This window comes from Centruroides vittatus, unplaced genomic scaffold (genome assembly GCF_030686945.1).
Source record: "Centruroides vittatus isolate TY-2023 unplaced genomic scaffold, ASM3068694v2 contig_19, whole genome shotgun sequence".
Lineage (NCBI taxonomy): Eukaryota > Metazoa > Arthropoda > Arachnida > Scorpiones > Buthidae > Centruroides > Centruroides vittatus.
Genome location: NW_027121169.1, coordinates 5,708,628 through 5,946,362, shown reverse-complemented (window position 1 = coordinate 5,946,362; position 237,735 = coordinate 5,708,628). Strand labels below are relative to the sequence as shown.

The 237,735-nt window shown below is 32.3% G+C and overlaps 8 protein-coding genes and 1 pseudogene across 11 annotated transcripts; 2 read left to right on the top strand and 7 right to left on the bottom strand.

Annotated features, from left to right (window-relative positions):
- Positions 1 to 7,716: 7,716 nt before the first annotated feature.
- LOC136970247 (very-long-chain 3-oxoacyl-CoA reductase-like) lies at positions 7,717 to 8,754 on the bottom strand. Its single transcript, XM_067264672.1, has one exon. It carries the CDS (start codon positions 8,752 to 8,754, stop codon positions 7,717 to 7,719), a length of 1,038 nt encoding a protein of 345 aa, XP_067120773.1.
- Positions 8,755 to 15,826: 7,072 nt separating this feature from the next.
- On the bottom strand, positions 15,827 to 16,944 carry LOC136970182 (venom protein 7.1-like). Its single transcript, XM_067264594.1, has 5 exons — positions 16,775 to 16,944; positions 16,629 to 16,699; positions 16,459 to 16,566; positions 16,064 to 16,093; positions 15,827 to 15,977 (listed from the first exon to the last, which is right to left on the bottom strand). Exons 1-5 carry the CDS (start codon positions 16,866 to 16,868, stop codon positions 15,903 to 15,905), a joined length of 378 nt encoding a protein of 125 aa, XP_067120695.1. The 5' UTR covers positions 16,869 to 16,944; the 3' UTR covers positions 15,827 to 15,902.
- Positions 16,945 to 19,837: 2,893 nt separating this feature from the next.
- Positions 19,838 to 20,566, top strand: LOC136970246 (inactive hydroxysteroid dehydrogenase-like protein 1 pseudogene; annotated as a pseudogene).
- Positions 20,567 to 33,010: 12,444 nt separating this feature from the next.
- Positions 33,011 to 47,257, top strand: Cad96Ca (tyrosine kinase receptor Cad96Ca). The gene is made up of 12 exons (XM_067264593.1): positions 33,011 to 33,319; positions 33,822 to 33,902; positions 38,140 to 38,291; positions 44,064 to 44,114; positions 44,467 to 44,916; positions 45,458 to 45,592; positions 45,669 to 45,825; positions 45,896 to 46,006; positions 46,071 to 46,252; positions 46,326 to 46,448; positions 46,524 to 46,635; positions 46,871 to 47,257. Exons 1-12 carry the CDS (start codon positions 33,268 to 33,270, stop codon positions 47,140 to 47,142), a joined length of 1,878 nt encoding a protein of 625 aa, XP_067120694.1. The 5' UTR covers positions 33,011 to 33,267; the 3' UTR covers positions 47,143 to 47,257.
- An 8,532-nt stretch (positions 47,258 to 55,789) lies between these two features.
- On the bottom strand, positions 55,790 to 66,988 carry CDase (neutral ceramidase). Its single transcript, XM_067264592.1, is given in 19 exon segments — positions 55,790 to 56,150; positions 57,606 to 57,694; positions 57,764 to 57,817; positions 58,207 to 58,446; positions 58,523 to 58,621; positions 58,709 to 58,748; positions 58,833 to 58,927; positions 60,295 to 60,407; positions 60,473 to 60,554; positions 60,627 to 60,731; positions 60,804 to 60,890; positions 61,489 to 61,611; positions 61,693 to 61,813; positions 62,017 to 62,094; positions 62,164 to 62,291; positions 62,360 to 62,388; positions 62,391 to 62,535; positions 65,867 to 66,010; positions 66,833 to 66,988. Coding segments are annotated over 19 exon segments (2,085 nt in total). The 5' UTR covers positions 66,959 to 66,988; the 3' UTR covers positions 55,790 to 55,963.
- A 6,359-nt stretch (positions 66,989 to 73,347) lies between these two features.
- On the bottom strand, positions 73,348 to 126,591 carry LOC136970187 (long-chain-fatty-acid--CoA ligase 5-like). 4 transcript variants are annotated; one of them, XM_067264604.1, is made up of 20 exons: positions 126,424 to 126,591; positions 101,416 to 101,589; positions 101,234 to 101,348; positions 97,881 to 97,948; positions 97,592 to 97,693; positions 95,837 to 95,936; positions 95,556 to 95,728; positions 94,664 to 94,696; positions 94,463 to 94,585; positions 94,321 to 94,398; positions 94,121 to 94,255; positions 90,533 to 90,615; positions 89,612 to 89,762; positions 87,719 to 87,791; positions 84,115 to 84,203; positions 80,762 to 80,878; positions 80,411 to 80,554; positions 80,231 to 80,332; positions 75,162 to 75,233; positions 73,348 to 75,084 (listed from the first exon to the last, which is right to left on the bottom strand). In XM_067264604.1, exons 2-20 carry the CDS (start codon positions 101,575 to 101,577, stop codon positions 74,947 to 74,949), a joined length of 2,058 nt encoding a protein of 685 aa, XP_067120705.1. In that variant the 5' UTR covers positions 101,578 to 101,589; positions 126,424 to 126,591; the 3' UTR covers positions 73,348 to 74,946. The 4 variants fall into 4 exon arrangements, with proteins under 4 accessions (XP_067120705.1, XP_067120706.1, XP_067120704.1 ...); XM_067264605.1 differs by lacking the exon at positions 126,424 to 126,591 and adding an exon at positions 125,644 to 125,756; XM_067264603.1 differs by lacking the exon at positions 126,424 to 126,591 and adding an exon at positions 123,096 to 123,213.
- Positions 126,592 to 131,772: 5,181 nt separating this feature from the next.
- Positions 131,773 to 206,286, bottom strand: LOC136970179 (protein pangolin, isoforms A/H/I/S-like). Its single transcript, XM_067264591.1, is given in 10 exon segments — positions 131,773 to 133,005; positions 142,433 to 142,502; positions 155,257 to 155,416; positions 158,077 to 158,314; positions 158,399 to 158,529; positions 158,531 to 158,603; positions 168,384 to 168,477; positions 169,782 to 169,917; positions 195,425 to 195,516; positions 206,213 to 206,286. Coding segments are annotated over 9 exon segments (1,299 nt in total). The 5' UTR covers positions 195,428 to 195,516; positions 206,213 to 206,286; the 3' UTR covers positions 131,773 to 132,611.
- Positions 206,287 to 209,175: 2,889 nt separating this feature from the next.
- Positions 209,176 to 212,108, bottom strand: LOC136970178 (probable ATP-dependent RNA helicase ddx20). The gene has a single exon (XM_067264590.1). It carries the CDS (start codon positions 212,034 to 212,036, stop codon positions 209,313 to 209,315), a length of 2,724 nt encoding a protein of 907 aa, XP_067120691.1. The 5' UTR covers positions 212,037 to 212,108; the 3' UTR covers positions 209,176 to 209,312.
- Positions 212,109 to 216,236: 4,128 nt separating this feature from the next.
- On the bottom strand, positions 216,237 to 228,370 carry LOC136970204 (large ribosomal subunit protein eL34-like). The gene is made up of 5 exons (XM_067264628.1): positions 228,270 to 228,370; positions 228,093 to 228,165; positions 222,310 to 222,403; positions 216,733 to 216,836; positions 216,237 to 216,662 (listed from the first exon to the last, which is right to left on the bottom strand). Exons 2-5 carry the CDS (start codon positions 228,155 to 228,157, stop codon positions 216,407 to 216,409), a joined length of 519 nt encoding a protein of 172 aa, XP_067120729.1. The 5' UTR covers positions 228,158 to 228,165; positions 228,270 to 228,370; the 3' UTR covers positions 216,237 to 216,406.
- Between the last annotated feature and the right edge of the window lie 9,365 nt (positions 228,371 to 237,735).

Here is a 237,735-nt window from a genome sequence, read left to right as displayed (position 1 = left end):
TATTAATTTAGATATATCTATTAATCGTAATTATCTTGTTATAATTTTCAATATTTATTTTATATTGTCTACCAATGTTAAATTCTATTCCGCTTTGATTTCCAAATTGCTTCAATTTTACGAAAGAATCGTCATTCGTCATAAATTTTATCGTCAAAATGTCGAAATTTTTTGTTGACGTATTTATATTTAATTTAGGCATTGGTCTTTCTCTTTTAATAATGTTTTCTTTTTCATTATATGGTCTTGAGCCAAAACTTTTTGAAATAAATTTTTGAATCACTAGCCACAATATAAGGGCTAAAATTAAAATTATCAGAAAAACTTACTTGGTAAAGCAAAATGTGTCATAAATATACATACCTAGTACAAAAATTTCTTCAATTGTATGAATATACTTTTAAAGAAACTTATAATTAAATATAACTTTGCGAAGAAACGTACATAAAAATAACAAAATATTCTTTACTTTTTAAATCTTAAAACAATCCACTTAGTGAAATAGTGCGAGTGGCTAATGAATGGAATCAGAGACGGTCCAGGTAGGTGTGTGCGTGCCAAATCCCGAGGGTGCCGATACCGGTCAATGTCAAATGCCTCTTTTGTCGCATCACTCGTATATATCAAAGGACGTGACAGGGTTGTTGTAGATTTTAAACGTTTCTCACCATAGCTGTAAAAATCTAAATATGTTAAACTTAACAGATTGTCCGTCGTTCGTTTTCTAACTAATTCGTTTCAGGACCAAGTGTTCACGGAAATTTCCAAAATTTATAACTTTTCGGTCACCCTCATTGAACTGGAAAAATTTCTGTTTTATTACATCTAATATTACGAAGTGAACAGACCCCGCTGTACTCGGCAAGAGATTGGTTCGGTTAAGCTTCTGTTTAAGTAAAATTTCGGCTCTTTCATCAGGGTTTTATTTATGTCCCTAATTCCCTAATCGCTTAATTATTTAACTACTTAAGTAGAAATAAGTTGAAACCCGTTACTTTGTGCTTGAATATTTGTAGTCTTGGGAAAGAAGTGGAAAGAAATTTTTATGACAACCGATACATAAATCGTAAATTTAAAGAAAATAAATTCTAGAGCTTTTTTTGTACCATTGTACGTCTCATTCATTAAATTTGGTTGTAAATGATGCTGCCAAAGTAACAGTTAATTTTTTAACACTACTAGAATTGTACACGTTTTTTTCTGCATCCCCTTACAGATGGGACATACTAAATCGTAATATCACCGGTTTAACATTGAAATCCGTAAGTAATATAAGATGGGAGAGCAGAATAAACGCAGAATAAATATATCAAATATTTTAATAGATTTTTTTAAAACTCCTGTCAACTATACAGAACTATCATAAAAACATGCCAGTAAATTCCTGTCGGTTGGGTTAAGTTATAAATTTAGTCTACGGTGGGCAACCTTTTTTATAACATGGGCCAGAATAAATTTTACGTTTTTTCCGCGGGCCGTAGTAGTTAATTGACGCCTTCTTGTGACTTGTAATTTTTTTACTCTGCAAATATGAAATAAATAAATAAAAAGTTAATTACTACATTTATTTCTCTTATCGTTTTCGAAAATTACAAAGATTTAGATTTTTCCAATTTAATAATCTATTAAAGATATCGCGGGCCAGATAGAAACTTTTCGCGAGCCGTAGCTGGCCTGCGGGCCGGGGGTTGCCCCCCGTTGATCTAGTCTACTCATGATTCACATAATCGGGCGAGGGCGGCCGAATATCTAGCAGGCAGGCGGCTAACAGCCCACGACAGGTCCGGGATATAAAATTAGAAGCTTTATATGTGAAGCATCCACCAGCTAAACCGGGTGACGTTGGTGCTCTGTAAAGCGCATGCTCCAATGCCTATAATCTGGCTGCTTGGAAGTTGACAGGCAGGCCGCTAACAGCTCAGAACCAGTCCGGGATATAAAATTAGACGCTTTACGCGTATGTCGCTTCTACCAGATAAACCGGGTGAGGTTGGTGCTCTGTAAACCGCATGTGCCAATGCCTATATAATCTGGCTGATTGGAAACTGACCGGGTTTCGACATTCCTTCCGCCACTGAATTATTCGAATATACAATAGCAATCTTATCGTTTTTTTCACATGTAGTATAGAAATTTGTAAAAGATACATAATTCAGTTATAATAAAATATTAATTTTAATTAATGCAAAGTACGTTAAAATATGAAAATTTATATTTTATAAAATACAAGGGAAGATCATTCGAAGGTGGAATCGGCGCTTCCATCGCTTCCAATGACCGGCACGCCACAGTATATGGATGTACTGTACACAGTGGCATAGCGTGGGTGTCAGCCGCCCGGGGCGGAGGAAAATTTCGCCGCCCCTTTATTTAGGTATCTCAATTTAAAAGACTAAAATATACAGTAATTTTAAAGAACTTTTCGGCAAGAACAATCATCATTTTTGTGTATTGTACAGGTTACAAATAAAAAAGTCATGTATATATGTTTTACAATATAATAATCACATTTATTACAAAAATTTTTACAAGATATTATTATTATTTATTGCGAAATTTTGCCGCCCCCTAAAAGTGCCGCCCGGAGCGGACCGCCCCTGTCGCCCCAGGGCCTAATTTAGCATAAGGCAGGCAAGGCACTTGCCTGGCCCATAATTAATTGGGGTCCGCAATAGGTTCTAAACGTGCCATTGTTTTATTAGTATTGCGAATTCCTATATTATTAGCGCCATATTCCAAGGGTTAACATATTGATTATTTTATTTTTGTAATTGTTTTTAAATAAAAATACTTTAATTTTAAATATTACAATTTTATTTATATTTGTAGTAATACAAAATTTGTAAAGGGGCCCTTAAATATTATTTTGTCTAGGGCCTGCGAAGGTCTAAATTAGGTCCTGGCCGTCCCTACTACGCTACGCCACTGACTGTATATCACATACAGTATGTGTTGTATTCCTATAGCACATATACAGTACATCCATGTAACCTTTTACAATTTATGTAGCTCTATATACTTTATGGATATACTGTACTGTATGTAAATTAACATCCATTCACTTTCTATACACGTGTATTGTACTGTAAACATCGATATGTTTTATGCCCTTTACAATCTGTACCTTATATCCCTATAATTTACATATAGCCGTATACTTTATATATCAGTTTATATTGTAAGATATTCTCAAATTTTATAAGAAATATTTTTAAATTAGATATTAAATTAAAGCCATTATTCCTTAATTTAGTATGTATATAAGATAATAATAGATTCACAATACTGTCAAATTATGTGGAGAACTTCTCAGAAAATAATACTAATTATAATGATTTGAATTGTTAATAAGTTATTTAGTTTATTTACTTATATTATGTAATATATAAAGGAAGACAATTTTTTACGTAATTGTTTAATTAATTTTGCGTCCATGGTATATCTGTACGCCAGGTAAGTGCTTTATTTGACCCATTCTAGATACGATAGTTGACAATATGCATAATATTTCGTAGATAATATCAGAAAATATTATTAACATTTTAAAGCATTTAAATAAATTATGCACATGATTGGCATTTTAAACCGAGTGACTAATTCTTTTTATTTCATTTTTTCTAATAAGAAGATATTCATAATAATATTTTCAGTTTTAAAATTTACAAATACGAACGACAGATGGCAGTACTGTACATGAAAAATAGTCCGTTCACTATAAGATTAGACTTTACTTACGTATAAAAAATAGTCCAGTCTTACGAATGAAAATTAGGGCAGTGTTCCGCAACTGGTGTGCCACGGCACACTAGTGTGCCGTCACAAGGTGAAAGGTGTGACGTGAACTTTCACATATTCTAATAATTTCAAGTTTTATTTATATATTTTTGTCACAGTTACTGTGTTTCTTATGCGTGTATTTCATTCTCTGCCGCAGCACTGATGAAATAAGATGATGTTAAAGCAATAAACTCAAACACATGTTGTCCCAGTACTCACTTATTGTTTTGGAATTATACATTAGACTCACACAGATCTTGAGCAACTCCAAATGAAAACAAGAACATTTACTAAGCATAAACAACATCATCCTAAATCCGCCATAGAAAGATTAACACTTCCACGTAAATATGGCAGACGTGGCCTGATCGACATACCGTAGTTAACCTCTACCACAAACAAATACTGTGAGAGTTTTTCTACAAAAAACAAGAAACATCACAGTTACGTAAAGCAGTAATTCTAGCAGACTTAAATAATGCACTATTAAATTTACATTCATAACGTATGGACACTACAAAACATATAAATAGCATAGTCACTGTTAAGCAATCGTGGGTACGAAAGGCACTCTATAGCAGACATCCCTATGACCTGACCCAGGATTTTGTTGACAAAACTGCGTCAAACAGCTGGTTAGATCGGGAATGCCTCTTTGGGGAGACGGAAAGATTCATGATTGCCATACAGGATCAGGTCATAAATACTAAAAACTACAGAAAACACATACTCAAAGATACAACACTCACAAATGACACATGCAGAAAATGTCACGTCATGCCAGAAACTATACAACACATCACTTCCGGTTGTAAGCTCTTAGCACAAAACAGATTATTTACATAGACATAATCAAATAGCAAATATATCAAGAGCTTGCAAAGAAACAGATTATTAGACATCTATGAACCATACTACAAAAACATTTAACAGACAGTATTGGAAAACAACACGCGAAAAACGTAATACAACAGATAAAAAAATTTACTACCACAGACAAGACATCACACTCATTGACAAACACAATAAAATCACATACATTATAGACATATCCATTCCAAACACTCACAATATACAAAACGCATGCACTGAAAAAATTAGCAAGTACACAGAACTCGCCCAGGAAATAAGGCATCTGTGGAGGATGGATAGGGTGCTTATTGTATCTGTTGTTCTCTCCTCTACAGGTGTCATACCACACACACTACACAAAAGCATGGGCACATTAAAATTGAATAGAAACGCATACATCGCACTACAGAAAGCCACTATATTTAATACATGTCATATTGTTAGGAAATTCCTGAATATAGACACACACACTGACACTTATTTAATTTTTGTCTTTGTTTTGAAGTTACTATGCCTTGACTCTAGTCCGGCATAGTACACAGCCATCGGTGTCAACCGTGTATAACTCACAAAACCCAACATAATAATATTAATAGGTTTATGGCATTACAAAATTCTATTAATAGTATCATATCATACGTTTTTGAGGGGAATAACATTTTGGTGTGCCTTGTTGAGTCATGTCGAGTCGTTGGTGTGCCGCGAGTAGAAAAAGGTTGCGGAACACTGAATTAGGGAATAAAGTGCATGCGAAATTAAATTAATTAATCAGGTTCTGTCAATACTTTAAAGACTGGTGTAAAAATCATAAAATACTGTATTACATTTAATTGAACTCGCTTTCGTGATAAGTTCAAATGGCGAGTTAAGTACAGAAATGCAGAGGGATGTTGTTAATCAAAATTAATTGTTGAAAAAAGAGCTTTACAATTAATAATGTAGATTATTCTTCGAACTTCCTCAAGAATTGATACATAAATGTATTCTACAGATTTATTTAATTTTAAGCTTCGAGCGGCCCTCTTGTGGGCCTTGCCGAAGCCCTGATGCTCATGAAAAAAGGCCTCTTGCTATTCATATAGCGGAAGGAGTCAAAAATGACTATTTAGCTTCTTCGTTCTTTCAATTGAATTATTGTGTCTCAATTTTAACATATCGTGTTGTAAAAAGTTCAGATATTGAACAAACCAGACTGGCAACAGATACAAAATCCCAGTCATTATAGAATGAGGCCAATAACCTGAAGTAAAATGTTTCGCTCCTAACGTACGCATGGCATTTCGAACATATTCTTCGCTGTCTGGAACTATAAAACTGGGTTTACTGAGATCTTCCGAAAATTGTGTCATTCTGGTACAAACATAAAATGGAGACACTCCTTGTATGATGATACCAGTTTCTTTATACTCAGTTTGAAGAGTCCTCGTAAATAAATTTCTTTTTTATTGCTCCTAAATGAGGAACTGAGAAATGTATGAATTTTCTTGAAATACTTTATTTTTAGATAGAGTCCTTCACAAAAAGTATTTATGTCAAAGAAGGATATACAAACTTATCAGCCTAAATAACAATTTTGAAAGGTTAATTAATACATCGGTTGATAGATTGACAATCTGAGATTTAATTTCGATGACCTATAAAATCAAAGTACGAATGCACAGCTTTATAATCATATTTTGGAGTTTATCCAGGAAAATTTCATTCAATAACAAGAGATTATTTCTTAAATTAATAAAAATAATTAACCTTCGTCATTAAGGAAACTGGTTTAAATATCCTAGTAAAGAAGTGAGAGGCAAACGTGTTTTTGAGATTTATTTATTCAGATAACAAGGAAATGATATCAGATTATGTGGAGTAAGAAATGAGAATAATTATTATAGAAAAACTCTCATAATCCTAGCATAAGTTGAACAGTTGAAATAGCTGAAGGTTATTAAACTTTATGTAAAATTTTTATTTTTCTCTGGATTATAAGGTAGTATTTTTGCTTAAATGTTTCTTTTTTAACTTTCTTCATCTTGAAGGTACTTTTGTCTTGTGAGCATTACGATGCCTTTTAAATCACACCCAGGCCCTTAATGATGGTGACAAGTGATGGGTGATGTGACTGACGTATCCGGGTCATTTCATCTATGAAAATTTTGGGATGATATCTCTATAACATGGATAAGCTAATATAACTGATCCATGTTCCGTATTTTCCTTCTATTCCCTATTCAGAAATATTCCGTATTTAAATAATTATTTTTTAGTTTTTAGCCATTTTTGTTCCCCTCCTTTCCTTTTGCGTACAATGAGAACTTTTGGCAAACCCTCTTACCTTTAATTACGTGTACAATGATTTACGAATCCCCTGATATTGAAGAAATGACTAAAACGTCCTACAGATAGCTTATTCACATGACTATCAAGTACTAAAGAGAAATTTGCATACCACTAGTATTATTAAAAGAATCCACGTAGACAATGCCTCGACCTTCCCCCTCCCCATCGTCTGTAGTAATGTAGGCCTACCTTTCGCGACTTTCCTTTTCCCTTAAGTTGTACACGTAATTAGTAGACAGTCCCGACGGAAAACAAATTATAAATTAAACATTTTTTACATTAAACTTTATTTTCGTGGAGCTCCTCTTCACATATTTTGTATGTTATTACTACAAAAGGTACGACAACACGGGAGCAAAATTGTTTTCTCTACATGGAACAGTACAATGTTTTCTCGTGTACATCACTCCTACATCAAACATAGGATATTGAAAAGATTCTTTTTTATTGCTTTAATTACACATTTAATAAAAGCAAATTATTCACAAAGGATTGAATAGAAATTAAGTTACATATATTGACACATTTCTTAACAATATGCTAAATAAAAAATGAATTTTACTACTGGTGTAACAAGATTTAAAACTAGTAATAGAGTAAAAAAACACTGTCGTCGATAACAATAAAATTACATTCTCATACTATTACGCTCATTTTCTCGTAATACCACTTTCATATTGTGATCTTAATTATATAAAAATTGCTCTAAACTATAAATCTAACCTATTTAAACGTAGCAATAGGAAAGAAAAGGAGATTTCATAGATTTTTACTGTCTAAATTCTCGATAGTTTCGTTATGGCTAAGAAAAGTTTTCAACCAATTAAAATATTCCTTACTATTTGGCTTCTTCGTTCTTTCAATTGAATTATTGTGTCTCAATTTTAACATATCGTGTTGTAAAAAGTTCAGATATTGAACAAACCAGACTGGCAACAGATACAAAATCCCAGTCATTATAGAATGAGGCCAATAACCTGAAGTAAAATGTTTCGCTCCTAACGTACGCATGGCATTTCGAACATATTCTTCGCTGTCTGGAACTATAAAACTGGGTTTACTGAGATCTTCCGAAAATTGTGTCATTCTGGTACAAACATAAAATGGAGACACTCCTTGTATGATGATACCAGTTTCTTTATACTCAGTTTGAAGAGTCCTCGTAAATAAATCCGTGAATGCTTTACTTGCCGAGTAAATCGATCCCATTGCCATCGGTAAGAGAGCTCCAACAGAACACAAATTGATTACAATTCCTTTATTTTTCCTCAACATCTGTGGAATAATTAAATGGGTCATCATCACTGCAGCCAGACAGTTTACATTTGCCATTGCATTCAAACAAGACGATGATTCATCTAAGAAATAACACGGCTGGTTGCCTCTAATACCAACATTATTAACGAGCACACCAACATCTTTATCGTCTATTTTTTCCTTAATGATTCTATATGCCTCATCCATTTTAGAAAAGTCCACACAGATTACTTGAGTTTCGACTCCATAGTGGGTTCGTACGACCTCAGAAGCTGCCTTTAGTTCATCCAGCTCGTTGCTTATTAGCAATATATCGTAGCCCAAATTAGCAAATTGTTGAGAATACGATCTTCCAATACCGCTGCTACCTCCGGTGATAACAGCCCATTTTCCAAATCCTCTAAGATTTTTCTTTGTTAATGTAGGAATTAGAAACGTCTGCACAGCATCTAGGATCTTTCCTACGACATAAACCACACCAGATAAACAGACAATTGCCCCAATATAGGTTAAAACAACCTCGTGTTCACCAAACTCCATATTCATGTGAGAATGTAACTATCTGGTTTCTCCTTTTCTTCTCGTTACGCCGATTATCTGTTAACCAATAGCGTAGATTACGTTGACACAAATACAGTTATTTTCTCTCTCTCTCTCTCTTTTTTTTTTTTTTTTTTTGTCTGTAGGTACTTAAGGAAAACTACTTCTTAACTATTATGAAGTTGAAGGATAAAGTAGAAGGGCTTAAACCGGATTTTTCTAAACGTCCCAAGGACCCGGGGTTAAATTATAACCCCTGAATATGGTTATTTCAAGGATATTTGTAGCGTTTAGAATATATGTCAGGATTATAGGCCATTGTTTCATCTTCATTTAGAAGGTAACAGTAAAGTAGACTTCTCTTGGTAGCATGATATCACATGGAATATCATAAATGTTTGGCCTTGTATCAATTTTTACTTCATACTCAATTGGTTCTTTCCACTTTATTTTGAAAAGTATATTTATATATTTATTTTTATAATATAAATATTTCTAAAGAAATAACTTGATTATAAGTATTTTTAAATTAGAAAAGTAAATATACTTTGTCACATGACAACTGTTAGAGTTTTCTTTGTTGTTTAACGCTTAATTATTTTCAATTCTTCTTGCTTATCAGTTTATAAATCATAAATTGTGATAATTGTGAACTGTTTACATTGAAATTTACCATTGTTAATGTAGAAAATTGGATAACAGTTGATAAGTTTAACTGACAAAAATCGAATTGTAAAGTCCAAAATTTAGCTAAAGGTTTGGATAAATATTAGAAATTTCAGCTGCAAAACTGGATAAATATCAGAAAATTTAGCTGAAAACTAAACAATGACAAAAAGTTCAGTTGATCTTGTTAAAAGTTTAGTGCCAAATTCAATTAAAATATTTAATACAACATTTAATTTATGTTGATTTAATGTTAGAAATTCATACAAACAATTGCAATTGTAAAACATTGATTATTATTATTTATTAAGTTTACATTAAGTAAGATAGCAAGAAATAATTCATAATCTCTCTGAATTATCGTTAGTTCCATATTACACCCCTTTTACATTCTCCACTATACATTATATATCGACCACGCCCACACATTTTCTAACTCTATGACAAATTAAAAATTTCGTAACATTAAGCTTAAGAAATTTATTGGAATTTCGATTATCAGATTTAGTTTTTAATGATATGTCTGTTTGCATGTCTGTAACCAATTCTTCTAAATTATATGAAAGAGGAAACGGAAGTGATCAACGATATTTGATAGCAACTTCATTGTAAACACTTACATAGTTTTACAAGAATTCGCTTACAGTTTTAATTTATTGTATAAAATTGGGGTAACAAGGTATTAATATGCCATAATAAAATGTATACTTCCTTATCTTTGATCATTTGTGATAAGAATTGTCTCAAGGTGTTTCAATAAGAAAGAAAGTTGAGGAAAAATGCTCTCAAGGCTATAAAATCGCATTTTTTAAATGTTAATTAATAGACTAATATTAATTATACATGAAAATATTAATCTATATTTTCATGTATAATTAATAAAATAAGTGTAATTTATTTCAAAATTAACTCAAAAATCCAATGAAATTAATGCGTAAATGCTTGCCCAAAAAGCCATCTTTCAATAATTTCGTATGAAATTTTTCGCTTATTTTGCGTGAAATACGTGAAAATAATTAAAGAAATTTATTTAAAACATATTTTAAAATGAAATTTTACCATTTTTCTTCGGTCGATTTAAATAAATAACAAAATTAGGACACGTTTCGCCATGCGTGAGTTAGATTTATTGTGAGATAAAATTTCCTCCTTTAGGGGTCATTATTTAAAATTCTTAAATTTAATCAAATTATTTTATTAAAATAATTCAATTATCTTTATTTACAGTTGATAATATCTTAATTATGTTTATATATTTCGTAATATTTATTGTAAAAAAGAGAAAATGTTTACATTTTCGTAAATTCCTTATCCTTTTCGTGTTATTTGCTTACTTATTTTGTTGATTTATACCTTAAATACTCTGTTTAAATAAAAAGGAATTAAATTACGAGCTAATTAATAATTAATTAAATATATTTTATTGTATAATTATACTATTTATTTTTATATATTTTGTGCACATGTATGTAGGCTTTTAAACAGATAAATAGCATCGATAATATGCACCAAAATGTAGAAAATATTAATTTATTATTAAATTTTAATACGTTTTTTGTACATTTTCCTAATAAAATGTGAAATTTGGAGTGTTGTTTTAGGCAAATTTTACGAGTTTCTGGCATAAAAAATTAAGCTTTGTATTTAAAAAACTATAAGAAATTTCATAAATTTAATTAAATTTTAATAAAAGTTAAGTTTTACTTTAATTTTATTCACGAATTTCATGTGATAAGTCATTTTTAAAATGAACTCTGAACTTGCGATCTTTCAGATGATACTTGGAGACTTTCAACATGTTATCTTGACATAGTTACATCGCATTTTAACTAAATAAGGACATTTATAAACAGAAATATTTGTTTATCGCTAAGAGATGATAAATTAAAGAAAATATATTTTAAAAAACCATTTAAATATCAAATCAAACAATGCATTTTTAATACTGTATTCCACATCATTAACTCTCCATGTTCACATCTTTACATAGAACAATTGTGCGCTTATAAATGACGAAATATGCGAATTTCGCCATTTATAAGTACCACAATTTCATTCAAATAATAAATTTATACATTATAATAACATTCGAATGAGAATATTTAACCTAGAAGTCCATAAAGTACCATTAAGAATCTACCAATTGCATTAACTCACTAACCTAGAATTTTGACTATTTTTCTATACAAATATCTAAATTAAAACGTAAAATTTTACTGTAATATCTTGTATACTTTGATTGAATTTACGTACAGAATTTTAAGAATGAGAATTTGGATCGTAACAATTCCAAATTCTCATTATTCAATGCTAAATTTCCTGAAATGCGTCTAAAGTTTAGGAAAATCAACTTAAATTCTTTAAAAATCTTTCGTTCTTCATCTTGAAAAATCTAAAATTTTAGAAAATAAGTTAATTTTTTGTTTTAAAAAATCTTGTAAATTTCATGAAAATATGATTAATTCACTCGACAATTCATGAATTTAAATAAAGTTAAATAAATGATGTTAAAGTCTCTTAAAATTCAATATTGGCTTACATCTTCACTCGTTTGCGTGAAAATTTCATTCAAAGTCAAAAGTTTGCTTAGAATTTCGTAAAATTCTACACAAATTATTATTTACATTTTCATTAGTTTACTTGAAATTTGGAGAAAGTTGAATTAAAATTTCAATATAAAATTTCTTAAAATGCCAAACAGACTGTTTACATTTCCACTTGATCGTTGAAAGTTGACTTGAAAGCTGGTTTATGTAGGACAGTAAGCGAATACCCATATATTTCGAGGTTAATGACTGGAAAAATATCATCTTATTTCTAATTTCGTAATGTTTTCTGTCCTAGAAAACCCTTTTATTTACCATTTAACTGAAATTAATGTAAAAATATATTGTTAACTCGAGGTCGATTTCGCTTCAAGCATTATCCTTTCTAAATTTTATAAATAAGTATAATTTCATTTTTTAAAATTAAAAAATATATATATTAAAGTAATGTAATGTGAATTATCTTGCAGTGCTCCTTTTACTTACACAAGCGCTCGCTTTACGACCTTCCTCTTTACCTCCCTCGCTTTTTCGTCTAGTTTATATTTTCTAATACGAATATAAAACAATGTATTTAAGTGATCTATATTTCTAATTTCCTTCGATGTGCTGTTAATATAATTAAAAGTAACTTCCAAGAACCTAGCCTCAATTTATAACATTGAGCTTACGAAGAATGGAAGGTTCGATTTACGACGAATGACTATATAATATATCTCTAGTAACTAAATAGATCTTAAAAGTAAAGAGTCTATTGTATAAATAAACCAGTTAATATAGTTATACGTATATATTTAAATGGGTATGGCTATACCATGGCTTGATATAAGCATGGTAGGCCTAAACCAATCTATAGCTGGAGGTCATGCCTTCTTAAAGGCCTCTTTCCACTGCTCACTTCTATGTCCCAATGCCTTTAAAGAATCTATTAAAAGGGCCTAGCCTCTTAAATTCGGTTAAAGTTTATATTAATTCTTTACAGCTTAAAATTGAAAACAATCATCTTGTTTCTTCATAACTTGTAATATAATCTAATGCTGATACTATCACTCAAATACAAGCCGTGATAATAACATAATCACAGGTTATTTTTATTCAGTAATATATCATTTATCATATAAAATTACTTCAATACTGAAGTAGAAAGTCATTAGTATTCATGTCCATTAGTGCATTCTTCCACAACGAGGATACAATGAGATTGTACTGTGTTGGATTTACACACAAACTACACGACTTACACTTTAGGGCTTTACGATACGAGGTTACAGTTTAGGGCATCACGATATCACGATACTAATTACAATTTAAAGACTGAGGCTACGAGAATATAGTTCAGTCCTTTATTATTTAGTGTCTGTTGATGCCTCAAGCGCCACCGTATTTTTGTAGTAAAAAAAAAAAAAAAACTTGATTTAAAAAATTTGGAAACGAGAGTAGCTTTGTAACGGCCATTTTGTACCAGTGTTTCATTCCGCATTAAACGTTTTTGCAAAACCGCAGTACTTTCATATTTTTACAGTCCATTAAAAATCGACAAACAGTGTCTTTTATAAGTTTAAACCCGACACTGGATGTGCCACAGACATATGAAAATACGTTACTCTTGTAAAATTTCATAAGATTTCATAAATATAGATTAAAATCAATTGTTTTATGAATTATCTCTAGAGAAAAACCAGCTTGCAATAGATATTATCCATTGCAAGCCAGTTTACATTTATAAACTTATCGAAAGTTACCAAATAAGTCAATTATAAAAAAAGACAAAAATTTATATGTATTTTTTAAAAACTTATGTTTTTAATGTCGAATTTATTTATTAGATTAACCTCGATTTTATTTCTTGTTTCCTTCAAAAACTGGTACTACCAAGAACTCTTGATCGAATGTTTTAATTTATTTAATTATAAAAATCATAGTTTATAACCTTCTATATTGTATGTTTTTATATAAACAATCGATAGAATTAGCCAACAATTCAAAAATTTTGTTTAATTTTGAAATATTGCTATTAACAATGCACTTATTCAAATGGTGATTTGTAAATCTGAAAGGATACACATTTTTTTTAAAGATTTATAGTTAAATTTTTAGATTTGTGCGAAAGAAAATAAACATATTTATGGTTGAAATGCTCATTTTCTTTCGTATATTTTCTGGCATGAGCCATTTTGATTTCATTATTCTTCTTCTATTGAGCCATAAATTGTTACGTGTTCTTTATATACCAGGATCATTATTCCTATTCTTGATAGAATTATAATTTTATCATCATTTTCATGCTTTTAAATGCCAAATTCTTCTGTTTAGCCATTGATTTTTACGCGTTCTTTACTTGTCACGCGTATTCTACACACTGTTGAATGTTCAACAATGGTAAAGGGTTCATAAGTAAAAAAAATTTTTTACCATTTTCTGCTTTTGTTCAATGTTTAATACATTATGGCATTAATAGAACTTGCGTAAATAGAGCAAATTTCAGTTGAAGATTTTTCTTTATTTAGTCATTTATTACTTTAACAATATGAAAATGGATTCTAGGTCATGTCATTGTCGAGAAAATTGCCAATACTAACTTCAAGACACATTGTTTACAATAAATAACATTAAAATAAAATTAAAAGTAATGTATGAAATTATACTAACTCTTGTGTTTTAATACTGTCAATAATAGAATGGTAATGTCCTTTGGGGTCTTATTTTTTATTTTTTTATCTTTCAGAAAATCCAAAAAAATATTGAGTACACTAAATACACTAAATTTTAGTGATTTTTTTTATTATTTTTATATACGTATTTTAAAACTGTAATTAAATAAAATTTTAAAAATTCCATTTGTCTTTAATTTCTGTAATAAAATCTAGATGGCACTACTTAACACCATAAGAAATTTAAGTAGCACCATCTGGTATTAATTTATTTTAATTTTATAGCAGAGTAAATTAAATTAATAAATTTATATAATAAAAGTTAACTAAAAAATTAATTTAATTAACTATCATCTTTATTTATACATCCAGGGGATCCGCTTATAATGTTATAGACGATTAACTCGAGAAATATGTGTTCTATGAAAAAATAACATACTTGAAGGGATCACAAGTATATTATTGTTTATTACTAATACAACAAATATATTATTGAAATTATTTGTTGTATTCCTTTACTCCAGCAGTTCCTCACTCGGATCAGTTTCAACAGTTCCAGTACCAGCAGCGGAACTGGATCTCCCACCTCTAATATAGAAATCAAAGCGCATTCTAGTGGGCGGAAAAGTAATTAAAATTCAATATGGATGACACGTATGCGATTAATTGCGTAGCATATTTTCATGAAAATTTTGCTGCAATAGCCAACCAGATAGCTTTTTTAACTACAACATATCTATAATTTGGATACAATTTATTATATAAGCAATAATACTTCCTTAATGCCTCCCAGGAGGACTTTCCATAGGAAACTGGTCTCTATTTAGGCGTTACTGAAGAGAACCCGGAAAACTCCACGTGGCCAGCCCGCGAACCCACGACCATCAGTGTTCGTGATTTTATTCACTCGACCACTGGTGGACTGCTAATCACTGGTAGAGTCGACGGTACAGTACCTGTACATATACACATATGTGTGTGTAATGTATATCGGCCTTTTAGTTATGGGGCCAATATGTACTTTTGGGCTTAAGTCACGGCCAGGAAAGAAAATTTGAATATACAACAATAAAATACTTTAAATTTTTAGTTAATGCGAGGCAGAGCACATTGTTGACAATATAACTAGTCATAATTAAACCCATTATGCGTGGACCTAACCCGCAATGGAGTCGACTAAAACGGGAATTAATAAATCAGAAAAAAGGCTGAAATTTTAAATCAGTTTATTTTATCATTTACGAAAAACTATTTCGTGATATAAATTGTTCAAAAGTTCGAATATTTAAGCGTACATCATGCAATATACTGCATTTTTAAGCATCTCCGTGACTTCCTCCTCTTTTGGATCTCCAATATACTAAAATATAAATAAATAAATAAATAGAAATTTATTTATAGGAAATAATAAATATATAAACATAAAGATATTTATAGAAAACTTACATTTTCTTTCCTCTGCAAGCAACTTTTTACCTGAGCAATTTTAATGAAATTATTTATTAAAATACTTTAATACGTAAATTAAGTTTAATTACGCTAGAAAATAAGTCATTTAAAACAATTAAAACACGTTTAACTTTTTTGGTTATTTCCTCCCTGTGGGCACTGAGAGGGCTTTTATTCCATACCAGTCGTGGCCAGTCTCACAATAGAGCCCGTCTCTCACTACCCGTGCCCCATTGTGGGCCTGGCCGAACCCATAATGAACTTGCTAAAAGAGGCCCTCAGGGCGGAAAGAGTTTTAAAAAGTCCCACAATAGGAATTCTTCGGGTCAGATCTAATCTGAAAGTTTTTCAGTGAATTCGATGAAAGTAAAAAGGAAAATTTATATACTTACGTCTTCATCATCTTGTACATATTGGTCACATAGAAACAATGTAAGGCCCTCTAGTTTTCCATCGTTTTCGAAATATTCATTAACACAGTTGTAAACGGTATCACTTGCCTTATTAAAAAAGGATTTTAATTATCAAAAATTTTGCAAATTATCAATTAGAAATTATTAACCTTTTGAAAGAATTCTGGACTTGTATTCAAAGTACAATCGATGTATCTCTTGAAAAGATCCGGTGGTGTAGCTGTAAAGTATTTAAATACGATTATTTATATATGTAACATGTTACAGAAGATGAAATAAATAAGTTAATATTTACAACAAAAAGCATCTAATATTTCCTCGATTTGAAATGCTCTTACGCTCCCAAAAATTGCCAAAAATAATATAAAAGTATTCACAATTGTGTTCATTTTCTCACTTTCTTCTTCGAGTTATGACTAGTATTCAATATGAAATATTCAATTAAATATATGGCACTTTATCCGGCTGATTATAATTTGTGTTAGTACTAATTGCACAGATTTTATCCAAGAAAGGATGTGAGTTTTTAATTAATTTCCTGTTTGTATAAAGAAGATAAACTTTAGCTTTTTTTAAAGATTCCTGTTAACAATTCAGAATTTTCTTTGGTCTCGTCTTTTCATAACCCGAAAAAGTCTAAGGCTCTCTAGGATCTTCGTCAACTATGGACTGCTATTCAAGATCTTAGACGTTATATAATATGATAGGGTTTTATATTATATAAAATGAGCTTCAATTTTTGCCAAACTAACAATGGAATTTGCTATTTTCGCCTCATACTACCTTTATATTTTCTGAGTTTCTGAACTACCTAAGAGCCTGACACATATGCTACTTTGCATATCAGGCTATTACTTTCTACTTTAATTTCTAAGTCTAGTTTTCTTAATCATACGAGCTGGCTATATAGTCAAATAACCTCTTATTGTGTGTTTTAGGCATGGGAATAGATCGACATAGAACAGAGGGAACATATCTCCCAATATTTTGGTACTGGTAAATTGTCCCCCTCCCAACGTATTTTTATTTTATACTATAATATAAGAATTAGTAGTAGAAATGAGTACTGTAAATAACAAATATTCCCTATTATATAAGAATTAGTCCCAACGTATTTTTATTTTATACTATAATATAAGAATTAGTAGTAGAAATGAGTACTGTAAATAACAAATATTCCCTATTATTTTTTCGGCTGTTATATACTCGTATGTCGATCCGTCAAAAAAATAAATCCCCTCCGAAAGTTTTACACTTTTGGACTGGGAAACCTTGAAAGGTCGAGAAATGCAAAAAACATTGGGGTATTTTTCCTGTATGTATGCATGTTAGACTAACATGCATACATACAGGAAAAATACCCCAATGTTTTTTGCGTGACACAAAATCTTACCCCCCACAGATACTAATAATGTTAGTATCTGTGGGGGGTAAGATTTTGTGTCACGCAATTTGAAGTTTAATAACTTCTGAGTCTTTTGTAGAAAATTTTTGAAATTTCGCGGAGAGATTTGGGTATTATGGACTTCAATGCTACTAAATTTTGGTAGTTAAAGGTAAAGGAGATGAAGAGATACAGGCAGTCACGTGTCATATCTCTAGTGGGGCCTTATTTAATAAAGATTTTATTCGTTATAAGCATTTACAACTTTTTTTTTTTTTTTTTTTTTTTTTTTTATAAAACTCGTCTCTATCGTCAAAATTAAGCTATTTGTCATTTTATAATAATTAGTGAAAATGATTTCTTTCTTATGAAAATCGAACTTTCAATAATTTAGTGTAAAATGTTTACATGTAATTTTCTGGCGCCCGTTAAATGAAGCACCCATGAAGGATACAATAGAAAGTGGGTACAACACATTAACATATTAGAGAAAAACATGTTTACCTTAAGTGGCCAGAATAATGTCACTTAAGGTTCGTTATTCTGGCAAATGATGAACCTTAGGTGGTGTTATATGCGCCCAATATTATATTCTAGTTATGCCTGCACCGTGTTGCATTTACAATTCTATCTTGATGCTTGAATCACAAATTCTTGGATTATTTGAAAAAGTATTTAATTCAGCTTTGTTTAAGTCTTTTCGTTATTAAAGATAATTCAGGTAGACATTTATATAAATGAAATAACTGGTACTTTAAAGAATTAAGGCATGTCTCTTATCCCTTGATAATGCTGGCAATCAATCAATAAGAACAATGCCTAATTTTGTCTATTAATGTAGTTCCGAATCATGTGTTAAATATCGATTAAATAGCAGTTTTTTCACAAATAACTAGGATTTTTCAAATTCTAAATATTTGAAAAATCTTAGTTTCTTAATTTTACACTTAACGTAATTTGTTTATAAATGATTTTAATTGTGTTCAACTGATTTCTCATTGACTTCACATTGTTAAAAGACATTGATTGATCTTTCTTTTCATCAATTCATAACTTTATTTTAATTAATTTTATTGTAAATATCAATTAGGAAATACATATACTACACTGTAGAGCTATGCTACATACACATACGATAATTACCGCTTTTCATTAATAGTCTAATAAGTAGATCTATACAGATGTAGTTGAACACCAGCAATTCTCGAAGACCAGTTCTTTTACAGTGGTAAGTTTGTTTCTTCCAAATCTACACTAAGTATTTTATTACTTGTTATTCCCTTTAGTTGTTTCTTTTCCACTTGATACATACAGGAATTCTACATTCATCAGTGTTGAAAAAAGTGGCATGTTATGATTTAATTTACGTTTTAGTTTTATAAGATTACAACTTTTTCAAAACTTAACATCATATTTATCTATATTTATATTTATCTTTTGACAATTCAAAAATAAAACTACAGTTTTTCTATAAAGTATAAACAAACCATAAAAATTCAACCCAGAGTGAAATATACGTATGAGCCTTTTTTCAATTTTACAGCAGGAAAATCGTTAAGAACACAATTTTATACAGGAAAACAGAATAATTTATCGTGTTAATTAATTTTGAATAAGTTTATGATTTTTATTTTTAAATAATAAGGAGAAATTAATGTTTCCTCAAACAGAATGCTTTTTATTTAAGTAGGAAAAAGTTGTAAGTGATAATTTTTAAATTTTCAGAGTAATATTAGCTTGAATTTATAGTAATTTACTCAGCATCACGCCTAACAAAGACAACGCAATTGCTTTGGATACAACAGAAACCACACATACATCCAGTCGACCATGTTTCAATGTCAATCGGTTGAAGTTTATTTCCTCTCAAGTATCGGACTTATTTTTATTTTTCTAGTTTTAGTTTACCTGTTAAGCATCTTCGTCGTTGGAGCCAAGTTATTTTTTCTCTCCCCATTCCTATCAACCGACTTTATGAAGTTCGGAAAGTGGGCAGTCGTCACCGGTTCTACTGACGGAATAGGAAAATCCTACGCCAAGGAATTAGCCGAAAGAGGAATGAACGTTATTTTGGTGAGTAGAAATCTGAAAAAGTTGACAAATACTGCCAATGAACTAGAAAATAAATACCATGTCAACGTGGAGATCATCCAAGCCGATTTTACGAATGGATGGGATGTATACGAACACATAAAAGACAGCTTGAAACATAAAGATATAGGAATTTTGGTTAATAACGTGGGAATTGCCGGTCCCATTCCTTGCCGTTTCTTATCATTTAGCGAACGAAATCTCCTGGACATTATCCAAGTAAATATCAATTCTATTTTAATAATGAACACTGTAATTTTACCAGAAATGTCGAAGAGAAAGCGCGGCGCTATCGTGACTTTATCGACTGCCATTTCATTATACAGAACCGGTCTATTTACTTGTTATGGTGCATCTAAAGCAACCGGCAGTGTTCTCAGCTTGAGTCTTTCTGAAGAAAGACATCCAGGTATTGTCTTCCAAACTCTCATTCCATTTACTGTAACTACTAACCTCGTTGATTTTAGCCATAATATATGGAAGTGGATTTCGTTCTTCGCACCAGAACCAGATTCTTATGCCAAGAGTGCCATCAATACTTTAGGAATATCGAATTATACAACTGGAAATTTAGGACATTCTTTTCAATTCTGTTTAGTTATTACCCGATAACCTATTCATTTGTTTTCTAAACGTGTTTTGTAGGTACGTATTTGAAAAAAATTACGTAAAGAAGTAATGATGTTTCCATCATCTCATTCATATTTTCGCTATGTAATATGATATATATACAGTAGAGAGTCGTTTATCCGAATCAATTTGGGACTGGGGTTGTTCGGATAACCGATTATGTGCGAAAAAATACATTAATCTGTCCGATGTTGAAATTTTTCTCCGTTGCGTGTCGCTCCGTGTAGAATTTTCGTCGATTTTAAGCCTAACGAAAATTTTTATAATAATAATCGAGGCTATTGTATCGTTAAAAATTATTTCTTTATTCTTTATTTTGTACAAACAAAATAAATATATTGAAAAATATAAAAACATAAAAATTATACTTTAGAAGTAAATTTAGTATCAAAACAGTTCGATTCAGCACGACACAGTCCGACATAAAAGCGTTCGGATAACCGGTGTTCGGATAAACGACTCTACTATATATATATATATCTTATTTTCTGTAAAAAAAAATACAAAATGATAATTTTAATGTAGTATATCCTAATATGTCAGATATACTGGTGTGAATAAAAAACAAGGGATATTTTAATATTCGTAACGTGAAAATTTGTATTCTAATATTTAAATACGGTATTTTATTAACGAGTTAAAAACGGAAATTAAACAGATACATGAATTTAGATAAGATAAATATTTGAATTTAATGAGGAAGGTCATTAAACAGTCATGTTATAATGTGGAGGGATCCAAGTTAATGTTGTATAGTTGTTGATCATTCCCTTAGCAAGATGACACTTCAAAACTGATTTAAACAGTGGCGGTTTGTGGCTGAGAATAGTCACTGTTTCACTTCAGCACGTGAATTGTGGAGGTTCTGGTAAACGATCCATTCTTCAACAAACCCTGTCCCTGATGCAGAGGTTATATTTGAATGTTTGTTTCTGAAGATTTACAATACAGGTACACGAATATACAGTTTAAAGTGCAGTATTAAAGAAATATCACTACAATGTCACGCTGGAAAAAGGGACGAACTTTGTTTCGGCATTTGCTTTCCTACTCAAAGTGACCGCCACAGCGCGTACCTCGTTTGTGGAATTTACGTGTTATGAACTTCTTGAAGTTCTCGTTACTTTGTACCACTTACTGACCAAAAAAATGTAGGGGGTTCAGTTCTGTAACGGTTTCCCCCGGTGTCTTTTTTCTATTAACGTTTACAGTTTAAACCATTGTGAAAATTGGACCTCGGAGGCCTTAGCAGGTATACAGTAAAACCTGTCTATGGCGACCACGCACGGTTCCTTCAAAAAGTAGTCTTTTAGACAGGTGGTCGTCCAATACAGGTGGTGCTGTAATACCGTATTTCCGTACGTATTTTGCGCCCTTTTTAGCCATTTCTGCTAAGCAAAACTCGAAGTGAACAAAAAGAAGCAAATTTTTTCAACGATAGAGCTATTTTGATATTGTATTTTATTCTTATCGGATAACTCGATTTACAGGAGTCGTGGTGATTTTATAAGACAGATTTAATACCAATATTTTAAAGATTACTAAAGGCCTGGCCAACCCGCGGCCCGTTACGTTAAATTGTGTGGCCCGCTAAGCGATATTATATATTTATTAAAACTTTTGTTTGCTGTTATGTATATGTTACAGTAAAAACCCGTTTTTAGTGAAAACGCGTTTTAACTAGTTGAAACTAGTTTTTACTGGATGTCATTGTTATAACCCGTTTTGTCTAGTTAAAACTAGAATTCACTGCTGTACATGTTTTGATTTTAGATAAAACTAAAATCAAACATTAAATTTTTAACTTTTAACATTAGTTAAAACTAATTTTAGCTACATAAATATGTCTGGTGGAAATAAATAAAGCGATGATTGGGATTAAAACATTTGTATTATTTAATACAATATTTATTGGAAATATTGGTCACACATCTGTGTTATTAACGTTAATTAACCCTTTGTCCCGAAGGCACCGATCGATCGGTACCCTGGCTTTTTAAGCAAAACTTCGAGGGTACAGATTCATCGTTAAGGGATACTATAGATTACCACCTATGGAATTTCGGGTCTTTGGGTATATATCTGAACTCAGGAGACCGAGACGAGTTCAACGATACCCTACTTTTGGACCGGAGACGAAAAATAAAAAAGTTATCATACTTTTTTCCAGCGATCCCGCGATGATACGGAGTCGCGTCGCTCTCTCCGCTAAGTCGGCCTCGCTATCGCGATCGGAAGTCGCGTCGCTTTGCCGTTAAAATTGCCTTTAGTAGACGTTTTCTCCCCTTTTTTACTTTGTTCAAGAACTACCGTGAATCAATAACTAGTGACGTTTAGCACATGGCGGCCTGCCGGCGGCTCCCCTCCGGGAGGTCAGTCGAGAGCACGAACAGTCGGTCAAGTTCGCTGCCATAAGTAACATTAACCGAAATGGCAATCACGCGATGATCAGAAGTTGCGTCGCTCTCTCCACTCTTGTATCGTGTGTTTAACCCTACTGGAGATGACCGTAGTCCGACGTCACGGTTTGCAGACTTTACCGCAAGATGGCAGTACTAGCAACTATGGTGCCGTCTTCATGAGAGCATTAAAAAAGTATGGTAAGTGAAAAAGTATGATAACTTTTTTTATTTTTCGTCTCCGGTCCAAAAATACGGTACCGTTGAACTCGTCTCGGTCATAGTACACCCCATCGTTACTTTGGTAAATATCGATTTTTGTAAAATTTATTAACAACAGATATAATCTCGTTCGATATGAAGTGAATAAAGTATAATAATTCATTATATTAGTTGATAGCAGTATAAAATTTTGATTTCAAACAAATGTTTGATATAATATGCGATAATTTCACAACGAATCCTGTTTAGGTTTTAGGTGTGTCTTGAGGTAGTTTATGTCTATTAAGATTTTTTGAATCTCACCTTTCATCCTTGTGATGTGTTCTGTGCCCATTACACTGGTTGAGGTACGCAAATGTTCTTTTCCTTTCTGTTCTTTCTGGTGGTATTCGCGACGCCAAAAACCTAAACAACGTTCAACAGGGGAAAGTTCAGACTAAAACTTATACCCAAAGTTGGTCTACAAATTTGTCTTTTAAGAAAAATTTTCTGGATTCTGTCTCAACATAAACGAGCCAAAAGTGCTCGAGCGACCTTTGAAAATGTACTGTGTATTAACCATCTACTAAGAAGTACAAGAGAACAACAAAATGTAAAAGAATTTTATAACTTTTATCCTCGAGTTTGTAATGTCCAAACTTACCGTGTACAAGTGCCATACTGGGGGAAGAACTGTTGACTGATGAGGGGCATAAGGCCCGAAACGTGTACCGTATCAACTAAATAAAGGTGGAAAAAAGCCAAGTGGTTGTTATTAACACGAATTTGTGTTTGATACTTCGAAGAATAATACAACACGGTTTCACAAAAATCATCAATGTTAATTTTCACAAAATGTTACAAATTATCAAGTTTGTGTGTCAGTTCTGATATATATTATTTTTTTTTCTTATAAATTTTTCTAATAAAATGCAATGAAAAATATCGTATTTAAAACTAAAGATATTAATAAATGTGAGCTTTTTCATATAGATATAATGATAATTTGATTTTTGGTGAACTTTTAAAATAATATCGCCTGACTGACCTATATTGCCTTAGGAGGGATCGCAAAATAAACGTAAACAAGATGTCGTTGGAATAAAGGCATTTAAAGCGATAGCGAAATTCGTCATACACTATAGGAACGTGTTAGCTGAATGACCTTGGTCGAAACAGTTTTTACTAAGCCATTTTGTTAAAACCGAAAATCAAACATCAAAAATGAACTAGTTTTAACTCAAATTCATTTTTGACTAGCAGTAAATTCTAGTTTTAACAATGACATCCAGTAAAAACTAGTTTCAACTAGTTAAAACGCGTTTTCACTGTAACATATATACCAAAACAATTAACTAAATGAAAATTTGCCTGTGTCATTGTTATAATGCGCAAGTGCGAGTACGAACTCTTGGTATAACAATAAAATCTTACTCATTTTGTATTTGTTTTACTTTTTTAAAAGCATGTTTGCCTAAATTGTGGCCCATCGTAATGTTACGCGATCAAAGTGGCCCGCGAAACAATTTGGGTTAGCCAGGCCTGGATTAATACAATACTTGCATTTTCTCGATTATAATGCACACTTTCTTTTTTCCGACTTAATTAATTCAACTCGGTTCTTTTCGTTCGCTCTTCAGTTACGTGTATCTTCGATATACAAGCGCGTTGTATCTCTCCATCACTACGGTTTTTGTTAGTTTAATCATATTTTAACTTTAAAAATACTGTATTTTTTTAATATTTAATATTTTTTAAGTACAATAAGAAAAATTATTAATTAATAATAAAACAATTTTATTATTTTTTCTCATAATACGATTTCATTACACTCGGAGATTGTCCAATGACAATGGCGGAATCAAAAAAGGAAGGTTTCCTGTAAAACTGATTTTTGCATTAATGCGTTTATCGTTTTTTGAATATTTTACGTGCGAAAATTACTTGAATATTATTTTTCTAAAAATAGCGTGAAAATAAGGTAGATTGATACAGAAACTATTTATCGCACATGTACTGTATATGAGCATCAAAAAATAACATCATCTAACGATCATCATCTTATTTTATCAAACGATGAGATCAGCCGATTAATTGTATCGTGCACAATATTTTATACCCCTAAGAAAATACTGTAGGTCTACAGTAAAATAAATTTCGTTTTCCCACAGTTAAACTTCGCCGCTAATTGCCGTTGTGATAAACCATTTTCACTTTCTCTGATAACTTTAACACGATCTCTAACGACAGCACTACGCATTTCTTTCGTTTTCGGACAATTTCGAACAAACTGAAATGAATTTCCTTTGTTGCTAGATTAATTCATTAACACCTGCACCTAATTTCAAGGGTGGGAGAAGTGCCCGAGGTGGGTTCGAACAAGAGTTTAGATATATTAGTGGAAGTGGTTGCTTATTACAGTTGTATGTTGTTTCGGACCAAAAATCGATGCCCGCGGTCGCGTTACACAGGTGGTCGTTTAATACGGGTAACTTATACGAAGACTATGTATAAAGCAGGGCTTTGGAGCGGAGTTGGAGCTGGAGCATGGAGCAGGGGGAGCAAAGGATTTTTATTTGGAGCAGGAGCGGAGCCGGAGCGGAGCCGGAGCGGAGCCAGAGCACAGAGATTTGTAGTGCTCCGATATGCATATTTTTTAATATTTGAGCCGGTGAAAATGGAAGTGGCATAAGTCATAAAATTTAAAAAATTGAGTTAAGTCCATGTTTGACATCCTCTGACATAGTTCTGTTTTGTTTAGAATGAAAGTGGCTTTAGTCATTAGTACAGGAATTCACCACTAGGAGCAGCACTAATATTCATTTCTTACATTTGATTTTTCAATAACAATTTTAACAAACCATTAAATATTAAATTAAAGTTATTTTGCATTGTTAAGTTTACAACACTGATATTATTTAACATGTGGTAAACTTGTCAAACAAGTACTAAGTATTTGTGTAGATAATGCAGCAAACATGACATGTGCTGTAAATGAACTTGGCGATCATGAAAACATTTACCAGGATAAAGATGATGCAAAAACTGAAGACATCGAAGAAATGAATGTATACATTTCACAGCAGTGGGTTAAAGATCCTTCCCTAATGGTGTTATGATAATATGAAAATTCATTCATGTAATGAGGTGTGGAATTCACACTCTTCATCTGACCGTTTGGAATGAATTAAAAAATGAACAAATAATAAAAATATTAGAGAAAATTTGACAGGATGTGGTAAAGTTACGAACGCCAACAATTCGTAATGTTTTGCTGAAAATGTATGGTGAAACTCAATCGCTAGATACAGTAACAAGATAAGATTCTACATATGCCATACTTGATCATTTTTTTTCCAAAGACTACTGCGACCAAGTAGCTGCTGCCGGGACTAAAGACCTGGAACTTAGCAAAGCAGAATGGGACGAAGTAAAAGTTATCAGAGCTGTTTTAGAAAAAGCAAATATTTCGACAATTGCCCTTCAAGCTGCCGATCTTACTCCGGGGATGTTTATGAAAGAATGGTGTAAACTAGAAAAATGTATGGAAGAATTTGGAGGATATGTTGCGTTAGGAATTCTGTCTTCCACGAAAAAGCGGAAAGAAAAGCTTATTCAAAATACACATTTTCTTGCTGGAGTGTATGTTGATTCTAGGTATAGAAACTTATTAAGTGAAGCAGAAAAACCAAAAGTGAGAGAAGGTCTTTCAGACATCCAACGGCGAATCAAAACGCTAATACTAATTGATTTGGCTGAAAAGCCAGCAATTGTTGAGCCGTTACAGCCAACCTGTAATATAATATAGATTCGGAAGACGATGATTTTGAAAAAGAATTGGATAGAAGAGAAAACAGTCATTGAATTTCCACTATACATAATAAAGATGACAACGAAATAGACAAACATATTGAGAAAGACTGTAATGCAATAGAGGATGTGGGAAGATTAAAGGTGAATGTATTCGAAACTATTGACCATTATCCAAAGCACATCAGAAAAGCATGCCAACTTCTTAAGCAAGTGTTAAGAGTCTATTTTCCGGATTAAGATTAATTTTAACTGATAATAGGCAGTCAATGAAGGACGATTTGCTGTCTGCCATTTTATTTATTAAGATCAACGAATAAATTTTAGGTTGTATGTTAATTTTTTTAATAATAAATAAATTAGTTGTAAATAAACTAGTTTTTTAAATATGTACTTATATATCAAACAAAAAATTAATGTAATTCCTGTAAGAATATTTTAACCGGAGTATGGAGCAGAGCACGGAGCGGACCTGGAGCAAATACTCTGATGCCGGAGTGGAGCTGGAGTGGAACTGGAGCAGAACAACTAAAAAAAATGGTTGCTTCAAAGCTCTGGTATAAAGTATTCCGTGCCAGAAATTTTTGCCCGTTTTGACAGGTGCCCGTCGAATGCAGGTGATCGCCTAAGTTTTCACTGTACTTCTATATATGGGGCATCGATGCTAGTACATTTTGGAAATTTTAAGTTAAGGTGGAGAGGGGATAGGGGTTAGGGGTTTAATATAGTTCGTTTCTTCTCAAATGGGGAGGTTTTTTTAAACTCTTTCCGCCCTGTGGGCACTAAGAGGGCCTCTTTTAGAAGGCCCATTATGGGTTAGGCCAGGCCCACAATGGGGCGACCGGGTGGTGAGGGACGGGGCCCGACATATCCGAACGGACCACCCCTCGAAAAATTCCTGGGGTTTATTCGACCCGTTCGGATTCGATCCCGGGTCCCCCAGAGCGGTAGACTGCCACCTTGACCGCTCGGCCATCCGGCCACCAAATGGGGAGGTTAAAACCCACTACGTCACGCAAAACTACCTCATTTTCTGCCGCTGCAGATTATTAACTCCGAAAATTATTTAAAATTTCAAATATATTTAATTATTAATTAGAATAAAACAAACTTATTTAAATATATTTATGAAATAAAAATTACAATCTAGAAATATTTAATTTTACTTTCTGCAATCGACAAAAGATGGCGGTGTCATCAATTCCGTTACGTTTACCACATTGTCATCTTGCCATCTGTAGTCAATTACAGAAATTTAGTGTTTTTGGAATTACTACGTTTAAATTTAAAACAAACAAACGAAGTACGTACATTACGTAATGCATATGTTTGTTTCGTTACATATACCGATAATGTACACTAACATATTACTTTTCAGACTGTTATATATATGGGGCTTTCTATAAATGACGTCCGCACTGGAAGGGAGGGAGCGGGCTAAATATATACTACGATGCTCGAGTATATAGGATATAATAGAAATTACTCATTCTGTAGGTCTATAAAATATAATAAAAATATAATCTGTATAGTACTAAGTAGATATATCAGGATTTTTTCTTCTCATACTTGACCTTGATCTTATACAAATTATTAATATACGTGCTTGTATCGAAGCACGTATATTAATCACGTGCACGTATCAGTCAAATCAGAGCGTTCTGTCTGGTATTAACTTTCAAAACAGTGAAAAAAATACACTAAGGATAACATAATGGCGAAGTGAACCAATGATATATGCACATACCTAGTGTATGTGCATACATCATTGGTTCATTACATCAGTGTACCCTACATGATGCACATACTAATGTACACACTACACATGGGGATCCTCAGAAGAGGACAAACGGGGCATTTGTCCTTCATGGAATCGTGTGGAAAATTTCACAAATTTTCAAATAAATACAATATATTCCTCAATTATTGTAATTAATTTTCACGACATATTTATATACGACAGCTTGTTTAAACCAGGTTAAAAAAAGAAAATTAATTTAATTTTAAACAATTTATTAGAATTAAAATTGAAAAAAACATTAATTTTAATCAATTTCTTTTAATTATAATTAAATAGTTGAAAATTAATCAATATCATTTTTAATGGTAATTTAATATTGATTTAAATTGTAATTTAAAAGGAAATTGATTAATTTTAATTATTTAATTACAATTAAGAGAGAAATTGATCGTTTTCGCGTCTGAAATCGATTGAAATTAATTACAACGTGTAAATTACATTAAAAACCCGTAAAATTTCACATTTTTTTAAGTATAAATTTTATAAATTACAATTAATAGGCTACACTTGTCATATATTAAAGATAACTTACAGGTTTAAATAATTGTTATACGAGTTCAATATCTTATACAAAATTATAGGCTTATACGAATAAAATTGCGATCTGATTTATATATTTAAATTCGTAATAATTTATATTTATAAAGAATTGTTGGGTCTCTTTAATATCAGTAATTATACTGTATTATGTAGACTGTATATATATATATATACGCTCGAGTAGAGCGCTATATGCAAAAATCATAAACACAATGCAAATTATTATATTTGGCTTACTGATTGTATTATAATTTAATGAATTAATTACGAAAATAATGAACCAAAATACTTTAAAATGTCTTGCTGTTGTTATCATTGACGAGGTGGTTATGTCTGATTTTTGACAATTTTAAAAGCCTACCCACGTGGAAAAAAGGGTAGATTTATGTAAAAATACATTTAAAAAATAAGTTAAAAAATACAACAGATGTCTTTCGTCCGAAGACAGATTAGTATTACCTAAGGGCATGAGTTTGAACAGAGTCTCAGATGGTTGATAAAGCGTAAAGGAAATGGAAGAAAGAACAAAGAAAGAAGCCATTTGGAATTATCATATGAGAATAAAAAAATTCCTATAGGTCAAGTTCATCGTCTACAAAGAAACATTATTTTACTCCTCGCTTAAACATCGACCCTCATATCAAACAAACCTATTCAAAAGTAATTGATATTTTTATTATACCTTTTTATTCAGAAAAGAAAGGGATTCTAACAATAGAAACGTAGGTTATATCAATTATTTATAAACTACCAATCTTATGTTTACACACAGAATAGAACGTATTGTACCGGTACATTATACAAGAATAAATACGCGTATTCTTATAGGATCATTTTTAATACCTTAATATACACCGAGGTTCTGCCCGAAAAAGGAGGTGTCCAATTAAGATCCAGAGTAAAATATAACCTTTTATTAAAAACGTAACTGAAAAATATAGCTTTGCCTGCAAAATGGTTCTGAAAGTGCTGGGTCTTCATGAAAAGCGTGGTTCCACTAAAACTCTGCTGGAAAAGTGAAGTCCTATTAAAATCCTTACTAAAAATGAGTCTGAAAGTCCTGCTTGAATGGTAAGAATTGGAAAGTTCTGGCTGAAAATAGAAGTTCTATCCTGACTTTTTAAGCATGACTCAAAATATGAGAAACATGGAATTAAATAAATATTCATTGTAGCATGTGTCAATTATGTTTGTAAACCATTCAAGAAAATTTCCAATGTAATAAATTAAGCTTTAATACATAAATTATAGGTAATTGTATATTTTTTTTAGTAGCATTACCTTTTTTTAGCAACAGAAGAGTGTGGTGAATCGTGAATGTTTCGGTTGGTTTCTCCTTCATAAAACCACTGCACTTGAAACTTCCGATGAATCATTCATTCGTAGAGTAAGGAAAATAGAATACTGCACCTTCAAAAAAAAAAAAAAAGCTTATGTAAAGTCTTCGACTGGAAATTTGGTCTTACTAATGAGGTTTCAAATGTTTATTTACAGCCTTAAAATTCGGGTTAAAACGTACATTAAATTCTTTACGTTTCTTAATCGGTAGGTCGCCAAATAGAGGTTATGAAGTATTTTACGTTAAAAGGGGTCCCTCTATAAGATGACCGCTTTTAACAGATAAAAAACTGTATAAATTTATTTTTTCCCCTCTTAATAGATGAATGAGTCTGTATGAGGTACAAAAAAACCCATGATTTGTAATCTTTAAATCTATAAATCCGGATCAAGAGTGAATTTATGGACTTTTTTATCCTTCGAGAATCAGCGGATTTTTACTAAATGACCAATAAATACCCAAAATATCGTCGTCTCACTTCTTAGGAACCACAGGAGGCCAATTATTTGCGAAAATGAAGCGGAGATTTTCTGAAGAACCAAAAAGAAAAACCCCTAACGAATGAGTTCAGTGGACTTTTAATATAAACCAAATATAATTTTATATCTTTAGAGGCATTAATTAAATATGTATCTAAAATTAAGTATTTCTGTCTTAAATTAATTAATACCACTGGTATAAGAGCAAAAAATTCTCCTCGGCGTCATTCTGGTTCTTTTAATTTTCGCCCGAAAATTGCTTTTAATAAAATTATAACAAAAAAAAATCTAGTTTAATTATATTATGTATTATTAAACAACAGATAAGATTACGCAAGACGCAATAACTAGTTCAACTAGACACACGACCAACAGCTACCGCACAGCATTACAAGAAGGGACATTGACCGAAACATGTCCTAGGGGCATCTTATCCGTCCTTGCATCCTACCGATTTGAAGGTCATTGGACTGGTTGAGATACTTTGCTTATTTTTTTTCTTTTCTTCTCCTTCTCCTTCTTCTTCTTCTTAATTTCGCTCCCGTTCTGATGGCACCTATCCCGCTGAAATACCTTCTCGTTGCGCCTCTTGATGGATTGGTTCGCGTGTTATCCTGACAACATATTTTGTTTCGGTCAACCGTTTTTACGTCACTGGTGCATAAAATATTCGGAATTTAGTCGGTTTAATCTATATTCTATGGATGTAATGTTAAATAGAATAAATCCTGAGGTTTTATAGATTGTTTTTCCCCCTTTGAATCGTGTTATGCCCTCCTTTCTTTTATTGTTATGAATCTTCTTTCAGTATTATTAAATGTAGATTTTTTAGCATATTTTTTGATTTAATTTTCTATTCTTTCGTAATTTTGGGTGTAAATTATGTTCCAACCTTCTTATACATCTTAGGCACAAAGTACGTAGAAAAGGATACGGAGAGCATTTTAATGCCCTTTTTTTACGTTAATTTTTTGCATTGTTCTTTATTTGCTCTGTTTTAGCAGAATTTTACACCTATAAATATTCCGCAAAATAATTTGAGTGCATTATTTTTAAGAGCTATTTAGCAGCAACTCTCTTATCTTTGCACGTGGTTTTAGCATCAGTTTTAATACTAATTTTGCCTTTTTATTTTATTTATTTATTTATTTTTTTTTTGTTTTTGATATTTTCGCATTAACAGGTACTTTTTCACCGCAACACCCAATTCAAGGACTGCACTACGAGGTGCCATTCACTATCTAGCACCTATAAACTCTGGGTGTATCAGATAAATAAGCAAACAATGCCTCTAGAGAATGGGCAAGTTTCCTTTAAAAAAATGTCTGTTACCTTTACTAAAAGTTTATATTTTGATACTTTAACAATGAATAATGTTTACCCTTTGAACAAAATTTCAATAGGAACAATTTTAAGGATATTAATTTTCTATTAAATCTAAACTTCTAGGTCAGCGACTTCCGGGATAAGACAGATCAAGGATAAAACACTTGACAACCTTGATTCTTAATCTTTGTTTGTTGCCTCCTTACTTAGGGTGCCATATATAATATTAAAAGATATTACACTAATTAAAACACGAAATTTAATCAAAATTTCAACCGTGTTTCAGCCCTTACACGTAAAATTTCCTGTACAAACCCGAACGACAACAGCACCCACAAGAACATTTTACCTATGCAAACGCATTAAAATCTGTGTTTTAAAAACTAAAATTTAATTTTTATATGCATAAAATATGGACGTAGTTGTTTATCAACACAAAACTGGATTTGTTACAAAAATTTTAGTTGTAAAAACGGTTATTTTTTCAGCAATTCGAACAGAACATGCCGTAAAAATTAATAACAAACAAGCTCCTATTCAATCAATATAAACAAATGGTGGCTTAGGATAAAAAAAATAAAATTAAAAAAAATTGGAGTGAGAACCGGTTTTTAAGACAAGCTCCCTCATTGGTTAGATGGATGAGGAGAATAGCCTCTCTACTGAAGGCTGCACACCTGACTCATTGTACAGGAAGACATGAGAGAAGACTTATATCTTCGTCTCAAACACCGTAATTGCTGCGGTGTCCGTTAGGATACATCATTACAATTTTGTCACCAATTGTCATGAAGTGTGCCACGTTGCTGTTATGCATTTTTGTCGTCAAGTTAAAGACAGGTCAGTTAACTTCCTTTTAACTAACTAACTCGGTTAATTAAATCAGTAATATTAATTAAAACTTAATTAATTGCGTCACATTCTTCATTTAATCTACAAAATTCTATTAAAAACTCTTCTTAAAAACCGGGCGCAACCATCTATATCAATATTATGATCTTTAAACAGGAAGTCGCGATTAAGGATCTTTGGTGGTGCCTTCATGAAATTGGTTCCATTCTTAAGCAAAGAATTGTATTCTGCTCTTTTACTCTTGCGTAAATCCTCAACAGTTCTTAAACTTGTTACTTCCTTTCTTTTTATAAACTTCATAAACATGCCAAAATGGTTTAATCTCGGTTAAGATCTGAGACCTTCTACAACTCATTTCCTATATTACGGACGTATATATTAAATAAGGGACCTTGAGATATTCGTGACGTGATATTGTTTAAGTAACCTTGTCGGCTCGACTCTTTTAAGATTTTACAAAACCCACTTTTTTCTTTTGTTTTACTTCCAGGTTGCTGTTATCCAACTCATAACACTCCACCGGTTTTTGATTTTAATAGGAAATGGTTAATACCAGAAAACGAACCAGTAGGTGAGTAAAAATTGCTTTAATTTCATATTATCCCTTGAAATAGGACCGTATTATGTCATCATTCCTCTTTATTTTGATTGATTCCTGAAGGACCAGTTGAAGTCCTTCAAGAAAATACCAGTTTAAACTTTAATTTTAAAAAAATTTATGTTTATTTGATAAATTTTATTTATTTTCTGCATAAATTAACTCCAATTTGCATAGATTTTTTGTATTTATTTAAGATATAAGCTGTTTTTCGAATATATATTATATATCACAGCACGCAAGTATAAGGTCAAATCACTGAGGCATAGCTGATAATCTACGATTCTTTATAAAGCATAACGAACTCTAAAATGTTAATTTATCTTGTTAAATTTGCATATTGGAGTCCCCGAAGGGAAATAATGCCTTATTAAGCTATGGACCCTAATATAGTACATGATAGAATGTATACTTCTACAGAGTGAACCAATAGTCTCCATACAGAACACACCAGCTGACGGGATCTACTTATAATGTGTATGTGTGTGCATGACATCAAACGTGTTAACATGCATTTATTCGTGCATTCAGTTGAATTTTACCCTCATTAGTAGCGACTGCATGATAAAACGCATATGTATGAAGGCTTGCATCTATCTATATATGATAATACGTTATTGTGCTACTTTATACACTTACATTGCACATGTATGCCTACATGACAAATAATGCATACATTACAAGGACAATACCTAAATATTAGTTTATGTGTTTTTTTACATACTGATGCAGTAGATAAAATAAAATGAAGATCATTTACAATGATGATGAGCTTCGAAGAATTTAAAAAAAAATCATCGTAGATGATCTTCAAAGATTATAACGTAATATATTAAAAAGAAATATGGTTTAAGGCCATCCTGATAATCCTTAATGTAAACACGTAAATGGGCAATGACCTTCTAAAGAATCAGCACTTTTTTATGAACGATTCTGTTAACTGGAAAGGAGCAGATGACGAAAAAAGGAGCTCAGACATTAGGCAGGGACATTAAAACTTCAAAAAAAACTTGGTGGAATGCTACCGGATCTTCGCTTCTCGTTCCTAACAGGTTTATTGACACTGAACACATCTTATAAAAAGGATAATCCTTTCTCCTAGTAATGTTTACTATTATCCGCCTCCATCTACTCACAATTTTATTTGGTAATTTCGACTCTATTTTTCTCTACCCACAGAAACTTTATCTGTGTGTGTGTCCCTATTGTTTAAAAATATGAGAAACAGGTCAACCTTGAATTGACATGGAAAAAACCGGGGGTTGAGGGTGGATAATGGTTAAGCCTGACATACTGCAAGTGGTAAATTGTTGACTCTAGTTCGGGAACGGTTATTTAGTGAATTACAAACAACACCCTTTCATGAAAATGAAGATAGATATACATGGGGCGATTGGGACAACTTTTTAACTCAAATAACACTGTTTAGACGCTCCAAAAAGTCTTCTTCGTGGCAAATATTTTCAAATAGTGTATAAGAAGTATCTCGTTTTTCGATGTTTGCTACTTGTGTTTACCATCGAGCACCCTCAAACTTAGCTGTGTTTCATTCTCAGAAATTCGGTAATTGGGTCAGAGTTAGGCGAGGTCCCGGATCTGTTTGTCCTCCTGTTTGTCTGTTTGCTCCATTTAACTTGATAAGTGTAGTGTAGGAGGTCCAATTTGAGGTTACGTACGAACTCGTGTGACTTGGATCAAAGATTTCACCAAATGGTCCGTCTTTAGAGATTGTTATTCCATCGTCCAACGCTAATAATTTGAAGTGGGACACTTCTTGAACACCGTTGGAGGCAGGATAAACATTTTTTTCCGACAGAAATCTAATTAGTTTATGCCCTAGGACCTTCAAAATACCCTCCTGTAGTAGCTAGTAGCCAAAATAGTCATCAAGGATGGGTGGTCGCTCGAGGAACTCGAACCTCCGCCTCTTCAAAAAATTGGAACTAAGATAATTAACATGAGCGAAATATGAAGCTAACTGTAATTTACTACCCTGAAAACAAATGTAATTAAGTTAATTGTACTTAATAAATGAAAGTTTTCAACTATTTTTAATTAACTTCATCGTAACTTCTTAAATTTAAATGAAATTAAATTGCTATTAATTGTAATTTAAGCTTATAAACATACTTTATAATTAGTAAATTAATTAATTAGCCATTAATTAATTTACTACTTATTAAATTGTCATTAATTAATTTTAGGAAGTTAATTAATGGCAATTAACTGTTAGAAAATTTATTACAATCAAATAATGATGTTAATTTCAATTAAGTAACGATGTTAATTTCAATTTGACTACAGTGAAGTAATTGAAATTAAAACAACGTAATGAAATAGAATGCGATTTATTTACTTTAATTGTAATTGATTTTTTAATTATAATTAAGAATCTCGAGCGAATTTTTATCATTTTCAATGGTTTAAATCGAATAACAAAGCAGAACGTGTGCAAACATTCTTTTTTATTAGTCTAAAAATACAATTTTGTATATTTAAAGGGATTAAAAAAAAGGGCATTATCTATTTAAAATTGATCATTATCGACTGTTCTGTATTATTTTTTAAGGACTTTTACGTGTACAGAATTAGTGGATTAGCAATTAAGTTCAAGGATGTGTGTCGTTGACCAGGTTCTTTGTATCTTATAAACGTTTTTAAGTTAATTGTTAAAAGTTAACCGCTTTAACTCGTGTACATTTCTCACGATCTGGACCTCGTCGACCTGTGTACAAACAAACTTCTTATATTCCACGTTTACGAGTAGACAAATAGGTCAAATCATGTAGCATTTCTATTGTTTGTATTCTGACCCCCGCGCCAGGATTGTCATATATCGATCATAAGAGAAATGGTAACAGAATTTTCGGGTATTGGGAAACGAGTTTAAATAGTAGGCTTACAAGGAACGGGGAGAGACAAGAAAGGGAGGATTTGGATTTCCATAAGAAAAGGTCATTGGCCTTCGTGAGGCCACACGTCACAAACTTGCTTTTATATATATATATATGTTCACTTCCTCGTTCTCCATTATTGTACAATGGGAAAGGAATTCTGGACGTCACTGCTCCCGTTGTTATATTAATTTTATGCTGTTCTTCTGTGATGAAAATCAATTCTTTTTTGATGATAGTTATTTAGCTACTTAACAAGCTTGTCTTTACGTTGATTCTGGTTGTTATAAATTTATTATTGTGGTTTTTTTGTATTGTCTTATATTATTTGTGACTAGATAATAAATTTAAATACTTTTAATTAAATTTTTTGAATTTTTCAGTCAAGAGAACAATTTAAAAATTCGAGAAAAGTCAGTTAACTTTTAAGAGTTAACTTTTTTTGTTTAAAGATGCAAATAAAGGTGCAAAAAAGCACAGTTATAAATAGACAAAAAATCAGGAAAAGACACGAAAACACAAAAACTTGAAAATTATTATGAAAAAAATTATACAAAAGTAGAGAAATAAAAAGGAAAAATTCAGAAATGCATGCGCAAATTAGGAAAGAAACATGAAAAACACAGAATCTAGAAAATAAACACTACAAAACACGCAAAAGTTGGGAAAAAGGAAATAAAAATCAGAAATAGACATAGAAATAAACAAAAAAAGCGTAAGAACTGGGATATAAAAAATGCAAAACATTGAAAAGACAAAATAAAAAGCAGCACAAAAATTCCAAAAAAGAAAAAAAACACAACGATATGAAAGTGACAAACAAAGGAAAATAAAGAAAAAAACAAAGATTAAACAATAAAAATATAAAAAGCTACAAAGAAAGTGAAATAAATATAGGCTATTCATAAACTGAAAAAGGAGAGTAATAAGGAGAATAACAATTTCGATAATAAAAGAAAGTATTATAAATCAATAAAAATTATTTTATTTAATATGATAAAAAGAAAATGAATTATTTGATAGGACAATAGGATGCAAAGTCATATCTTAAACATGAAAGTTTTATGAAACCTTTTTAATATTCCTCACACTACAAAATGACTTTCGACCCGATAATGCCCTTTAACACTTCCTCGACTCGCAAAACAATTTCTTTTCTAATTTAGCGCATTTATTTTGCATATTTTGTTTTTTTTCTGCGAATTCTAAGCGATCTCGCAACACCCCTTTCTCAGAACGAACTCATTATAACTTGTAATAAAGGGGGTGCCGTATGCAAATTACCTCAAAATAATTAATGAAATATTGTATTTTAGGTAGCAGAATCATAACAGTGAGGACCAACGACGACGACAACGATCCTATCGAATACAGTATAGAACCAGCATTGTTCCTGGATGGTTCCAATTATTTTAGGATCGATAAAAAGACGGGTGACGTTTACCTACAAGCTTCCCTAGCTGGTCAGGTGAGTAGTTTGTATATGTTTTAATGCGATATCACCTGTTTTCTTAAACACGGGAATATCAACGTTGCAATTACGACACCGCGCTCTTTGACATGTCTCTATGTGAACCACGCTTCGACCCCCGTTTTTTGAGATTACTTCCTGCTGCAGTTGTAAAAAAACCGGTTGTTCTTCCCACGTGTTTTGTATTCATACCGTTAGAACGTTCTATTCCCCACCCCCACATAAAAAGGGTTTTTTTTTTATTATTATTATTAAAAAGGTTAAACGGTCGTTTGAGAGTATAAAGAAGCTAATGAGAGCCGTTTTCTTGTGTTAATCCTTCCCATTCTTTACAAGTTATATGCATATTTATGGTTTATTTCGAACAAACGCCCTTGTGTAAATTTGTGTGTTGTACGCCAACATAATTTTACGTCAGTTTTAATTATAATAATTGAAATATTGAACTTATGGGTGTATAAAATGGTATTAAGAGCTACTCCTTCGGGATTTGTATCGAAACCCCTATTTAAAAAGTACTGTACATTAAAAAAATTTGAAATGCAATTGTAAAAAAGGCAAATTTTTATATTTTTAGACTGAATTTTTTGGAAGAAAATCAAATTTTTATATTGTTTTTTTTACTAAGAAGAATGGAATTCCCCTGTCCTGTTTTCGTTATCATAAACATAATTAAATATTCCTTGGCTTTTCTTTAGAAGGAAAAATTAAGTTTCTTGAATTAATATAATTACATTTCACGAATATTTTTAAATATAAATTGAATTTCTAATAATATTTTTAGTTTAATAATTAAGTAAAACAAATTTTGTTCTAAATTCAATAAATTCAGCTGCTTATGGAATGCAATTAATTTTTTTGCGTTTTTACAGGCAGAAAAATTAATTTATTGCGTAAACTATTTAATTAAATTTGAATTTAAAAAAATTCCAATAATTTAATTTGTTGCATTTTTATAACGTGTTTTCTACTACAAAATCTGTTTTTTAAAGCTAAGGTACTTGAGTGAATTTTACAATTTAAAAAAAAAATTCTGCTAGTTTGGAAAATATTTATTATTTGCAAAAAACTGCATTAAATATAGCTTCAGGGCATGTAATTTTCTTGGAAAAAGCAATTTTCTCGGCGGAGTGTAAGCCCCGAAAGAAAAAAAAAAGCTGCTTGATGATCGTACAAGGACGAAGTGTCGTTGAAGTGTTAAACTTCCAAAAAATCAAGTTCAGAAATTGAAAGCTGCTAAGATAATCATTCTTTAAAAGTGAAAGTGCTTAAAGGGATTTTCACAAAAACCAATCATAGCTGTTAGTTAACTTTTTCAGTAACATAATTACTTCTTTGTTTGAGGCAATAACACCTGTCTTACAACCGAGACAGGTGTTGTTTTTAGGCAAGAAAACATTAAAAATAAAGATTTTTCGCTCGAAATTTCGTATAAACGATTGTGTTTTCAGCTTTAAAAGTTGTCAAAATTGGAATTTTTTGGGTTTACTTCTTTAAAAAAATGCCAGGAGCAACACGTGGCGCGACACACTCCAACAGCACGAGAACCTTCTACAAATATCGGAAAAGATGGAGCAGGTGGTCCATTCGTCTCATGACTCATAACGCTATCACGGTCTTATGAGGCTACAACTAGGTGCCTCCTATATTTATCATTTTGAAGAGAGAGTCCGTCACCTCTGGCTACAGTCGGTAGCGGGGTCGTTTGGGGTCCACACGTGCAGTCAAGACAACCCCAAGGCCTCCAAGGTTGCTTTAATTACTTTTTTCTTAGCCTAAAGCATGAAGGGTGAAGTTTGAAATACAAGTGAAATTTGTGGGTTGATAGCTGTTCTCCTACTGGATGCCTCTTAATGATCTGTCAACCCGTCGTACGCCCTTGAGGATGACACTTTGCAACCCGGACGAGGCGTGGTTTGTCTCCAGACTTTTTGGAATTTTTTGAAGGTCGAACTTGTCGATCGTATTGATAACTTTGAAAGGTAATTTTTTTTAGTTTTTTCTTTGATGATACGTGTAATAGGGTCGAAATAACTCTCTTGTAATAACTCCTGAACGTCTTTCAAAGTGTTGTAACGTTATCTGATCAAAATCTGAGAATCAATGAAAGTAAAATTTTCTCTATTTTCATCCCTCCTCCTAATTTAATGTCCATATATAACAATTTATAATCTATAAATATTTAAATTTAAAATAAATTAAACGTTCAGACCGAAGAATCGTTAGATTTAAAAAGTGATCTTCTGCATGGTCAAAAGAATTTCAGGAGGAAAATTGTTAATTGTGTTTTATCAATTTAATTTTTTAAATTATAATTAAAATTCGCGTTATTTTATGCAAGTGAAGGCATAACTTGCGTTATAAAGCAGCGTATGTTATATATAATTACAGTTTAAGGACGTGGGTTCGGCTCTCAAGCATACAAACCGCATTATTTTCTATAAATTCTATTAGTTTCAAATGTTTTTTCCCTACTAATTAGTTATTTTGATTATGAAATAGTATTATAATTGCAGATAGAGTTAACGTTCAGACATACAGACAGGATCTTTTATTTTTGATAGGCATAGCTTACATAATTATTGCATAAGTTGTATAATAAAGAACTTAATTATATCCTTTAAACTACCTTAAAAAAGGCATTTATAATGCAAGGAGGTTCGTTATAATACAGATCAAGCATAGATATTGTACTTTCTAAGTGGATTTCTTGCAATGTTTGGAGTCTAAATTTGTTAAATTTTGCATAAGGACACGGGTTCGGACTACTAGAATTTAAATAAATTTTAACTCCTTAAATTTAAGCAATAGTTAACGAAAACATTAACGTTCAACACATACTTTTATACCTGTCTATTGCGTGACTGAATCAACCTGGGTGAGTCTGTTTATCTGTCGTTAGTTTAACGTATAGGCCTATATTTATATCTTTCTGCTCTTTTTTCAAAATAAAGAATTAAATATTTTAATTAATATTATTTCTTAAAGTAATAGTCCTATAATTTATGCTGTATATATATATATATAGAAACACGAATTACGTTAACTTATCTGCACGTGCAATCATATAAATTACGTTCAATGAATAAATGAATAATAAAAAAATTTAAAAAATAGAGATGGCAATCGAGTAAAATTGCTTTTAACTTTATCAAACGTCCATGTTTATTTTTGGTGGGGAATAACTTAAGTAAATAAAGAAATAAAATTAGATTTATTTCAGTTTTTGATACGTCTGGTGTCTGTAGACTTGGTTTTATATAAATATTCGTTTCATTCCTTGTTGATGTTAATGTAGATGATGTAAGCTTACTTTAAAGTACGTGAATACAGATACGTTCAGATTCATGCTTACAAAAGTGGATAGGAGTATATAGTAATTTACATAGATAATTTACGGGTTCATTCAAAGGATCCATAAGACAATGTGGACCCTTTGGATCCGCGTATATCAGCATGGATTAAGGGCTTATATATAAAGGATGAATGCATCTATGTTATGTTACATCTAAAACCCATATATAAAATCATGGTAACTTCAAAAAATTCAAATACACGTGCACGTACAAGCACGTGTATTTATTTGTATTTATTAGTTTATTCAATCCTCTCTTTAACGACTTAATTGATTGCTGGAAAACAGTAAGGCCAATACAAACTTCTGTTACATTTATTAAACTGTTTAGACGCCATTTTGAAAGGGATTAAAAACTAAATTAGTATATAAGCGACTAAAGATATAAAAGTTAAGTATGCATACTTAAATTAGTTTAAAACTATAAAAAGCAATGCATAACTATGCAGTGTGTAAAGTGGTGTCTATCAAATATGCGATATAAACGAAGCGCATACCAACCGTAACACGAAGATAGGACGATTCGAAATGGAGACTTTAATTCTTATTTTTTAAAATTTATGATTGATATAAGAAGTAAAGTGGGCACGCGATCTAATAATCTACTTGTAAGCCACGCACGGTGAGGGGTCATAAATCTGGTAATTTCAGTCTAGCGCTCGGATTTAATCATTTAGTGCTGTGACAGCAGGAACTGGTCTCTTTCATGGGCCAGGCAGAGCGTGGTTTTAGAAGAGATGGCCACCTTGGCTCGTGTCCAGATGCTAGTCACGTCACAACAACCCGGAACTATGGTAATTGTAACTCCGGCGTATCTGGTAGACGCTCTATTGTTTGTAAGAACGTGCTTCGAGTGATGCCCGGCGTGCGCCGAATGCCCCGAGGTGTTGCTACCTCCACCACGTAAATAATGCACTCCTAACATAACTTACGTCTCGGAAAAATTACAAAATGGCGGTTCTGCATCTAATACAAATACAGCGCATATTTAGATACGTAGATTGCGCATATTATTAATTTTTTTAGTCGCATTACGAACGAGGTTACGTTGCAAGGAATTGGATGCCATCAGGGCACGTAGTAAACTGTATGCAAGCTATAATAGATAGGAAGACAAAAATAACGAAGTAGCACGCGCTTGCAACGAGGACCAATATATCATTAGGTATTTTATAGCTTAAGAAGCATTATGTAGTGCATCTGTAGCTATAAAGACATCCCTCCAAAATTTTCGGAACCGGTTCAAGAAACGATAAATAAGTGAAGCCATAATTTTTAACTGGCACGAGTCCTTTAATAATGCAATTTTATATGATTTTTATGCTACAAATAATTATAAATTCTCCTCCTTTCGCTTATGTAATTACAAATTTTGAATCGTTTACTTTGAATAATATCGTCGTGATGATTTACAAATTGTATTTTTTTTAATCAGGGTATGCAATTTTGATGCCGTTGTGAAGAAAATTGCTGCAAAACTGCGGTAATTATGCACGCAATCCAATGCTGACTGTGCATGTTAATCGCGTTAATTATATATTCGAATATGTAAACTATGCAGCATCAAAAAATAAATATCAAGTACTATAAAAAGCAATCACAAATGATAATTATGCTCTAAAGGTGCATTGATTGTGTATTGAAATGATTATAATTATGCTTAAAAGATGGCAATAATTAAATTATAAATCCAAACAGAGGATAGCTATGCATCTATGAGGGCAATAATTGTGCATTTAATATAATAATTATGCTCTAATAAAAGGCAAAAAGTATGCATTTATACAATAAAAATCATGTAATTAAACAATAGGTTTTATGTATGAATCAAAAGCTGTCATAATATATATGCACTTTGTAGCATATTTAATGCACGGTTAGTTATGCACACAAAACATAATTTTCATCGCCAAAGTACTATTAATGCAAATTATTTGTGTGCGCATTCTCTATCAAGTTTGCGTGTTTAAAATAGTTTTGGTGTCGACAGACAACACACTTGACAAATACAATTTGCATAAGGCCATGAAAGTGTTAGGGTAAAATTTCCATCACATGCAGTACACATATATTGTGTATATATATATATATATATATATATATATATATATATATATGTATAGAAGAGCAACGTTTGCATGCGCCTTGCTTAATATCTTACAGGTGAGTAGATCCGGGGTGGGGCTGTCCATCTCGGACACGTGCTTAACATCCCCTCCCAAGTATCTCCGGGGTCGTCGGTAAGAAGCCGGATGTGCCTCGAAGCCCTTACGTTATCGTCATTTTTTTATACAGCTATAGATTTTCCAAAGAATTTGTCTCCACTTCTTAACAATTTTTTAATATATTCACAGAATTTTCGCTATCGAAAGGTCAAGGGTCAATAAAATATGTACATTTTTTTCTTATTTCAGGCTGGAAACGATTGCTATCTATTCGTATCTGCTAATGATGGGCATCAAACGGTAAGTTTTCATAATTTTATTAAAATTGCAATTATTCTATAGTAAAATTGGGTGGTTTAAAATGGCAGTTTAAAATGGAAAAAGAAAAATGTAAAATTGCATTATGGTGTCGCCCATATAGTAGAAGACAGTGTAGATTGTATTTGCAGTTGTTCAATAAAATGAGATTGCAAATTATGAAAATTTGTAATAATATGCACCAATAACAGTTATTGTGAAACAAAGAGGAGTGATTACAGTATAACTTTGAGAGAATCCTGTAATATCAAACACTATTTTAGTGTTTATATTAATAATTTTAGGATTCTTAAAATAATTTCGTGGTTTTAACGTGTGTTGTTATCGATTTTAGGCCAAGATAGAAGTGTACGTTCGAATTTTGGAAGCAAACAGTCGACCTCCTCTAGTGCCTACCATCGATGTGCCTTTCATCACTATTAATCGTGCCCCCACTGGGGGTGGGAAGGGGAAATCAAAAGGATCCCATTCCTTTCCGACGACAGAGAGTTCACTTCCTGCCGTCGTTTCCACCTCACTTAACACCACCACCTCCCCCCGCGCTACTACCAAGACCACCTCGAAGATATCTGCCACCACCACGCAGTCCACACGTCCCTCAACGCCAGATACCAACAACGCGAGCGATACTCCTGCCTCAACCACCGAAACCAACAACAAAAGAGGATTCGATATGACATCCACTGTATTGCCATTCTTGTCCATTTTGGGTTTTGCACCCATTTTGGGCTTTGTCATTTGGTTGTTCCAGAAGAAGTGCAAGAAGGATGAAAAGTTAAAGCCCGTAAGTAAAAAAAAAAAAAAAAAAAATTCAATTTTCGTATTGTTTACGTCTTCTTGGCACTTTGCAAAGTACCAATTAGAAAGAGTTTCGATATTTTGACAATGGGCCTTTTCTTGAAATTATCTAAGAAATGGTTCTTTTCATTTTTTGGAAGAATGTACGGCGTAATGAGAATTATGCGCAGGAAGGATGCGAGTCCTGTGTAGAAAGATGAGAATTCTATGCAGAAGTTATGGATTTTGAGCGAAATAAAAGCGTAGAACTCTTCTCTTTTGATAAATTCATGTTGAATGTCTATTGATATTAGTAATATATTAAGATTTAATGCAATTAATATCATAATTAGTTTATTTTTATACATTTAAGGCACTTAAAAACGAATCTTGCATGCTCTTGTCGTAGATATCAGCATCCAGAATCTGTACAGATTGAGGTTACTGATATCAATGACAGAATAGATTTCATAAATCAAAATGGCGGAGTTGACAAGCTTGTTTTTTGACATAATTTAACTGATTTATTGTATAATTTTTTTGCAAAGGATGAAAAAATACCCGAAAGAAGAGATAACGATGATTCAGACGAACTGAAAATAAATCGTCATCCCTGTTCGTTGTATTTACAAAGACCAAAAAGGGCTCAATCAAACAGATACGAATCTGGAGAATTTTATGGGGTAAAACAAGATTTTCAACTTTTATAATCCCTGATAATAATAAAACAAGGAAGATAATGTATACCTTTATATCCAGCCCTTAACAGAGAATAGAAAATGGGAATTCCCAAGGCATCATCTAAGGTTCATTGGCATTTTAGGTGAGGGATGCTTTGGACAGGTGTGGAAGTGTGAAGCTTTAAACATATACAACAAAGAGGGGACTAGTTTAGTAGCAGTGAAGACTTTAAAGGGTAAGTCTGGAGCAGCAATTTTTGAATTGCTACAATTAGAAATTGTCGGTTTCAACTTTCTTCCTTGCAGAAAATGCTACGGAAAAGGAGAGGAAGGATTTATTAAGCGAATTAGAAGTTATGAAGTTGTTAAATCCTCATCCCAATGTGGTAACCCTTCTTGGATGCTGTACAGAGAGAAGTTAGTAACGTATCTTGAAACTAATTAACTGATATCGAAGAAAGTTAATTAAAATCGTTTACAGATCCAATTTTTGTCATAATGGAGTATGTAAATCACGGTAAGCTCCAATCGTATTTAAGAGAAAGTAGAGCAGAAAGATTCTATGGTAACCTTCACGGGAGTAGCAAGCATTTGACGTCGCGTGATTTGACCCTGTTTGCCTATCAAGTGGCTAAAGGAATGGAATATTTAGCATCCAAGGGGGTAAATATATTTCATATTGCCACTTGTTTGATTATTTAATTGTTAAATAAATAATTATTCCATACTTTCGTAGATTATTCATCGCGATTTGGCTGCGAGGAATATACTTGTAGACGATAATAAAATTTGCAAAGTTGCAGATTTTGGTTTCGCTCGTGACGTGATAGTAACGCATGTTTACGAGAGAAAATCAGAGGTATATTTTACACAATTTTCCTTGCTTTAAACTTTATTTTGGATGATATTTTCCATATAATTTATTAATTTATAGGGAAGATTACCCATCAGATGGATGGCACCGGAATCTCTCTTCGATAATATATTCACTAGTAAAACAGATGTGTGGTCTTTCGGTATATTAATGTGGGAAATTGTGACTTTAGGTAAGTGTTTAAAGTATTTAACTTATTGTTATTCGCAAACGATATAATGCTTAGGAATAGGAATGCTTAGCTGCTTCCTATTCCTAAACGAGTTCTACAGCGTACCAACCTGACAAAGACCTCTTGAAATATCTATTGTCTTTTATAAGTGTTATATTGCATTCGTACATAGAAGTGAATGACGAGTCTTTGTTACTACACACGAAACTATTATTTAACATCATTAATTTTCCAGGTTCAACACCGTACCCGGGACTAGCAGCTGCAGAAGTAATGAGAAGAGTGAGAGAGGGTTACAGATTAGAAAAACCAGAACACTGCAAAAGGGAAATGTACAATATCATGTTCTACTGCTGGGACAAGGATCCAGCAGAGAGGCCCACCTTTAACGAATTAGTACTTTGGTTAGATAAGTTATTAATTAGTGAAAACGATTACATAGAACTCGACAGATTCCCTGATCATTCTTACTACAACATCAGCAATCTATCAGGAGAAAAACTGTGAAATTATTCATACCAAAGCATGGATTCTGCATTTAAAAAACTCTGTAAGATATGTTGTACATAACGCGAGCTTCCAAATGGTTTGTTTTATTATAGGTTTGAATAAAGTTTAAATTATTATACAAAGTATTGAATTTTATATATATATATATAAATATGTTTAAAAATATATGTACAACGTGATCTCAATTGTGTACAAATTACGCTTTGTATAATAAAATTTTATACATGGTTTTTGCATATTTACTTATTGGGCGTGTTATCCTCTCATCGCGCGCGACTTCTTGTAGAAATTGCAAGGAGAAACTTCTCTTCTGATAGCTCTTCCTAGAGGAATTCTAAAAAACAATTTTTAAAATGTTTGTAAACTTGCGCAAGGATTTCAAAAGGTGGAAATTATTTTGCAAGATTATTCGCGCGGTTTGATGATTTGCACCATTTAGATTTATTATTCATAGGCAGATTTCATTATAGATACCCAATTTTTGTATTGTGTTATGGTAAATACGTCGAAATTGATTTGTAGAGGAACCAGGGATAACATTTAAGAATTTTAAGCAAAGAACCATTCAAGTATTACGTCAGCAGTTTAAGAGGGAATAGGATTCGTTTGCATCTGATGACGGGGAGAAGAGGTCTTTGATAACACAGGATTGTAACCTGTCGTTATTTTCCTCCCTGCTCATCACAAAATTGTTTGAAAATAATTTTCGTGTATTTGCCAATGGTTTAAGCTTCGCGCCCAGTCGGCGTCCACAGACTATAAAAATGGGTAACTGATTTAAGAATAAAATGAAACCTTAAAGCTCCCTCGGAGATTAAGAAAAGGGCAACCCAACGGCAAAGGATGGCCAAGTGTCCCAATGTGAGGGCGTCTTTCTCTGGCCTGATGTATACTTTGATTTTCGATGACTGGCGATATTGGGAAAGTGAATCAAGACGGGACAAATTTCTGCTGATACAATGATTGAATGACCTCCAGCCTGTTTTGTCCAATTTTGTTTGCTACAGGGCTAACGGCGACTTTTCGAAAAATAATGAGGATCGCGTGCCAAACCGCAGTTGACTTTAGTCAAATATCCGTATTTACTTGTATGGGGAACGTGTAAAGAAGTGCTAAACTCCAATGTGTTTGGAGTGTTATCTCTTTTTCTGTTTTGTTTTTATCTCGTTTCGTAAATTAACATCCATTTTCTTCATGTCGCATCGCTAGAAGATAACGTACACAATGAGTGCGCCCATTTTTGAATATAAATAATGTCGCCATCGTCAGTCGTTAGATGGCGCAAGTATCCATATAATTGGAGTGAATCAGTCAAAATTGAATAAAAGCCTGCTATTGGCTAGTAAAATTACGTAAAAATGAGAAAATTTCAAGCTTTAAACAGAATTTCGAATGTTTGCAGTTCAAGCCAAACTTACACCTCAAAGCGATTGCAGCGCTCGAAGTGGCAGGAATATTTATTACGCCACTTCCGTACCATTAGACCTAAGGTAGGCTAAAATATGGTTGCATATGGCATATTTTAGCCAAAACATTCGAATCTGCTTCAGCGTAGACATTTTAGTTCGACAATTAGCTAATAGCAATGCAAGAAAAAGTTTTATAATATTTCTTCGAACAGTTAAGTTAGCTTTTTGATTTCTTGATATAAAAGTTTTGAAACATATTAAATTAACGTTATCATCAATTTCTTTTACGGCGTTTTTACGACAGGAAAACTTTATAAATGATTTGGGAAAAATAAATCGCCCGGCTTGTTTAAAAATCTCGTGACGATTTTATCTATTTCTCACGTCGCCATTTTTATTTTTATTTTTTCCGTTAGATGGCTCTAGCAAGCAGGCCAGAAAATAAAATTTCGCGTTTTTATTGTACCAAAAAAAATTAATCTTTATTAATCTTTTCATAAATATAAACTGTTAGTTTCAATTTATTATTATATTTACTAAATAAAACTTACCGAAAAATAACTCAACGTTGCGTTTTATAATCAAATGATAATGCCGGATCCATTATCGGGTGTAATTTGGACTAAAAGGTAAGGTCTGAACGCGATACCATGATGCATCGCGGCAGTCGCCATGTTGGGTCCTTTGAGGCCACGTGTATTGTATTTCCAGAGCGAATTTCTTGTTATTTATTATTTTTTTTAATGGTATTCAGCACCGAATTGTAAAAATTCGACAGCCAAAGGTGAAGATTGTTCCGTTCTCCCGCTGACAATTCCAGGAGAGTGATGATTTCAGAATTAATGTAAGTAATAGTTTATTAATGATTGTATACAGACGGCCGGATGGCCGAGCGGTCACGGTGGCAGCCTACCGCTCTGGGGACCCGGGATCGAATCCGAACCGGTCGAATAATCCCCTGGAATTTTTCGGGGGGTGGTTCGTTCGGATATGTCGGGCCCCATCCCTCACCACCCGGTCGCCCCATTGTGGGCCTGGCCGAACCCATAATGGGCCTACTAAAAGAGGCCCTCTTAGTGCCCACAGGGCGGAAAGAGCTAAAAAAAATGATTGTATACAGATGAACTAGATTTATTAGAATTGAATAATAATAAATTTTCATCGTAAATAATTGAAGAAATGCTGCCTTAAAGATTTCTGTCCCAAGGTGACATTTTATTGTTTGATAATGTACTCAACCTTCTTATTCCATATTAGTACATTAAGAAAAAACATGATCTGCTTACATTTTAAAAGCATTTTTAACAAATGTTGGTTAAATTTACCTATGGTGACCAAAATGGCGGCTCGTCTCTGATTCCAGCAAACAGAAGAAAAGAAACAGTGGGGACGCACGTTCTAACTTAATCTAACCTATTTTAATAAATTAGCATAATTATTGCCAACCAAATTATTAGAATAGGTTAGAACCTGCATCCCCACTGTTTCCTTTCTTCTGTTTGCTGGAATCAGAGACGAGCCGCCATTTTGGCCACCATAGGTAAATTTAACCCAAATATTTTTAGGACATTAAACATTACTTTTTCAGATTTAAAAACAATATTTATCACAGAACCACATAATATCATAAGAAATATTCACCAATCAATTACTTTCAAAAACATCTTATTTATATTAATTATTATTAATTATTTATTAACGTGCTGTATGAGATTAGTAATATAATAATAAATGTTTTTATAAATAATGATTACTTTCTTACAAGACTCCAGAAAATTATTTTCCTCTTGTAGTTAATGTGTTTTCTTTTATCAAGAACAACAGCAATACAAGATTGCTTGAGTATATTCAATAAGAAAACTTCAACTGAAGTTTAGTGCTTATTTTATAATTATTATTGCTTTTATAACTTTATATTTTGATACAAATACTGTAATGCTATTTGCTGCATATACTGTCTTTTAGTGTAAACATGTTTCATTTTTTGAAGTTTTAGTGAAATTGAAACATACAGTATCAGGTTCTTTTAAATATTTTATGTTGTTAGTTGAAAACAAAAAATCCATTATATAAACTGCTTATATAATGGATATAAACTGCTTATATATAATACTTAACACTTATTTTAAATTGTTTTCAGTATGCATCATTAATTAAAGTAGTTTTAATTAACCCTGTTTAAATTACATCAAAACATGGTTCTCAGATTAGTAATAGTCTATAGACAGTTCGTGGTAAAGTTTTAATTTTCTGACAGGTTGTATTATGTAAGTTATTAAACAGAATAGATGTTATAATATGTTTGTGGACTGAAAAAATACTTTAAACTTTAAAATAAAATACAATCATTTAAATTAATATTTTATAATAATTGAGTAATGTAGTACAAATTGCATATTCTAATGAATAATTATGTTGCTTAATAATCATTTTATTATAAAATAAACAATAAATTAAATTGATATTTGTTGTTATTGTCTACTGTTTAATACATTTTTACAAATATATTTGTTTAATTTTCTATAAAAAAAAATTAAATTTAATTTATATGCATAACTTCTTTCATTTAACTTTCTTATTATCTCTTGCAAACGCTTTCGAAGGCTTTTTACATTTGAGCTCCTGTTTGCAGTTTGTGTAATGCAAAAATGCATGTGAATATAGAAAATTAAATATATTTTTATTTTAACAAGTATCTTCAAATTTCTACTCTAAGTTTGCATTTCAAAACTAAATAAATTTATCCTCGTACTGTATCATACGAACCATTGTCAGCTTTTTATTTTGAAACCAATTTAGTCAAAGCCTTTAATTATATGTCAGAGTAACCACTAAATAAAAAGAGATTCTATTTAAAATTATAAAAGGAATTCCGCGGCCCGAACTCAAAGAAACGTGCAGTTTACTGCACAATTTGTAGTCTAGATTTCATGCTATGTATGTGCATTGCACATACATAGCATGAAATCTATACTTTGACCTTGGAACTGAAGACCCAATATGGCGGCTCAATAGGGAACATTGGTGTCCTGACCTAGTGTTTATAGACCTTGCTAAAAGATCTATAAACACAAGGATACAATAAGTCGCCATTTTGTATTAAATTTAATAATTAGATTTTAATTAATTAATTTAGAATATTTTGGAAGATCGAGTGGGATTCGAGCCCGTGACTTATACCTATCGTTCGATCTTCGCCTTCAGATCAATTAATTTATATGATATTCTTTCGGTTTATTCTAAATTAATTAATTTAAATTTATTTATAAAATTAAATACAAGATGGCATCTTAATCGCCGACCTTTAGTCCAAATGACTTAATATTTTATTAGCCAAGTTACAGCACGATAGTGAATCCGGCATTTATCATTTAATTGTTAATATACAGCCTAATTCGGGCTGGTTTACTAAATAACTCAATGATATAGTTAAAAATATGTGAAAACTTTTCAGTTTACATATTATATTGCATAACAATTATCTAATCAACATGTCATATTGTATTTTTATAATCAACAATTGCAGTTTTATCTCCCGTTTTATGCTTTCAAAATGGATTATTGAAAAACAAAACCCTGAGAAATTATTATATTTTTCACAGACTTTAATCAGCAGAATGTGTTTTCCCAGAAACACTTGCAGCTTACATCAACTGATAAGTGTTTAGGGAAAAACAAATAAATAAATATAAACTTTCCACTGATAACTGTAAACTTTCAGTTGAAAATTCTGTTTATACACAAAATATTTCATTTAAAAAATCTTATACAAATATAATAATGCTACAATGTCTGTATAAAAGAAGAAAGTCTGACCCTCAACCTTTACGAGTTTCTTCTTTAAAACTCACTCTGATAAACTAAAGCAATCGTAAATTAATTATTGAGTTCATTCAGAATAATTTTACATTATTTCTTAACTTCAAAATATAATTTTCTTTATAAAATTACACCCAAACCTCTGAACAACAACCACTTACGAGAATATTAAAAAATATGGCCGTTGTTTGAAGGATATTTTGTATTCATTATTGTTCAGAAAAGTGCCTAAGAAAATGGCCGCCGTTTAGTGGAAGCCGTTGTTAGAAAGTTGCTGTCAGTGGAGGTTATATGTAAAATTTATTTAAAAAGATCTTACGTAAATTTAAACATAACGATTTAGAAGGTTGTTCTCATGGTTTCTTCTTTGTACCACTTCATGGTTAAAATTTCATATTAATTATGTATATTTGCGATATTCGAATATTTAGAGGTTTTTTTAAACTCTTTTTGCTCTGTGGACAGTGGCGTAGCGTAGTGGGAGCGGCAGGGGCGGCCCGCCCCGGGCGGCAAAATTTCACAATAAATAATAATAATAATATCTTGTAAAAATTTGAACCATTTCATTTCATATTTTTGTCGCACCTACGATTCGGACCGATTGAAATGAGCACGGAATTTTTCATTACTTATACCTAAATAAGGGGCGGCGAAATTTTCCTCCGCCCCGGACAGCTGACACCCACCCTACTACGCCACTGCCTGTGGGCACTAATAAAGCCTTTTTTTTTTTTTTTTTTTTTTAGCAAACCCATTATGGGTTCTGCCAGGCATACAATGGGGCGATCGGATTGTGAGAGAGTGACCACCTATCCGGAAAATTTCTGAAAATTTTGACTTTTCCGGATTAGATTCCAAGTAAATGTATCAGGGTCAAGAATCAGTAGTTTTAGAATAAAAATGGCTGAAATATTCCGAAGATGGCATTTATGTTGTTTTTGTTCCTGTCCACGAATTAAATTACAACCCCTTGAATACTTCAGATGACAAAATTATAAAAATTCAAGGAAACGTTTCTGAAATTCTGCCCATCAATGGCCGAATAAATAACACCACCGAGCACTGGTAGTTGATCGCGGGTTCGCACCCGAACAGTGTGCTGGCCAAGTTTTCTGGGTTTTCTTCTTCTTATTCTTTTAATATGGAGATTATAGCCTTTGCGGCTCTTTCTCCGACCGACGTTGCTAGTTGCTAAGCGAAACGGCTAGTGAGGCTAATGTAGCGCTCCAGCGCCGCCACGTGTTGACTAGGAGTGATGGAGGCCGGCGGCCAGTAGATAGGTGTCAGCGTGCGCACCAGAGACATGTTAAGGGTCATCGTGTTGCCTAGGTCCTTGCGGGCTAAAGTGTATTTGGGGCAGTGTAGCCAGTAATGAAGTGTAGTTTCCACTGCGCCACAATAGGGGCACCCCGGAGAGTCGTGTAGATGCCGTGAGTAAAGAAAACCATGTAACGAGGCCGTCTCGGTCCGGAGCCGGGCCAAGAGCGTCTCCGCGTGGCGAGACGACGCGCAACTGTACCTCCAGGGGGCGAACGGGCGTAGATGGTCCCGGCCTTTGTTGCGGAGCGCCGCTGACCAGGAATCCGTCAGGGTGCCGATGATGGTGTCCCGCAAGGCCCGGGTGAGGTCGCGTGGCGTGAGGGGTTTCCAGATGGAGCCACAGAACGGGTCGCGGCGGGCCGCTTTGTCGGCCGCCTCGTTGATCGGAATGTTGGTATGGCCCGGTGTCAAACCGATGACGATGGGCGCCGTGTGGGCGCTGACAATAGCCGCGAGATCGATGGATAGGTGGTGATGAGAACGAGACGTTGGCCATAGCCTGGATGACCGAGCGGCTGTCAGAGAAGATTACGATGGGTTTGGCAAGCGGGGCGCTGATGTGGATTGCGCGCAGGATACCCTGGGCTTCTGCCCCGAAGACGCTGCAGTAATTGTGCAGAGACCAGGCCTCTGTTTTGTTTGTGTTTGAGAACACTACGCCAATGGATGAGTACTGGACTTGGATGCATCCGCGCCTAGACAGAGCCAGCCCGGCCATTTTTCAGCGACAGTCTCCCGGAAACGGACGCTCGTGACTACTGGTTGGTCGGTGGACGAAGTGGGGTAGTCGTCTAGACTGATGTGTGGATGGACGCTGGCGATAGATGAGTGACATCAGTTGGCCTTCCCGACGGTAACGGGATATAACCCGGTACACGTAAGGTTCCTGGTGACGGCGCCACCGATAAAAGTCCAAACTTGAGGCGTTTTGGTAGAGGTCGTGTAGTGGGCTAAAACTGCCCCTCGACATTTGAGCCGCCGCACGGGAGAGTGTTCTAAGACGTAGCCTCGGCCGTAACGGCACATAACTAGTCTCGGTGTATAGTGATAAGAGAGGGGTCGTCTTTGGCACGCCCAGCGCCGTTCGTAATGCGGCGTGGAGGGGCTTCTCAATGCGATTGATGATGGTGGACGGAGCGCCATCCAGGAGCGGTGCTCCAAACTCCGCCATTGGGCAGTCTGGGTTTTCTTCACGTATCTAATGCTTAAATAGAAACCACTTTCCCATAGAAAATCCTCCTGGAAACAGGGCCGGATTTACCTATAAGCTAAGCTACAGCTTAGGACCTCTGGTGTTTTCGGAGCTGACTCTCTCAAGATCAATTGTTCATTGAGTCCGACTGAACTCCCTACTTCACAGACATGTTGAGTATAAATGAAAGGCTTTCATAGGTCTTAATCCGAGTTCTCAAGCAGTTACATCAGCTATTTCAAATATGCACCCGTGACGACGTGTGATGGTGATGTTGAAAGATCATTCATCAAAGTTCTACTGGAAGACAATCGTCGATCTTTCGAGTTTGAAAATTTACGTGGGCGCATGGTAATACAGTGCAATCCCGAAGTAAAACAATGCCATGTATGAAAGTTGATAATTAACACTGTATGAGATTAAAGGAAATCTGAATTAACCTCAGTTAATTCTCATCTTCCCAAATTTTTAGGTCTTTTTTCAGGTGTTTTTGCGTTTCAATATCTGCTTATTTTGCCGTATTTTAAGTCTTAAAAATTGGGATAATGAAATTACGCGTGTCGCCACGTGATGCGTGGATGTAGATAAAATAAAAATGCAATCCTCATTCTATATGCTAGACATTAAATCTAGTTGGTGTGGTTGCAGTGTATTGCTGCTTGGGTGTTGTCAATATCGTACTACCTACAACACAAGTACTCATCCAGACTTACAGTGGTGGATAGGGCCTCATATATCCAGTGCATTCCACCTGGACTCGATCTGGACCCTCTCAGAGCAGGCCCTTTATTGCTTTCAACTACATAACTGGTGTTCATATTTAACTCTGTTTTTATTTATAAATTTCGAAGAAAGACTGCTTAAATGTATATTATTACAACTTATAAAAGAAAAAACAAATGAATGCATTAAATAAAACTTTAATGATTCCCGAATAATAAATATTAATTTGCTATATACAATTTTACCGTCCATTTATATACAATATTAAAACACATAAAATGATAAATCAATTAAAATATTTTTAACAAGACATTTCTAGTGCTACCCGGTTCTCCTCTTTCCCCACTATCATTTTTTAATCATTAATAAGCAAAAATGGACTGGAAGTTCCCTCAAAGGAATTTATCCTTTGTAACACATTTCTACTAGTTCCAAAATGGCGTATCCTGTATTTTCCTGGTTCGGTATTTTCCGGTATGTCCCATAATATTTCCGCTTTGCCTAAACTTCCAAGCCATATATTCGAGTTTTTCCAATAGAACCTTCAAAATAAAAATAAATAAAATGACAATGAATATGTTAATGATCTTCGGAGATCCCCGCTTTTACGACTGCCCATTCGAACACATTTCCTGATAAAGCATTGAATCTATGAGAAATCCGAATTACGAAGGTCTCTCGAGGACCAATTAGATCGTAAAAGCGGGGACTAATTCTGTGAAATATCTTTCTAAGATAATATAAATCAATGGTATCCAGTTACGATGTAGATCATTAATTAATGACGTTTGATATCGTTATACACGTTTAAATTTTAATTTATTACATCCTGTACACAACGCACTAGCGGAAATTGAAAGTGGAACAGCTAAAAAAATGCTTCATTTAGGCTGAAATTTTGAATTCTGAAACAGATTTATGCTAATAATTATCCAGGGGGGTGGATATCGCGCAACGTACACGTGTTATAATCGAGCGTGCCACTCCTCATTTGTGATGTAGACTGATTCTCTCGAGGGATGTTATTCCAAGTATCTCATCCTAAGCTTGCAATTTAAAGTATTCAGTTGAGAGCTGATGGCACGTGTCTTCAAGTTATGCACCATTTATGTATCTACTGATCTGGAATGAGGATGACTAATGAGTGCAGGCACTCTCTTGCTAAAATAATGCATTTAATAAGACAATTTGGAGAGTCGCAGGAGATGACTCTCCTAATCCAAGAGTTTAGAATGCATCTACCACACACACACACACACACACACACACACACACATATATATATATATATATATATATATATATATATATATATAAGAAAAATAATCTGCACTTTCCCATTCTCCTGTGTAAATCCAAACTTGACTTGCCCAACATTACTGTCAAGATAGATGCAGCTTATATTAGTAAATCTTACTGATTGACACTACTTAAATTTTGACATTGTGACATTCAAAGAGGATCCATCCTCTTTCAAACTTAAAGGGATGGTTATACAGAAAAACTCCTCTGTTGTGTGGCATAGTTTGGCAAAACAAACTTCATTAAATTAAAATAATAACAAATCTTAAAAAAGACTAAATTTAATCTGCTAAGTTATACCTGCTGAAAATTTAACCATTTGCTTTTTTCTCATCTCTCAACATACGTTACATTAGGTAACACACTTCAGGATGTTCCATATTATATGTAGTATATTTGCATAGTACGCAATAAATTATTATTAATTAATTCATAAACATTGGTACGGGATCAGATGATGAATTTGATAATGGGAATGAGAGCAAAATTCAATTTTTTTCTTCATTTAAGGAAAAATAAAATATGTTATTAGTGTAAACTTCATTGTCCCCCAGAATAAGATCCACTGATTAAATGTATAATTTCTCAGAATTTTGTGTTACAAAACGATCCTTATCTTCAAAGTGTAATTATTGATAATATAAAATCAATATCGTGTTTTGAATTAGACAAGTAAATATTAATTAAAGACATACTTCGTTTCCCAATTAGCATCAGTTGCCACTACTTCCCATTCTGAAGTATCATTATTCCATTTTTCCACAGTCAAAAATGTGTCGTCCAACTAAAAGAATGATTCGCAATTATTATTGGATCCTAAATTAAACAATTAAAATATAAAATCTTACATTACCTTCATGTTATTAATAGGGTGACCACTAACGAAGGTGACTTTCACCGTCGAACCCTGTAAAAATTTAGCATTAATTAATTAAATGTCTTTATGAGTGTCTACAAAGTCTCTCCGGATGACCTTGTGTCTCCTTTTAAATTTTTCTGGTAGTATAATGGGCACTGGTATTGCTTTAGGCACTGTGAAAGACAAGTTCTACTGTTTTAAGATAGAACTAAGAAAACTCAAACAATTTAAATCACCTCCTTTCTGGAAACAGAGGATAAAATTTTCATCCATCACCACTTGATGGGTATACAAAAAGAGCTCATCTTAGTAATCCACCTCTCAAGATAAAGACATAAGTGAAAATTAAATTTATGCAGAGAATGGAGGGGAACGTACTTAACTTGTGAGTATATGAGACTTGTTGCCATTCTTTTGCCAAATTTTGCACCACTTACCACAGTATAATTTTCTTTAACGTCTTCTAGAACATCTCCAAATTTCTTGCCAAACGGTGCAATGTTGAACAACATTCTACGATTGAAACTGAACTGTTTGCTAAGAAGATTAGGTGTTTCTGGACCTTCGGATAAATCATTTCTTAGCATCATATTGTTAGCTAACATTTTATACTGCTGAATATAAGCATCTAAAGTGTAAGGTCCATACAGAGTCGATGCTCCCTCGTATCTCTGAACCTGTTTAAAAATGTTGAAGCGTATATTTTATAATATTTTCACTCCATGAACACTATTTTTATGCCACTAAACAAACCTGATATTCCTCATATGTAGTTACATAAGACGAATAAGCATTACTGAGACCTGCAATAACAGCTATTGTTTTATTGTCTTCTTCCGTCTCATTGATAACCTAAATAATTGTTTAAACATTAATATTTAAATTAAACTTTTAAAAATTAAAAATATATTTGTTAACATTCAAACTAATTTCTCTTACTTCTTTCACTGCTTCTCTAAGTCTTCTCCCAGCCATTGTACTGTTTTTACCAAATTACATTTCTGTTTTAGGTAATTAATTATTTTAAAATTGAAAAATTGTTTTTATTAAAGAATTTACTTACGTAAATTCGGCAGGTACTGCAATAATTGCCAATTGCCCCACTTTTAAAATTTGTGTCGGGAGTACAGTCGGATGCCATTTGTAGGGGAAGACCATCTGAAAATTTTATCATCAGAACTACAAAAATTAATTAATTAAAGTATGAATGAGAAGAGGAAAAAATTAGCAACCAGTTGCGTAACTTTCCCAGTTGTTATGAGTCTTTATTTTAAAAAACTTTTATATTATTAAGCAAAAAAAACTAAAATTACGTTTGGCGCCATCTATTATCAGATTTTGTTATAAAAAAGTTCTTCGTCTATAAAAAACATCTTAGCGGCAATAAAGCTCCTACATAATCCTCTACATTAACTAGGACCTTTATTATCACCATTCTAATCCTCTTCATTTACAGAAGCTAATTAGCTGTAGGATAGGCTGTTTGTGTATCCTACAGCCATCTACTCCCAATAGAACAAACTCTACATCACTCTATGTCAAATTTAAGTGTTGTTGAGGACTAATTATGTGTATGATACTCACCCAGTTCTAATATTTAATTAACTATAAAAATTATGGGATTAAAATACATAAAATTTAACAGAAACTTTTCAGATTTGTTCACCACAACAAGATTATTCACTAGAATAAAACACACTTTAAATATATACACTCAATATTTCGAATTTATGAATAATGAGGTTATATGAACTGTATCACTGCATCTAGGAAGTCTAGTAGCTTTTCAAACTCATGTTCTGCAACAAAGATATCATTGTTAAAAGGAGAAAAGAGAGGATTTTTTGATGCAGAACATTGTTACTTGAATAATGACCTAATTTTTTTCCCAAAAATTCAACAATAATTTCAAATTCTAGTCTTTAAAAAAACCAAATTTAATTAAATATTCCTTTTCTAACACTCATATATCTCTCCTCTAATCTCTTTTATATCTGTGCATATAAAAAGCTAGTGTAACTCATGTGAAGCAATTGGTGTAACTCATTACTTAAGCTACATATAAGTGTAATAAATTTTTAAAAATATTGACAAGCAAGTACTTTTTTGTGTGTGTGTGTGTAACTAAAAGGGATAACCTATACTTAACTTTTTCCTTGTTTGACAGGAATCACTTAATCATTGATCTCAATTAAAAAGTTGGAAAGGAAGGAAGTTCAAGTTTGAAATTGTAACTCATTTTTGGAAAGATATCTCGATAAAAATACAATACTCGACCTAATTTCTTGCCAAACTTTCCTCTTATTTCTTTTTTCATAAATAGATATCTATTAAATAACTATAAATGGGATCAGTCATTAAAAAAAAACAAGATAAAAATTAATAGTTTAGCTTAAGGGAATTGAATGTGTGGGATCTCTCTCCCCTCTCTGATTTAACTTATACAAAAATAAACTTAATATTTTTTTATCAATTAAAAGCAGGAAGACAGAAAATAGTGAGAGAATTGCTACAAAAAAGCATACTTCACCGGTGGCAAGCAGTATGGGTTTAGGTATATGACAGTTTTTTAAAGTTTCACTTGGTTTCTTGATGAGATCCCTGATTACATTCCCATATATGTTAGATGATCTTGCTCCTGAAATGGTTTTATTATGTTATAAAAGAAATCAATGGACTAAAATAATAATTTATGGCACTAACCTTGGCGGAAATTTGAGTCGCCTATAGAATCTGTGGTTCCTGCTGCAAAACTGTATCCCAAAGCTGGTTTACAAGTTTTAACCTAAATTTACGTGACACATTCTCTTATAAATTACAAACGTTAAATTAAAAATCACGCATAAAATTCACCTACATTGTAAGTATCATTGACAGTTACTTCAACATTACTCATATCAATATTTTGATGAACATATTGAATTGGGCCTGTAAGTTTATTCATAGCAGTTAGGAAGAGTTCCTAAAAACAATTAACGGGCTTATTAATTAAGATATTATAATTTTAAAATTCATTACTTAAATGCTAAATTACCAATGCTTTCTCATACTGTCTTTCCCCAATAATTTTTGTACTTTCAAACATATCTTTACCAGGGCCTGTAGAGATGCAGATACCTTCCTGAAAAATAAATTTTTAGTAATGATTTTAATTTAAACAGTAATATTTAATGTATAGAGAGTATTTACTTAACTCAGTTAAGTAATTTGTAAGTAATGCAAAATTCAGAAATATATTAAACAACATGAAAAGAGGTTACAAATGCCTAAAATTTCTATTTTATAATCAGAATTTTATTGTTTGACATGTAATAACCATCCTCCTATTTACTAAATGAGGAGGTCCAATTCTGAGTCAAACCATTCAAGGCAAGCAGACTGTAATGAACATATAAGATCACATTTTCTACCCTTCACTCCTGTCAATAATTGATGCATTATTAAACCATAAGAACCTAGAGTATTAAAAGTTTCAGCTTGCTCCTCCCTAACTTTCAATTACCTATATTTTTATTGTTAGTTCTCAATCCCCATACATCATCACCCAGCTTCCCTATTGTGAATTCAAGAGGGCTCTGAAGGAGATTATTTAGACCTAGGCAATCCCAAAAAGATTTGCAAGTTGGAGAAAGTTAATACCAATAAGGTCCAGACTACATACCTCAAAAAGTTATAATATAATATATATTATTGATATTCTTTATTCATAAACTAATTACCTTTTTGCTACAGGAACTAGTTTCAAAATCGCAAACTTTCCCACTCAAGCTACATCTGGGTCCAATAATATTTGGTGACGAATCTCCTTCATTAGCTTGAGCAAAAGCAGCGACGAAAGGGCCCTAAACAATTTAAAAAAACACAGGAATTTAAATTTAAAATTGCAATTTAACAGGTGAGAAACTTTAATAAAAAACAATTACCTTTCCAGGTAAAACTTTACCGTTCATAACTTGTTCAAATCTTAACGAAGCATAACCTTTATTATCTCCGCTAATTAGACGATTGGTATTATTCATACTGGTAGCATGTACAGCAAACCAACTGTAAATGTTTAATTTTGAAAGATTTTAGAATGTTTATATTTATAAAAATAGTTCATTCTTAGTAAATCACTTGCTCATTAAGTTGTAAACTAAATGATTACATTTTAAAATGGATTTTAATTAAATAATAATAATATTTGAAGAATTTGGTTTTTAAAGATGGCCTACTTATGTAATTTTTAATTAAAATTTTTCACTTGCTTAATCATTCCAATTGGTTTATCTTGAAGATCTACAAATTTAATCAGAGTCATAGTTTTGTCCACATCATATGGATACCTGAAATAAAAGGCCAATTTGCATAAATTTTTATTAATATATGGAATTAAAATATATTATTTTAATTACCTTTCCCTTTCTTCTGGTGGATTTCTTAGATATGCACTGGGACTTCTGTTAACACTGATGTTATACAGTTCTCCTTGGTTCCAGAAGATTCGTCCAGGTTGCATATTCTCGTGAGCTTTAACTATGCTCTACATGGAAATATATTTTAAATGAGATGATTATTAATTAATTTAAGAGGTTTCTGAACTTTTATTACCTTGAATATCCCCGAAACTTGGGCATCAATGTTTCTCTTATGAAACCACCGGAAGGGATTACATAGAGAAAGTATTGCAGGTATCCTCCAGGTGCAGAATGTGTGTGGCTACTACTTATGCATACATTACTCTCTGTGTATATGTCACCATAAACTTCTTGTAATTTTTTAATTACCTAGAAAATTGTGTAAAAGTAGAAAATATGGTCTACATAATTAATTTAACATGCCAATAACAGTTCTGCGTATAGCTTATTATATTGTATTTGTACAATCTGGTCCACAAATGCTTGACAGGTGACAGATCTGGACATCAGGCAGGCCAAGGAGGTTTAGCGATGTGATGGACCTGAGAAATCCTAGCTGTCTTGCTTGAAAATGGCTGTCTGCAGCCCTGCCATAAAAGGCAACAGTGGATTTCCTAAATGTACTGCTATGCTGTAATTGTCCCTTGCACCATTACTAGAAGTAACAGATTGTCATACGAGATGGCTCACTAGACCAGGACAGCTATGGGGGCAGTATACCACTCAACAATAAAGGTGGAATTGGGGGATTGAAACACTCTAGCACAGTGGTTTCCTGTTTCTAAACAAAACCAAGATTCATTGCTAAATGTAATATGCTGCCAGCCCATAGCAGTCTGTTCTTCTCTGTCATGCACTACAAATGTCGGCCTACTACAAATGAAGCTGACAGTGTTGGAATGCTAATAATAGAACACGTAGCAGTCGCCTTGCATGCAAATTTGTCTCTGATAGTCGCCTCCCAAAGGTATAGATTCTGTAGTAAGGCTTTTCACCTGTCTTTGGATGCGGACAAAGATGCTGCTGCAACTGTTTGTATATGTACACGATTAGACAATCATTTCTGCTAGTGACCTCTTTGGGACATTCAATTTCTGGCTACTGTGTGCACCCTGACATATCCACTGCCCCAACAACTCAGGTGAGAATGTCCCACATAGTGTGCAAATAGGCAAAACGGCCATCCTGCCCAATAACGAAGCATTCTCAAACTTTGTCTGCTGTGTTTATTGTTTCTGCATCATGCAGACCTGCTTGGCATTTGAAGACATTCAAACAAGAACACTGAAAATATATGGTCCAAAGTAACACATGGCTATTTGCCTTAGGAGGGGTGCCTCTCGGAATAACTTTTATGGGAGACTGGCTCCTATTTAGGTGATAGACACGTGAAGACCTAGAAAATCCCAGTCAGGCGCTAACCCGCAACCAGATCCAGGTTAGGTTAGGACCCCATCAAAAGGGTCTGAACACGAGTTCAGACCCTTCTGATGGGGTCCTAACCTAACCTGGAGATACCTACCTTTCTGTAGAGATAGATAGTTTTTAATTTAAGGTGTCTGTCTTTTTATTATATGATGGGATTAACTAAACTATATAAAAATGTTTATATAGCACAAGTATATTTACCTTATGCGCCCACATGCGTATAAGGCAACAGATTAAACACTGCACAACTAAAGACAGAAACGATGAATACGTTATTGCAACAGCACAGACTAAATATTAATACAAAAACAATCGTTTCTGAAGTTTAACGAACTTTATTTCCCTACAGCTCCACTGCCATTTTTATAGTTTGTCATATTCGCTACGCCCAATCTTCCTAGACGAAAGCATTAAAAATAGTCGTGAAAATTGAAGAATGCGGAAATCCGACAGATAATCATCCTACGTTAAAGAGAAGAACTGATAATTCTTTAAATAGAGATAAATAATAAATTCGTGTAAACTTTTCTGTCTATCTAAAAATATAAAGAAGAAGCCGGAGGACATCCTGCAGAACATCAAATCTGACCTACTTTGATCTTCCGGCTGTTATTATTCTTTAAAACCCAGTTGCAACGCTACACCATATAGTAGTAAGGGCATTTTCCTTCAGATTTAAGTGGTTTTTATCAATTTTTTAAACGTTTAACCATGGAAAAAAATTAACGTTTCCACTGGAAGATCTCCATGCTTCCCTTCATATTTTAGATTATAGAAACAGATAAATAGTGTAGTGCTACCAGGAAATACTAATATAGGTCGTGAGGTCTTCATGTATATCTCTAGAATAAGTTTTCTATTAAGAGTATTTATCAAAGCTTCCGTTTAATTAAAATTGTTCTTGGAACAGCAGCAAACAGCAAAGGTGCATAAATTTTCGATGATTTTTCCGTAATTATAATCAATTTTCCTCATTGCTGATTATTAATATAGTAACGTACAGCTGTTAACGTGTGAAATTATCAATATTACGCTATTAACTTTAACAAAAGTCAGGAAAGTGAGGATAATTCGCTACATGGCCAAAGCAGTTTGGAGGAAAATTGTCCGAGTTTGGCTGAAAACAAAAGTATTGTGTTGTTATTCTTTTGTTCTTAGGGTAGAAAGTACAGAAGATCAGGTCATCGAACCAAAAAAGTCACATGATAATTGATTATATGTCATTACACATATTTTCGATATCGTTCCTTGCAATCTGATACTATAGATAGCTTCGTATAAGTTCTAAACGTATAAAAACCGGATTGAAACTTAATAAAATGATGAATTTTATATATATTTTCCAAAACGCTGACATATTTTTTATAGAGAAATGTGATTACATAATGTTAAATTAATTTATTATCGCACAAATAGCGAAAGATTATCATTTACACAATTTTAAACCTGTTCAAAACACGTCTTGAAAAATAAGTAAATAAGTTTTATACTATGAACTACACAGTCGATTGTTGCAAACCATAAACACGCTTTGCAATGCGCTCTAACTAACTAATTTGCATAGCTGTGTGTGCACTACGTAATTACCAGATTTGCCTTATGAAGTACTTAACACACGGGCCTGTTGTCTGCTTTGTGTAAGATGACAGTAACTGGCAATTCACTAGAAATGATTACGGCGGATAACACCAGCCTAGAAAACCACTGATGGTTGCGGGTTTACTCCTCATCGATATCTATGCGGAATCTTCCCTTCACGTGTCTAAAATGTAAATAAGCGCCAGTTTCCCCGTAAAAAGTCCTACCGGGAGGCATACCCCTTGGCAGATGGCCCACGTGCTGCGTTGCCGTATTCTAACAAAACCATAGAAGTAACCTAGATAACACTTATTACTGTGCTAATCAGTTAATCGTAACTAAGAAGCAAAGTAAAAAAAATCACACGCATCCCGAATTTGCAACCTCTTTTGCGACAATAAATCAACTCTTAAAAAGGTTTAGAGGGCAAGATCATCAACCGGCGTGTCTTGTGACGTAACATAAATTAGATTTATCGACACGAATCGATAACATTGTAGACCGTAATAAAGCCGAAATCTAGTGGAATCAATGGCGCGTTATATCCGGTATAGTCTTTTCTAAAATCGAACAATGATTCATCTCGTGTTTTCAAATGCGTTACATCATCCGAGCATTTCATTCTTTATTACTATTATAATAATAAAATCTTATCGTCTACGGCAATAAAAGAAGAACCATAAGTTTGTCTCACCTCAGTTTTCACCGATTGAGATACCATGCAAGAATCAATGGACACGAAAACAATGCGTGTAGAGTTATCATCGATAATGAAGGCACGACTGTAGAGTCTGAAGTGAATACCCGAAGTTACTTGACTTATTTTAACGTAACCCATCTTGAAAAAAATAAAATCAAATCAAAAATTAAATTTCAAATCAATTTGTAACAAGCTTAATTTTAGTATTTGCTTCCTTGTGAAAGAATTAGTCGCATTTTTTGAATATTCATAACGCCTAGGAGCGTGAATCTACAAGTTTAATGGCCGAAAAAAATTTACTAAATAGCCATAAATTTTTATTGGCCTTCACAAAATATTTAAAGAGATTTTTAGTGATTCCAGAAACGGAAGTTTAGGAATTTATGCCCTTTTTTGCTTGCAAACCACTTAAATTGAAAGCAAGCGATTTAAAAATGCGTTTTACCATGGTGTAAAACAATTAAAACTTTATTGAAATTAATTTTAATCCATATTGCTGAAGTACCTTCCATTGTTACCGCAATAAACTCACTTCATTTATAGTAATTTTTAAATTTTTTTTTTGACTTTTCTACGATGCAAGCTGTTTTTTTAATGCTAAAATTATAATACTATTTCTTTTCCGTTAAAGAAGGAAAGAATTAGTGTTTAGTGCATGATAAATTAGTGTTTATTTTTGTATTGCATTTCGCTTTTTTATACGTTTCAACGTGGAAAAAAACTTAATTTTTAACTTATATTTAACGTTTCTTCCCTATCTGTAGGATATGTTCCTGTATTTGTCCTATAATCAACAAAAACACAAACTTCAAGTGTTTTAATCTTGTGTTTCTTGTGTTCAATTAATAGAAGAATATACAAGATCCTCAAGAAACACAACACAAGATGTTAAATGAGGAACAATTGTTTAAAAATTTTATTATTAAAGTAAACATTAAATAATTTAAAAGAATACATTACCATGGCTACACCAGAAGCAGGGCCAGTAATATCGCTGATACCAACACCAATATTATAAACGTCATCTTCTATACATGATATAGAAGACACAAAGAACAGAAGAAACGTAAAACACCAGCCATACATGACTTGGCTTTCCAACACTAAACTTCACACTCCAAATCGCAGAGTATAACACAAAAATATAACACACTATTACTCATATGACCAAGTGTGATTGGTGGATCTTCTAACGTACGAACAAGCAACCAACCAATCGCATCGACACTTAATCTTTCAAAATTTCATCATTCAAAATTAATATTTATCAGCGTTTTCTAATTTTAACAATTTAGCGAACTTTTCCTTATTGTTATATAAAACAAAGGAATGATTTTCTTGTATTAAAACACGTGAATTTTGAATAACTTCGTTAAAATGTCTTATTTAACCCCCAAAACGCGGAAGTTCACGGTCAACCTCATGACCCAAAAAACGTTTCGTGACGTCATACTACAATAAACACTACAATAGTTGTAGTTGAACTAAGACCTCCAGGCGAAATCCGGCCAGCCAACATATTTCACACGTCACTTATAACAGAAATTGGCCACCCAATTGAAAAGTTTGGACACCATTTATCTCGACAAATTGCTAAAAATTAATATTTCTTTAGGAACCAATATATATATGTGTGTGTGTGTGTGTGTATGTGTGTGTGTATTATAATTTGTGGCTCCATCTGTTGATAAGTATCGAAAGCATTTAAGATTGAATTTACAATCTTATTTAACGAATTTTTCGTGTAAATAGAATCAAATTTTGCATTTTACTGTAATGAATACAATTCTGTAAAGTTTTAGTATTTAAAAAAATGATAATAATTTATTACGATTATTTGCAAACAAATTTTTAACTCATTGACTCATTGTGTATGTGGATTTTGTACAAATTTCAAAATAGTGTAAATTCCTTCATTGGTACTGTATACATACAGGCATAACCTGTCCTAAAATGAGATGATTACTAAACATTACAGACGTGCAGATTATTTTGCAATGTAGTGGTAAAACATGGAAACACAGACAGCTACATAACACATTTGGAGGCTAAGCTCAAGTGCATACGATATAATTACGTTACAGGCTCAAGCCTATTTCAGGACAATAACGTTTAATGCTCCAGCAGTATTCTGCCATCTTATGTTTGTCCTATCTCCCTTGGTAGCACTTTTCCATGATCTTCAAGTCTTGGTGGAACGGTTCGTCTTGCTCTTCACTAAAGTTCTCAGGGAATTTATCAAGATGACTGTGTAGGAAATGCAATTTGACACCCATGTTACATCCCAGATCATGAAAGGCTGACAACGTATTAGCAACGAGAGTTTCAAAGTTAGCAGCCTTTTTATTGCCGAGAAAGTTTTCCATTACCACCACCAACGACACCCATGCAACTCTTTGTTGTTCATTTTTGAGACAAATTAGATATAGTTTTGACCTCTGACCTGTGAAGAAAGTATACATACTCATTATCATCAGCTCCCTATTTAATCTTAATTGTATTATAAAATATTTTTTATATTAAAAGGCAAATTCAAAAAGAAATAACCATTAATTTGTAGGTAATCCAAAATAATTTTATACCATTCTGGATCTTTTTCCTTATTAATGTGCCAAGGATATCTCGAAAACATTGTGGATCAATTGGGAACTAAGTAAATCTCTCATCTCAATGGTCCTACAGAAAAGCCTATTTAAGATATTAGATACTTGACTAATTAAGACAAATAAAGCCAACTGAGTGCCCTCATTTTTAACAAATTATTCTGTTCAACCTAATCGTTAAACTTGAAATAAGTGCTTTAGATCTATAATTCTGTGGAAGTTTCCTCCCCCCTTTTTTAAACATGTAAAGAACAATTGTTCCAGTCTTTTGGAATCTTATTCGTATTATATAAATCATTAAGTTGTCTACCCAAGAATTCTACAATATTCCTCGGTAAATTTATTATTATAAAATTGAAATAGAGTCATAACCTGGAACTGTATTATCTTTTAAATAAATGTTCATATGTTTTATCTACCAGGTGATAATTATATTTAAAAGTAGAAATAAATACTTTATCTTTTTTTTTAATACGTTCAATGAGTTTACATTAAAAATAGTATATATGATATTTAATTAGATAAAGGAAAAATTATATTACAAAACTTTCACTTACTTTTTCCTTGTTTAATGTAATTTTCCTTTAATTTTTATATTAAAAAATTAAAGATCATTATGTAATTTTTCTTTATGTAAGATTATTTATACTATTTTATATAATAATTATATAATTATTTACGTAATTTCCCTCTTGTTTTACGCCATTACCTTTATTTTTTATATAAAAACTTAAAAGGAAATGACGTAATATAAGAGCGTAAAAAATAATAATCTTTTTAGACACGGCGTTTAGAAAAATTCTTATAAAAATTTTAATTAGCATAAATTTCGGCTTTTGTTATTCTAAGTGACATTTTGAATGAAATTCGTTTGTTTCCATTCAATTTTATCCTTATAATAAAATGAAGTCGTAAGATTGAAATAGATCTATGGGGAAACTCTTCGTAAACTTTGACCTATCGATCCGGAAATTTGGCGAGAACCTCGCTGATAACGAAAAAGGTTTAAGTTTAAAATTTGAGCTTTCTCGACCCAGTAGTTTTTTCCTGTATGAGCTCTTCTGTGCCGGATGAAGAAGAAAATACAGCTTTTTCGATAATTTTTGCAGTTTTCGATTGCTTATATTTCGGCAACCGCTTTATAGGAAATATTGAAATTTTGCACTTTACCTAAGAAAACAATTCTCTTTCCAACGAGACATTCGGAATTACTTCAGGTGTTTGGGGGCGGAGAAATCCAACTCCGAAAATCAGCAACTCTGTTTACTGTATAAACTGTATAGTCAGTGTCTTTTTTACTTTGCGGGGAGACACTGCCGTGACTCCTAATTTAAAGAAGGTAAATAGTTTTTTGTTCTTCTAAATAATTGTTTAAAAAGTATTTCCTCTTCTAAGATTTAAAATTACATGAGAAGTGGCTACGTGAAATGAGATATGCTTCCTACTAAGAGGACTAGATTCTAATTACTTGAGGAAAAGACTCAATCTTTACTGTTGTTTTTGTTAATTTGGTATTACTGGGGCCCCAATGTATATATGATAGTTACTGGATTTTTTCTGAACCCGCTACAGGCTAGTCCAGTGTTTTTCAACCGGGGTGCCACGGCACCACGATTGGGGTGTCGCAAAGTTTAGGGCCGATAATAAAAGTAGATTTAAAAAACAATAGCGAGACTATTATTTTACATGTAGGTAATTCGACAAAATTCAATGGACTTAAATTTTGATTTTGAACACGTAGAAACGCTTTTATTTGCATTAAAATGCTACTTCAAACTGTCAGTTTTTCTTCTCGCGCAACGCTGGGGTGAGGTCCGGGAGGAGTACTCTCCCCGGACCCCACCCCAACGTTGCGCGTAATATTCGTTTTCGCAAAAGGTTCATCTGGCCCATTAGCCTCTCTCTATTTAGATTCTAGATCCGCCGCTAGTCAAGGGTGTCACGGTTTTTTATTTTTTAATCAGGGGTGACACTCAACGAAAAAGATTGAAAAACACTGGGCTAGTCTATGGGTGACCTGCAGCCTTTTGGAATCACATATCTGACTTCGAATAGTTGCATGTAATACGATTTTATGTATTAGTTTCCTCTAGGCTAAAATTTAATGCAATAGAAAGTTTAGCGGCTAATATTAACCATTTTATTTTTTATATCATGATACTGTCTACATAAAATATATTCACACTGTCTAAACAATTTTCTGTGTGATGATTATATTTTGTTTTTCATATAAAATTGACTCCATGTTAAGACTTCAGATTTGAGAATGTTTTTGTTCTTAACTGTTTGTCTTTCCTTCCTTCATCCTGAGGTCATTCTGGTCACCGTCTCTGGTCTCTCACAAGACTATGACCAGAATACGGCCCCGGCTTTTTTTGACAATACAAAGAAAGCCATATTTGCTGTAATAATTTTATTGATTCATCTATGTTGGCAACCTATTCATTAGCTCAAGGTCCCAAGAATTGTTTTTGACAGTTGATCGATTTTCTCTCTTCGTATTGGTGAATGCATCTGGCATTATTAATTTTTTTAAAATTCACATCATGTCCGAAAAAATCAATTACTTTAAAGGTTGAAAATAGAGGATTTAATGACAACTGGGAATTGCAATAAATTGTTTCTGTGAGAGAAAATGTTGGCTGTGATACTGTAATTGTAACAGTGAAAAAATACAATTGAAGCTTACAAAGTAGCATATATACATGAAAAAAGAAACAAGCCATTTAGTGATATGCTACAACTTCAACAATTTCCGTTTAGATCCAGAAAAAGTAAAGTACAAACAACTGTCTTTATCAAGGAGCATAACTGATTGGAAAACTCGTGCTGCCAGCTGTCATGGTAATATCATGTAAGAAACATGATTGGTTGATTTGAACTGGTAATGAACGCCACTGAGGAACATGTTGGTTAGATTTTGAATTTGTAGCGCATGCGTCTCAGTAGAGACGATTGGAAGGACGAAGGATCATGCCATGTGGTGGACCTGGAATAGGGCTATCACTAGCTTAGTCGCTGATTGGTTGGCCGACGGCTGTCAATGACTATATAAGATCAACATGGAAGCGGGAAATTCAAGTTTCGATCCCTCTCGCTGTGTTCAACAGTAGCCGAAGAAAGTGTTACTACTAGCCAACAGCTTGTCGGTTGTTGTAAGGTGTCTTAAGTTCGGGAGATAACACTATGCAAAGTTCAAATAGTTCTTATTAGTGTACGGAACGGTCGCCAATTGTGAAACTTTTAATTTTTGTAACTTCACTCCAGCAATGCGATAGTTTTGTTATTGAATGACATTATTCTAAAAAAGGTTAAAGTATACCTAGGTACCCCAATGACGGCGCTTCTGTTAGGTTAGGTTAGATTAACATTTTTAGTAGACGTTTCCTTTTTTTAATTTTTCAATAACTACCGTGAATCAATAACTAGTGACGTTTAGCACACGGCAGCCTGCCGGCAGCTCCACTCCGGGAGGTCAGTCGAGAGCACGAACAGTCGGAAGCGCGGCCATAGTATCGCCATTGAGGTTACTTGGGTATACTTTGACCCTAAAAAATATGGAATATCTTTAGACGAATTCACTGACTTGGTTCATAAATTTTCTGTGCTTTAACCAAGAATTTTCATTGTTACGAGGAACTATTTGCTTATGGTAGTTATGAGTAGGACACATTAGGCATCAACGTCTATGAAAACTTTAAAGATAAACGTGAAGCAGTATTGAAACTTGATAAGTGTGTGATCAAATGAACAAGGGTATTAGATAAAACAAAGAGCTGCTGTTTTACACTCATTAACTGAAGAGTACTATGATGGGTTTGCTATTTTTGAGAAACATGACCTTACCCCAAAATTAGTATTTCAACCTTGTCTTGATTTCTTTAAAGTACCCACCAAACTACAGATGGAATTGAGCTCTCTGAAGACACTATTCTAGTCTCTTTTTAATGCCAAGAAAGATGCTCTTGAAACATGTGAGTATTTAATTGTATTTTTTTATTTACATGAACAGGAAAGCATTCAATGAGCAACTACTTTTTGTGAGTCTGTATTTTCTTGTCTTGTACAAATTAAATTTCCTGAGGGTTCAGATGGCAGATATTTACATGGAAGACAAAAGCCATATACTGTACTGTACAATTGTATTTGAACCAAATATACCCTTCTTGTCATGTGGTATGCAGTCATTATTAAAACTTACTATGTTTTGAATTTATAATTATTATTAAAAATAGTACAAGTGTGTGCATTAAATGTTAAATTTGGTACTTATTTAGTAAACAATGATTCTGTATTCAGAAAACACGATAAATTGCTGCTGCATAAATGTATTTTGTTTTTTATATAAAAGGCTAGTAATTCCTGTAGTAATAATAAAAGTTCCACCAGAAATGTATTCTGAAAGTTGCATTCTTATATAATAAGCATCACCAGGTAACTCACATCATGTAGTAAACTGAATTACCTGGGATCACATTAACTCAACTGGGATGCCAAAAATGAACATGGGTGTTAAGTTACCACAAATTGATTGACTTCTTTTTTCTGACCAATAGACTAGAAAGCAGAGGACAGGAATGATACAGATGAGATAGATTTGTGTGTTGTTTGCCTCATGCTTACTTGTTCTGTATACTAGGTACAAGATTAACTGGTGCAAATAATACTTTCCCTTTCATCATGAATAACTGAGAGTCTACTATATATTACAAATTGTAGTTCATTTAAAAAAATGTGTCTTGATGGGCTACGAAACTGATTAGGTATGCCACATGCAAGCAGCGGTTCAGCACAAGAATCGTTTTAAATCAAAAGTTGTCTGATTTGCAAACACGGATCGTTAATGCAAGAAAACACAAAACAGAGCAAAAATTGGTGAAAGATATACTTTACTAACTTTGTATACATACATACCCACCTGCACACATTAAATGTACAAATCTCACAAACCAGAATGTACAAATTTATGTACAGACATTATTCTGTTCCAAGATGTTTCGTTAATTGAACACGTACGATCGGGTTAATGTAGTTATTTTTTTATAAATGCAATACACATCAGAAATATAAATTACAATGGGAAAAATGAGGTTCCAGTTTAGGACTCTCTTACAATCTCTAAATAAATTAATTCACACTTAATTCTAAATTTTTAAGGAAATAAAATTTAAAGTACAAAATACAAATGGAATGTCATTAGACAGCAAATTCCGCTTTGGTTTCGGAAAGGAGGTCAGTCTTTCTGCAGGCAAAACGTAATTTGGATCAGGTTTTGTTCGAATGTCTGCCGACAGCTCAAAGTAAAATGAAGAACGAGAAATTGAGGCATGTGCAAAACAAAACTTGAAACCTTGAATATCACATTGTCAACAATGAATACGGTTCATTTAAAAATGTATAGTGTTAAGCGAATAGTATAAAAAACAGACGAGACATCATATCACACACGAGCGACAACTTTCTGGGGTCTTTTTTTTTTTTTGGTGAATTTTTAACTAGGAACTAACAATATTCTTAACAACTTAATTAAATAGTAATTCATAAATAAGTTTCTACCAAAAAGACGCATTTTTCAAAAACTATGTACACATCTTTGGTTATTTTTGTGTGCTATAACAACAGAAAATGTGTTTGCTTACATTATATACATACATTATAATTTCTTAAAACACAGAAGAAAAAGATATTAAAATGCGATGATTACCCTTTGAGTCGGCTTTCCCCCATATCTTAATATTTTAGATACCTTAGAATGGCATTTGATTTTTCCAGAAAGAATAGAGTTTTAAATTTTGATATGATAAGGTTCTCTATATGTATATAAATGCAATGGATGCTTAACATTATTAAAGATAATCAGAAAATTGATATGATTTTAATTAATTTTGAAAGAGCTTTCCTAAAAAACAGAACATTTTTTTATTTTATTAAAATGGCAAACAGAATGAGTATGCTAATTAAGTGCTTTAAATTCTTTGTCGTGGAAGACAATCCATTTTGACACTTACTACTTTGAGAATTACTTAAACAATTAAACTTTTTCCTCATAGAAGGATGTGGAATGTTTTCTAGAAGCAGTGATGCTTCTATAACTTTATTTTCCCCTTGATAATTTAATCTTGTGACAGTTTAGTACTTAAATTACCATATAAATTCCTTTCATTTGAGAACCAGAGTCATCGAACGCATATTTAAATAACTTATGCAAATCCACAAGACAACTTTTAAGTATGTGAAAGACGAAAGAATTTCTGACAAAGTAATTCGTTATCATTATTATTTTTTAAGTGTGACACAATATAATATCTAAATGAAATTGCACGTTAGTTCAGTCGTCACAACTTGTTTCTCCTTTTCCTAAATTTTCTGACCTATTTTTCCATTTTTGCTTTTCAAATATCACAACTTTTTCTTATTCAAAAAACATATACGTATATACGTATGTTTATTTCTTCCCCCCTCACAAAATATTTAAACTAAGACTCTATACATGGCTTCAATTTCAGACATAAAAAATTTTCTACATTCGGGACGTTTTGTTTTTAGGGTGGGAGTGAGCAAACCGTTTTCTACTGTGAATAATTCTGGATGTATATAAATATCCTTTGCCTGTAATCACAAGAGATAGGAATTATAATGTTTCTTGCACTATTACATCATTAAAAACTTAAGAGCAAATTTTTTACCTGTTCGAAAGAATTGAGGCCGGCTTCTTTCCCTAGTTTGGCGAGATCTTCCAAAATTGTTTTCTTAACAATCTGTAAAATGTAGAAATAAAGCAATAAGATATTGAATTTCTAATCTTTATATTAACAAATTGGATATAGCCAAACTAAATACATTTAGATATATTAAAATGTGTACAACTTTCAAGACTTGTAATAAAAAGACACAAAATGTTAATCATAAGTGTTGTAGAAAAACATTTACAAGCATCTTACTTTAGTTAAGGAAGGAGAAGAGTACGACTATCACTTTTCATATATTTATTGTAACACAGACTGTTACAATAAATTTCTTTAAGAACCGATTGTACAATTTTTCTTCATCCTTGTTCTGGCTTCCTATTGTAGCTTTTCTATAAACCAGATGTCCCTGTCACTGCTGATAGTGCTCTAAATAAACCTGAAAGACTGTCGCTGTGTTTCATTTTTATACATTTAGTTAAAAAGTTAGTACTTACAAAGATTAAATATTTAAAGATATCTTAGGCAAAGGCGAGCAACTGAAAGTTTTGATTTTTTCTCTGATTTTTCAATTTTTTCATGAAATTAAGATGTTGCTGACACTTCAGATTAAAGTCAACAGGAAAGCTCAGATGATATTTTGCCAGAAAGAAAATGTTTTCATTTAATAGTGTTTAGTAGTGAAGAAAAAAATTAATATTTACATGCAATACTTTTTGATTGTCATTGATTTCTTTAATAATCTTATTTCTCTTAATTATGAAAAAGAATACTATACTTTTGTTAACTTTGGAACCTAAACTTATGTTTTGTACTCGTTCTTTGTTTTGGATAGCATGGACTTACATAACATGAAAATTTTTGAAACCTAACTAATGTGTTGTACAGGGGATATCGGTACTTATAAATTTAGTCAATTTACACAATTTAGAAGGATGACATATTTTATTATTCATTTCGTTAAATAATATTCTCAAATGTGTTTTTGTTATAATTTCTAGAAATTTTGCAATAATGCATTATTATTTATTACTCTTAATAAAAATGATCCAGTTTGACAGTCTGTTTATGAATGATCACCACAACATAGATCAAGGTCTATTACAAATAGATTGCAGTGGAGTCATAATTGGATGAAAGTTTTCTATACATATAATACAAAAATAAATTGTTTCACATTACATATTGCAAAATTAATTAATTAAATGACAAACATATTTTGAAAGAAGAAAAAAATTAATTACAGAAAAGTTGTGTTTGTGATGTAATACACTTAATTAAATAATCATTTGGATTTGATCTATTTAATTTACAATGTTAATGTTATTAATGCTAGATAAACTTTCATAATTTTTTCTTTTATGAAATTTGAAAACATGGGTGGTCTTTGGTTAGTGCAATGAACACAGACAAAAAACAGCATGTTAAGAAAAACTCTTCGTACAGTGCTTATTGATGACTGTTATACTAAAATAATGGCACATTACATAGTTTTAGTAGAGTCACATTAACTAAGGATTCTAATTATAAATATACAACAACCCTTTCTTATAATCAAATGTACACATTAGTGAGATTTATTAACTTAATTTTCTTAACAAAAAACCCTACAAATAAAAAAATTTATAAATATCAAATTCTTAGTATGATTTCATGAATATGAAATACAAAAGTCCAACAAAGGTGAGATGAGGCCCATATTGGTCACATTTGCAAGGCACAATATTAAAATCTCCTTTAGATATCCAATATTTTGATTTTACATATTTAATTTTTAAAAGGTTTGATTGTAAAGGTATATAAAAGTAAAAATAGAAAGTATTCCCCAAGCAAACTTTCTAAGACTTTTATAATTCTCTTCTGGAAGTGAAATGTCAAAATTTAGAACTTCCTTCTCTAGATACATTTTTATAAAAATCATTTAGATCAAGAATATTAATTCTAGCTGACTTTTCCAAAGTTTATATGCTTTCAAATTAGTTTGACTATTTCATCTCCAAGTACAGTACATAGAAAGAACAAATTCTCAGAACTTATACTGGGAGTATGAATACTTGAACTCTATTTTGCTATTAGGACACTTGCAATTTACTATACATAGTCTTTGTTTTATACATTTCACTGGTCTATACACACGTGCTTTACAATATGGATTTGAGACAAAAATATTAGTTCAACACCAAACAACAAAAAGTAATTATTATAATTAAGTAAATTTAATAGCAAGAAAATTTCACATTTTTATCAATTTCTTTGCCTATCTGAACAACTTTTTCTAAATAAATCATGAGCCTTTAATGTCTATTAAGCTTACTAAACTGAAGTTTGGGGTGTACTATAGATTACCCCCTATGGAATTTCAAAACTTTGATTATATGTTTGAACTCAGGGGAACGAGATGAGTTCAACGGTACCCTATTTTTGGACCGGGGACAAAAAATAAAAAAATTATCATGCTTTTTAAGTTACCATACTTTTTTAATGCTCTCATGAAGACGGCACCATAGTTGCTAGTACTGCCATCTTGCGGTAAAGTCTGCAAAACGTGACGTCGGACTACGGTCATCTCCAGTAGGGTTAAACACACGATACAAGAGTGGAGAGAGCGACGCAACTTCCGATCATCGCGCGATCGCCATTTCGGTTAATGTTACTTATGGCAGCAAACTTGGCGAACCATTCCGACTGTTCGTGCTCTCAACTGACCTCCTGGAGGGGAGCTGCCGGCAGGCTGCCATGTGCTAAACATCACTAGTTATTGATTCACGGTAGTTATTGAACAAAGTAAAAAAAAAAGGGGGAAACGTCTACTAAAGGCAATTTTAACGGCAAGCGACGCGACTCCCGATCGTGATAGCAAAGCTGACTTAGCGGAGAGAGCGACGCAACTCCCTATCATCATGCAATCGCTGGAAAAAAGTATAACAACTTTTTTATCTTTAGTCTCCGGTCCAAAAGTAAGGTATCGTTGAACTCGTCTCGGTCTCCTGAGTTCAGATATATATCCAAAGACCCGAAATTCCATAGATAGTAATCTATAGTATCCCCAAAGTTTGTACTGAATGGTTGCACTATGACAATGACTAAATATTGAATCTTGAGCAATACACAACTAAAATAGAAAGATAACAGTTAGTGTGATTGCTTTACAAAGACAAATGCCAAAAATACACATTTTTGTAGTTGTTGTTGGTACTGTATATTGTTATACGAACTAAGGCAGAATTGAATACAGCCTTAGTTCATATAACCATATGGATTAATTACTGACAATTTATGGTTTATATTTATATAAAATTTAAAAGCAATTAATCACTTCACTTTCCAAATTTATTTTATGTTTGAAACTAAGTTGAAATTTTGAAACTCTGCATCTAAAGTTTGAAGACTTCATTTGCATTTATTTACACAAGATATTCTATCCAATTTTTATGTACTGCACCGAGATAAACAAAGTAAATGATAAATCTGCTTTTGATTATTAACAGTTGACTATTTTGCTAAGTAGAAAGAAAGATATAAATTTAAATGTGAAGTAAAGAACCAATTGCGATTATTTAAATGAATAGTTTTATTTTACAAAAAAACTATTCATTTAAATAATTACATTGGTACAGAGTAAATAATGAATCAAATTGTTGTCAAAGGTAAAACCAGCTCATAAATAAGCAAGTGTATTTTAATGTTAACCATCAGTTCATTTTTAAAAAAGAACAATTCAAGTTTCTTATTTTGTGAATAAAAATGTAAATATTTAAATAAACTCAAATCATTTTGGAAATAGAACATTTTAAATCTGAGTTAAACATGTTTTCCAACTGCATATCAATAGAATACAGTCAATTCCACTTCATTGGGACACATTGGGACTAATCCATTTTGGCTCAATTAAGCGACTACCCCAATTAAACGAACTAATAATAAATTCTAAAATAAGTAATATGTAGGTAAATAAATAAGTAGGTAAAAAATAATAATTAGGTACCTATTTTAATGCTTTATTAAATCAAAATACAGAAAATATTTGTACTATAAATTTTCCAGACTCAACGATAGATAACTGATTCACATCATGCTAATGTTGCCAAATACAGTATTAGTAGTGATGTACTGTACATAAGAGTTGACCATTCAATTCGTTCCTCATCAAATGATTTTTCCTTTCTCCCTTTTTAGTTAGAACATGTTCTAACTAAAAAGGAAGAAAGAAAAAGGTTTGTCCAAAGGTCACCTTACGGTCTTCCTTTAAGCACAGTTTCCTTTACTTGGAGATGGGCTATTTCAGCAAGAGCATCCATAGAATCTGCCAACTCCAGATGCTGGTCTCAATGATTGGATGGCTGCTGTTCGAATCTAGACATAATTATGCACATAATACTTTCCAAGGAAACTCCTAGCTGTCTTTCAACTCAGTCGAGAGACCTTGAAAAATTGTTCAGGGATCTTTGTCCCTTTGCTTTTAAAGGGATCGTCTAGTCCAATCCAGAGCAGGTCAGTAGCTCGCATTCAGGTTCATCTCAGACAGAATCCCTGTGCAATACATTCCACTGTGGTGACCCCCTCTAGAAAAACTGAACTGCCCGAGCAAAAGACAAAATCGCTTTGTCTCTGCCAATTGTTAGGTCTACATGACATTAGTGTACATAAAGTCAACATATTTTTGGAAGATCCCTAAAATATATCAAAACTTGCAAAATTCCTTTTCTGTTACTGTCCCAATTAAGCAATTAAATTATATATTAATTTATTAGTATGGCCCAATAAAGTGGCTGCCCCGATTAACCGGTGGTCCAATTAAACAGAATCGACTGTATATATTACATTGTTTCAATTGCAAACCAGAAAAAAGAATGTATGACTGATGGGTGTAATATTTTAATATTAAACTGTAAAATTAGGGCAACAAAACAGCTGTAAAGGAAAGTAATTGTTACAATTTGCTGTTATTCTCATTATTGTTGTATTTGTGTTTTGTAAAAAACAAAATAGAACACTGACTTTCAAAATATCAAAATTACATTTTGCATAATTGATTTAACAATTCTAAATCATAAAATCAAAAAACTAACCTTGTTTTTGCACATTTCATCCCAAGTGTCATTGATGGAATGTTCTAAGCACCACTGTTCTAAAACTTCTCTGTCAGGTACAACGATCCCAACGAGACAAGACTGCGTAAAAATGGTTCAATGTAAAATTAATACAGACCTTTTTAAATAAGATACTCAAATTTGAATGATTTGATTTACCTTTAGAGATTCTCCGTGAATAAAAATTTGTGCAACAAAAGTACTACGCGAATAAATATTTTCTATTTTTTCTGGCGCTACAAATTCTCCTTGGGCTAATTTGAAAATATGATTTTTTCTATCTATAATTTTCAAAGTACCATTCTGAAAAAGAAAATTTTTGATTTTAAAAATAATTAGTTGTATATAGAAAATGCTTAAGTAATTCTGATTTAAGAAACGAACATATAAACACTACTCCATTAAATGTTTTATAAAGATTAAGATAGAATTTTCTGTATTATTGATTTTTACTCTAGCTTGTTAGTAAACTTAATTGTAATTTATCTATTATTCAACAGGAAGACATACAGGTAACCACATTCCGATGTCTCCGGTATGCAGCCAGCCTTCTTTGTCGAGAGTTTCTGCAGTTTTCACTGGATCTTTTAAGTAACCTTGAAAGACTGTTGTTCCTTTAACACAAATCTAAAGAAAAAAAATATATGATAATTAATTTGATTTGTTAATGTAAGACACAGTGCCTTCTTATATGGCTTACAATGGGAAGCTTAAACATATTTCCTAGGTTTGGATCAGTATTCACATGTTTATTCTATGCCATAAAAAAGCATCCTGTAAAGCTGTAGGTTCCATCTTTTCTATTTAATTCGAAAAAATTGCAATTTTTAGGTCAGACAGAAGATCACTTTTGGACCCAGGGAATCAGATATTAAAAAAACAATTTTCATGTATGTGGATTGTCTGAAAACTGAGTTCCAATTTTTTTAAAAAAATGCCAATTTTCTCAACAAACTTTAAATACCTTGAATGTTTGATAGTTGGCAAACAGTAGGAGTTGTTGTAAGAGATAGAGATTTCACCTGCAGATTCTGTAGTTGCATGTTAATGCTTGCTGGAAGTTTAATTTTTTTTTTTTACATTTCTCACTATAAACTGTGATGATTTCGAGTTATTATTATTTTCAGACAAGTAATGTACAGTAATTAAATACAAGGAATATAATTAGGAAGGAAGTGAATTATTAAGATGAAAATCTAGCAAAGTGTTGCGTAACTTTTCCAGCAACACTTAACAGATGGTGCCACATGCAGTTTTATGATATTTTATTAAAAAACTTTAAGCTTTTTGTCTCTGACCACTTGGCAACCGTCAAACATTTGAGGTATCTCAAGTGACAGTTCAGAAAATTGGCATTTTTTTTAAATTTTAAACTGTCAGTTTTCAGACATAATTCACATGTATAAAAATTATTCCAATATCTGTCAATTCCCCAGGTCTGAAAGCAATTCCGCATAACCTAAAATTGCAATTTTCTTGAATAAAACATAAAAGTGAAACTTACAACTTACTGGAGAAACTTTTTAGTCCCCTACATTGACCATGCAAAAGTTTATCCTAATTTGTACAATATATATTTTTAAGTCCTCTTGTCAATTACTGGCATCCACAATTGGATCAAACAAATATTTTTAATGGATAGTATATAATTGTCTCTGAACTCAAAATTCTTTGTACAGATAGTTGATGATCGTGCAGTAAATGAATATACAATGTACAGAGTACAAAATATCAAATACTAATGATTAATGAACTTAATCTTCATGCAACAATTGTGTAAAATCATCATTAGCATAAATATATAAATAAACTAATTATTTGTTAGTATATTCATAATTGTAAATATTAGCATATTAGACACTTGTTGAAAGATAAATTGCTGAACAAACATCGAATATTTCATCAGGAACATAAGTAAGATTTAAGAAAATTTAGAAGTGTCTTTTGAAATTTTCAAGAATTCTAAATTATGAATTTTTAGTGCTAATAATCAACCAACCATCAGCCAAATTAATTAGGCAGAAATTATGCTACAAATATTAATTAGAAATTACATGACAAGAACTAGTGCATTTATATTTAACAAATCAATAGTTTATTACAATCCACTTGTATTAAAAATGTAAGATATATTGTTATTTTCATAATTCTCTTTAAAGGAAAAGATTTTTAAATGAGACATCACAATGATGACAAAGAAAGTTCTCCAAGAATCCATTTGAATCAAGAATATAAATGATAGTTGGACAATTGAGGGAGCAAAGATTCAGTCTGTTGCAACAGTGGGAAATTCAAGTTAAGACTGCATGTTAAAATTTTTAATAGTTGTGTAAGATGTTCAAAAAATTACAGTCTAGTGAAAAATTTGTAATGAGATTAACATTATACATATGATATTGCATATGAGACCTAAGTTGTATGCAATACTGTATGGTCAACTGGTACTGAATGAACCACTTATATATACAGTGGTACTTTGACTTACAAGTGTCCCAACAAGTGAGTTTCTCGAGATACAAGCTGTCTCTTGGCCAATTTTTTGCTTCAAGTTGAGAGCTAAAATTCGGGTTAAGAGCCAGCTTCAGATACCCCACTGCTACTTAGCACAACAAACCATAGATTAAGAAAAAGAAGATGGAAAACTGCCATAATTTTGTCATTTTCATTACTCTTCCAATGTCTGACAGGCTAGCTTATAGTAAAACACATGATTGAGTGACAGGCATTAGTTCACTTTCTTGTTGTGTGCAACACAAGTCTCTCTCATTTTCCATCTTTTCTTTCTTTATCTGTGCAGCAAACACTGCAACATCCACAAAACCAGTTTATTGCAGTACATTCTATTGTATTTTTTTATACAATATTCATTATTTATAAGTACATTTTTCTTATTTAAAAGCATGTAACAAAAAATTATAGTGTTTTAAGAAATCCATAATGTATTAATGGCATTTCAACTCATTTCAATAGGGAAAATTGATTTGACATACAAGTAATTTGAGTTACAAATTCTCTCATGGAACAAGTTAAACTCTTAAGTCAAAACACCATTCTACAGATCACGTATCCAATACCACCTATAAGGTGGTATTGCATACAAGATCTGTAACTTTAACGTCATTAGAAATTTCTCGGTGTCTGAAGAGTTACTGTGCAACATGTATTAGTCATTTCAACATTAATGATTCCCTTATCATCAAATACAGAAAATTTAAGTTTCTTTCTTGAAAACAACAAATATATATAACTCATTTCCCTCAGAAGTTTATTTCATAAATGCTAAATCATCCCAAAAATAATACAACAGCAATTAAGTTAGTCTGATACTCTTTTTGAAATATTAAATTATTTATAACTTATGTCACTCACATATGTTATGTGGCTACAAACATACTGTATTTATGAAAGTAGTATAACTAATAAATTTGTACAAAACAAACAGAAATCCCAGTTTAAGATTTTATACAATTAATTTGATTTTAGTGGCAAATTTTACAGAATTTACTATTGTGACTCAATAACTAACTTATATTAACTGTTTTTAACATGGTTCATTTTGATGTTTGGTGAATTCTTTACACTACTTAATTACTAATTAATTTTAATTGTATATTACATAAACTAAGTACTTTATTAAATAATTCCTATTAGTAAAATATCCAACTTTTTCTCGTTCTGTTGATTTGATAGTATGCTTTAAGAAAGCCTATTTAAGTGAACTGATTTAAACTATAACTGTTCTGTAACTCTGAAAATTGCATATAATGACCCTTTCAAAGAATAGTTATTACTAAAATCTAAAAATCTAAGTTAAATGCATATGTATTACTCAACAAATTGCATAATAGTTTATATACACTTACCTCTCCTTTTTTCTCACTTGCAAAGTACTCCATTTCAGGGACATCTACTAACTTCACACTACAGCAAGGCAAAGGTGGGCCCACGTGATCTGAAAATAATTTGCAAATAATTGATGATGCTAAATTCTCTTGTCATATATCACAAGTTATCATACAGCAAAAATTGCCACATTTCCTTAATTCTAAGATGTGCCATAAATGTGAAATGAAATTTTTAAATATTTTTATGAGAGGATAAAATTAATAATTTAAGCATATTTTCAAGTTTTGTTAAGTAACAACAAGTTAAAAAACAATACAAAATACCATAAAACATAACATGTTTGACATAACTATTTTCACATTCCTCTGATGAAGCATTAAAACAAATAGTTTTTCATTTTAATGCTGCATCATAGTAGTCTCAAAAGCCATTTCAAATGTTAAGAAGGGGGTTTAAATAAAATTCATTACCAACAAAGCTTATTTAAACTGACATAAGCATTAATCAACATATCCAAAAATATTGATCACACTGGGGTAAAAAATGAAAATGTCTGATCCTAATAGAATTTTTTATGCTGTTTTCAAATATATATAAACAGTTTTTCTCCAGCATGTCTGGTTTTTCTTTTTTGTGACAGTTTAAATGTAAAACATGCTTATTTAGACCAGTGGTCTCCAAAGTGGGGCATGCCAAGTTTTTCTTTCAAAATATTGTGTGTGTCCTGTCTGCAGTCTGTCTAATGTTACAGTCATCCTCCAGAAGAAGTAGGCTCACAATCATTTGCAATCATACACAGAAAAAAATTCAAATTGTGTATTTATAGTGAAAGCTTAGCAAATTTTTCTGACAAAAAATATGAGTAATTTATTCCGTAAACATAGAAAAATGTACATATAAAATCTAATTTATTTGAAAAGTTTTATTGAAGAAAAGTAAGATTCATTTAGACTCAACATTCCTTCCAATTCCTTGTCTGAATATGTATTCAAGAACCCAAAAATAATAGATTTTTGAACATGTAATAACAGGTATGCAGCACTGGTCAAGACAACATTTATATATACTGTATATATATTGTAGGGGGTACAACTTATAATTACTTTTGTCTTAGGGGTATGCAATCAAAAAAGTTTGGAGATCACTGATTTAGACATCATTCATAAACTCTTATTTATTTATCTTATCTAAAATTGTCAGGGGAGAAATCCAGGTGGGAATCCGAGAAATGCATTTTGAGGGACCTATTATATCCCATATCTTTGTAAGATTGTAAGAGCCCATTCACAATTATGCAGTAATTTGGAGCTTTGTGATTACCCAAGAAATTTTGTGCAACACCTCTGAATGACTTCCATGCTGGCTTTTCAACTGTGCTTAAAATACTCCTAAATTTACTTTGGGTCACATAATCAAGACTGTAAAGACATCAGCTTGCTCTCAAGAACACTTTGGTTCAAGTCCGTCAGAAACCTTGGAAATTTTTTTGTAATATCCTGGCTTTGTCAGACACTGTCCACAGCCAATCCACCCATAATCAGATTGACTAAACTCACAAAGGCATGATTAGAAAGAACCTCTAAGACTAAGAATGTATATGTGATTTTCTGTTGCATAACAAAAAATTGCTTATGCATTCCTAGGTTCAGAACAAGCCTGGTTGCATCTTTTTAATCATTCCAATTATTTGGCACCATATGTGCATATTCATATTAAAAACTGTGTTTCATTTCTGCAACTATAAAACTGTGTGCTTAGTGCCCATAGAGTAGAGTTACTGTGAAACAAAACAAAGAATGAAATAGAACATTAAACATTCTTGTTCTAAAATTTTACAATGATTCTTTTTTTAAAATACAGTGGGTGATCGGTTAATGAACACTTTCGCAACAGATTTTTATGTTCAGACAACGAACATCTCACAGAACAAACACAAGAAGCAGCAACATAAAATAATGAATACCCATTGGTTTTCCCTTGTCTTCGGGCAACAATTCGAAACTTTTCGAAATGTGAGAGACGTCGACATCGACACTCAACCCAGTACATACTGATCATAGTATTCCTCTGAACTTTGAAACTCTCCCTTGTAATTCTAGCCTTTTATTTTTCTGACTGAAACAATTCTTTTATAGGATTCACAAGACTGTCGGGTGGGCACTTGTTAAGTTTTGTGTCGGTTTTTATTTTCTAAAAGGTGAGAGTATAATAGCAAAGGTAGAGTGGGCAGTATGGCTCAAACAGGTCTGCAGTAGGCCACAGTTCAATCTTATCTAAGAAAAATACTGTATTATTAAGAAAACTCAAGCGGCTTAAGGAGTAACAAAAATCACATCTGAGAAATAAAGAACATTGAAGAGCTGATAATGGAACCTGAAACTGATCTGACATCAGAAGAATGCCAAGAACTCTTAAATGAAGAACACCAAGAAACTCAGCAAGATATGTTTTCTTCTGAAAAAGAGGATTAATGCCAATATCTGCTATTAAAGTCTTTTGAAGAAATGGGAGAATGTCAGAACAACGGTCTTAGAATGGCATCCGAACTATATTGAGGTCAATAGGCTTGGGGATCTCTACAATTACAATGCTATCAATTAATTCTGAAAAATCCTGAAGAAGAGAGAAAAGCAATTGACATTAGACAGATCCTTTAACCCCCACAAATGGAAAAAACATGACTAATAAAAATGCAAGACTGTGTATATATGTATTTTTATTATTACAAAAATAAACATAGTAAAAAGTATATATTTTTATTTTTTGGGGTCTCCAGAACGAATTAATCAAATTTCCATAAAAATCTAGGGTAAATTGATAATCGGTTAACAAGCAAAGTCTTGGAATGGATTATGTTTGTTAACCGATCACCCACTGTATAAAATTCAAAATATAATTATGGACATTTCTGAATATAAAATTATAATAATAAAACACATCATTTCTGGAAATAATCATTGTATATCATTTTTATTCCCTATTCAAATTACATTTACACTAAAAATGTCCTAAAAAAGTAATAAAATAAAAAGTTTCAAAATAAATATTTGTAATGTAGTGTTTTCACTCTACATAATTTTGTCAGTGGTGAGTCAGGAGTTGTATGTGGGGGAAGCAATTACATCCAAGAAGCACTCACAGAGTAATATATTGCTTCTTTCAAGAAATGGATATTGGGAACAGGAAACATTGTTTATTGGAGTTTGGTTGTCTATTACATAAGAGACAGGAGTAGCCAGTCAGTCTCAAGCTTTGAGACTTTCATCATTGTTGAGTGTTTTGCTGTCTTTTGGAGTTGCAGTCTAATATAGTATTTGCACACACTATATTTTTTAACTTCCTAAAACAAAAAGCTTTCTTTTTAGTGTATTAATTCTACAGTGCAAAATTTTATATATTTTTGCTCTTCAAAAGTCTGTATGTAATGAAAAATTTATAGTACCTCTTGTTTATTTTTTTATTTTCTATTATTTATGTTTTGTTTTTAACTATGTTATTAATATTTCTACTCTAATTTCTCTAAAAATTAGAAAAACATATGTAGTTTAATTAATCATTCAATTTTTTAAAGACTTTTTAACCACTTATTCTTTTAGGATAGAATAAAATAAGTCAACATACCAACATCTGGATCCCCTGGGATTGTTAAAGTACAGGGTGCTACACATTCTGTTTGTCCATAGCCTTCTATTACCTAAAATAAAAGTCTATTATTGATTTCTAAAACTATTTTTTGAAGACAGTTTCCAGTATAAATCTAAATTATAAATTATTTGAAATTAAAAGCATACTAATGACAGAACACTGATTATCTGGACCAATTGCTACCACATAAAATGAATGGCCATGGCCATTTTGGATTAAAAATTATGAATATAAAAGATATCACTTTTAAGCCAATTTTTATATCTTATTGAATTTAATCTATTACACAGTTAAAACTGTTGAACATATTATGATAACTTCAATAATATACATTGTAATTCTTAATATATCAAATTTGATCTGTTTACAGCATTTACTTGAATGTAAAAGGCCATCAAATCTAAGATGCACCTTAAATTTTACATGCTCACTCAAGGATTTATTTTGAAAAAATAGAAAAAAAAATAATTTATGTCACAACAGAATCAGCTTCATTGACAAAAATTTGTTCAGTATTTATTGCACAGTAAAGTAAGTTATATATAGTATCAAAGTTGAAAATCTCTTCACTTTCCTTTCAGACTATTCTAAATCAACTCTGTATTTGATGTTCATGTCTTCCCACGTGCAATCATCCTAGATGCCATTTACAGCATTGAAAATGTTACATTTCTTTAAAGAGATCTGAATAACTTTTTCTGTGATTTTCATCCAACTATAGTCTGTCTATGGAAAGAATCAGCCATTGTCACCTAGTTGTGGCAAGTGACTTCCAGTTTCTTCTACATTTGTTAGACATGTCACCACCATTAAAAACAGTGTTATAAAAGTTTCATATTGGGTACTGGAATATGAAGATTGCTATGGTTGTTAAAAGCATTCTTTTACAGTTACTGCATGCTATAAAAAAATTAACATAGTTAATAGAAAAGTAATTTTGCCCATCTAGTGAGAGAATAAAATCCAGCAATGAGTTGCTTAACTTTCCTAGTGACATTTAAAATTTTGGTGCCATCTGTTATATTTTATTAAAAAACTTTTTACCATTTTATAATAATTAAAAATATAAAAAAGCTTAATTTTGAGTATAGCAATGGGTTTTATAAAAAATTGTAAATGCTAACAAAAAATTGTCATTAAGCTTGACCCTACTGGATATAGGACAGCACCCCCTCTATTTCCCCACCCTGTTAACTTTTAACCACCAAATTTTAACAGCACCAATCCACTAATACACACAACCTTACTGCAAAATTTCAGAAATTTTTGGCAAAAAGCACAGAAGTTATTAAGCTTCAAAGAGGATGAACAAAATCATCTCTCCGACACACACTAATATTCATACACACAGGAAAAAAAAGCCAAAATTTTTTGCATTTCTCAGCATTAAGGTCCTGAGTCCAAAAATGTAAAAATCTCAGGGTGTCATTTTTTTAACCAATTACCATACTTTCCCTATTTTATATAACAGAAAGTAATAAAATTCACATACTATCTGACATATTAAGTGTTGACACATTAGGGAATGTGCAGATTGATTTAACTGAAGTGACATCAAGAGTGACATTGCTCTCAGGTTAATTTTTTCCACAGACAGACTGTACTTATGATGTTGCTGTAGTAAGTTAGACTAATGAGATCAAGCTAAGTTGACATCTTAAATAATTATTATTATAAATAATAATCTTATAAAATCATTAAAAATGATGAAATAGTATTATTGACAGAAATAATATGCATAGCATTAGAGGTAGAGCTAATGATAACATATTACATCAAATCTGAGATGCACACTATTTTCAGAGTTACTAAAACCTGAATAAGTTCATGTTAAATTCGAGTAAATATGGTAAATAACATAGATCTTACCACACATCCTAAAGCACAACGGATGAATGTCAAGACGCTGCCCGAAAGAGAAGCTGACCCAACAACCATCAGACGTAGTCGGCCACCCATGCCTGCTCGAACCTGCTTGAAAACGAACCAGTCCCAAAATGTACTGTGACGAATTACAAACCTGAAATATTAAATAATCAATAATTTAACTGTAAAAATGATATAATATTAAGAGTAAATATATTGTTCTCTTTAATAATACATGCAATATTTGTAATCTATATTTGATAAAAATTTATTTAAAATCATTGCTGTATAAGCATTTTCAGATGTTTACAATAAAATTACAAAAGGAAGACAAATTTACCAAAATGAGAGCCATACAACAAACAAATGTGACATATGAAATTATAGAATTAATTATATATTAGTATGTCTGTCATATTCCAAACAAAATTTTAAGAAGTTGATTCCAAAAGAAAAACTTTTAGTGTTTTATTTTATTATGTATACATACATTTGGGAATCAAAAAGAGAGGTCTGCTCAAATATTTCATGAATAGAATGTCAAATGCCAGGGAAGTGTGTAACTTCAGTTCTTTAAAAACTTTTGTGTTAAACTAATTTTTCTTTGTATTGTAAAGAACTCAATACACTTTATCCTCATTACACTTCCTCATGAGTTACTTCTGGAGCAAGCATTACAATGTGTTTCATCTATTTCAGAGTGAGTGAATTCTCCTGCTCACACTCCCTAAATTTGGATGCTATCATATATAATCCTTCAAATCTAGATCCTTTAAATAAGCAACTCTGTCCTAAAACCTTCTGAACTTTTTCACAACTTCCAGGTTATGTACTTCTGATTCATTCCAACACATTTACAGAAAGTTGTTTGCAAACAAGGGCTAAATTATACAAAATTCCTGAACATAATATTTATGTAATTACCTGTCTAAATCAGCTTTTTTACTATTAAATGCTTTTTCTAATAGCCATTGTTTCCATTTGCTTCCACTAACATTTGACTGCACCTAAAAATGAAAAAAATAAAAAAATTATTGTATTAATTAATAATAATTAATAAGCAAAATTAATTTTCACTAATATTTAAATTTTGTATTTATAAATATGTTATTTAATTCATAATTCTAAAAATTTTAATTGAATTATTACAAAATAATAATTTATATCCTCCACTCCTCAAAAGTAAAAGCACAACACTATGAAGGAATGCATGCACATTGCAGGACCAGTAGTAGAGATGAGAAAGTTAAACAAAGGATTAAAAGGACAAAGATATGCACACACTCCTGTTTATTCAATAAGAAATATGGCAGTTATACAGGTCATTATAAGGTCAGGCATATTATCAACGAGGCAATTAATGGTTGCATGAGATATTATCCCTTGCCAAGCTGCATCTATTGTGGCATGCATGTTGTCTATGGTATGTAAAGGTGGTCTCAGTGCACCTTATGTAGGATGAGGTCCCACAGGTGTTTGATAGGAGAAAGAATTGGTGGGGCTGCCAGCTAAAAAAGGGATGTCAATTCTATTCAGGCTGGTAAGATTTTACCATGCAACATGCAGTTGGGAAATGTTTTGCTGGAACACAATTTCAGATGCAACCTGCACCGGTGACCAAACCACACATAATTCACTTGAATTACTGGTCCTCTGTCATTGCATCAGAAATGTGCACCAGGACTGTCTAATGACTGAACATGATGCCTCCCCAAACTATGATGCCTATTGGGAAAACAGTGCAAAGCTTGGAAAAAAGGGCTGGCACATAACATTCCCTGGGATACAGCCACACTTGTCATTCCTCATAAGACAGAAGCGGCAATCATCCATAAACAATACCTGATGCCATTCAGTGGTTCAGTTGCAATGCTGACAACACTATGCCAGGCATGCAGTCTTCTGTCAAGTGGTTAATGGCACCTCTGTTGTGAATGGTTTAAATGGACATAGATGGACAACAAGTGGCTTTGGATGTCATATGCCATGGTGAATGCCAATGTGCCATTCGGTAAATCTGCCAGTTCATGCACACCATTGTGTGCTGATGCAATTCACTTCCTCTTTGGTGTGTTTGCAGATATTCCTTTGTCCATCATGTCACACATTGCTGGATGGTTGTGGCCAACATGCATGGCAACTGCATGCATCAACAAACTGAGGTCGTACTGCTTCAAGATACGGTCTTGTTCCCCAGCCATTAATTGATGGTATTCAGTCATCTCCGCATTTGGTAGGCATTTTCTACACTTCTTCGAAAGTTCAGCTGCCGCAAATGGTCCCTGATAGCATTTATTGCCCCCAAACCAACTACTGGTATTTCTAGCCTAAAACTGGTCCTGATGCAAATGCAAACTTAATCATTTACATATTTCTGTCACCTCTACCAGTACTGAAATTCTCATATGGCTACATGTATTCCTTCATAATGCTGCAATTTCACTTTTCAGGAGTATATGAAGAGCGTCCCATACATATAAAGGCACAATTTATTATGCAAATAAAAGCTAAACTAATTGTCATATAACAAAACTAATTTAATTTTGAGGTAGTTACAACTTACAAATAAACATATTGTTTAACAACTTAACAATAAATTAATTTAAATCAAAATCACATTTCTCGTTGTCCGAAATTACAATTTCATAAAGTAAATATTGCAGTACAAATACTAGTCGTATCCTGCTTGCTCACCATGTCCAATCACCTGGAACAACCATTCTTCACTGCAGAGATGACCTTTCTTTGTAGGCTACAACTCTGCACAAATATGTAAAATAGTCTAAAATGTCCACAAGTGACAATCCCAACACAATTAAAAATATAACATTTTTTTGTAAAAAGGGCTGGTGGAAATTACAATTTCCACCAGCCCTTGGTAGGAAATTACAATTTCCACCAAATTGTAATTTCCACCAGCCCTTTTTACAAAAAAAATGTTATATTTTTAATTGTGTTGGGATTGTCACTTGTGGACATTTTAGACTATTTTACATATTTGTGCAGAGTTGTAGCCTACAAAGAAAGGTCATCTCTGCAGTGAAGAATGGTTGTTCCAGGTGATTGGACATGGTGAGCAAGCAGGATACGACTAGTATTTGTACTGCAATATTTACTTTATGAAAACTTAACAATAAATTAATTTAAATCAAAATCACATTTCTCGTTGTCCCAAAAATATAAAGGCAGGTTCAGTTTTCTAACAATAGAGGTCATATGGTACTACAGTATAACTATCACATATTTCAAATGTTTATTTCTGTTACGTATTGATATAAATTAATTGTTTTTCATCATGGGACGTACAAAACCCTTAACAGATGTTGAAAAAGGCAAGATTTCAGCTTTAAGAGATAAAAATTACTCAGAAAAAACAATTGCAAAGTAAATTAATCATTCTCCAACTATAATTGACAATTTCATAAAGCTTGGAGACAAATACAGGCAAAAGAAATCAACAGGTCAACCTTCAAAGCTTACTAATAAAGGAAAACATTGTATTTTGAGGGAAATCAAAAGCAACCAAACATCTTTACGAAAATGAGCATCTAAATCAAAGCTTAATGTATCAAAATCTACAATTGGAAGAATTGTTAATACATGTCAGCATCTCATCTATAAGAAGAAAAAGCCTGCACCATCACTAACCCTTTCTAAAAGCAAAAGCATGTGCAGTGGACATAGAAGCACATCATCTGGAGTGATGAGAAGTTTAAATTTCGACGGAACAGATGGTTGGACTTGTTATTGGCATGATTTGAGAGGCGAAGAAGAAATATTTTCAAAATGGCAGCAAGAGGAAGGCTCAGAGATGATGGGGTGGGTTTAGTTGGTTTGGCAAGAGAAATATTGCATTGCATGAATGCAAATCATTATCAAGACATCTTTTGTCTTTGGCTGATGTAATTGCTGGAAATCATTGGTTTTTCCAACAAGATTCACACAGCTAAATCAACTTTTGGTGGTTTTTAAGTAATGGAGTCCCAGTAATTGATTGGCCAGCTCATTCCCCAGATTTGAATCCAATGGAAAACCTCTAGGGAATCTTAACTAGATCTGTTTATGCTAATGGGCACTAATATAACAATGTAGATGAGTTAAAACATGCAATTAATATCCATTGGAAAAAAATAACTACAGTAGTCCTTCAAAAACTTATACAATCAATGTCAGACTGTATCTACAAAGTTATAATAAAAAGGGGAAGGGTATTGGTTATTGGTTAATTATTATTAAAGATTTGTAACAATACTTTCTACTGTTCTAGTGAGGGACAGTGAGAAATGTAATTTTGATTTAAATTAATTTACTGTTAAGTTGTTAAACAATATAATTACATGTTTATTTGTAAGTTGTAACTACCTCAAAATTAAATTGGTTTTGTTATATAATAATTAGTTTAGCTTTTATTTGCATAACAAGTTATGCCTTCTATGGGGTGCACCTTATTATATTATTATTTTTACAATATAATACTAATTCAGTATAAAAACTAAGTTTTTTTCTAAATACCTTATCATATATTCTGTTTAATAGCCGAGGTACACAAGGAGATAAAGTAGGCCTCAAACTTCTCATGTCATCCACTAATATCTTAATGTCTCCTTGATAAAATCCTACTGATCCACCAGTCATGTAAAGAGCAACCTTTAATGGAACATTTTTTTTAAAGGTAATTTCATTCAAACATTAAATGTGACAAACATATTTACCTGACAGCAACGTTCTAACATGTGAGCCAACGGTAGAAATGAAATCATGACATCATTTTTAGTTGGTGCTATATTTCCCTGTATAAAAAATAAGTAAATTATGTGCTCTTTAAACAAAACACAAAAATTGTAAATGACTTACTAGTTGGCTCATTACAGATGAAACATTTGCAATTATATTCCCATGAGTGAGCATGACACCTTTGGGAGTACCAGTTGTGCCACTTGTATAACATACGACAGCCAAATCTTTGGGAGACGGTTTCTGTTTTAAAATATTTACACAATAACTATAAAGCTTTATAGATATACATGTATAACAAATTCTTTAAAAATTCTTTACCATTGGACTCTTTGGATTAGTACGCCCAGATTCCTAAAATAAATTATTATTATTATAAAATATTCTAATGCAAATCATTCTAACATAGTTTTATTCTAAATTTCTTGATGTTAAAATGTTGGACTTAAATTTTATCTAATCCCAAACCCTTTAAAACGGAGGAAACCCATTAAACATTAAGTTCTCTCTCTCATACATGCAATTGCTTTTTATCATTATTGACAATTCAAAAATTTAACTAATACTCAAAATAAATCTTACATTTCTTTTTACAGTTTCTCTTACATATTTACATTAAGAATAATAAACATATAATCTGTGATTATGTGTTACATTTGTGAAAAGTACAGTGTCACCTTGAGCTGGTCATGATGATCACTATTAAACCTAATAAACACTAACATTTTTTACTACAGACTTGGGGATAATACCGGACTCTAAATAAACCAGTGGCATATGATGAGTGAGTAAGAGTTGCCAGGTCTACTACTTGCTAACTTTTCATTTGATCACTTCATATTTTACAAGTATCAAAACACTAAATTCAGTAGTAAAAATCCTGCTAATTATTATCTATAGTTTGCAATTCATGCAAAATTCTCTCTTAAAAATCAATTCATGATTTACGTGACAATAAGTTTATTTTTTCATAAACTTATTGAAAAAGTGTTTCATTTACATAATTTTTATAGACAGACTAAAAATTCTGTATATCAAAATAGTAAATATGTGAAGTTAAATTAGTTTAAATTATTCCATTAATAAGAATATTAAGCATTAATGTGTTTTCTAATTGTATTTATTGCCCAAGTGATTAGAAACTTGGTGTTCCATCAGCATTGTTTTTGCAAGACTATCAGTCTTAATAAAGAATTGGTTAATTTATACTTACTTCTACATCTTGAAATAATAAAATTTGTATTCCATGTTTTTCAGCTAACTGTTTTATTTCATCAGAGATATCTTTCATAACAATGATTGTTTTCAATGAGGGAATTTCAGAAATCTCATCCAGAAGTGTTTTAGCCTTCTCTTCTTTATCACAAATTACAATAGTTATTTCAGCTAAAAAATAATTTAAAAAAGTAATCTGTAAATAGTTTATTTATACAAAAATTAAAGAATTTAAACTTAAGTAATTACATACTTAAACATGATTTTTTGTATCCTTACCTTGATTAATAATAAACGTACAAGAATTTGGACCCAAAGTGTCATACAAAGGAACAGCCACCATAGAATGATAGTAGCAAGCTTGCTCTGATATCACACACTAAAAAGTAAAATAAATTTTTACCATTTCAAACTTTGGTGATGGTAAATATACTTGTTAAGAAACATTTCTTTCGCATATCTGTTCTACCTTGTGTTATTTTTGTGTGGTCTTTACAAAGAATGCAAACAATGTATAGATATCTTCAAGCAGATGAAATACCAGAAGTGCTAAAACAAGTATTAGCTGACGAATAAAGTGATAAAATAGATACTTTTAGTGAAAAAGATTTATCCGCAAATTCATGCAATCAAACAAATTTTGTGCAATTTGTGTTTGTGAAGTAGATGCTGATGATGATGATCTTTGTAGGTGTTTGCATTTTGCAACCTGATCATCCTTCATGTTGAAGTCATAGGAATAGAAAGAAAACTAGAGTATGATCATCAAACAGAACAGTATTTTACATACTATTTAATATACTTGTTCTAACATTAAACTCACATGTACATATTCCTAATTATAGGTTTACATAAACTGCAAGTATAAATATTCCATGTGCTAGGTATTATATCCATTACATGTGTGCAATTACCATATCTCTGAAATTATTTCCTTAATCTATTCCCTCATGTTGACTATAATTATGCAACAATTAAGGAAGAGTTTAGAAAAATAAACACAAATTAAATTTGTATAAAAAATATCAAATTACCAAATAGAATAAAGATTCAGAGTGTTGTAAAAAGAATAATGCTTGCTTACAGGAAAAATTGTTACTCGCTTTTCAGAAAGATTAATCATTTAAAAATAGTCCAATACTTTTTACAAGTTGAAGTTATCGAAGGCATTGGAGAGGTAAGAAAGGTAATTTCAATATCCATATAAATTTTGCCAAGTAGGGAAGAACAGCATCTAAGTCAAACCACCCATAAAAACTGAGAATCTATTAAATATTCAATCCTAGCTCTCTTGAAACAGCATGTCATCTATCCAGTCATCTATTATTTATATTATAAAACTATTTTTTATTATACACATTCTTATAATATATCATCTAAGTCAAGGTTTTTCAAACTTTTTTGGCAACTACCACTGTCTAACTGCTGATATAACTGTATTGAGAAATAATAAAATTTGAATGATTAATCTGATGACCAGAGCAGTGAAGGCATTACTCTGAAACTAGTCCAGAGTAATGTCTCAAAAATTTTTCATAGGCAGAGTCAATTATACTTTATTCCTCACTACCTGATTACCCCATTGTTGGTCTGGCCAAACCTGTGATGTGCCCCTCTTACAGCTCACAGGGAACGTAGAATTAAAAATGCTTAATTTGTAAATTAATCCTTAAAATTTGGAATGATACATTTGTCTAATACAATTAGCTTTTTTTAATTTGGCAGTCTACTGTACTGTACACAATTTTATACTTTGTTTGCTACTATGAGCATATATTCCTCATGCAATCTGATATATCTACATGTACCACCAGAGGTAGGCATACTGCACTTCAGAAGTCTATGATATCTTAATATTGCAAATACAAAAACTTAGATACTTATCTTCAGGAGTTAATTCAAGAATCCAAGAGAATTCAAAAGTTATATGATAAATTTTTCCAATTTGTCACATGTGAAGTAATTTAATCAACTTATCAAATTATTTAGAATATATAAGCTTGAAGATAATTGTTATAACTTTCTACAGCTTACCTCTGCACAGTTCTGTGAATAAATACCAACATACGTAGAAGTTCCAGGCTTCACCCCAATGTGAATTAAACCTGAACTGAAATTCTTTATCCTGTTCATTACCTAAATAAATCAATAAAAATAAAACTAATAAATCAACTTCATAATTTTAATGCACCTTATATTAAATATTACAGAACTATAATATATACTACATTTTTCCTAATTAAATAAATATTACTATGCAATATCTGAAATGATTATATTTAATAAACATAAATTGTTTTTATTAGAAAAATTACTACTTTACTTCATTATAGGTTAGCCAATGGTATCCGTGATCTTTGGATGGTCTCCAACCCAAACACCTTCCATCACCTAGAACAAACATTTCATTAAGAGAAACATTCTGTACATAATGAATTCCTAATTTAAAGTGGCAAATTGAGCTCCTACGCAGAAAACTTATTTAACTATCTACTCCACAAGCCAGTGGCTTTCAACCAGGTTGTTGCAACAATTCTTCAGAGATGCATTGAAATATAGTGCCAAGAAGTGCTATAACACTTACAAATATTACTAAATGTATAAAAAGTGCAATAACTATTGATAAAGAAGTAAAAGTGCCACAAGAAAAGTTATTAAGTTGGGGTATCACTATTAGAAAAAGGCTAAAAACACTGCTATAAGGACTAAGCTTTTCCCAAAATACTCATCCTCAGTTTAACCAGACAAAGGAACACAGGACATATTTCTAGGTCAAACAACTCACAAATATTTTCAAAGATACAGCATTAAGATTTGAAAATGGACTTAGAGGCAGTTTGAAATTTAGGCAATTTCACATTATGATTGACTGAATCAATTCAGAGTCATGTTGCCATGACAATAGCAGTAGGTCAACCAACCAGTAGTTCCAATCAAACAGATTTAAAAAATGAAATATTTGTAATTGAGTCACAGCAGTCACAGAGCTTTGAAGCTACAACTAATCAGATTTTGGATTTATGAAGATTTTTTGGAATAATTAATAAATGAAGTAATATAATATATGCAAATCTACAGTATTAGTCTGGTAGATTACAAGGCATTTTTAAAAAATTACAAAAACTTCAATAATTGGCCAGTGTTTTAATTTGTAATACTCATTCTGATTGGTAATAAGAAATCAGTCATCAATATAAGCACACTCAATGCAAATGCTTTTGCTAGTAGTTTGTCATAGTATGAAATTGCCCTTACTCTCTCAGCCAACTGACAATGATAAAATTCTTTTACACAGAAATGAATTTTAACAATTGCTATTTTTGTACAAATATTTGTTAAAACCAAATTAAGTGCAACTTTTTCAGATTATTTCATAGCTTTACACAAAAATACTCATTGACATATTTAAACTTTAAGTAAACCAATAATACAAGAGCATTCACCAATACAAAAGTTATTTGTAAAGTATTAAAAAGCACAAAATATGAAAAATGTTTCTTGCACTCAAGAATAGAACAAGATTAACAGGAACACACACACACAAAAAAAAAAAAAATAATAATAATAAATTGAAGAATTATGGGTCTCCTGGCAAATTTTGATCCAGCTGTGAACTATTGATTCTTGTCATAGGCATCAAGATCACAAACTGCCAATGACTTCCCATACATTCATCAGTTCAACTAGAGTTTTGTAATAATGATAATTCTAATTTCTTCAATAACCAATTTATTATATTATGAAAATTTATCACCCCTTCAGGATATCCAAAAAGTTACTGTGCAGTCAAAAAGATTAAAAAAAATTGAACTCTTATGTACTGTACAATATTGCAGTTTCTCCTACAGCAAATACCAGAAATATCCCCAGAGGCATGAAGACATATCTGCACACAATGTGCATTTTATTGAATGTATTCTACAGGGTGATGGCAGTAATCTTTTCAATGTATTGGGTAATTGCAGCCTTCAGCTCCTCCAGCATATGCAAATTTTCTCATACACCCCAGTGCACCCCAGAAATACTGCAAGTGTAGGACATAAACATTGTACTTATAACTTTAATGTCATTACAAATTTCTCATCACACAGTAACTTTTCAGACATCCTGCATATTTGTTAGTAGCATTGAATGCTTATTGAAATACTGAAACTCTTGCAAATTACTCTTAAAAATTATAATAATGCTTATACTGTATAACACCACCACAATTCAATACACCAATTGGACAATCAGAAATTAATGCCCACTTTTATGCAATAAAACTGTATTAAATAATTTGTTACTAAAGATACAAACAATGCTACCATCTTGTAATTAATATGACTAGAATTAAATTAATAAATAAATTAGAATATATATATGATAAGATTGATGTAGAGCAGGAATTTCATTCAATTATGTAAATTCTATTTGATTTTCCAGACAATTTAGAAAAATAAATGTTATTTAGACTGATTTGATAGACTGTTAGTAAATAATTTTTAAAACATTTCCAGCCAGACGAATGGTAGAATAATCTCGAACAACTTTTTTTTAAGGAAAACTTGAATATTTTATCATAAAAATAAACTTGCAAGACTGCAAAAGCACAAATTGTAAAAAGGTACAACAGTATGTTCTTATTCCCACTATTAATTCTGTGTACAACAGGGTGGCATTCACAAAGCATGCCCCTCTCATTTTTAACACCATTTGGCACTGCATAAAGACAAACATATTGCAACATATCATACATTTTTTATTTAAAACAGACAATATGCTACAGTTTATAAAGAAAAAAAATCAAATTACGATCTGATGTTCTCAGTTATCTTTCAGTTACTCTCTGAAATAAACTTAGACCAAATGATAGGGTTCATATTCAGTTTCAAAACATTCAACAGTTATTATTTTGGAAAAAAACCTACAAAGCACATTTTGAATGATTTGCACTATTATGAGCATTTGGTAAAATAATGTCATTATTAATTATTGTGTACAGCACAAATTCAAAAGGATATATGCTTGACTCCAATAAATATAAAGTTGCCTGTATGAATATTCATTATTTTCTTTCAGTGGATTTATTATGATTACAACATGTGTTGATAACACTCAGTATCTTAACTAAATACTTAATATTGTTTTATTAACCTATAATTGCTAGTGACGGTCTCAGTGACTGAAGATGATGAAACAAACAGTTATGTAGTAGTGGAGAGCTATGTTTTGTTATGCTGTGATAAATCAGTCACTTTCTGAGATGTGTAGCAAGTGGTTGTCTTGTTGTCACTGATAGAGATAATTACATATACAGGTTACACTGATTCTTGAATTATTTACCTTACCAGTGGAAAACTTGAAGATAATAGACAGTGAAGAATTTTTGAAAGAACTTGAAAAGAGTCTTTTTTATTAAGATAAATATCATTATGCACTAATAAATACTGTATATTGGTAAATAAAAAATTTTTTAAATATTTCTGTTTATATCAACATTTTATATAGGGTCTCAGTTACCTAATAGCAGCTGCGTGAAAATTATTTGTTGGTAGTACTTATGAGATTAATCTTGTTAAAAATTTTACAAATGCACCAACCGAGTCTTGTAGTGAGATTCAAGTAAAACAGATTTGTAATAAGTGTAAATTTGCCATATTTATAATATAGTTATTTGGGAGAGAAAAAACTTACCCGAGATTCTTACACCACGGCACATGGCTTCAAATAATGTTTTTGCATCTTCATATAAATATTCTAAGTGTTTTTTATTCTTGCGTAAAAAAGACTCTCTAATACCTTCATCATTCTATAAACAAACAAGTATCCATAAAAATCATCATTACCGCCAGCAACATAAAAATAAAGAAACTTACACTTACCGGTGTGACTTCTGACTGAGTGTCTAATTTAACAGATGGTCTGACCGTTGTTAAACAAGATGATAAATAAATAGTTACGGTAACTGCTGCCGCACCCGCCACAACGATAACAAGTGCCCCAAGAGGCCCACCAACATATTGAAGAATACTATACATATCTCTAAGTATCTGAAAAGGATAAAATGTCAATATAAAAATTGTATTTGAATAACATGTAAAACCTTTTTTACAAATATGTCATTCTTTCAAATAATTATGAAAACCTTTAAAGTCATACCATTTAATCTGAATTTAAAATTAACACCCTCATACAATATTAATATGTAAAAAGCAGGGAAAAGAAAATTAAAAGAAACTTCTTTACTACTGTACTATACTAGAACTGAAATTATTTTTAGTTTAAGATATTTTATGTTTATTTTACTCTTCTTATGATAGTTTTTTACCCAATTTTAATAAACAATAAATTATTACATAAGTCTTTAGTATTATTCAATTAAATTTCACAAACAACCGACAGTTTCCTATTATGTTCTGTTCACAAACAAGGCCAAAACTAGACCAGAATCCTGCCTCTCACCGGAAGCCGTAAAAACAATTTTTCCACCCCTTTCAACACTTAAAGAAAATTCTTTAATTGTATCAAACTTTCTGATCTGTGTATACAAGGAACATCAAATGACTCTGCTAACTCTATATCTAGATTTGTTAGTAAATATTAGAGTAGGGGTGGGCAAGCAAGAGTTCAGTGGGAGCTGAAATGTAGGTTTTGCAAAATGCATGGGAGCCGCAGTTCTGTACTGTCATGGTGGATAGTATGATAAGGTGTGATTTTATTATATAATATAAAACAAATATTGAATTTTTTTAATAAACATATTTTCACAAAATTATAAAAATAATAATAATAAACAGAAATTAACACTTTCAACAAGAGCCGCATGTAACTCAAAAAGAGCCGCATTTGCCAATGTCTGTATTAGAGCATATTTGCTCTGGAAATGTTAAATTAGTGTTAACTGTTTCAGTTGACTGCACTCATTTACAAAATGAAAATTCTTCAATGTTGGACTCATTATTATTGTATAGAGTATTGCTACATGTTCTGAATTACCTAAACAAAAATGCTTTTTTTGCCACAGAAATAAAGGAAGAAATCGAATCTCATCATCATCATCATGAAGAATGTCCTTTTTTATTGAAACATTATCTATCTGATAGAACTGTGACAGATATTACCAGATACAGATTGAATAGTAGAGAATAATGTCAATAAATCAAATTTTGAATGTTAATGAAGTTTAATTCAAACTGCTACACTTTAAACTTTGCTATCATCTAAAATCAATGTTAAGCAGTCTTAACTCCTGATAATGCACATATAGACAAAATGTTTGAGTTTTCTACACAGTTAAATGCATTCCAAACTTCTTTTCTCAGAAAAAAAAAAAAAATGTTTGAGCTTCATTAACAATTCTAAAGTGATAAAAGTTAAAATCAAATAAATAAAAGCATTACCTACCAATTAGCAAATTTAAATTGTCGGTAAACTCTCCAACTATGTTCCTTCTACAGACAGCAAGGCTAATTTTAAAAGTTTTGGCCAGCTGTATTTGTTTATGCAGTATGTTTACACACACAAAAAGCATTATTATAGAAAGACAGACAAGTTTATATTTTCAGATTTTAAAAATTCAATAGTTTAATCCCATTTCTTAAATTATAAAATTACAAATCAACAAAATGATTTGTAACTTTACAAGTCATTGTTTTTTTTTTATCATGGACTGATCATAAGTTTGTCTGCCTGTAATTACTTGTAAAATCAATCTTCACATTTGTAGCTAAACAAATGACAATAACTTCTGTAACATCTTCATTTGAAATAATAAAAAAATACTCAGATCTGAATATGGAAGCTGCATTGATTATTACAATGTTTGTCTAATTGTTACATAAACCAGACTTAACAAGCTCATCACTGCACCAAAACCTAAAGAAATTTTTCAGTCAGACTGCAACTTCCAAAAAGACAGCAAGACACTGGACAATATCTCAAAGCTCACAACAGACTACACTATTCTCTCTTAGTAATACAAAACCAAACTAAAATAAACAATGTAACCAGTCCCCAAAATCCAGTTCTAGAAAAACATATGTTGCATTTGTCAGGTGCTTCCCAGACAACTGATTCCAACATGCTACAGACTCACCACAAACAATATTATGTAAGGATAAAAACACTAAATTATAATTATCCAAGTATAAGTTTTTAATATTTTTAAAGCAGTAATGTATTTGTTTGACTTCTAAAAATATAAGAAAATTTTGTTCCTTCCTAATTTATTTAATATTTCTTTGAAAATATTCAATTGTGATAGTTGAGATAATCATTAGTACACTTCACTTTAATTTAGCCTCTTGTGCATCAGATCATATTTTTCATCACAGCCACAAATAAGGTTATTTTTAGTAGAAGTTATTTAAATTAAATGGATAATTATATAAAAGACAACTTCACTAACAATCTTGCTCCCTATCAGCAATGACTCAACTGACTGGACTGAGGTTAATGCAACCAAAATAAAACAAATAATTTTGCTGGAATTACAAAGGTTGCTTTTACTTTATTTGGTTTTTATAAATAATCTCCATTTGAAAATTATACAAGTTAAAGCAAACTAATCACATATCTTATACACAGGGATACTGGGTTTAAGGGGTACTTATTAACTTTAAATTTTCTCCACAAGTGAGTATAATTTAAAGATACTAAAGTATTGAAGTTAATATAACCATTGAGTGCAATATCAGTATACTAACAAGCACCCAAACTTTAGACTAATTCTATTAATAGTTGCTTGTGACCCATTTCATGGATTAGACAGTTATTAATGTTGTTCTATGAAGTACCTCCTCTTCTGATCTCAAGTATGATATTGAAGATCAGGTATCAAATATATAAGAATAAGGAAGAGGCAACCAATTTCTCTCATACAGATCCAGGACTACATTGGAAACACATACACTGTTATTCAATCAAGATGACCAGACAATAAATATTGGGTTGTTTCCAGTTATACCAAATATGCTCTTCTACAGTAAGAATCTGTAAGATGACAGCTCCATCACGTAACAGATTAGCAAAGCTATGCTTCAGTACCTAATAGAAGCACCCAAATTAATACCAACCAAAGTTTGTAATTAACAAATGAATGCAAGAGTTTACCTCGACTCCAAACCTGGAAATAGTTGATGCTCCTGTAGACAGACAAAACATTTAAGTTTATAAACTGCTTGTTTCACTTATGCAAAGAATGTTCCTAAATCAATAAAAGTATTTTGTAAAGTTATCAATTGCCAGAAACTAATTAACAAGTAATAAGAATTTTTTCTGTCTATTTTGTATTCACCATTCACAAGGACGTTCCTCTTATGAATGATGAAGATAGTAAACAGAAAATCAACAGTCATTTAATGAACACACACATTTTAATTTGTGGGAATGTTCACTGAATGACTACATAATGAATGTAAAATTTCACTTAAAATAACGACAAGTTAAATTTATTTAAAACAAAACAACTGGCGATATAATGGCTCACTATCATCTATGCACAGCAAAAAATTTCTGATGAATAATATTTTTAACCACAAAAAATGTTTAGTTTTACTTGAATTCAATTTCTTTATTATTAAATGACCAAGCATTGAATATATATTAACATATGAATATTCATTCTGTTTTACCTTAAATGTAATAAAATATTTTTCTATTTATTCAGGCCAACTTGATGCAGAGAATCCAGAGTTTTATCCACTCTGCCACTAGTTGTCTCCAAAGAAACAAGTTAGCCTATATAACAGCATGCTCTTATGAGAATGGAAACACAGAATGTGTATGTTGATGCCTTTCCCTTATCATATACCTTTTGCCTTATAGAAATTAAACAAAACAAAATATACAGAAGATATTTTATTCTAATAAACAGTAAAAGTAAGGGAGCTGGACTATTTGCAAGTCATTTCTTCACAATATATAATTAAATATGTTTTCAAATTAAAATTTATTATGCAAAACTTTTTTATTAATTTATTACATGTAAATACATTTTTACAACATACAAAAAAAAAATTATTGCAATGGATAGAAATATACAAGTTCATTGACATGTCCTACATTATTAAAACGTATTACAGCTTAATGTTTATCAATGAAAATATCAGCATCATCAATTTAGAAAATTAACTAATTTCCTAAAGATTTAAAGAAACTTTCAATTTAATTTATATACATTATTGTTTTTCTTAACTAAGAAAGTACAAAATTGCATCACTAATTACACATTTATTTACAACACAAATTGTTACAAAAAAAATTTGTAATTTGCTTTTAATTATTTCTATCTCGTTTTGTAACAGACTTCAATTTCTGTTTTATAGAAAACTTGTTCTACTTCGCTAAGTAAAAGTATCAAAACTATGATGAGAAATACATTTTATGTTACTTTAAGTTTATTATATAAATAAATAATATTCACATTAATTATTTTGTAATTCAAATGAATAAAAGTTGATCTTAAGTCTGTCCTGTAACTCTCATGTCAATATACCTACTGATAAAATGTATCAATAACCTTTCACTCAAGCATTGAATTACAAACTCTTAAATGTCTTTCTAATATCTTGCATCTATACATTTTAAATATATTTAAAATAAGAGAGAAGCTAACAAATTGTCAATCATCTAATATGAATCTAAGACTACTACTTTTCATCATATAAATCCTACATCAAATTTTATTTAAGTTTGTTCAGCTAGTTCAATATTGTTTGTGATGAACAAACAAACTGGCCAATGCTAATCAATACAATAGCACATGCAAAATAAAATATTTTAATTTAGAAATGAATTCATCATCATTTTAGAATTTATGCTTATTTTAAATTATAATCTGTGAAAAAATCAAATACAGTCTATATTTTGAACATGTGTAAGACTTCTAGTTACTAAACATTAATAGTAAAATAAAGCAGTTTTCTAACAATGTTAACTGTGTGGACAGCAACATTTTCATACCATATGATGTCCTTAATATAGGTATACCTCGGGTTACATCACTTTGAGTTAAGTTGTTCTTGATTATACGTCATTTTTCAAAAAATAATAATAATAATAATAATAATAAATAAAAATCAAGTTTAAATAATTTTATTCGACTTTAGGTCTGTCTGCCACAAATACTGAAGTCATAATATCACTAGAAAAGTGTTAGAAGCACATAAAATCAAATTACTATACAATAAATATGATTTTATATTCTTTTATTCTTATTAAAATATGAACATTTACAGGAAATGTTAATACTGTACATCATAAATCCTAGAGAACAAAATATAAAAATATCTGACTCTGTGTTGTCGTCTTATTTAGCAATCTTTATTGGTAAATTTAACGTAAATTACCTTATTTTCTACTATTGCAAAATAATTTTAATAACTGTATTTGTTATTTAACCTTACAAAATCATTTTATTTTATAATGTCTTAGAGCAAACCACATTCACAAATAAAGAGTCCATGATGTACTGTAAACAATCGCCAAATTGTAAACATGTACATTTACAAGTATGTACGTACTGTACATGTATTCGTAAATTTAGATAAATTTTAGTTTTTAATATAGTACAGAAAAAAAGTAATTTGTTTGTAAGCTTAAAATAGATTCTTATTAACCATATATTATTAAAAATGCATTAATAAATAAAATACAGAACTGGAAATGGTTATTTGTGGTTAGCGTAGTGACAAGTAAATTCGAAGACAAGTAAACTAAGTCGCCTCTCCTGGAACCAATTATCGATGTAAGATGAGGTATACCTGTATATGTTCAGTGACACTAATTGCTGAACATGTTAAGTTTATACCATGACATACACAATTCATTCATGTAGCTACATGTCTAACTTGAGACTGAGACACCCAAATTTGAATATGAATTCACTTTAACTGTGAAAGTACTTGTTAGATTTTAATGGATAGTTTTATTTGGAAACTAACTATCGTTGCTAAGATTTGTGAGACAATCTGATCAAATTAAATAAACAAAACAAAAATGATGCTATTTATCATCACAGATTTGTTTGAAATTTCACGAGTCCTGTTATTCTGACAAAAATAAATTTCGGCAGTAGTTTTAGAAACAGGAAAGTAGGATCTCAGAATTTTAGAGTCTGATACACAGAAACACACACTCTCTAATACTCAGTCTTGATCTAGCACCAGCTTTGATCCATTACAATTTCAAGTATTGTATCATTTGTATGATATAAAATTTACCTAAGTCACATTTAGGATGGTACACTAATGTGAGCTAGAGTACTCCACTTGCTCTAAATTGCACTGAATTGAAAAGTGGTACTGTGTTCATCAAAGTAAGATTGATCTCTCATGATCATATTAACCTGAAGGCAGATCAATTTTAGAGTTACCAACAAGAATGGCTTAGTGCATTATGGTGCCACTAGTGCTCTAATGTAAACATGACGATATAAAAGGTTTCTCACAAGTCTACACTTGTTTAGAGCATCTTGTAACTTAAAACTGCTACTAGTAAATTTTGATACATTTTAATATTTACAAAAATTTACGGCATTACTTTAATTACTTTAAATATGCAACTAGAAAATTTAAATATTATTCGGTTGAATTATATATGCAAATGAACAGCCACTATGATTCACAAATTTTCGTTTTTGTTAGTCATTAGTATAGTACAACACAGTTCAAACTGCACAGTACAAGTTTCTGGGAATAAAATTTTAATTTATATAATCAAACTTATGAAAAATCAGATACTTGCCTAATGACAATTTCTAGAACAGTAACTCAATTACACTGTAAAATTAGAGGTCAACATTACTGTTACAATGTTTTAAATTTAAATGACTAAACATATATTTGTTTCCAAAAGAATATAACTTGTTAAAAGTCTGGTGATCATTAATTCAGTAATATTTAAATGATACATTATCTTAAAATTCAAAGCTATTTTGATGTGGTAGCTGTTTTTTGGTCTCCTCTTCAGAATCAAAATCTGATTTCTCATTAACTACAACAGGATGACCAAACACATTCTTTTTAAGAGTATTATATTTTGTAGGAATCCATATACTCTACATTATTTCCATAACTTCAAATAATAATTTCAATTTTTAAGCAAAAAGAGTATCATCTTTTAAAATTATTTTTTGAAATCATTCAACCACCATACATAGTGATAATTCATGAGCAATGGCAACACTGATTTGGTGCATGACTTGGTTTTTGATTTCGAAAAAATATCATGTTTGAAAGTAGCTCCATTGTTGCTATAAAATAGATAAATATTTGAAGTGGTTCTCATTGTTGATATCTGAAATTGAACATTACTTGCATATTTGGGAATGTTATCCCTCATTCAGAGCTTTAATTTTATCCATATCTTATTTTAATCTCTATCCCTGCTTTAAATGCTTCCAAAATAGTTTTCAAGATTTCCTAATGTAATCTTATATTAACTTTTTCAGCAGCACCACTTTACTGTATGTAGTATTAAAAAAAATAAAGTTTAGTTGTTCTAGTACTGAGTTGCGTATCTCAGACCAAGCCAACATCTATCAATACTGTTTTGTATCCCCCTGTATATTCTTTTGAATCAAAAAATTTTTATTCGCATTACCTATAATAATCACATAGGTACACAACATTCCATTGCATTATTCAGGCAGTAGGCCTACAAAATTAAACTTAGTATTCATAGAAATTTAAATTTTGTAAAACTGAAAAGTGAAGAATACAAGTCAATTATAAAAAGATCTAATTGCAAACATTTACATCAGATGAATCTTGCCTTAAGAAACCAACTACTGATAATTTTTGTTAAATGCTGTTAGGCATATTAAAGCAGATCTAAATGATGGCATAAGACCATGTAATTTGCTAAATGTTTCAATGCAGCTGTCCTCTCAATTTTTAACAGGTGGTCTATTCTAATATTCATAAAGTGCATTTTAGATTTCAATTTTAATTCACATAAAACATTTGAGTTTAAAATAGAATTTGTCACAAATATAAACTATAAATCCATAAACACAAGTGAGGAATTGGATGGAGATCCAGATAGTATAACTAGATATGCATCTGCATAAGCAGGAGTTGCAGGTCTGGGCAGATTTTGTTTCTTCCAGCAATTTTAAATTAAAAATTAATTTATTAAAATTATCATGAGATGGCAGCCTAACAATTTATCTCTAATCAAATAACTTAACATCTAATTATTAAATTAATATTATTATAGCTTGATAATGTGACCAATTGTTTGGCATAGTTACAAATATTTGTTTAATCTCCACAAAAGTAATTTTAACTGATATAGCCCATTTAAAAAACAACTTAACCTATGTGGCCTAATGCAGCAATTTCAGTGTTGTGCATGTTCCATTTACAACTCTAACTGTTCCACTAAGAGTATTGAAAGTATTTATATATACAAAATACACATTGATCACATCTATATCAACTAACTGTCCATTAACTATTATTGATAATGAAAAATGATCTATAACTGGAGGCAAATTATAGTTCCTACAGATAGTTCCTAAACTGTGGCTTAGAATTAGATTTTGTTTTTACAAGTGGCAAGCCCAATCATCTCTGTCAATTATCAAGATCAAAACAGAACTGATGGAAAACATTTCAATCTTTGTCTTAATTTTGCCACATATGTATATCAAACTTATAACTAACTATATAATAATTGTCAATTATAGATACATGTATTTTGTGTGCATGCACGGATCAATTGCTTCTATGTTATTAAATGTGTAAAAAATTTGCTATAAATTTTCCTTCCATATTTTTATTACATTGCTAATCTATAAATTTCACTTACAAAGTTGCAGGAAAAATCCTGATGTAATTATTGCATCAGTTCATACATTCAAAAAAAAATCATTGAGAATAATCTTTGTTCAAGGTCTCTAAATGTAGGTTTTAAACAATACCATTGTGTAAATTTAAAAAACAAAAAGCTATTAATTAATTAAACAGTAGAAAGTATCTTTTCCTTTTATATCTTAAAATTAATTTTTCGTGTAATTGAATTCAATATTAGGAGAAAATTCAGAAAAACTTTATAAAATCTATAAAGGCTGTCTATAAATTAAGTGTTCATTTTTATTAAAATTTTTACTGTCTTCCCTTGTCCAAGTTTCGTTAACCCCCTCCCCTTTTCAGACATCCAACAAAATGCAACACTCCTTAAAATCTTTATCACTTTATGAATGATAGATACTATAAGTAAAAATGAAACATACAAAAAATTTTGAAACATTCATTTTATTTCATGCATTGTATTAAGTCCACTGAAGCTCAACCTCCTTTGGCTGGTTCTTTAACTCTTTGTAAGTTTTAATTTCATGATTCTAGAGTCAGACAAGATATCTGGCTCTGTACAGCTCTTTTTCAAATGAGTATCCATTGATGTTCCAAAAGATTTAGAAGAGGCTACAGCACAATGTTTTCTACATCATCCTCTTCTTTCCTGCAGATATATAACTGAAACAGATTTGATGGTGAATGTCTATATCAGATCCATCATCATCCAGACAACTGGCACAAACAGAACAAAAGATCCACAGACTTTTTTCATTTATCCATATCTACTTTACATAAGACTGCCCCATTGATTGCATGTATATTTTAAGGGATAGGTAAGTCATGTCTTCAATGACTTATTAGTGACATACAAGTTTGTTCTTATAACCCACTCTGTTCTTATCACTCACTAGTCATGTAAATAAACTATCAATTACTAAAAATAGTTCTGTAAATATTTTCTTATTTCTTCAAATGTCAGGAAGTCAATGAACTATTGTACATGTACAAGTAATTAAAAGGGAGGAGATTTGCCAATAGTATATCACTGCACAACAGAGGAAGGAGCAAGTTAAAAACTGAACACTTAATTAATGGAAAGCTCCCATAACTATTTTATTGGGAATACAATGATTTTGATCACATGCTCACTGCTTGAAAGCATTTTAATGAATTCACTAATGGAGTTGCTTTATACTTTTCCTAAGTATTTGACAAAGATAAATCTGTTTAAAGGAAACAAACTCGAAACATAAGTTGTTTCTTATTTCTACATATCACATGTTTGTGTATATATACAAACATCTTGAAGCCTAATGTTTTAACCAAACCAAATGATTGCCACATTAAATTCGTAAATTAGCTCGCTTTTAATTATGGCAATTGTTTGGTTTATCAAGTGTGTACATGTATTTGTAACTTGTAAGGCTAAGCAATATACAGTAAAAATGATAGATGTAGCTTCCATATAGCAAATAATGGCTAAATTACATAAATTAGTTATAATTTATTTTGATAGATTTCTAAAATTCTATTGATAGAATTTTCCAAACAAATTTTTAAAATTTTCATTGTAATTTAAGCTATTTTGCATTCAAAACACCAATCAACTCTACAGAATAAAATTTTGAAAATCATATTATGTAGCAACATCATAACAGAATGCAATTTTCCCAAGAGAAAATAAGTTCTTGTTAAATAAGTGACAATTAAATTAACCATTTACTAGAACTTTAAGAAATTCAAAATTATAATCTTTCATGAAATAAAATTAATAATCTTGAAAATAGTTTAAACTGAGTGCCAATGATGTTACTTGAAATTAAAAATTATTTAAGAAATAAATTTAAATATTTTATTCTTTCAATCTTATAAATATCAAGATAATGTGTTATTTATCAGTTTATTATTGTTAGGAAATTAAATCACCAATCATCAATAGGCCTAATACAGGGGTGGCCAACTTTTGTGCACATAAGATCTACTTTTTATCGTAAAAATGTGTCATGATCGACTTGTTGTCATAGGCATAGTCTAAGCGGGGAGGGGGGAGTATGAAATACATACTATGTTTATACACTGTGTTTCAGTACAAAGTGCACTCACTGCTTATGAGTAGAGTCATAACTGCATGCATACAGTTGTGTTCGGTTACAAATATAATACATTAAGTCAAGACATCGCTAGCGATCGATCAAAATTGGCTTGGCGATCGACTTGTTGGCCACCCCTGGCCTATAACATAAAAACATTTCATACAATTCCATGCATTTAATATTCTTTCCGGAACTTTTATTTTACACCTGTATGTAAAATCCATTTTAAAAATTTGAGAGATTCTTCTATTTTTTAAAGTCTTTGATAAAGTTAATAAGTAATTACATCATACCTCTACAGGAGTATAAAATTTGATAATTACAATGTTAAAGCAAAGTTCTGATACTGTTCTGAACATAAGAATAAATGCATTAAATAATGCAACTTCAAAAGTGGGCAAAGTTTAAAGAATGCTATTTTCAATCCTGTTAATTTAAATGGCCATCTTCAGGTATGGTCAATCGAAAGTGAAATACAATGTTGGTAAGGAAGTACGATAGTTTCATCCTATTTTAAAATGTGTTTGAATACAGTAGGATGTACAAAGTAGAAGTAGCTGGACTATTCATCTAGTTTGATGTAAAACTGAATGAAAGGGTGCTACTTGTCATGTAAACAGAAAGAAAACTTTCAAACTTCCTGTTTTGAACTGGTATATAGCTGAATGCAACATAAGTAATATTTGTTTGAAAGCAAAAAACAATGGCTTATTTTTAAACATTTCACTGTATAAAGGATTGGCAGTATATATGTGGAAGTAGGATGCAGTTTGTGCAGTGATATCACAGAAATGTGTAATATATTAATAGCAGCAAATGAAAAGTTTGTAGCAATATCACTCTTGCAAAGTGAAACCACACATGAGCAAGAAATAGAATCTCTCACTTGTGGGACAGAAAATCATGAGATATCGTGTCCTTGCAGATATCTGACATTTATTTTTATCAAGGTTTCACATTCTCACTTTATACTGCATGTGCATTAGCTCCTTAGCTCATTTTTGATGTGTGTACAATTCAAATATACCTTCTTCAGTGTATATGGGTGAAAAGACAACGATTGAAGTTTCCTTACAGAGAAATTAATTTAGTCAATGGTTAAAAGAAAAAAATTCACCAAAATAGAAATAGTAAACATCATCATCAATCCATTTCCTTTCTACACACTCAAACAAAAGGGAAAGTTTAATGCCACTGAATGACAATGTAAGTGACAAGCAAGATATGTCACATTCTGAAGTCAATTGAATTGAAGTCAATTGATCTCTTGTTAATATCTCTTACCAAAAACTTCACTCATTTGCATGTACTGTACATGCTGATGAAATGTTTTTAAATCCTCTCCAGACTGTACTTTTCCTTTTAGTATGCAAGCTACATGTTTTACTATATAACACCATATTTTTTTGCACTTTTCCACTTACTAAATAACTATAATAGTCCAACAATTTTTGCAATTTTTAAATGATTGCTTTGTATAATAAATTTCATCTGCAAAGTAGCCATGCTAGTTGAGTCAAGAAATTTCAGGCCATTTTTGTGGTATCACTGCTAAAGAGATTGTGTAGTTCAAGGTCTAACAGATCAGGCCACTCCAGGTCAAACTGCTTAAGCTTTTGATGTTTCCAAATTCAATTCCATTTTGTCTGACATCTTCACTTCCTCAGCATGTTCTGTGTGGAACTTGCTTAACTTTTTCTTCACACCAAGCTTTAGCCTCATCATCCAAAGTATCACAAGGTCAATAAATGGCAACAGTTGTTCAAAAGAGTAAGGAAATTTTGTCAGGCAAGAAGAAGAATTTTGAAAACAGTGTTCTTTAAACTTCACCCACTGTTAAAGTTGCATTGATTAATACAGCTAACTACTGTAGTGGCTAGCTCAACCTTAAAAATTAAGTTTTAATACATTTATTTTGAATGACTATTTCAAATTTTAATAAAAGAAATTTTTAAAAAATTCTCCAGAAGATTTTTTTTTTATTCTTTGATAAACTTAACAAGCAACTGTTATTCATCATACTTGTATAGATTATACACTATATTGATGATGACTAGCCTAATAGTCACGTAAGGAAACAACATTTTTCTATATATAAAAAGAACAGAACATTAAATTTTACCTTTTAATATACTCTTTTCTCCATAATCAATATAAAGTTTACTTCTACAGTGTTTATACACATAATCAATAAAAATATCAAGCCAGATTGATCTTCTCACAACTTGAATACAGGACAACACAATATAAATGAATGTGACTATACAATAATAAACTTCTATTTATTCTATTTAACCGTTCCATAAATCAATAGACAAAGCAAAAAAACAAAACTTTAAAAATCAATTTTTTCTTTCTATATTAAATTAATTTTGAAAATTTTCACAATAATTATGTATAAAGAAACATTTTTCTACACAAATCACAAGGAAAAAAAAGTCCGCTACTTCCAAAAAACATGAGATTAAATGTAAAAATTCTAATCCATGAAAAACTTAAGATAAATTTATTTTTGAAAATGTGTGTATGTAATCAACTTAGTTTTTTGTATTTTTCTGATAATTTACTAATAAAATTTTACCTCCTAGATACTAAATATAGAGGTAAGGAAATTTAGAGAAAAGATCTTTAAACAGCTTTACATACTTCAATTAAGCATCATAAAAAAACTAATGGAATACATTACATACAAACTCATACATGACATTACTGTGCTATTTTAGACATTTAAACTTGTTTACAGAAGAAACCAATTGAATTGAATAAATACAATTCAAAACAAAAAAACCTTTAATTAAATTTAGCTATATTTTTATGCACAAACATTTTCAACCATTTTAAGGGACCATCTTCAGGTTCTAGAATGCAAGTAAAAAAAACTCATTTGTATTTTGATCATTTATATAAATTATAAAAACTTGATACTTCAATATTTGCCAAACAGTCTGCCAGATTTTATTGGACTATATCAGTCTACTTAACCTTTGCCGGATAAGGTATTTTTATAACAAATGGATAAGGTGAGTCCAATGGACTTAGCCTTAATTCTTTGGCGTTTTATACCATACATGTTTCTTTTGTACTACATTATTCTGAGTTATATTATTAGTACAAAACATGTTTTTTATTAATCCTTTGAATTACATTATGCCAATAAATTTTATTTGAACTTATTTTTATATGTATGGCATATAACTCTTTACTGAACGTTGAATGCATAAAGTATTATTGCATACATCAAAATGTTGTTTTTGTATTCGAGACTTGTTCGTAGGGCACTTGAACATATTCAACATATTAATCTCAAACAAAATACATTTCAAGTTACTTGCTGGAAATACATAACTTTGCAGCAAGTAACTTAACACTTTAGTAGTTCACTAAAAGCAAGACACAGCACCTTAAAACAACAGCAATTTGAGTCTGCACAATACTTTTCATCTGTCTCAACAAGAGAAATATACATGTCACACAGTGAGTCTATTAGAATTACATTATTCGTATGAAGACATATTTATTTTAAATTATATTTTAGGTCAATGTACACAAAATGCATTATTATTCTAGAATAAAGTTTTGTAAATATAAATTGAAAAATACATAAAGCAGCAAGTAGTAATCTTAAATCGAAAAAGAAATATGAAAATTAATATGCTGAAATGAGTCCAACAGACTCACCTTATCCAAACGAGGGTTAATGTAGAGCGATAAACCTAGCAGATCATTTGGCAATGTTTGTGTATTAAAAAGTAATTGGCTGTATTTAATGATCCTTGTTTTTTGGCTTTTGTTTATAGTAACATATTTAGAAATCTTGTATCATCTTTCTATCTATTTCTCTGGATGACTTCTGTTTGAGCTACACAACCAATTTTGAACCAACAACAGCAACCCACTAATTATCATGTAGTATTAATTCAAAATGTCAGAACACATGCAATAAATCAGCATTGCTAGTGGCTGTCAGATGTGCAAAAAGTAGGTGCCAATCAAACTTGATTGGCACCTACTTTTGCTGAAGTGACAACAGGTAATGCAACAAATGATAATAGGCATCACAAACTTGCTTTTTCTTGATGCACTGTATATGCATCTGCCTTAAGTCTGGGTTACTTAAGCTTAATTTTGAGGGTAGGGATGGGGTTATAAAAAATTATAAATGCTAATAACAAGTAAAACAGTCATTAAGTCTGATCCTAATGGAGATACACACAACCCCTTTATCTCTCCATCCCCTCAACCTTTAATCACCAAAATTTAATGGCATCAATCCCCTAACAAACTAACCTCCCTGTAAAATTTCAAAAATTTTTGACAAAAAAAACAGGGTGAACAAAATCGTGCCCCACATACACACACTAACATCCATACATACAGAAATTAACCGCAATTTTTTTTTTGCATTTCTAGACATTTCGAGGGGTCCTAAGTCCAAAAACGTAAAAATCTTGGGGGATATTTTTCCTCTGTTATATATAACAGCTGGAAAGTAACTAGTTATTCTTTCTACCCTGTTATTATAAATATTATTAAAAAGATATGTTGAAGCTACCTACAATATTTTCTAAACAAAAGTTTATTGAAAATACCATTATTTAATTAATTATGCATTTATAATTATAGATTATTAAATCTGTTTACAAAATTGAAAAACATTAATTTTTCTTTAAGTGAAAACAAATATTGATAGAATAAATTAAAGTGCAACAACACTGAGATTTCATTTAATTATTATTTATAATTTACAAACTGCTTAAGTAGAAAAAAAATTTAGAAAATTAATGAATTAAAAGTAAAATTATAATTTAGTGTATTAATCAAAGATAAAATACCAGATTCCAGTAAATGTAACTTGATAATTTTATGATTATCAATGCATATAAACATTCTAATTATAATTTTTAATTTATAAATATTAATTATCAGAAATTTAAAAAAAATGTATGTTTAAAAATTACTTTTCTGACTGAAAGAAATTTAAAACAAATTTTTGTTAGGAGGAATTATGAAAAACATAGAAAAACTCAAAAAACTCTTGCTTTGGAGTTTAGAAGCAAAAAAGTCTAGAGCTTTCAGACTTTTATCACTGACATTTAAAAGATCATAAAATAATGTTACTATGGTAACGTTGTTCTATCATCATTTGAAGTTTACCATGATAGAAGATTATTACCATAGTAACAATGTTCACTAAGATTTTCTAATGGCAGACATATTTCAAAAAGCACTAAAACTTTTGAAAATATAGTTTTTACACTCATAAAAGTACTTTAAAAATAATAATAATCACAGTTACATCAATTAACAATGAATACATAAAATTAAAATATTCATAAAAAAACATGTTTAACTTTTTGTAACATAGGTGATTAAAAATAGTTATTTCATTTACTTAAAACTGTTTACTCATCATCTGATAAGCAAAATTAATTATCTGCAAGTCAACAATTTTAAATCTGGAATATTTAAGCAGAGAAATTATTTTTAAACATTTTTGAACTTTAATCAATTCATATTAAATGTAAATTTAATTATGTTAAGATTTTGAATTCTTGTATTTTTGATTCAAGACCATGTTAATTTTGTTTACTTTTACTCATGATATATCATTCTATTTAATCCTTACCTTATTATGCCATAAAATTGTTACAATCTTGATTTATAATCGTATATTTATAAATGTAAGGAAAATTGACTGCCCAGGAATCACTATTTTCCTCATTGATTGTCTAAACATAGTCATGAGTCAAAGCAACAATATCAACCTCTTGCAAGAACTTTTGTAACTACTATAGTCTATACCAGACACGGGCAAATGCGGCTCTCGGAGCCACATGCAGCTCTTGCTGAAGGTGTTAATTTCTGTTTTTTATCATTATTTTTACAATTTTATTTTTATAATTTTGTGAAAATATGTTTATTAAAAAAATTCAATATTTGTTTTATATTATATTTATATTATATAATAAAATTGCACGCCTTACCATACCATCCGCCACAACAGTACAGAACTGCGGCTCTCATGCATTTTGCAAAACCTACATTTTGGCTCCCACTGAACTCTTGCTTGCCCACCCCTGGTCTATACTATAAGCTTGCAAATTAGAAAAAATTGTTGTAAATAATTGTTGTGCCAATCAATGGTTAGGAGTTTTGTATAAATTTGAATAGTATGTGACTGACTTTTGATCTTCATGTCTGTTGACAATGCCAAAATTCTTGTATTATTTTGTCCATTAATACTGCATATGACAATATGATCTGCATTTAAAACTGCTTCTCTTTCAATTAATGAATTTGATCCTCTCTCAATACTTGTCAAAATGTCAGATAAAGAAACATCAGCAATACACAACTTAAATCAATTCTTGATTTAAATTGTGTATTGCTCAGGCTAATGGACTAGGACAGGGGATTCCCACATTGTTTTGATTGTCCAACCCTTGAAGGTTTCCTCAATCTTTTATCAATTACACTTTCTTGTTATGATATGACACAGTTAATAATAAAACTTGATAAGACATTATTAATCCTTCACTGTTTTTACAGAAAAGATCTACTTAGTTTGCAAACTTACAACATCCTGAACTGTCTCATACATAACCCATTGAACAAATTTTTAATGAACAATTTTCAATCAATATCTGAAATAATGTATTGAGTCCTGGACTAGATTGCCCTGTCTATGATGACCATATTGTTTTTAATTGCAGTGCCACCCAAAGTCCATTTGATACACATATAGAAAAGGTTCCTCTGGGCTCTTAAGCCTAGAGCATAATGAATATTAAAATGTTAAACTTAGGTTAATAAATTTTAAATGTTTCTGAAAGTGAGGACTCCTGCCTAGAGTTCAACAAGCTCTATAGCTGGATTTCAGTACATGAAATACATTCTTCATACAATTTCATATGCCTAATATTTTAAAATTTATGGAATCATCTGTTGTTCTAGATGACTAACTTCATAATAATACATAGAATCAAATCTTAATCAAACTTAAATATATAAAATATCGAATTATATTTAATTTTTCATTCTTAACAAACACAAAGATTTGGATTTCTTTAGATTCATATTTATGTTAAAAAATAACTGTTATTTCTAGTGATGTAACGAATAGTATATTCGGCCTCAACCAAATACCGAATATTCGGCTAGGAGCGTGGCCGAATACCAAATATTCGGCTTGATTAACGCACGAAGGAAAATTGACGCGCAAACCGCATTATGGCTAAGATCGCGCACCGTGCTCTCTATTGGCTCGCTGTCATTACGATTTTTTCTTCCATTAGGTCTAAATTATTTAAATTAATTAATTAAATTATAATTATTAATGTTAATATGAGATGGAGCCTAACATCTACCTCTAGTGCCAAATTGGTTTATAATTTATGTAATAGCCGTAAATAGCCCACTATGATTCAGCAGTTGTTGGTATTTAGATGTAAGTTATAACTTATAAGTTATTTTATTTGCAATCGATCATTTTAACTCTTTAATTAAACACTAAAATTTTGTTTTTACTATGTATTTGTAGACTAAATAGTACCCTAAGGATATAGTTTAGTGGTGACATAATATGGTCTAGTTTCTCCCCAGTTGTGGAACAGTTCAAATATATTATTGGGGAGTTTCTATTTGTGAAGTTTTGTGATATTTTGCTGCTGTTGTTTCTGTCAATATTTTTAAAATTAACATGATTTCAAATGTTATCTTTTGTATATAATGAAAAATGCTCATTCTTTGCTTTATATATAAAATAAATTATATATTAGTTACTCGTCTTCTAGAAATAGATAAATAATTCTTTCATTAAATACGATAAGTTTCAATAAAACGTTTCGTAACTCATTTTAAATATCGTATATCGTATAAATATTAAAATATACAGGAATACGAATATGACATAATTAACTAAACAACAACATTAATGCCCGATACATTCTAACCTACACGCCATCAATGCCATAAGATATCGGGCTAAATAAAGGCTATATTATTATTTAACTACGAAATAATTTAATACTAGAGTTAGATGCTATTTCTTATTAACTTTAATAATTATAATTTAATGTTCAGCATTAATAAAAGTTACAAAAATGATTAATTTATTGTGTTTTTGTTATTTCTTACTCCTGTTTTTAGGTATTCGGTATTCGGCCGAATAGTAATTAAATATTCGGTATTCGGCCGAATAGTAATTTAAATATTCGGTATTCGGCCGAATAGTGAAAAATAGGCCGAATACCGGGTAGTAACCGAATATTCGTTACATCACTAGTTATTTCACTTTAAAATGTTTCTTCACTTTTTTTATTGATGTTTCAGATCGATCTCATAACAAACTTTCTTAATTTAATATTTAGAAACACGAGAAAAGAACTTATGCAAATGACTTCATTTATACTGTATAACCTATAGCAGCATACAACATGCATAAAATTGTTATAATAAAAATAAAACCTTTGCATTATCCATCCACCTTATATCTTACATCTATGGGAGTAGCCATTACAACTGAAAGTTGGTATCTAAGCCATCCCATCATACATATAACCAACCCCTTTCAAACACACAACCTGCAGGTTATATGCACTTTCTTATATTTCAGGAATTGATCTTAAGGAATTTTGGAATTTATGCAATTCCATCCAAATTCCTGATAAAAATTAAAGCTATTCAAAGCATTAATAAAGCAAAATCTGGCTCACTATTACATAAATATTTTCAGATTTAAAGAATCACAGGATGAAGAATGTGAAGGTGTTCTCTTAATGTATTTTTTACAAGACCAAAAACAGCAAATAAAAGAAACCAAACCAGACTTGAAAAGAAAGAGGCAGAAGACAGATCCAAACAAAGAAAATGAAGAAAGATTAACATCTTTCCTGCTAAAATAATTTTTTTAGCAGGATTATAATCATCAATAGAATGGATAATTTTCAGATCAAAGTACAGTATAACAATAAAGCTGTTTCAAGAACATTATTCTAGTCTTTAAATAAATTTCAAAAAAATGATGAGTTCATTTGATATGAACATCATTTTTTTGAAATTTATTTAAAGACTAGAATCAAGGACATTAAACCACACCATTATTAAATAAACTTTATGCAAGCTTTTATAAAATTTCATCTGTTTAATTAATCTAAACTATAAATAATTAAGATAACTTTTTCCAATCACATAGTAGGAAGAGAAACAGAAATCAAAAATTATGTTTATTTTGATTATTAATACAGAAATAAAGAAAAAAAAATACTTAAAAAAATGAAACAGCAAAATTTAAAGTCAAAAAATTTGAAGCCAAAAGATTATTTTTTGGATAAAATAGGAATTTTAAATGAAACAACAAAGACTTCTTGAAAATTAAAACTGTTTTATTATAGGGCCTAGTATAAGTTATATAAAGATTATCTAAATTTGTAAATGTTACATTTAAATATTATTAAAAGAATATACTTTGAAGAAGTTATTATATAATCCATCAAGAGAAATTTACAGCAGAGTTACATCAAACCACCAAAGAGGTTAACAACCCCACCCATAATAGTATTAATATAGACAATAGAACTTTTCGAAATCGAACAAAATTATTTTTAAACATTATACCATTTAAAAGACAAAACAACATAACTACATCTGAAAGAAGCAAGCCATTTTACCTTATGTAATCCTACAGAGAAGATATTCTTTCTTTAGTAAACTTCATAAATATCATAGACATATGGAGTTATTAATGATTCATAAGAACTTCAGCACAAATAGATTAAATTAACTCAGCAAATTAAACTTCCACAAGGATTTGTCCTATAGAGTATCAAAAAATTATTTTATCTACATTAAATTTCATTAATTTTGTAGAAAGATGTGGAAAGATTATCTTCGGCAGTTACAAATAATTATTCTGTACTTTCTTTAAAAAAAGAAGGCAAATTAATGTGGCAATCTGATAAACTTCCATTAGATTTTACCTATCAAAAAGGTATTCTTTCCTTGTTAAACTCCTTAAATACGTAAAAAGTGTCTGCATTTACCAACTCATCTCATAAGAATATAAATACGAATTAAAATATTCAGTTAATACCAAGAAAGTGCTTCAACATCATTTACCTTTCATACACATCTACAGTAAGCAATACATGTTTAAACAAGGAAAAAGTAAAAAATGACAAATTAATAATTTAAACTGATAAAAATACTGAATATACCCTTAATTAAGTAAAAATTAGCTTAAATATACAATTAGCTAGCTTATTTAAGCATTTTTAAGAGATGAAATAAGTAGAGTTTATTCATAATTCTTACATATAAGAGTGGATGAGGTGATCTTTTTACCCAACATTCACTGCTTGGAATCAATCAATAAAACCTGTCTGGATGTAAATCCTCTCATTCTGTTCTAAATATAAAACACAGACAGCTTCCATTAATACATTTTATGTAATTAAGTGTTTAAGAAGCTCGTAATGGTTTCCAGACAGCTGTTTTTAAAGCTGTTTTTCCAGTCGAAATCACGCGCATGAAGGTGAAGCTACCTTCTTTAAGGCGATAAACGGGATCGTGGATTAAGACAACGTTAACCCAACATTTACTTAAAATATTAAGTATTTAATAGGCTTCGAGTAAAACGTTGAACATTTAAAAATGACATCTTACCTGTTCTTCAAACGTCCGTTAAAAGAACGATATCCAGTCCACTGCAGTAACGCCAACACGTGACTCGCCAGTTGTGACGTCACAGACCGGTGGTGTGATGCCAGGGAAAATGGCTAGGGTGCGCTTTTTATATTTGTTTATTTTTGATTTTATTTATTTTCGTAAATAGGTTAAATATTTTAATGTTTTCTTTTCCCCTTAACTACGCGGAAAAATGGGATGGTTTTTAAGTTTAAAAATATAATTAAAAAGTTATAAATTAAGCGAATAATATAAATATTAGTTTATAATTCGTATCTTTTTAAAATATGTTTATGATCTTTGAACGCCGTTCGGGAATAATCGTCATCAAATGCCGTGTCTTGCAGATTTTTATCGGACTTTTTAAGTGAAAATATTAATATTGTTTAAATATGCTTAATGGATGGATTTAAGTCGAACTTTTTCGTGTGGGAAGTTTATATAAAGCATATATGTCGGCCATTAAGGGTTTTATGCGCTTAAATTTATCAATTTTTACGTTAAACATGGTAAAAATAAACATCTACTTTTGAAAAACTCGATAATAATCCATAAAATAGCTAAAATTCCTGTAAAAATTAGAAACCCGAGCTCATCGAAACGATATCAAAAATGGCGGAAGGCGCACAAAATTTTTCAATTCAAATAAGAAAACTGGATTCAGTCCTTTAACAACAGGTTCGGCTTTAATAACGTTCCATCAACAACTAAAATAACCACAATAAATGTTAATAAACCACCACAAACCGAACTTAAAATGGAGTTCAACAAGGCCAAAAATATGTTATAAGCAAACATTATTAACTAAATTAAACAAATAGGCCAAATTATAATCTAATAAATCGGCTACAAAGTTCAAAAACTCGTCTTTAGGGAGCCATGCATTGTTTTCTTTACTGATTTTAAGATTAGTGATATCGTGCGTGACGTACGGAATTCTACTGTAAATCCTATTCTAATTACGTAAGTAAACACTCAAAATATGGAGAATCTAGTAATTTGAATGAATATAATAAAATTCACGAGCCAGTTACACGTTCAATAAATTTGCTTAAAAACTGAATCTATTGAACACGTGTATTAAGCTCGACAGCGGAATTTATATAACGTTTATCAATCGATTTTCTAATCGATATCGATCAAATAAATCAATCAATTAAACAGAACCGGTTTCACGTGATTAAACACTTCCCCCTCTTAAAAGAACTTTTACAGAAAATATTACATCAACGTATACGTTAAAAAAAAAGTCCTCGAAAAGGAATATTTATTTATTTTTATCTTATTCGAATGAAACACGAGTAGACAGTTTTCAGGTTCTGTTTGCATAATATAAAATACACAGGAAAGGATCACATGACGTAGAATTCTCAACTAAACACACCTTATAGAATTACGTATAATAGGTTTTAAATACAGTAGAAAAGATATCCTTTATTTCAGTTAGACAAAGGGAAGGTAGCGAAGTTCATATTTCCTTCTGTACTAATCAGAAAAATGGTAGCATCACTTCCGTTTCGTCTAACATATTATTTATTTAATCTAATTTTTTTTCCTGTAATAATTTGCATTTTATTTGCAAATTTCTCTTTAATTTGCACGTTTCCCCCATTTTTTTTAAAGTCGTTCATTTTATATACAAATTTAGTAACAATAATAGTGAAATTTATATGTTTCATTGTCATTAAATTTGTCGATTTCACATCCATTGTTATTAAAATTGTATATTTCAGCTTTAAACAATGAAATACGCAAATTTTTATTGTTATTAAATCTGTATATTTCAATTATAAAAGCGAAATATACACAAATTTAATAATAATAATAACAACAACAACAACAGATGAAATGTGCAGAGTTTAATAGCAATAAAAATGAAATAATATTCAAGTTTAATGGCAATAAAAGGCTAATGTAGTAGAAGTTTCATAACAATAAAAATTGCTACCTTACAGTCGATGAAATAAATACACAAAATTCATTCGAACCTCCAATAGCGGCCACCTGTAAATAGCGGACATTTTTACAGAAATCTTTTTGTGTGTGTATGTATATGATAATGAGCAATCTTTTTGACCTCATTGTTATCGAAGTTTTTTATTACACGTTTAACAATAAACAAGTTTAAAGGCCCGAAAATTGTACGTTTCACTTCTATTGTTATAAAGGATGAAGTATATAAATTTAACAACAATAAACGTGCGAAATATACAACTTTCATAAACAATAAAATTGAAAGGTACTAATTTAATTTAATTTTAAAAAATAATAATTGTAATTAATTTCATTCACAATTGAATGCATTTAATTGAGAACGATTTAAACGTATAACTTTCATTTTTAAGCTATAAAATTACGCGAAAAGGATGCACTCCAACACAGAAAATTCAATATAATTAACCTTCTAAAACACAGAAATTGAACGCCGTACGACTTAATAAATATATCCCTTTCATGTGTCGAAAATAAATGCACCAATGTGATAGACTCACGCAACTTTTCTAGATATATTCGAACGTTAACAAACCTTTTGTTCTCCAAACAGTCGTTATTAGCTTTATAACCCTTCTTTAGAAGTGTCGAAATGCACAATTATAGAAAAAAAAAAGCTGCATGGAAAGACCTTGAAAAAGTCATTTTACGGCTTCATTTTTATAACTTACTCCTCTTAAAGAGTTCATTTTCCTGTTAAATTTCCAAGAAAAGCACGTTCCAGTTCGAATTTTTACAAATCTTCGACGTCACATATATAATTAGTGTGACGCAATATATTGCCCCTTTCATTGTTTTGCGCGTATATGAGGTAATATGTACAGTACGTATACCTCATCTACCTTTCAGTAACAAGAGGTGAAGCTTTCACGCGTAACACGTGTGATGTGCCATTTAAAATAATACCTTAATTATTGAAGCTTCAGAAACTGGGTGTTCATAGCATTAAATTAATGCGTGTTAATTGTTTCTTCAGCTTAATATACGTACACTTTTATGTAATATCTGTTTCATCAGACAAAGAGGGTAAAGGTAAGAGACACATACACGAACCACGTCTTTGTTGAGTCATAAGCAGCCATGCGATAAGAGAAAATAAAGAAAAAAAAGTATTGGGAATTTTATAAAAATTAAATTATTCGTGAAAGAATTTCACGAATAATTTTATCGCTTTTAAATCCTCTCTTTCGCCATTTTCTGCGGTTCCTCTATGACATTGCGATTCGGAGAAAAATCGTGATCACGTGGACGACTTTTTGAATTTTTAAATATTCAAACTATAATCGCCGATTGATGAAAATTAATTAAATCTTACCTTAACTAGATCGGTCCATTGATTATATTTTACTGTAAAGATTGGCTTTTTATTTCGCCGATTTTTATAAATGAATCGGGAAAATTACTTCGTCACCGATTGAATGAAAGAATCGGCTTTTTGTTTGACTAACCAAAACACGTTCTAGGCATCTATTGGGCCTGACGTCACGGGAAGGTGTGATCGAAACGTCACTCGTGACGTCGTTTAAGAAGAAAGATTTTATAACTATTTCGTCATTCTTCGTTCTTAATCTTTTAGTTAATTTTATTTTCGCTTCTCGCTTACGATTTAATAATATAAATTACTAAAAATTGTATTTAAATTTTAAATTATTACGATGCCAACTTTAAACTACAGGTGGCGTTGATATCTGTAAACAAAAATTTTTGTTAAATTTTAACTCAAAAACTTTAAATTAATAAAAATTCGCTTCTTATTCGATATTTTTAAATATTTAAAAAGCTATCTTTGTGATTATTGGTTATTTTAAACGATGAAGACATTTGATTGACTTATTCGAAATTCAAATTTCAAATTCGAACTTTTGAAGATTTTGAAAAGAGAAGTCAAAATTTTTAAATGTCTCAGAAAGTCTCTCGCGATCTACAATTTAAATAGCTTACAAATACATTTTACATTAATGCAATCTCCAAGTTTTCTTTGTTAAAGTTAAGTGAAGGAAATTAAGTTTAAATTCCCGGTTTAAAACCGGAAGTATTATGATTAATAATAATAGAAACACGCATCATTATTTTATTAAATTTTTATTTAGTTAGTGTAAAAAAAGTTTTCGAAAATCACAATAGCTTCGTCACTTTTTATTAAAATTTCCAATGACATTTCCGTCAGTGGAATTGCTTCGGAAAACGAAACTTCACTCACTTTCGTTTTCTGTTATCTTATCAATTTTTTAATTCGTTTTAATTCCTAAGAAAATTATCGCTTAAAGTACTGTACATAGAAGGATAATTTATATCTTATAAGATTTCACATAAACCAAATAAACTTTTGCTTATCTTCCGCTTTGCTTAACGCTACTATGGCGCCATCTGTTGACTAAATTTGAAAGTAATCGTTTTTATTTTTTAAAAAAATTTTTACTGTGTTTATTATATAAATTGAATTGCTGATTATTGGCAGAAAATAATGTTCCATTCTTTAGTAGTAATTATAAAGCACTTTAATTGCTTTAATGTAGCATTGTTAGGGCTTTGTTTGCGTATAATTTTAAAACCCACTCGCTTGTTTCCCTTAATAGTGCGTCTGGATGTCAATAGATGGCAGAGGGTGTAATAGTAGCATTACATAAACGTTTGCTTAAAATATTTCATTAATAATTTTCTAAACTTAACTGTATATTATTTTTAAAATATTTTTTAAAACTTTATATGGATGCTTTTTATTTTAAACATTTTGATCGAGTTAGATAAAATTATGATTAGCATAATCATCCGAAATTATTAGACTAGACTCACTGGTGTTATATAATTTTAGTTTAACGTCGTATAAAACTGTTCATATAAGTTTGTTAAAAATCTGCCCTAATCAAAAAGCCCCAAAATGGCGGCTCTTTTTGACTTTGACTGATAGAGGAGTTTATTGCTATTCGCTTATACTCCGAAAGAACAGGATGATCATCGCTCAGCGACCGAAGAGTCGGCCTTATCGAAGACGGCCAGTCCGGGAAGGCAGAAGAGCGGTCACCGACGAGCCCAAAGCCGGCCTTATAGGAGACGGCCACCGCGAGAAGGGGAGATAGAAATGCCTTCCGGGAGGACTTGGGGGGAAGCTGGCCCCTATTCAGGCGTCATTGGCAAGGAGGAAAACCCGGAAAAACTCCCCCTGCCAGCTCGTCCGAGTGAGGCACGAACCCCGATCGAACTCCGGTGTTTACGGTCTGGTCACCGCCATTATGAGCGGAGACGGAGTCCACTCGGCCTCAAATGGCGGCTCCATAAGTCCAGACCTATTTATATGACCTTGATTTATATAGATTACACCCACTGCCATCTATCGATATCTAGACGAACTGTTACACCTCCGCCCATAGGGAAACAAGCGAGGGGGTTTTAGAATTATGCCTTGTTTGCAGCTCCACGAATTTATTGTTTCCTGAGATACATACTAAATATTCAATATGTCTGTGATTGATGGAGAACAATACAACAGTGTTCTCCAGCTGTTCTGGATTCGAATCCAGATCTGCAGAACAGCAGACCAACTATGCTGGATCCTTCTAATAGATCAGATAAAGAACTGGTGAGAGGCTGTAGCAAACGTCTCTACCTAGGCACCGTCTTTGTAGTCAACTTTCCAGCAGCATTTTTCAGTTTAATTCGGATGGCAATTTTTCTAATTTCCGTGTTGTAAATCTGGATCAACATACAACTATTGATCTGTAAACAGACTGGCTAAACGACCATTCGTTAAGATAAATTGCTTGCTGGGAGAATCCGGGCCGTATCTAATCGATAGTATTGCCACGAGGCAGCATAGATACTATGCTTCAAAGAAAAATTTAGCAGTTTGCTTTTCGAGTGGCAATTCCATCTAAGCAGCAAATGTTGCAAATGATTTGGCACAAATATTTCACAAGTCCATTGACCATATGTTAAGATCTGAGGATCCGGGTTTGAATTTGATAAACCACTTCGCACCTCACCAGATGTATTTACGCAAAAACACTAACCGAAACTATTCAGAAAGGACATTTCAGCAGTTTGCTTCACGAATCAATTCTAATTCTCGACCTGGGTGCATATTCTCAAGACGAGTTACGAGTAGCAACACGTGTGTCATGTGTCACGAACTCTTTCAGTGAATGGTCTCACTGATCGGGTTTCTACTACGTAATATTCTGAATACCTTTCCGTTGTTACATAAATCCAGGCTGTAGTATCTGCTTGCAGGCACTACACGTGTTGTGCTTCCTCTCTATTTACTACATTACGCTGTCCGTGATGTTGCAGTTATGGCTTACCAATAGATCAAATATTAAATGAATGCAACGGGTGGGTAAACTTAATACATAATAAAAGACATAAAATACGGTGTTATATAATAAATTCTGTACACATTTTATTAATGGTTGATCATTTACAATGTTTGGTTTGCTACACATTGCTCAAACGTCAAACAAAACAGATATACACAAGTTTTTTTTCTTTGTGTTTATAATACATATACTCAACAAACAATCGATTCTTCTTCCGGTTTATCCATTCCGATTATCACTCAGTAATCAGAACCTTTTCCATCATTCATTGGTGATTGTACTGTGTATTTCCTTTATGTATTCGTCTGCAATCGTATTAATTGTGCGTATGAATAGAGTAGCGAACGAGAGATGGAACCATAGAATATTTGGTATGGATACGGATCACGTGCCCAATTGTCGCATCAATAACTTACGCATACGTTCTCGCTAAATAAATATCTCGACGACCTTTTGGTTTGATATCATACCCGGTATATCTCGTCACTGCGGTGTGGTAATTTTTTTGTTTTGTGTAGATTGCACATTTCGCTGATATTGATTGATTTGGCACGGGATATACAGCAAGAATACTTCTGCCATATCTTGGTTAAACTGATAACGTATCTTTCTTACACGTTTGTTTTTGGGAACATAAATGGCGAATTCTAAGATACTTAACGAAGAGAAACCACTCGGGCACCAGTACAAAGGAGTATTTATAACAAAATAACGTTTGTGGGTTTGAAACGAGCATCTCATGGCTAACTTACATTAAGTTTAGGTATATTATACGAGACAAGTTCTTTCAAGGATACAAGGAAGTTTCTCTTGATGTCACTAGTGAACCAAATGTTTGGCATCTTTGGGTTGGAAGATTGAAGAGGGTTCAATTTGGTGTATGTATATTGAATTTCTTGAAGTTCCACTAATTTGTCTGGTTTGAAACAAAGAAAAACGGAACTAGAAATATCATTCGGCCAATTTTTATTGAAACTTTGCGAGATCAAATATTAGTAAATTGAAAACGTTTTATACATTCAAACGTTTTAAATGCAAGAGCCAATTGCAACGTGTTTCATCATTATTTAGCGAAAATTATTCCAGATTTAACGAATAGATCCTAAAGAAATAAGAACCAGATCCATCTTCTGTAAAATAATAAGTTTATCTCAAAATTCAATTGATTCAAAAGCCAAGTTAAGTAAATAGCGTTATCGTTTGCTCGAAGTTTAACTTAAATCTTTGCTATTCTTTTTGTAAGACTTGAAACTACGTTCAAATAAATGATAAAAAGTATGCTTTCTCAGCATCGACTGATTCAAAAACTGCATTTGAACATATCAAAACTTAATAATCGATAAATTTAAATACGTTGCCAGTTAAATACCTGCTCGAAATTACTTAATTTATGGTGAAATTTTGTGGAGTCACAAAATGGTGTGGTGTAAGAACTTTAGCTGGGAAGACATTAATTTCACATCAATTCCGGGTATCGTTGGCATAAAATTCTAATCAATTTTTAGAAAAATTATTTGTTTAAAAATTTAAAATATGTAAAAAATTTCGCATCCCACTTATTAAAATCCCTCACATGAGCTTTCTGAACGGCCAAGATAATGAAATTAAACGAAAGTAAGTGAGAAATAAGTAAACCACGAGATTTATTCTAATGGAGAGGTATTTTCGAAATCCAAATGTATTATTTTAAAGAACAATAAATAGACACAAAAAGAATAGCTAGAACCTATTCAAAATGGCAATATTTGCTTGGCTCTTGGCAAAATTTCAACGTAAATATTTTATCAAATTTGTTTCTTTTGACTTGCTTTCCAGTTTCTTCTCAAGAAAATTCCATTTCGGACGGTAAGAATGATGCAACAGAACCAAAAAATTTGAAAGTATTATTAGAAATTTGAAAAATCACAGAAGAATCTGAAGAATCACCTTGATACAGAACCGCAAAACGCGATTCTGTATCAAGGAACTCGTGTGTGTAAACGCTTAACTTCGGCCTTTACATCGATTTTTAAATTTTTCTATACTTTAACAAAAAGAAAATGTAAAATTATTTTATCTATTACGTTATTAGATGGCTTTACATTAATAAAATTAATATTTTTTCCTATTAAAATCACGAACAGAGAGGTATTTATAAGTAAACAGTTATATTTTCTGGAGCACTTCTGTAAGATTTCCTGACAATATCAGTGCATAAAACTTCATTATTTTATTAATTTTTCATTAAAATTTTACTGTAAAGACCGTTTTCGTTAATTAAAATAGATAATCCTAACAGAAATTCAATGCGAATTTTAGAAATTAGCAACGAATTTCGCCCAATAAAAACAGAGGGAGTTCATGACGCAAAGAGGGAGAAAGTAAGGAGAAACTAGTGACAATCACGCATAATCTCTCTCATTAATTCCTGCTTCGATTTAAAAACACATCCGACGATCGCAAGTTCTCAAGAGGATCTGAATTTTGGCAATTTTCAAAAATTTCTTTTTCCTTCAGTTTCGAATTAACTTCACGGATTTATTATTATTATAAATGGCAGTTTATCACATGTGAGGGGGGAGGGTTTGATCGATAATTTACACACACGAAACTGTTGACTAGTGACAATATAAATTGTAAAAACGAAAGTAAATTTTCGGCGAAAACGGAAATTAATAAATTCCTCCCCCTCGTGCGCTCTTCCTTTGCACGCATATATGTATATATATAGAAAAATTATCGTTTTTCTCCGGGCATTTTTCCTGTCGATCCTTCGAACCTTATCAACAAAATACTCTCTTTACATCACAGATACCACAGAGGCTTATTTTGTGTACTCTTTATACATATAAGGTCTTTAAATGGCAGAAAATAAGCTGTGGCCGCCGACTTTACAACTAGAACATTGATAAAAAGACACTTACTAAAGAATATGGCTTACGAAAACTAAATTCAGAGAGTAAAAAACGAGGATTAAAAGCTTATTTCTTAAAAAAATATGACGAATAGAAAAAAAAGGAGAGGAAAAAAGGCATGAACCTGCATGCGGAAACATCGAACGAATGCAGCACCCATGAATGAGTAAAACTTATTTTACAAATATGAACACCAACCACAACACAAATGAAGGATGATGTCGATTTTTTAATCTACACATTAACTGGAGGTGTGGCCCCGTAACTTGTGTTTTGAGATCACGTGCCTCTTCCGGCTACGTCACAGTCAGTAGGGGTGGTGCCGCCGCGGTGGAGGAATCCGTGGACGGCGGCGTCGGCAGTTGAGGAATGGATACCGAGTCGGGATCGCAGTTTTCAGTCGCGTGGGGTTGCGTCAGAAGATGCACACTTAACGGGTGATTCTGAGACACGTGCGAAGGATTGACTCCTTCCGCATCCGGTAGCATGAGTTCCAGATTGCTGGATTCGGAGTTGGTAGGAACTGGAGGACTCGACAGCGATAGCTCCGAGGAGACGTTCAGTGTGTCCTGATCGCTGTCTATAGACGTTCTGGATTCGGGTGTAGGAGCTTCCAAATTTTGAAGATTATCTTCGCACTCGCCGGAATTTTCATTCCCACTCACATAACGTATACACTTCTTCTTCCTCCTACAGAAATATTCAAGTTTTAATCTTTTATAATTATAATCTCACAATGTAAAGACGTATAAATTCGAAAATATGGTGTGAAAAACTAAGAAAAAATATTGTTTATCTGACGTGAGAGTTCAAATATCTGCTATATCTGCTTCTGTTAATCTTCAAAATTTTAAACTTTCCGCTCATAATAAAGTTTACTTTCTTAATTTCATCCAGTTTGAGTTCATTTAGAGCAGCTTATTTGCAGTTATGCTAATATGAAAAATCCGGAAAAGTGTTGCTAGGTTTTTATGTTTAAGACAGTGGCACAAAGTTAAAATTGTGCAAGAGATGTTACTTAAAATATAACTTTTATATTAATTATTTTAAAAAGGCAAAACACTAAATTATAAAGTTAGAGATGAGTTTTATAAAACAATATAAATGCCAATAAGCAGTACAATTTTCATTATGTCTGACTTCACTCAAGATACAACACATGACCCTGCCTTCTGGATCCCAAAAGATGCTTCCCAAGTCGACCTTTTTTATGGGAAATTGTCCCCTATTTAGGTGTTAGACATTCAAAGAAAACTCCACATCACCCCATATGGAGTTTTCAGTGTGTGTCTAACACCTAAATAGGGGACAATTTCCTATAAAACATCCACCCAGGAGGCATTCCCTTGCAGATCACTCACGTTGCATTGGTGTATCTTACCAAACCACACTTAAACAATTGTTTGAATGATTGTGTACTTCTATTATTTAAGTAATTCTAATTTTGATTTTATTTATTAAACTAGTAAATCTATGTGATCTTTCATCAGTTCATCAGCTCATAATATATTCTGGGTCAAGAACCATTGACCTGAACCATATCTTTATCCAAAATAATCAAACCCAACATATAGCAGAATCATGAACTGTAAAGTAGCACAAGACTAAAGTAGAAATCATGTTTTAGAATTTTGTTTTGGGTATCAGAAACAGATTAATCCATTTTATATTGTTTCTTATGGGAACATTTGTTTTGGTTTTAGACTGAATCAATGTATGTAACATTGTCATTAAGACAATCTCCAAGTGAGGGATCCAGAATAAATGTCATGCACAGGAGCTTAAGATATGTGTGTAGAATGGAGAAATGTATATAGATAACTTATAGCTAGCATGCATAAGGACTTTACAATCACTCTGTATATACTGCTAATTACATGACACCATAAAACCTCATATTTGAATAGTGATTAAAGCAAACTGAATAATTTAAATGTAAATAAGGGGTGCTAAAATTCTATCTTTCTTTTCTCTGTAAACTTTCAGGGGAGTTTGAGAATTTTGAAACAGCACATTTAACACCCAAAAGTTTCACTTGACGATGCTTTTATTTATTTAATTTACTTTTACATATGCATTTCAAAATGATTGTAAGATTATTAGAATATTCACATAATAGCAAAAAAAATTAAAATAATTTTTATATTTAAACTCTTCGTTGACTGTGTTATATAATTAAATAAACTACTCACAAAACCTTTCGTTGCTTCTTGAAAAAGGTCATTAAAAATGACCGAAAACGTTTGAAGAATAATAAAAACGGCTGTGGTTAAAAAGGTTTTGTGAATAGTTTATTTAATAATTTTCATATTTTTAAAATATCTATGGTGTATAAATTCTGCTTGCTGCATTGGGATGATTTTGATGCATAAATTTGTTATAACACCAACGTTAAACAATGCAATTTCATGCATATTAATGAGATATTAGCATATAAATATGCAATTGAACTGATGCTCGGTATGTGTCATCACAAAGAAGCTTTCCAGTTAGAAGAAACTCCGTATTGTGGACATGCTGAAGAAAATTTTTCTGTTGAGAAAACAGCATTAGAAGTTGGTGTTGGATGTTGGAATGTATCCAGAACAAAAAATAGTGAGCTACCATATCAAAAAAATTTAAGAGCTGGCAAGAAGAAAACATTGAGCACCAACACAAACATTTGATAATGAGTGCACATTGCAATACATCACAAGTGAAGAGATAGTTGAAATGTGGCTTAGGAATAGAAGTGAGTACTTTCCATAGAGGCCTAAAACATAACAATTTAAAAGCCCAAGAAGCATAAAATTACCAAATTACATAAACAAAAATGTCTTAATTTTGTCAAACTCTATAAAGACTGGACCTTATAAGATTAGAAGAAAATTGTATGGTCAGATAAATCCAAAATTAATAGAGTTGGTTCAATGGGCAAAAATTGGTATGGATTACATCAATGAAATCTACGTATAAAGCCAGGAACACACATGCGTAAAATTGTGTGGCAGAAAACTGAATCAGAAATCAGCTTTCAGTTCAGTTTCTGTTTTACGCTTTTATGCCAGAACACACATACGTAAAAATTCTGGCCGAATAGGAAATACCACTGCCACCAACAGTGCCAATTTTATTAATTTTTTCCTCTCATACAGGCTATCTATCTCTTTGTACCTTCCATTTTTTCTCCACTTCCTGTGCTATAATATAGAAAATTTAAATTAATAGACTTATATTCTGAATTCAAATAAAGAACCTGTGGTCTAAATACTAGGCCTATATATCAATTCTACTAGACCTACCTGTTATTTGAAATTTTGCACCTATAGCCATCCATAAACGTTGTTTAAATATAGTGTCTTTATACATGACACTGATGTGGTTGAACAGATTCAATAAACTATTCAACATTCTATTTCATTTATTTTTCGTTTTTTTGAGACTGTCACAATTGTAGGGTTAACCCTCATTGCCACCATTGTTAGAATAAAGAGCACGTGTGTACTTTGATGTCACAGAAAAGACATCTCTTTATTGGAGGAATTTTGGCGTAAAAAGTAGAGACATGCTCTACTCTATTTTCAGTTCTGTTTCAGCCAAAATTTCAGAAAAATTTTTACGTTTTCTGTTTTATGCTAGATTTTACGCTGAATTTTACGCATGTGTGTTCCTGGCCTAACTGAGCAAGAAACACAAACATTGAAATTTGATAGTGGTGGTCTTATGCTCTGGGGCTGTATTACCTATTTTGGGTCTGGAATGCTATGTTCTATACCTAATAGAATGGACAGCATTATTTACACTGAGATGCTTGACAATTATTTGTTATAACCTATTGATTATTACCATATTGACAAGAACTCTTTCATTTATCAGCAATGTAATGATCCGAAACATATATCCAGGAGGGCTTAGGAATCAAAATATTTTCTTGCTTGAGTGGCTGCCTCAATCATCTGATCTCAACCTGATTGTACACATATGATCCCTTCCTAAACATTGCTTGTCTGACTATGCAGCACTGCCCAAAAGCATCCAGCAATTATGGGAATGTATGGAGAATGAGTGGAACAAAATAATATTGCACGATTGCAGGATTATTATTAATTCTAAGCCTGATTGCATTAGGAAGATTTTGAAGGCCAAAGGAGGCTATACTGATTCTTGAAGTATACTTTTTCCACAAATATGATATAGATTTTTGCCTTCATCAAAATCCTCCCAATGCATATGTTCTTTGTATGTTACTATTATTAATAAAATAATTACATTTTCAGATAATTATATTAGTAAACATATAAGTATGCAAATAAATATAAAGTTTTTCGTACTAAATGTGCTTTGCAACGTTTTCCAGTTCTTTAAAATGGTCTCGTGTGTTCTTTAGGAGGATTTTGATGCTTACTGTATTTAATTTTGTTGGACAACACTATAATAAACATAATTACAGTAGAGCATCGGTAAGTGGAATGGCCGGAAAGTGGAACGATTTTCAGTCGGACTGTGTCGTGCTGAATCGAATGTTTTTGATACTAAATTTACTTCTAAAGTATAATTTTCATGTTTTTTATATTCTTTAATATATTTATTTTGTTTGTACAAAATGCAGAAATAATTTTTAACGATACGATAGCCTCGATGATTATTATAAAAATTTTCGTTAGGCTTAAAATCGACGAAAATTCAACACGAAGCGACACGCAACGGAGAAAAATTTGAACATCGGACAGGTTAATGTATTTTTTCGTACAAAGTCGGAAACTGGAACAAATCATTAACTGGAAGGACCCCAGTCCCCAATTGGTTCCACTTATCGACGCTCTACTGTACTTACAATTAATAGTTATAAATACAATGCACAAAAACTTAATATGCTTTGCAGTTATTTTGCAACGTAATACAAATATTTTTGGTCTACCTTAGGACAATCTTCAGGCATATTGGAAGAAGCATAATAAGAATGGTGCATTGTATTTATAATTAATGCTTTGTTTAGTGGATGGTTTTTATTCATTTATAGTCATTATTTCATATTATAGATTGTTTTACAGACATTTCACACAAATATAATTGTAATTAATGTAAAATATTTTTCAGAGTTTTTTAAAGTATGCAATCTGGAAGTGTATTTTAAAAACTGTTCGTAACTATTACTTTTTAATCTGTAAGTACTGATTCCACTGTTTTAAAATATGGCTGATACCTTACATAGAAACAACACTGAGGAGGGAATAAAAGTATATATCATTCCAAAATGCATATGTAAAAGTTAATTAAGCAAATAAATTCATCAAGTAAAACTTTTGGGTGTTAGACGTGCTGTTTCGAAATTCTCAAACTCACCTGAAAGTTTACAGAGAAAAGAAAGAGAAATGAATAATTTAAGAAACAATTTTAATGACATTTTCTTAAATACAGAATATATCTATCAGAAGTCATAATCAAGACAGTTGAAAAGTAATGAATTACTAATAATAAGTAACAGTAGAATGAAGTGCAGAGCTTTAGGAATAAATTTTCATTTTTTACTGTTTATATTTTAATTAAATAAAAAACCTTGAATTCTCTTTTAGAAAAAATTATTAGACATTTATTCTAGAAGAGAATTCAAGAAACGCAGCATTACAAAAAAAAGTACACAGCGGTTTAAAATGCATGAAACTTGAATGGATACTTTTATAAAATTAATCTTTTTGATTTTAGGAGTTTTGAATCTTTTTTGTGTCAGGGTGTTATTTCAATTATGCTCAAAACTACAATACCCATGTAAACAAAGACTTTTACTGATTGCGTGGAGTTGTTTTTTTTCTGTTATGTTTTATATGATGTAGTCGTCTCTTTCTTAACATGGCATTACCAGGTAGAAATAAACTTTAATAAATTAAAAAAGAAGCTGCATCTCATAATCTATATTTAAACAGTCACTGCTTTAGTGTTTATTATTTTTGATGCTTGCTTTACTCTTAAAAAGAGTTCTTGGGTTTTTATTTGTTATTTTTATTTTTGCATTGTTTTACAGTGTGAACACTATTGCACACTTAAGAAATGTTAAAGCAAATATACGTTTAGACTTTTATATGCACTGTAAAGTGAAAGAAAAGTCTCTAATACACTTTAAGTGTGATATTCACTTTATGACAGTAGTCCAAAACTTTACCCACTCCATTAGTGTCATGCCTGTAACAAAAATCAAGACAAAGCCAGCATTTGCCTTTCTTCTCTATATGAATTTTGTCCATTCTGAACTTGTCTTGGGGCATCAAAGTTACATTTTGATAGATAAACTACCCTAATCAATAATGCTTATTAATGAATTCATGGTACAACTGAAACACTCAAAAATACAATCACAAATAATGATTTTATTACACAGTAATTATATAAATTATTATATACACTTAAAATTAATTTTTATCAAAACCAGTGCTGATCTAAACAATATAAAAAATAAAAATAATTCTATTATGATTGTAACAAACATTGTGAAGCTCGATATGTATATAGAAACACCACCAAACAATTGCCTAAATAATCGAGCTAAGTAATGGTGCCTAACATCTACCTCTAGTAGCAAATTACTCCATATTAATTATTAAAATTAGAGGAGTTATAGCCTGATTATTTAGGCGATCTTTTCGTGATAATTCTATTATAGTAACTGTGTGGTGCATGCCCTCCTGAAGTGGTCTGAAACAGTAAAGTGCAGTCTTCCACTAAAAATGGTCCTATTCATTTAACCACTGCCTCTCATGATACAATGCTTGAGATACTCGAAGCAGCACTGTACTGTTTAGCAGTGATGTTGCAGGAGGGTGAGCAGCAAGCAACCACTCTAATAGAAGAATTTTTGTTTCATAAATTCTTTGAATCAGTGCTGGTTTTGATTTTAAAAAATTAATTTAACCATGTGTAATAGTTTATATAAAGTTTGTCATATAAAGTAGTATTTGTTACTCAGAACCCTAAATTATCCATCACTGATAGTATAACAAATCATATACATAAAGTAATACAAAGTTATCAGACTGATCACTCAGTATAAACTTGAAAACCAGAAGGTATTTTTTATTTAAAATAACGCTTTTAGTTCTCCAAAGATGGACCTTATTCTCCAGAATTCCTTAGGAGCACGTTAATGGCTAATGAAATGCATTACTTGTAAATATATCTTAAAAGTAATAACATTTAAATCTAGTTATTTGAATGTTTGTTGTGTTCAGATTCATGGAGTGAATCACCGATGCTAACAACAAAATTTTTGAAAGTTTTTGTCCATGTACTTTAAGATAGATGGGGTGTCCAAAAGTCTTGCTACACATGTCTCTACAGATGACGGCAGGCCAAATTAAACAATAAGAGTATAATGTATTTAACACAGAGAATGAGAGTATATGTTATGATGTGTGACAAACCGATGGTGACCATAAAGTTGATGTCAAAGGGGATTTTCAAGGTTATTTAAAAAATATCTTTAAAATCATGCATCCAACATCAAAAATATCAATTAGAAAATTGTAGGCCACACAAAAATAAGTAATAATCTGCTTATGTTAGGTACAGTACATAAATGTAAGATAAAACAAAAAAAAAAATTGAAAATGTAAGCAAAATTTTGTTGATATGCAGTGAAGCATCTGGAATGTTCTGATTCAGACAACCAACCAAAAGATGCTTCACTGCATGATATCAACAAAATTTTGCTCATATTTCATGGATTTGTTTTTCATTTCAATTGGGTTTTGAATAACTGTAATGTAAAACATTCATTCACCCATGTCTTCAATTTTATAATAAATTTCATAGGTTGGACCATATAATGTCCATGAAACTTCTGAATCTGCCTTTAGATTAGTTAATTTATTTAAAAAACATAACTGCATTTTTGGTATGAAAATTAAAGCTTTTTGATAAAAATTATCTGTATCAAAATACTTTGATTTTTATGAGCAAAACATTGTGTTATTGGTTACAGCATTCCATTTGATATGTTATAAATATGACCTTAGAGAACACAAGACACTTCAAATAATTAAAATAACTGAATATTTTACAGCAAAAACTATACTAGAGTGGAATTTATTTAAGTTTTATTCTCATTGATTCTGCTAGTGTCAAATTCTTCCCACAATTGAAATGGACACATTGAAGCCATCAAAATGGCATCATTTTTTGTAATTTTAAATTTTTATTCTGAATATATTTAAAATTAAAAATTAAAAAGTAAAAATAAACTTTGAACATACATAGAATAAAATTGTTTGAAAAAAAACAATGTATACAAGTTTCAATAAACATCAAAAGATCTATAAAATTTATTCTATGCTGAATTGTCACTTTTATTCAATACAGATTTACAATTTTACATTGTTTACTGTATTTAAAAAATTCAGTCTTTGTTTTGTAGTCTTTTAATTTTGTTAGAAGGCAACAAAGACAATGTATAAGTGAGAAACTAAAGTACTCATTAGTGAGGTTGAGACTGAAGTTTTAAATGCAAAAACATGTACATTGGACGATAAGGGCCAATTTCCTGTAAGCCTAGAAGTTGGACAATTGTGTTTGGGAAGTCAGTGGAATCATGCTCAACATTCCAAATGCCATTGTCAAACTTCTAGGCTTACAAGAAAGCAGCGCTGGACGTCGAACGTACACGTTTTTGCGTTTAAAACTTCAGTCTCAACCTCACTACTAAAAAAAATATTTTTAATGAGTACTTTCAATTTAATTTGCTATAACATCTTCAAATTGAAAACATATTAAAATCAAATTCACTGTTCCATTATTGTATTATTTTGTAACAATCTGTTATGAAATATTCTTAGTAATTCCTGAAAATCACATTTATTCTGACTTACTTAGACTATGTTCCCCCAATTATCTTGAATTTCTGACTTGCCTCTTGACCAAATTCCTGGTGTAGTATTATAAAATATTGTGTCTATACAGTGTATATTCAGGCAAAACGCACTGAATATACACTTTCTATGTGACTACATAGAAAGTGTATATTCAGTGCATTTATCTTTATACATTTTGCTATGTGGCTCAGATCAAGAGACAAGTCAGGACTGTTAAGGTTAATCATGTTAAAATATGTAATTATTTATGTAAATTTATTACTCTTTACATCAATCTAATATATATAGCTGTCTCAGTTGAGAATAATAAACTTGAATCTGTGTTTATCAGACTACCATTTTGATGATCACAGATATGAATTTAAGTTGTATCCATTTGTGTAAATAAGAGAAGCCATCAGTCATCCCAAATCATGTGGTTCCATTATGGCCCATTCATAACCCTCTTAGTATGTCCAAGACAGAAATAAATTTTAACAAGTATCAAAATTTATCGTTTATCAAAATTCGATTTTGCAACGTTCACATTTCCAACTTCCCAACAAGTAACACAAATGCGCAAATCTCTACCTGTTTGTAGAGATTGTAGCCACTTTGAATTTTATTTTGACTTGGTTATTGGTCCCCTGAGTACCTACAAGTCTGGCTTTTTTTATGCATGCAAGATTTGGGCACCTAATACTCTGTGCCAAATTGCAACTTCTGACATGTACTCCTTCAAACCTCTAAGCTGGTAACACAGCAGGCAATACGATTTTATAAATAAGACATAATCTTGTCAAAAATCAGCATATGTTAAATAAACTAATTAAAAAACAAAATCTATGTACAGTACATGTATTGTGCCACTTAATAATGTTGATGAATGACTGAGAGTCCGTAGGATTATAATGGAGCTGAAAAATTTGTAATTGTCCATTTACCATTGTGTTACATATAGCCTAAACCAATAGTAGACATAATACCAAATAGGTTTGTCTACAGACACTTTATGATGTTTACTTAACTTTGTATTCCTCTTAACATATCTGCATCTAGAATAGTACAGTAGACACAGAGTTCTTCAGGGTAATCCTTAACCCTTTCTCTCTTCCCCACAAGGGAGAATTTCCAAAAATCCTTTCTTAGTGTACATTCTCAAGACATACCCTAACTGTGTACCAAATTTCAACTTTCAACTCCTAACCATTTGGGTTCTGCACTCATTATTATTAACCCATGTCAATTATATTATAAAATATTATTTTTAATAAGTAACGTTAAAAATTCAATAATCATACCTGCATGGTTTGCACCAGTTGTTCTGATGCTCCAAGCCAAACCTCGCTCGGCACTTTTTTGGAGTATTCCCTGCAAGTGAAACAAAAAAACAACATTCGTTAAAGCAATCTGTTGAGACGGCACTAACAAAAATACATTCAAAGAAAGAGAAAAAAAGGGATTTTAATTATATAAAAAACTGCATTACCCAGAAAAAGGTAACCACAATACTTAACACAAGCAAAATAAAGAATTTTTGTCTGCATTGTCGCATGCATTTAAAATTTTTAATTATTTGTATAAAATGTACGCTTTTGAGGAAAAAAAAATCATTTAAATATAAGAATACAATACAGATAAAAAGATTAATAATAATAATAATAATAGGATAATAATAGAAAATTAGTAAAATTTAATAATATAAACATACAGAGACATCAAATGCAGATAAGTCCCAGATAGTTGATCGTATCAACTCAATAAATTAATTTAAAATTAATTAAAATAATAACAAAAATACAGAAAAAAAAGGGAAACAAATTGATCTTTGTGCGTATTGAAACAGCATTATTTTCTTATAGATGCCGAAATCAAAGATTTACTTACACGTTATTTCTACTACCCCTTGCTGCATGTTTGTGTAAATATTGCAATATTCAGTATAAAATAAAGATATAAAGATAATTATGATTATATCATAAATGGTGAATATTTTCAAATCATAATTTGGTACCCCAAAATAACACGAAAAGCAATTTCTACTCGATTTGTTTAATTTTCAATCATATCATACACAATTTGATATAGAGTCAAGTTTCTGTATACAGTTGTTCCTTAAGAGCTGTTCTATCATTAAGATCATGAAACAACAAAATGACTTGAGACTTCCAAATAGAAATTTGCATTCAACCAAATTATTTCATTGAATAATAAATTTCCTGTTGTTACATGCTCAAAGCAAGACAGTTATTTGCATATGGTCTTTTGAAACAAATTGGTATTTCTTGAGAGTTATCTAGAAGAAGCAAACAACAAATGTAAATTGGTATTCTCATAATATTTTCATTGAAAACAAATAAAGAAGTACACACATACTAAATGTTACTATGCAATTGACATGAGTAAAACTGCATCTGTGTATGTGGTCAATGGTTCTCACGTATTGCAACTTATAGTGATTGCATTATAAAGTAAACCCTTTGCTTATGTTTGGAGGCTTCTAATTCATCCATAATTCTAAATTTTAGCTGCAGAGTATGAAAAACTTTCCTGTATACAATATATTCACAAGTTGAAAATATATTAGAGTTTATTTTCATAGTTATACTCTTTAGTAAAACATTTTACTTTAAATCACTAGCAAAATTTACAATAATCAATATTTCATCTTGATGTAAAACATGGCTTATGTGAATATGAATATTAATCTCAGAAATTAAAGACAAACATATCTTCATATGTTACAGTTACATAAATAGAAAGAAATTGTATGTATATTTATCATCAGTGGCAGTTTTGGGTTTGTATAGTCTTAAGCATTCATAATATTGCAAGTTTATACAGGCTAACTTCCATCACATGATACTTGATATCGCACATGTCTAAGTTCCTTTCCAAGTACACGTCCAATGCCCTTGGCAAAAGCCTACTTTGACTATACCTAAAATTGCCACTATCTGTTAACTTTAATAAAACAAAAATTTAGAGCCAAAACCATATGCAAATGAAAATAAAAATCAATCAAAAGATCATTTATTTCATTCGTAGTCACACAAAATGAACAAATTAGTCTTAGATAAATTAAAAATTTGTAATATATTTACTACAAAATTAAATAAGGAATTAAAAAGGCATGTTTTATTTTAAAGCATATCAAAATATTTTGTGTCCTTGATCTTAGCCACAAGAGAAATATTCTAAAATGTAGTTGTCCTTGACCCAATGATAAATTATAGATTCAATCTCTCCCTCAGATCAGGTATCATAAGGCCTCAAATTTAAGATTAGTGTCTTTTATCTAGATTTACAATCATTTTTATCTCATTAAAATGCATAATTGAACATACATGTAGGTTATATAGTACTATATTTTTTTAATATAAAAACTTATAATAAGAATATATGAGTCATGGAACAACTATAATTATGGTGTCATTAATCATATCTTGAAAATAATAACAACATTTTGAATTCAACTTATTAAGAGGAATAAAATTTAAATCTTTTCTTGTAATGAGAATATTTATGAACTGATTTTTATATTTTAACTGTCAGAAAGATACTAGCTGCAGAATTCAAACTTTCCTGCCCCGCATACAAATGAAAATGTTTACAACTCTTACAGCTGGTTACAATGTAAATACAACATCTCTGTTCTGCAACTTAAAATATTAACTGATTACAGGAAATAACATCAAATTGGCCTTGGTGAAGGCCAAAACGTTTGGAAGTTACGTTAAAGTTCAATTACTGGTTAAAAAAGGTTTTGTTTGTGATTATTTATTTACAGTTTTATTAGAACTCGTCTGAAAAACTCATTTTTTTAAATTATAATTTTTGAGACTTTCAAGTCCTAATCTCTCCCCACTTTGAACCTATCTGAGAATTTTGTCAGTACCAAAACTTGTAAAATATGTGATTGAAATGCAAAAATACCTTTAATATCATAATGATAATCTGAGAATATGTTAATGACAGTGCTATTTAGACACCCATTAACCTCATTAACTTTTATATCTTCGGTATTTAGGGCAGAATATGTATGTATGTAAAATAATTCTCTCCATTATTTAAATTAGCAATTTTATTTTATACTTCATAATGTAAAAGGCCATTAACTTGATATGTAATATCTAACTTAATTCAGCAATATTTTCTTTACGTTTACAATGTCTCACAATATTTTAATTATATTATTGTTTGGTAAATTACAAATAAATTTGAAGTTACAAGTTTGAATTTAATGTTTATGGGTCAAATTTCTCAAAATTTGAACAGATATATTTTTCTCTTTTTCATATAGAAATCTGCAAGGACAAATACCAACTCTAAAATCATGCAATGCAGTAAAAATTTCTTTATTTAAATGTTTTCACACATCTTCAATGAACTTTGGGAAAATCACATTCTAAAAGAACAAATACCTAACAGTTTTTCTAGAATATGTTTGATTTACAGAATGCATTTCATGGAACAAATTCTGATTTTGAAATCTCATATTGATAATAAATCAATAAATAAATACACACATAAAATAAAATACATAGGTAAATATATATATACAAATAATAATAATTAAAACATCATTCAGTATTTTTATACAGTAACCCTTTCTATGCTCTCAGTATTATGTTAACGTCATTGAAATTAATTGCGTTCTTTCAACATAGCCTTGTAAATATGCTAGGCTTCTGCATATTTTATTTGTTAACTTTTCAGCATCTTCTGTATTTTAGCATGGTTTCCTTAATCATAAAAAAAAAAAAAACAAAAATCCCATTTTACACAATCTTACAGAAAAGAATATTAAAATGTTGATAATTGATTAGCTGACCATAAAAGTTCACAAGCTTGTGTAAACACTTGTACATAACGTAACAGAAGAGAGAGAAATCATAACATAATGAAAGAAATGCCTGTCTAAATACTGCTTTAACTGGTGACTGTCAGAGTTATATTAATAAAGGAAACCAAGATTCAAAATGTTTAATGTGGCCCTCAAATCTTAATTCTTTAATCTGCAAATTGGAAAAGAGATTGCCAGTTAAAATTGAAATTCAGAGATCATAGAGATACAAATTTAAATATTGTGAGAAAAAAAGCACTACTTTATAAAAATTAAAAAAATGAGCTACAAAAATAGAAATAAAATTTAAATTTAGGAAGACATATTCTGAAGTAAGATGATAGATATTTGGAAAATGTTATTTTGGAACCACAGACATACCGTATACATAAAAATGAGTAGCAATAACAAGTCTTATAAGAGCTTAAGACTGTACATAAATGGATACTACTGCATACAGAAACTTAATTATTAGGAAAAAAATATAATATATCCGAAACACATTCAAAATTTATTACCTGGGACTTACAAACAAAATTTTAAAGTATCTTGGGGTATACCTTTTCTGGAATTTTAAAGTATATTCTTTACTCTTTATAAAAATAAAACTTGAAATCAAAATTATTATTAAAATCAAATATATATACAGTTTATATTCTCAATTTTACACTTAAAAATTATATTAATTCATAAATTAAACTATACTATAATTAATCATGTTAAGAATCACATTATTCTTAGTGTAAATTTCATGTTAGTGTTGAATATCTAACTCAAGTTTAAAACATAAAAACTGATTTGAATTTATAGAAATATTAATGATATTGACCAAGTTTGTCTAGTAAATGAGAGTTTGAGCCTGAAAAAGTGTAAGTAATGTCATTCAGAGATGTAATTTCATAACAGTGAAAGGAAGGGAGTGAGGAGAAAAAAGGGATAAGTCAATTTAACATGTGAGCAATCTGCCAAGTGGGATGACTCCCAGGATGTCTTCCAATGGAAAACTAGCCGGTATTTAGGTGTTTAATGATGTGGAGAAAATGCGAAAAACTCAGCCTATAGTCAAATGTGAACCAGGTAGGAATGAAACAGTGGGGATAATGAACTTTGCAGCCACTCCCAACTATAATGCCATTCAGAAAGTGTCCAGCATTCCAAAGTGAAATGCCAAGATTCCATGTTTTTACTAGAAAGAGTGAGATTGCTTTGAATCATTTAACAAAACACTTTATTCAGAAGTGAATAATGTATTTGCATAGAAAAGAGATATTTTTGTGTTGTATTCTTCTAAAGATCCAGATAATAGCTTTCTAGTGTATGCTAAATTTTTTATCATCTCACTTATAGTATCTCACTGTTAAATTTTTTTAACAAAGTAATATTGAATATTTAATTTCAGAATAAAACAATAATAACTCTTCTGTTTTGGTCCTTAATTCTCCTAACATGCAATAAATATCCACTTACTTCTAAGAAGTTTGACGAAATTTGCTTCTTTTTCAGAATATTCTCACTCCCAGCAACAAAGTGGATATTTATTAAAGAAACAATAAATTCTTCTCGAAAAATTATAAACTGTAGATTTAAATGCACATTTATTATAATATTTGTGGAGAATAATTACATATATATCAATTATTTAAAATATTATTTATTAATTAAGTTGTCATCTTGGCAACTTAATTACCATGATGATTATATATGCTTAAAAGTCAGCTGAGTGCCATGAATGTGTAGCCTTTTCCAGTTGGTGCAGCAAGTGGTCAGTATCTTCTAAGTAATGGTCTGAAAACAAGGATCAAACAGAGATTCAAGCCCAACTCCTGACCAATGTTTTCTTTTCTAATTATTAAATTCTAATCATTAATATAAGATGGCAAATTAATTATCTATCTTTAATTTAAATTACAGAGTATTTTTATATTTAATTAGCCAAAATATAACCCTGTAACAAATCTGGTTTGACTCAGTAATATGATTTGGAACCAACTTCTCTCACAATCCATGGGAAGGCTAAATCAACACACTAAAAACTTTTTTATATCCCAGTATAAATAACTTTAGATAAAAACTAATGTTTTCGACCAAAACTTGGTCTTCATCACGCTATCGACCAGTATAAAATTCGAAATTGAAATTCTTGATTGGATAATTCATGATAAATTCTTTAAAATTATTTTAAATTCCAAATTATTTAAAAATTGGAAACTAATTTACACCATACATGCTACTGAAGTGATAAAAATATTGTTACATCTCCACAAATAAATAATACATTTCGCATTAATACAGTTGCTGGCCAGGCCGGCAACTACTGTATATTAATGTGAAAGATGCTGCCAATATTTCATATGCATGGAGGTGGTGCTATGAGAAAAAACATAAACAACACTAGCATGTTGCCAATGTTTCTAACCAGCAAATACATCGTATTATTTACTTGTGGGGATGTAACAATATTTTTATCACGTCAGTAGCATGTACAGTGAAAATTAGTTTCCAATTTTTAAATAATTTGGAATTTAAAATATTTTTAAACACGTTGTTCGAATTCCAGTTTCAAAATTTATACTGATCAATAGCCTGATAAAGGCCAAGTCTTGGTCAAAAACATTAGTTTTTATCTAAAACTACTCGTACTGGGATATAAAAAAGGTTTTCAGTGTGTTAATATGATTTGGGCTTAGTTTTTGATATAATTCATGATAAATTCTCTAAATCAACTGAAAAATTGATTTTTCAGTTGATATAATGTGGAAATCTAAAAGAAAATTGTTAAAATGTGGAATCTTCCATAACATTATTGCACAAATGCAAGAATACACTTTAAAACCACAGTAATACTGGCATTTATTCAAAAGCTATATAGCCAATTCCAAAATACACAGTATGTGTATACAAACATAGAGAAGTAGCATCAATAGTCATTTTTTCACATTGGAAAGACAGCCAAAAACTTCTGGATAAAGATCAATAATGTTACTGATCATTTTAAACAGTTTTCCTGCATTTATATACAAAGATATTATTAAAGAATCTAGTCTGCATTTAATTATTTGACAAACTAAAACAATTGAAAATAATTAAATTGTTTGTGTTATAAGATCATTTAGAATTTTCATTTATCACAATATCTTTCAGAAAAACAAGTTTATTACAAAAGCAACTTCAACATTACAAAACTTCACACCAACCAAACATTTTCAGACCTCTTTGTCATCCGAAATTTCTGACATTTTAATAAACTTAACATATCACATGGCAACAACTACTTCACCAAGGCAATTGAAGATGATTGACTATTAAAGGCGAGAAGTGTGTAACTTGAAGTGGACATCGTCGTAACTTTGGGAGTGAATATCTGATGAAGCACATTTCAGACTATGGGTCCTTTTGATTTTTTGATCAACTAAGGGGATGTCAATCCTGGGGGCCCCCTGGTCACTGGAATCTAGAATTTTACCATTTTGGTAAAGTCAAATTTTAATTGAATACTTGTATCAATATTTAATAATATATTCTAAGTTAAAACATAATAAATGTCAGTGATAAATAAATGATTTTTATATTTAAGATATTGTCAAGTCCTTCATGTTATTGAATAATTCAATGTACACGAGTAACATACAAAAAAAAATTTAATTTTTTGAACTTATTTAAGATTTAATTAAAATGAATTACAGTAAAACTTCTCTAACTTGAAGCTCCAAGGGGCAGGAAAAAAACTTTTGAGTTACAGATGATTCAAGTTAGAGAACAATAGATTAAAACATGCTGATTCTGAATAGATTTGCACCTCCCTTGCATTATGTAAAGAATCATTGATAGTTTTTTGTTTTAAACATTGAACATGTAATGCCTTTCAGCAAAATGTTCAATGTAACTAATGGAATCAAATAGTTTTGTAGATGCATCTTGTTGAGATAAAGCAAGAGGACCTCCTGCTTTGGAGTGGAACATTGTCTGAAAGTTGTGTTGGAGAGTAGATACAACTAATTATCTGAAAACTTTAGGGATATTCGATAATTAGGATCACTTTGAATAGAATATATATTAAAATTCAAGTCAAGGAAATTGAAAGTAACATAAAACAGTGTCAGGAGAATGTGAAAAATTTCGACTTGTAGATGTTAAATCCCTATGCTATTCCATTGAGTCCTACAAAGTCCTTCATTTAATTTAAACGTCTGTAACTCAGAAGTTTTACTGTAATTTCTGTTCTTGACTTAAAGATCAATTTACATTTGAATAAAGTCCTATCATCATCATACATTTGAATATTTTCCTATCATCTGATACAAGCAACAACCATTAAAAAGTAAAAGAAATTCTCAAAAAAAAGTAATTTGTCATCTTTGAAGGGATATTTATTGGCATGTTACATGTAAAAAAATTCATGGCGGTGCACTTTGACGGTGCAGAGTTTGTGTTCATAACCAAGAAAGTGAATAGAAATTTTATGTATATGAACTATACACAAATAATTTTCTAATATAATAAATTATAAATAAATATGGTATTAAATATACTAATTTAAAAAAGTATTTTGTAAGTAGTTCCTAATCAGTATCTCATCAGATGACTGATGATAGTTTTAAGTGGTTACTCATGAATATTGTTTATGTCAGATTTTATGAATTCATTCATTGGAAACATCAAGATAACAAGATAAATATATGCACATTCAAAGAAGTTTTCAATGTCAAAATATAATAGAACTATTGTGAATTTTAATTTTGAAAAGTTGAAACAGAAATTAATTGTTAATTTTTTAGAAGTGGCCAGTTTGGCAGGAAAATCTTGTACAGTGTTGTTTATTGTTTGCCAGATTGTAAGTTTGAATTCCATAGATGTTGCTAGTTGTGTCTGTCAGGTTTTACACAAGGTTATTGTTGAGCTGAAAGATGTGACTACCTACTAAATTAAAATTAACAAATTGGCAATACATTTGACATAAAAGCTAGATTTTTGGAAGAATATTCTTGTATTGCACAGGAAAATAGTCTTGTTTTAATGCAGTGAAAAGTATTGTTTAATATCATTAATATTTTTTATTTTTCAAACAAAACATTGCAATACATGAACATTCATTTCATACACTTAATATTTTGTCATTCATGCACTATAAATCTATAATGTTTCCAAGTAAGAATAAAGCCAATGTTCTTTAGTCTACATAAGTGAAGGAAATAGTTCCATGTTTATAACAAACATATATATTGTATTTACTTTCTATGCAACACAGCATCACATAATTTCTTTAGTCTACATAAGTGAAGGAAATAGTTCCATGTTTATAACAAACATATATATTGTATTTACTTTCTATGCAACACAGCATCACATAATATCTCATGAAAGGATGTTTGAATTTTTTGAAGTTTTCATTCTGCTCTATTTCATTCAACTTCATTCTATTTGATATTTTTCAGGCTGGCAGATGCTGAATTCAAACAAATTGATCCATTGTTGTTTCAAAAGTAATAACAACAGGGACAAATTAAAAACACACTTCTTGATATATATGATCAGCTGCAAGAACAAAATCCATTTTTGTCAGTTAATCTAAAGAAGCAGCACAGCAGACTCTGGTTGTGACTTATATGTCAGTTTCAAGCATTTTTGCTACAAAGAATGGCAATTGTCTTGTGGAAAAATAGAGTTGCCAGTTAAAAAACAATTTTACATGAAGAATGAAAAGACAATAAATGTGACCATTATAGACACAATTCATCAATTTTTTTAAAATGAACTTTCCAGGATTAAATCCATTGTTTGAAAAACAAATGATGATCCCAACTTACCAAATATTGTGGCAGTGTTGCACATCTATAGAGGTTTCAAAAAGGCAAAGTAGAAAATGAGGAGAACAAGTCACAAAGAAAGACTTTGAACTGTAACAGTTCAAAGATGAAAAGTTGAAACAGGCATGGAAACAGGCTAGAGCATAAAAGGCATGCATGAGACAAGAAATCGGATACTCTACTATTTAGACTGAGAATGACTAAACAGCAGCTTGCAAACCACATATGCAACTTTTATAGATTGTTAGTACAGCTCCTTGTACAATTTCTTTTTATAAAGTTGGTATATAATATACATTATATTTTTGTAAGTATGATGACTATTATGTAGTTTTTGAAATGTTGTTGTTGGACTTTCTCAGCATTCTTTGTTTTCATCCCTGATAATTGCTACCATTACCTGCAGGTCTTCAGATTTACATAAAATTACTAATACAAATGATAATTCCTATAATGGGGGTCATTTAACTATTTTTAAAATAGTATACTCCCCAACTCTGACATATAAAGATCTTATGGTCTAACTTTGATAAAAATTATGATTGATTAATAACACAAAAAAAATTATCATCAAAGAATTTCATAAAAATATCCTGGAACTAAAGTCAAAGATTGTGAAAATAATTTCTTAAAACTTCTTTAATTTCATAAATTAAAAATTTGTACAAGTAAAAAAAATTTCATAACTTGGAAGCTTTTTGAGATATTAAGAGGGAGGGGCCATATCTCTTGAAGAAATGGTCCAATTTTTCTAAAAATTTCTACAAACATTTCCCCCTGCAAATTTTCAGGCATTTTAGACAAAAGAAACAGGCATTATTAAACTTCAAAGTAGATGAAAAACTGCCCTCCACACAGTCATCAATACATACAGAAAAACACCAAATACTTTTTACATTTCTCAACATTCCAAGGTCCCCAAGTCCAAAAATAAAACATCTTGGGGATCATTTTTTGCTCTCAATCATTTTTTGTAATCGCCATGCTATCCCTCATTATATAAAAGGAAAGTAATAAAAAGTAAAAAAAATTATTTCAAAACACAATCCACAATTCACTAGAATATTACTTATGGTCATTTCTAACTATGTCACCTAACTTTTTAAATAAAAATTCGAATTTCTGCTATTTAAACTAAAGAATTTCATAAAATTCAAATGGCATTTTCTTGAAAAAAGGTAGCCAGTGCCATATGATCATCTTCCAATATGATCTATTTGGGTGAATTTCTGCCATAATTTTATGACAGAAATTCAGCCAAATCTGTCTCCCATCAGGTGAGACCTCTTCTATCACTATATATTAAAAAAAGCAAAATAAAATGACTGCAAACTCCTATATATTCTACTGTATATAATTTCATTAAAAAATTCTAGAATTTGTTTGCTGTATCTTTTGAACAACAGACTTTGCATAATTGCATAGTTCAACCAAAAAATTGATAAATATTTATATAGTGTCTTTCTTGAGAGAAGTATTTTTTATTATAAGATGAATTTCATATAAATTATTCTGCCATCTGGTTTCTGATTGGTCAGTAGGGAACATTTTTTGTAAAGACATATTTTCCATAATTGATTTTGAGTTTGTAATAGGAAATTAAGTACTTTTAAGGAATTGTCAGGATTTCCAAGAACTGGAACCTTGGAGACACCAGCTTCTGATTCCCTAAATACAGATATATTCTGTTTCTTTGATTCTGAAGATCATACAGATATAATTGCACAAAGTGCATATCCATTTTATTGAATCTCAATAGCACACAATGATCCAAATCGATCAAATCGTCAGTGGAAATCCAACTGAAAATTGTACCAGCTTAAAGAAAGACCAACTAGCATAGTGATGTTATTTCCTCAAATCAAATCAAACCCTGTCTTACATAATGATGCTTTGTTGCACTCTATCAGAATGTATCTTGCACAATTGTTCCAGGAAGACAAAGAGAAACTCAAATCTTTTGCTAGCTGAAAATTGAAAGGGTTTTTAAAAAAGGTTTTTTGTGTGTTGATTTATCCTTCCCAGAGATTGCGCAAGAAGTTGTGATTGATTTATCCTTGCAGAGATTGTGCAAGAAATTGAAAGGGCCTGAAAGATATGACCCATCACTGAGAAAGAGATTTTTACTATAGTTTGGAGCTTAATGTCTCTCATTGAATATACAGGAATAGAGTGAACATATACACAGCTCACAATTTGCTGAAGTACCAAACTTCCTGTTTTTGATTTTCATGCAAGAAACTTGTTGCAAGAACAAAACCTATTTCATACATTAAGATCATACATTAAAAGAAATGGATCATATTAATATAAATGCACTATCATATATGTCCACCATAAATTGTAAAGAGGATCTGACAGTTAATATAGGAAAATGATCAAAATTTTAATTATATTATTTGCTTATGTCATGTCAAATGTAAGCAAAGATAGAAACATCATATGACTATTTTCATTACTTAATTTGTACTCCATTATACATAAGGAACCAGTCACAGTGGTGAAACTAAGTTCAATGGAAATTTGTTTTGAGTAAATATTAGTATACTGTAGTAAAATCCATACCAAGCTGATAGTGGAAGGTATAGTCATTCTACTATAGTCCAAAGAGTAAACTCAGTCATTGTCTGGCCCAAAGGAAAGAGAAGTGTAAAAGTAGCTATTTTATAAACTTAAAATAAAGGAATTAACACACCTTTTCAAGTAAACACATTTTTTCCAGAAATTGAAAACCAGCAAGACTTCCCAATGCTGCTGCCATACATTTTCCGCCATGTTTATGCATGAGGTTGATTGAGCAACAATTGGCTGGATACCCTGTACAAATCAGGTAAGCTTGAAATGAAAGTTGGTAAATCAACTTTCATCTCAAGCTTGGTAAACCAGATAAAATGTAAGGGAATTCACTTCTGGTTGCACTACAGGTAGTGGAGGTGGTCAAATGATGCTGCAACTCCTAACAGCTAGGAGAGGTTCTGAATAGAGTGAGGAATTTTTTCACATTTTTCCAAAAGCAAACAATTCCCAGAGAAAGAACAGTAAGTACACATGAAGAACCCAACAAGACCATGCATTTGAACAATCCCCACTTGCATAATCACACACAGACTAAGCATCAACTATATCCATATTCTGACTTTTCATATTATTGTAATTCCTTGTAAGCTTTGTTGCTTAGCAACATTCATGGAGTGATATACATTTAATATCCAGCATATTGGCTCTATTCTTATTCCGGGAAATACTATAGTATAGTCATAATTTTAAATTTGACACTAATAAATATCAGATTTGTTTGGTATAAATTTCATAAATACTATTTAAATCTATCTAACTGTTATATTAATATTTGCATAATGTGTTTTCTGCATAAATTTGTAGAATTTGTTAAGGTAACTTAATATTGATTACCAAATAGAAAAAATTGGAAATAATTAATATTTTATAAGCTAAGAGAACAAAGAATTTTTCTTACCACCATCTTGCGTTTTGTCTTTTTTTCGTTTCTTCTTCTTGTTATTTAGTGCGTAATTATCTCTTGCACTCCAACCAGGATATAACTGCATGTGTATCTGCCTCTCTTTACGAGCCATCTCATAATACTTTGCCTGTTCCTCCCGTGATAGTCCGTGCCACTGTCAAAACAAACTGTGCATTTAAAAGTCTAATCTAAAACTTTCAATAAATTAAATTTTAAATTACGCTTTTATTAAGCTAAATATCAGTAAATTTTTCCTATAATTCAGTAATTTTTTAAAAATTTGACTATTAATATTAATGCTAAAATCTCTAGTATTAATATTAATGGTCAAATTTAAAAACAAATCACCAAAACACTGTTGTATCTTATTAAATTTGATAATAAAGAATAAATTAATTTAAAATGTTTTTTAAAAAATCATCATTGAGGGCAGAAATCAAACTAAGCAACACCTGCATCTCAAGCAGGTATATTACTAATTACACACTAACAGTACTATATGGATAGTGCTTCTAGTATTTGGAAAAACTAAGAAGAAAAGGCAACCAAATGGCTATTATTTATAGGTTTAATTTCATTAATATATCCCATATCTGATTTCCTTTTACAAGTCAAGCCTAAACAATTTTAACAATTGCAACATCTCAACTTCCAGATAAATAGAATGTTTTCAATTCACTTTAATTTGTGGTTCAGGTTTATTTACATTATTGAAAATGTTGCAAAAAATATAATAAAACTATACTGTTAAATAGAATGAGAGGAAAATTGAAATAGAAAATCAATAGAAAAAAAAAAATGAGTAAATTAGTAAATATATGCAAAAATAAACAATTTGATAATGGATAAATAAAAATTAAAACAAATCCTTAAACAATTGAAATACAAAGTCAGAACAGCCGTAAGATATAAACTTGCAAGCCAAAACATAATCACTATGCTGCTCACATTTATAAAAGCATTTTGCCAGAGCATATAAATCCAATAGCTTAAAATTGGTTTCTTTTTTCCTAAATATGCTTAAGATTGAGGATTTTTGAATATTAAATATAGGTCTAATTTTTACTGTATAAACTTTAATTTTAAATAGTTTCTCATACACAATGTAGTGCAACTTAACAATCACTTGGCTTCCTTTCATCTTTATTTTAAATATTTTAAACTTCAAATATTTAAAAGTTAGTCAGTCATTTGACTGCAGTTTTAGATGTCACGTGCTATGCTGAACAGGTCCCGACAGACCATTCAGCGAATCTGCCAGTCTGTGTGTTCTATCCTGCTCCAGTGCAGTCCCATCCCTGTTTGACATGTTCACAGATGTTCCTGCATCTATCATACTCACATTATGCCCAACATGCATGGCATCTGCACATTGACAAACCAAGGTCATGTAGCTCCCAGAATATGGTCTCATTACATTGAGCTGAATATCACCAGCTGTTAACTGGTGGTATTCAGCTCAATGTCATCTCAGAGGCATTTTCTATGATTATTCAAAAGTTTGGCTGCCATGAACCATCGCTGATAGCATTTATGACCCAAGCTGGCTGCTGGTCTTTAGAACTTGAAACTGGGTAACATATGACCCAATGTAAACAAATTTTAACATTTGGATATCTTTGTCATCTCTACTGATTCTTGAATTTGTATGTGGCTACGTACATTCCTTCGTGGTGTTGCAATTTCTCTTTTAAGGAGTGTAAATGAGTGCCTGAAATTCTTTATCAACAAATAACTCCCAAAATATAAATTCTAAAGCCTACTCTCGCATACAGAAAAAGCCAGCAATGAGTTGTGTAACTTTCCTGGCAAAAACATTTAAAATTTCATGTGGCACCATATGTTATGATTTTATTAAAAAACTTCTATACTATTAATTATTATATAACAGAAAAGGCTTAATTTTAAGGGTAGATATGAGTTTTATAAAAATTTACAAATGCTAATAATCAGTAAAATCTTCACTAAGTCTGACCCCACTCAAGACATGACACACAACCTCTATCTCCCCCACCATCTTAACCTTAACCACCAAAATTTAATTGCATCATTTTCCCTAACATGCAAACCACCCTGCAAATTTTCAAAAATGTTCTACAGAAAACTAAACAGTTATCAGTTTCTATGCAATTTGTCATTGATTTAACTGATATCTAATGGATTAATTACTGTACTATTATTTTTATAAGACCTAAGTCATTAAATCTACCTACCTGTACAAGTATGTTACCAGCACTCTTTCTGTGAATGGGCACATAGAGTTTATAATAAGAACAATAAAATCAAAAGAATGAACAACATTGTATATATTGTGAAACAAATCACAATTATAAGACCAAAATTTCTCATAAAAAAGTCTGAGTATAAGACAATAATGGAACCATAGATTATCAGATAAACAAGAATTGAATATTGAAATACTCAATATGCCTGTTTATAAAGCAAAATACAATATTTGATCATGGTAACAACTTTATGTTTATATGTGGCAACACAACATATGGACAATTAGCTGAAAGGATGTCTCCAAAGAAGACATTCTATGGGAAACTAGCCCCTATTTAGGTGTTACAAATGTAAAGAAAACTCAGAAAACTATATTGCCAATCCATTGGGGGAGGGAAAAATCCACAACCAACTACCGATGTTCAGAGTTTAATCCACTCAGATACTGTTGGGCCAAACAACTTTAAATGTAATATTATATTTAATCACGAATGTATTTGGCATCCATTTAATGCTAATAAAATCAAATTATCATTTTGTGGTAACTTCCCAAGTATCTAAATTTATAGGCTGTCTAATTTTACTTACTCTTCGACCAAGAATTTGATTAATAGCTGCGCTCTCTTTCAGAGTGCATTCTGCAACAACTTTGGCACGCATTTCCTTCATGTACAACATGAAAGCATTTAAAGGTTTTTTGATATGCGTTTTCTTATCATTAAGTGGCTTGTTTTGCGTCGATCCACTCCCGTTAGTTCTTGGACTAGTTTCATTCATTTTTCCCGGTTGGACTTTCTGCTCTTCTCTGAAGGAAGCTAGGGATTGACTGCATATATATACATACAAATGATAAATTATTAAATTATATATATACACATTTTTCAATATAACTTTAAAAACAATGTGATACCTGTTATTTTCTTGTATTGGCAACTCCAGTTTGGGTGTAGTAGCCAATAACACAGGATGATGAAAGCCCGGATGAGACGTCAACCCATGATGAGGAAGGAGAGCAGGTGCACTGAACCTGGGAATTCCAGCTTGTTGTGACTGGTATTCCCGGAGGATATGGTCCTCTGAATCCCGCAGGAGTCATAGAATACATAGGAGTGTGCCTAAAAGAAATTTATTTCTAGAATTATTGGCTCAATCAATATTTATATTTAATAGAAGAAAATATAAAATTTCTTAATTGCTCAAAATACAAAATAATGTTATTGTGTTTTCAAAATTCAATAATCAACATAATTCATTTCTGAAGGAAAACAGAAGAAAATTGGGATGGATTAGTTCTAAATTCTCTGAAGATCATAGAATATTACCAAATATTATGTTTTACATCATCTATTAAAACACATGCTCAGCACTATCTACTAAACTCTTTCTAAGATTAACTTGTGTGTATGTATTTACAAGTTAAGACATGCGTGAATGAAGGTGTTATGTTAAAAATTCAGTTTTGAGTGAATTGACATTCAAGTTTTAGCTTTCTCAGCTGCCACACATAACAGAGAGAAATTACAATTGATCAAAGAATGACCCCCAAAATTTTTTACATTTTTGGACTTGAGGAGCTTGAAATATTGCAAAATGGAAAAGAATTTGATAGTATTTTCTGTATGTATTAATATGTGTGCATTTGGGAAAGACACAATTTTGTTCACCCTCTTTGAAGCTTAATATCTCCTGTGCTTTTTTGTCAAAAATTTCTGATATTTTGCAGGGAGGTTTGTGTATTAGGGAGATTGATGCTGTTAAATTTTGATGATTAAAAGTCAACAACATGGGGAGATAAAGGAGAGTCATGTGCCATATCTCATGTAGGGTTGAACTTAATGACAATCTTACATGTTATTAACATTTACAATTTTTTATAAAACCCATCCTTACCCTCAAAATGAACTTTTTACCCTTTTAAAATAATTAATTATACAAAAAGTTTTTAAATGAAATATAACATAAGGTGCCACACACAATTTTAATTGTTGTTGTCGGGAAAGTTAAGCATCTGGTTGCTGGATTTTTATTACATAATTATTTCAGTGTAAATATATTCAGAAAATAAGTGTGTTGCAGAGTCTTACAGTGTCATTTAATTTTTTAGGTCTTTGATAGTGGTATGTGAGAGACAAATACATTTCACCTCCATTCATACAGGACAATCAGGTTTTGAGTGACTAACACGACACTTTTATTCACTCACATTTACATGTCAACAATATTCTCACAATATTACTTTAATTTTTTCTGTCCACTAAATAAATGGCAATGTTTGAAGTTGAAATATTAGATTGTTCAAAAAACCAAAAAAACTAGTATGCCAAGCAACAAACAATGACACAAAGTGTTTCTTTACAAACAGAATAACTTATAATTATCTGTACAACAAGTTGAGTACATATTATAATCAAACAGTAAAACCAGATTCTTATCAAGTTATAACATAGATAATTAATTAGTCATATTATAGCCTGATAAAGAGTTGTATCATTTGATTATTAAGTAAAATCAGGTTTGATTATTAAGTAAAATCAGGTTTTAATTACAGATTGTTAAGTTTATTTTGATAAAGCAAATTTTATTTATGAAACAGAATCCAATGCACCTAAGTTAATCATTTGAGGATCTAGAAACAGATTAAGGATCATCACTTTAATAAGGCAATCCAATACATTTGGACAACTCACTCTTTTATACATAGAACTTTGATACTTCCTATTCATTTTTCATATGCTGCATTTGCACTTTCATACATCTTCAGCCAATAAACTGAATTTCAAACTATTGTGCAGTGGTATTTATTGATGATTTTGATTTCAGTAACAGCAAATCATTTGTAAAAGTAATTTTTATTATCTGCTTTCAATTTATAATTCTAACATTTTAAATAATGTTTTTGACATTGTAATTTAATCAAAACAAAAAGGTAAAACTTTCCTACCTAACAATAAGTCATTATTTTTATGTTAGCTCTCTAAGAACAAAACTTCCTTCATAATGTGTATGAAAATATATTCCTTTCTTAACATATTGGCTGAAAATGTATGAAAGCACAAATGCAGCATACAAAAAGTGTGATATAAAAGTAATGTATGAAAGAGTCAGTTGTCCAAAAGTCTAGGACTGCCTATATCAGGGGTGGCCAACAAGTCGATCACGATGCCAATTTTGGTCGATCGCTCGCGATGTCTTGACTTAATGTGTTACACTTGTAACTGAACGCAACGCATGAATGTAACATGCAAAAGCAACAATATGCATGCAGTTATGACTGGACTCGTAGAAAACAGCCATTTAGCTTGAATATTTGATACTGTCATGCGGTAGCTTCTTTTCTTTAGTATTAACATTATTATTATTATTAATCAATATTATTTATCCACGATGACAACGTTAAGTTTAAATTTTTCATTTGTTTAAAATGTAAGTACCTGTTCTCTATGTTTTAAATTAAATTATGACTTTTCTTACCTATCTATTTACTTGATAAGTGAGCATTTTCGGCAACAGACCTCTATATTTTTGGATTTTTGGAAATACGTCAATTGAGAAAAATATACCAGTATCACCAAATGTAGCAAATATATTTATTCCTGTTTCGGAACTACATACCTGTGTGAATTGGCATTTTCATACTTAAAGTTAACAAAGACTAAACATTCTGTCCTGACTGATTCCCATACTGAAGAATCATTATTATTATCTTTGTCAGGATGTACACCTAATTATGTTTCCTTGGTAAGAGACGTGCAAACTCAGTCCTCCCATTAATGTAACATAATAAAATAAATTCTAAATCTGTCTTCATCAGTAGCTAATTTGAATTAATAAATATTGTTAATAATTACTCATGTTGTTTTAATTCCCCTAGACATGAGTTTTTTGGCCTGTTAAATAATTACGTTGTTTTTTACGTAGGTAGATACGAGATATACAGGGTGTTTCAGTACAAAGAGCACTCCCGCGAGCTATTGATAGATTAGCAAAAAATAAGTCTAAAAATCTTATATCATTCTTCCATGATAAATTTTCCTCGCCCAAAAAAAATTGCGAAAGTAAAATCTTATAATCAAATTATCAGCCATACTGTGCAGTTTTATAACAACTTTTTCAAGTTTACGAACAAATAGTACCACAATTTATACATTGTAATTGATAAAAAAAATTAAATTATATTTTAAGTTAATAAAAATCTATCTTAAAAGTGTCGAAAAATCGATTTTTTTAGGTGCCGCCTGTACGGAATGAACTCGTAACTGCAAATATCAAAAGTTGGGTCTGGAAATTTATTTTCTTTATGAGCCTATATCTTGAAAACTTAATAAGTAATTTAAAAAATAAAAAAAAGTTTTGAACATATATTTTCCTTATCTACCCATAGCTCGCAAGAGTGCACCTCGTACTGAAGCACAGTGTATAAACATAGTATGTATTTCACCCCCCCTCACCACTTAGACTATGCCTACGACAACAAGTCAATTGCGACACATTTTTAAGATAAAAAGTAGATCTTATGTACACAAAAGTTGGCCACCCCTGGCCTATATTAAATTGAAGATCCTGAATCTGTTTCTAGATTTGCAAGTAATTAACATAGAAGCATGTAATTCTGTTTGCTTAATGTAAATAAACTTGCATTTTCAAAGAGTATAACATGCAATTACATATACAATTATTAGACTTACAGACATGAACTTTGTTCACATTATTTTGAAACATGCTATGTTCAAAAATTGAGACCTATCATACTCAGATAGCTATGAACTGAACAAAAATGACTTCATTCTTAACTAATGAAGAATACAACTTACACAATTATTTTCTTTATACACCATTTCCTTTTTATCTTGAACACTATCATAGTAAGGCCAATTCAAAATATACAGTATTAAAAAACTACTCTATAAAGATTTGTACAAAATTGATTAATAGATATTAAATTTCTATAGTCTGTTTAAAACATGTAAATATATAGTTATATTTTGAAAGTATCATAGTAAAGTTCTTTGCCATTAAACCAATTTAACCATTTGTTTAGAGGAAAACTACTGCAAATTACAAGAGTTCTAAAGATGGAACATTAAGATGATCGTTCGGCTTCATTATTCTTACAGGCTGCAGTTTGAAAACTCTATAATGTTGGGTGTTCCTAAATGATGGGAAGTAAATATAGGGTGTTTCTAAATGACATAGAAAAATGATGAAAGATCACATCAGGTCAAAATGACTATGAAAATTCTTTGTAAATGCAGTCTTGGAAAGAAATTCAAATTTACTAATGTAATGTAACTCATAACTCTAGCCACATTTCTACAGAAGCAGACTTCTTAAAAATCTATGTTTCACATATTGAATTTAAGTGTAAAATGTAAAGCACGGTGTTTGATTGTAACTTCTTTGGGCATACAATCTCTCTCTAGCAGATTGCATGCACAAAGAAGTTACAATTATAGGAAAATGGGTACCAGTTCTTAGACATAGTCCTAAGTGTGCAAACTTTTGTCACCTTGGTCCCAGTTTCTTACACAAAAAAACAATATCTATCTTGTGTTTTCAGCAAGAATCTCATTGGCATTCTCTGTTAGTCTTGATTTTCTCTCTTTGCCAGACCTGAACTCTGAATCATGAGAGTTTCTAGTCTCCAGTCGTTGCCAATACACAACTTGGAGAGCTACCCGTTCATGTTCAATTGCTCAGATGTCCAGCCAAAAAGTGACTTGTTCTCACCAGCTTAGTCCTTGGGGCTTCTTATTTTCTTTTGTTCTATATATGAGTCACCAGCACCCAAGGAAAAAGAGTTAAGAAGGAACATTCTAGAAAAGAGACAATAGAACAAAAAAGAAAGACAGGAAACTATACTATATTAAAAATAAAAATATACAAAATATAGCATACTGCCACACTAGTCTCGTTTTCAAAAATTTTTGGAAGGGTTTCCTGTAGAAAAGGCATAAAATTTTTAACACTATAGGCTGGAGATTGCATGCAGAAGAATTAGTCCTAATAATCAGAATAATTTTTTACTTTATTGTCTTAAGAATCTTTAATTTGAACTTAAGAATTTTGTGCCTCATTAAATAAAATGAATCGTAGAAATTTTAAAATTATCATTCATAATTTAAGAGAAAATAAGATAGTAAATTATTGTAAAATTTAAAAGAACATAGACTTTAATACCTTAAATTATATTTAAAACAACATTATTTATTAATATAATACATAAAATAATTAATATTATAATTATATATAAAACAATAGTACACTTATTAAATCTTAAACTGGATATTTCACTAGATACATATAAATTAACAACTTCATTACACATTGAATATTCTTGTTTATATTCTTCAAAATTAAGACAGTAACCAGTAGCCCATTGGGAATAAGATTTTGTAACTTTTCACTCACTATCATCAGAATAGTTAACATTCTGGATAGGTTTTTGACATAAATTCATCTTGGATAATAAAATCTTAACCATGACACTAATAGTAGATGATATTGCAAAAAATATTACCACCTTTTCAACTGGTGTATCCATGGAAAAATACTTTCTGAGAACCCTGCTCTAGGCTGATTTGAACATCCTACTAGAAGACCTGCTGGCAAAGAGACTTAATAAAATTACAGCTTACTTATGTTGACCAATACAAGTCACTGTCTACTTGGCGGTGCAAGAATGCTAGCTGCTAGTTACACATATACATTATTCTGACTGGAGATGGCAGAAAAACAACCATAATACTGCTGTAAATATCACCCAACACCAGATTGCTCTAGACAACCCCAAGTCCAGATATTGGAAAAAGTTGATTGGAGGAAGAGCACCTGGTTATAGAAAGTTATGTTTGCAAAAAAATAATCTATCCTGTTTATATGGTATAGATTTAGCAATCCATAACATGAAATAAGCAATGGATGAAAAAATTCATAGATTTACAATATCTAGAGACTATATATAAAATTCTGCCTGTTTTAATAAAATGCTTCGATAGTGTACAAAACAGCAGACTTTTAATAACTTTGAGTATTAATATTAGTATACCATTTAAATTTTCATTGACAATTCTGTTTTAATTAATTACTATCTACTAGAAAAGTTCATAGCATTTAACACACAGGAGTTTATTCCCCTCCATCCCTTGATAAATCTGTTTAATTACATTGACATATACATAGCCACATATTAAAACAAAGATCTGCAGTGTGGGAGAATATTAGAAAATTTTAAAATTTATATAAGATCATTACTATCAGTATCCTCATCCTTATATAAAACATTTACTAATTGGACATACCATAAAATATTTATGATTCATTTAAAATATTTAACATAAAAATTGTGTTCTTACAGATTGAAGTTACCATATGAGAAAACTTTGTTAACTTAATTAATGTCATTAATTAAATAGAACCTCTCCTTGAAAACACAATAATAATGTCATTTAAAAATATGATTTTAATAAATTTAAACATAATTTTATAAATATTTAATTCAATATAATATAAAGATAGCTTATGTACTAGAGGTAAAAGTATAAAACTATATTATGATGATCTTTTTAACACTATTTGTGCATTAAATAAATGTTAATTTATTTAACTGTTAATTATATTTAAAGTAATCTGCCCCAATATTAAGTTAGCATTTATCAAGTGCAAAAAGCTTTTAGACACATTATTTGGGCGTCTTCCGCAAGGAAGCGTGCCAAACCTACATTGCACTTATGAATACATATGACGTGCATACTGATTATCAAAGTATTATGCATAGTAAACTGAAACTTTCATTGAATACTTAGATAAAGTAACAATGTATATTCTAACTGACACGATGCCAGAGTGAATTAAACCTATAAAAAATAATCAACTTTACCACATAAATAAACAAAATTAAACAGTGAAAATTTAGTTTCTAAGCTTAACTAACAATAAATTAATACGGCAGTGCAGCGACTCCGAATTATCCTCGTAAAGAAACAAAGTGTGAAAGCTTAGTTATACATTAACCCGACATGATGTTTATTAAATCCAGAGTAGAAAAAAAGATAAATATATAATGCAAATCGAGACACTACACATCGCAGCTTTTTATGGTTTAAAGATTGAAACTTGATTAAATAGGAACCATTTAAATGTTTATGGATGGTAATCGGCAGCCCTCCCATGGAGCCAACTTAATTATTTTCTTTTCTACTCTATCCAAGTGCATATTGATTATAAGAAAATTTCAACAGAACACTTAATGCGATTACTACAGATTATCATTTATCTGCTTGACTTTTAAATGAAGATAAGAAGATAACTGTGCAACAATTTGCTATATCTCTGTTTGTGTTATCAGTTCTTTGATATGAATGAATTTTTCCTATGGTAAATTTATCAAAAATTACTAAGATTATGGCAAATGTACACAGTTTAAACCTTTACTTACACTTTTAAATGAAAACAATTACCGGCAACATTGAACTGAATCATGTTTTCAGTCTACTTATAAGTCAAAAAAGTTCATTATTTGATCAATTTCCCACGTTGATGGGATCAAATCTTCAAAATAAACAGTGAAATCGACATCTGTACAACATAGTTGTGACGACACATTACTAGTCCCGTTACGTCACGGATTTTGAATTAAATCGGAAAAGAATAATTCCTTTAATTTTTATATTAATTTATAATTAATTGTTTTTAATTTATGCTTATTTGTAATTGCTATTTAACGATTAGAATACTAATAAATAACTATTTTTATTCGAAATATTTTCGATTTTTTCTATCCACCGCTAGATGGAGGTAAAGCCATTTTTAAAACCGATTTAAAAACCTTAGCATAAAAACGCCGAAATGGCATACAATAAATTCCAATTAATTCAATTATTGTTGTCGTATTAATGATTTATACGCAATTAATGTCATTAATTTAGTTGCAGGCGAATGTTCAGTTTTTATTTTCACGAGGAAGAGGGTAACCGTTTTTTATAAGGAAACGCACAATTGTTTCGTGTTAGACTCCAGATGTGTCTTTAACAGTTTTTCAGGATACGCCCTTTCATTTAGTCACGTTCAACGCGAGTGATATGCGCGACGTACGCGGTTCCCGAGGGGGCAATAGTAACTTCTTAACAATCTCCTCGAGAGTCGCGCCCGTTGATTTACAAACAACACCAATCTCCTCCTACAAGCGTGAAAAGAACTTGGAAGCAGGAAGGAAGTTCTTAAGATAAGTTTGCTGGGGGGCTAGCGACCGATTTATCTTAAGTTTCGAATGCGTTTTCAAGATTTATCAATGCCTCTGACTAAAATCGCTGCTCTTTCGACACAGGTTAGGAAGTCGCTTGTTTTAAAATTCATCGCGAAACAAACGGTGAAAGAAGAAATATGAGACCTATCACAGTAGTGATGAACTGTTATGTACAATCGGGACTTAACGAAGACCATCCTTTTGCTGAGGGCTAGATTCTATCACTGTACAAAGAAGCTTTTCAAACTTATAACTTCCTATTCTACATCGAATTTATATTCCACTGAAGGTCAATTTCTTTAGGCAAGAATCCTGTAAAATAAAACTACGAAAAGAGCGTGGCTTGAACATTATAGCAATCAGAAAACCATGTTCTGTTTGTATATATCAGTTGTACAACATAATCATAATCTTTATCAATATAGAATTAAAAACTGGCATCGGAAAAGTGAATCTAATACGAATACATTAAGAAAGAGCCTTAAATTCCTAAATTAAAAAATGAAAATAAAGACTCAATACAGATATAAGTTTAAAAATAATTGTTTATATGACTATGTTGAAAAATATCCGAAATACTAAAACGCACAATTAATTAAAACTTTTATTTGGTGAAGAGTAACGAAAGCAAGATTTGTGGTTTTACAGCGTTAAATTTCGAACTTTTAAGGAGTTTAATCCTTTATTTTTGCGTAAGAGATTGAGAATTGAGTTAACGTTTACAGAAAATACCGAAATTCCGATTGATCGTTTGAGAAAACGTTAACGCAATCGCAAACGTTGACACCATGGCGGAAAGGCATAAAAACAACGGCCGAACCATTTAGAAACGACCACCATTTTGTTTTTATGAAATGAAAACACATAATTTAACGGGCATATTTTCCGATTCAATACGCAAACAATTCATTTTTTGTGTAAATCCATCGACGTCAAATATGACGGCGAATATACGAACGAATATAAATTTTAATTGACTTTAATTTTTTAATACTTAGAAAATACATTTTTTTTTAAAAATTTTCTTCGACCTAACAGAAATAATACTGGAGAGAAAGACAAAAAAAAACTAAAAATAAATAATTGATTAAAGCATTTAAGCTATTTTTAAATTTTCCAATAATGCGCCGTCTAGTAATGATTCGTATATAAATTTGAGGGAAAAACTAAACGGTATTTTTCTCTCTTAAAAGAAATCTGAATTTTGAAATAAATAATTTACTATTAAAATATTTCACATACAAAAACTTTAAATAGTTAAACATTTTAATTTAAGTCGAGTTTAAAAAATGGAGTTAGATCGAGATTACGACGACACATCCGAACATTTCTTTTTAAATTACGCCCTCTACCCAGATAAAAACTTTTTTAAAAACTTCGAAAGTACAAATTAGGCAATACGTTGTTATAAATTTATAATTAAAAAAACATTTACTAGTTAAATTAATAATGCTAATTAATTATATACAAATAAATCATGATTTTTAAATATTTAAAATCTGATTTAGTAATCAAAAACTTAAATTTATTATTATTATTATTATTATTGATAGTGCTGCCATCTTCCGACAAGTCATGATTAAATTTGCGTAAATAATAGTAATTGCGAAATAACGCAAAAGAAATATATATATATACATATACATTCACTTACCATTGAAACTGTTGCGCTAAATCGGAACCAAACATCGGGTGATGATGATATTGGGTAGTTGGCGTGAATGAATACATTGGCGGCCTTGGAATACCTGTTGAGAAAATTAATACGTTCAATTGAAATAACTCGAAATAACGGTGGAGTTAATTCTAAATAACGCCAACGTGGAAGCAAAGAGGCCGATCTTCGGCATATTTGCTGAAGATTGGTCGCTCCTGTTTAGCATTTCTCCTACGTAACTGTAAGATACCTGCGCAATATCGAGGCATACACTATATACAGGACTTTTTAAACGGATTACGTACTCAAATCGAAAATATCTTTGTAAAAAGGCTTTTTTTAAAATTAATACAGAGACTTTCTTTTACATTAAGGTATTCATTAGCAGCACGTACCTAATATCGAGGGATTTCTTTACATAAGTCTTTTTGAACGCTCCACATACTCAATATCGAGTATAATAGTACTGTATTATTGATTTAACTTTCAAAATAACGATTTCCCACTTTTAACAAACTCATCTGAAACTTTACACAGGGGCAATCCCGACATTGAGTATGTGACGTGTTAAAAAAGGACCCTTATATAAGTAAACCCTAAATAATGAGTATGCGAGACTTTAGAAACGACGTTTGTGTAGAAGTAACCCCGACAGTGAGAATAAGTAATGCTACAAAAGACCCGTAAATAAGGAGTAACCTCGATACTGAGAACTGCAAAGTTCAAGTTAGGAAATAAAGTTTCCGATGAACTGAACAAGTGAATAACGCTAAGAAAATCGATTTAATTAAAATTAATTCGTAGAAATTAATTTATTTCGGGGATAGAACAATCGTTTTTGTTATAAAAGGGAACATTTTATAAAATTAGAGCAATTGTGAAGGAGGATTCAGAAGGGGAACAACTTGAAAATTTCCCAAACTCGTCGATAGTTTCTGCCTTTACAACAGTCTCCACCTTTAATTTTCTTCGTTTTTTAGGATTTTATTTAATTCATTTCTCTAGTTTATCCTTATCTTAACACTTTCTAAAGTCTCGAATTAAGAAAAAATTAGCGAAAACCCCGTTATAAAAGCGCGAATCCGATCATCCTTTACAGCGAACTGTGTCGCTCAAAATGCTGATTGAAACTACTTTTATTTAAAATGCCAATCACCCCAAACTTCTCGAAAAATAAGAACAAACCCTCCGAAGATTCGGGTAAGCGAAAACAAAAAAAAACAAAAAAAATTAGGGAATGAAACAAGAAAAGCCTGCTTCCAGGAGCAATTTGTACAGCGAACTCTCAGAATCTCCTGGCAAAATGGAATCTTAAGAGATAAACAAAGTAACGGTTCGTGCGTATGTCTGACGTTACCTAGACTTTGACAATTCTTTTATTAAGCTGATACTCACCAGTTTTTGAACTTAGATGAACGGGTGGAATTCCCATATGAGCGGGTGGAGGTTGTGTAAATCCTTCCGAATTATACATCATGAAAGGAAGAGGAGAACCGGGATGAGTCTGTGGTACCATAGCAACTTTGTTGGCCTAAAATAAAATAAAATAAAATAAATAAATAAATAAATAAAATATAAAAATATAAGTCCTGGAATTTCCCTAAGCAAAAGTAACGGTATTAATATGAATAATTCATCATTATCTCTTTCGATTTAACGTTTTCTCCTCCCCCCTGCAGTTTCTTCTTCTTCTTCCTCCTCCTGATTCTTTCCTATATTAAAAGCACAAACGTATATATGCATTATTGAAAATTAGATTGGGAGATTCGTTGCATGCTATTGCTTAGAGGAATAGAATATTTGCATAAATAATACGGATCTGTTGCAAATAATCGTCATGAAATCGTAAACAAGATGGAAAATGCATGCAAAAATCGTGTCGCCATCTGTCAATAGATTGATATACTATTTTCTTCTTTCTCCAGCCCTCCTCTTCTTCGGTCGTCTACGAGGGCCCGATCTCTGTTATAAGCCTCTAAAATCCACCAGATAAGGCTCGGAATCGGAGCGTATTGCACAGAAAATAAAATGCTGAAACTCTCATTTATACACATCAAGAGCCTTTTTACTTCCTTCCATCTCTCTTCCTCGCCTTTGGTCGTGATAACGTTTTTCTAATGCCTGTAGAGAACCTTAGTTCTACGTTGTGGTTCTGAATCCGCATAAATATAAATGTGTGTATAGACAATTTTCTCGATGGTATGAAGAAATAAGGCTCTGAATTTCAGTCTAGTATAACGTAAGGCTCTGAATCAGTTTAAACAAAGAAGGCTCTTACTCTGTATGAATAATAATAAACTAAGGCTTTTACACTCTTACATATTAAGAGCTTATTATTTCTACTACCAGACACTGAAACAATGTAAATGGTAAAAATAAGGCTCTTTAATACAAATGATAAAATAAGGCTTAAATTGTTGTTTACATGAATAAAAGGCCCTATTTTCTACTTCAAGGCTCTTAGTATATTAATTAACTGATGAGAATAAGAGCTTATTGGTGTAAGCATTAATAAGACTCTCAAACTATAACTTATACAGAAATAAGACTCTCAAACTATAACTTATACAGAAATAAGCCTCTTATAATGTTTAAATGACAGCTTTATATCTCAACTTTTTTAGATTAAAAACCTTAAAATACTGAATTTTTTTTTATCTGAAGCCTAAATTAAAGATTCAATTGAGACTACAAATTTCGGTATTTAAAAGCAATTGAATCCTCTTTAGTTAATACGAGATTTATCTACATAATACACATTTTAACACTAATAAATCGAATCCGGTTCCTCCTACAGAATTTGAATTCTTATTTCGACATTATTCGTCCATTTCAAAATCTATTTTAACGGTATAATTTCGATTTCAAAGTCTCATTTTTACGGATTTAATATTCGTTTTTACGCTAGAACCGTGTTTCGAGTTCTCGATTTAAGGATAAATAACGATTTTCAAGCAAAATCGAGGGCTCGAACTAAATTAAATCTTTTGATCTGAGTGTTAAAACGAGGATTTGAGGTTGATTTTGCTTTAAAGTCGAGGAGGATTCGAATATTCGCTTTAACGTAGAATCAAAGACTTAACTCAATCCGAACCCTCAATTTAACGAGAAAATGAATTTCAAAATCTGATTCGAATTCACATTTTAACCACAAAATCCGAGACTTAACGTCTTACTTTTAACAAAGAATACAATTTTACATACTAAAATCGCTATTTAACCCTTATATCCGGGGGTTCACCTCCTCTCAAGCTACCTTTTTTATTAATTTACAAAAACTTCGCTTTAGCAGTAGATAAAGACAGGAAATTATCATCTGGTTTTAAGAGCTTCTTCTAAGAAATGCCAAATGAGACAAACTTCAGCTCATCGCAAGAAAGACTCCGTCAGATTGACCCCTCGTTTTAACGATCTCGTTGTATAAAGAGGAGGTTTTAATCTTTAAACTTGAACTTTGATCCACCTGCTAAGGTGGGGCTGCAAGCCAAAGAGTAGCTTTACTACTCAATAACTTAGCTACACCACTTCTGAGAGTCACCAACCAGTTTCTTTTTTTTCTTTTTTAAAGTGTGCTAACTCGTATATTTTCCACACAAGCTGAAAACTCAACCCCCCTACTAGATTAAGAGGTTAATTTATATTCTCCAGGCGAAGGGAGGGACATAAAATTACATTCATACTTATTTTATATCCACAATGGAAGGTTAGAAAACCCCCAGAGGGTCGAATAAAGTGCACTTTATCAAGCCAGTTCGCTCTAAACAACACAAACAAGCTGTTAACACGATAAGGTATATAACAGGTAAGAAGTGATGCTGAGGAGCAACTTGGAAGATCGCACGTGGACTACAGAAGAGAGAGTGGAGAAAATATTAAAAAATAAAAATAAAAAGAGAAAAAAATCCCAACAGACTCCAGGTGCTCGGCGGTTAACAAGTTTTCTCCCAATACAACATCCCGACAACCGGGACGGTTACAGAAAACGATATTTGCTGACAGCATCAGAGCATCCGACTCGACTCCCTTTGATGTGACCGACAACGCTAGATGACGCTGGAAATTAGATGGACTGACACGTGTTAAGTGACGTCAGCTCACGTGCATCCAGCTGGCACGTGAGGAACAGACGGATGGGTTCCTTTCTACGCCACGTCTTAAGAAGCTCTGGGAATTTTTCCCCACCCCTACAGAATGGAAAAGTTCTGGATGGATAAAACGTGAATTTTTGAGTGGTCTCGTGTTTCTCTCCCCCAATCCCCCTTCACCTCTTCCTCCTCCTCCTCTTCTTCTGTTTGTAGTGGGATAAAAATAGGCATCCCTTCCGATATTACGTACTGTACATAACAACTCGTGTTTTGCGAGAAAAGTGAGTGACGTTCGCGTTACGAGATACAAAACGTACCCATTGAAGACACGAAATTGCGTAACCTTCTTCCCCTTAACACAATAATTCAAAAGTAACACCGTAACAAACACTGTAAAAATCCTTCAGTAACGCCTTCTTACTGTAACGAAATGCCACAGAAGCGTAAAGAACTTGTTACGATACGCGCTACGACGCGTCGAGTCGTGTATATAAGCGTAACTTATTACGATAGAAAGGAAGATTTTGCTGTAGCACGGGATATTCTAGGCCCTTTCTGAATAACAATTTGGTACCAAAACCCCCAATTTTAAATTAGTTTTTCGAAAACATTTTTAAAAACAAAAAATGGAGACGTGAGGCGGCGTGGCGCGCGGGATCGCCGCGACTCGAGGAAAAGCGAATAAGACACTAAAAAAGCGTATAACTTCAGTTTCCACGAGTGGATCTTCGTAAAAATTTGCATACACAATCGCACAAGTATAAAGAATATACGAGGGAAAAATTGTTTACATTCACCTCACTGTTCAAGTTACGAGGAAGAAATTACTCCCGCCGCGCGACACCCCCATCGATCGACATTTAGGAACGATAACTTTCCCACGCGCGGAAACACACTACAGTGGCGTGTTTTTCACTTACTGATACGTAAATTTAGCAATTTAAAGTCGAACTAAACACGCGTGTTTACTCGAAACGGCACCACCAACCCCACCGATCGAATACATTGTAGCAGTGGCTAATTTGTCGCTTGTCACTCGCAAAACACCAAGAAATCAAACAAGTGTTCATTAGTAAGCTAATCAAAGCACTCAAAAATCGTAGCGATCAAAAGAATAATGAACACAACAAAGTTTAATTCATGTTCAAAAGTGGACAGCACACAGTAGCCCCCGGTTACTGCGTAGAAGGGGGGCTGCAGTTGTGAGAAGTAGAAGAGAGCAGAAGAGTAGAGTACAGGGAGAAGCAGCATATCCACTTAACCATTATTAAAAGGAGTATCTCCTGAATTCCACAATGGAGATCGTTACAGGGAGTCAACCATCCATATCCAGACGATGGTGAATACTCGAGCATCTTATTATGTCCGTCGTCTCATTAAAATGGTAGTTCAGTCAGTGGTCTGTGGTTAATTGTTAGGAGCTAGGGATTTTGGCTTCGGGGTATGTCGTCGTTTGACGTTATATGGGGAGAATGTCGGTAGAAACGCACGCGGGAACCCCCTAAACTCCGTAAGCCACGTGCGCTGGTAAGTGTCGAAACGTGTAAAGTTCTTCCTACCCCCCTTTTGGAATTTTTGGATTTTGACAAAATTGAAAAATGTTTATTAAAATTCCTTTCGTAATTTTTGAGTTTCCTCCTTTCCTCTTCCACTTATTTTTTGCTGCTCTGTTGATAACTCGCTTCGATAAAGATGCTCGAGATGGAGACGACGTTTGCGGATTTTTTGGAGATATTTTTCGATTTCTCTGTGTTTAAATAGGGATAAATCTTGGAAAATCCTGAAATCCAAACTAAAATTATTCCCTATTCTAGATCGATTTTGTGCAGTGTCATACAGGTAGCTCCTGATCAGAATAATGTAGTTTCTAATGCTGTTTGAAGCATGAATATGGTATTTTTTGAGTGCTACACTCTAACTACTGTGTTTTAAGTGTTTTATAAAACAATGAGGAGTAATATATACATCACTCAGCAGCAGATGCCTAAGATACTCCTGTAGCGCATCTGTTGCTCTCCAGCTAGATATGTTTGCAGGAGAGTAAATATACCACTCAGCAGAAGAGGAGTAGAATATGTACCACAATGCGTACTTATTATACAGAACTGTATAAGAGCACAAGATATATATTATTTTACGTGAAGAGCACTACGTGTGAAAGCACTAACCTTGCATCTATGACCCCTATTTAAAGCGTAAAGAGGATGAACCACCTCAATTTAAGCATCACCTGTATTCTTATCAATACAAGCAAGGATTAAGAGAAAAGAAAAGAGGGATAAACTTTAACTACGTCACAACAGTATCATTTTCAAAAATAATAAAAAATAACAATGCCCAACAAACTTGGAAAACAGGAAAATAAACTTGTTACAACTCTTAAAAAACGGCAAATAGTAAAGAAGCTTCCAATAAGTCGATGTTTAGCTTTACGTAGTGGAAACTGTATCGAACCTCGATAGAAAAACAAAAATACTCCCCCCACTCGTAGTTAAGGTAAGGGAGAGGGGTAGGGCAAGATTTTTGAAGAGCCAAACCAATTTAAGTTGGCAGGTAAGAACGGCAGAGTCGCCCCGGTTTTATCGAAATTTTAATTACGAGTGGGGCATAATACCCGAGAGTGTACCTTTAAAAGCATTTTAAGTGTTCTTAGAAGAGTGCCCCCAATCAATATTGACCGATAGTTCCTTAAAAAAGTCAATTTTTAACTAAACTTTAATGCACTATGTGGGAGTGATGTGTATCTTTTTTTTTTAGTTCCTCTTCCTCTCTCGTCCTCTACCGCAACACAATTTGATTAAAGGATTTTATGTCAATAGAGGAAACTAAACATCCTGAGGGGTATCATGTTAACAATGTGGAAGTCACGAGAGTGACCAAGATCCGATCGAATGATGGTTTATATCAAAACCGATACTGCCCTCCAGCTAATAATGATGGAAGTACGGGGGACCTTGCAGTAAAAAATCACACAACATTCACTTTTGTTTCCTTAGATTCGGATTTACTAAGAAAACAACCGCGGGAAACAATATCATCATCCTCTTCTACTACCAACTGCAACCCAACTGTAACTATTGGCAAAAATGATGATTTTAATATATAAAAACCACATCATCATCATCATCTCTCTGCCTCGTTCGTCATCCTTTTTTCGTTAGAAATCTTGCATATATGCTCCTCAGCATCCCTATATAAAGCTGTGTAACTAAATCAGATATAATCGTTTTCCTGTAATATGCTTTAAATCTTTATTCAGATATTACAGGATGATTATGTATTGGAGTTTAATGTCGTTTTCTTAAACCTATTAGCTAGGGAAGTAGAGTATAGAGAGACAGAGAAGCAAACTTGCTGTACAAAAACAGGTGGATGATGACGTGAATAATCTGTACAAGGGCACGAATCTATGCCTCAAGTACCAACATTTGCTTTATGTATTTATACAAATGAGCCTTAGGAACATTATAAACGAACCTGTACCCTAAACATCCATTCAACCTTATTAGAGGCCTTCAATTGATTGCTCGAATTGATACCCGAATTGCGTGTGTACGAACCTACAAGCGAGAGAATAGAATCTAAGCCCATTTTTTAACTAAAGGTGACCTCGATGCCGGTCTTAACCTGAAAAGAAACCATCTCAGAAACATTGCGCAAATCATAAGGAAGGTAATTTTTTATAAAGAACCGTGAATTAATCGATACGAGCTGAAAAATCGATCGATTAATCGAGTTAGGAGGAATGAAAAGTTGAGAATTAACCCCCATTTTAACGCAAGGGAGTTCGAATTACCGCTCGGTAATTCGCCAAACCCCTCCCCCGATGAGTAAATCGAATCGTAAAAATTTCCCGAAGCCGTAAAGTCATCCTAAAAGCCTTATTCTGACTTTTAAATGGGATGGAGTTTGGCTTAGTTCGATCGTCCCGGATTTTTAATACGTCACGTTTCCGCTCCGCTACGTCATTTGACCCTCGCCAATGTGAATTTTACGTAATCCACCCCGACTTAAAAAGTGTAAAATTGAGAAATATTCTTTACACCCGGGCTATTCTAAAAAATAAAGTAAGTCGAACCTCACGGATGATTGGTTAAAAGCGGGATCAGAACCCGCGATCTTTCGACCGGAAATGAGGGTCCTACTGGCGTGACGTCACTGGCGTAATCCCCTACAATTTTTCGAACGGTGCGAATTAAATGTAGCGGACTTTCTTCCCAATTTTATGAGGCAATCATTAGCGGAATGAAGAGGGGGGAAAGTTTACTTCTACCTTCCTTTCTGCCCCCTCCCCCCGATTTCACAGACTTTCGCATTGGAAAAATATCGAAAGTTGTAACTTTCAAACCGTCGCCGGTCACGTGACCGAAATCCGTTAACCCGAAAACTAACGAATTGCACTTTTAACACGCGACGTTAATGGATGGGGAGAGGGCCCCTTGAGACTAGATATGGATTAATTCGGGCCAAGGGCTCCCTATGGACCGCATCAATGGGAGATGAGTCACGTGATGCATTAACGTCTTGGAAAGGACCGATTCACAGGATGCGCACCCCTTTATTACGGATGTTTTGCAGCATTCTTCTAATTTTCTCCCGTAATTAATGAAATGCTGACCATTTCCGAGTTAAGTAATTAGAGAAAGGGTACTCGTGACACGCACAATTTTCTGAATAAATCACAAACATAAAGAACTGACTCTAAATTCTCTTTGATTACATCGTCCTCGAAAGAAAAAAATGTAATAAAGAGATATTGGCCACCCCGATATAACGTCGTCGTCTTAAAGAAAACGAACATTTATTTAGACATATTTTTAATTTCTGCCCCGAAAGGCCAGGAGGCCTCCCGCTAAGCTCAGTGCCTTATACGAGTTGGCATTAGTTGACGAGAGTTAACTTTCACCCCTCTTATAACCTCTAACTACCAAAGAGATTACGCTATGGCGCCCATCGCCCATCAAATCTATCAATTTAATCCCTTCCACGTGATCGGCCTTCGTTATTTACAATTTCAAACTTCCTTCCCCCTCCCAGACGCCGTCTCACTCTTGGCAAGTACGATTTTTAAAAATGTTAAATATCGCAGCGCTGGACGCGACGGGTGCAACGCCCCATGCCAAGGTCACCGGAAATCGGCTGGGTGTGACGTCACCGCCAGTAACCCGGATGTCAGACTTGACAATAGCGAATCCCCTGGCAAGTTGAATAATTTTGTTCCTGCATACTTTTGGGGAAATATTTAATAGCACGCAATCAACCCGAAATGCGAAAGGTGCAAGGAGGATAATAACTCAAAATCACCCGCCAGGCGAGTCTTTATTCAACAGTTAGTAGGTGCTCTGCACCCGCCAGAATGTGTCTCGATTCAATGTTAAGTTTAACACGTACAAAGCGTTTGGGTTCTTGAGGCCTCGCTGTACGCGCTTTGATGAGAGGCACGAAACTCCCCATAAGGATAAACCAACGTTCTGACAGTTTGTTTCCAGAATAGCGGCCTCCTAATACCATCGAAATTACCATTTAATGTGAAGGGCCCTGTTATAACACTGACAGAATCACTAAGTGCCCACAACTGTATCCCATTTGTATCTACATAAAATATCGTTATCCAGGGATCACCACCTTTCTAATGATACAACCCTTAGAACTGAGTATTTGTACCGCTGGTTTGATGATACGACATATTGCATCCCTCGAAACAAACAAAAAAAAAAACCTCATGCGTTGCAAGAATCTACAGAGCCCAGTTACGATACCACAAACTGGATGCCCCGAAGTATAATGGTCTAGTTACAATAGAAGCAAACAACTTAGGGAGGTGCGGACTCATCCTGAGAGCAATCCCGTCCTTGTACCAGCCCAGTGACGTCGAAACACATGGCTATCAGGTCGGAAATCGAAGGAACGTGTCTACTCGGTGGCGCCATTGGGGGCGGAGACAACAGGCACCGGGCCTAGCCTAACATTCCACACGACTTAAAATGCCTAACTACTCAAACATTTACCAGACAACTCTATCGAGCCCTCTCTATCACGGGCCAAGCAATGTACTCCTGGACCAAGACCAAAGGGCACAAAAAGAAACGGACTGGACTCCAATAATATGTAAACCGTGTATATATCTGCATGTTATTCGACGCTCCGACGCCACAGGGTGTGTTAGAACGCTGTCACCAAGGTCGGTGTCATCCATCACGTGGTCGGGGAGTTGACAGTTTGTCGTGACGGTCAGGTATCGGTTCTGTTCCAGGTCGTCACCCCACATTTGTATTCACGTCCCAGACGCGCCGAAATATAAAATAGCCCACTTGTCCGGTTGCTAATGTGTTCTTAAAGCTAGAAATTAAGTGACAGTTTCGACTTCTCCCCGAGGTCTGCGCCGGAATGATGATCAACAGCTCTAACCCGCCCCAGCTGTTTGCAGCGACAGGTCAGAATGAATGATGGCCGCCCGATCACGTGACTGCAAAAACTCGAGCCTCTTTTTTTCTTAATAAGTGGCTCCGAGAGCGCGAGAATGATTAGGAGGGGTGGGCCGAGAGCGCCACATGCGCAATTTTCCTCGCGTCCTTTCGCAGTTCAGTTATGAAAAGAATGCTCATGACCTACTTCGCCATTATTTAGATGAGAACTACACGTATGAGTGTTGAAACGAGGGGTGGGGGAAAGAAAAAAAGAAAATATTCTCCAATCTCGAAACGAGCGAGTTCATTGGGCGAAATTTAAATCTTCGTTATCGCCGTCCAATAGGAGAGCGCCTAACATTTTTTAAAGGAAAAGGGCCGAGACAGAGAGATCCATTAACTTATCTGTTGGATCATCAATCGAGTGGATAACCGGCGCTGGTCCATTCCACTCGAGGTAGGAGGGATAATTGGGGTGCGGGAGTGACGTCACATCCGGATAGATCGACAAGACCCCTTATTTGTTTTACTAAACACTAGTTGGGAGAGTTCCTGACAAGAGTTGATCGGAAGCGCAACCCAACCAGCTGGAGCAATAATTATGACTCTTCAACTACTGCTTACGAAATATTTCCTGTTTTCGATTCAGTGTTTGGTACTTTAGCTTGGCCCACGTCTTTCGAAAATTCATTAAGCGGGTCGAGTGACTCCGCAAAAGAGCAAAAGCAAAAAAACGCTCAAAATCTACAGGTTCCATCTCGCACATTCCGTCCCATTAAAAACGAAACGCGCAGCTCACAGCCATCAAAATTAACAGGTAGCTGCATCAGCACGTGCTCTACCAACATACTAATTTCCATCAGAAGAGAGGCAGCCACTTTTGAACACAAAGGATAAATGCGAGAGGAGGGAAGCTCACAAACGATGGCAGCAAAAGAAAAAAAGAGCAGCAGAAAGTTTCTGTGTTTTGCCTCCTCCGCCCCCCCTCGTCGGGGGCGAGAAAATCACATCCGAGAAGCAATTTTGAAGCATTTTCGTTTAATTAGAACAATTCGAGATTGGCAAAGTGGTAACCTCGGCGACCCGATAAAAATCTCACTTTTCTAATAAAGGTTGTCGTTCGGGGAGCCAACTTGGCAAACTTTTGTTCGTTGACGCCCTCTTTTTCGAAATTTTCGGTTCCTGAGTCTTGTGGGTGAGATGGTTCCAATTTGCTACCATAGCAACAATGCTGTTTTATCCGCCCTTCACGCCTAATAAAGAAGTGGAAAAAATATAAAAGATAGTGAGTGAGAGAAAATTCCTCTCTCTCTCTCCTTTTTATATATATCGCCTTCCTTTTTTCAATTTTCTCCTTCTTACATTCCCTGTCAAAGCTGAACTGTGTTGATATCCCCTGTAATAACGTTAAAAGAAGAAGATAATAAATAAATTACTTTTAACCATGTAAAAGTTGAAGGACAAAGCGCTAGTTGCAATACGCGGGGACATCACAGAATCGAACCCCTTAATAGTCGATATTTAGGGGTTCGAATCCCTCTGCGTTCTACCTCCGGATACATCTAATGTGTCTACATACGTAACTAAACATCCTAAGTAATAATATATGAAATATTTATTACCGTTCGATTATCCGTAAACTGAGATTCTCTTGTTGAATGATCAGGTATACAGTACTCGATTACGAAATAAATGCCTAAAAACGCGCAAATCCAAAGTTACAGAACTTTTCTCCATACAAAAACAGTAAATATTACAATAAATATCTCAATGTAAGACACGAGAACCCCCGTTATAAAGCAGGAAATGATACAAAATTCCCTCTTCCGTAGCTCGTTCTACCATTAGAAGTTTCTAGTATCCCCGATAATCTTACTTTTAAGGGATTCTACTGTTTTACTTTAGGGTTCCCAGAATACTAGAAAATTGGTGGATCTACAGATCAACACAAGGTCTAGAATCTTCTAAATCCTTTCTGTGCCTAGACAAGGAAGCTAATGATTGTACAGGTTTAACTTGAGGAAGAAGAACAAGAACAATGGAAAACTATCATAGATTAGGGGAGTTGTTAACAATAGCAATTTCCACTTCATTTTTGACATTCCACCAAATTTTGGTTGGATCTATCACTCGGATCGTGTGTAAGAGGAAAAAGAGCTGTAACAACTAATCTGGATCACAAGTCGGAAGGGTGGAAAACGTTTCGTCGTGCAAGCATTAATTGCCAGTTTTCTTGGATGAACGCCAATTGGGATGTCTGTCCTCCTCCCCGACTTATGAATTCAAAACGCTGAGCTGGCTCAACGGTTAATGACACCGGAGGGAGCACTCGTTGAGCACGCTCCAGGCAATCCTGGCCAATTCAGCGAATTATCGACACGGTGACGCTTAAAAATTAAAAAAAAAGACTAGAATATAAATAATCCAACTTGTCCGTCTGGAGTAACATTAGCCGATTTATTTCGTCACTCATCCCGAAAATCGCGTGATTAAAGTTAAACCGACCTCGGGAGCGATTTCTGGACGATCAACAAATCATCCCTCCATTCAATAGTCACGTAGCGTTCTACAAACTCCGTCCCGTAACCGCGAAAAGTTGGGGTTGTTATTACGTAAAGATAGGGGTGAATAACTAAAACACGTGCCTAGCAGGATCTGCTGTAATAACTTTCAGAAGGGGAGTTGAAACACTTCAATCCTATGTAGGGCACGCGTAGTTGCCGACTCCTTTATCTATTTTGGATGGCTTCTTGCGAGTTCGTCATAGAAGAGAGTGCGGAATAGAACAATGGAAGGCTGTAAGGGATTGCGGGGGTGCGTTTTTTGTACCCGACTAGTCACGTGACAGCCGAAAAGTGTCCCGTAACGCGGGCGACCGGTTTTCTGAAGCTATTAGTTTAGTTATTTTGGCTACGATCCCGTAAAACTCATCCAACGTAAACATTATCCAAGTTTTAATGGGCGTGAAGCAGCGTCTAACCCAACGGGTTATTTGCACCCTCGAGCAAAATATGGGCAGGCGGTAAATCACCCTTAATTAACCATATTTTTTTTACTCTTTTTCGGTCGTCGAGTTGTATAAAAGTTGCACTTTACCATCCAAGCATTACCTAAAATGGAAGAGTAAACATCTGTTCGTCCGTTAACAGAAAAAAAATGTTCCCTTTTCATACTGGTGGGCGTCGTGTCACCGGTACTACCTAACAAACGACAATGAGTGACACTTTATACCCCCAAAAAACAGGGGAGGGCGAAAAAAAATTCGATCAAACAGCAAGGTCGTCTTTCTCCTGTTTCAAGACTATAAAATAGGACAAGATGGGCCATCCCGAGGCCTAGGCCTTTGATGGGGAAAGGAGATGGTAGAAGGTTATTCTCGGGGTCCCTCCCGGGCTGTTACCCAGTATCTGTAGGCGATACCACTCCGCAACGGGGGGAGGGAACTGGCGAGTACAGTTATTTTTCTTACGAAACAAGAGCGCGTGCAGATTTCTAACACCCGCAGCACGTATTTCCAGATGTTTACGAGTTTCTTCCACGAAAGGAACTGCAGCTAATTTTACACATAATGCGCTATCTTCACATCGACAGGATACGCTCAAATGCCTCTCAATGCATTCGATCATGCGTAACGCAGCACTTCGAATCTCGTAATGCTTAGTTCGCACGTTTTCCATGGTGTACCCCACAACCGCGCATAAACTAAAAGGGGGGGAAAAGCAGGTAAAGTATGAAGTGTAAGGAGTAATTGTATGCTACCGAATGGATGTGTCAGTATTTTATACGCGTCGCAATCACTCACTGACTGTACGTGTTACGAATGTAAACTGAATGTCAAGTGCAGCTTGACATTAAGTGAGGTTCATCCAGGTGGTGCTAATTGAGGTACCACCGATCCCTGCGTCAAGAAATGGCTGATAAGGACGTAAACCCTGTCAAGATGGACTCTATCAACATCATTCCTGATACTTTTTTTTAGCCTCCTATTTTATTTTATGGGAAGAAATTAAGATATGTGGCAAGTTAGAGAGATAAATATGAACTCATTACACTTCATTAAAAGAAAACAAATGTGGAATCTGCTTTAATTTTCTTAAGGAGTGTGCTGTGCATATTATGAATTTTCCTTGCTGTTTTGTCAATGACACAGAAACACTGACTGTTAATACATGTTTTTGGTACTTCTTTTGCTGTTAGGAGCAGGAGAAATACAACCATACCTGCCTGCTCTGTACCTTAAACTAGGTATTTGTATCTGGTGCACCTTAAGCTAGTATGGTGTATACCTGCTCTGCATGCACGTTCTTTCTGTAAGTGTAATTTTTTACAAATAGGTCAGAGTGGGATTATTCTTATGGGATTAGGGTAACCCAACAGACATCTAGTGAATGGCTGAAGAGGTGCAGGTGCAAGTTTCACCTACTTAGTCACTCTACCATTTTAAATCTATTTACTTTGCCACTTTTATAATTTCCTTTTTTAGGCTAAGTGTTGTGCCCTGTAACATGTTTTGAAAATGAATATTATGGTCACAACAACTACAAAATTGCTCTAGATAGTACCAAAATATATTCAATTTAAAATTCTGATGAGATTAAAGTGGTTCAAAGGCTTTCCTTAGTTACACGGAATGTCCATCATCAGGTGAACATTTAAGAATGTGTACATGAAATTTTTGATATGTTTAATTAGCATATACCTCTCTTAGATAATATGGAAGGAACATGTCGATTTGGACCCTTCGGAATCTCTATTTTCTCCACTTCCCACAACACAAGTACATTATTTACTGTGATAAAGCTCTCAATCGCAGCTTCACAAGAGTGAAAACTTGCAGAAATAAGTTTATTCTCATGTCATTTTTCAAAAGTTTCAAGCTTGGGGTCTTTACATGTAAACAAGATTAAATTTATTAATTAAAATAAGAGATTTGCATACTTAAGAGTGTGAAGTTGCTCACCAAATCACCATTAAATCTGTCTAAAATGCTAAATTTAAATGTATAATTACTTAAAATTAATAATCCTGAAAGTAATGTTTGAATGTGATGTATGAAAATTTGGAGCTGGTTATGACAAAAAAAAATATCCAAATTTTAAAAAAATGTCTTCAAATAATCATCTTAGAATCTGTAAAACAAGTAAAAATTGTCAAAAGGAAACTAAAAAAATTGTATTTTTAAGAATTAGACTAATTTTATAATTACAATCCAGCTACGTAAAGGAGCATTAAGAGAAAAATACAAAGACAACAGTACTTAAACATTGCGGATTTCTTTGAAGTGCACTCTGTAGGTAAGAGGTAGGGAATAATCGATTTAATCCATTCTCATGCATCTATACTTAAAACTGATCGATAATTTCTTTATAATTTTGCCCTCGTGAAGCCTGTGAATAAATTACTTAAATTTATTTGCAGGATAAATTTGGCTTTAATATTAACAAATGAAATATCTAATGTTAAAATTAGTTTTTAACTTAATAATTTGCATAATATTTTATTTAAAAAATGGATTTTTTAAAGCTTCGTTTTCATTTTGTTTCTTAAGATAATGCTCAATACCTCGACACATAACTGCAAAGTAAACTTCATAAATATTAGAGGAATGAGAGATATCAAATTGAGTGCTGCAATATAAAATATGTAGCCCGTAAGATATTAATACAAGAAAATTTCATTAATATTTAAGAAAAATAAACATTAAATAGAAAAAACATACTGTAAATATTGTGATTTTAAAGGTTATACAGGATATTTTGTAATCTGTACACATATCAGAAGGAACTAAAGATCAAAATATTGGTAAATAAACATTATAAATGTAAAAAAAAATTAGTGAGGAATCCTAATATTTACATATTTTATCAAATTTAAACTGCATAAAACTAGGTGTACCTTGGTTATAAGTACATTAAACCAGATACTATATGTTAAACATAATGTACCTTAAATTATACAGGCTTTAGGTACATCCAAACTGCGAAATCAAGAGAAAAGGGCTGCAAAATTTACGCATTATCAAGCCTGAGGTGCATCAAAATCTGCAGAGTTCAGATAAGACTAGAGCCAATACTGTTTGTAAGGATATTAAAACAAGTGACAGCTAAGGCTCATTATAAATGCAATCTTCTGTGGTAATTAAAGCTCAATAATTCAGTAATTTTTAATTTGTTCTAAGAATTGAAACAGATTTTATGATGTGTATACCATTATATGAGTGCTTAAACTATCAGAAGATCAATTTCTGTACTATATTATCTTTTCATCAATGTGTCTAGTTAAATTTAATTTTAAAAAGTATTGTAAGAATTAAAGTATAAAAATATTGATTATATTACTATAGAATTTACTTTAAAGTGCTAAAATGAAGCAAATTTTATGCAGAAAGGCGAGTTTTTCATATGTGCCAGGGGACAAGCCTCATCACACACACAGTACAGTTACATTTTAATGTATTAAACACAATGTATCAGCACCTAACATATTAAAATGAATGAAAATAGACAAATTTGGAACATAAAAATTTCAAATAATACCAGGAAAATGCATAAATACACGCAACTATAAGAAAACATTCAATCATGAAAACAGAATTGAAAAAAATTATATGGTTTAGAATAGAACTAAAAATATAAACTTAGCAGAACAAACAAGTAAATAATGAGATAAACAAGTTAAAAATGGATAAAAGCATAGAAAGGAAGAGAGAAAAATGCATACAACAGCCTATATTCATTATATAACAGTTTAATACAGCATAAATCATGTGCAACTGAATCATAAATCTGTTTCTACCTTGAAGTGTACAGTACATAGATCAATGCTATACTTAAAAAAATTAACTTTCCTTGGCCAAAAATCAGTGTTTTAATGATTATTTATTTGTCATGACAAAGATCTATATGCTTACGGTTTGTTGACATTCACGACCTGGAAGAGAAAAAAAAGCTATTTTGGATGGCAGCCGATTCTAATATAGTTGATCTTGTTTTGTCAATAAACATGCATGTAGCATACTTAATGGTGTGACTTTTGTTTAAGACACTTTAAAGAAGATATGTTTATTTGATGCTGTAATATATGTAGCATTAATTTGGGTTGTTTAACACCTATGCTACAACTAGAACTCTTCAAAAACGTATTGCAGAAACATAAATCTTCTTTCTTTTAATCCTACATTTATAAATGATGATAATTTTAAGGGATTTAGAATTATTTGTGCATCATTGCCAAGTGATAGTAAGTGAATGCACTCTTATACATTAATAATACAGAAGAGCATGAAATATTTACAAGTTCTAAAGAAAATCTCACTTAAACTAGCTTAAATGTTGATGGGTTTTTTTTTAGTTTCTCTCTATAAATTTCTAATTAACTGTTATTTATTTACAGCTTACATCTGTAATAAAGAGTCTTGTATAGTTTATAATCTAATTTATCTCAGTTATTTGTATTTAAAACATAAACACATTCACAGGAAGCAAATCAATTATTCTAGCCCAAAGACAGAAGATATTCTTCCCTAAATTCCTGCCATAATGGTGCTACTTCATAAGAATATGCTGAATTATATCGGAAATAAAACTGAACTGTAGTTACTTAAAATGGCCCAAAAATCAGGCAAAAACTGTGGCAGAATTTAACACCGGAAACATTTCTCCAAAAACATGGCAAAGTGAAAAAGTAAAAGCAAAGAAAGAAGGGGAAAAAAAACAAGCACATTGAAAGAAAATTCAGTAGTTGTACAATTAATTTCACAGTTTCCCAAATTGGCAAAATAAAATCCAAAACTTGAATACTCTTAAAAGAAGAGAAAGTTTTAAAGCGGTGGAATAATGAATCTTGGAATGCTAACAAGGTATGTATAGGTTGTGTTTTAATACTCCACAACCACTTGAGTCAGGAGGTATATAATGACAAGAGATACTCTAAGTGGAAGCGGCCTCCTCTATCCTCATGCAGATGTCCTGTATTCGTGGCACGATCTCATAATTACGTAACCAATTACCTTTAAAGTTACATGTCACAGACTAGTATAAATGAGATCACTTTAACTCTATACCAAAATTTGGCATTCATTACAAATGTAGTCGATCTCATTGTTTGATCGTGTAATTAACTTTTACCTGCCACAATCTGTAAACATTTTCATGTATTTTTCTTATCTCCCTCCTAAAAATTAAAACAATCCTTCGTTTTTGGTGTCTTTAAAAATTGATTCTAAGCTTCTAAAGGCTTTATAATTCAAATTTTAGCAAATTTCTTAGCTTTCTAAAAGCCTTAAAATTCGTATTTTCTTGTACAGTACTTCAGCTCCTAGAAGCCTTAAAAATTCACACACATTTACATTTAAAAAGTAATTAATTAATTTTTAAGCTTTAAGAGTGCCACTTACTATTAGAAAAATAATTTATAGACCACGTGCTTTTGTTTAAATGTTCAATTTACTCTCGGGAAATAAAATTAAAACAAAATATTTAGTTAATTTAGACACGATGTTACTGAAATATTGTGAAATTTTAATACAATATTAGCCCATTTCCTGCGCATTTCGATAAAAAAACCGACGTGTGAGCTTGTGGATCTCTGTGCCCAGAAATTTTATGTGAGTTTTGGCCATTTTCTAATGGAAAAATTAGCCAATTTCACGTCTAGCTTATGAATTTCACTCTATCTTTCGATTTTGTGCAGTTTTTTAATGGAAAATTTAGCAAAATTTACGCTGTTTTAAGAGAAATAATTGCAAAATATTTTGCTCTTCCACTTCGTTCGGGTTTTTACGAATCGTTCCATCAATTTCGCGAATATTTCCAGCAAAATCTTAGATTATTAATCTCATTCTTCAAGTTCTGTTTGGAGAAGAATTCATTTTTTTATAAATTGCTAGACACATTCAATGGTTAGAAATCTGTATCACGTGTTGATGAGCCGCTACTCGAGCTCGTCATACGTCTTTAATTCCACTCAATTTCTCGTCGTTAACAAGCACTTAACTGTCAGTTCTTCAGGCGCGTGCTATCCAAACAATGCAAATTCCATTCAATTTTATCAATCGACGCTACACGAACACTTCTCCCCCTTTTTCCCACAGGCTGGCTAATCTAAATTCGGAGCACTTTAAATAGCACTTTGTTAGGCGAACATTTTGTCACCCTACCGGTTAATACAGGGTGGGTTAACGTGCTAATCTTCTAATTCGGGGCGGTGCCCAATTTTGACGGTAACACAAGCAGAGAGAGCAGTCGACGCCCTTCGGCAGCCCGGTGACGTACGAAACAAAGGCCGTCAACTGGTGGCAACTTGCCAAGGCAGAACACGTGCGCCGAGTCACGTGACGTCCGCGAATAGTTCAGGTGTATGGCGGTGACCCCCGACTGGAATTTGCGACACCTCGTAAAAATCCAATTTGGACACCGGTGTGGAGAATCCGAACAGTGGGAAAACTGAAGTGGAAAGCCAAACCCCTCGACGTGACCACGTTAAATGGGTGATAGAGGGGGGTAGTATTTTTCCAAAAAGCCGTGAAAGATCGTCGTGTGTGTGGTGCAAAGACCCGTTTTTGGCGGTGTATATTCGTTCGGGTCCAGCAGAGAGCGGAAGCTGTAAAGCACGAGTGTGAAGAGGTACCAACCGGAAGCCCGCTAAACAATAGAAAACTACAACCCCCCCAAAAAAACTCAATATTTTCGTATCGAACTAGACGAGTAAGTTAAAACCCAGCGAAAACTGACACCAGAGAGGGAAAAAATCGAGAGTAAAGTTCGTGATAGACAGGACAAAGTATAGGATTTCTATATTTAGTAAACAAGCAGCTGACCTCGCAAGGTTGGGTTGGATCTTATTGTTCTAATAGCTGCCATTGCCATGATGTCACTTAGCATGGAGTGCAATTAATACATAAATCTTAGCAGGCTTTTGCTAACAACTTAACTGGAGCCTGCATTGCCTGAAGGGAATTAAATAAAAAGGAAAAAAAGCCTGGGGAAACAAATTATCAGACACAATCGCGTCTCGTCCGTGCACATTCCACTGCTCTAATAATGATATAATTTATGGTCGAAGGGGATATTGTTCACGACTATAAAAAAAAAATAATAAGTTTAAACATAACAAGAGAGAAAAATATTTTTCTACAATAAATCAAAGGCGATTAGGTTAAACCACCCACCAGAGCAACAAAACTACCGACGAAAACACAACAAAACTACCAAAAACTTCGAACGTAACACAATCAAAACAAGCTAAACACGTGACAAATTTGACATCACGGTCATTATCGATGTTTACACGTGGCATGGGAAGAGGCTACAGAAGATGGCACCAAACACAGGGAGGAGGAAAATGCGCTCGCATCTAAACCGTTCGGAATCATTTCTGAAATTTAAAAATTAAAAAAATAATAATAATACAAAATTCAGTAATTAATTACTGCGCCACTTTGTAAAACCCAGCATAAAAATATTCCCAGGAGCGATAAAGATACGTTTTTACATGCGGAACAGACAAGTGGACCGACTATACTCGAGTCGAACGCAGAAGTGGCACTCCACTCTGTGTAATATTTATTATAATCAGCATGAACTCCTTATCAAATCTACATTTGGCTTCTAGCCATTGATTAAACTTCCTTAATAAATCCCCCCCAACTCTTAAGAGAGCATCAACGCCAATCACCCCTAACAATAATTATAATTAAGAAAACTTTATATTTTCTAAAACATTTTTTCCTTTCATTTCTCCGTTTATTTATTTATTTTGTAATGTTACAAGTTAAAAAATGGCCTATTGTTCTTCGCCTTTTTAAGATCTAAACAAGTATCTTGTTACGTGTAATTTTTCATGCATAAATACTAAACAATCAATCGTGTCAACACTCAATAACTTCAATAAAAAGTACTATTTCTTCTCGCCCTTTACTGCACTTTCTTGACACTAAAATTCTTCCATAATCAATACTTTCGCTCGATTCCTTTTTACGAATCCACCTGTTGTGCAGTAAAATTACGTATACTTGCACCTTTTTACTGCTTTATAACTGTTTAATTTATGCACATATTGGTACAGATTTTTGCAGAAATAATATATACGACGTCTACTATTGATTCCTTCATAAGAACACTGTATAAAATAGCGAAAACCCTGTATTTAATATCATAAAATCGCATCAATGCAACATCAAAAAGCTACGAACCCGCGACTTTCTGAATCTTCTAAACAATATTGTAGATAAGTGTGATGAGATGATTATAAACTACTTCAAAAATTCCATACGGTGTCTTAAATCAGCATATAGTAATATCTTATCCGTAAATATAGTGAATAATACCTTACAAACATCATTTTATAGCATTTCAACAGATGCCATCTAGAAAAACCGAGAGGTAACATCACGCGCTCGTGTTATAAACATGATTTCTTGCACAACCAGCTTAGTGGTGTATAAACCATTGTATTCAGCACAAAATTTATTAAATACAAAGTATATAGCGCCATATGATCCACCATAACCTGTAGATTTATGTGGGATCCGCAGGTTTTTGTATAAATCCTCGGCAAAGGGGAGTCTTATAAAGCTTTATAGCGGGTTAAAAACTAGAGATCGAGCAAATGGGCTTTTATAACAGGTAAGTACCCAATAAAACCGCAAAAACTAGAGCATCCGACGAAACCTCTCACAAAATAAGTCAGCATGTCTGTCCGTAGCATGTAAACCATAATGTTCTATCGACCCAGAAATAAGAAAAGAATGCAATAAATCAGAAAGGAAACACCACAAACCACGAAATTTCCTGAATTTTAAAGTTTTAAAGCATCACTTTCTAACCAGGGAGGGAGACGGCCGGATGGCCGAGCGGTCAAGGTGGCAGTCTACCGCTCTGGGGGACCCGGGATCGAATCCGAACGGGTCGAATAATCCCCAGCAATTTTTCGGGGGGTGGTCCGTTCGGATATGTCGGGCCCCGTCCCTCACCACCCGGTCGCCCCATTGTGGGCCTGGCCGAACCCATAATGGGCCTACTAAAAGAGGCCCTCTTAGTGCCCACAGGGCGGAAAGAGTTAAAAAAAAAAAAAAAAAAAAAAAAAAAACCAGGGAGGGAGGAAGAACCATCAAAGTCTTGGAGAAAGGGGAGAAAAAGCGAAAAATCCATCTACTTAGCTAAAATTTATTAAGTATAAAATTATATAAAGTCGAAAATTTCTTTAATTCCATTTTATTGTTACCGTCGTTCCGAGGGGTGGAACGAGTAGAATAGGATTTGTATCGCAACCCGATCTCAATTACGTCAGCGTAATACACTTTTCTACATGTCTCTCTTCAATCTTGGTGCAGCGACTTGGTGGGTAAGCAGAGAGAGGGGGGATCCGAACGAGAAGGGGCTGAGCAGGGGGCAATCAAACGAAGAAGTCTTTGAAGTGTCTTCCATTATATCTCCATCAGTGATCAAAGCTGCAATAGCAAATGGAAATTGGCTTTAAGTAGTAGAGGATGCGAATAGCTACACAAGTCTTGGGACACCCTAATTAACAGAGCGTACGGTATCTACTGATTATAAACACGAAGTAAATCCAATTTGGGATTAAGAACTGCTTCTAGCTTTTCATAAATAAATTTCATATTAAAAGAGCGTTTTTAAAACAAGAAATTTTGTTCTTTCTCTCTCTCTATCCATATCTCTAGAGGGGAACTTTTTGTAGTTTCCTAAAGGCCAAATAGGTTTATTAACCTAGTTACTAGAGTGATGTTTTAATTTTATTATTACAGTTTTATCTCTTTGTAAGGGACTCGAAGCGTCTACTAGTTTAATTATCTTTTATATCTGAAGATATCATCCATATCTTTTAACCTTAACTGCGATAGATTGGTCTTTACTAAACTTTTAATAAGATTTTTCCGGTTTTCTCTTTAATTTAAGAGGATAAATCTATGTATAGAACAATAGAAAAACTCCTTAAGAACTATATTTTTATAAAGAGTGGCTTACAAAGTACCTGTAAAAGTTCTAAGCTGTCTAAATAGAGGGCCAACCTGCTAAAAAACACAAGTATGTATTTCATTAATATGAAGAATAATAAGAAACAATAGTTCTAGAAAAGTGCAGTTGTTCTACCTACAAGTGAGACTTACTTCTAGAGAGAACCACTGTAGATCTCTTGCTAGAACGCTTTTTCTATCTCTACCATTATCTTTGGTCTACCAATAAGCACTGTAAAGCATCTGTCGCTAAAAAGAACAACTTAAATATTGAGCCTACTACTTGAGAACACTACTGTAATGTTTTTGTCAAGAGAGAACTGATTAAATAAAAAGCCTATTTGTATAGAGAATCCCTACAACTCTCTGTAGAACGTACCTCTAGAAAGTCTCAAGAAGACACATAAACAATTACTTATATGTGCAGTTTATCTATACCAGGGGTGGCCAACTTTCGTTCACATAAGATCTACTTTTTATCGTAAAAATGTGTCGCGATCGACTTGTTGTCATAGGCATAGTCTAAGTGGGGAAGGGGAAGTGTGAAATACATACTATGTTTATACACTGTTTCAGTACGAAGAGCACTCACTGCTTATGAGTCGAGTCATAACTGCATGCATACAGTTGCGTTCGGTTACAAATATAATACATTAAGTCAAGACATCGCTAGCGATCGACTAAAATTGGCTTGGCGATCGACCGGTCGATCGCGATCGACTTGTTGGCCACCCCTGATCTATACTATCCAAAGAGAAACAAGTCTTAGAACGTCGATTTCAGTACAAGGCTCTATATTTTCATAGGAACTCTAGAAGGTTTTCTTCTAAAAAGAACCACCGTAGATCTCTTCCATGAGTCTGTATGAGACAGAAGCATCTAAATCTGGCGTTAGAATCTGTAAGGAGGCCCTATAATGGAAAATCTGGGCAGAGGGTCTACCTGTGTAGTGAAGCAACGGAGTTTGACCCTTTATATTCGAATAAAACATAACTATAACAAGTTATTATATCAAAAAGTACTTTATAACTAGAATATATCACAGTTACTTCGATGGGAACGAGATAAAAGAAACAAGTTTCCTGACGAGGAGCACCATACCTGCCTTTTTTCTCGTAAAGAATGAAGCACGAGCCACAGAACAATGTATATAGAATACATCTATCTCCGCTTCCACCCTTTATTAACAATACAGGAATAAGTTTAGAAACGTTCGCCTAATCCTACCAACTCTAAATTCGTGTCAGACTCCAAATATTGATCCCTGACCTTTCACCTTCGCGTAGAGGAGCAACAGGCGTGAAGTGGAGCCAGAAAGATCTGCCCCCTCAAAACAGCCGTCTCGTAAACCGCACGACAATTAAATCGTCCTGGGAGATATTCGGAACGTGCCGACACCAGACGATCTCCATTTTATTTTATTTTTTTTTTATTTCGTCATCATTTGATTCGGTCGTAACGTCATCGCCTCCCCTCTGGGATCGTCCCATTGATGGGATTACTCCCATAAACAACCCGTAAGCAGCTTTTGTCGTCTTTAAGCCCATCAAGAACAACCCGACAACGAAGATTATATCCTTACGTCGGTCTGATGAAAAGCGATCTGTCGCCCCCGTTCAACCCCCTCGTACGGATTTTTACATTGGCAAAACTGTATCAGAGCTCTGGCTGGATATTTCAAGAGAAGAACGTAGCGGAAAAGCTGGTGTCAACGCAAACGAAAACATCCTACTGAAAACCATGAATTCCTGCGTATTGCAATCTGGTGTAATTAGTTAAGTAGCCAAACAATACAGAGTTGTGTATAAGAAAATTACAAAAAAGCCCTTAAAATTCACGTTTGGCTCATTAAACTGGTGTTTTCGCGTGAGAGAACGCTTTTTGCTGGACGAATTCGTCGGGTTTTCGGGGAAGACGGGTACGTGGAAAGGTTTTCTAGTGTTTTACTGGCAGCAGACGCAAAAGGGCTCGAGGCTACTCGGTTTCTACTCGTAAAACTAGCGTGACCGAGAGAAGTCGTTTTGGGCGGATCCGACCGGAGGGAAAATTAATGGACGCAGGCTCCAGCGTAACGAAACGGGACGTCGACGCCGTTCGGCTTAGTTAGCTGTTGCTACTTGGCGCGACTGAAGTGGCGAAGGGATGGAGAATGGCAGACGTCCCACTCTATCAATGTCTAACCAGCCGGAATGCTCCGGGGGTCTACCTTTAATCCGGTCACGTGACAAGGGAGATGGGTCCCGAAAAAATTCTGCAGTTCTGCACGTTCGGCGTCCGACCGGAACCGTCTCTCCAAGTGGAACAACGCGTTTTAACACGCGACGATAAGGGTCATTTTCGTGCATCCCGCGATGAGAATGACGTCGAAAATGGCATAAACGAGCGCCCACACCCACGGAACTGCTGTTGTGATACACGTGCGACGCGTGTGTGCTATTTAAAAAAAAAAAAAAAGAATAAAGACAGTAAACCCCATTGGGTTAATTGGAAACAGAGGTGATGTCCGCTTTCGGATCCAGTTTCTCCCCCTTCTACAATGCCACGTGACGCACTCAACCCGTCCCTTTCGATCACGTGGTCTGATTTTATAGCGTCGGTTATGAATCCGGTTCATCTTAAGTGTGTTTGGTTCTGTTCACCGGGTCCTGTTCACGCTTAGCCAAAACGGATCCAGTTAACACATATGACCAATTAAAACTGGCGGACGAACCAAATTGATCACGTGGTCGGTTAAGGATTCGGCTTTTATCCCTCAATAACAAGCGAGTGATCAAGTTCTGGGGCCAACATATTTGAAAGCCGGATACCAAACCTCAAAGGATACTGGGCCTTTAGACCTTTCTGAGGCCTCTCGACTATCTGTTAAGCCTTTTTATGCCTTCGTTATTTTTAAAATTGAATTAAATAGACGTCAAAGTGGCACTCTTCTATACTCAAATCGGCACGTGTAAATGGCGCCAAAACGTGACCATTTCCGTTCACCCGGTTAATCGAATATTTAATTTCTTATTAACGGGGAAAATTTTTGGCAACGCGACGAATGGCCGCATGACGCTTAGGGAAACACGAAACCGGATTACGCCGCCCGAAACCCATTTTGCGGTCATTAATCCGGATTATCCACCGCGGTCACGTGACCGAAGCGGATTATCACGTGTCGGGGTCCAAATTCCGAGAAGCGTTTTTCCCCCTCCTCCTTGCATACGAGGTTGACACGATCCGGAATGGCAGGCACCTGTCGGTCAAGGTCGAAGGGGGATATTCGTTAATGACCCATTACGGCCAGCATAATGGGCCAAGATAAGAGGTCTACTCGTTAACAGCCCGCTCTCTGTCATTACGGACACATTAGCCCCTTCTTTGTTTAGTTTTCGTGGCCTAGCTTTTGCACGTCTCGTTGTCAAATATCGAAACACCTCGGCCTTCAGCGTAGCCGCGAGGGTGGTCCAACTCCCCCCGCGCTCCAAAAAGGCCAACGACACCTACATCACGCGTCGCGTGTCTCCGCTTTTCTACGTATCCGCCGGGCGCAACGCGAAACGGGGCGCTATAACTAAACATACGGCTTCTTACCATGGATACGGGTCCAATCGTCCCGTTGGGATGTGCGTAGGGCGATACCACATATCCGAACGGAGGATGAGGGAGATGCTCGAAGGGTTTACCTAAAAGAAAAAAAAATTAAAACATAAAATAGATGTAGAAGGGAGTGGTATTTAATCGCCGTCATGTGGCCTGGCGAGCGGGTCACCGAGGCCTACAAGTCCCGTTTCCCTTGCCCTGGGACTCGTCTAGCCGGTGGCTGCACCTTCTTCCACCCCCATTCGGGGAGAGAAGTCGTTGGAGCGAGCGTAACGCCGATGGCGCGCGGCGATATTCGCGTCGCGTCGTCACGCCGTTCTCGTTACTCGTGCGATAACCATATAATTGCGACATCGCCGGCAGCGAGCGTCCCATTCGTCAGTCACGTGACGGACCCGGGGCAGTGCTCCGGATATCCCCGACGTCATATTTTTGATATCCTCCGTCTGCCGTTGTATAAAAATATGTCGAAGGGGAGTTACTCTTTATCGCGACGCTTTTTTTTCAAGTTTCCTGTAACGGAAAAGCAGATAACGTTCCGATAATAACACCGATTGGACGGCGACAAACAACCCGGTTTCGCGCTCTCGCATGCATTTTGTACGCATCACGTGACGGGGACGGATCCTCCACGCTTCGCTTCCAAAGGGATGCGTGACAGTCACGTGATTGTGCCACAACCGGAAAAAAACCCGTACACGTGACTCGCTCAACCCCTTAACCTGTCCCTATCCACCACAAGAGAGAAAGTAAGGCAACAGCTGGTGTATAGACAGCCCTGACATGTCATAAATCTCTGTCCAAACTGTTTGCCTTTGTCATCCATCTTTACCGGCTCCTTCCAGGCTTCAAAAATTGAAACTGCTTTCGTTTGCATCCTGACTTTCCGAAGAGAAAACGAAGATGAGAAAGATGATGCACCGGATCCTCCGACATGGAATGTTCTGAAACAATTGCCATTATCCAAACAATTTTTTACATATTCTAAATTTAGAGCACAACAGATGCACAGTTTGTCTGTTGCATCATTCTTTACTCTATACACATCAAAGGTCATTTAATGCAAGAGGCACACCACTGAAGTGAGTACAAGATGCAGAAGCATGCAAGAAATCTGATCAGACGTCAACACATTCCACGTCATTTTACATAACTGCTTTCAGTAACAAATTAAAATTTCAAAAACATAAGTAGAAAATTCTGAAAGCATTAAAATCCCTATAATAAATGGAAAATTTAAAGAATTCGGACTTAACCCTTTGAACACACAAAAATACACTACTGATTTTGATTGTGAATTTTAGTTTTTAAGGCAGACTTATCAAATAGACATCCTGCTTCAAGTACAAAATCAAATATTAATAAATTTTGATGGTTTAAATCTTCAAAATATACTCCACCTTATGTCAAAAAATCATCGCCTTCATATGACGAAAAATCAGTAGTGTATTTTTGTGTGTTCAAAGGGTAACATCAAATAGCATTTAAATTAAAAATTTATTTATTTCTAATTATTAAATTTGTCATGAGATGGCAGCTTAACTGCCTACCTCTGGCAAAACTGTTTTGTATCTGAATTATTAATTAGCTTTAATACAGTTTGATAAATAATCGAGCAGTGAAATTTACTAATTTTTATCAATATTTTTTAAACTTTTGTGTTTACAATAAAGCATAATCTACTCTAGAACAAATAAATGGACAAATAAGTGACAAAGTACATCTTCCATTGATAAAAATAACTTACACATAATATGTCACAACTAAATGAATATCAAGTTTACTGTGCCTTTTGAATGGGATACTGCAGCAACTGAGCTGGAGAACCACAGAAAAATCTCGGATTCATATCCACTTTTGGATCAAATACTACAGAGTGAAGCACAGAAAGTCTGCAGATGGTTATCAGTTATTGCAAGCAGACTAATAAAAGGATTTATGAGTCTCTCCAGTGAGAGTATGTCTATCAGATACAGGATCAACAATAAAAATTCACAAGATGGAATACAAGAATTCCCATCCAATGTGAGAGCAAGATCTTCACATTGGATGGGAATTCTTGTATTCCTTCCATCATATTTTCTTAAGAGCATTTCCTAAATTTTAGCTTGTTATACCTTAACTACAATGCTTTCAGGATTTCATTTCATTTTCAAAATTTAACAGATTAACAATTAATTACCCACTAAAAAATGGATTGGATAAAATTCAAAAAATGCATTTCTAGAGCTCAAATTCCATAATTAAACTTTATCTAAAGGCTATTCTGAGTGAATTTTTGTTAACTTCTTACTAAAAGTTGCATTTACCAATAACACTATTTACTAGAAGTCAAAAGTATAGAAGATTATGAATGTAATAAGCATTTTATGAGAAAGTTTTATAGAAACCTCTCCATAAGTAATGATTAAACAGTACAGAACCATCCAAACTTCTTCATTGGTGGGCCAAATTGTGTGTAAATCATAGTTAAGTGGGCCATAAAAATTTTGTAAATTCTACATATACTAAAAGTAGGCCTATTTACATCATTTATAAGTGATGTGTCAAATATGTTTGCAGGCTGGATTAATGTGCCAAAGACCAGATTTGGCCTGGGGGTTATAGTTTGGGCACCACTGAAACAGTGTACAAAGGAGTTCAAATTCAAAATATTCAATTTACCAATGCTCCTAGCTCATGAGGAATGAGAAAGCAATTTAGAATAGTAGTTTCCTCAATTATGATAGTTTGAATTGAAGCTTATAAGACATAAAACTTATCAACTTTTTATCTGATATATCATGCAACAAGCTTGAGTCTTGCATATCTACAATGATGTCTAAATCACTCAAAGAGTCTTATAACAGATAAATCTTGTATTTAGAACAGTGTCATTGAGATTCTTGAACTTTTTTCAAGATCTATTAAGTTTCACAATTTTCAATATTTCATATCCTTAAACAAACAACATTATTTGTTTTTCATAATTACAGTATTCCAAACAGGTATGAAGAATGAAAGATACAATGCATTTACAATAATAAAACACTTTCAATAAACTGGCACAGAAAAAAAATTAATAGAATATATATAACAATAAGTTCAATAAAATTATATTTAAATGTGAGAATTAGCAAAATAAAACAAATTCAAGGTTTGCAAATTATTAAACTGGTCATAAACACTATAATTATAATGTCCAGATTATGGGGAAAGAAACATAACACTAAGTGCTTATCAATTTAATAAAAAAAGTGATTTCTCTCTAACAATGCAATTTTATTATGTCGTTCAGCAACTTTTTAAAGTAATCAAGTAAGTTTTATTCAGCTTCACGGACATTAAATTCTTCTCATTTTACTGGCTGAGGAATCAATATACTCCTCAGAGCTCATTCAAAAGCATAGATTAGATCAACATTTATTTACATGCTTAAATTTAAAACATAAACACAATTATTAACTACCAATTATTATAGAAATTTGAATCCAGATGAAGCCAAACAACCTTGCAAAATTTTGTTTGACAAAGAACTAGCAAAAGAAACAAATACCAGAATTACAATGCAATTAATTTGATAGCTAACAAATAAAAGTATTGTAATAAAATGTACGAAAATGTAAAGCATCCCTCTTAAAAATCATTTTGACTTCAATGTATCATTACACGAAGAAAATATATTTTATAAACAGTTGAGTAAAACATCATTAGAATCTAAAAACTCAACTTCATTGTAATTTCTGATGGTTATAAGAAAACTGTATTCAGTCAACAAATTGGATATTTCGTTTAAAAAATTTTGGGTTACAATGCTCTGTTCACAAAACTGTGGACACTGAATATATTTTCAAACACTTGATAAAGGAATCTTTCTATAACACAAAACGATGCAAAATGTGAAAATCAACTCATGAAATTGTATATATAAAGTCAGAATCGTAGTTTTATTCCATCTAAACAACATAAAAATAATCTATTGAAATTAATAATACAGTATTAATACTCCAGTGTAAGATGAACATGTCAAACGTAAAGTAATAAAAACTCCATTTGCTAGGTGTCTACTTTTCAAATCAGAACTTTCTGATGAAATGAGCTAAGCACATTAAAAATTTTTATTAAATGTTATCAAAATTGACAGTTTATGTTACATATTACAACAATCAGATCTTTTATCATTCTAACTGAGAGTCTTAACTGAGTTTGAGGATAAATAGATGATTGCTTGTTGAAATTTTTAATGCTAACTTCATTTATAAAGTACTGTATATGACTTCAAAAATCTTTTTAACCATAATTAACTCAAAATACAGCCAAATTCAATATCAAAAAATGTTTTTTTGCTACTGGATTTAAGTGTATTTTAAGTTAATTATAGGTACATGCAATAATTAATGTATTTTTTAAACCAATATTAAAATATAATAAGCAAGTATTCTGTATGCTTCAGTGTAAATAATCCACAACATGAAAAAGAAAGAAACTCAATAAATGTAGAAACACTCATAAATATTCAAATTTAAAGGTTTTCAAAATCTATAGATTTAAAAAAAAACCTTCAGAATCTATCTGCTATTTCCATCTCCATCCAAAGACAAACCAGCAAGACTCCATCTTCAATAAGAAAAACCAGCAAGGATCAAACATTGGAGATGAAGTGCATAGTATGTATTGTTCTTCACTGACAATACTTCATAATACGTAGTATCAATTCAATAAATTCAAAATTTCCTTTTTTCCAATGTGCCACTGCAAAAAGCCACAATGTGAATGACACTAACTTGAAAGTAGTCACTGAAAAGCTAATATTTTTTAAAATTAAAATATAACTACAAATAGAAAAATAATCACTATTGGTATGTAGTTAATATGTATATGAATTTGCACATATAATACCTTTACAAAAATTCCACTATTTAAAATAGCATCATCAATATGCCATAAAATTGTCATTTTTGGTAACTCACTTTCTCAATCTACATTAAGTACAGTTTGCAGGACTCTACTTATATTAGCATCTTGTTCAGAATAAATAACACTTTTTTTTCTTAACTCTTTCTCACCTATGGGCACTAAGAACACTTTTTTAGCAAACCCATTATGGGTTCAGCCAGGCCCACAATGGGTGGTAGAAAGTGAGAGATGGGCCCAACATTGTTTGGGTGGTCCATCAGATAGAGAAAAAAATTCCTGGAATTTTTCAACCCAATTGGATTCAATCCAGGTCCCTAGAGAAATAAGTCGCTACCTTTGTTACTCAGACATCTGGCCACCTAATGAGTCTTACTGATTCTTTCCTTTTAACATTCATCAAATCTCTTAAGTCATATATTAGACATTTTATTTAGAAACACTTATCGTGAAATTAAATACAACTGTTCTATCAATTGAAGAGAAATTATACAATATGTTAACAAATATAGAGGGTGCCCCATGTAAAATGGGATGCACTAATTGGAAACAATACAAATTATTTTAGGCAAAGGATACTTATTAGACACTTCATTCTATCATTATTTAAATATACAGAAATTTACTGAAGATGCTGAAAAGGGGTGTTCTTGTCCATCTGTGTACCATTTGTACATGCAGGGGTCTTCCTGGCTTTTTTATAGCAATTGCCAAGCCATTCATCAAACACATTTTTTATTCACCAATAGAAAGTTATTCATCAGATTACTTTTACACTTACTATATAACTTTTATATACCAATCTGAAATGAAAGAACAACCAACAATATAAAAATATGCAAAATTTTTATGGCTGAGTTTCTCACGTGACTATTTTTGTTTATTAACAGTGAAATTGTATCAGACTAAGACCAATTCATGTTCTGTGATATTCTTTTCCACTGAGTGACTTCCCTGGACTGCTCTCTGGCTATTCCACCACTCAAATTGCTAGATGAATATAATTTTTGCAAATTGCAAATTTTGCGACAGGTAGCATGACCCTTGACATGCAATCAGGTTCAGACCGACCTTACATAAAATAATGATGTCGACAGTTCAATGCTGCTGCAAATACTTTTCTTCAGTTTACATATAGTTCTAGGATTAATCTCATACATTTTTCTTTTAAATACCCCTATAAAATTGACAGCACTAATGTTTCATCAAAATTTCCTATAAAATTTACTTGATTAATGATTCATTGTATCAGTTAGGCTGATTTTAAATGAGATACCCTAAAGTTCAAATATCTACATTGAGATTATACATTTCTATTTTACTCTCTATTTAATTTATTGACATAAACAAAGATATTCTTTCTTCAAGCAAATTGTTTACTAATTAATGTTTATTACTCCATCAATTATAATTTTCAGTTTTAAACAAGAATGTCCCTTTTGCAAATATCTGGTAACATTCAATTGTTGTCAAGAAAAGGATAATTTTCCCATTTAAGTGCTTCACTGTACTATGTTCAGCTTCTTATTGCAACAATAGTGCTCTTTACTGATACCTTTGATGCAAATTAAAGAGAGCAATAATTCAACAAAATAAATTGTTAATAAAGTTTTAAGTTCAATTGATATAAAAATAATTCTTAAATGATAATGGAATAATTTTATATTTTTGGACAATACATAATCGAAACAATTGGAACTATTTAAGTGCCTTTAAAATAAAACAACAGTTTGTGGAGGAGGCAGTAAAGAAGCCATTAGCAGAATAAACCATGCCAAATGAGGATTTTTTTTATAAGGAAGCAGTTATTAACAATAAGAAAGATCAATTTATAAATTAGAAAGCAATTTTCAAAATCAATGATGGTATGGATGGAAAAGCAGAAGATCATCCTGCAAAGAGGAAAACTGGATAATCAGGAACAATAGTCTCAGAGAAACCATTTGAAGAACTCTAGAATAAAATCACAAATTTTGGATCGGATAATAAAATGAAAGAAACTGTCAGAAAAATGACAATTTTCCAAATATAAGCAAATATTTCATATTTATTAAACTGATTTAGTATAGTATTTGCTTATTTTAATTCTCTTGTTAGTTGCTCTATACAGAAGATAATATAGATGATATTAATGGCATTTTATTGAATCAAATAAGTCTGACAATAAATTTAGTCATTTTTTAGACTCTTAACTCTGGATGATTTAGCTTTTCCAACTTAAACTTTAACATCTTAAAGAATGGACAACAACATTCAGAAAAAATCTTAAAATGTTTATTAAACTATTAAACATAAATTTGAAATATATTTCCACTTTTTATTAATAAATAATCATTATTTCCAGTACCTATCTTAATATAGAATGAAGCTTCACATCTAGAACTAAATGGGCTTGAAAAAATTTAAATATAAAGTTTAATAACAAGTTAAGATTTGAAGATACATTGTAGATCTTTCATTATTCGATCAAAACTGGAGCCTTAACAGAAAATTAATTCTAAAACCTGACAATTTCAAGTCTTCTATATCTGAAGATGACACTTTGCAAGTTCTGTACTGTACCTTTAGGGTAGAGTACACCCAATCATCGAGTATTTTTCTTTTAATTTTTTATACTTTTTTTAAATATGAAAGGACTTGAGTACAAGAAAATGGTTAAATATAAATATGCCAATCAATTTCTGCTGTGTAATGTTATTTTCTAAAATTGCTCAAAAATAAGAATTTCTTTTCATGTAGACAAAGCAAAACGGAGAGAGTGATAATCAACACACTATCTTGACAAGATTAAAAAAACACTGATATAAGTTACAGTTTCACATAAAGTCAGACAAACAGGAAATCTTACTCATTACTGACGACGTACAACAACAGCAAAATTTTTAATGAAGACAACCAATTTTTTTTACAGAGCAGAATCAAATGATTTAATCTGAATGTTAACAAAATAAAAATCAATCTTATTTAAGGTAATAAAATTTCTCAATATGAGATCTTTGACTTGTTCAAACAATATATTGCTTTTTATGTTCTTATATCCTCACAATTAAACATTTTGATGACTCAAAATTGATAAGAGATCCTTCCAGATCAGAACTTGTTGCAGAATCAAACTCCAAGCTGTATATGAAAGTAAATTACAATTGACATTTAGTCGAGATATATGTGACAGGTTGCTTTCATTTTCAATTGTAGACATGAATCTGATTAGAGTGCAATGCACATCATATCCCAAAAGTCAGTTAATCATATTTGGAATTCCTCAAATTAACTATTAAAGAATTTTAAAGTTTGTTAAAGTATTGTAATTTCTGAATTAAATAAAAACAATCTTATTTGGAATATCTGTAATAATATAAAATGTACTCTTGCCTATTTTGGGTTCCTTTTCTTTACACATTCTAAATTTTTCACGTAATTAATTTGGATTAACAAGAGTGCATTGTATTTAAATAAAATTATCATTCGGTCTTTACAATGGTTAACTGGCTTTTAGACTCCATATTTAGCATCTAATTAAATGAAATTTCATCTCTCGTATCCCTCTTATATGGTTTCTTGCCAAATTTACAAAACTTATTAAGATTCTTATATTTTCAACAACTGAATGGAATACGATTTTTGAAGCGAGATTACTTTTTAATATCAGCCAAATAATTTTTAGTAGCAAATTATTGAACGGAACGAAGAACGATTATTAAAATTGTTCTTTGTTCCATAAACTACCAAAGTTTTTCTATTGTCTCTCATTCGCTGTCAGACTCATTGCAGAACTATTATCATCATTATCATTCCCTAACTTTCTGTTATTTACTATTTACTTTAAGACAGAAAATTTCTCTAGGATATCTAATTCATCTTCTCATTGTTGTATTGATATAACTCTTTCCTTAAATCCTCTTTGTAAGTTAATTCATCGAAAATTTCCTATTGAGACTCAGTTACAATTATAAATAAACCAGATATTTGTAAAGTTATAACTATGGCAAATGGGATAAATTATAATTTGGCTCTTAGATGAAAAAATGAGTTTGAGTGTGTGCTTAATAATGCCACACAATCAAACTCAAGGTAGTTGATACATCTATCAAACACTTTGAGTTTGAGTTACATTGAAATTTAATAATAATTATGTAAATTTTGATATTGCCACAATTAAAGTAATATAACTATCATTAAAAATGTCAATTAAAATCAACTTTTACTAAACATGCTGCCAATTTTCTGTCAAGCTAAATGACTAAGTTATTTCTTTTTATTGCCCATTTCTATACATGCAATTCCACAGCTTTACAAACTAGCGTTGATGTCCTATAGTTACCGTATCAAAATACAAGTCAGACATGTTGATGCATATCATTTTTAAGGCACATTTGAAAAAAATTAATTTATCTAAAACTATATTCGACGATATACTGAGTAGTGGTACTTTATATGCTTCCAAATCAGAATCGTTTAAATGATCAGTATATCGAGTAGACTTATATGTAACTGTTTGAAATGATATCCAAAAGTTCAGACGAGTAAAATATAAATGACAAAAGTTGTTAGCCTGCATTTGCAGCCTAAAAAATAAATTTTGGTCACTAAATAAATACACTGTTTGAATGTACAATTACCTAATTAATTTATAAATTAGCTAGCATAACTACAATCATTACTTTTCTATCTATGTAGTATAAATCTGCACTTTTTTCATTTGCATGTAAATTATCAAAGTAAAATACTGTATTTTCTTTTGAGAAAATTTAAGAACAAGACACTATTCGAATACTTCAAACCAAGTGATCCGCAATGCAATTATGCGGTTTCGTAAACCCGGCATTAATTTTCCTAACTCATTTCTGCATTTACGACACCCAAACTCCACTTCTATGGGTCATTGAAGACATCTCAACAATCTAGACAGTAATTGCATAATAGTAAAGTGTCCAAAAGTGCTTCTATTGTTCTCTTCATTATTATTGTATACAGTCCTCATTTTCTATCTGGGAATATGGCAATATATCTGGCATCATACAGTACAGTTACATCTAAATTTAAAATTATTTACTATAAATAAAGTAACAAAATGTAAAAGTCTAACCGGATGGTCAAGCAAATCTTTGGAAGTATCGCTTTCTAAATTTAAGCAAAGTTTTTGTCTTTAAAGAGTTCGAAAAAGTTTAACTCAACCGGCAGTCGCAATAAGAGATAAAAAAAAGGAAGGAATGATATTTTTAAAATCTAACCTTATCAGTTTATTTTTAAGAAAGTCATGCTTTGATGCTTTGTAGTAATCAATATTTAACTTTCCAAGGATTTGTAATGCAGCTTTATCTGCTAAGCACAGAGTGAAATCCTCAGAATCCAAGGATAACCCTTCATAGTAACAGTATTTAAATCTACAAAAGGGTTTGCAATGCAATTTTGTCTGTAAGGAAAGGAGCAAACCCCTCAGTATCCAAGGATCACCCTTCACAGTAACGGTATTTAAATCTACAAAAAGGTTTGCAAGGAAAAGAGCGGACCCCTCGGTATCCAAAGATCATGCTTCATAACAATCAATATTTAACTCTAAAGGGGTTCCCGGCGCAACTGCATCCACAAGGACGGAATCAGATCCTCCAACATCCGACCCGACTAAAAAAAAAAACACATTAGTTTCTAAGGTAATAAAAGAAACAAAAGTAAAAAAACCCCATAAACGGGGTAAAACGGAACAAGAAAACAGTTTGATCCGTTTTACCATACAAAAAATAGAGGAGCAAAAATAATAAGGGTGCAGCACTAATAGGCGCAGCAGGATCTACTTCCTGAGTAACGTTACGATACGCGAATAGGATAAAGGAAAAAAAGGAGAGAAAACAAAATAAACAAATAAAGAAAAAAAATGAGATCACTCACCCAAAACTGGAGAAGAATCCTGCCTCGACGGTTCTACTACAGCTTTATTCACATAACTTTGACCAGCAGCGACGAGTTCTACAAGTAAGAACTATAAGTTGAGACGAGGAATGGGGGTTGTTGTGGTATAGTTAAGGGGGGAGGTTAGATATGGAAAGACAGAGGAAGGGTGCACTCACCTCTTCGCCTTCTGTAACCAAACTAGACTTGAGATCGGTTAAGTTTTCCGACGACGTCTTGTTCTCTTCTTCTTCTTCACCTTCGTGTTTGAACACTTTGATCTCGTCAGAAGCGAAATCGTCGCTTCCACCACCACCCGCGGCGTGCGGCATGTTATTTTGCGTGTTAACTCTCTTTTTGATTCGACGTTTTATTTTGCACCACACGAACAGCTTTGTAACGCCGCTGCCGACATAACAGCACACTCCTCGCAACTGTTCAACTTTCGAACAAATCAGATCCCGTTGAAATCGAGTCCGACCCTTTCCACCAATCAGCGTTGTTCTGACCTTCCTTTTACATGGCGGAGTGAGGTTGAGACAGACTGGTAGGAAGGTTGCATTCGACAGGATCTTTCTCGCTAACAGGTTTTCCGTGAACTTCCAACTTTTGTTAAAAGCCACTCGCGCTAAATTCTTAAATATTAAAACCGTTTAAACGCTCGCGACTTTGCGCGCCAACATGTGGAAAGTTTACGACATTCGCGCGTTTAATTTATACGTAATACTTTAAAAATACTTGACGCATTTTACCCGAAATTGCTAAAAAAATATTAAAATTAATCATGTTTTTTTGGTTTTACTGTTAGAAAAGTTTAAATTCTTTAAATTAAAGTGTTTTTTCCCGCTTTTTTATGATTTTTCTTCCGCTGGGATGGTGTGAGATGAGCTTTATCAAGTGGTTTCGGCCACGTAACCCAAATTTATTTCTGGCAGAACAACAAAAATTCCGATTTCTCTCTCTCTCTCTCTCCTGGCTCAAGGTTAAGAAGAGGAGTTTTATTAAAGCAGGGGGAGGTGGGAAGAGTATATATAAATACACGTAAATTTCGAACGTTTCGCTGTAGTAAATAACAATAATTATCATGATTCGTTCTCTTAACGGATGTGTAATTATAATCTGGAATGATGTACAATTTTTCTCATTTATTTTTATAATTAATGATCCTCGTGACTCATTACGAGGCCTGAGCGGTGAGGAAGTAAAAGTTTTCTCCACTTAGCCGAAAGTTCGATATTTAGTTGGCTACTCTATGGTATTTGGATATCCTTTAGCCGTATAATTTCTTTCTCCGGTTATTGTCGTAATAATTAATAACGTAAAATCGTCCTCATCCCCTTACGTTATTCTAGTTACCCCGTTTGCACTATCCATTTATTTAAACACCAAACCCACAGGCGGTTCGTTTCAGGTATGCCAGAAATGTTGACGTTCACAAGAACTTCTGGTCCCAGTTGTCCTCCTTGGCCTTGAGGTGAGGTACAATTCACCTTGTCTACAAAGGGGGGAGAGCCGTAGCACGCTGACAACAGTACTTGTACTCACTATTGATGTGACCCTGTGTAGGCGTTAGCGTATGAAATTTTAAATGAATTAGATTATATTTAACGCTATTTACGAGTAAATCGGCATATCCTTTGAGTTCATATAACAATATCTGTATTTAGTATGAGTGTGAGACATAGATTTCCGGTTTGCAGTTCCTCCCTCGGTTCACTCAACTTCCCTCTATACTCCACGCACGACGATGGGTGCACCAATTCTTTCGATTAACTACATAAAATCCATATCAAAATTGTAACTTTTATGGGCCGAAAAAATTCCCAGGAGTTTTATGACAAGCATTCCTCGAAGTTGATTGAGTGTCGATGTTACTACTAGAAAACAATCGACAATTCTAGAAATGGCATTATCGTTCCACATTAAATTCCCTTAAGTTACAAGGGTCCTAATATCACGAAAGGTATGGTCACACGTGAATGACATATCTTTACTCATTCGCTACACGCTCGTCGGGACAATCAAACCCAAAATTAGTTCCGGAAAGGGGCATTAAAATCGGACATAATTGGCCTGTCAACAGATGTTTAGACGGCCTTATCTCATCACTAACCTCACACTGACCATAAGCAACTTTTTCTCAGAACTTGTATTGTAGAACCCAACGCCCCTGTTAAAAGCGGGCCAAACAATGGAAAATTTTTAAATACTTTCAAACTATAATAGCCTGTTTAACAGCCGTAAATACATAACGAGACGGAAATTGGTGACCCGCAGTTATTTACATTCAGTTCCCTTTCGCCTCGGGTCGAGCACCTGCTATTTGTTACTGTTAAAACCTTTTTAAAAAAAGTCCTAATTTTAGTTAAAATCACGAAATTCTGCCGGGAAAAAACATTATAAATAGTTTCGGATCTCGCATGGTGTCGCTGTAAGCGGCTCCGTTTGATGTCACTTTTGCGGTCTCTTTATATAGCCATATATGGATAAAAGCCATCGACAGCGCCCCCAAATGTCAGTTTGGTTGCTATAGTTACGCAATTATGATCTTTCAGCGACACTACAGCGCCACAAGTGGCAAGATAGGAAAATACAGTTGGTCGGTTGTTCTTATTCTTGGCAGAATGACTTCCGTTATTGTAAAACATCGATTTAAACTTGAAAGCGGTTCTTAATGTTAAAAGAAATTATTAGTGAAGTGGGAGGCGTGATGTTTGATTCTGTGTATAATTTGATACTCTTGTTTATACCGAAGATAACAGTATCGATTGTGTAGTCATATCGGTTATCCAATTACTAATTTTTTTTTTCTTAATTTATCTCCGCATTTTCTATTTTTAAATAGATCCGTTAAGCTTATAATCTGGTTAAATTATTGATTTATGAACTTTCTAGAAGTTTCCCATTTTACAAAAATTATCGTTAAAAGTACTCAGTGCTGCCATCTGTTGATAACATCAAGATTTTACATATTAAGAAATTTTATTTTGAAAGATAATTAACTCAATTTTTGAGGATTAATACAATTTTGAAGTGGTTATAAAGCATTCTTAATGGAAAATTTTCTAAACAAAGAAAAATTATATTTAATATTTTTTACTTATTCATAACAGCACTTGCCACATTTTTGGCTTCTCCTCCAGTATAACATCTGAGAAATGTAATACTGATAACGTTGCATCCATTCTACCTGAAAGGATTTCTGGGACTGAAATTTATCTTCGCAACATACGCAATTACTGTGAGACGTGTAAGAATTGTAGCATACACAAGGATTGTAATTAGAATTATAGTAATAAGAGTTATAATAGTAGCTCGAATAATCCCAGGGATTTCTATAACTCTGCTTATTTTTCTGTTTTTTAAATGTTTTTTGATCTTCGTGTTGATAATCCCAATAGTTGGCACTGTCTACTTGTTCATAAATTTCTTTATCTGGTTCTGAATATTGAAAACAAGGCTTGGACTTTGAATGATCAGATTTTTCTGATTTTACTGAATCTTTACTATAACTTGCCATACTTTGATTCTTCCTCAATTCTTCTAACAGAATCGTACATTCATGCTGATTGTCATACTGACTTTCTGAGAAACTCGAATCTTTTGATTGAAAACTAATTCTTAAATTGTCACCACTGTCACTTGTTTCTGTAAATTTACCAAATAGAACAAATGACTCTAAAGAACCTGATGAATTCAGACTAGAAGAAATATCGGCCTCTTGTGCAGAAATGCATTTATCCTCATATGGGATAATTTCACAGTTTTCATACTGGCTCTCAACAGAATTATTTGGTAACAATATTTTAGCTTCATTACTCATCTGTCTACTCTCATTTTCTCTTTTAGATGTATTAATTATTAAATTCTCTTCTTTTTGATCTGTTACCTCATCTACTTCTTTTTTGTCTGAGACACACTTCCAATACTTATTATTAATATCTTTTAAGAAAAACATAACTTTCAAAATATGATCATTTGTTAAATTAGGTTTGGCATTCTTCTCAACTGAAAAATTATTGGATGTACTATTAATTTCAATCATAGAATTTTCATAAGAAATGTCTTCATCTTTTAAAACTGGCCTGTAAAATGAAGAAATGTCTAACTCTAAATCATCTGGCTTTTTCAAAACTTTATCAGTATCAGAAAATCTTTGATTGATATCTTTATCATCATTAACAATACTTTCTGATAGGGTATTAGGAGAAGTGTCATCACATATTCCATTATTAGCATAATTTTCAACAATTAAAGAATTTGTTAAGTCATTTTTCAAATTAACATTCTCAACAATTGCATTTAATTCACAACATGTAAAATGATCATTATTCACATTTTGATTTTTAATATCTAAACACTGTTCATTGGCATTTAAATTTTGTTCAATTTCATTACAATCATTGTGACTCTCACCAGAAAACTCTGTTTTGGCACAAAAGTTGCCATTTATCTCTTGTGATTTATCATCACATGTACTGGCTTTAGAACTTTTCTCTGAACATGTTTCAGAATTAAAATCGTCTTCTTTACATATATAAATGGTATTGTCATTTTCTTCCTTTTCATTAAATTGATTATCTTGAGAATTATTATATTTCCAAATGTTGGCAGTAAGATTAGAAGGTAAATCATAGATATCTAAGAATGCAGTTTCTTTCATTTTAAAAAATTTTTCTTTCTCTTCACCCTCGGTAATTAAAGAAATAGCAAGTCCTTGTGACCCATAACGACCTGCACGACCTATTCTATGAAAGTAAGTTTCCAATTCGTATGGAAGATCAACGTTTATCACCATATTCACATTTTCACAATCGATTCCTCTTGCCGTCAAATCTGTCGTCACCAGTATTCTACACTGAAAGCTTTTCAGTTGAGCCATCACTGCCAATCTTTGCACTTGAGTCTGATTCCCACAGATAAACAGAGCCAACCACCCATGTTTCTTCAAAACATCACACAAAGATTGAGCTCTCATCTGAAGATTAATGAACACAAGACACTGGGAAAATGGAACGGATTTCAATATTTGTAGCAGAACATCAATTTTATGCTGAAAGGCAATATGAGATAAAGGATGAAACTGTGATATTTTATAAAACTGAGTAACACCAATTAATGCAGGTTTATGCATATTCAACCTGACAAATGCAGGGTTTCTCATATATTGAGTCAGTAACTTTGCTAATTCTTCTGGATAAGTAGCACTAAGGGCTAACATTTGTTTATTCAGTGGTAATTTCTGATATATCCAATTTATGCATTTCTGAAAATCTTTATCCAGTAACTTATCAGCTTCATCTAGCACAAACAAACGAATAGAATTAGTTTTCATATATTTATTTTCAATTAGCTGTTTGATTCTCCCCGGTGTTCCAACTGCAATGTGGCACTTCCTGAGTTTAGCTTTATCTTCAGATAATGGTAAACCTCCTATAAAGTAATGACAACCTAATGATGGAAAGGTAGAGCCTATAGAAGTGATAACTTGACATATCTGAGAAGCAATCTCTCTCGTTGGTGCCAAAATTAACGTCTGAACAGACTGTGATTCTAAGAGAAGATTTTCGAGAGCGATAACCGCAAAAATGCACGTTTTTCCAGTACCAGATTTAGCTTGAACAATCAAATCTAAGCCAGTTTTACCCAATGGAATAGCTTTCAATTGAATAGGAGAGGGTTTTATGAATCCAGAATTTGTTAAACCAGCTTGTACCAAATCTGACAATAATAAAGCTGAAAAATCTAAATCTTCACGCAACTTGATGTCCTTCGATCTCCATTTCTCATCCAAACGATGAGCTGTGTTATAAACTGATGTCATGCTTCTTTATTTTCACTTTAAACAGACTTAAAACAGAACTTCTTCACCGGCAGCCGCCATCTTGCAACTTTATCCCCCTGGCGAATAGATACGGAAAAAATTCAAATTTTTCGTAAATTTCTCGTCGATATTTTAAAGATGAATCAGAATTAATTTTATAATTTATACTTTATTATATAAAAATTTAAATAAATAATTTTGAAAGTATTAAATCTGTTATACGTCGTAAGCAATGAATTTTTCGCGTCTTTCACACTTCGAGTGCGTTCTTTTATTCCTTCGCGTGAGCGGCATCTGTTTAAAAATTCCGTTTATAAAACGCGTTCCTATATTCCGGTCGGAATGCGTCGTGTGTTCGGACGACAAAAAACTGCAGCTTGTAATAGTAGTTTACAGTGGAAAGCAACATGGCGTCCTACATGGCACAGATAATTTCGTTTCGAGGTCCATTGTGGTTTTATGAATGAAAATTTAGAAGTTGTGAAAGCGCAAAAGTTGGTGCACGCAGTGGTGTCTTTTTGAATGGTAGCCGACATTCTGATTTTTTTCGTGGCTACTTTGAATGTTCTGTCGACAAGATAATCTGTTTTATAGTTAAAGTTTACAATTGGCATCCTTCTTTTGTCTGTAAAAACGCATATTTTAAAATCGTAGATCCAGCCATCACTTTGGATAGTACGGGTGCCGTAGCTGGCCGGATGGCCGAGCGGTCAAGGTTAGCAGCCTGCCGCCCTGGGGAACCCGGGATCAAATCCGGACAGGTTGAAAAATCCCCAGGAATTTTTCGAGGGGTAGTCCGTCCGGATATGTCGATCCCCATCCCTCACCATCCGGCCATCTCATTGTGGGCCTGGCCGAACCCATAATGGGCTTGCTATAAGAGGCCCTCTTAGTACCCACTGGGTGGAAAGTTAAAAAAAAAAGGGGTGTACTATAGATTACCACCTATGGAATTTCAAGACTTTGATTATATGTTTGAACTCAGGGGACCGAGACGACTTCAACGGTACCCTATTTTTGGACCGGAGACGAAAACTAAAAAATTATCATGCTTTTAAAGTTACCATACTTTTTTAATGCTCTCATAAAGACGGCACCATAGTTGCTGGTACTGCCATCTTGCGGTAAAGTATGCAAACCATGACGTCGGACTACGGTCATCTCCAGTAGGGTTAAACACTAGTGATGTAACGAATATTCGGTTACTACCCGGTATTCGGCCTACATTCGGCCGAATATTTTAATCACTATTCGGCCGAATACCTGAAAACAGGAGTAAGAAATAACAAAAACACAGTAAATTAATCATTTTGGTAACTTTTATTAATGCTGAACATTAAATTATAATTATTAAAGTTAATAAGAAATAGCATCTAACTCTAGTATTAAATTATTTCGTAATTAAATAATATTATAGCCTAATTAATTTTCTGAAAACAAAGTCCTTCCCGGAACATGGGACCACCATTTTTAAGTTCCAAACATTACACTTTTGGCGAGTGACCTTTACTTTTAGGCTACTGGCCGCCAAACAGTCCTTTAAAAACACAAACATATATCTAATTAAAAATATAAACATTTGTAAAGAAGTAGGAACTGGTAAAGTACGGACGTCTTCTATTCTCCATCATGCCTTCTTGGGGTTTCTTGGGGTTGGAAGCCGAACCTTCATTAAAAAACGTACTTTACCAGTTCCTGCTTCTTTATATTTTTAATTAGATATATGTTTGTGTTTTTAAAGGACTGTTTGGCGGCCAGTAGCCTAAAAGTAAAGGTCAGTCGCCAAAAGTGTAATGTTTGGAACTTAAAAATGGTGGTCCCATGTTCCGGGAAGGACTTTGTCTTCAGAAAATTAATTAAACATAATTATCGCCATCGGACGAAAATTAACCAATATTATAGCCTTTGTCTAGCCTCTTTATCTGACGGCCGGATGGCCGAGCGGTTAAGGTGGCAGCCTACCGCTCTGGGGGACCCGGGATCGAATCCGAACGGGTCGAATAATCCCCAGGAATTTTTCGGGGGGTGGTCCGTTCGGATATGTCGGGCCCCGTCCCTCACCACCCGGTCCGCCCCATTGTGGGCCTGGCCGAACCCATAATGGGCCTACTAAAAGAGGCCCTCTTAGTGCCCGCAGGCGGAAAGAGTTAAAAAAAAAAAAAAAAAAAAAAAAAAAAAGCCTCTTTATCTTATGGCATAGATGGCGTGTAGGTTAGAATGTATCGGGCATTAATGTTATTGTTTAGTTAATTATGTTACATTCGTATTCGCGTATATTTTAATATTTATACGATATTTTAAAATGAGTTACGAAACATTTTATTGAAACTTATCGTATTTAATGAAAAAATTATTTATCTATTTTTAGAAGATGAGTAACTAATATATAATTTATTTTATATATAAGGCAAAGAATGAGATTTTTCATTATATACAAAAGATAACATTTGAAATCATGTTAATTTTAAAAATATTGACAGAAACAACAGCAACAAAATATCACAAAACTTCACAAATAGAAACTCCCCAATAATATATTTGAACTGTTCCACAAATGGGGAGAAACTAGACCATATGTCACCACTAAAGTATATCCTTAGGGCACTATTCAGTCTACAAATACGTAGTAAAAATAAAATTTTAGTGTTAATTAAAGAGTTAAAAAGATCAATTGCAAATAAAATAACTTATAAGTTATAACTTACATCTAAATACCAACAACTGCCGAATCATAGCGGGCTATTTACGGCTATTACATAAATTATAAACCAATTTGGTACTAGAGGTAGACGTTAGGCTCCATCTCATATTAAGTTTAATAATTATAATTTAATTAATTAATTTAAATAATTTAGACCTAATGGAAGAAAAAATTGTAGTGATAAAGGGCCAATAGAGAGCACAGTGCGCGATCTTTGCCATAATGCGGTTTGCGCGCCAATTTTCGTACGTGCGTTAATCAAGCCGAATAGTTTGGCCGAATATTCGCCATTCGGCAACGCTCCTGGCCGAATATTCGGTATTCGGCCACGCTCCTAGCCGAATATTCGGTATTCGGTTGAGGCCGAATATACTATTCGTTACATCACTATTAAACACGCGATACGAGAGCGGAGAGAGCGACGCGACTTACGATCATCGCGCGATCGCCATTTCGGTTAATGTTACTTATGGCAGCGAACATGGCAGCCGTTCCCACTGTTCGTGCTCCCGACTGACCTCCCGGAGGGGAGCCGCCATGTGCTAAACGTCACTAGTTATTGATTCACGGTAGTTCTTGAACAAAGTAAAAAAATGGGGGAAACGTCTACTATAGGCAATTTTAACGGCAAGCGACGCGACTCCCTATCATACGCGCGATCGCTGGAAAAAAGTATGATAACTATTGTTTTTCGTCTCCGGTCCAAAAGTAGGGTATCGTTGAACTCGTCTCGGTCTCCTGAGTTCAGATATATACTCAAAGACCCGAAATTCCATAGGTGGTAATCTATAGTATCCCCGAAAAAAGTACGGGTGCCGCCATCTTTTTCTTTCACCGTCGTTCTTAAATGCCTACAAACAGCACACTCCCGTAGTAGCGGAGCGACCCGCTCTCCTTCTCAAGCAATTTAGAGAAAAAATCGACATTGATGCTCAGACTTAGCAAGTTTTATGGGTTTCGTTTAGTGAGCGTTTTGTGGCTTGGCTTTAATGTTTCTTTCAGGTTCGCGAAGTTGAGAGATCAAACAGCAGAATAAAATATTTTCTTTTTGTTTTCCTCCAAATAAGTGTGAAATTTTTACGAGAAAGTTTTATTAATATTGTTTTGGTGCTGAGGTTATAAAAGAAACTTGTAAAGGAGCTGGAATATACTACATAGTGACTGTAAAGAGGCCATGTTTAAAGAAAATTGAATATACATTCGCCCATTTTGACCAGTTCCAATTTTCTAACTTTATCTGCTGCTTGGTGCATCAGGAAAGATAGCCAGAGGCAAGAATTAAATGTTCAGAACTATTTCAAAATACCACAAACTTCATTCCTCTTTAACAATTCCTTTGCAGGTGGGCTCACTACTTTGAACAATCCTCATATATAAATTTACCTAGATAGGCACTCAACTCATGGAATGGGCGTATCTCAAAAACATGGCTATTTACAGATGTCTTCATTACATACTTGCTTTACAAATGTTTTCCCATATTCTATCCTACAGACATGTTTAAAATACAGCCTCAAAATGTTTTGCTAACTGTACAAAAGCATGCAAAAATCTATGGTTCAATCAAGTCATAGCCATTCAACATTCGAATAATAAAATAAATGCATTGTAGTTTTGAATGTAATTCAAATATTCAGAGTTTCATAGAACACCTTCAAACGTAACTTCATCAGTGCAAATGTATCATACTATTCTGAAGATGTACAGTACAATACATGAATGAATTGAGATGAATGTGTGCACAAATAATTATCACACATTTATAAATAAATAGAAAAAACAAATACATTAAACTTATAATTTTTAATTCAAAGTTCATGTATACATAATTATAGAGCCTTTTTCTGTTGTTTTGCTGCAGCCCTTGGGCTTTCAGTACTTTCACGACAATCTTCTGTTCCTCAATGAGGAAAGCTCTAATGATTCTGAAAGAGAAATGTTCTATATGTAATAATTGCAGCCAATCTGAATAGTAAGGACAGGAACAATGGTTACCTATTTCGCACACATTTTCCACATCTGGAACCACCATAGGTTCTGGTGACAGTCTTGTGCCTCTTGGAAAGTGACATCAGTTTACGAGGACGTGCTGGAGTAATCTAAAATAATTGATAAATACGATAAATATTATTGATAGAATGAAATTATGTTCAAATTCAAGTAACTCAAAAGTAGAACAAATAATTTTATATTATCCAGTAACGACACAAAAAAGATTCAGTCATTAGAGTCCCAGATATGTTGGGTCTTGTCTCTCATTATCTAGCTGCCTCCATTGTGAGCCAGGCCAAATCCATGAGTATGATTAGAAGACTTGTCAGTGCCCACAGGGCTGAAAAAAAGACCTGTCATCAAGTATACTCAAAATAGATCATTGTATTTCATTTATAACAAATCCTATTTTGAGAGCACCCAGAAACAGGCATTGAAAGCATTCAAAAACATCAGCATTCCACTAATAATGAATTTTTTGCTGGAAATTAAGATGTATTGATACTTTGAAATTGACAGAATCCAGGTTGACATTCACTCATTCTGTTATAAAGCAATTTCAATAAATAAGATTAGTAGTGCTGTTAAAGAAAAATAATGTAGATATAAGATTAAGACTGATGATAATGGACTATACAGTGATGCAACCCTGTACCAATAACTGTCCATGCCAGGTGGCATTTGCATTCATCATACAGTTTACTAACAACTTGTTAAATTCAACACTGCTGCTTTCACTGCTGAAGTTGTTTTAACAACACACACAGAGCAGCGCTGCAATTTTAAACTGGCGGATCTCTATGCAGCTAAAATGTTTTGCGAATTATTTAATTCAAAACATTTTAAAAGTAATTCATTTTTGCAATATAAGACTTTTACCTCTCAAACCAATTCAGGAGTAAAATTAACGATTTAAATTTAATGCAAGCAGCTTCCTTCTGCAGCATAAAGATAGTAAAACATTTTAAATATAAAAGTTTTATCAAATATTTTATTTTACTAATGAGTATTTTAAAAAATTAGTACAAACAGAATATTGAATCAAGGTGATCAAAACCTTACACTTTTATTGTCACATCATATAAGAAATCAACTTCCCACATTTTTCCCATGGAGGCAGCCATCTTGTTGCAGCAAGAAAAGCAACTAAAACAAGTGCTGCATGCAGCACTTCCATAAAATGAGTTTGGCAACGCTCTCAACGGCATCGCTTAGCAGTGCTGTGAGCAGCAATTAATTTAACAAAAACCTAAAAGTGAACTATTCAATTCTCAGGCAGTTTGAATTTTAATAGCCATTAGATTTGGTGAGGTTCATTGCAGGATGTACAGTACACACAATATGAAGAGTTCTTCCTATCACAAAAGGCTTAGATTCAGAAGTCTGTGTGGCTCCTTGTCTATGTTTGTTTGCCTTTCTTGAACTTTTTAACCTACTTGAAAGCTTTTTGTAGTGATGTGCATACATTCTGACATGGATCTCACTAGGTCTAAGGCCTTTGGCTGTCAAAAATCAAACAGCAGCTTGCTGTCTGATTCTGAGAAAGTTTGGTATGGGCAATGCCATTTTTTAAACCATGTAGTGAATGCAAATATCACCTGACAGGACAACTATTAGTACAGAACCTGATTATTGCATACTCTCAATCTTGTATGCTACATTATTTTTCTTTAGAAGTGCTACTGTCCTTATTGAATCTGTCATGTAAGAAATTTACAAATGAATCAGTGAGTGGAAAAACAGTACAACTCCAAAATCCCTGTTTTGAGATAAACACAAAATTGTGTTTTGGGTAAAAAGTGTACATTTTACAACAATCAAGTGAACAGAGAAGTTGTAAGGACTGACTCCCTCTACAAGACCTTGTCAAGAAAGTTTCATTAAGTGCATCCTGAAAAGCTGTACAGCGAAAAACAAAACTTGGAGTTATACCATTTTTGCAGTCAATATTTGTTAAACGTAAAAAAAGTAACTAATTTTAATAAGAATGCCTTTATTACTGATTTTTTACATAATATGATGGCCTATAACTGTAATGATTACATTATGATTCCTGCTGATCTTCATTGCTTGTCTCCCAAGACGTAATATGATAGTAAAACTCCAAGATTTTGCCACTCATATACTTCAAGACTTTTTTATATCATTGATCTTCTTTGCATTGATTGGTAATGGTTTCTTGTAGGCTGGTTCGTTTGGAAAAGTTGGAGTGATGTGAGGCTTGAACAGTTTAAAAGTGTATGTAGTCCTCTGATAAAACGACTAGCAGAAATATAACCTGGTGTAGAACTGTCACAGATTAACTGATTGTAGGTTGAAACTGAGAAGGTTTCATTATTTCCTTGAACAGGTGGTTTGCAGGTTTTTTTTATAATAGTTTGGCCACCAGCTTTTGAAGTCAGTTCCATCTGTATATTTGATTACTGATACTGTAAATGGCTTTAATTGCAACCATGTGCTGATAATCTTCTGGTAGATAAATTTGATCATGTCTTCTTATGACTCGGACTCGTTTGACATTTCCAAAGGCTCTGTCGCATGGTAGGAAAGTGTCCACGAACAGGGAAATACTGAAAAATTGTGTGAAAATGCTTGCTTTGTACAAGATATAAGAGAAATCTCAAAATTGTATGATTACGATTCTGCCCTGGACAAACAAACAACACTGATAATTTTCAACAAGGTTGCAGGTTTACAGATATGTCTGCGCATGTCGACCTCTAGCAGCAAGAAGGAGAACATATGATATTGGGTGGAAGAACATTATAACTCCAGGAGCTGTATCGTTCTTCCATCCAATAACATAACAGGTAGCCTTGTAAATGTGTACACAGTGTGTTAGTTATACTTCTGTTCAACTTATCAGGAAGATCCACGTTTAAATGTGATTTTGGCTATCTCAATTAAAAACTGACAATTTTGGAGTTTTTCCACAAAGATTAAATTTGAATCGGTGAGTGGAAAAACAGTAATGTTTTTCCGCTCACCGATTCAAATTTAATCTTTAGACTATTTAGTAGTTAGCAAAATGTACATTTTAGTTAATTTATATGATACAGTGAAAGTAGATTGTACAATGAATATGATGTGATCTATTACAGAATTCTGCAAATTTGACTTAATGTGGTCTGAAGGTGACAAGTTATCAAAAATGATGAGTTTTCATACCATAGAGACAATGCTAGTCTAATTAGAGATATTTTTGTAAAAGTATTTATTACATATGCAAATTCTATGCACCAATAGTGAGTATTTCTATTTGTGGTTAAATTTTAACTAAAACAAGCAATTATTTATTGCAACATAATAGCAATAATAGCCGGGCTATAATTTTAAACCATATTTTTAATTAATTTAAGTTAAAATATATGCTCTCCACCTCAAATTAGTACTGTAGTGTCTTGCCCCTGTACACTATACTTTTTCGAAGGATTCTTGCTGGTCATCTATCTAACTTCTTTCAGGGGAAAAGTTTTGAACTGAATTGAATGTGACTTCTGATTTGAACTGGAAGTTCATATATAGTTAATCAGGGCCTCCTGCATTTAAGCTTTCTATATCTGGTCTAGACTTTCATGTATTTAACTCCATTCTTGAGATTGAAGGAGGACAGACACATGAGTCTACAATTTTTTCAAATTGCAGTCTAAAAAATATTGGCAATTTGGAGACTACCTTCATGTTAGTGACATTTGTGTCATGGCATTTGCAGTGGCACTTTGGAAAGAGTTATATTTTTTGTTAACACGTGAAATTTATGCTATTATAAAGTGTTGCCAGTGAAGAATAACTAGTAAATCTCAGTATTAAGTTAGTGGTAAAAATTAGATTACATGTATTTTTTAAATAATGCAACAAGTTTTACAAAATGTAGAGTTATCAGAAATCTACTGTACTAGTGAATGTGGAAGAAATTGTTCATTTTAAAATAACTAATCCACATTTATTAGTGTTTGTATACCTCTAGTGTGTTTGTTCGTTTATTATCCTTTATGAGCTTCAGTCATAAAAAGTAAATTTAAAATAAAACAAAAAAACCTTTTAATTGACGTTTTCATTTATTGCGACAAGCTGAAGAGTTATGACATTTAAAAGAGCATAAAGTGCCATTCTTCTTGCATTTACACTTCATAGCCTGGTGTTTTGAAGTGCAAGAACATTTGAAAGAGCATTGTCCTGTAATGCAAGATTGGGCAAATGCAATTGTCCTTAAAGTAAGTTTTGTCTGAGGAACTTCACATTCAGCAATCAACTTTTTGAAGCAAGCCAAAAATTGAGATCTTATGTATGCTATAATACAGATTTGCCAATTATTTTAGTTAAGGTGTACATTCACGACTATCCACTTTCACTATAAGATATACAAGAACATATGCTTTTCTTTAAATTCACTTATTATAAATAACAGTATGACTAACAAATAAGACAATAAAGGCAACTTTTAATTAGGTTAATTTAGATGTAACCATTCTAATATATTTAAATTCTTATAAAAATGTATCACAAAACTCCTAATGATCCCTGTCCAAAACTGATATATACAAAGATTCATATGTATGACAGATGTTTAAAAATGTATTCCTGTGTATGGAGAACAATGCTACCGATTGAAATATTGATACTTTTTTGGGCAAACAATGCTATAAAACCAAGGCAAAAATTAGACTTATCTGATATACAGGATCTTCCAAAAGGAATGCTACCGTCTTAAATTATTGCAATTATGTTAAAATTATTACCCAAGAAGTACACATTGTACACCAATCAATAGAGTAATTGTTCAAGTTTCATCTACCACTTGTATTTGAATGTCTTTTCATCTATCATCTCAAGAAGCACCGCAAACAAAAATGGTAACTCTGCAACAGAGAAAGCATTTTGTGTTCTGCAATCCACAAAGTAGGATCAGTCATCATTGTGCAATATGATTTTTGAGTTTCACACACCATTTCAAAGTGTTCACCACATAAGGCAAACATTCTTATTGCGCAACAATGATGGATTCTGACTTTGTGGACTGCAAACACAAAACATTGCCTCTGTTACAGAATTGCCACTTCTGTTTATGACACTTCCTAGAGACAGCAGACAAAAAGAGGTCTGTATGCAAATGGTACACAAAACTCAGACATTTACTGTATCAATTGATGTACTGTACACTGCATACGTCTCAGATAATAATTAACATAATTACCGTAAATTAAAATGGTATCTTTTTGAAAGACATTGTAATTTTTCTCCTCACACTTAATCATCTTGGATCATATCAAAAATGACAAGATTGAGTAAAAATGTGTATGCTGAACACTTTGAAGTTACTACTGACATCTAAACTTTCCAAAAATTATTAAAAAGCATCGAGGAAAACAAATAACTTTTTATTGTTAACACCAGTATTAATAACTCCACACAATTTCAAAAGCAATATTTTAACCATTCATTTAATAACTGGATAAGAGATTGACTAATTATCACAATTTCACTACATATTGATATAAATTATAATTAAAATGTTTTGGCTTCATTATATATAATTAAAAAATGAGATCAAATCAATATTTCAAGCTCTATTATACTTACTCCTCTTAGTTTCTGTTTACAATCACCACATTTTGGAACACTTCCGGGTTTTTTTGGATACAGATAGACTAATCTTCCTCCAGGAGTCTTGGAGCTAAATAGAAACAAAAATTATTTAAGATTAATTTTTACTCACTACTATGAATGACAAATCTTAACCAATTATAACACTGAAAAATAAATATTTATACAAGTTAGAGCTAATATATTTGTTATAGTATTTGTTGTATTTATAGTTTTATTGTACATTATTTTCTTTTAAATATTTGAAAAGTGTATTTTCAAATTTAAATGTTCTTTTCCAAAAAAGCAAAATTTCTGGAATGTTGTTTGAAGTACGCTCCACTTGTGTTCAAATATCTTATAGAATAACTGATGAAGCCTCAGAATAGGCAAAAGTGTTTTTAATATCAAAAAGCTCGTAATGTTCTGTGTGTTACACTAAATTATATTTGTTCACATCATCAAGATTCTAATGCATTTCAACATAATGTATTTGTTTGAAGAATTACAATAATTTTAAATTTAGAATCAAAATATTTTACATTTGAATTCAATCTAATTTCAACTTTTCAATTAGTTTTATACATGTTCTGTACAATTTTAACATGAGATAGTTATTTTGTGTAATTTTGTAATCGATATGACACTAACATCCATACATACAGAATAATCCCAACTTTTTCTCATTTCTCTAAATTTCAAGGTCCTGAGTCTAAAATGAAAAAATCTGAAGATTTTTTGACTGATCACCTTACTTTCCCTGTTACATAAGTCAGGAAAGTAAAAGTTCATTTATAAGTTAAAATCAATTATAAATTCCCCAAGTTTATTAGAAGTGTATGCTGTCCACTGAAAAATTTTGATTTTTCCTTACAATTATCTTTTGATTGTGGTGAATCATTATGAATTCCTTTTAGATCTTTAAATCTTTTCGGATCTGGCAATTTCACTATCATAATTTTTTTATTTTTGACCTCCGAACACTAAGACATTGTCGGTTTGGCCAGTCATACACTAGAGATAACAGAGTGGTGAGGGACAAGGCCTGAGATAATTGGGACTTCCAAAAATTTCTGGGGCTTTTGACTACTCTTTATCTGATCCTGGGTCCCCTAGAATGTTAAGATTGATGCCAGAACTGCCCCTAGCCATCCAGCTAATATATCATAAGGTTAAGTCTTGATTTTGGATAACTGATCCATTATCCAATGAATTCAAGACATTCTCTCAATAGTGACTAAAAGTTTTCTATGCATACTTGCCAACCTTTAGAATGAGAAATGGCTAGAAAAATGCTGACAGCATAAAAAGTGAAAAAATTCTTTATTAACATTGATATTGCAAATGCTTATGTATTCATTAATTTCTTTAATAACCAAAATTTCATTTCTCACCCAAAACTTAATGTCTGGTGTTGGAAAAATGCACTTCACAAATGTTTTCGGGCTCCTCCAGAGTCATGCTTCAGGTGAACATAGTCCTTACTTTGACAGAACACCAATTTAGAATAAAAATTTGAATGTTAAAAAAATATTAAATCATATCAGTATCTGTTGAGAATGGAATGGACTTAAAAATGAGAGGCATTGGAACATTAAAAAATGGAATATATCACCATGCGTCAGTACAGGCATGTGCAGTAAGTCCTATGATAACTAAATATTATAACACTGGTTCGTAAAGGATCTGCCAACAGAGAAAGTTCCTCCTTGTAATTTATACTTTTTCTTAACATACTGAATATGTTTTCCTTTTGCTATTCAGCAATGCAGTGTGGCAAAACCCATCAGCCTTACTATTTCACAAGATTACAAATCTTCATAAAATGCCACAAATCTCAAAGAATTACCTGGTTTCGTTTTATGAGAAAGTTCTGTATATTTTTAGTGTGACCACATGTTTCTTCATTTTGAATAGAGAAATTGTAAAGCAGCTCAATAATTTGGTTTAACTGTAAAAGTAACTTGTTTCCTTCTGCTAACGAGCTGCCAATTGGGGATACTATAATTGCTTCCTATGGAATTTTGGGACTGAGTATATATTTGAACTCAGGGGACCAAGAGGGACGAGTTCAACGATACCCTACTTTTGGACCAGAGACCAAAAATAAGAAAGTTATGATATTTACGATTTCTTGCCTTTCACAATGCATTCTATGCAATTTTAGTTTTCCATTAAGTGGCACTGCTTATAGTTCAGTATACATTTCCTTTTTTTTTTCTTTTGTTCAAGAACTATCATGAATCAATAACTAGTGACGTTAAACACTGGGCAAACTACTGGCAGCTCCCTTCCGGGAGGAGTCCATCTCAGGAGCACGAACAGTTGAACACCACCCAGTGGAAAACTCTAAAATGGCATAGAATGCATTGTGAAAGGCAAGAAATCGTAAATATCATAACTGTCTTATTTTTGGTCTCTGGTCCAAAAGGTAGGGTATCATTGAACTCGTCTCTCTTGGCCCCAAGTTCAAATATATACTCAAAGTACCAAAATTCCACAGGGAACAATCTATACCCTACGATGCCTTTACACCCGGCGATTCACTTAACTGCCAGACTCGAAGGTGAAATTTAGCACATCTGCCATTTAAAATTATCATATTTGAGCCAGGATTCTCATACCTATACCAACATACATATATAAAAATACCAACCTTGGTTCTTTTCCAATTGAATAAATCTGAGAACATCTTCGCTTCAGTCATTCATAATAAAATATATACAATGTCTTTAGCATATATATTGGTATTAGGTTTGTTAAATAATGTTTATGTGATAGTATCAAACTATTTTAAAATGCTGACAAAAGGGAAAAGTGGCCTGTCCACTGATGAAGCATACAAAACACTGCCAGTTGACTATGTCTATACCATAAGCTTTGCGACATAGAAGCTTTGTAGTTAACTCTGTTTAGAATTAATCCTTTGTAGATTTATTAGAATTTAAAAGTTTTTCAAAAATGTTAGCCAATTTTTAAGGCACTTGTGCTGTTTAGGGGGTATGGCTATTTGAGAAGTTTTCTTCCATAAAATTAATCAAATCTACACTAATTTCACTCGAATATTGCCAAAATACGTATAATTTGTTGGAAATGATTGATATAAAATATGCTACGAACAAAAAATTGTCGGAATACTTATCGAATGTACCCTGTTCGAAGACGCCATTGCTTAAGCTTGTTTTCGTCGCGGAGCGTCACATCGGACGGGACGCGTACGAAGTGTGTCACGTGACAGTTGTCGGCACTATTCCATCACATGACTACTCATCTCTGATGTATTTCCTGAGAACTTATTCCTTTTGCGAAGAATTCGCTGAACTTTGGAGACATCACGTGATAGCTCATAATATACTATTAAATTTTTTTTGTTATTAGAAATGACTTATTATTATTATTGACTATATGAAGCAGCAAAGGTAAAACCGTTGGCTAACGACAATAATTCTATCATGATTAATATTTATCATCATAATATATATATCAGATGCAACACAAGATGTCTAATGTCTTGATGTAAATAAATATAATTCAATTTTGTTTAAGACATGAAAGAGATTAGACCATTTAAAACAGAGCAGAATTATTATATATCACATTATCATATGTTATTATATGATTTTAAACCATATTTAGAATGGAATGATGTTTTAATATTTCTATTAATGATGTCTCCAAAGTTCAGCGAATTCTTCGCAAAAAGAATAAGTTTTCAGGAAACACATCAGAGATGAGTAGTCATGTGATGGAATAGCGCCGACAACTGTCACGTGACACTCTTCGTACGCGTCCCGTCCGAATGTGACGCTCCGCGACGAAAACAAGCTTAAGCAATGGCGTCTTCGAACAGGGTACATTCGATAAGTATTCCGACAATTTTTGTTCGTAGCATATTTTATATCAATCATTTCCAACAAATTATACGTGTTTTGGCAATATTCGAGTGAAATTAGTGTAGATTTGATTAATTTTATGGCACTTATGCAGTTTAGCAGGTACAGGAATGCAGGTAGATACGCAGTATCGATTATAGTCAAATTTGATACGCTGATTACGAATATGATATTCATTTTCGCCCCAGTCAATTATTTACATTAAAAAAATTGTTTTAATTTTTTTTATTTTTAAGTAAGTAAAAACAAAAGGGAAAGGTTATTTCTGTCAAAATGTGAGAAAGGATTAGTTTACAGCTTCGGGATACGCTAGGCGAAGGTTTAAACTAAAAAAACGTTTAAACTGAAACAAATACACTGGTAGTCTGTTGTGTCGAATTCGTTGCTTTGAACACGATTTGCTAGTCGATAATATTCTGAAAGTTTTATTTGAATATGGCAAATAGATTTCCAAATCTTACGGAATTTCGCCTCAAAAATTTATTCCAAATATCGGCCACTAACAGGGAGGCGATTAACTGGGCTCAACAACACGGTTTGTTGAAAAGAGTGATGATTTGTGATGGCAATTGCGTGGGATACAACGAAATGCGATTAGAAAACAATAATTCTATGGATGGTGTCATCTGGCGTTGTTCAGCAGGTCGGGTTTGTAGGAAACAGGCATCAATTCGAAAATTTTCATTTTTTTCGGGAAGCCATATTGAAGTTTCCAAGATCTTGCAACTGATGTATCTGTGGGCTTATGAAGTAGATAAGCAGGACTTTTTACAGAGAGAGTTGGAAATCGGAAGTGCCCATACGATTGTTGATTGGAAACAATTTTGTAGGGACATTTGTCACGAATATTTTTTGCTCAATCCGATCGTTCTGGGAGGCAGAGGTCATACTGTGGAGATCGACGAAAGTTGTTTTGTTCATCGAAAGTACGAACGTGGTCATCGCGTTAGAGAACAATGGGTTTTTGGTGGTTTCGATGTGGAAACAAAGGAAAGTTTCATGGTGACTGTAGACAGGCGCGATGCTGGCACTTTGTTGCCTATTTTGCAACAGTTCGTGCTCCCTGGGACTACTGTTGTCTCGGATTTGTGGGCAGCATACAATACAGTGGGGAATCTGGGATATCAGCATTTGACCGTAAACCATTCGATTAATTTCGTTGACCCCCTTACTCACGCTACAACCAATCACGTAGAATCTGTTTGGCAGAAAGCCAAGGAAAAAAACAAACGCAGATTCGGTACCCATCGTACTATGCTAGATAACTATTTGGCAGAATTTTTGTGGCGTCAGCGTTTTCAAAAGGACGCATTTCATAACTTGGTTGAGGATGTTCGTTTAGTGTATCCCGAAGCAGCACAGTGATTACATTTTATTTTTATTTTGTGAAATTTAGTTAAAAGTTTGTTAATTTTGCACTGGCGTATTTTGAAAAATAAAAAAAATCAAAAAATTAAAAAAAAATTAAAACAATTTTTTAATGTAAATAATTGACTGGGGCAGACAATTATTATCATATTCGTAATCAGCGTATCAAATTTGACTATAATTGATCAAAGTTTGAAAAAAATTGAAAAATTTTTTCCATACCTGCTAAACTGCATAAGTGCCAATTTTATGGAAGAAAACCTCTCAAACAGCCATACCCCCTAAACAGCACAAGTACCATTTTTAATTATGAGTGTTCACCTTTACTTTTATATAACTTTATGAATGCTCTTTCAAATTTAAGTGGAATTAAGTAAGAATGTACTTAATTGTTTGAATTAATGTATATACATATTATTACACGTGCTCTTAAATGTTATGATAGAAAATAAATTCATATTTTCTATTATACCTTAAAATCTAATAATCTTAATTAAGAACTATGAGAAAATAACATACATTTTTCTTCTGTTAGAAGCAGTATTATAACACAATCTTCTTCTGTACGTCAAACGTTGAACCATGTTTGAACCTTAATTAAACAATTATTTATAAAAATTTATGTATATTTTAAGAAACGAATAATTTTAACAAGTATTATTAATCTAAATATCATAATATATACAATATTTTTACCGATGTAATAGGATTGTTCCTACCGTCGATAAAATCCACGCCAATCACAAAATGGCGACAATAAGGAGATGGATTAGAGTTGCCAGATCAAACTGGTTTTGCATTTTTTATTTTTCTGACTTTTTTAAAAAGTAATTTTTCTAAAAATATTTTATAATTTTATTTTATATTAATTATATTTATAAATATAAAAAATTATATTTTTTATATTTATTATTATTATTTATTAAGTACAATTTGAAACGTCAGAGACGATTGTATTCAAGCCCCCGATAACAAGAAATAAATGATCCCTAATAAAATAATAACAAAATATAAAAGACAATAAAAATTATGAACATAGCAAAAGAAAAGTTACATTATGTATTATATAAAATAGATTTACATCTAGTTTTAAAAAAATTAAAATCACAATATAGGTATGGTTCCACAGGCTGTATGTGAGATGCTATACGGTAAAAAAAAAAAAAAAAATCTTTGTGAGAGAGAAAGGCGAAAATATGGGATGAAGAAGCATGATGTATTCGCGTTTTTCATGAACTATAGAGGGCGCTAAATTTTTACAAAATGGCTACTTTATCTGGGTCGCTTGTAACTAGTAATGTAAAATTAATCATATATTACTGCCCGATATAATGATATATGCTGCTTGTAGCTGTTTATCGAGAAATTTTATAGTAGCAGAACAATTATTGCTAGCGGGATACGTCATTATGTAGTATCGAAGCAAGTGAGCGAGATCGTTCTATGCATATTTGTGCCCTTTGTGTTAAAAACATCAGCTTTGACATTGTCCTATCAGGGTTAGATTTACAAGTAAAAAGCTATGTAAATTGTTGCTTAGGCTTCGACTTTCAAGGAGCCTCAAACATTTGCACAAACAAAAAAAATTAAAGTCGAATTTTGTAATAAACATTTTTTTACAAACCAACAAAACATACTTTACTTTTTTATTTTGTGTAGTATTTCGTTAATTTTTTTCTAAGAATTAACGTAAGGTCTTTTTTTAAAAAAAATGATAAAACCAATTTTAAAAAAGATTTTTAAAGGAATGGGTATAAAAATTTAATTAAATTCAGTTATAAAACAGAAGATTAGTGAAACCTCACATCTTTTTCTTCCAATAACCGTATTGAATCAGAGAGATAGTCTGATTTAATTTTTTTCTTTTTATGATTGACTTCTAAAATTGTGAAGGGTTGGTAAGGGGACTTACATTCAGCTTAAGGCTTCGAAATGCTTAAATCCGACCCTGTGTCCCACACAAAATAACTGGCATTTTAACTTTAAGAAAATATCTTTTAAAATTGACAGCATAACTTGTTCGTGTAAAGTTGGACAATCGGGAAACTGCCAATTCTTAAGTCTAATTCACTCTTTCACAATTCGGAGAAGCTCATAAATATAACCGACCGATTTCCGAATAATCATCTGTTTTTCGTGTGAGAATAGACGAAAACTTATATTAGGCTCCCGTAAATCTGTGAAATTGCAATTTGGAACGCAACAGAAAGCTTTGCTTTTTCTATTGTTATTCATATTTCCTGCTGATAATACACAAGAATTAATCAAACGACCCAGATAGAATAGTTTTGTTTTTAAACACCAGAGGGCGAGCATCCGGTGAAAAATGCGAATTGCGGGTTCTCACAGTTGGGATGCGGAGACCTAACCAGTAGTTTGAAATTAGACCATTGAAGTATTTAAAGCAGAGAATGCGATCAAAATATTTTAAGCGATCAGAAAGATTAGGAAGACTAAGGTGAACAGTTGCCATATCGTGGTTATCGGTAAAGGATAAATTGCAGAATTTATGTATCAGAAAATAAACTTTATCTAATTCAGATTGTATTTTTTGAAGCAGACAAGGGGCAGCCATGGCCCAGACGAGTAAACAATAATCGACTATTGACTGAAAATTAGTAAAGAAAATTGTTCTGAGTACGGCTTTTGAAGAAATATTTTTGCAAAAACTCCAGATAAAGCCACGTCTACCGGCAAGGGATTTAATAATATAAGAGATATGATCGTGGAATATTAATTTTTCATCAGATATGGTACCAAGGTCGCGATGAGACCGAACATAGTTTATTTTAGTAGAATCGATAAATATGGAAGGGTGGTAGGGATTGCGAAGTAGAGTAAAGCACATAATAACAGTTTTATGGATGTTTATTTTTAAATTATAGCTGGCAAAAGTGGAATGTAGAGAATTGATAATAACCTGAAGAGAGGAGGGATCATTGGGTAAAATCTTAATGTCATCAGCGTAGGCAATTATTTTAGCGCGTGGATTGATTAGTAATTTATCTATTTAAGCTGAGAAAAAAGGCATGCTTTATACAGAACCTTGAGGTATACCGCAAATAGGGGAGAAAGGGAGAAAATTAAAATCACCAATGTGAATCTTACATAGTCTGGATAAATAGTAATTGTTTAACCAACAGTAAAGAACGGGATCTAAATCAAAATAATCACTTAGCGTCTGAAGTAGTAAATTAGGGATAATATAATCAAAGGCTTGGGAAATGTCAACATAGATTATGTAGGTAGATTTTTTGTTCTCAAAATTTTACAGAATAGTATAAGTTGTTTCAAGAAGGTTGGTGGTAGTAGAAAGGTTACGGGTGCCGCAGTGTTGATGAGGAGAAAATCTGGAGGTAACTTGGGTATATAAGCAAATTTCAAAAATTTTTAACATGGCTGATAGAATAGTTATTGGTCTAAATGAATTATCTTTTTTGGGGAGAACCTTTATGTTAGAAATTAACCATTGATTTGGAATGTGACTGGAATTTAATAAACTTGTGAAAAGTTTGGAGAGAATAATAGCTGATATTGCCTTTAGCTTTTCATAAAATTGTGCGGGAATTGAGTCTGGACTATAATTAGAGTTGTTTAGGCTATCTATAGCAGACTTGACATCGGAAAAGGAAATAAAGAAGTTATGTTTACATTGTTGAATGGATAGAGAGTGAAAATTAGCTTCAGGTAAGATGCGAAAGTATCTAGATTTTATATTATTAAATATATCACAGATTTTCTCATCCGGAATAGATTTTTGTGTGGAAGTAGTAGTTTTTTTTTTTTTTTTTTTTTTGAAAAGTTAGGAATGAAATGCCAGAAGATACGAGGGTCAGCCGCAAAGTTAGACACAGTTTTGTTAAAATATTCTAAAAAAGCGATGCGATGTTCCTGGTAAATAACGTTGTTGTAGTATTCTGTGTATGTATAAATCACGTGGGTTATTATAATGTTTCCATTTGGTCCATTGTTTGACAGTATTGGATAATTTCTTTAAGTATAGAGAAAGCCATCTATTGGCGGAAGAGTTTATTTTACGGAATTGTAATAATTTATTAATAGTGGCAGAAAATAAGTTTAAATTTTATCAGTAACTTTCTGAGGAGAAATAGGAGAGTCGAAGAAGGTCCAGTCAATTGAGCAAAAGATTTTTGAGGCCCCCTGCTCCGTTGAATGAAGCCCAAATGGGAATATTAACGTATTTAGCAGATTGCTGTTTATTGGTATTTAAAAAGACATCTAGACATATTGCACTGTGGTCAGAGTTGAAACCCTGAGCGTATCTGGTAGACACGGCACAATCATAGGTAAAAGCAAGATCAAGAAAGTTATTAATACGAGATGGAAAAAGGATTTCTTGTTTAAGTTGAAAAAAATAGAATATTTCATTAAGAAAAAATTGTTCAGTTGGATCAAGGGAGGAATAGTATGGGCCATCAGAGTTCCAAGAGGTGTTAGGCATATTAAAGTCGCCACATAAGATAATTTTAAGATTTTATAATTTTATGATAAAAGTGTAAAAGTAATTATTAAATATTATCTATAAATATTTTTGAGATACAGTATTTAGAAAAATTATTGATGAATGAATTTATCATGAACACGCCTGATACATCGGATATTGAAATCGAGGTATCAATCCCGGTTCCTCAGAAATATGTTTAAAATAAAAGTCAAAAATTGCAAAAACTCAATTTTCCAGTAAATAATATTGGTTTAAGAATGTTTTAAAATTATGTATAATCTAAAGATTATGCTTAATCATCAAAAATGTCCAAATATCGTGTCACTTCCAGAAATCCAGGTTCATATCTGGAGCGTCCCAGAAATTTTTCTGTTAAAATGCCTCCTTTGCAGATCTAGTCGAATCAACGTTGGGCCTAGAAAAAAATTCTAGTGCTCACAAAGAGAAAAGTTTGAAAAATAAGAATAAATCTCAAAAATTAAGAATTCGTGAGGTTAAATAGGAATCGTGATGGCGAATATTTCAATGGAATCGCAAATTCTAAAGATTAAATATTGTTAACAATTTATGTATAATGTACAAACGGAAAGAAATTTAGGAGTGCGCAGAGGACAGTCTTCTTCTGAGGGGTTTTTCCGAGTAAAGACCTCAGGTACTAAAACTTTTTTGTAAAGCGTATTGTTCCCTATTTTTGGATCCATTGTGTAGAAAATAAATAAGTTTAATAATTTTTCTTTTATTAATTTTTTTACTGATTTTGCTCTGTGGCTTTAAAAAGTCCTTTTTTCCATTACCATTTGGTTTGCAGGCGGCTCAGTGATGACAGATGAGGCACAACATATCTGGGAGTTGCTTGTCCGATTCGATCCCGAGTCTAGGTTTGGATTAATGGCAACATTTGGGCGATTTTCCTCCGGAAACTTATCCTAATGAGGCGTTAGACACGTGAAAAAAATTCGAAAAGCTCATGAGGTCAACTGGATGGTGAGCAGCGAATCCACGACCAGTGTTTACTGGTGTTATCCATATTGCTACTGGTGAACCCTTAATATCTCGGCGCGGTAAGCTGACGTCTTAACCCGCCTCGCCCAACTGGCCGTCCATGTTGCAATTATCCAGTTTCGGTTAGAATTTCGTTGTAGAATGTGTGCTGCGCTCCATCGAGTGCATACCATATTTGGAGCGCGTAAACAAACAGCACATCTGAATCGTGTTGCATACCATCGATTTCCAATTTCTTTACGCTCCTTCGCATTTTTTGGGATTGGTTTTAATAAGTGGAACCGTATCAATATAAACAGTACTGAAATAGTTGCATATAATCTTTTTTTGTATGGAAAAACTATATTTAGTTTAATTATGATTTGAATTTCCTTTTTGAAAATTATTCTTTGGATGGAGTAACAATTTTTTATTTTGCATTACACATCGCTTGATAATAGAATTAAACGATGTGTAATGTAAATATTAGTTTAAATTTCGATCGATTATGTTATTCTATAACTGACTCAAGCAAGGATTGAAAGATATGCGATGAGGCCGATCTAGCTATGTAAAGCCTCGCCTCTCTTCGAATGCCATAAAAATACACGAATATAACAGAACTTCATTACTTTTTATTTAAATTTTTCCGCCTTGTGAGCTCGTATAGAGCATTTTTCCATGCTCATCGTGGATTTCACCAAGCTTATAATAGTAATATCATGTGATGAGAGACGAGATTCAATGTATTCGGATCATGAAAATTTCTGAGCCAATATGAACTCGAACCTAAATTCCAAGAGCGAAAGGACTCTACAATTTTGTCTATTCGGTAGCGATTTTTTATCATTTAAATCACTTTTATATCATGTTTTTATCTAAAAGATATTATTTTGAAGACCTTTTCATTAAGACCCATGCCAAATAGTTTTGCTGACTACGCCTTCCGGTTCTTTCTCACGTCTATAGTTAATTTTTTTATGTAATTTATATATTTAGAAGTTTTAGATAAATGTTTACACATTTACTTTAATTTTTACACGCTTAATCGAGTTTATCTCATTATCATGATTTTCTCTGGATTGTTAAACGTTTACTACGCTCCTGATTATTGCTTCATCGGTATCTTTACCAATTATTGAAAATGGAAGTAAATGTCAGGGTCATCAATAGTGATAGTGGAACTAAACACTCGCATATGACACAAGGAATGGTTAATTAACATAATGACGCTAAATTATAGAATGCAGAGCGAGTCAGCGTGCAAGAAATTGCCATTTCTTCCATCTAACTCATCCTTTTACTCAATGTAAATGAGGACAGTTTTATTGTTCTAGTTTTTATCCTATTTCTAACTAATCCCTTCTCAAGGTTCTAAGATTTTTTGGTATATCGCTACAGCCAATGTCCTCCTTGCTTTACTAACTCCACCCCATCTCTCCTTATGCCATGACATATATTTTTATTTAATAATAAAATATTACGTAAAAATAACATAATTGAATTAGTTTAACTGAGAAGAGCAATTGAACGGAACGATTCGCTAATTTAGCTTTTGTTTTCTTTTTTAAACTTATTCAGATTAAAAAATAAATAACAGGAGAGAAAAATCAAAACATTTCTTAATTTTTCTATACATTTCAACGATTAATTCTCATAAGAAAGGAAAAATATTAATTTGTCATTAATTATTTTGTCATGTTTTGAATAAAATAATATTATTTCAATATAAATATAATAATTTTAGTATTTCTAGACATAATTTCACCATGGTTTATAGTTTTATGTATGAAAATTCATAATATAAACTGCCCCGATGGTGAGTGGATAGAACATTGATGGCTGGTTGCGGTTTCGCATCTTATCAACCAACTGATTACGTCTTTTCCTGGTTTATTCAGGTGCTTAACATCTAAATAGGAGAGAGTTTGTTTCCATGTTTTAAATATTTCATTTAATACATTTTGCATATAAATCGCGAGGTGTTCATGAATTTACTTGATGTGAATCCTTGAGGGATTCTCTTAAAAAAATTGATTGTTTTGTCCATTTTTCTTTATTTTTACTTTATATAACTGTGTATAAAAGTTCATCTATGACAAAATAATAAAAATTTTGTTAATTATCAATTGTTTAATTAGTTGTTCGTCTTGAGGCATTACTTTTTTTTTATCCCTTATACATGAAGATTCTTCATGATGCTAACAGAAATTTTGTATTGCTTATATTTAAATTTATGATAATTTAAGCATAATAATTAGTAATTAAGTGCAATAGATTATTCTTTAATGAATATATTTTTATATTGTTGCATCATATCAATCTTTGAAGGAGTTTTTTTAATGATGATTTTCTCAATTTGACTTTAAATGTCATAGTTAATGTTTATTTAATATTAATTAATTAATTTGTGGGAGTTTCACAAGAAATCTATATATATACAAAGTTTTTGTTATTAACTAGGTCATAGTTCTTTTCTAAAAAAAACGATATCAAAACATTATTATTCCCTAAAAACTTTCCTAGTTTAAGTGCCAGGATCAATGTTCAATAATTGTTTAAGGAACCAGGAAGAAGATTTAGCTTGATTAAGCAGATATAACTGTGAAAATTTAAATAAATTTTATCGATTTTTTATACATCTAAACGTAAAAATACATTTAATGATACAGAGCTATACAGTATATAGTCTATTTTGGGCTTTAGTCCTAAATCTGTAAAGAAAATAGTGATATTTTTGCTTGTTTTAAGTAAAACATATTAAACATAAAAGTATAATTAATTAAATTTTATTTCTCATTTCTTATTATATAATTATTATTACTCTTTATGTTCAAAAATCAAAAAAATCTTAAGTCATACAACTGTAAGATGCAGATGGGTCATTACTTTTTTAAATGATGTTTTGTTTAAAATTAGCCTCATAAAAGTGATTAAATTTAAAAATAATATATTTTAAAGAATAATTTAATTTTAACAACCATTAACATTACATTTCTTAAACATTTGATATGATACATCACCACCTATTCAGTACCAAAGCATTAAACAATTAGTAGCATGTTTTAAACGTTTTTATACGTTTATAAAATGAAAAATAGTTGATTTTCATTAACTAAAACCTTATAAAGATTCGTAAAATTGGTCTTTCTTAGCGTAACTGTTACATTTTAACAGCACTCAGCACAGATATGTACTGAGTGCTGTTAGTGTCTGGCTAATGTACAATACTATGTAACGGTAGGGTAAGTAACAATACGAAATTTACCACGAAAGATACCTTTTCTTACCTGTTAAGTGGTCCTTAATTAATTAAATTAACGCTAATAATATCGGAAACTGTAAAACTAAATACCCGGAAAACGTATTATGTATATGGTCCAATGATTTCGAGACAGTTTGCCTTATCGACAACATTGTGATGACCCCAACCGGAATCAATAACCCGGAAATAAAACGTTTTTGTCACATGTATCACGTTTATATCGGACCTAAACGTTTCCTTGTTGTTTTTGTCATCTTTCCAGCACAAATTTTCTATAATATAACGATGTTATCTTTAGAATTATATGGTTATTATGCGATAAAATGAAGTACCTTCTAGCCATGTAGCTAATAGTCTACCTGAGAATTAGGCTTTAAACATGTTTAATTATATTCTAATTTTTTATAAAGAGAAATTACAGTAATTTCACCTTAATAGATCTATATGAGGTTTCTTTCAGACAGCCCTGAAGGATGCGACTATTGACATAATGGCCGATAACTGTGTAGAAATCTATTTTTAGTTTTGAGAAAATAATACAGGTTAATTATCAAGTATCAGGTGTTAAATATTCTAGAATAGTTTAGAAAAAAAATAAAAAAAATTAAGTTTTCTAGAACGATATATTTTATACTTAGAGTAAGTGAAACTTTATAGATGAAGAATCGCTCAAGTGCTCTGTTAAAAAATTAAGAATTTTTAATAAACAGTTAATACACTGATTTTTTATAAGAATATATTGAAAAAAATCAGCAATTTGACAAAGAATTATTTAAGATTAAGAGTATATTGAACATTTTCAAGTAGTCTTGTAGAAATGCAGAACACACAATGCATATTAAAGATCAATGATACATTTTTAAAAAAATTCAGCAATTATTAGGTTTAAAATTTTAATATACGGCACTTGAGGGATTTTTCCGATCTATCAATTTGTGGCCCACCAACGACCAAATAATAAAACTAATACTAGTTGGTGTTCAGCTTGCGCCTGACTAACAGGTTAGCTATGTGTAGTTTTGCGAGTTTTTTTTTTTTTTTTTTTAGTGTTCCTGTTTAATGTTTTAATGTTTAATGTTCTAAGCAGAGGCCGATTTCCCATAGAAAGTCTTTCTGATGACAACCAATCTTGAAAGATTGCCCTCGTGTTCCGTTGCCTCATTCCCCCAATCAATCTAGCTATCGATTTGTGCCAAATTGCTCTAAAGCTAAGTATATGAAATAGTAACAGATGCCATCAGGAGTAAGACATTCGAGAATCCAAAGACCTTATTCATTGAGGAAGTGAATGACTTTCTTCTTTTTTATTCCTATTCAGAGCTCATTCAGAATATCTAAACATTTCTTTATCTTTACAAGTAAAATGGATTCGTTTATGAGCTAGAATGTCCACAACGATTGCTTTCTTGTTCTTAACGAATAAGACAGCAAACGCAATCATTGTGGACATT

Coding starts and splice junctions, on each gene's coding strand:
- LOC136970178 (XM_067264590.1), bottom strand. CDS start 212,036: ATGACATCAGTTTATAACACAGCTCATCGTTTGGATGAGAAATGGAGA.
- LOC136970187 (XM_067264604.1), bottom strand. CDS start 101,577: ATGTATAGTATTCTTCAATATGTTGGTGGGCCTCTTGGGGCACTTGTT. Junction 89,763..90,532: donor AAAAAAGCTGATTTAGACAG/GTAATTACATAA, acceptor TTAATATTTCAG/GTTTGTAATTCGTCACAGTA. Junction 80,555..80,761: donor ACATCGGAATGTGGTTACCT/GTATGTCTTCCT, acceptor TTTCTTTTTCAG/AATGGTACTTTGAAAATTAT.
- LOC136970182 (XM_067264594.1), bottom strand. CDS start 16,868: ATGAACACAATTGTGAATACTTTTATATTATTTTTGGCAATTTTTGGG. Junction 16,700..16,774: donor AATATTAGATGCTTTTTGTT/GTAAATATTAAC, acceptor AATACTTTACAG/CTACACCACCGGATCTTTTC. Junction 16,094..16,458: donor ATGTACAAGATGATGAAGAC/GTAAGTATATAA, acceptor AAAATTGCTCAG/GTAAAAAGTTGCTTGCAGAG.
- Cad96Ca (XM_067264593.1), top strand. CDS start 33,268: ATGAAGTGTGCCACGTTGCTGTTATGCATTTTTGTCGTCAAGTTAAAG. Junction 45,826..45,895: donor AGCAGTGAAGACTTTAAAGG/GTAAGTCTGGAG, acceptor TCTTCCTTGCAG/AAAATGCTACGGAAAAGGAG. Junction 46,636..46,870: donor GTGGGAAATTGTGACTTTAG/GTAAGTGTTTAA, acceptor TTAATTTTCCAG/GTTCAACACCGTACCCGGGA.
- LOC136970204 (XM_067264628.1), bottom strand. CDS start 228,157: ATGGTTCAACGTTTGACGTACAGAAGAAGATTGTGTTATAATACTGCT. Junction 222,404..228,092: donor GCTTCTAACAGAAGAAAAAT/GTATGTTATTTT, acceptor GTTTCTATTTAG/CTCCAAGACTCCTGGAGGAA. Junction 216,663..216,732: donor GGAAAATGTGTGCGAAATAG/GTAACCATTGTT, acceptor TTTCTCTTTCAG/AATCATTAGAGCTTTCCTCA.
- LOC136970247 (XM_067264672.1), bottom strand. CDS start 8,754: ATGGAGTTTGGTGAACACGAGGTTGTTTTAACCTATATTGGGGCAATT.